Raw genomic sequence first — 288,358 nt, forward strand, 5'->3', positions numbered from 1 at the left:
AAGTGAGGAAATCTTGAGAGCAAGTGGACCTATAATAGAAAGAAAAACCTGGGATAAAGAAACAATATCCAGGATAGAGTGAGAAATGCATTATAGAGGGAAAAACCTGCAATGGAGATAGAAATACCCGGGATAGAGAGATAAATACCTGGAATATTGAGGGGAATAACCTGGGATGTACTTTGTGGGGGAGGGATGAAAGATGGTGGCATAATAGTCATATGATTGGATTAGTAACCACAGAATTGTTACAACACAGAATTTTGCCCATTGTGTCTACACCGGCTCTCCAAACGAGCATCATGACTGAATAGCACCCCCTTATCTTTTTCCCATATCTCTACACATTGTTTCTCAATTTAAATTCCATCATCTGCTGAGGTACGATTTGAACAAATGTCCCCAGGATATTAGCTTGGGCCTTTGGATTGCTAGTCTAGTGATGTTGCTAACACCTCCCCAGAGGCGCAGGCTGATGTTTTGAGGTCATGGGTCCAGATCACACCTTGGTAGCTGGTGGACTTCAAATTCAGTTGATAAATCTGTAGTAGTGATGAATACCATGACACCAATCTTGTTCACTAATGCCCTTTTAGGGAGGAAACCTGACATCCTTACCCTTTCTGGCTACATGTGATTTAAGATCCACAATAATTTGATTGACTCTTAACTTCCCTTTGAATGGCTGAACATGCCACACAGTTCAGGAGCAATGAGGGGTGTTCATCAAATGCTGGCCCTGGTTATGGCCACATCCCATGAAAGAATAAAAGAGTAGACAATGCTATCCACTCAGGACAGTGAGAATGAGCCAAATATCCCTGGGATGCAGAGAGGGAGGGAGAAAATGTCCTGATGGGTATCAGAGGGAGTTAGAGATTAAAAAAACATTCCTAGGGATTCAAGATAGAAAGCCATCCTGGGTTACAAAGGCTGTTAATGTTTCATTTCTTGGGTGCAGTTAGAAATGAATAGATTACATCTGAGGAGGAGGAGAAGGGAGTAGCAGCGACAAATTATACTAAATGGGAGATGGTTAGAAAAATACCACCCAGCAAATATATATTCAGTTGTTATTATTTTCTTTACAAATTTAAGAAATTAGTTCAGTGTAATTTAGGAAATGAAATTAAAGATTTATTGAGGAATAAACTAAGAAATAATTTCAGGATTTTGTAAAAGCCGAACATCTAAAACAAGAAAATGAAGAAAGTGACTCAAGCAGCAAATCTGGATAAATTGCTGGAAAACTTTGTCCTTCTGGAACAGGTAAGCAGATGAGGAATATTAATGGTTAACACTAGGGTGCGAGGAAATATGGTGTAAATCCAGAATGAGTTCAGGTTGTCACCTTTGGGACTTTTTTCTCGAGCGTAGGAGGCTGAGGGGTGACCTTATAGAGGTCTATAAAATAATGAGTGGCACAGATCAGCTAGATAGTCAATATCTTTTCCCAAAGGTAGGGGAGTCTAAAACTAGAGGGCATAGATTTAAGGTGAGAGGGGAGAGAAACAAAAGTGCCCAGAGGGGCAATGTTTTCACACAAAGGGTGGTGAGTGCCTGGAACAAGCTGCCAGAGGTAGTAGTAGAGGCGGGTACAATTTTATCTTTTAAAAAGCATTTAGTTACATGGGTACGATGGGTATAGAGGGATACGGGCCAAATGCGGGCAATTAGGATGAGCTTAGGGGTTTTTAAAAAAAAGGGTGGCATGGACAATTTGGGCCGAAGGGCCTGTTTCCATGCTGTAAACCTCTATGACCCCATGACTTTGCCTTGAGCAAAGAAAAACTAGGGAAAGGATCTCAGAGATATATAAAATGAGACTGTAGATGGTATTTACAATTTGGGTTTGCTCAACATGGAGAGAATCCTTTCTTAAATGTAATAGATTTCCTTTCATAAAATAGATTTCCTAAAAAAGGTGGGGGAGTAGCGATATTAGTTAAGGAGCATATTACCGCGGTGCAGAGGGTAGACAACTAAGAGGGGTCATGTACTGAGTCGCTGTGGGTGGAACTCAGAAACAGGAAGGGTGCAGTCACTATGCTGGGGGTGTACTACAGACCACCCAACAGCCCACGGGAAGTGGAGGAAAGGATATGTCAGGAGATTCTGGATAGGTGCAGAAAAAATAGGGTTGTTGTAGTGGGGGACTTTAATTTCCCTGGCATAGACTGGAAAGTGCTGAGAGCTGGGGGTCCGGACGGGGAGGAATTTGTAAAATGCGTACTGGAAGGTTCTTTGGAACAGTATGTAGATAGCCCGACTAGAGAGGGGGCTATACTGGACCTAGTTCTGGGATATGTGCCCGGTCAGGTCGTCAAAGTTTCGGTAGGGGAACATGTGGCAAATAGTGACCACAACTCTGTTAACTTTAGGATAGTAATGGACAAGGATGAGTGCTGTCCTACGGGCAGAGTGCTAAATTGGGGGAAGGCTGACTATAGCCGGATTAGGCAGGAATTGGTGGATGTTGATTGGGAGAGGATGTTCGAGGGTAAGTTCGCGTCTGGCATGTGGGAGTCTTTTAAGGAACTATTGATAAGGCTGCAGGATAGGCATGTGCCTGTAAAAAGGAAAGATAGGAAAGGTAGGATTCGAGAGCCGTGGATAACCAGGGAAATTGAGGATCTGATTAAAATGAAAAGGGAGGCGTACGTTAAGTCCAGGCAACTGAAAACAGATGGAGCACTGGAGGAATACAGAGAGAGTAGGAAAGAACTCAAACGGGGAGATAGAAGGGCAAAAAGAGGTCACGAGATGTTCTTGGCAGGCAGGATTAAGGAGAATCCAAAGGCATTCTATTCATACGTTAGGAACAAAAGAGTTGTCAGGGAGAAAATCGGACCTCTCAGGGACAAAGGAGGGGAATTATGCTCAGAACCCAAGGGAATAGGGGAGATCCTAAATGAATATTTTGCATCGGTATTCACGAAGGAGAGGGGCGTGTTAACCGGGAGTGTCTCGGAGGGAGGTGTTGACCCGTTAGAGAAAATCTCCATTACAAGAGAGGAAGTGTTAGGTTTTTTAGGGAACATTAAAACTGACAAAGCCCCAGGGCCTGATGGCATCTATCCTCGACTGCTCAGGGAGACGAGAGGTGAAATTGCTGGGCCTCTGACGGAAATCTTTGTCGCTTCTTTGGACACGGGTGAGGTCCCTGAGGATTGGAGGATAGCGAATGTGGTCCCGTTGTTTAAGAAGGGTAGCAGGGATAACCCAGGAAATTATAGGCCAGTGAGCTTGACGTCCGTGGTAGGGAAGTTGTTGGAGAGGATTCTTAGAGACAGGATGTATGTGCATTTAGAACGGAACAATCTCATTAGTGACAGACAGCATGGTTTTGTAAGAGGGAGGTCGTGCCTTACAAATTTGGTGGAGTTTTTTGAGGAAGTGACAAAAACGGTTGGTGAAGGAAGGGCCGGGGATGTCGTCTATATGGATTTCAGTAAGGCATTTGACAAAGTCCCACATGGCAGGTTGGTTAAGAAGGTTAAGGCTCATGGGATACAAGGAGAAGTGGCTAGATGGGTGGAGAACTGGCTTGGCCATAGGAGACAGAGGGTAGGGGTCGAAGGGTCTTTTTCCGGCTGGAGGTCTGTGACCAGTGGTGTTCCGCAGGGCTCTGTACTGGGACCTCTGCTATTTGTAATATATATAAATCATAGAATCCCTACAGTGCAGAAGGAGGCCATTCGGCCCATCGAGTCTGCACCGACCACAATCCCACCCAGGCCCTACCCCCACATATTTTACCCGCTAATCCCTCTAACCTACGCATCTCAGGAGTCTAAGGGGCAATTTTTAACCTGGCCAATCAACCTAACCCGCACATCTTTTGGACTGTGGGAGGAAACCGGAGCACCTGGAGGAAACCCACGCAGACACGAGGAGAATGTGCAAACTCCACACAGACAGTGACCCGAGCCGGGAATCGAACCCGGGACCCTGGAGCTGTGAAGCAGCAGTGCTAACCACTGTGCTACCGTGCCGCCCCATATAAATGATTTGGAAGAAGGTGTAACTGGTGTAATCAGCAAGTTTGCGGATGACACGAAGATGGCTGGACTTGCGGATAGCGAAGAGCATTGTCGGGCAATACAGCAGGATATAAATAGGCTGGAAAATTGGGCGGAGAGGTGGCAGATGGAGTTTAATCCGGATAAATGCGAAGTGATGTATTTTGGAAGAAATAATGTAGGGAGGAGTTATACAATAAATGGCAGAGTCATCAGGAGTATAGAAACACAGAGGGACCTAGGTGTGCAAGTCCACAAATCCTTGAAGGTGGCAACACAGGTGGAGAAGGTGGTGAAGAAGGCATATGGTATGCTTGCCTTTATAGGACGGGGTATAGAGTATAAAAGCTGGAGTCTGATGATGCAGCTGTATAGAACGCTGGTTAGGCCACATTTGGAGTACTGCGTCCAGTTCTGGTCGCCGCACTACCAGAAGGACGTGGAGGCATTGGAGAGAGTGCAGAGAAGGTTTACCAGGATGTTGCCTGGTATGGAGGGTCTTAGCTATGAGGAGAGATTGGGTAGACTGGGGTTGTTCTCCTTGGAAAGACGGAGAATGAGGGGAGATCTAATAGAGGTGTATAAGATTATGAAGGGTATAGATAGGGTGAACAGTAGGAAGCTTTTTCCCAGGTCGGAGGTGACGATCACGAGGGGTCACGGGCTCAAGCTGAGAGGGGCGAAGTATAACTCAGATATCAGAGGGACGTTTTTTACACAGAGGGTGGTGGGGGCCTGGAATGCGCTGCCAAGTAGGGTGGTGGAGGCAGGCACGCTGACATCGTTTAAGACTTACCTGGATAGTCACATGAGCAGCCTGGGAATGGAGGGATACAAACGATTGGTCGAGTTGGACCAAGGAGCGGCACAGGCTTGGAGGACCGAAGGGCCTGTTTCCTGTGCTGTACTGTTCTTTGTTCTGTTTTCATTCTTTAAAACTGGTAGTTTGACACACTCAAAACTGGATCAGGTGATTAAGCTGTGCTGTGGTATATATAATAAACTTACTGATCCCAAATTTAGAGCAATGAACTACTCTTGTAGGGATCAAGGACTGAAAAATTAACACTGCATTATTGTAACCATTCCAGCATAATTCTTGGGCAATAATTAACCCTGGTATTCCTTGAGTTGATAACATGAGAAAAGGGCTGATTTTAGTCTGATCACCTCATGAAGTTGATGTTTACAATTCCTTCTCACTGCTTTCCCAATGTATTCAAACACAAACTCATTTCAACTGCTGGATTTATTAGTGTGTCAGGACGCAATTACAGTCGGAATTCTACGATCTTATCCCTTCCCGCCCTGCTGCCAGTGAGATTGGAGAATTTGGCACTTGGCCAAAACTCCATTCACTGCAGCAGCAACGGAGAATCCCAGCTGTGGGTGAGGCTGGAGATTTTCGACGTACATCATTCAGATGTGATTTTAACTGTCAATGGCAGCAATAATGCCCATTCCCCAACCAGCCAGAAGAACCTGGTGGGAGAAAGGTCGTGGCCTAGAAGAGGCAATGATATGGTGAGGTTTTAACATTTGTTTCCCTGTGGACAAACCTACAAGGAAACCTTGAATATGTTATAATTGAGATCCTAAATGAATATTTCTCATCAGTATTCACTATTGAGAATAGCATGGATGTTCGGGAACTTGGGGAAATAAATCGTGATGTCTTGAGGAGTGTACATATTACAGAGAAGGAGATGCTGGAAATCATAAAGTGCATCAAGGTAGATAAATCCCCGGGACCTGATGAAGTGTATCCCAGGACACTGTGGGAGGCTAGGGAGGAAATTGTGGGTCCCTAGCAGAGATATTTGAATCATCGATAGTCACAGGTGAGATGCCTGAAGATTGGAGTGTGGCAATTGTTGTGCCTTTTTTAAAAAGGGCTGCAGGGAAAAAGCCTGGGAACAACAGGTCAGATCTGTGGTGGGTAAGTTGTTGGAAGGTATTTTGAGAGACAGGATCTACAGGCATTTAGAAACACAAGGACTGATTAGGGACAGTCAGCATGGCTTTGTGAGTGGAAAATCGTGCCTCACAAATTTGATTGAGTTTTTTGAAGGGGTAACCAAGAAGGTAGATGAGGGCAGTGCAGTTGATGTTGTCTACATGGACTTTAGCAAGGCCTTTGACAAGGTACTGCATGGCAGGTTGTTGCACCAGGTTAAATCTCATGGAATCCAGGGTGAGGTAGCTAAATGGATACAAAATTGGCTTGATGACAGAAGCCAGAGGATGGTTGTAGAGGGTTGTTTTTCAAACTGGAGACCTGTGACCTGTGAAGTGCTTCAGGGATCGGTACTGGGTCCACTGGTATTTGTCATTTATGTTAATGATTTAGATGAGAATATTGGAGGAATGGTTAGTAAGTTTGCAGATGACACCAAGATTGGTGGCATAGTGCACAGTGAAGAAAGTTATCTCCATTGCAACGGGATCTTGATCAATTGGGCCAGTGGGCTGACGAATGGCAGATGGAGTTAATTTAGATAAATGCGAGGTGATGCATTTTGGTAGATTGAAACGGGGCAGGACTTACTCAGTTACTGGTAGGGCGTTGGGGAGAGTTACAGAACAAAGAGACCTAAGGGTACAGGCTCATAGCTCCTTGAAAATGGAGTCACAGTTGGACAGAGTGGTGAAGAAGGCATTCAGCATGCTTGGTTTCATTGGTCAGAACATTGAATACAGGAGTTGGGACGCCTAGTTGAAGTTGTACAAGACATTGATAAGGCCACACAGAGAATACTGTGTACAGTTCTGGTCACCCTATTATAGAAAGGATATTATTAAACTAGAAAGAGTGCAGAAGAGATTTACTAGGATGCTACCGGGACTTGATGATTTGAATTACGAGGAGAGACTGGATAGATTGGGACTTTTTCTCTGGAGCGTAGGAGGCTGAGGGGTGACCTTATAGAGGTCTATAAAATAATGAGGGGCATAGATCAGCTAGATAGTCAATATCTTTTCCCAAAGGTAGGGGAGTCTAAAACTAGAGGGCATAGGTTTAAGGTGAGAGGGGAGAGATACAAAAGTGTCCAGAGGGGCAATTTTTTAACACAGAGGCTGGTGAGTGTCTGAACAAGCTGCCAGAGGTAGTAGTAGAGGCAGGTACAATTTTTAAAAAGCGTTTAGACAGTTATATGGTAAGATGGGTATAGAGGGATATGGGCAAAATGGGACTAGCTTAGGGGTTTAAAAAAAAGGGCGACATGGACAAGTTGGGCCGAAGGGCCTGTTTCCATGCTGTAAACCTTTCTGACTCTCTTGTTGTGGGTCATGGATGAGGTTGTCCTTGGTCAGGATAGAGACTGCTCGAGGCAAAACTGTTGATAAACTTTACCTTTTATTGAATATTATACTAACTTTACAAGGCTTAGCACAAGACTCTACAAAGAACTATCTCTGAGCATACTCTGTTGCCATGTGATCTTGTATATTTACTTATTTAACATTAACCCTGTCCCCTTACACTACATCACCTCCCAAGTCTCTGATTATATTAAATACATTCTTTACATTATTCCTACATCTCTCCTGAAGTCTCTGCCATCGTCCCTGGTTATGATGTGGAGATGCCGGCTCATACCAGATCATCCCTGGTTTACAGAGATAAGCTTTGTGGTGGTTTCACCAATCTCTGCAATGTTGTTCTCAGCTCTCTCAGAAGATGTAAAGGACTCAAGTTCTCCATGTTCTCTGTCAAGTATGGGAACCATCAGAGACCACCAGCTCTGTTCAGGTTGTCTTCCTGATCTTCTAAGTGTCTAGTCCATTCCATTGATGGTCTCCTAACAAAACTGGAGTCAATGGGAATCATGGGGAAAACCCTCTGCTGGTTGGAGTCAGACCTGGCACAAAGGAACATGGTTGTGGTGGTTGGAAGTCAATCATCTCAGTTCCAGGACATCAATGTATGAGTTTCTCAGAGTTGTTCCCCAGAAATGTTGGCGAGGTAAGAACTGAGGGAGATCAATATTAGTAGAGAAATGGTACCGGGAATGTTGATGGCATTGAAGGCAGATAAACCCCCAGGGCCTGATAATCTATATCCCAGAGTACTTAAGGATGTGGCTCTCGAAATAGTGGATGCATTGGTGGTCATCTTCCAGGATTCTATAGACTCTGGAACAGCCCCTGCAGATTGGAGGGTAGCGAATGTCACTCCAATATTCAAAAAGGGAGGTAGAGCGAAAACAGGGAATTATAGACCAGTAAATAGTCTCACAACACCAGGTTAAAGTCCAACAGGTTAATTTGGTAGCACGAGCTTTCGGACCGTTGCCCTTTTATCAGGTGAGACTCACCTGATGAAGGGGCAACACTCCGAAAGCTCATGTTACCAAACAAACCTGTTAGACTTTAACCTGGTGTTGTGAGACTACTTACTGTGCCTACCCCAGTCCAACGCCGGCAAGTCCACATCACAATTATAGACCAGTAAGCTTAACATCGGTAGTGGGGAAAATTCTCAAATCAATTATCAAGGACTTTATAGTGGAGCATTTAGAAAGCAGCGGCAGGATCAGACAGAGTCAGCATGGATTTATGAAGGAGAAATCATGCTTGACAAATCTGCTGGAATTCTTTGAAGATGTAACTAGTAGAGTTGACCAGGGGGAACCAGTAGATGTGGTATATTTGGACTTCCAGAAAGTGTTTGACAAAGTCCCGCACAAGAGATTATTGTGCAAGATTAAAGTGCGTGGGATTGGGGGAAGTGTATTGAGATGGATAGAAAACTGGTTGGCAGAGAGGAAACGAAGAATAGGAATTAATGGGTGCTTTTCAAATTGGCAGGCCGTAACTAGTAGGATGCCACAGGGATCGGTGTTGGAACCCCAGCTATTCACAATATATATTAATGATTTGGATGAAGGAACAAAATGTAACATCTCAAAGTTTGCAGATGATACCAAGTTGGGTGGGGGGGAGGGTGAACTGTGACGAGGATGCAAAGATCCTTCAGCATGATCTGGACAGGTTGGGTGAGTGGGCTAATCAATGACAGATGCAGTATAATTTGGATAAGTGTGAGGTTATTCACTTTGGAAGCAAAAACAAGAAGGTAGATTACTACCTGAATGGCTGTAATTTGGGGGAGGGGAGTGTACAGCGGGACCTGGGTGTCGTCGTTTACCAGTCACTGAAGGTAAGCATGCAGGTGCAGCAGGCAGTAAAGAAGGCAAATGGCTTGCGAGAGCTTTTGAGTACAGAAGAGGGATGTGTTGCTGCAATTGTACAGGCCTTGGTGAGGCCACACCTAGAGTATTGTGTGCAGTTTTGGTCTCCTTTTCTGAGGAAGGATGTTCCTGCTCTTGAGGGAGCGCAGCGAAGGTTTACCAGGGTGATTCCGGGGACGGCGGGGCTGATGTATGAGGAGAGATTGACTAGGTTAGAATTGTTTTCGCTGGAGTTCAGATGAATGAGAAGGGATCTCATAGAGACATATAAAATTCTAACAGGACTAGACAGGGTAGATGCAGGGAGGATATTCCCGATGATGGGGGAGTCCAGAACCAGGGGTTGCAGTCTGAGGATTCAGGGTAGACCATTTAGGACGGAGGTGAGGAGACATGTCTTTACCCAAAGAGTGGTGAGCCTGTGGAATTCATTACCACAGGAAGTAGTCGATGCCAAAACATTGAATGTATTCGAGGGGTGGCTGGATATATCACTTGGGGCGAATGGGATCAAAGGTTATGGGGAAAAAGCAGGATTAGACTATTGAATTGGATGATCAGCCAAGATCGTAATGAATGGCGGAGCAGACTCGAAAGGCCAAATGGCCTCCTCCTGCTCCTATCTTCTATGTTTCTATGTTGTGTCCTCGGCCCAACCATCTTCAGCTGATTCATCAATGCAATGGCAGAGGAACTGAATAGTTACTTTGCTTCAGTCTTCACAGTGGAAGACACAGTGGGATGCCACAGCTCCAGGAAACTCAGTGGACACAGGTGAGTGTAGTGGCCATCACTAAGGAGAAGGTTCTGGGGAAACTGAAAGGTCTGAAGGTGGATAAATCACTTGGCCCAGATGGTCTACACCCCAGGGTTCTCAAAGAGATAGCTGAGGAAATTATGGAGGCATTGGTGGTGATCTTTCAGGAATCACTGGAGGCAGGGAAGGTACTAGAGGATTGGAAAGTAGCGAATGTAACACCGCTGTTTAAGAAGGGAGGGAGGCAGCAGACGGGAAATTATAGGCCAGTTAGCCTGACTTTGGTCATTGGCAAGATTTTAGAGTCCATTATTAAAGATGAGATCGCGGAGTACCTGGAAGTGCACGATAAAGTAGGACTGAGTCAGCACGGCTTCGTCAAGAGGAGGTCATGTCTGACAAATCTGTTAGAGTTCTTTGAGGAGGTAACAAGGAAGTTAGATAAAGGAGAGCCAGTGGAAGTGATTTATTTAGATTTCCAGAAGGCCTTTGACAAGGTGCCGCATAGGAGACTGTTATTGAGTCATTGAGTGTCTTTAAGACAGATAGGTTCTTGATTGATAAGGGAATCAAAGGGGTTATTGGGAAAAGGCAGGAGAATGGGATGAGAAAAATATCAGCCATAATTGACTGGTGGAGCAGACTCGATGGGCCAAGTGGCCTAATTTTGCTCCTATGTCTTATGGTCTAATAATCTTCCTTCCATCATGAGGTCAGAAGTGAGGATGTTTGCTGATGATTACTTAATGTTCAGCACGTTTGTGACTCCTCACACTGAAGCAGTCTATGTCCAAATGCAGCAAGACATGGACAATATCCAAGCTTGGGCTGACAAGTAACATTCATGCTACACAATGCCATGCTGGAAAGCAAGAACCAAGCAGACGGCTAGGGATCTCTAAATGATTCGAGGAAATGATTTCAAACTGCATTACTGGTGGTACCACTGACTGTGGTATCATTTATTTCCATCCAGTTAGTGAAAAAGTCTCAGACCTTTTCGACCTCAAGGGGAAGATGTTCACATCCCGTAAATGGATTTAAAAAAATCAAATGTGCTTCTATTTCTTCTTACTGTTTCAATTTCAGTCTCTAAAAGATAAGATCACGGAATCTTGGAATAGTGTATTTTCAAAAACCTGGCCTTCATAAATCCAGACTGATTCACCTGGCTGGTGTTCTGGTAAATCATGTCCGCTATAGAATTGATTATAGTTTCTTTGCACATTACCTATCCTCTTTCTCCTTTACTCTGTCTGCATCTGCTGCTTGGACATAGCATCAGCATGTGTGGAAGAAAAGGAAGTTGAGTCTGTAGTCCTCTTCCCATTAGATGTTTTGACAGAATAACCATTCTGGAGTAATATGGAACTCAAATGCTGAAGTGCTCTGACGAAGAGTCATCCTGACTCAAAACGTTGACTCTATTCTCTTTCTACAGATGCTGTCAGACCTGAGTTTTTCCAGCATTTTTTGTTTTTGATGCAAAATGTCTGTTCAACTCTTTTGCCATTTCCTTGTTCCCACATAGTTTATCTATTAGCTTGTGGGTAACTGGGTAAACTAGTCGTGTGGACAAATCCATAGGTTTGTGGGAACTGCTTGAAAAAATCATTTTGCAAACAAAGATATTTATAGATATCTAAATAGATATTCTATAGATCTAGAATGCTACATGGAGCAAAACTTAGTTCCGTGTAATTTACTGACAGCTTCCGAGATGGGACCATGAAGACGTTTAAACTTCAGTCCATCTGGAGTAGTCATCAACAACGATGAGGAATGTCTTCCCCTTCAGGTCGAAAAGATCTATTCTGAGATGTTCTCATTAATTGGATGGAAGTAAAGATACCATCAGCGGCACCACAGGTGATACAATTTGAAAAATATTTCCCCTAATGATTTTGAGCTTCCTGGCCACCTGCTTGGCTCCAGCCTGACACTTTGCAGGTATATTCGATGAAAGATCTTGAGTCTGAGGACCCCAAGCATGATCAATATTTGATCATAAAGGAGTAAGCCATCCATGACCAACAATATCTTCATTGCTTGACATATTGCTTCAGGATGAGATTATTTGGAACATATTCTGGACATTCATGTCGTTTTCCAGAATTTTAGCACCTTCTTCAACAGCTAATTCTTTCTTTTGAATTTCATCTAGCCTCTGTGTTGTTGCTGGTAGAAATTTTGTGGTCTGGGAGGTATACGATTCCACATAAAATTTATATCCTCTTGTTTGGGATTTTCAACAGGAAAGCTTGACAATGCATCTGCTGTTGTTTGTTGTTTTCGTTGGACATATTTGGTTGTGTCATCAAATTTCATGAACCTCAATTGAAATCTCTGGACTCATGGTGGCACCGTTGCTAATTCTTTAGCATTTAATAAAGTTTGTGGTCTGTCTCAATGGTAAACATTAGGCCTCAGACTTAGTCAGCAAATTGGCAGAGGGCCATTTTGCTGCTAATGCCTCTTTTGAGATTGCAAAGTATACTGGCGTACATTTACCATCTCTGAATTTGAAAGAATACTGCTCCTAATTCAGTTGGTGATACACTTGCAGCAATGACTGTAGGCAGTTCTGGATCACAATGAGTCAATGCTGGAACTCGACCATTTCACCCACCATGTAATCAGGATGGGCAAGGCTCCGACAACAGAAATCTCCGTTGACCTCAGGTGGGAATTCCCGAGCCCAATATGTCTGGTGAAATGACCTAAGCAATTGTTACAGTTATTCACTTACATGTGTCAGACTAGGTAACACTTTCCTATTTTGATTTGATTTGATTTGATTTATTATTGTCACATATATTAGTATACAGTGAAAAGTGTTGCTTCTTGTGCACTATACAGACAAGGCGTACTGTTCATAGAGAAGGAAAGGAGAGAGTGCAGAATGTAGTCAAAGCTAAAGTGTAGAGAAAGATCAATTTAGTGCGAGGTAAGTCCATTCATAAGTCTGATGGCAGCAGGGAAGAAGCTGTTCTTGAGTCAGTTGGTAGATGACCTCAGACTTTTGTATCTTTTTCCCGATGGAAGAAGGTGGAAGAGAGAATGTCTGGGGTGTGTGGGTTCCTTGATTATGCTCGCTGCTTTTCCGAGGCAATTGGAAGTGTAGGCAAAGTCAATGAATGGGAGGCTAGTTTTCGTGATGGACTGGGCTTCATTCACAAGCCTTTGTAGTTTCTTGCGGTCTTGGGCGGAGTAGGAGCCATACCAAGCTGTGATACAACCAGAAATAATGCTTTCTCTGGCGTAAAAGTTGGTGAGAGTCATAGCGGACATGCCAAATTTCCTTAGTCTTCTGAGAAAGTAGAGGCGTCGATGGGCTTTCTTAAGTATAGTGTTCACATTGAGGGACCAGGACAGGTTGTTGGTAATCTGTTCACTTAAAAACCTGAAGCTCTTGACAATTTCTACTTCGTCCTGATTGATATAGACAGGAGCATGTCTCCACTAAGCTTCCTGAAGTTGATGAATATCTCCTTCGTTTTGTTGACATTGAGGGAGAAATTATTGTTGTTGCACCAGTTCACCAGATTCCTTATCTTATTCCCGTACTTGTCATTATTTGAGATCCGACCCACTATGGTAGTATCATCAGCAAACTTGAAAATCGAGTTGGAGAGGAATTTGGCCACACAGTCATAGGTGTATAAGGAGTGTAGTAGGGGGCTGAGAACACAGCTTTGTGGCGTACCAGTGTTGAGGATGTTCATGGAGGAGTTGTTGCCTAACTTTACTGATTGCAGTCTGTGGGTTAGGGAGTTCAGGATACCGTTGCAGAGGGAGGAGCCGAGCCCCAGACCACGGAGTTTGGAGATGAGTTTTGTAGGAATAATGGTGTATTCCTACAAGCTGTAGTCAATAAATAGGAGTCTGACATAGGTGTCTTTGTTATCTAGGCGTTCCAGGGTTGAGTGCCGGGCCAGGGAGATGGCATCTGCTGTGGGCCTGTTGTGGCTGTAGGCAAACTGTAGTGGATCCAGGCAGTCCGGAAGGCTGGAATTGATTTATGCCATCATTGGCCTTTCGAAGCACTTCGTAATGATGGAAGTCAGAGCTACAGGATGATAGTCATTAAGGCACGCTGCTTGGCTTTTCTTTGATAACGGGATGATGGTCATCTTCTTGAAGCAGATAAGGACCTCAGATTGGTGTTAAGACAGTTTAAAGATGTCTGTGAATATCCCCGCCAGCTGGTCCATGCAGGATCTGAGTGTTCATCCAGGTACCCCATCCAGGCCAGTCACTTTCCGTGGATTGACCTTCGAGAAAGCTGCTCTATTTGTTTGACTATTCCCATAAAATGTTGAATCTTTGTAACATTTTGAGATAATCAAGCATATTTGATTGCCTTGCTCTTTTGGGGATCAGCCATGATGCCTGAAACATGAACAATATGTCCAGAAATGTAGGCTTGGATTCTCCCAGCCCCTTGCGCTACTGAAATAGCGCAGCAGGCCAGAAGACATCAGCAGCGGCCGTTTCGCAGGTTTCACCCTGGCCGCCCGGGCTGCCACGCATCTCCCTGGCGCTCTTTATCAGTGTTTCAATATGATTTGTGGGCCCAGGATGGTATTCTCCAGACCCACTAACAGTACTAGTGGTTCCCTCCAGCAGTGTTTACCACTGTTCCCCACTAACAGGGAACAGGCACTTGACCCCACTGAGGGAAGAGGCTATTGAAGTCTCCTAAGGAGGTCAGGGGTGGTGAGGGAGGGTTGTCCCTTAGGCAGTGCCAGCCTGGCACCCTGGCACTGCCCAAGGGGCAAACTGGCACTGGGCACCTTGGCACTTTCCACTTGGCAGCGGATAGTGCCAAGGGGTGGGGCCAGAGGGGGACAGGGCCTACTTGGGGGGTCCTGCTGCCACTTTGCAAGTGGTGGGGGAGGGAGGGAGTGAGGGCTATCAGGGTTGGCCATTGGGGTGGGGTGGGTATTGGGGCGAGGCATTGGGGTGCGGGAGGGGTCGGGGCTGTCCGGGGGAGGGCGTGGAGATTGGGTCTGGCCAGAAGGGGAACATAAAGGCTGACCTGGGGAGGTCGGGACGGCCAGTAATCAGGGGATGGGAGGGTCAGAAGGCCAGCAATCAGGGGGTTCCGGGGCTGGCTAGCGTTCGGAAAGACCAACGATTGGTAGACTTGCAATGGGGAGGCGGGCCACTCCGCATGCTCCAATCTCTGCTCTGACAGATCGGTTAAGGCACAATGGCCCGCATGGCGTTATGCTGCTGGCCTCTTGGGCGGTAATACACTCTGGCCCCTACTTTTCAGTGTGAATCATATTGAGGCACTCTGCAATGCTCAAAGTGTCGGAGATTTGCTCTGGTAAGTATGATAAAAAAGCTGGCGTGAATTACTCCCATCCCCTGTCCAGAAGCGCCCCGATCTCCAGCCCCCTCCCCCAGCAGTGACGATCCCCCCCACCACCACACGCCCCCCGGCAGACCTCTCCCATGGGAGGCAGACCACCATCACACCCCCTCGCCACCCCCCCCCCCCCCCCCCCCCCCCACCCCAGCCTGCCCCAATCGCTGGTCTCCCTCCAGTCCCAAATGGATCCAAATGGCAGAGTGGCAGCGGGACCCTCCCACCCTCACCGATTGCTCCTAGGCCCCACCCCCAATAGGCTCCCGCCCCCTTGGCATGGGCACTTTCCCCCTTGGGCAGTTCAGGGGGCACAGGCTGGCACTACCAGGGTGCCTGTGCCAGGAGGCACCATTCCCCCTGCCACCCGATCCCCTGGGGGACCCCGATTCACTCCAGCGGGGTCGTCCCACTAATTCTCTGAAAGTTGGGAGCTACTCTTAACCCCGCCGGAGTGAAATTGCACTGGCAGGGTGGAAGATGCTATCAGGTCTGGAGACTTCAATCCCGGGCCCAATTATCACATGTAAATAATATTACAAATAAATTTAAAGTATTACCTGGTCGTCGCCCCCCCCCCCGGTTTCCTACATGGTCCCCGACTGCGCCTGATTTCCAGAGGTGGGAGATGTGCAAGAGTCAGAAACCCATGCGCGAATCCTGTGAATCTGTGCATGCGTGCACCTTCCAACCGAACCCGCCAAAAAAATAGAGGTCGGAATGGGAGAATCGCCCCCAACATCTTTTAAATGGTGTGATGAATGTAGTTAGTAATTTTGGTTCCTTGTTCAACAGTTGTAAAAATGGTCCTTTTTGCTCGTGTTACCAGACTCACAGCCACAGATACCACTGGCTGAATGGGCCTTTCCACTGTTGTTTAACTGTAAGGTCAACACAGATTTGTATTGAGCTATTTGGTTTTGGTACTGGAACCATACCTAAACACCAACTTGTAGGTTTAGTTACAGGTGAGATAACTCCTTGGTGCAACAGTGATTCATCTTGTTCCGCCTTCTGTAAAAGTGGGGGTGAAGCTTTCCTTGGGGTGAATGAGCTGGTTTTACATCTGGTATCAATGTGATATATAGGTTGTTTTCAGCTTCCCCTGACCTCAAAATAAGTTTGGAAATTTTGTCCAGAATTCTTCTGTGTTTTACATGGCTTTGAAATTTGTCTATTTATAGATGAGTTGGAGATCCGTGCAAGCTTTTTGGTTTTGGTTCATGTACGATGTTTCTGTGATTTTTTTCCTTTGTATTGAAGTTTATCCTTCAGTTGAATGCGTCCTGGATTGTAGAGTCAAATGGTCGTTGCCATTGTTCTGTGTCTGAAAAAAACTGAAACACCTGCTCCAGAGACTAGTTTAAAGTTTGTTTTATGTCCATTGACCATAATGCCTGTACTTTCCCATTACATCCTGTCATGTCTCTCAAGACATTACAGAATCTCATGTCTACAAGACATAACAGACTACAAGATGAAGGCATGAAAAATCACCGGCTCCAAACCGGGCATTCTACGCCCGGTTTGAGCAAAAAGTCAGCGAGAGCACGCCCTCCACCCTGGAAGAACCTGTATCTGGGGTCACCATTGCAGATGTCAGAGCAGCCTTCTCGAAGGTAAACCCACGGAAAGCAATTGGCCCGGATGGGGTACCTGGATGAGCACTCAGATCCTGCGCAGATCAGCTGGCGGGGGTATTCACAGACATCTTCAACCTCTCTTTACAACAATCTGAGGTCCCTATCTCCTTCAAGAAGATGACCACCATCCCGGTATCTAAGAAAAACCAAGCAGCGTGCCTTAATGACTATCGGCCGGTGTCTCTGACATCCATCATTATGAAGTGCTTCGAAAGGTTAGTCATGGCACAAATCAATTCCAGCCTCCCAGACTACCTGGATCCACTACAGTTTGCCTACCACCGCAACAGGTCCACAGCAGACGCCATCTCCCTGGCCCTGCACTCAACCCTGGAACATCTAGATAACAAGTACACCTATGTCAGACTCCTATTTATCAAATAAAGCTCAACCTTCAACACTATTATTCCCACGAAACTCATCTCCAAACTCTGTGGCCTGGGCCACGCATACCGGACATTCTCTCTTCCACCTTCTTCTGTCGGGAAAAAGATACAAAAGTCTGAGGTCATGAACCGACTCAACCGACTAGAGTATAAAAGCTGGAGTCTGATGATGCAGCTGTATAGAACGCTGGTAAGGCCACATTTGGAGTACTGCGTCCAGTTCTGGTCGCCGCACTACCAGAAGGATGTGGAGGCATTGGAGAGAGTGCAGAGAAGGTTTACCAGGATGTTGCCTGGTATGGAGGGTCTTAGCTATGAGGAGAGATTGGGTAGACTGGGGTTGTTCTCCTTGGAAAGACAGAGAATGAGGGGAGATCTAATAGAGGTGTACAAGATTATGAAGGGTATAGATAGGGTGAACAGTGGGAAGCTTTTTCCCAGGTCGGAGGTGACGATCACGAGGGGTCACGGGCTCAAGCTGAGAGGGGCGAAGTATAACTCAGACATCAGAGGGACGTTTTTTACACAGAGGGTGGTGGGGGCCTGGAATGCGCTGCCAAGTAGGGTGGTGGAGGCAGGCACGCTGACATCGTTTAAGACTTACCTGGATAGTCACATGAGCAGCCTGGGAATGGAGGGATACAAACGATTGGTCTAGTTGGACCAAGGAGCGGCACAGGCTTGGAGGGCCGAAGGGCCTGTTTCCTGTGCTGTACTGTTCTTTGTTCTTTGTTCAAGATCAGCTTCTTCCCTGCTGCTGTCAGATTTTTGAATGGACTTACCTCGCATTAAGTTGATCTTTCTCTACACCCTAGCTATGTAGGGGCAAGTAGACGGCACCCTAGCCAAGTAGGCGGCACGGTAGCACAGTGGTTAGCACTGCTGCTTCACAGCTCCAGGGACCTGGGTTCGATTCCCGGCTTGGGTCACTGTCTGTGTGGAGTTTGCACATTCTCCTCATGTCTGCGTGGGTTTCCTCCGGGTGCTCCGGTTTCCTTCCACAGTCCAAAGATGTGCGGGTTAGGTTGATTGGCCGCGCTAAAATTGCCCCTTAGTGTCTTGAGATAGGTAGATTAGAGGGATTAGCGGGTGGATATGGGGGTAGGGCCTGGGTGGGATTGTGGTCGGTGTAGACTCGATGGGCCGACTGGCCTCTTTCTACACTGTAGGGTTTCTATGATTTCTATGACTAATGACTGTAATACTACATTCTGCACTCTCTTGTTTCCTTCTCTATGAACGGTATGTTTTGTCTGTATAGCACGCAAGAAACAATACTTTTCACTGTATGTTAATACATGTGACAATAATAAATCAAATTATATCAAAGAATGGTACTTCATTGTCTTTTTGTACTTCAGTTTTATGAATGCTAGATGATTTAAACTGTTTCTCCATCAATTTCTGTGCTATGAGCTTTTTTCTGTGGTATACAAATTTAATATCTTCCCTCCTCTTTCTGGAATGGCATTCTGCTTTTGTGGCAGGCATTCTTTGTGCCAGTGCAATCTTTTGCGATCACAACAAGAACACTAAACAGTGCCAGCCACCAGGCCCTCCTTGCTCTTTCTTTGTTTTTGAGTATGTGTGCAGCTGTTTCTGTGCCCGACAATTTATACTGTGCCAGTTGTTTTTCTTCACAAAATCTCCATTTTCACGAATAGCAATAACTTGCTCAATGATGCCCAGTTTGAGTTCTGCCAGGGTTGCTCAGCTCCTGACCTCATTGCATCCTTGGTTCAAACATCGACAAGAGAACTGAGCTTCAGAGGTGAGGTGAGAGTGGCTGCTCTTAGAATCATAGAATCCTGACATTGCAGATAGAGACCATTCGGCCCATCGAGCCTGCATTGACAACAATCCAACCCAGGCCCTATCCCCGTAATCCCACATAAAAGTTTATTTATTAGTCATAAGTAGGCTTACATTAACACTGCAATGAAGTTACTGTGTGAAAATCCACGAGTCGCCACACTCCGGCGCCTGTTCGGGTACACTGAGGGAGAATTTAGCATGGCCAATGCACCTAACCAGCATGTCTTTAAGTCTGTGGGAGGAAGTTGGAGCACTTGGAGGAAACCCACACAGACATGGGGAGAACATGTAAACTCCGCAATCCGGGAATCGAACCCGGGTCCCTGGAGCTGTGAGGCAGCAGTGCTAACCACTGTGCCACCGTGCCACCCAGGGTATATTTACCCTGTTAATCCCCTTGACACTAAGGGGTAATTTAGCATGGCCAATCAACTTAATCCGCACATCTTTAGATTGCTGTGAGAGCAAATGATTGCACTGGCGCGAAGAATACCTTACATCAAAACTGCATTTGACCGAGTATACTTCAAGGAGCCCGAGGCAAAACTGGAGTCAATGGAAATCAGGGGTAAAACTCTCCACTGGTTTGAGTCACAACTAACACAAAGGAAAATAGTTGCAGTCGTTGGACTTCAGTCTTCTCAACTCCAGGTCATCACTGCAGTATTTCCTCAGGGTTGTGTTCTAGGTCCAACCATCTTCAGCTGCTTCATCAATGACCTTTCTTCCATCATAAGGCCTGAAGTGAGGATGTTTGCTGATGACTGCACAATGTTCAGTACCATCAGTGACTCCTCAGATACTGAAGCAGTCCATGTCCACAAGCAGCAAGACCTGGACAATATTCCTGCCCCACAAGTTCTAAACAATGACTGTCTCTAAGAGTGAATCTAACCATCGCCCCTTGACATCCAGTCGCATCACCATTGATCAATCCCTCACTATCACCATCCTAAGGGTTACCATTGATCTGAAACTGAACTGGACTAGCCATTAAACACTTTGGCTACAAGAACAGGTCAGAGGCTAAGAATTCTGTGGCGAGTAACTTACCTCCTGAATCCCCAAAGCCTATCCAACATCTACAAGACAGAAGTCAGGAGTGTGATGGAATACTCTCCCTATCCTGGATGAGTGCAGCTGAAACAGCACTGAAGAATCTCAAAACCATCAAGGACAAAGCAGCCCCCTTGATTGGCACCCCAAACACTTATATTCATTCCCTCCAGCATTGGCAATAGCAGCAACGTGTACTATCTACAAGATATACAAGGCCAACATATCCGGCCATCTCATCATATCAGGCAATGGGACCCCATTTGAGAACCTCTCTGGCTATGTTGAGGGCATCCTGAAATCCATTGTACAAGGAATCCCCAGCTTCTGTCGCGACACTACGGACTTCTTACAGAAACTCAGCACCCATGGAGCAGTTGAACCAGGAACACTCCTCGTCACAATGGCCGTCTCGGCACTCTACACCAGCATCCCCCACGACGACGGCATTGCTGCAACTGCCTCAGTTCTCAACACCGACAACTGCCAATCTCGAGATGCAATTCTACAACTCATCTGCTTCATCCTGGTTCAACAACAGTTCTTCATCCAGACACACGGAACAGCCATGGGGACCAAATTCACACCTCAATATGCCAACATCTTCATGCACAAGTTCGAACAAGACCTCTTCACCGCACAGGACCTTCAACCGATGCTATACACTAGATACATAGATGACATTTTCTTCCTTTGAATTCATGGCAAGAATCACTGAAACAACAACATGATGACATCAACAAGTTCCATCCCACCATCAGACTCAGCATGCACTATTATCCAGAATCAGTTGCATTCTTGGACACACGGATCTTTTGATTTTTTTTTTGATTTGATTTATTATTGTCACGTGTATTAACATACAGTGAAATGTATTGTTTCTTGCGCGCTATACAGACAAAGTGTACTGTTCATAGAGAAGGAAACGAGAGTGCAGAATGTAGTGTTACAGTCATAGCTAGGGTGTAGAGAAAGATCAACTTAATGCAAGGCAGGTCCATTCAAAAGTCTGATGGCAGTAGGGAAGAAGCTGTTCTTGAGTCAGCTGGTACATGACCTCATACTTTTGCATCTTTTTCCTGATGGAAGAAGGTGGAAGAGAGAGTGTCTGGGGTGCGTGGGGTCCTTAATTATGCTGGCTGCTTTGCCGAGGCAGCGGGAAGTGTAGACAGAGTCGATGGATGGGAGGCTGGTTTGCGTGATGGATTGGGTTACATTCACGACCTCTTGTCGTTTCTTGTGGTCTTGGGCAGAGCAGGAGCCAGACCAAGCTGTGATACAACCAGAAAGAATGCTTTCTATGGTGCATCTGTAAAAGTTGTTGAGAGTCGTAGCTGACATGCCAAATTTTTCCTTAGTCTTCTGAGAAAGTAGAGGCGTTGGTGGGCTTTCTTAACTATAGTGTTCACATGGAGGGACCAAGACAGGTTGTTGGTGATCTGGACACCTCATGATGCTCCACTTCTCCAGCCTCCACCCTAAACACGTTAAAGAAGCCATCCCCTACAGACAAGCCCTCCGTATACACAGGATTTGCTCAGATGAGGAGGAACGCAACAGACACCTACAGACGCTGAAAGATGCTCTCGTAAGACCAGGATATGGCGCTTGACTCATTGATCGACAATTCCGACGCGCCACAGTGAAAAACTGCACTGTCCTCCTCAGAAGACAAACACCAGACATGGCCGACAGAGCACCCTTCGTCATCCAGAAGCTCTGACATCTTCTTTGGAGCCTTCAACATGTCATCAATGAAGATGAACATCTTGCCAAGGCCATCCTCACACCCCCACTGCTTGCCTTCAAACAACCGCGCAAGCTCAAACAGACCATTGTTCACAGCAAACTACCCAGTCTTCAGGAGAACAGCAACCACAACACCACACAACACTGCCACATGAAACTTTGCAAGACATGCCGGATCATCAACACAGATGTCATCATCACAGAAAGAACAAAGAAAATTACAGCACAGGAACAGGCCCTTTGGCACTCCAAGCCTGCACCGACCATGCTGCCCGACTGAACTGTATTTGTCAAGACACCCCTTAAAAATCACTATTGTATCCGCTTCCACTACCTTCCCCGGCAGCGGGTTCCAGGCACCACCACCCTCTGTGTAAAAAACTTACCTCGTACATCTCCTTTAAACCTTGCCCCTCGCATCCCCTGTTTTAAACCTATACCCCTTCGTAATTGACTCCTCCACCCTGGGAAAAGCTTCTGACTATCCACTCTGTCCATGCCCCTCATAATCTTGTAGACTTCTATCAGGTCGTCTCTCAACCTCCGTCGTTCCAGTGAGAACAAATCAAGTTTCTCCAACCTCTCCTCATAGCTAATGCCCTCTGTGCCAGGCAACATCCTGGTAAAACTTTTCTGTACCCTCTCCAAAGTCTTCACACGTGAGAACACCATCCACCAGGTACATACTCATGTGACTCGGCCAATGTTGTCTACCTCATACGCTGCAGGAAAGGATGTCCCAAGGCATGGTACATCGGCGAGACCATGCAGACGCTACGACAGCGGATGAACGGATACTGCTTAACAGTCATCAGGCAGGAGTGTTCCCTTCCTGTCGGGGAACACTTCAGCAGTCAAGGGCATTCAGTCTCCAATCTTTGGGTAAGCATTCTCCAAGGTGACCTTCAAGGCACACGACAACACAAAATCCCCGAGCAGAAATTGATAGCCAAGTTTCACACATATGAGGATGGCCTCAACTGGGGTCTTGGGTCCATGTCACACTATGTATAACCCCCACCATTTGGCCTGGGCTTGCAAAATCCTACTAACTGTTCTGACTTGAGACAATTCACACCTCTTTAACCTATGATTATTCCTTTCTCCACTTGCATTGTCTGCACCTGTAAAGATTCGATTGCCTGTTAAGACTCGCATTCCAACCATTATCTTGCAATTGAGTCTTTGTCTATATATGCCCTGTTTGTGAACCCAACTCTCCACTCACCTGATGAAGGAGCTGCGCGATACCAAATAAACCTGTTGGACTTTAACCTTGTGTTGTAAGACTTCTTACTGTGCTTACCCCAGTCCAACGCCGGCATCTCCACATCATATCTACAAGATAAACAGCAGGAACTCATCCAGGCTTCTTAAACAGCACATTCCAAATCCATGACCACGACCATCTAGAAGGCAAAGACAGCAGGTTCATGGGAAAACCAGCACATTGGTTTTTGCCTCCAAGCGACTCATCATCCTGACTTGAAAATATATTTCTGTTCCTTTACTGTCACTGCAGAACCCTGCAGAACCAGAAATCTTCAAACCAACTGCTAGTGACAGCTGGTATACTTGGCTGCCACTGTTTGTCGATGGTGAGGGGAGTGAATGTTTGTGGAAATGGTAACAAAAAAGTGGTCTGCTTTGTCCTGGATAGTGTTGAGCTTCTTGAGTGTTACTGGAGCTGCATTCACCCAGGCAAGTGGAGAGTATTCCATTACACTCCTGACTTGCGCCTTGTAGACAGTGGACAGGCTTTGGGGAGTCAGGGGGTGAGTTATATGCCACAGTATTCCTAATCTTTGACTTGCTTGAGTAGCCATAGTATTTATATAGCTAGTCCAGTCCAGTTTCTGGTCAATGGTAACCCTGAGGATGTTGATAGTGGAGGATTCAGCAGTGGTAATGTAATTGAATGACCAGGGGTGATGGTTAGACCCTCTCTTGTTGGAGATGGTCATTGCTTGGCCCTTGTGTGGTGCAAATGTTACTTGCCACTTGTCAACCCAAGCCTGGATATTGTCCAGGTCTTGCTGCATTTGGACATGGACTGCTTCAGTATCTGAGGAGTTTTGAATGAAACTGAACAAGGTGTGGTCATCAGCCAATATTTGCACTTTTGACCTTATGATGGAAGGAAAGTCATTGATGAAGCAGCTGAAGATGGTTGGGTCTGGGACACTATCCTAAGGAACTCGTGGAGTGATATCCTGGAGTTGAGATGATTGACCTCCAGTCACCACAACCATCTTCCTTTGTGCCAGATATGACGTCCCTGATTCCCATTGATTCCAATTTTGCTAGGGTTCCTTAATGCCACACTCAGTTGAATGCTACCATGATGTCAAGGGCAGACACTCTTATGTCATATAATTTATGAGCAAAGTACTGAGGAATCTGAAACAAAAACAGAAAATGCTGGAAAATCTCAGCAGGCCTGACATTTGTAGGGAGAGACTAGAGCCAACATTTCGAGTCTGGATGACTCTTCGTCAGAGCTCACCTCATCTCTGGCATTCAGCTGTTTTGCCCTTGTTTGAACCAAGACTGTAATGAGGTCAGGAGCTGAATGATCCTGGCAGAACCCAAACTGAACATCTCTGAACAGGCTATTGCTGACTTAGTGCCGCTTGGTAGCACTGTTGATGACTCCTTCCATCACTTTTTTAAAGTAAAATGTTTAACGTTTATTTATTCGTCATAAGTAAGGCTTACATTAACACTGCAATGAAGTTACTGTGAAATTCCCCTGGTCGCCACAAGCTGGCACCTTCTCGGGTCAATGCACCTAAAGCACGTCTTTCATCACTTCACTGATGATTGAGGGTTGACAGATGGGTAAATGGCTGGATTGGATCTATCCTGTTTCTTGTGTACAGGACATCCCTGGGAAATTTTTCTCATTTCTGGATAACTGCCAGTGTTGTAGCTGTACTGAAACAGCTTAGCTAGGGGTGCAGCAAGTTCAAGTCTTCAGTATTGCAAGAATATTGTTGCTATTATTGTAATGATCTCATTCTTTCTTTATCTCAAGCAAGCCTGGTTAATTTGACTTCTTTTGAAACATAAGTACATTTGGACTGGGAAAGGGGATCCATTTTAAATTAACTTGGTTGATACCAACCGAGGAGGTTGAATAAAGAAGAATTAGTTCATCCCTCCTCACCTGGGAGCATAACAATTTGGAGGTATCTTGCCCAAAGTCTGAACAAATTGGGAGACCTCGCCCAGGGACTGTACATAACAAGTTCCAAAGTTTGCTCATTTTAAAAATCTTTTATGTTGAGTGTTCACCACTGATCCTGAGTAATGACTTTGTTTTTATCCAATTTTCAACTATGCCGTGGAATGTGCAGGAGTTTCATTCTGCTATTTATCTTGGCATTGACTTCATGAAAGCAATAGATAGAAAGTGGAAACCTAGTGCCACTGCCAATATTGGTTGTAAACCTGAGAGGAGCTCATTCCTCTGGTTGTGGAGCAAACTTAGGAACAAGGGGGTAATTCTCCCCAAAACATTTTTGGGTCAAATTCGCATGAAAACTGAAGTAATTCATGCTGGTTTTTACAGCGGTGATTCGGAGAAGAATCTCCCACACTTTGTGCACTGCAGAGTGCACGAGTGTAAATCACATTGGAAATCTGTGGGCGAGGTCTATTCCCAGAGGGCGGCAGCATAGCGCTGAACAGCCATTGCACATGCGATGATTTGTCAGTGCCGAGATTGGCGCATGTGCAGTGGCCCATTTGTCAGCCTCCCGATCGCTGGCCAGCCCTGCGACCCCCACAACGCCAGCCCTCTCACCCCACCGCGGCCGACTGCTGGCCCCCGAACATGCCTGAGCCAGCCCCGACAACCCTGGCCCGGCCCGATCACCAGCACACTCCCTAATCCCCGTCACCAGCAGTCCCAAACCCCCCCCGCCATGCAGGCTGATCCCCCCCACCCCGCCCTGCACCCTAATGGCCAGCCCTGATCACCGGTCTCCCTTACTCCCCCATCGATCCTGACTGCAGAATGGCAGCTGGACCCACCCCCTCTGATCGCCCCATCAGGCCCCACCCCTCACGAGGCTCTGCCTCATCTGGCTCCGCCCCCTTGGCACTGACCCATGCCTTGTGAGATGTGGGAGATTCGTGACACTTCCAGCGTCTTGAGCAACCACATCTGCAGGAAGTGTACCCAATTCACCAAAGGTCCTTCCAAACCCACAACTACTTCCATCTAAGACAAGGGCAGCAGATAAATGGGAACACCACCTTCTGCAAGTTCCCCTCCAAGCCACTCACCATCCTGACTTGGAAATATATCGCCGTTCCTTCACAGTCACTGGGTCAAAATCCTGGAATTCCCTCCCTAATGGCATTGTGGGTCAACCCACAGAACATGAACTGCAATGATTCAAGAAGGCAGCTCACCACCACCTTCTCAAGAGCAACTAGGGATGGGCAATAAATGCTGGCGACGCCCATGTCCTGTGAATGGATTTAAAAAAATTGTAGCTCCTCACAGACCGCATGGATAGGTTGGAGCAGCAGTTGGATGCACTTAGGAGCATGAAGAAGGCAGAAAGCGTCGTAGACAGGAGTTTTAGAGATGTGGTGACACCCAAGGTGCAGGCAGATAGATGGATGACTGCTCGAAGGGGCAGATGGTTAGTGCAGGAATCACTTGTGGTCGTCGCCCTCTCTAATAAGTATACTGTTTTGGATACTGTTGGGGGGGATGGCCTATCAGGGGATAACAGCAGCAGCAGCCAGAGCAGCGGCACCACGTCTGGCTCTGTTGTTAAGCAGGGAGGGACAACAGGATGGCATGAGACTACAGGATAGCATGTTGTTTCCCTGGTGCCAGGGTCCAGGATGTTGCTGAATGGGCAGAAAGCATTCTGAAGGTTGAGGGTGAACAGCCAGAGGTCGTGGTACATCTTGGTGCTAACCACCTCGGCAGGAAGAGTGACGAGATCCTGCAGCAGTAGTAGTTTAGGGAGTCAGGTAGAAAGTTAAAAACCCCTCTAGGGTTGTAATCTCAGGATTACAGTGCCAGTGAGGCTAGAAATAAGAAGATAGTACAGCTCAACACATGGCTAAACAGCTGGCGGAGGAGGGAGGGTTTCAGATACCTGGACCATTGGGATCTCTTCCAGGACAGGTGGGACGTGTACAAGAATGATGGGTTGCATCTAAACTGGAGGGGCATAAATATTCTGGCCGGGAGGTTTGCTAGTGTCACACAGGAGGATTTAAACTAGTTTGGCAGGGGGGTGGGAACCAAAGCAAAGGTGAATTAAGTGAAGGGGAAATAGAGTAGGGGGCCAGTAAGCCTCAGAGGAAAAGCAGGCAGGGTGTGGTTGCTGATCAAAGAGGTGGACTGAAATGCATTTGTTTCAATGTCAGACATGTAACAGGTAAGGCAGATGAACTTAGAACTTGGATTAGTACTTGGAACTATGATGTTGTTGCCATAGGGAAGGACAGGATTGGCAGTTTAACGTTCCAGGATACCGATGTTTTAGACGGGATAGAGGGGGATGTAAAAGGGATGGAGGAGTTGCACTACTGGCTAATGAGAATTTGATGTGGAGATGCCGGCGTTGGACTGGGGTAAACACAGTAAGAAGTTTAACAACACCAGGTTAAAGTCCAACAGGTTTATTTGGTAGCAAAAGCCACACAAGCTTTCGAGGCTCTGAGCCCCTTCTTCAGGTGAGTGGGAATTCTGTTCACAAACAGAACTTATAAGACACAGACTCAATTTACATGAATAATGGTTGGAATGCGAATACTTACAACTAATCCAGTCTTTAAGAAACAAAACAATGGGAGTGGAGAGAGCATCAAGACAGGCTAAAAAGATGTGTATTGTCTCCAGACAAGACAGCCAGTGAAACTCTGCAGGTCCACGCAACTGTGGGAGTTACAAATAGTGTGACATAAATTCTGATTCTAGGATCGCATGATAAAGACTCAGGAGGAAAAAAGCAGAAATATTTATGTGAAATAGTGTGACATAAACCCAATATCCCGGTTGAGGCCGTCCTTGTGTGTGCGGAACCTGGCTATCAGTTTCTGCTCAGCGACTCTGCGCTGTCGTGTGTCGCGAAGGCCGCCTTGGAGAACGCTTACCCGAATATCAGAGGCCGAATGCCCGTGACCGCTGAAGTGCTCCCCAACAGGAAGAGAACAGTCTTGCCTGGTGATTGTCGAGCGGTGTTCATTCATCCGTTGTCGCAGCGTCTGCATAGTTTCCCCAATGTACCATGCCTCGGGACATCCTTTCTTGCAGCGTATCAGGTAGACAACGTTGGCCGAGTTGCAAGAGTATGTACCGTGTACCTGGTGGATGGTGTTCTCACGTGAGATGATGGCATCTGTGTCGATGATCCGGCACGTCTTGCAGAGGTTGCTGTGGCAGGGTTGTGTGGTGTCTTGGTCACTGTTCTCCTGAAGGCTGGGTAGTTTGCTGCGGACAATGGTCTGTTTGAGGTTGTGCGGTTGTTTGAAGGCAAGAAGTGGGGGTGTGGGGATGGCCTTGGCGAGATGTTCGTCTTCATCAATGACATGTTGAAGGCTCCGGAGGAGATGCCGTAGCTTCTCCGCTCCGGGGAAGTACTGGACAACGAAGGGTACTCTGTCCACTGTGTCCCGTGTTTGTCTTCTGAGGAGGTCGGTGCGGTTTTTCGCTGTGGCGCGTTGGAACTGTTGATCAATGAGTCTAGCGCCATATCCTGTTCTTATGAGGGCATCTTTCAGCGTCTGGAGGTGTCTGTTGCGATCCTCCTCATCCGAGCAGATCCTGTGTATACGGAGGGCTTGTCCGTAGGGGATGGCTTCTTTAACGTGTTTAGGGTGGAAGCTGGAGAAGTGGAGCATCGTGAGGTTATCCGTGGGCTTGCGGTACAGTGAGGTGCTGAGGTGACTATGCAGACGCTGCGACAACGGATGAATGAACACCGCTCGACAATCACCAGGCAAGACTGTTCTCTTCCTGTTGGGGAGCACTTCAGCGGTCACGGGCATTCGGCCTCTGATATTCGGGTAAGCGTTCTCCAAGGCGGCCTTCGCGACACACGACAGCGCAGAGTCGCTGAGCAGAAACTGATAGCCAGGTTCCGCACACACAAGGACGGCCTCAACCGGGATATTGGGTTTATGTCACACTATTTCACATAAATATTTCTGCTTTTTTCCTCCTGAGTCTTTATCATGCGATCCTAGAATCAGAATTTATGTCACACTATTTGTAACTCCCACAGTTGCGTGGACCTGCAGAGTTTCACTGGCTGTCTTGTCTGGAGACAATACACATCTTTTTAGCCTGTCTTGATGCTCTCTCCACTCCCATTGTTTTGTTTCTTAAAGACTGGATTAGTTGTAAGTATTCGCATTCCAACCATTATTCATGTAAATTGAGTCTGTGTCTTATAAGTTCTGTTTGTGAACAGAATTCCCACTCACCTGAAGAAGGGGCTCAGAGCCTCGAAAGCTTGTGTGGCTTTTGCTACCAAATAAACCTGTTGGACTTTAACCTGGTGTTGTTAAACTTCTTACTAATGAGAATTTCACAGCTGCATTGTGAGAGGACACCTTCCCGGAGGGCATATACAGCGAGGCAATATGGGTAGAGCTCAGGAATAGGAAGGGCGTAGTCACAACATTGGGGGTTTACTATAGGCCTCCGAACAGCCAGCGGGAGATAGAGGAACAGATATGTAGACAGATTTTGGCACGGTGTAAAAGTAACAGGGTTGTTGTGTTGGGCGATTTTAACTTCCCCTATATTGACTGGGACTAATTTAGTGCTAGAGGCAGAGTTTGTTTGTAAGGAGCATCCAGGAGGGCTTCTTGAAACAGTATGTAGATAATCCAAATAGGGACATCCTTTCCTGCAGTATATGAGGTGGACAATGTTATCTGAGTTACATAAGTATGTATGGTGTACTTGGCAGGTGGCGTTCTCACGTGTGATTTAAAAAAAAATTCATTTGTGGGACATGGGCGTCACTGGCTGGCCAGCATTTATTGCCCATCCTTAGTTGCCCAAGAGCAGTTGAGAATCAACCACATTGTTGTGGCTCTGGAGTCACATGTGGGCCAGACCAGGTAAGAATGGCCGATTTCCTTCCCTAAAGGACATTAGTAAACCAGATGAGTTATTCCGACAATCGACAATGGTTTCATGGCCACCAGTAAATTCTTAATTCCAGATTTTTTTAAATTGAATTCAAATTGCACCATCTGCCATGGTGGGATTGGAACCCAGCTCCCCAGAACAGTAGCTGAGTTTCTGGATTAATAGTCCAGCAATAATACCACTAGGCCATCGCCTCCCTTATCGACATGGAGAGTACATGTACTGATTCTGGAGAGTACATGGTGAGTCTGATGGTGGCATCCATGTCGATGATCCGGCATGTCCTGAGAGGTTGCTGTGGCAGGGTTGTGTGGTGTTGTGTTCGCTGTTTTCCTGAAGGCTAGATAGTTTGCTGCGAACAATGGTCTGTTTGAGGTTGGGTAGTTGTTTGAAGGCAAGTAGTGGAGGTGTGGGGATGGCCTTCGCGAGATATTCGTCGTCATCGATGACATGTTAAAGTCTCCGAAGAAGATGTAGTATTTTCTCCGCTTCGGGGAAGTACTGGATGACAAAGTTCTTGTCCCGTGTTTGCTTTCTGAGGAGGTCGGTGCGGTTTTTCGCTGTGGTGCGTCGGAACTGTCGATCGATGAGTCGAGCGCCATATTCTGTCACATGTAGGCCAGACCAGGTAAAGACGGCAGGTTTCCTTCCTTAAAGGACATTAATGGACCAGATGGGTTTTTCCAACAATCGACAATGGTTTCATGGTCATCAGTAGGTTCTTAATTCCAGATTTTCTTTTTATGAATTCAATTCCACCATCTGTCATGGTGGGATGTCCCCAGAACACGAGCTGAGTTTCTGGATTAATTATCGAGCAATAATACCACTAGGCCATCGCCTCCCCATTTTTAACCCACTGATAATAAAGGAGTGAGTAAGGTTGGTGTGACATGACAGGAAAGTTAGGAGCATTGATGCTGCTATTGCTGATTTAGTCCTTCACAGTGGTAGAAGTTACCAGGGTGGAAGTAACTATGATGAATTTCTGTACTGAATCTTAAGGGTAGTAGATGTGCTTGGCTGGACTTACAGACAGTTCTACCAACTTGGAAACTTGGTCCGGTACTGTCTTTTGGCATCTAGATGGATGGATCTCCTTAGATCATATCTGGCTTTCTTGTATAAATGATGTGGAGATGCCGGCGTTGGACTGGGGTGAACACAGTAAGAGTTTTAACAACACCAGGTTAAAGTCCAACAGGTTTATTTGGTAGCAAATGCCTTTATACTTTCTTGTATAAGTCAGGGTCACTTGACTCGAACACCTCAGATCTGGACTTCAACAAGCAGTGGATATCCCTGTTCATTCATGGTTTCCAGTTGGGAAACACTCTCCATCAGGTCGCCCCTCAGTCTTCTCTGCTCCAACGAAAACGCCCCAAGCTTGTTCAACCTCACTTTATAACTGAAATGTTCCATCCCAGGCAGCATCCCAGTGAATCGTCTCTGCATCCCCTCCAGTGCTATCACATCCTTCCTTGCTACAGAGGAAGTACAGTACAGCAAAGGGTTACCAGGTTGATTTCTGGGATGGCAGATCTATCCTATGAGGAGAGGCTAAGTCGGTTAGGATTATATTCACTAGAGTTTAGTAGAGTGAGAGGGGATCTCATAGAAATGTATAAAATTCTAACAGGCTTAGACCAGGTAGATTCAGAAAGAATGTTCCCAATTTTGGGGGAGCCCAGAATTAGGGGTCATAGTTTGAGGATAAGGGGTAACCTTTTAGGACTGAGGTGAAGAGAAATTTCTTCACCCAGAGGGTGGTGAATGTGTGGACTTCACTCCCACATAATGTAGTTGAGACTAAAACGCTGTCTGATTCCAAGAAGAAATTAGATATAGCTCTTGGGGCTAAAGGGATCAAGAGATATGGGAGGAAGGGGGGGGATCAGGATATTGAATTCCATGATCAAGATAAATGGCGGAGCAGGCTCGAAGGGTCAACTCCTGCTTCTAGTTTTTATGTTTCTATCAGCTGTATCAACACCCAGAAGATGTATCTGCATTTGTCCTTCTTGCATCTACACACTGCGGGCTGCATAGGAAGTGGCTGTGTGTGTAGGCTGGATCCAGGAAGACGCAAGCAGCACTCCACAATTAATTCTTAGCCCAAGTACTCTTAGCCATAATATTTACCTTTGCTGACCTTGTATTAACTTGCACTTTAATTATTATAATTCTAAGTTTCCTCAAAGTAATTTCCAGGCATACAGTTTATCACAAAACATTAAAATAAAAAAATGGAAACGTCTGGGCCAGAATTAGATTATATTTCATGACGGAATAAAGCAATAGCATCAATTCCCGCTATGTTACAAAGAACTAGCAGTCCAATATTTCTGATAAATGTGTCACGATGATATATACTTTTCTGTGTAGTTGGGTAATTTTTTTTGTTCACTGTGTCAGACTTCTGGGAAAACAGTGGAAACTAATTCAATCCAATCTTCTATAATCTACTTTTTGATTTGGATCTATAAAGATTCATGCACCAATTTCATATTATGACGAAAATATAACAAGCTGCTCTGGAGATTAGTTGTCAATATGTAAACAACATACTCAGCTACCTGACTGGAGAATTGAATTCATTCCGACTTGGATCATAAATAACTGTATGTTCAAAAGGTCAGAAAACATGATTCCAAAGATAGGTAATTGAAGTGTTGAAGCATCACTTTGAAGATGGTAGTCAAGTTGCATTATTCTTTTTCCTGCAATATACATATGGTAAACATCCAGCCCAGAATGGGGCTACCCCTGTGGCAATCTAGAAACATAGAAAAACTACAGCACAAACAGGCCCTTCGGCCCACAAGTTGTGCCGAACATATCCCTACCTTCTGCCAAAGAAAACCACAAAATTACACATATTATTTGCTCTTAAGTGGATGCTGGTTTTAACTTTTTAAAATTTGATTTATTATTGTCACATATATTAGTATACAGTGAAAAGTATTGTTTCTTGTGCGCTATACAGACAAAGCATACCGTTCATTGAGAAGGAAAAGAGAGAGTGCAGAATGTAGTGTTACAGTCATAGCTAGGATGTAGAGAAAGATCAATTTAGTGCAAGGTAGGTCCATTCAAAAAGCAGTTGACAGCAGGGAATAAGTTGTTCCTGAGTCAGTTGATACATGACTTCAGAGTTTTGTATTGTTTTCCCAATGGAAGAAGGTGGAAGAGAGTATGTCGTGGTCTGTGGGGTCCTTAATTATGCTGGCTGCTTTTCCAAGGCAGTGGGAAGTGTAGGCAGAGTCAATGGATGGGAGGCTGGTTTGCGTGACGCACTTGGACTTCATTCACGACCCTTTGTAGTTTCTTGCAGTCTTAGAACATAGAACATAGAACATTACAGCGCAGAACAGGCCCTTCGGCCCACGATGTTGCACCGACCAGTTAAAAAAAAAACTGTGACCCTCCAACCTAAACCAATTTCTTTTCGTCCATGAACCTATCTACGGATCTCTTAAACGCCCCCAAACTAGGCGCATTTACAACTGATGCTGGCAGGGCATTCCAATCCCTCACCACCCTCTGGGTAAAGAACCTACCCCTGACATCGGTTCTATAACTACCCCCCCTCAATTTAAAGCCATGCCCCCTCGTGCTGGATTTCTCCATCAGAGGAAAAAGGCTATCACTATCCACCCTATCTAAACCTCTAATCATCTTATATGTTTCAATAAGATCCCCTCTTAGCCGCCGCCTTTCCAGCGAAAACAATCCCAAATCCCTCAGCCTCTCCTCATAGGATCTCCCCTCCATACCAGGCAACATCCTGGTAAACCTCCTCTGCACCCTCTCCAAAGCCTCCACATCCTTCCTGTAATGTGGGGACCAGAACTGCACACAGTACTCCAAGTGCGGCCGCACCAGAGTTGTGTACAGTTGCAACATAACGCTACGACTCCTAAATTCAATCCCCCTACCAATAAACGCCAAGACACCATATGCCTTCTTAACAACCTTATCTACTTGATTCCCAACTTTCAGGGATCTATGCACACATACACCTAGATCCCTCTGCTCCTCCACACTATTCAAAGTCCTCCCGTTAGCCCTATACTCAACACATCTGTTATTCCTACCAAAGTGAATTACCTCACACTTCTCCGCATTAAACTCCATCCGCCACCTCTCGGCCCAACTTTGCAACCTGTCTAAGTCTTCCTGCAAACTACGACACCCTTCCTCACTGTCTACCACACCACCGACTTTGGTGTCATCAGCAAATTTGCTAATCCACCCAACTATACCCTCATCCAGATCATTAATAAATATTACAAACAGCAGTGGCCCCAAAACAGATCCCTGAGGTACACCACTTGTAACCGCACTCCATGATGAATATTTACTATCAACCACCACCCTCTGTTTCCTATCCGCTAGCCAATTCCTGATCCAATTTCCTAGATCACCCCCAATCCCATACATCTGCATTTTCTGCAGAAGCCTACCATGGTGAACCTTATCAAACGCCTTACTAAAATCCATATATACCACGTCCACTGCCTTGCCCCCATCCACCTCCTTGGTCACTTTCTCAAAAAACTCAATAAGGTTAGTAAGGCACGACCTACCTGCCACAAAACCATGCTGACTATCACCTATCAATTCATTACTCTCCAAATAACTATAAATCCTATCCCTTATAATTTTTTCCAACATCTTGCCGACAACAGAAGTGAGACTCACCGGTCTATAATTCCCGGGGAAGTCTCTGTTCCCCTTCTTAAACAATGGGACAACATTCGCTAACCTCCAATCTTCTGGTACTATACCAGAGGCCAACGACGACCTGAAGATCAGAGCCAGAGGCTCTGCAATCACTTCTCTTGCCTCTCAGAGAATCCTTGGATAAATCCCATCCGGACCAGGGGATTTATCTATTTTCAGACCCTCCAGAATATCCTGCACATCCTCCTTATCAACTGTAATACTGTCTATTCTACTCCCCTGCAACCCAGTGTCCTCCTCAGCTATATTCATGTCCCCTTGCGTGAACACCGAAGAGAAATATTGGTTCAATGCTTCACCAATCTCCTCCGGTTCCACACATAACTTCCCTCTGCCATCTATAACTGGCCCTAAACTTGCCCTAACCAACCTTCTGTTCTTGACATACCTATAGAACGCCTTAGGATTCTCTTTAACCCTATCCGCCAAAGTCTTCTCATGTCCCCTTTTAGCCCTTCTAAGCTCGCTCTTCAACTCCCTCTTAGCCAATCTAAAGCTTTCTAGTGCACTACCCGAGTGCTCACGTCTCATCCGAACATAAGCCTCCTTTTTCTTTTTAACCAACAAAGAAACTTTTTTGGTGCACCACGGTTCCCTAGCCCTACCAATTCCTCCTTGCCTGACAGGGACATACCTATCACAGACTCGCAGTAGCTGCTCCTTGAAAAAACTCCACATGTCGGACGTTCCCAGTCCCTGTAATCTCCTAGTCCAACCTATGTTTCCTAATTCTCTCCTAATAGCCTCATAATTACCCTTCCCCCAGCTAAAACCACTGGTCTTGGGCAGAGAAGGAGCCGTACCAATCTGTGGTAGAACCAGAGAATGCTTTATATGGTGCATCTGTAAAAGTTGGTGAGAGTTGCAGCTGACATGTCAAATTTCTGTAGTCTTCTGATATAAGGCCTGTAGAGAAATTATTGGAGAGGATTCTTCGAGACAGGATTTATTCCCACTTGGAAATAAGTGGACGTATTAGCGAGAGGCAACATGGTTTTGTGAAGTGGAGGTCGTGTCTCACGAGCTTGATCAAGTTTTTTGAGGAAGTGACAAAGATGATTGATGAGGGTTGTTGTCTACATGGACTTCAGTAAGGCCTTTGACAAGGTCCCTCATGGCAGACTGGTGCAGAAGGTGAAGTCGCATGGGATCAGAGGTGAGCTGGCAAGGTGGATACAAAACTGGCTCAGTCAAAGAAGACAGAGGGTAGCAGTGGAAGGGTGCGTTTCTGAATGGAGGGCTGTGACAAGTGACGTTCCTCAGGGATCAGTGCTGGGACCTTTGCTATTTGTAATATATACAAATGATTTGGAGGAAAATGTAACTGGTTTGATTAGTAAATTTGCAGACGACACAAAGGTTGGTGGACTTGCAGATAGCGATGAGGACCATCAGAGGATATAGCAGGATATAGATCGGTTGGAGACTTGGGCGGAGAGATGGCAGATGGAGTTTAATCTGGACAAATGTGAGGTAATGCATTTTGGAAGGTCTAATACAGTTTGTAAGTATACAGTAAATGGCAGAACCCTTAAGAGTATTGATAGGCAAAGGGATCTGGGTGTACAGGTACACAGGTCACTGAAAGCGGCAATGCAGATGGAGAAGGTAGTCAAGAAGGCCTACGGCATGCTTGCCTTCATTGGCCGGAGCATTGAGTTTAAAAATTGGCAAATCATGTTGCAGCTTTATAGAACCTGAGTTAGGCCGCACTTGGAATATAGTGTTCAATTCTGGTCGCCACACTATCAGAAGGATGTGGAGACTTTGGAGAGGGTACAGAAAAGATTTACCAGGATGTTGCCTGGTATGGAGGGCATTAGCTATGAGGAGAACAAAGAACAAAGAAAATTGCAGCACAGGAACAGGCCCTTTGGCCCTCCAAGCCTGCACCGACCATGCTGCCCGACTGAACTAAAACCCCCTACCCTTCCGGCGACCATATCCCTCTATTCCCATCCTATTCATGTACTTGTCAAGACACCCCTTAAAAGCCAGTACTGTATCCGCTTCCACTACATCCCCCGGCAATGAGTTCCAGGCACCCACTACTCTCTGTGTAAAAAAATCTGCCTCGTACATCTCCTTTAAACCTTGCCCCTCGCACCTTAAACCTATACCCCCGAGTAATTGACTCTTCCACCCTGGGAAAAAGCTTCTGACTATCCACTCTGTCTATGCCTCTCATAATCTTGTTGGAGAAACTTGGTTTGTTCTCACTGGAACGACGGAGGTTAAGGGGCGACCTGATAGAAGTCTACAAGATTGACTGGATCAATCAAATTGGTGGCTGCAGGGAAGATTTCAAAGAGTTTACGATGGATTGTTTCTTAGAGCAGTATGTTATGGAACCAACCAGGGAGCAGACTATTTTAGATTTAATGTTAAATATTATTAGTATTATGGGTGGCATAGTGGTTAGCACTGTTGCCTCACAGCGCCAGGGATCCGTATTTGATTCCCGGCTTGGATCAATGTGTGGAGTTTGCACATTCTGCATGGGTTTCCTCTGGTTTCTTCCCACAGTCAGAAAGGCGTGCTGGTTAGGTGCATTGGCCATGCTAAATTCTCCCTCAGTGCAATCCGAACAGACACCAGACTGTGGTGAATAGGGGATTTTCACAGTAACTTCATTGCAGTGTTAAAGTAAGACTACTTGTGACACTAATAAATAAACTGAAATGTAACGAAGAAGGGTTGATGAATGGTCTTGTTGTTAAAGATCCTCTTGGAAAGAGTGATCACAGCATGTTAGAACTTCAGATTCAGATTGAGCGAGAGAAGACAGTGTGCCAAACTAGAGTTTTAGCTTTGGGCAGAAGTAATTATTCAGGCCTAAGGAAAGAGTTGGCCCAGTAAACTGAGCACAAATAATTGAGGGCAGAACAGTTGAGGAACAATGGTGGATGTTCAGTGAGATATTGAATACCTCCCAATTATAGTATATTCCTGAGACAAAGAGGAATTATAAAAGAAAGAATAACGTTGCATGGGAAGACAAGGAAGTCAAAAAGGACATGAACATAAAAACTAGGGCATACCAAATTGCAAAAGATAATGGCAAGCTGGAGGATTGGGAGAACTTTAAGGTTCAGCAAAAGGCTACGAAAAAGAGAATAAAAAAAACTAAGATGAACTATGAAAGGAAGCTGGCAGAAAACATAAACACAGATACCAAAAGCTTCTTTGAGAATATTAGGAGGAAGAGAACAGCTAAAGTAAATATTAGTCCTTTAGAGGACAATACTGGTGAGGTATTAATGGGGAACACAGAGGTGGCAAAGGCACTAAACCAATATTTTGCCTCTGTCTTCATGGTAGAGAATGATGAAGATTTTCCAAAAATTGTAGTTAATGCAGAGGAACTAATGAGAAGATATTGAATCAACTAATGGGATTAAAGGCAGATAAGTCTCCGGGACCTGATGGCCTGCACCCAAGGGTGGCAGCAGAGATAGTGGATGCATTGGTTGTGATATTTCAGAATTCCATGGATTCTGGTAGGGTTCCAATGGATTGGAAACACGCTAATGTGATGCTCCTATTCAAAAAGGGGGAGAGGCAACAAGTAGGAAACTATAGACTTGTGAGCTTGATCTCTGGTGGAGTAGTTGCTGGAGTTAATCATTAAGGAGGAGATGACTGAGTATTTGGAAAAACGAAGCTCAATCCACCATTGTCAGCATGGTTTTATGAAAGGAATGTCATTCTTGACAAACTTGCTTGAGTTCTTTGAGAACATAACCAGCAAGGTGAATAGTGGGGAACATATGGATGTGGTCTATCTAGACTTCCGGAAGGTGTTTGACAAGGAGCCACATAAAAGACTGATCCAAAAGGTGAGATCGCAGGGGACTGGGGCTAGAGTATTCAATTGGATTGAGGATTGGCTGACCGACAGAAAGCAGAAGGTCGGGATAAATGGGTCCTCCTCTGGCTGGCGAAATGTAACTAGCGGGGTGCCGAGGGGTCAGTCCTCGGACCTCAACTGTTTACAATCTATATAAATGATCTGCAAGCAGGGACAGAGTGTAACATAGCCAAATTTGCAGATGATACTAAAATAGGTGGGAAAGCAGTCAGTGAAGAGGATATAAAGATTTTACAGACATATAGATATAGGCTCGGAGAATGAGCCAAATTTGGCAGTTGGAGTTTAATGTGGAGAAGTGTGAGGTTGTCCATTTTGGCTGGAAAAAATAGAAAGGCAAGTTATTACCTTAATGGAAAGCAGATTCAAAATGCGTCCGGGCAGAGGGATCTGGGTGTCTGCGTTCATGAATCACAGAAAGTCGGTATGTGGGTGCAGCACATAATAAAAAAGGCAAATGGGATGTTGGCATTTATTTCAAAGGGACTGGAAAATTAAATAGAGAAGTGTTGCAATTGTACAGGGTGTTGATGAGACCACATCTGGAGTATTGTACCCAGTTCTGTTTAAAGTTTTAAAGTTTATTTAATAGTGTCACAAGTAGGCTTACAGTATCTCTGCAATGAAGTTACTGTGAAAATCCCCTAGTCACCACACTCCAGCGCCTGTTCGGGTACACTGAGGGAGAATTTAATACATTCAATATTTTGGCATCAACTACTTCCTGTGGTAATGAATGCCAAAGGCACACCACCCTTTGGGTGAAGAAATGTCTCCTCATCTCTGCCCTCAATGGCCTATGATGTGGAGATGCCGGCGTTGGACTGGGTAAAACACAGTAAGAGTTTTAACAACACCAGGTTAAAGTCCAACAGGTTTATTTGGTAGCAAATGCCATTAGCTTTCAGAGCGCTGCAGATGGAGCGGATATCTGCTCATAAACAAGGCATACAGAGACATAAACTCAAGTTACAGAATACTGATTAGAATGCGAATCTTTACAGCTAATCAAGTCTTAAAGATACAGACAATGTGAGTGGAGAGAGCATTAGGCACAGGTTAAAGAAATGTGTATTGTCTCCAGACAGGACAACCAGTGAGATTCTGCAGGTCCAGGCAAGCTGTGGGGGTTACCAATAGTGTGACATGAACCCAAGATCCCGGTTGAGGCCGTCCTCATGTGTGCAGAACTTGGCTATCAGTTTCTGTTCAGCGACTCTGCGCTGTCGTGTGTCATGAAGGCCATCTTGGAGAACGCTTACCCGAAGATCAGAGGCCGAATGCCTGTGACCACTGAAGTGCTCCCCCAAAGGAAGAGAACAGTCTTGCCTGGTGATTGTCGAGCGGTGTTCATTCATCTGTTGTCGTAGCGTCTGCACGGTTTCCCCAATGTACCATGCCTCGGGACATCCTTTCCTGCAGCGTATCAGATAGACAATGTTGGCCGAGTTGCAAGAGTAGGTACGGTGTACCTGGTAGATGGTATTCTCATGTGAGATGATGGCATCCGTGTCGATGATCCGGCACGTCTTGCAGAGGTTGCTGTGGCAGGGTTGTGTGGTATCGTGGTAACTGTTCTCCTGAAGGCTGGGTAGTTTGCTGCAGACAATGGTCTGTTTGAGGTTGTGCGGTTGTTTGAAGGCAAGAAGTGGGGGTGTGGGGATGGCCTTGGCGAGATGTTCGTCTTCATCAATGACATGTTGAAGGTTCCGGAGGAGATGCCGTAGCTTCTCCGCTCCAGGGAAGTACTGGACGACGAAGGGTACTCTGTCCACCATGTCCCGTGTTTGTCTTCTGAGGAGGTCGGTGCGGTTTTTCGCTGTGGCACGTGGGAACTTCCATTGTCTGTATCTTTAAGACTTGATTAGCTGTAAAGATTTGCATTCTAATCAGTATTCTGTAACTTGGCTTTGTGTCTCCGTGTGCCTTGTTTATGAGCAGATATCCACTCCATCTGACGAAGGAGCAGCCCTCCGAAAGCTAATGGCATTTGCTACCAAATAAACCTGTTGGACTTTAACCTGGTGTTGTTAAAACTCTTACTAAATGGTCCACCCCGAATGCTCAGACTGTGACCCCTAGTTCTGGACACACCCACCATCAGGAACATCCTCCCTGCATCTACCTTGTCTAGTCCTGTTAGAATTTTATAAGTCTCTGAGATCCCCCTTCATTCGTCTGAACTCCAGCGAAAAAACAATCCTAACCAAATACCAGCACTGATTTGTTAAAGGTAAGTCATATTTAACTAATTTAACTTGATTGAGTTTTTGATGAGGTAACAAGAAGGATTGATGGAGATAATGCAGTTGCTGTAGTGTACATGGACATCATAGAATCCTACAGTGCAGAAGGAGGCCATTTGGCCCATCAAGTCTGCACCGACCGCAATCCCACCCAGGCACTATCCCCATATCCCCATGCATTGATCCTAGCTTGTCCCCTGACACGAAGAGGCAATTTAGCATGGCCAATCCACCTAACCTGCACATCTTTGGACTGTGGGAGGAAACTGGAGCACCTGGAGGAAACCCATGCAGACACGGAGAGAACGTTCAAACTCCACACAGACAGTGACCCAAGCTGGGAATTGAACCCAGGTCCATGGCATGGTGAGGCAGCAGTGCTAACCACTATGCACCCTGCTGCCCAAAGGCATTTCCCAAAGGCTTTTGGGCATTGGGCAAATGCCCAAAGGCATTTGTTAAATTGGGCAAATGCATTTGGGCATTTGTCCAAAAGTACCACATACAGGGTACTTTTGGGATGAGATTGCAGAGCCTTTGGCTTTGATCTTTGAGTCCTCACTGTCCACGGGGATGGTGCCAGAGGACTGGAGAGTGGCGAATATTGTTCCTCTGTTTAAGAAAGGGAATAGAAATGACCCTGGTAATTATAGACCAGTTAGTCTTACTTCGGTGCTTGGTAAATTGATGGAAAAGGTCCTTTAGGATGGGATTTACGACCATTTAGAAAGATGCGGATTAATCCGGGATAGTCAGCACGGATTCGTGAAGGGCAAGTCGTGCCTCACAAATTTGATTGAATTTTTTGAGGAGGTAACTAAGTGTGTTGATGAAGGTAGGGCAGTTGATGTCATATACATGGATTTTAGTAAGGCATTTGATAAGGTCCCCCATGGTCGGCCTATGATGAAAGTGAGGAGATGTGGGATAGAGGGAAAGTTGGCCGATTGGATAGGTAACTGGCTGTCTGATCGAAGTCATGATGTGGAGATGCCGGCGTTGGACTGGGGTAAACACAGTAAGAAGTTTAACAACACCAGGTTGCTGTGGAGAAAGGCAGAGCTGTGACTGGTGACAGGATTTTTGGGGTAAGAATTAGTTTTAAGTACTTTTCCGCGGGTGTTATTTATTTATTTAATTTAGTTTTAAATTTTGGCGCGCAACCGGCAGTGGCCGCGGGGTTTACTGGGAAGGGTCAAAAGTTCTATATAAGTCAGTTAGTTGGGAGGTTAGTCCTCTTGTTGCTGTGGAGAAAGGCAGAGCTGTGACTGGTGACAGGATTTTTGGGGTAAGAATTAGTTTTAAGTACTTTTCCGCGGGTGTTATTTATTTATTTAATTTAGTTTTAAATTTTGGCGCGCAACCGGCAGTGGCCGCGGGGTTTACTGGGAAGGGTCAAAAGTTCTATATAAGTCAGTTAGTTGGGAGGTTAGTCCTCTTGTTGCTGTGGAGAAAGGCAGAGCTGTGACTGGTGACAGGATTTTTGGGGTAAGAATTAGTTTTAAGTACTTTTCCGCGGGTGTTATTTATTTATTTAATTTAGTTTTAAATTTTGGCGCGCAACCGGCAGTGGCCGCGGGGTTTACTGGGAAGGGTCTCTTGAGTTTTTTTTTTAGTGCACAGGAGGTTTAAAAGGCAGGTCCCACTATCTAGCGGGCAGCGTTGGGAGCGGGCAGCGGAGTGAGACGGAGCTGAGTGAGAACTGAGGGGCTTTGGCTCATCGGGCTTAGGCAGAAAGGGCGAGCAGGGGTGAGTTTCTTATTTTTAAAAAATTTTATTTATAAGTTACTTTTCTCCGGGTACCTTGGTAGAAATAATTTGGAACAGAGAGGAATAATCTTCATTCACTTTTTTCCCTGTGTTTAAAAGGGCAATTATGACTGTCAGGCCAGTATGTTGTTCCCAATGTAGGATGTGGGAGGTCCTGGAGGCTCCTAGCCTCCCGGACGACCATATCTGTGCTGGGTGTGTTGAGCTGCGGTTCCTAAGGGACCATGTTAGGGAACTGGAATTGCAGCTCGAGGACCTTCGCCGGGTTAGGGATAGTGAGGAGGTCATTGACAGGAGCTATCGGCAGGTGGTCACACCGGGACCACGGGAGGAGGGTAACTGGGTAACAGTGAGGAAGGAGAAAGCTCGGGTGATGGTGAGCACCCCGGTGGATGTGCCCCTTAATAATAAGTACTCCTGTCTGAGTACTACTGGGGTGGACAGCCCACCTGGGGGAAGCAGCGGTGGCAGTGTCTCTGGAGCTGAGCCTGGCCCAGTAGTGCAAAGGGGTAAGGAAAGGAGGGTAGTGCTAATTGGGGACTCTACGGTGAGAGGGTCAGATAGGCGTTTTTGCGGACACAGACGGGACTCTCGGATGGTGGTTTGCCTCCCTGGTGCAGGGGTCCGGGATGTCTCTGGTCGAGTCCCAGAAATCCTGAAGGGGGAGGGAGAGGAGCCCAAGGTCGTGATGCATATAGGTACTGCTGACATCGGTAGGAAGAGGGAAGGGGTCATGAAAAGAGAATATAGGGAGTTGGGTAGACAGCTGAGAAAGAGGAATGCAAAGGTAGTAATCTCGGGATTGCTGCCTGTGCCGCGGGAGAGTGAGAACAGGAATCGGTGGAGAATTAATGCGTGGCTGAGGGACTGGAGCAAGGGACAAGGATTTGGGTACTTGGATCATTGGGACCTCTTTAGGGGCAGGTGTGACCTGTTTAAAAAAGACGGGTGGCACTTGAATCCCAGGGGGACCAATATCCTGGCGGGAAGGTTGGCTAAGGCTACTGGAGAGACTTTAAACTAGAAAGGTTGGGGGGAGGGAATCGAAATGAGGGGACTGAGAGCGAGGAGGTTAGCTCGCAAATAGATAAGGAATGTAGACAGGGTAAGAGGGAGGTTAGACGAGTGAGGGAGAAGGGAAGTGCTCAGGCTGAAGGTCTGAGATGTGTCTATTTTAATGCCAGGAGTGTAGTGAATAAAGTGGATGAGCTTGGAGCGTGGATTGCTGCTTCGAATTGTGATGTGGTGGCCATTACGGAGACTTGGATGTCTCAGGGACAGGACTGGGTGCTTCAGGTGCCGGGTTTTAGATGTTTCAGGAAGGACAGGGAGGGAGGCAAGAGAGGGGGGGGAGTGGCACTGTTGATCAGGGATAGTGTCACGGCTGTAGAGAAGGTGGACGCCGTGGAGGGACTGACTACGGAATCTCTGTGGGTGGAGGTTAGGAATAGGAAGGGGTCGGTAACTTTGCTGGGTGTTTTCTATAGGCCGCCCAATAGTAACAGAGATGTTGAGGAGCAGATGGGGAAACAGATCCTGGAGAGATGTAGGAATAACAGAGTTGTCGTGATGGGAGATTTTAATTTCCCAAACATAGATTGGAATATCCCTAGGGCTAGGGGTTTGGATGGAGAGGAGTTTGTTAGGTGTGTCCAGGAGAGTTTCCTGACACAGTATGTGGATAAGCCTACTAGAGGAGAGGCTGTTCTTGATCTGGTGCTGGCTAATGAACCTGGACAGGTGGAAGATCTCTCGGTGGGTGAACATCTTGGGGATAGCGATCATAATTCTATCTCCTTCACGATAGCATTGGAAAGAGATAGGGTCAGGCAGGCTAGGAAAGTGTTTCTCTGGAGTAAAGGGAAATACAGTGTCATCAGGGAGGAAATTAGACGGGTAAATTGGAAGGAGGCATTCTTGGGGAAAAGTGCCGAAGGAAAGTGGAGGATTTTCAAGGAATGTTTGTCTGGAGCTCTGCATGACAACGTTCCGATGAGACAGGGGGGTGTTGGTAGGGTACGGGAACCGTGGTGCACGAAGGTTGTGATGAACCTGGTAAATAAGAAAAGAGAGGCGTACAGAAGGTTCAGAGAGCTAGGAGGTGTTAAGGATTTAGAGGAGTATACGCGATGTAGGAAGGAGCTTAAGAAGGAAATTAGGAGAGCGAGAAGGGGTCATGAGAAGACCTTGGCGGGTAAGATTAAGGAGAATCCCAAGGCTTTCTACAAATATGTCAAGAGTAAAAGGATGAGATGTGAAGGCATAGGACCCTTAAAAGGTGAAGGGGGAAAAGTTTGTGCGGAACCGTTAGAAATGGCGGAGCTGCTTAATGAATACTTTACCTCGGTATTCACGGTGGAAAGGGATCTGGGTGGTTGTACTGCTGGATTGCGGAGGACAGAAAGGATCGAGCATGTGGACATAAAGAAAGAGGATGTGTTGGAACTATTGAATGGCATCAAGGTTGGTAAGTCGCCGGGACCGGATGGGATGTACCCCAGGTTACTGTGGGAGGCGAGGGAGGAGATTGCGGAGCCTTTGGCGATGATCTTTGCATCGTCGATGGAGACGGGAGAGGTTCCGGAGGATTGGAGGATTGCGGATGTGGTCCCTATATTCAAGAAAGGGAACAGGGACAGCCCGGGAAATTACCGACCGGTGAGTCTAACCTCAGTGGTTGGTAAGTTGATGGAGAGGATCCTGAGAGACAGGATTTATGATCATCTAGAGAAGTTTAGTATGATCAAAAGTAGTCAGCACGGCTTTGTCAGGGGCAGGTCGTGCCTTACGAGCCTGGTTGAGTTCTTTGAAAATGTGACCAAGCACATTGACGAAGGAAGAGCGGTGGATGTGGTCTATATGGACTTCAGCAAAGCGTTCGATAAGGTCCCCCATGCAAGACTTCTTGAGAAAGTGAGAGGGCATGGGATCCAAGGGGCTGTTGCCTTGTGGATCCAGAACTGGCTTGCCTGCAGAAGGCAGAGAGTGGCTGTGGAGGGGTCTTTCTCTGCATGGAGGTCAGTGACCAGTGGAGTGCCCCAGGGATCTGTTCTGGGACCCTTGCTGTTTGTCATTTTCATAAATGACCTGGATGAGGAAGTGGAGGGATGGGTTGGTAAGTTTGCTGACGACACCAAGGTAGGTGGTGTTGTGGATAGTTTGGAGGGATGTCAGAAGTTGCAGCGAGACATAGATAGAATGCAAGACTGGGCGGAGAAGTGGCAGATGGACTTCAACCCGGATAAGTGTGTAGTGATCCATTTTGGCAGATCCAATGGGATGGAGCAGCAGTATAAAATGAAGGGTACCATTCTTAGCAGTGTAGAGGATCAGAAGGACCTTGGGGTCCGGGTCCATAGGACTCTTAAATCGGCCTCGCAGGTGGAGGATGCGGTCAAGAAGGCGTATGGCGTACTAGCCTTCATTAATCGAGGGATTGAGTTTAGGAGTCGGGAGATAATGCTGCAGCTTTATAGGACCCTGGTTAGACCCCACTTGGAGTACTGCGCGCAGTTCTGGTCACCTCATTACAGGAAAGATGTTGAAGCCATTGAAAGGGTGCAGAGGAGATTTACAAGGATGTTGCCTGGATTGGGGGGCATGCCATATGAGGATAGGTTGAGGGAGCTTGGTCTCTTCTCCCTGGAGAGACGAAGGATGAGAGGTGACCTGATAGAGGTTTACAAGATGTTGAGGGGTCTGGATAGGGTGGACTCTCAGAGGCTATTTCCAAGGGCTGAAATGGTTGCTACGAGAGGACACAGGTTTAAGGTGCTGGGGGGTAGGTACAGGGGGGATGTCAGGGGTAAGTTTTTCACTCAGAGGGTGGTGGGTGAGTGGAATCGGCTGACGTCGGTGGTGGTGGAGGCAAACTCGTTGGGGTCTTTTAAGAGACTTCTGGATGAGTACATGGGATTTAATGGGATTGAGGGCTATAGATAGGCCTAGAGGTGGGGATGTGATCGGCGCAACTTGTGGGCCGAAGGGCCTGTTTGTGCTGTGACTTTCTATGTTCTATGTTAAAGTCCAACAGGTTTATTTGGTAGCAAAAGCCACACAAGCTTTCGAAGCTCTAAGCCCCTTCTTCAGGTGAGTGGGAATTCTGTTCACAAACAGAGTTTATAAAGACACAGACTCAATTTACATGAATAATGGTTGGAATGCGAATACTTACAACTAATCAAGTCTTTAAGAAACAAAACAATGGGAGTGGAGAGAGCATCAAGACAGGCTAAAAAGATGTGTATTGTCTCCAGACAAGACAGCCAGTGAAACTCTGCAGGTCCACGCAACTGTGGGCATTACAAATAGTGTGACATGAACCCAATATCCCGGTTGAGGCCGTCCGCGTGTGTGCGGAACTTGGCTATCAGTTTCTGCTCAGCGACTCTGCGCTGTCGTGTGTCGCAAAGGCCGCCTTGGAGAACGCTTACCCGAATATCAGAGGCCGAATGCCCGTGACCGCTGAAGTGCTCCCCAACAGGAAGAGAACAGTCTTGCCTGGTGATTGTCGAGCGGTGTTCATTCATCCGTTGTCGCAGCGTCTGCATAGTTTCCCCAATGTACCATGCCTCGGGACATCCTTTCTTGCAGCGTATCAGGTAGACAACGTTGGCCGAGTTGCAAGAGTATGTACCGTGTACCTGGTGGATGGTGTTCTCACGTGAGATGATGGCATCTGTGTCGATGATCCGGCACGTCTTGCAGAGGTTGCTGTGGCAGGGTTGTGTGGTGTCATGGTCACTGTTCTCCTGAAGGCTGGGTAGTTTGCTGCGGACAATGGTCTGTTTGAGGTTGTGCGGTTGTTTGAAGGCAAGAAGTGGGGGTGTGGGGATGGCCTTGGCGAGATGTTCGTCTTCATCAATGACATGTTGAAGGCTCCGGAGGAGATGCCGTAGCTTCTCCGCTCCGGGGAAGTACTGGACAACGAAGGGTACTCTGTCCACTGTGTCCCATGTTTGTCTTCTGAGGAGGTCGATGCGGTTTTTCGCTGTGGCGCGTTGGAACTGTTGATCAATGAGTCTAGCGCCATATCCTGTTCTTATGAGAGCACCTTTCAGCGTCTGGAGGTGTCTGTTGCGATCCTCCTCATCCGAGCAGATCCTGTGTATACGGAGGGCTTGTCCGTAGGGGATGGCTTCTTTAACGTGTTCAGGGTGGAAGCTGGAGAAGTGGAGCATCGTGAGGTTATCCGTGGGCTTGCGGTACAGTGAGGTGCTGAGGTGACCGTCCTTAATGGAGATGCGTGTGTCCAAGAATGCAACCGATTCCGGAGAGTAGTCTATGGTGAGCCTGATGGTGGGATGGAACTTGTTGATGTCATCATAGAGTTGTTTCAGTGATTGTTCACCATGAGTCCAAAGGAAGAAAATGTCATCGATGTATCTAGTGTATAGCATCGGTTGAAGGTCCCGTGCGGTGAAGAAGTCTTGTTCGAACCTGTGCATGAAGATGTTGGCATATTGAGGTGCAAATTTGGTCCCCATGGCTGTTCCGTGTGTCTGGATGAAGAACTGGTTGTTGAAGGTGAAGATATTGTGGTCCAGGATGAAGCGGATGAGATGTAAAGTTGCATCTGGAAACTGGCAGTTGTTGGCGCTGAGCACTGAGGCCGTTGCAGCAATGCCATTGTCATGGGGGATGCTGGTGTAGAGTGCCGAGACATCCATTGTACCGCCTCACCGTACCGTGACATCCTCACTGTACCGCAAGCCCACGGATAACCTCACGATGCTCCACTTCTCCAGCTTCCACCCTGAACACGTTAAAGAAGCCAGCCCCTACGGACAAGCCCTCCGTATACACAGGATCTGCTCGGATGAGGAGGATCGCAACAGACACCTCCAGACGCTGAAAGGTGCCCTCATAAGAACAGGATATGGCGCTAGACTCATTGATCAACAGTTCCAACGCGCCACAGCGAAAAACCGCACCGACCTCCTCAGAAGACAAACACGGGACACAGTGGACAGAGTACCCTTCGTTGTCCAGTACTTCCCCGGAGCGGAGAAGCTACGGCATCTCCTCCGGAGCCTCCAACATGTCATTGATGAAGACGAACATCTCGCCAAGGCCATCCCCACACCCCCACTTCTTGCCTTCAAACAACCGCACAACCTCAAACAGACCATTGTCCGCAGCAAACTACCCAGCCTTCAGGAGAACAGTGACCAAGACACCACACAACCCTGCCACAACAACCTCTGCAAGACGTGCCGGATCATCGACACAGATGCCATCATCTCACGTGAGAACACCATCCACCAGGTACACGGTACATACTCTTGCAACTCGGCCAACGTTGTCTACCTGATACGCTGCAAGAAAGGATGTCCCGAGGCATGGTACATTGGAGAAACTATGCAGACGCTGCAACAACGGATGAATGAACACCGCTCGACAATCACCAGGCAAGACTGTTCTCTTCCTGTTGGGGAGCACTTCAGCGGTCACGGGCATTCGGCCTCTGATATTCGGGTCAGCGTTCTCCAAGGCGGCCTTCGCGACACACGACAGCGCAGAGTCGCTGAGCAGAAACTGATAGCCAAGTTCCGCACACACGCGGACGGCCTCAACCGGGATATTGGGTTCATGTCACACTATTTGTAACGCCCACAGTTGCGTGGACCTGCAGAGTTTCACTGGCTGTCTTGTCTGGAGACAATACACATCTTTTTAGCCTGTCTTGATGCTCTCTCCACTCCCATTGTTTTGTTTCTTAAAGACTTGATTAGTTGTAAGTATTCGCATTCCAACCATTATTCATGTAAATTGAGTCTGTGTCTTTATAAACTCTGTTTGTGAACAGAATTCCCACTCACCTGAAGAAGGGGCTTAGAGCTTCGAAAGCTTGTGTGGCTTTTGCTACCAAATAAACCTGTTGGACTTTAACCTGGTGTTGTTAAACTTCTTACTGTCTGATCGAAGACAGAGGGTGGTGGTGGATGGAAAATGTTCGGATTGGAGGCAGGTTGCTAGCGGAGTGCCACAGGGATCAGTGCTTGGTCCTCTGCTCTTTGTGATTTTTATGAATGACTTAGAGGAGGGGGCTGAAGGGTGGATCAGTAAATTTGCTGATGACACCAAGATTGGTGTCCACAGATCTCTAAAGGTTGCCACTCAAGTGGATAGAGCTGTGAAGAAGGCCTATAGTGTGTTAGCTTTTATTAACAGGGGGTTGGAGTTTAAGAGCCGTGGGATTATGCTGCAACTGTACAGGACCTTGGTGAGACCACATTTGGAATATTGTGTGCAGTTCTGGTCACCTCACTATAAGAAGGATGTGGAAGCGCTGGAAAGAGTGCAGAGGAGAGTTACCAGGATGCTGCCTGGTTTGGAGGGTAGGTCTTATGAGGAAAGGTTGAGGGAGCTAGGGCTGTTCTCTCTGGAGCGGAGGAGGCTGAGGGGAGACTTAATAGAGGTTTATAAAATGATGAAGGGGATAGATAGAGTGAACGTTCAAAGACTATTTCCTCGGGTGGATGGAGCTATTACAAGGGGGCATAACTATAGGGTTCATGGTGGGAGATATAAAGAACAAAGAACAGTACAGCACAGGAAACAGGCCCTTCGGCCCTCCAAGCCTGTGCCGCTCCTTGGTCCAACTCGACCAATCATTTGTATCCCTCCATTCCCAGGCTGCTCATGTGACTATCCAGGTAAGTCTTAAACGATGTCAGCGTGCCTGCCTCCACCACCCTACTTGGCAGCGCATTCCAGGCCCCCACCACCCTTTGTGTAAAAAACATCCCTCTAATATCTGAGTTATACTTCGCCCCTCTCACCTTGAGCCAGTGACCCCTCGTGAACGTCACTTCTGATCTGGGAAAAAGCTTCCCACCGTTCACCCTATCTATCCCCTTCATAATCTTGTACACCTCTATTCGATCTCCCCTCATTCTCCGTCTATCCAGGGAGAACAACCCCAGTTTACCCAATCTCTCCTCATAGCTAAGACCCTCCATACCAGGCAACATCCTGGTAAACCTTCTCTGCACTCTCTCTAACGCCTCCACGTCCTTCTGGTAGTGCGGCGACCAGAACTGGACGCAGTACTCCAAATGTGGCCTACCAGCGTTCTATACAGCTGCATCATCAGACTCCAGCTTTTATACTCTATACCCCGTCCTATAAAGGCAAGCATACCATATGCCTTCTTCACCACCTTCTCCACCTGTGTTGCCACCTTCAAGGATTTGTGGACTTGCACACCTAGGTCCCTCTGTGTTTCTATACTCCTGATGACTCTGCCATTTATTGTATAACTCCTCCCTACATTATTTCTTCCAAAATGCATCACTTCGCATTTATCCGGATTAAACTCCATCTGCCACCTCTCCGCCCAATTTTCCAGCCTATCTATATCCTGCTGTATTGCCAGACAATGCTCTTCGCTATCCGCAAGTCCAGCCATCTTCGTGTCATCCGCAAACTTGCTGATTACACCAGTTACACCTTCTTCCAAATCATTTATATATATCACAAATAGCAGAGGTCCCAGTACAGAGCCCTGCGGAACACCACTGGTCACAGACCTCCAGCCGGAAAAAGACCCTTCGACCACTACCCTCTGTCTCCTATGGCCAAGCCAGTTCTCCACCCATCTAGCCACTTCTCCTTGTATCCCATGAGCCTTAACCTTCTTAACCAACCTGCCATGTGGGACTTTGTCAAATGCCTTACTGAAATCCATATAGACGACATCCACGGCCCTTCCTTCATCAACCGTTTTTGTCACTTCCTCAAAAAACTCCACCAAATTTGTAAGGCACGACCTCCCTCTTACAAAACCATGCTGTCTGTCACTAATGAGATTGTTCCGTTCTAAATGCACATACATCCTGTCTCTAAGAATCCTCTCCAACAACTTCCCTACCACGGACGTCAAGCTCACCGGCCTATAATTTCCTGGGTTATCCCTGCTACCCTTCTTAAACAACGGGACCACATTCGCTATCCTCCAATCCTCAGGGACCTCACCCGTGTCCAAAGAAGCGACAAAGATTTCCGTCAGAGGCCCAGCAATTTCATCTCTCGTCTCCCTGAGCAGTCGAGGATAGATGCCATCAGGCCCTGGGGCTTTGTCAGTTTTAATGTTCCCTAAACAACCTAACACTTCCTCTCTTGTAATGGAGATTTTCTCTAATGGGTCAACACCTCCCTCCGAGACACTCCCGGTTAACACGCCCCTCTCCTTCGTGAATACCGATGCAAAGTATTCATTTAGGATCTCCCCTATTCCCTTGGGTTCTAAGCATAATTCCCCTCCTTTGTCCCTGAGAGGTCCGATTTTCTCCCTGACAACTCTTTTGTTCCTAACATATGAATAGAATGCCTTTGGATTCTCCTTAATCCTGCCTGCCAAGAACATCTCGTGACCTCTTTTTGCCCTTCTATCTCCCCGTTTGAGTTCTTTCCTACTCTCTCTGTATTCCTCCAGAGCTCCATCTGTTTTCAGTTGCCTGGACTTAACGTACGCCTCCCTTTTCATTTTAATCAGATCCTCAATTTCCCTGGTTATCCACGGCTCTCGAATCCTACCTTTCCTATCTTTCCTTTTTACAGGCACATGCCTATCCTGCAGCCTTATCAATAGTTCCTTAAAAGACTCCCACATGCCAGACGCGGACTTACCCTCGAACATCCTCTCCCAATCAACATCCACCAATTCCTGCCTAATCCGGCTATAGTTAGCCTTCCCCCAATTTAGCACTCTGCCCGTAGGACAGCACTCATCCTTGTCCATTACTATCCTAAAGTTAACAGAGTTGTGGTCACTATTTGCCACATGTTCCCCTACCGAAACTTTGACGACCTGACCGGGCTCATTTCCCAGAACTAGGTCCAGTATAGCCCCCTCTCTAGTCTATATACACCCCTATAGATAGGAAGGATGTCAGAGGTAGGTTCTTTACGCAGAGAGTGGTTGGGGTGTGGAATGGACTGCCTGCAGTGATAGTGGAGTCAGACACTTTAGGAACATTTAAGCGGTTATTGGATAGGCACATGGAGCACACCAGGATGATAGGGAGTGGGTTAGCTTGATCTTGGTTTCAGATAAAGATCGGCACAACATTGTGGGCCGAAGGGACTGTTCTGTGCTGTACTGTTATATGTTCTATGTTCTATACAGGCTGATCAGCCCATTGAATCAAATGGGTCACTGGCAACATGGATGTCAAGTTGGCTCCAATATTGGAGGCAGTGCAGAGGAGGTTCACTAGATTGATTCCGGGGATGAAAGGGTTGACGTCTGAGGAGAGATTAAACAGTTTGGGCTTGTACTCGCTTGAGTTTAGAAGGATGAGAGGGGATTGTATCGAGGTATATAAAATTTTAAAAGGGATTGATGAAGTAAATGTAGACCAAATGTTTCCTCTTACAGGGCCATCTCAAACAAGAGGTCACAAGTATAGGTTGAGAGGCGGTAGATTTAAAACTGAGATGAGGAAAAACTACTTCTCACAGAGAGTGGTGAATTTGTGAACTCGCTGCCTTCTGGATCCAGAACTGGCTTGCCTGCAGAAGGCAGAGAGTGGTTGTAGATGGGTCTTTTTCTGAATGGAGGTCGGTCACCAGTGGAGTGCCCCAGGGATCTGTTCTGGGACCCTTGCTGTTTGTCATTTTCATAAATGACCTGGATGAGGAAGTGGAGGGATGGGTTGGTAAGTTTGCCGATGACACGAAGGTTGGTGGTGTTGTGGATAGATTGGAGGGATGTCAGAAGCTGCAGCGTGACATAGATAGGATGCAAGACTGGGCGGAGAAGTGGCAGATGGACTTCAACCCGGATAATGTGTCGTGGTCCATTTTGGCAGGTCAAATGGGATGACGGAGTATAATATCAAGGGTAAGACTCTTAGCAGTGTAGAGGATCAGAAGGACCTTGGGGTCCGGGTCTATAGGACTCTTAAATCGGCCTCGCAGGTAGAGGAGGTGGTTAAGAAGGCGTATGGTGTGCTGGCCTTCATCAATCGAGGGATTGAGTTTAGGAGTCGGGAGATAATGATGCAGCTTTATAAGACCCTCGTCAGACCCCACTTGGCGTACTATGCTCAGTTCTGGTCGCCTCATTACAGGAGGGATGTGGAAATGATTGAAAGGGTGCAGAGAAGATTTACAAGGATGGTGCCTGGATTGATTGGCATGCCTTATGAGGATAGGTTGAGGGAGTTCGGTCTTTTCTCCTTGGAGAGATGAAGGATGAGAGGTGACCTGATCGAGATGTACAAGATGTTGAGAGGTGTAGATCAGATGGATTCTCGGAGGCTTTTTCCCAGGGCTGAAATGGCTGCTACGAGAGGACACATGTTTAAGGTGCTGGGGAGTAGGTACAGAGGAGATGTCAAGGGTAAGTTTTTCACTCAGAGGGTGGTGGGTGAGTGGAATCGGCTGCCGTCAGTGGTGGTGGAGGCAAACTCGATAGGGTCTTTTAAGAGACTTCTGGATGAGTACATGGGACTTACTAGGATTGAGGGTTATAGGTAAGCCTATATATAAGCCGAGGTAGGTAGGGACATGACCGGCGCAACTTGTGGGCCGAAGGGCCTGTTTGTGCTGTATTTTTTCTATGTTCTATAGCGCGGTGGAGTCTGAATCATTGAATGGTTTCAAGAAGGAGATAGATATATTTCTAATCAAAAAGGGATGAGGGGATATGGGGAACAGGTGGGGAGGTGTATTTGAGACCAGGGAGAGATCAGTCATGATCTGATTGAATGGTGGAGCATGCTCGAAGGGCTGAATTAATTCCTATGTTCTTAAAATTATTCAATGACCCTGCCTCCATTGCTCTCGGCGAAGATAGTTTCAAAGATTCATGGCCCTTTGAGAGAAAACAATTCTTCTCACCTCTGTATTAAATGGGAGACCTCTTATTTTTAAACGATTTCCCCTAGTCATAGAAATCATAGAAACCCTGCAGTGCAGAAAGAGGCCATTTGGCCCATCGGGTCTGCACCGACCATAATCCCACCCAGGCCCTACCCCCTTATCCCTCCACATTTACCCACTAATCCCTCCAACCTACGCATCTCAGGACACTAAGGGGCAATTTTAGCGTGGCCAATCAACCTAACCCACACATCTTTAGACTGTGGGAGGAAACCGGAGCACCCGGAGGAAACCCACGCAGGCATGAAGAGAATGTGCAAACTCCACACAGACAGTGACCCAAGCCAGGAATCGAACCCAGGTCCCTGGAGCTGTGAGGCAGCAGTGCTAACCACTGTGCTACCGTGCCGCCCCAATAGTCTTTATTTGATATTCTTTTATGGGATGTGGGCTTGTTGGTTCAGCCAGTATTTGTTGCCGAACCCTTGAGAAGTTGGTGGTGAGCTGCCTTGAACCGCTGCAATCATAGAGTATCATAGAATCATACAGTGCAGAAGGAAGCCATTCGGCCCATCGAGTCTGCACCGACCACATTCCCACCCAGGCCTATCCCGATAAACCCATACATTTACCCTAGCTAGTCCCCTGATACTAAGAGGCAATTTTGCATCGCCAATCCATCTAACCCACACATCTTTGGACTGTGGGAGGAAACTGGAGCACCCAGAGGAAACCCACGCAGACACGGGAAAATGTGCAAACTCCACACAGACAGTGACCCAAGCCGGGAATCGAACCCGGGTCCCTGGTGCTGTGAGGCAGCAGGGCTAACCAATGTGCCACCGTGCCGCCCCAAATCATGTATTGGAGGTATATCCACAGTGCTGTGAGGATGGGCATTACAGCATTTTGACCCAGCAGCAATGAAGGAACAACAATAAGTTCGAAGTCAGAATGGCGTATGGATTGGAGGGGAACTTGTACAAAAGAACAAAGAAAATGACAGTACAGGAACAGGCCCTTCGGCCCTCCAAGCCTGCAGTGACCATGCTGCCCGACTGACCTAAAACCCCCTATCCTTCCGGGGACCATATCCCTCCATTCCCATCCTATTCATGTCTTTGTCCAGATGCTGCTTAAAAGTCACGATTGTATCTGCTTCCACTACCTCCCCCGGCAGTGAGTTCCAGGCACCCACCACCCTCTGTGCAAAAAACATGCCTCGTACATCTCTTTTAAACCTTGCCCCTTGCACCTTAAACCTGTGCTCCCTAGTAATTGACTCTTCCACCCTGGGAAAAAGCTTCTGACTATCCACTCTGTCCATGCCCCTCATAATCTTGTAGTCTTCTATCAGGTCGCCCCTCAACCTCCATTGTTCCAGTGAGAACAAACCAAGTTTCTCCAACCTCCCCTCATAGCTAATGCCCCCCATACCAGGCAACATCCTGGTAAATCTTTTCTGTACCCTCTCCAACGCCTCCACATCCTTTTTATAGTGTGGCGACCAGAATTGAACACGATATTCCAAGTGCAGCCAAACTGAGGTTCTATAAAGCTGCAATATGACTTGCCAATTTTTAAACTCAATGCCCTGGCCGATGAAGTCAAAAATGCCGTATGCCTTCTTGACTACCTTCTCCACCTGCGTTGCCACTTTCAGTGACCTGTGTACCTGTACACCCAGATCCCTCTGCCTATCAATACTCTTTCGGGTTCTGCCATTTACTGTATACTTAAAATCTGTACTAGACCTTCCAAAATGCATTACCTCACATTTGTCAGGATTAAACTTCACCTACCACCTCTCCGCCCAAGTCTCCAACCGATCTATATCCTGCTGTATCCTCTGATGGTCCTCATCGCTATCCACAACCTTTGTGTCGTCCGCAAACTTACTAATCAAACCAGTTACATTTTCCTCCAAATCGTTTATATATATTACAAACAGCAAAGGTCCCAGCACTGATCCCTGAGGAACGCCACTTGTCACAGCTCTCCATTCAGAAACGAAACGGATCCTTCCACTGCTACCCTCTGTCTTCTTTGACCGAGCCAATTCTGTATCCACCTTGCCAGCTCACCTCTGATCCCATGCGACTTCACCTTCTGTACCAGTCTGCCATGAGGGACCTCGTCAAAGGCCTTACTGAAGTCCATGTTGACAATATCCATTCATCAGTCATCTTCGTCACTTCCTCGAAAAACTCGATCAAATTCGTGAGACACGACCTCCCCCTTCACAAAACCATGTTGCCTCTCGATAATCCGTCCACTTATTTCCAAGTGGGAGTAAATCCTGTTTCGAAGAATCCTCTCCAATAATTTCCCTACCACTGATGTAAGGCTCACCGGCTTGTAATTACCTGGATTATTCTTGCTACCCTTCTTAAACAAAGGAACAACATTGGCTATTTTCCAATCCTTTGGGACCTCCCCTGTGGCCAGAGAGGACACAAAGATTTCTCTCAAGACCCCAGCAATTTCCTCCTTTGCCTCTCTCAGTATTCTGGGGTATATCCCATCAGGCCCTGGGGACTTGTCTACCTTAATGTTTCTCAAGAACCCCAATACCTCCTCCTTTTTGATCTCAACATGACTCAAACTATCTGCACACCCTTTCCCAGACTCATTATCCCCAAATCCTTCTCTTTGGTGAATACTGAGACGAAAGTACTCATTTAATCCCTCGCCCATTTCCTCTGGCTCCACGCGTAAATTCCCTCCCCTGTCCTTGAGTGGGCCAACCCTCTCCCTGGCTACCCTCTTGCTCTTTATATATGTATAAAAAGCCTTGGGATTTTCCTTAATCCTGCTGGCCAATGATTTTTTGTGACCCCTTTTAGCCCTCCTTACTGCTTGCTTAAGTTTCTTCCTACTTTCCTTGTATTCCACACTTGCTTCGTGTGTTCCCAGCCTCCGAGCTTTGACAAATGCTTCTTTTTTCTCTTTGACTCGGCTCACAATATCGCTCGTTATCCAAGGTTTCCAAAACTTGCCGTACTTACAGGAATGAGTCGGTCCTGAATACCTGTCAACTTACACTTGAAAGCCACCCACATGTCAGATGTTGATTTGCCCTCAAACATCTGCCCCCAATCTACATTCTTCAGGTCCTGCCTAATATTGTTGTAATTAGCCTTCCCCCAATTTACCACCTTAACTTGAGGACTACACTTATCTTTATCCATCAGTACCTTAAAGCTTACTGAATTGTGGTCACTGTTCCCGAACTGCTCCCCTACTGAAACGTCGACCACCTGGCCGGGCTCATTCCCCAATACCAGCTCCAGTATGGCCCCTTCCCTCGTTGGGCTACCTCGATACTGTTTCAAAAGGCCCTCCTGGATACTCCTTACAAACTCTGCCACATCCATGCCCCTAGCACTAAGTGAGTCCCAATCAATATCGAGGAAGTTAAAATCTCCCACCACAACAACCCTGTTACTTTTACACTTTGCCAAAATCTGTTTACATATTTGTTCCTCTATCTCCCGCTGGCTGTTGGTTGGCCTATAGTAAACCCCCAACATTGTGACTACACCCTTCCTTTTCCTGAGCTCCACCCATATTGCCTCGCTCTATGTGCCCTCCGAGGTGTCCTCCTCCAGTACAGCTGCGATATTCTCTTTAATTCCCCCACCCCTTTTACATCCCCGTCTATCCCACCGGAATAAATGGGTGTTTTTCCGGTTGGAGGAAGGTAACTAGTGGCGTGCCGCAGGGATCGGTACTCGGGCCGCAACTATTTACCATTTATATAGATGATCTGGAGGAGGGGACGGAGTGTAGGGTAACGAAGTTTGCAGACGACACAAAGATAAGTGGAAAAGTGAATCGTGTGGAGGACGGAGAAGATCTGCAGAGAGATTTGGACAGGCTGAGTGAGTGGGCGAGGATATGGCAAATGGAGTATAACGTTGAGAAATGCGAGGTTATACACTTTGGAGGAAATAATAACAAATGGGATTACTATCTCAATGGAAACAAATTAAAACATGCTACCGTGCAAAGGGACCTGGGGGTCCTTGTGCATGAGACGCAAAAGCCCAGTCTGCAGGTACAACAGGTGATCAAGAAGGCAAATGGGATGTTGGCCTATATCGCGAGGGGGATAGAATATAAAAGCAGGGATATCTTGATGCACCTGTACAGGGCATTGGTGAGGCCGCAGCTGGAATACTGTGTGCAGTATTGGTCCCCCTATATGAGGAAGGATATATTGGCATTGGAGGGAGTGCAGAGAAGGTTCACCAGGTTGATACCGGAGATGAGGGGTTTGGATTATGAGGAGAGGCTGAGGAGATTGGGTTTGTACTCGTTGGAGTTTAGAAGGATGAGGGGGGATCTTATGGAGACTTATAAGATAATGCGGGGGCTGGATAGGGTGGAGGCGGAGAGATTCTTTCCACTTAGTAAGGAAGTTAAAACGAGAGGACACAGCCTCAAAATAAAGGGGGGTCGGTTTAAGACAGAGTTGAGGAGGAACTTCTTCTCCCAGAGGGTGGTGAATCTCTGGAATTCTCTGCCCACTGAGGTGGTGGAGGCTACCTCGCTGAATATGTTTAAAGCGCGGATGGATGGATTCCTGATCGGTAAGGGAATTAAGGGTTATGGGGATCAGGCGGGTAAGTGGTACTGATCCACGTCAGATCAGCCATGATCTTATTGAATGGCGGGGCAGGCTCGAGGGGCTAGATGGCCTACTCCTGCTCCTATTTCTTATGTTCTTATGTTCTTATGAAACATATGTATCCTGGAATGTTAAGCTGCCAAGCCTGTCCTTTCCTGAACCAAGTGTCTGTAATAGCAACAACATCATAGTTCCAAGTACTAATCCAAGCTCTAAGTTCATCTGCCTTACCTGTTATATTCCTTGCATTGAAACAAATGCATTTCAGTCCACCAGACCCTCTTTGATTAGCAACCACACCCTGCTTGCTCTTTCTCTGAGTCTTACTGGCCCGACTCTCTGGTTCCCCTTCAGTTAATTCACCTTTGCTTTGGTTCCCACCCCCCCCTGCCAAACTAGTTTAAATCCTCCCGTGCGACACGAGCAAACCTCCTGGCCAGAATATTTGTGCCCTTCCAGTTTAGATGCAACCCGTCCTTCTTGTACAGGTCCCATCTGCCCCGGAAGAGATCCCAATGGTCCAGATATCTGAAACCCTCCCTCCTACACCAGCTGTTTAGCCACGTGTTGAGCTGCACTATCTGCCTATTCCTAGCCTCGCTAGCACATGGCACAGGGAGTAATCCTGAGATTACAACCCTAGATGTCCTGCTTTTTATCTTTTGATCTAACTCCCTAAACTACTGCTGTAGGACCTCATCACTCTTCCTACTTATGTCGTTAGTACCAATATGTACCACAACCTCTGGCTGTTCACTCTCTCCCTTCAGAATGCTTTCTGCCCGTTCAGAGACATCCTGATCCTTGGCACCAGGGAGGCAACATACCATCCTGGAGTCTCTTTCACGTCCACAGAAGGCCTATCTGCACCCCTAACTATAGAGTCTCCTATAACTATTGTTCTAGTGCTCTTTGTCCCTCCCTGCTTAACAACAGAGCCAGCCGTGGTGCCACTGCTTTGGCTGCTACTGCTGCTATCCCCTGATAGGCCATCCCCCCAACAGTATCCAAAATGGTATACTTATTAGAGAGGGGGATGACCACAGGGGATTCCGGCACTGACTGCCTGCCCCTTTTGGCGGTCACCCATCTATCTGCCTGCATCTTGGGTGTGACCACGTCTCTAAAGCTTCTATCTATGACGCTTTCCGCCACCTTCATGCTCCTAAGTGCATCCAACTGCTGCTCCAACCTATCCATGTTATTTGTCATTTATATTAATGATTTGGATGAGAACATAGGAGGCATGGTTAGTAAGTTTGCAGATGACACCAAGGTTGGTGGCATGGTGTACAATGAAGAAAGTTATCTCCAATTGCAACGGGATCTTGATCAATTGGGCCAGTGGGCTGACGAATGGCAAATGGAGTTTAATTTAGACAAACTCGAGGTGATGCATTTTGGTAGATTGAACCAGGGCAGGACTTACTCAGTTAATGGTAGGGCGTTGGGGAGAGTTACAGAACAAAGTAATCCAGGGGTACATGTACATAGCTTCTTGAAAGTGGAGTCACAGGTGGACAGAGTGGTGAAGAAGGCATTCAGCATGCTTGGTTTCATCGGTCAGAACATTGAATACAGGAGTTGGAATGTCTTGTTGAAGTTGTACAAGACATTAGTAAGGCCACACTTGGAATACTGTGTGCAATTCTGGTCACCCTATTATAAAAGGATATTATTAAACTAGAAAGAGTACAGAAAAGATTTACCAGGATGCTACCAGGACTTGATGGATTGAGTTACAAGGGGAGGCTGGATAGACTGGGACTTTTTCTCTGGAGCGTAGGAGGCTGAGGGGTGACCTTATAGAGGTCTATAAAATAATGATTGGCACAGATCAGCTAGATCGTCAATATCTTTTCCCAAAGGTAGGGGTGTCTAAAACTAGAGGGCATAGGTTTAAGGTGAGAGGGGAGAGATACAAAAGTGTCCAGAGGGGCAATTTTTTCACACAGAGGGTGGTGAGTGTCTGGAACAAGCTGCCAGAGGTAGTAGAAGAGGCGGGTACAATTTTGTCTTTTAAAAAGCATTTAGATAGTTACATGGGTACGATAGGTATAGAGGGATATGGGCCAAATGCGGGTAATTGGGATTAGTTTAGGAGTTTAAAAAAAAGGGCGGCATGGACAAGTTGGGCCGAAGGGCCTGTTTCCATCCGATAAACCTCTCTGACTCTTTGTGGTCTGTAAGGAGCTGCAATTGGGTGCACTGCCTGCAGGTGTTAGTCGTCCGAGACGCTGGAAGCATCATGGATCTCCCACATCTCACAACTGCAGCATTTAACCCCACTGACCGACATTTCTAGCACCAACTAAATTATTTAGGAAAATTTATAAAACTCTTACTTTCACTTTTACCTTCCCACAGTGACCTTTGTTTTTGGTTAGAGGAGGAGAGACGGAGGGAAACACTAGTGTTTCGGCCTTACCGCTCCTTGACAGCAGATCTTCTGCTTCCCACTTCTTAGTGGATGTTGCTGGGCTGACTTCTCCCAGAATGCACCAGTGAAATCCCTCAGCCACCTCTACCGGAGGAGGTGGTGATTCCTTGCATCTGCTGCCCTTGTCCTTCTAGGAGGTAAACATTGCAGGTTTGGAATGCGCTGTTGAAGCAACCTTGTGAGTTGCTGTTGTGGATCTCATTCCCATGGCAGATCTCGTTCACACGGCTGCCACTGTGCATTGGCGGTTGAGTGACTGGAGTTTGAAGATGGTGGATGGGATACCAATCAAATGGGATGGTGTCAAGCTTCTTCTCTGTTGTTGGAGCTGCACTCATCCAGGCAAATTTTATTTAATTCTTTCGTGGGACATGGGCATCGCTGGCTAGGCCAGCATTTGTTGCCCATCCCTAAATACCCCTTGGGAAGGTGGTGGTGAGCTGCCTTCTTGAATCGCTGCAGTCCATGTTCTGTGAGTTGACCCACAATGCCGTTAGGGAGGGAATTCCAGGATTTTGACCAAGCGACTGAAGGAATGGCGATATATTTCCAAGTCAGCATGGTGACTGGTTTGGAGGGGAACTTGCAGGTGGTGGTGTTCATAAGAACATAAGAACATAAGAAATAGGAGCAGGAGTAGGCCATCTGGCCCTTCGAGCCTGCCCCGCCATTCAACAAGATCATGGCTGATCTGAAGCGAATCAGTTCCACTTACCCGCCTGCTCCCCATATCCCCTAATTCCCTTATCGATCAGAAAACTATCTACCCGTGATTTAAGCATATTCAACGAGGAAGCCTCCACCACTTCAATGGGCAGAGAATTCCAGAGATTCACTACCCTCTGAGAGAAGAAGTTCCCCCTCAACTCTGTTCTGAACCGGCCCCCCCTTATTTTGAGGTTGTGCCCTCTCGTTCTGGTTTCCCTTCTAAGTGGAAAGAATCTCTCCCATGTCTCTGCTGCCCTTGTCCTTCTAGATGGAAGTGGTTGTAGATTTGGAAGATGCTGTCTAAGGATCTTTGATGAATTGTTGCAGTGCATCTTGTAGATGGTACACACTGCTGCTACTGTGGTGGAGGGAGTGGATGTTTGCAAATGTGGTGCCAATCTGGCGGGCTGCTTTGTCCTGGATGGTGTCAAGCTTCTTGAGTGTTGTTGGAGCTGCACCCATCCAGGCAATGGGAGAGTATTCCATCACACTCCTGACTTGTTCCATATAAATGGAGAATGGCTTTTAGGAGTCAGGAGGTGAGTTACTCCCTGCAGGATTCCTAGCCTCTGACCTGCTCTTGTGGCCACAGTATTTATCTGGCAAGTCCACTTGAGTTTCTGGTGAATGGTAACCCCCAGAATGTTGATAGCCGGAGATTCAGCAATGGTAATGCCAGTGAATGTTAAGAGGAGATAGTTAGATCTTCTCTTGTTGGAGATCGTCATCACCTGGCACCTGTGTGGTCGAGAGCTTCATGTTTTTAGGTGTTCAGATCATCAACAACCTGGCCTGGTCCCCCCATGCTGACACTACAGTTAAGAAAGCCCACCAAAGCCTCCACTTTCCCAGAAGATTAAGGAAATTTGGCAAGTCAGCTACGAGTCTCACCAACCTTTACAGATGCAGCATAGAAAGCATTATTTCCGGTTGTATCACAGTTTGGTGTGGCTCCTGCTCTGCCCAAGACTGCAAGGAATTACAAAAGGTCGTGAATGTAACCCAGTCCATCACGCAAACCAGCCTCCAATCCATTGACTCTGTCTACACTTCCCGCTGCCTCGGCAAAGCAACCAGCATAATTAAGGACCCCACGCACCCCCGGACATTCTCTCTTCCATCTTCTTCCGTCGGGAAAAAGATACAAAAGTCTGAGGTCACGTACCAACCGACTCAAGAACAGCTTCTTCCCTGCTGCTGTCAGACTTTTGAATGGACTTACCTTGCATTAAGTTGATCTTTCTCTACACCCTCACTATGACTGTAACACTACATTCTACACTCTCTCGTTTTTTTCTCTGCGAATGGTATGCTTTGTCTGTATAGTGCGCAAGAAACAATACTTTTCACTGTATGTTAATACATGTGACAATAATAAATCCAATCAAAATCAAATCAAATCAAATGAATAGTATTTGCCACTTATCAGCCCAAGTCTGAATGTTGTCCACATCTTGTTGCTTCAGTCTATGAGGAATTGCGAATGGTGCCGAACATTGTGCAATCATCAGTGAAGATCCCCACTTCTGATCTTATGATGGAGGAAAGGCCATCGATGAAGATATTTGGGCCTAGTACATTACCCTGAGGAATTCTTGGAGTGATGTCCTAGGACTGAGATGATTGACCTCCAAAAACCACAACCATCTTCTTTTGTTGTTACGATGCAGATGTTGATCCCCTTTTGAGAAGTAACTTCAAATCTCCCAAAGTGGAATACCTGATTTGATTTGATTTATTATTGTCACATGTATTAGCATACAGTGAAAAGTATTATTTCTTGCATGCTATATAGACAAAACATACCGTTCATAGAGAAGGAAACGAGAGAGTGCATAATACTCGTCTCATAATCTGTTAAAAGTGTGTGGGAAGGTGTGAATTGTTCTTCAGTAATGTTTAGTGGGTAATTAACTAAAATGACATGCACTATTGTTTTTACACACCTGCACAAACTGAGCACATATTTGCTCCTCAATATCTCTCTATCTGGGGGTCTATAATAAACACCTAACAATGTGGCTGCCCCTTTTTTATCCCTAAGTTCTACTCACAAAATTTCATTTGATGCCTCCTCCAAGACCCTTACTGCAGCAACTGGCTCCTTAACTAATAATGCAATGCCTCCTCCTCTTTTACCTCCTCCCTGTCTTGCCTGAAGATTCCATATCCCGGAATGTTGAGTTGCCAATCGTGTCCTTCCTTCAACCATGTCTCTGTGATGGCTCTTATATCACACTTCCACGTGTCAATCATTGTCCTCAACTCATCCGCTTTACCTGCAATACTCCTGGCATTAAAATAGAGGCAATCCAGTCTGGCCTTACTCCCTTGAAACTTAATGCAACTGCCCTCTCTCTGACGTGTTTGTTTTGCTGTATGATTCCGTGCCCTTATTCTGCTAACAGTCTGTGCCCCCCTCCCCCTGCAAAATTGATTTAAACTCCTCTCAACAGCACCAGCAAAGCTTCCCGAAAGGACATTCGTCCTGTTTTGGTTCAGATGTAGACCGTCTCATTTCTACAGGTCCCACCTTCGCCTGAAATTGTTCCAGTGATCCAGGAATTTAAAACCCTCCCTTCTGCACCAACTCTTAAGCCACACATTCATCTGCACTATCCTCCTACATCTGTGCTCGCTAGTGCGTGGCACTGGGACTAATCCCGAGATTACAACCTGAGAGGTCTTGCTTTTTAGTCTACTGCCTAACTCCCTGAATTCCTGATGCAAAACCTCATCCCTCTTTCTAGCTATATATTAAAATTGTACGTCCTAATTATTCATAGCAGGCTGGTGAAGATCAGTCTTTTGGATAAAAATTGCACTTACAATGTCATGATGCAGAGTGCTGAGAGCTAAATTTGTCTTTAATGGCACGACATAAATGCAAATTATTGTTGATTAGAAAAAAAACACGGTGGAGCTTTTTTATTAAGTTCCCTGTTAGTTAAATAAAGACAGAATCTGGCTAAGGCAGATTGGGAACAGCTACAGAAGAGAGTGGGGGAAAAAAAGGAAATGGGGAGGGTGCAAGCCCAGCATGTACCCTCAAGGGTGATAGGTAGGAATAACAAGCCTAGAGAACCATAGATGACCAGAGACATTCAGGATACAATAATAAGGAAAAGAAAGGCTTTTAAAAAGTACAAGGGGAGCAAAAAAATACACCACGGAAAGCATTCTTTCTGGTTGTATCACAGCTTGGTATGGGGCTCCTGCTCTGCCCCAGACCGCAAGGAACTACAAAAGGTCCTGAATGTAGCCCAATCCATCACGCAAACCAGCCTCCCATCCATTGACTCTGTCTACACTTCCCGCTGCCTCGGCAAAGCAACCAGCATAATTAAGGACCACCCCACGCACCCCGGACATTCTCTCTTCCGTCTTCTTCCTTCAGGAAAATGATACAAAAGTCTGAGGTCACGTACCAACCGACTCAAGAACAGCTTCTTCCCTGCTGCTGTCAGACTTTTGAATGGACTTACCTTGCATTAAGTTGATCTTTCTCTACACTCTAGCTATGACTAACACTACATTCTGCACTCTCTCGTTTCCTTCTCTATGAACAGTATGTTTTGTCTGTATAGCGCGCAAGAAAAAATACTTTTCACTATATGTTAGTACATGTGACAATAAATCAAATCAAATAAGCACAGGTTAAAGAGGTGTGAATTGTCTCAAGCCAGGACAGTTAGTGAGATTTTGCAAGCCCAGGCAAGTCGTGGGGGTTACAGATAGTGTGACATGAACCTAAGATCCCGGTTGAGGCCGTCCTCATGTGTGCAGAACATGGCTATCAGTTTCTGCTCAGCGCTTCTGCGTTGTTATGTGTCATGAAGGTTGCCTTGGAGAACGCTTACCCAAAGATCAGAGGCTGAATGCCCGTGAGTATAGAAAGTGCAGGGTGGAGCTTAAAGCAATTAGGAATGCAAAGTGGGGATATGAGAAAGCTCTGGTTAAAGTAGGGAATATCCCAAGATATTCTCCAAGTATATCAAGGTTAAAGAGATGTGTATTGTCTCCAGCCAGGACAGTTAGTGAGATTTTGCAAGCATGAGGGACATGCCAGATGACTAGAGAACAGCTAATGTGGTTCCGCTATTTAAGAAGGGTTATAGGGATAAAACAGGGAACTACACACCAGTGAGTCTCACGTCAGTGATAGGGAAACTATTGGAGAAATTTCTGAAGAAGAGCATCTATCTCCATTCGGAACGGGAAAGCTTGATCAGGGATAGTCAGCATGGCTTCATCAGAGGGAGGTCATGCCCAACAAATTTGATTGAATTTTTTGAGGAGGTGACCAGGTGTGTAGCCGAGGGTAGTGCAGACAATGTAGTTTATATGGATTTTAGCAAAGCCTTTGACAAGGTCCCACATGGGAGACTTGTAAAGAACGTTAATTCACATAGGATGTAGGGTAATTTGATAAAGTGGATTCAAAATTGGTTCAGTTGTAGGAGACAGAGGGTGATGACAGAAGGCTGCTTTAGTGCCTGGAAGCCAGTATCTAGTGGCATAGCATAGGGATCTGTGTTGGCCCCCTATACGTCACTCATATAAATGACATTGATGACGATATGGAGGGATAGGATTAGTAAGTTTGCGGATGACACAAAGATTGGATGGGTGATTAACAGTGAGGTGGAGTGTCTTGGGCTACAAGAAGATATAGACGGAATGGTCAAATGAGCAGATAAGTGGAAGATGGAATTTAGCCCTGAAAAGTGTGAGGTGATACACTTTGGAAGGAGTAATTTGACAAGAAAGTGTTCGATGAATGGTGGGACACTAGGAAGTTCTATGGAACAAAGGGACCTTGTTATGTTTGTCCACAGATCTCTGAAAGTGGAAAGGCATGTTAGTAGGGTGGTGAAAAAGACATATGGGACACTTGCCTTTATGAATCGAGGCATAGATTACAAAAGCAGGGAAGTCATTTTGGAGTTGTATATAGCTTTGGCGAAGCCATGGCTAGAGTACTGTGTGCAGTTCTGGTCGCCACATTATAGGAAGGATGTGATTGCGCTGGAGTGGGTGCAGATTCACCAGGATGCTGCCTGGGATGGAACATTTAAGTTATGAAGAGAGGCTGTATAGGCTTGGGTTGCTTTCATTGTAGCAGAGAAGACTGAGGGGCGACCTGATCAAGGTGTACAAAATTATGAGGGACATGACAGAGTGGATAAGGAGCAGCTGTTCCCCTTAGTTGAAGGGTCAGTCACAAGGGGACATAGGTTCAAGGTGAGAAGCAGGAGGTTTAGAGGGTATGTGAGGAAAAACCATTTTACCCAGAGTCTGGTGACAGTCTGGAATGTGCTACCTGGGAGGGTGGTAGAGCCAGGTTGCCTCACATCCTTTAAAAAGTATCTGGATGAGCACTTGGCACATCATAACCTTCAGGGCTATGGGCCAAGTGCTGGCATTGGGTGGGAGTTCAGGTGTTTCTCAAGTGTCAGTGTGGACTCAATGGCCCGAAGGGTCTCTTCTGTGCTGTCTGATTCTCTGATTCTATTTCTTTTTACCCTTAGAAAATAGCTGAAACTCAGGGGAGAAACAATCTCTTGGAGATTCAGCTAGAGGAAGCAAATCGTTTGGTCAAAGTAACACAGACTAAAGAAAACTGTATGAAAGAAGGTAATTAAAGTTGAGCAGGTGCTCGTGCTTCTTTATTTGCAGCCTTACTTTGAAATTTGCTTAAGATCACTTAAATTTGTTAGATGTATTGAGTAATTCCTTTCATGACATTTATAATACACCATCTAAAACAGCTCATGAGAGAGTCATAAGCAGAGACTTTTGCACCTTTGACGACAGAAATATGTGACCATCAGGGTACAATAACTCTCATCATGAGGTAAACTACAAGTTAAGAATGGAAAATATCTGAATATTATCTGAATGAAGTATCTGGGTTAGATTCTCAGGGGGTTAATTTGGATAGCCCCAAGAAGGAGCATGGGGATCACAGTGTATGATTAATCCATGTCAGTTGAATGGAACGAGGCAGCCTTATATCTTTGGGCAGACTTTTCATTTCCATGGGCTGGATTTCATGGTCTTGGTTGCCTATACCTCCGTCCACTCCATCCCTGATGCAAGAGTTGGCCAATGCACCTAAAAAGAGCTCGTCCCACAACCATAAGTGCTGCCAGTTGCTAGAGAGAGTGACACCTCCACCTCCCAATGGAAGCTCTACTCTCAAGAGCTTACACATGAACAGTGGGAGAAAACACATTCTAAATGAGGCACAGATAGAGTGAGTGTGGGAATCAGCAATTTGGAGCACAATGGGAATTTGGTGTCAAGGGGAAGAAGTGCTCCTTGCATTTTTTCTTTGCTTTCCAACTTCCTAAATCTTCAGAGAGTGGTCTCGTCCTGCTGCAGCAGTAGAAGCTACAAGAGAGAGAGAGCTGATTGGTAAGCAATGGGTAAGGTTGGGTAAGTATTTACTACTTTTATTGCTTATAGTTTGTAAGGTCTTTTTGTGGTTTATGGTTTGTATATTCTATAGCAACGAGGATCAGGAAAGAAGGGCCCTAGCGTAATTGACCTAAAAGGTTTAATTTTAAGAAATTCATGATAGGAGAACTCAAAGCCATAGTGTGCTCCTCATGTTCCATGTGGGAAGTCGGGAACATTTCCAGTGCCCGGGGCCAGCATGTGTGAAGGAAGTGTCTCCACCTGCAGATCCTGGAAGCCCAAGTGTTGAAGCTGGGCTGGCAGCTGGGGACACTGTGGAATATCTGCAAGGCAGAGAGTATCGCGGATAACACACATAGAGGGGTGGTTACAGCTCAGGCTAAGACTCCATAGGCAGAAAGAGAATGGGTAATCACCAGGCAGAGTAAGAGGAAACCCTGTGGCCATTCCCTGCAGAACAGATATATCGTGTTGGCTACTGCTGGGGGAATGGCTTATCAGGGGAAAGCAGTAACAACCAAATTTGTTGTACCATGGTTGGCTCTGCTGTACAGGAGAGGAGAAAGTGTGAAAGTTCAATAGTTATAGGGGATTTAATTGTAAGGGGAATAAATAGGCTTTTCAGTGGCCGCAAACAAGATTCCAGGATAGCATGTTGTCTCCTTGGTGCTCGGGTCAAGGATGTCTCAGAGCGGCTACAGAACATTTTGGAGGGGGAGGATGAATAGCCATTGGTCATGGTACACATTGGTACCAGTGACATAGGTTAAAAAAAGGGATAAGGTTCTAAAAGCCGAATATAGAGAGTTAGGAAGTAAGTTGAAAGGTAGGACCTCAAAGGTAGTGATCTCAGGATTACGACCTGTGCCATGTGCTAGTCAGAGTAGAAATACCAGGGTATGTTAGATGAACATGGTGCAAGAAGGAGGGTTTCAGATTCCTGGGACATTGGGACCGGTTCTGGGGAGTTGGGACCAATACAAATCGGATTACACCTGGGCAGGACTGGGACTGATGTCCTAGGGCGAGTATTTGACAGTGAGTTTGGGGAGGATTTAAGCTGGGATGGCAGAGGTTGGGAACTTAGCAGGGTGACAAGGGAAAGAGAAACAAATACAGTAATTAAAGAATGTACAGTAAAATGCAAAAAATGGTAGACAGGGTAATCAAGGACAAGACACAAATAGAGCCACCGTACAAAGAAAAGTTCGGATGATTAAAAATGGCAAAAAGGCAAGTATCTTTGTATCTTTACAAAACATTTGGAATAAGGTAGATGAACTGAAGGCACAAATCGAAGTAAATGGATATGATCTCATAACCATTACTTTTAAGTTTATTTATTGGTGTCACTAGTAGGCTAACATTAACACTGCAATGAAGTTACTGTGAAATTCCCCTAGCACCCACACTCTGGCGCCTGTTTGGGTACACTGAGGAAGAATTTAGCATGGCTAATGCACCTAACGAGCACGTCTTTTGGACTGTGGGAGGAAACTGGAGCGCCAAGAGGAAACCCACACAGACACGAAGAAAACGTGCAGACTTTACACAGACAATGACCCAAGCCGGGAATCAAACCCAGGTCCGTGGTGCTGTGAGGCAGAAATGCTAATCACTGTGCCACCATATGAGTGAAAGGAGATCAAAACTGGAAACTTAATATCCAGGCATATTTGACAATTCGGATGAACAGGAAGGAAGGAAAAGGTGGTGGGGTAGCACTGTTAATAAGAGATGAAATGAGGTCAGTTGTGAGAAACAATTCAGGCTCAGGTGATGTAGTGTCCATTTGGGGAGATGTAAAAACAGCAAGGGAAAGAAGACATTGGTAGGAGTACTGTATAAACCCCCCAAACAATAGCCACACTGTAGGAAAGGGAATAAATCAGCAAATAATAGGAGCATGTAAAATGAATAGAGTAATGATTATGGGTGATTTTAATCTTCAGGCTGATTGGGTTAATCAAGTTGGAAATGGTAGTTACAAATTCATAGAGTGCATTAGGCTCCAACGAAGGGCCAGCACCAGCTGAATGGCCTCCCTTGCCCTTTTTTAAAGTTACATTTATTTATTTCTGGTAGCTTACTAGAGCAATATGTCATGGAGCCAAGCAGAAAATAGAATATCTTGAATCTGTAATGGGAAATGAGGCAGGTTTGATAAATGACCTCAGAGTAAAATATCCCTGAGGAAGTAGTGATCATAACATGATAGAATTTCATCTTCAGTTTGATAATGAGAAACTTGCGTTGGAAACAACTGAATTTAACTTAAATAAAGAGAATTGCAATGAAATAAGGATAGAGTTAGCCAAAGTGGACTGGGCGGATGGATTACCTAAGATACTTATGTCAGACTCCTATTCATAGACTCCAGCTCAGCCTTTAACACCATTATTCTTACAAAACTCATCTCCAAACCTCATGGCCTGGGGCTCAGCTCCTCCTTCTGCAACTGGATTCTAGAATTCCTAACCCACAAACCACAGTCAGTAAGGATAGGCAACAACACCTCCTCCACGATCATCTTCAACACGGGTGCTCTGCAAGGCTGTGTTCTCAGCCCTTTACTGTACTCCATCTACACCGATGACTGTGTGGCCAAATTCCCCTCGAACTCCATTTTCAAATTTGCTGATGACATCACCATTGTGGGTTGGATCACAAACATTGACGAGACGCAGTCCAGAAAAGAGATAGAGAATCTGGTGAACTGGTACGAAGGCAATAATCTGTCTCTCAATGTCAACAAAATGAAGGAGATTGTCATCGACTTCAGGAAGCGTAATGGAGGCATGCCCCTGTCTACATCAATGGGGATGAAGTAGAAATGGTCGAGAGCTTCAGGCTTTTAGGTGTCAGGATCACCAACTACCTATCCTGGTCCCTCTATCTGGATGTTATAGTTAAGAAAGCCCACCAATGCCTCTACTTTCTCAGGAGACTAAGGAAATTTGGCATGTCTGTGACAAGTCTCACCAAATTCTACAGATGCACCATAGAAAGCATCCTTTCTGATTGTATCACAGCTTGGTATGGCTCTTGTTCTGCCTAAGACTGCAAGAAACTACAAAGAGTCATGAATGAAGCCCAGTCCATCATGCAAACCAACCTCCCATCATTGACATTATCTACACTTCGTGCTGCCTTGGAAAAGCAGCCAGCACAATCAAGGACCCCATGCACCCCGGACGTTCTGTCTTGCACTTTCTTCCGTCAGGAAAAGGATACAAAAGTCTGAAATCATATACCATCCAACTCAAGAACGGCTTCTTCCCTGCTGCCATCAGACTTTTCAATGGATCTACTTCGCATTAAGTTGATCTTTCTCTACACCCCAGCTACGACTGTAACACTACATTCTGCACTCTCTCCTTTCCTTCTCTTTGTATGGTATGCTTTGTCTGTATAGTGTGCAAGAAACAATATATTGTTTCTTGCCCGGTGCTTGGGGGCAGGCTGGGCCTAATTCCACCCAAGAGGCTGGCATCAGAGTGCTGAGTGGTCCAGTGCACATGCACTGATCTTCCAGTATACTGGGTGATCGGTTGACACATGCCTCCGATCCTGGATATCACTGGCCTTCCAATTGCCGGCCCAGACACCCCCACCCCTCCACCCCCCCGGCACCCCCCCTTTCCACCCCCACACCTCCAGCCCCAACATCAATGGCCCAAACACCCCGCCTCCACCCCCAATCGCCAGCCCAGCAGCACCCCACGATTGCTGGGCCTAACAACACCCCAACCTTGATCGCTGGCCCCAATTCCCTTCTACCCGATTGCTGTCCCTGAAACCCTGATTGCCTGTCCCGAAACCCCCCACCCCTCATTGCTGGCCCAGAACCCTCCCCCAGCCCTCATTGCTCACCCCGAACAACCCTCCACGTCCAGCCCCAAACCCCCTGATGGATAGGCTCTTGGTGGCTGGACACAGCCTTCGAGCACTGGCCCCACCATCAGCCCCCATCCCCAATGTAGAGTTCCCCCCATTCCCTCCCATCCTACCTCCCCCCCACTCCCGGTCTGGTTCCGCCATCATCTGGCCCCGACCCCAAGGCCACACCCTCTTGGCAGTGCCCAGTTTGCCAGGCAGGCAGTGCACGGGGCAGTGCCAGGGTGCCTAGTGGGCACTGCCAGGGTGCCAGGCTGGTAGTTTCAGGCTGGTAGAGGACTCTAAAACTAGAAGGCATAGGTTTAGGGTGAGAGATACAAAGGGGTCCAGAGGGGCAATTCTTTCACACAGAGGGTGGTGAGTGTCTGAAACAAGCTGCCAGAGATAGCAGTAGAGGAGGGTAAAATTTTATCTTTTAAAAGCATTTGGACAGTTACACGGGTAAGATGGGTATTGTGGGATATGGGCCAAACATGGGCAGTTGGGACTAGCTTAGTGGTTAAAACAGTTGGACAAGTTGGGCCGAACATGTTTCCATGCTGTAAACCTCTATGATTCTATGGTGTGGACCATACCACTGGCGGGGTCAGAAAATCTGGTGAGTCCCAGGAAAAATAGATAGAAATGCTGATTTCCATATTGTAATTTGCAAAGTTGATAATATAAAATGGCCCAGGAAGTTCGCAACTGACCAGATGCCGGTGGTGTCATCAGCAACTTGAAAATGGGTTTGGAGCAGAATTTGGCCTGGGACTCAGCAGCAGGGAAGATAACCTGTTAATGTGTGGAATTTAGCCATGCAGTCATCAGTGTAAAAGGAGTATAGTAAGGGGCTGAGGACACAGCCTTGCGGGCCACTGGTGGTCAGGATAGACTTGGAGGAGGTGTTGTTGCTTATCCTTACAGATTGTGATCTGTGGGTTGGAAAGTCTAGGATCCAGTTGCAAAGGGAGGAGCCAAGCCCTCAGCCACAGAGTTTGGAGATGAGATTTGTTGGGTTGATGGTGTTGAAGGCTGAACTATGGTCAATAAAAAGGAGTCTGATGTAAATGTCCTTGTTGTCCAGGTGTTCTAGGTTTGAGTGTAGGGACAGGGAAATGGCACCTGCTGGGGCAATAGGCAAACTCTAGTTTGAGCCAACTCTGTACAGAAAAAACATAGTAAGAAGTTTAACAACACCAAGTTAAAGTCCAACAGGTTTATTTGGTAGCAAAAGCCACACAAGCTTTCGAAGCTCTAAGCCCCTTCTTCAGGTGAGTGGGAATTCTGTTCACAAACAGAGCTTATAAAGACACAGACTCAATTTACATGAATAATGGTTGGAATGCGAATACTTACAACTAATCAAGTCTTTAAGAAACAAAACAATGGGAGTGGAGAGAGCATCAAGACAGGCTAAAAAGATGTGTATTGTCTCCAGACAAGACAGCCAGTGAAACTCTGCAGGTCCACGCAACTGTGGGAGTTACAAATAGTGTGACATGAACCCAATATCCCGGTTGAGGCCGTCCTCGTGTGTGCGGAACTTGGCTATCAGTTTCTGCTCTGCGACTCTGCGCTGTCGTGTGTCGCGAAGGCCGCCTTGGAGAACGCTTACCCGAATATCAGAGGCCGAATGCCTGTGACCACTGAAGTGCTCCCCCAAAGGAAGAGAACAGTCTTGCCTGGTGATTCTCGAGCGGTGTTCATTCATCCGTTGTCGCAGCGTCTGCGACAACGGATGAATGAACACCGCTCGACAATCACCAGGCAAGACTGTTCTCTTCCTGTTGGGGAGCACTTCAGCGGTCACGGGCATTCGGCCTCTGATATTCGGGTAAGCGTTCTCCAAGGCGGCCTTCGCGACACACGACAGCGCAGAGTCGCTGAGCAGAAACTGATAGCCAAGTTCCGCACACACGCAGACGGCCTCAACCGGGATATTGGGTTCATGTCACACTATTTGTAACTTCCACAGTTGCGTGGACCTGCAGAGTTTCACTGGCTGTCTTGTCTGGAGACAATACACATCTTTTTAGCCTGTCTTGATGCTCTCTCCACTCCCATTGTTTTGTTTCTTAAAGACTTGATTAGTTGTAAGTATTCGCATTCCAACCATTATTCATGTAAATTGAGTCTGTGTCTTTATAAGCTCTGTTTGTGAACAGAATTCCCACTCACCTGAAGAAGGGGCTTAGAGCTTCGAAAGCTTGTGTGGCTTTTGCTACCAAATAAACCTGTTGGACTTTAACCTGGTGTTGTTAAACTTCTTACTGTGTTTACCCCAGTCCAACGCCGGCATCTCCACATCAGAAAAAACATATCATACTTTTTGCCATGGAACATTCTTTTTGGCAGAGTTGTTAGAAATTTCAGATTTTTTACATACTGTACTAGTAACTATTATCTTCGAGATAGAAATAACTTGGTTTGGAGGCTTGTACATTTCCCCTTTAACCACTAGTTTTGTTCTGTCTTTTCAAAATGGTTGATTATCATTAAAACATGATTAAGTGATTCTTGGTGCCACAACAGTGCTTTGCCCAAATGTTATTTTCCACACATTAACAGGTTATCGTCCCTGCTTCAACGCTCATTCACCCTACTTTTTGCCAGCTGCCTCTGAGTTATCTATGACTCAGTGACAACACATACCATTGATGTAGAAGGATGTGAATTGAAGACATATTTCAAAGACTTGAGCACAAAATCTTTGGCTGTCATTCTAACACAGAGTTGATAGATTGCTGCTTTTAGACAGAGATGATGTCTTTTAGAGATAAATTAAACTGAGGCATGGCTGGTCCAATAAGATGGATGCAAAAAGTAAATTGGCATTATTCCGAAGATTAGTACAGATGTTCGAGGCGGTTAGCCTAGCCAATATTTTTCCTTCATTCATCATCACGAAAATAGATTATCTGATATTTGTGAGAGTTTGAACAAATTAGTTGCCATTCCTACATTACAACAGAGACTACATTTCAAAACTATTTCATTGGCTGTGAAGAGCTTTGGGTTGCTCTGAGGTTTTGAAAGGTGCTTCATAAAGTATTTTTATTTATAAGGGTCCTGGTGTTATAATCTAGGTCAGAAACTCTAAGGTATTTTATGAATTCAGCCGAGACCATATGTTTTGCACTTTGAATTTGGCACAGGTAAGCTTAAGATGTTTCGCTCCAGGTATGATTCCAGTGACCCACTAGGGAGCTTTTATCAAACAAAGTTTATTTAAGGACACAGTTAACAAATAACAAGAAAATTAGCATAACTTTTTCCAATTACAAAAATAATGATATTGTATAAACTTTAACAGTTAAATATACTGTTCCAAACTAAACAAACCACTACAAACATACACCCCATTCTGGGCTTAGCACAGAAAGCAAGTATGCTCACATGATGCTGGATTTTGCAACTTTCCAACCACTGCTGTGGATTACTCCCTTGGATGTTGAATAGGAAAAACTGAAGCCTTCTCAGTCCTGGAAATTTTTGCACACAGAGATACTACTTACCTATAGCTTCTCACTGCATCTCACAGACAGCAGAACTTTCACTCCAGAAAGAGACAGAAAACACTGCTTTCAGTCTACAGTCCAAACAGCTTCTGCCCCACTGAAACTAAAACCCTTTGGATTTGTCCTGTGAAAAAAACACTGCCACAAGGTACCACCTGAGCTGTCAATCAGGCCCCACCAAACAATTCAAACTAGGTCATAAAACTCCAGGACACTGCATTAGGCCAAATTAATAATAAACATTGCTTCAGAGCGATAGTTGTGGAGGACGCCTCCCTGGTGCTGGGGTACTGGATGTCTCCGAGAGGGTAGGAAGCATATTTAAAAAGGAAGGTAGTCAAACGGATGTGATTGTACACATTGGTGGAAATGATGTAGGTAGGAAGAGCAGGGGGGTCATACGAGAGAAATTCAGGGAGTTGGGTGCTGGGCCAAAAAGCAAGACCTCCAGGGTAGCAATCTCTGGACTGCTCCCGGTGTCTAGTGCAAGTGAGGCTCGGAACAGGGAGATTCTACAGTTGAACGCATGGCTAAAGGACTGGTGCAAGAGGGAGGGTTTTAAATTCATAGATAACTGGGAAATCTTCCAGTCAGGATGGCAACTGTACAGAAAGGATGGGTTACACCTTAACTGGAAGGGAGCAAATATCCTGGCTGGGAGTTTTGCGAGAGTGTTTCGGCAGGATTTGAACTAGTGTGGCAGGGGGGTGGGGAACAAAACAGGAGGTCAGTAAATACTGAGGCTGGGGTTGAGCTGGGGGCCAGGGCAAGGCTAGCTAAGAAGAGGAGCACTCTGGAGGAGGAGGACCTGACTGGGCCTGGAGGTCTGGAGTGCATCTGCTTCAATGCGAGGAGTGTGACGGGTAAAACAGACGAACTTAGGGCCTTAATGCTTATGCGGAATTTGGATGTGGTTGCGGTGACGGAAACTTGGTTAAAAGAAGGACAGGACTGGCAGCTGAATATTCCGGGGTATAAGTGTTTTAGGCGAGACAGAGGAGGGGCTGAAAAAGGTGGGGGAGTAGCGATATTAGTTAAGGAGCATATTACCGCGGTGCAGAGGGTAGACAACTTAGATGGGTCATGTACTGAGTCGCTGTGGGTGGAACTCAGAAACAGGAAGGGTGCAGTCACTATGCTGGGGGTGTACTACAGACCACCCAACAGCCCACGGGAAGTGGAGGAAAGGATATGTCAGGAGATTCTGGATAGGTGCAGAAAACATAGGGTTGTTGTAGTGGGGGACTTGAATTTCCCTGGCACAGACTGGAAAGTGCTTAGAGCTGGGGGTCCGGACGGGGAGGAATTTGTAAAATGCGTACTGGAAGGTTCTTTGGAACAGTATGTAGATAGCCCGACTAGAGAGGGGGCTATACTGGACCTAGTTCTGGGAAATGAGCCCGGTCAGGTCGTCAAAGTTTCGGTAGGGGAACATGTGGCAAATAGTGACCACAACTCTGTTAACTTTAGGATAGTAATGGACAAGGATGAATGCTGTCCTACGGGCAGGGTGCTAAATTGGGGGAAGGCTGACTATAGCCGGATTAGGCAGGAATTGGTGGATGTTGATTGGGAGAGGATGTTCGAGGGTAAGTCCGCGTCTGGCATGTGGGAGTCTTTTAAGGAACTATTGATAAGGCTGCAGGATAGGCATGTGCCTGTAAAAAGGAAAGATAGGAAAGGTAGGATTCGAGAGCCGTGGATAACCAGGGAAATTGAGGATCTGATTAAAATGAAAAGGGAGGCGTACGTTAAGTCCAGGCAACTGAAAACAGATGGAGCTCTGGAGGAATACAGAGAGAGTAGGAAAGATCTCAAACGGGGAGTTAGAAGGGCAAAAAGAGGTCACGAGATGTTCTTGGCAGGCAGGATTAAGGAGAATCCTAAGGCATTCTATTCATACGTTAGGAACAAAAGAGTTGTCAGGGAGAAAATCGGACCTCTCAGGGACAAAGGAGGGGAATTATGCTTAGAACCCAAGGGAATAGGGGAGATCCAAAATGAATACTTTGCATCGGTATTCACGAAGGAGAGGGGCGTGTTAACCGGGAGTGTCTCGGAGGGAGGTGTTGACCCGTTAGAGAAAATCTCCATTACAAGAGAGGAAGTGTTAGGTTTTTTAGGGAACATTAAAACTGACAAAGCCCCAGGGCCTGATGGCATCTATCCTCGACTGCTCAGGGAGACGAGAGATGAAATTGCTGGGCCTCTGACGGAAATCTTTGTCGCTTCTTTGGACACGGGTGAGGTCCCTGAGGATTGGAGGATAGCGAATGTGGTCCCGTTGTTTAAGAAGGGTAGCAGGGATAACCCAGGAAATTATAGGTCGGTGAGCTTGACGTCCGTGGTAGGGAAGTTGTTGGAGAGGATTCTTAGAGACAGGATGTATGTGCATTTAGAACGAAACAATCTCATTAGTGACAGACAGCATGGTTTTGTAAGAGGGAGGTCGTGCCTTACAAATTTGGTGGAGTTTTTTGAGGAAGTGACAAAAACGGTTGATGAAGGAAGGGCCGTGGATGTCGTCTATATGGATTTCAGTAAGGCATTTGACAAAGTCCCACATGGCAGGTTGGTTAAGAAGGTCAAGGCTCATGGGATACAAGGAGAAGTGGCTAGATGGGTGGAGAACTGGCTTGGCCATAGGAGACAGAGGGTAGTGGTCGAAGGGTCTTTTTCCGGCTGGAGGTCTGTGACCAGTGGTGTTCCGCAGGGCTCTGTACTGAGACCTCTGCTATTTGTGATATATATACATGATTTGGAAGAAGGTGTAACTGGTGTAATCAGCAAGTTTGCGGATGACACAAAGATGGCTGGACTTGCGGATAACGAAGAGCATTGTCGGGCAATACAGCAGGATATAGATAGGTTGGAAAATTGGGGGGAGAGGTGGCAGATGGAGTTTAATCCGGATAAATGCGAAGTGATGCATTTTGGAAGAAATAATGTAGGGAGGAGTTATACAATAAATGGCAGAGTCATCAGGAGTATAGAAACACAGAGGGACCTAGGTGTGCAAGTCCACAAATCCTTGAAGGTGGCAACACAGGTGGAGAAGGTGGTGAAGAAGGCATATGGTATGCTTGCCTTTATAGGACGGGGTATAGAGTATAAAAGCTGGAGTCTGATGATGCAGCTGTATAGAACGCTGGTTAGGCCACATTTGGAGTACTGCGTCCAGTTCTGGTCGCCGCACTACCAGAAGGACGTGGAGGCATTGGAGAGAGTGCAGAGAAGGTTTACCAGGATGTTGCCTGGTATGGAGGGTCTTAGCTATGAGGAGAGATTGGGTAGACTGGGGTTGTTCTCCTTGGAAAGACGGAGAATGAGAGGAGATCTAATCGAGGTATACAAGATTATGAAGGGTATAGATAGAGTGTACAGTGGGAAGCTTTTTCCCAGGTCGGAGGTGACGATCACGAGGGGTCACGGGCTCAAGGTGAGAGGGGCGAAGTATAACTCAGATATCAGAGGGACGTTTTTTACACAGAGGGTGGTGGGGGCCTGGAATGCGCTGCCAAGTAGGGTGGTGGAGGCAGGCACGCTGACATCGTTTAAGACTTACCTGGATAGTCACATGAGCAGCCTGGGGATGGAGGGATACAAACGATTGGTCCAGTTGGACCAAGGAGCGGCACAGGCTTGGAGGGCCGAAGGGCCTGTTTCCTGTGCTGTACTGTTCTTTGTTCAATTATCCTGCTTCAGCACCAAAAAAGATACCGATACAGACAACACGGCATCAAAACCAAAAATTCCAAACATGCTTGACAAAACTGCACAGAAGATGATTAAAATATACTTCTTAAAAGCACAATAGCATCTCATCGGATCATAACGCCAAGGTATATTATTAAGCCAGACTAGACCCCAACAATTTTTCTACTTTGGCATAAATGTGAGGCTAAGATGCTTCGCGAGAGAAGTAGTTCCACAGGCAAATGAAGGGTCTTTACGTCAAAATAAAGCTTTATTCAAAACACAGTTCAAATACAACTCTAATAAAGGAAACAGTTAAACCATTAAAATTGAAAAATGTTTAAAAATGAAAAGAAACAACTCTAATTTCTAACTTATCACTGTTCCAAATAAGCAACAATCGCTTACAGATGCAAAACTCCACTTTAAATACAGTTAACAACCATGAATATACTTGCTATAAGGACTGTACGCAGTCTCTATGCTTTCAGAGAGGCTTTGATTTTCAGAGTAGCTTGCAGACCTATCTAAACAAACCGCAGACAGAACTGAAAGCTTTTTCGCTGCTACAAACATAGCTCCTCCCATTAACCACATTATCACATGACCCTGTCAATCAATGTACTCAAAACCCACATTCCATTCCTTTAATCAAAAGCCTCAGGGAACCGTTTATTTGGAAACAATAGTCCATTCGCTCTATCGTAACAAACTCTGCATGGCTAAAATAAGTAGAGTCATAGAGGTTTACAGCATGGAAACAGGCCCTTTGGCCCGACTTGTCCATTCCGCCCTTTTTTTTAACAACTAAGCTCGCCCCAATTGCCCACGCTTGGCCCATATCCCTTGATAGGCATTTTACTCATGTAACTGTCTAAATGCTTTTTAAAAGACAAAATTGTACCCGCCTTTGCTACTACTTCTGGCAGCTTGTTCCACACACTCACCACCCTCTGTGTGAAAAAATTGCCCCTCTGGACCCTTTTGTATCTCTCCCCTCTTACCTTAAACCTATGGCCTCTAGTTTTAGACTCCCCTACCTTTGGGAAAAGATATTGACAGTCTCGCTGATCTATGCCCCTCATTATTTTATAGAGTAATTATCCTGCTTTCCCAGCATCTGAGCTGCATTCCCTCCAGACATACCGACTGCCTGTAAAAAAGATTTTATAAATATTCTCCTTAAACATAAAATATATCAACAGCACACTTCTATTATTATTTGTTCAATGTTTAATAAATTAACAAGGATGTTAAAAATTGCAAATTAGCAAGTCAAAGTTTAAATAAAGCGTTGTACTGTTTAAACAATCATAAAATACCCATAAACTGCTGCTGTTGGTGTCTAGTCCCACTTAAAGTTCAAAATTCCTGGAAAAGTTGCTGGAGTCAATCATTAAGGAGGAAGTGACTGAGCATCTGGGAAAGCAAAGCTCAATTCACCAGTGTCAGCACTGTTTTGTAAAGGGCAAGTCTTGTTTGAGAAATGTCCTGGACTTCTTTGATGTGGAAATGCTGGCATTGGACTGAGGTAGGAACAGTAAGAGGTCTGACAACAGAAGTTAAAGTCCAATAGGTTTATTTGGTATCATGAGCTTTGGGAGTGCTGCTCCATCATCAGGCTTCTCATATGACAGCCTTCAGAAAGAAGGCTGTCGTATGAAGAGCGGTTGAGTAGCTTGGGCTTGTACTCGCTGGAGTACAGAAGACTGAGGGGGGATTTGATTGCGGTATATAAAATACTAAACGGGATTGATAAAGGCAATGTTAACCAAATGTTCCCCCTTCTAGAACAGTCTAGAACAAGAGGTCATAGTTGTAGAGTAAGAGGGGGAAAGTTCAAGACAGAGATAAGGAGAAGCTACTTCTCACAGAGCGTTGTGAGGCTATGGAACTCACTGCCCCAGAGTGCAGTGGATGCAGAATCGATCAATGGATTCAAGAAAGAGATCGATAAATCCTTAATTAAAAGCGGGATAAAGGGCAGTGGGGAAAGGCAGGGTAGTGGAGTTAGGATGAAATGGAGATCAGCCATGATCATATAGAATGGTGAAGTGGGCTCAAAGGGCTGAATTGCCGACGCTCGCTCCTAATTCCTACGTTCTTATTCTGGTGATCATTTAAGTCATGAAAAAGAATATGATGTTGCAATAATACAGAAAACATGGCTTTAAAATTATAATGACTTCAATGAGGCAATTGACATTGACTCCTTGGTATATGAACCTTCTGATTGAGCTCTTTATTGCCTGTCCAATCAGGGAGTTGTCTCTGTATATATAACTGGGAGCTTCAGGTCTCCTAGCTCTCCAGATGCTGACACAGAACCTGTAGCACTCTATCAACTATAATAGAACTTGTAAATAAAAGGGAATCTGGTGAAGGGACACTGCCTCAGCTGACTTATTTCAGTGGTGATGAGGAAAAAAGAATGACCCGAAGGAACCTACTTGCTGACAACCATGATGCACTGGGGGGTAAGACATTGTCAGGCATCACGCCTCTGTTTGGGAAACTGGACCCTTTTGACCCTGCTGTGGAGGACTGGGCCCAATATGTAAAACAAATGTGTTATTTCTTTAAGGCTAATGACAGCGGCTGGAATTTTATCCTCCTGCCTGCCATGGGAATCGGAGTAGGCGAGTGGCAGACCATGGAAAGGTCCGTTGACTTCAGGCAGGATTTTATAGTTTTGGGATAAGCGAGGCCATAAAATCCCAGCATAGTGTCAGATGAAAAGAAACAGGTCATTCTTCTAACCACGTGGACTGTTGGCATTTGATGTTATGAGCAGCATAACTTTTCCGGAGGCCCCAGGTACTAAAACCTTACAGGAATTGGGTGACCTAGTGAAAGAATATCATGACCCTTTGATCCTGAGAAGGTATTGGTTTTACTCAGCAATGTGAGAGATGCGAGAGTCTGTCATGGGTTATTTAACAAGATGTCTGGAAGAAGCCTGTAAATTCGGGTTGATGCTCAATGAGATTCTAAGAGATCGGTTTGTATGCAGGATAAGTAATGTCACGATCCAAAAACGCCTGTCGGCAGAGGCCCAACTGAACTACAAACAAGCACGACAACTGGCTTTATCGTTGGGAAAAGCAGCAAGTGGGGCATACAAGTTACAAAGGTTCCTGATGGAAGTGGACACCCACACTGGTGCAACTGAGTTAGAGGATTACCACTTGGGGGCAGGCAATTATATAGCCACCCTCAAGAAGGATCCAGAAGCAAGTAAACCCAGGTCTGCCCGTAGGACTGCCCCAAAACAAGACCAAATTTGGACCGGACAGACACAGTCCTTGCCAGTCCCTAATTGCTCTTGAGAAGATGGTGGTGAGCTGCTTCCTGAACCACTGCAGTCCAGGTAGTGCTGTTAAAATGGGCATTCCAGGATTTTGACCGAGTGACAGTGAAGGAACACCGATATATTTCCAAGTCTGGATTGTGTGTGACTTGAAGGGGAACTTCCAGATCGTGGTACTTCCATGCATCTGCTGCCCTTACCCTTTTAGATGGCAGTGATCATGAGTTTCGATATGACCACTATCTAAGAAGCCTTGGTGAGTTGCTGAACACATCTTATAGATGGTTTACACTGTCGTCACTGTGCATTGATGGTGGAGGGAATGAATGCCTGGATAGATTTCCAATGAAGCAGGCTGCTTTGTCCTCGATGGTGTTGAGCTTCTTGAGTGTTATTGGAGCTGCATTCATTTAGGTAAATGGAGAGAATTCCATCACACTCCTGACTTTTACTTTGTAGATGGTGAACAAGCCTTTGGGAGTAAGGAGGTGAGGTACTCCCTACAAGATTCCTGGCCTATGACCTGGTCTTGTAACCACAGTTTTTATATGGCTAGTCCAATTCTGTTTCTGATCAATGATAACCCTCAGGATGTTGATAGTGGGGGATTCTGCAATGGTAACATCATGGAATGTAAAGGGGCAATGGTTAGATTTTCTCTTGTTGAAGGTGGTCATCGCCGAGTACTTGTGTGGCACACATTTTGTTTGCCACTTGCCAGCCCAAGCCTGGATATAGTCCAGTTCTTGCTGCATTTGAACATGGCCTGCTTTAGTATCTGATGAGTTGTGAATATGCTAAACATTGTGCAATCATCAGTGAACATCACCACGTCTGAGCTTATGATGGAAGGTAAGTCATTGATGAAGCAGCTGAAAATGGTTGGACCTGATTTCCATTGCCTCAAGTTCTGCTAGGGCTCCTTGATGTCATACTTGGTCAAATGCTGTTTTAGTGTCAAGAGCAGTCATTCAATTCACCTCTTTTGTCCATGTTTGAACTAAGGTTGTAATGAGGTCAGGAACTGAGTGATCCTTGCGGAACCCAGAGTATCAATGAGCAGATTACTGCTAAGCCACTTGTTAGCACGATTGATTACCTCTTCCATCGCTATAGTGATGAAACAGAGTAGACTAAGATAGATAAAGAAAAGCTGTTCCCATTAATTGATACAACAAGGACTAGGGGACACAGATTTAAAAATTGCGGCAAGAGAGGCAAAGGAAATTAGAGGAAGAACTTCTTTATGCAGTAAGTGGTAAGGATCTAGAGCTTGATGGAAGGCAAGATGACAAATTATTTCAAAAATAAATTATATGGCTACACAAGGGAACTAAACCTACAGCACAATGGACATGGAGTATGGACAATTGGATCTATTGGATTGCTTTACAGAACACTGGCATGGACTCAATGTCACTTTCTGTGCCATTAATGACTCCATGGCCTGAATCTTCACTCCTGAGTCAGGAGCTCAGTGTTGGGAAAATTCCTAACTCTGCAAACCTGATTGGGAGAAACTGCCCCGGAAGGTCAGGTTTGCAGAGTGAAAGTTGGAGTTGTGATCAATGGCCTTGAAAAGAGCCAGAGATGTGAAGATAGGAAGACACAAAACATTTTGTTGGAGATCACCCCTCAGCCTCCTACGCTCCAGAGAAAAAAGTCCCAGTCTATCCAGCCTCTCCTTATAACTCAAACCATCAAGTCCCGGTAGCATCCTAGTAAATGTTTTCTGCATTTTTTCTAGTTTAATAATACCCTTTCTATAATAGGGTGACCAGAACTGCACACAGTATTCCAAGTGTGGCCTTACCAATGTCTTGTACAACTTCAACAAGATGTCCCAACTCCTGTATTCAATGTTCTGACCGATGAAACCAAGCATGCCGAATGCCTTCTTCACCACTCTGTCTACCTGTGACTCCACTTTCAAGGAGCTATGAACATGTACCCCTAAATCTCTTTGTTCTGTAACTCTCCCCAACGCCCTACCATTAACTGAGTAAGTCCTGCCCTGGTTCAATCTACCAAAATGCATCACCTCGCATTTGTCTAAATTTATCTCCATCTGCCATTCATCAGCCCACTGGCCCAATTGATCAAGATCCCATTGCAATTAGAGTTAACTTTCTTCACTGTCCACTATGCCACCAATCTTGGTGTCATCTGCAAACTTACTAACCATGCCTCCTTGTTGTTTTAGGTGACCTCTGTCACCTAAAACAACAAATGCATGGAAACACCACCTCCTGTAGGTTCCCCTTAAGTCACACACCATCCTAACATCAAACTATATCACTGTGCCTTCACTTGCTGGGCTAAAAAACTGAAACTCTTTTCCTAACAGCTCTGTGGACCTGATGGAAAATGACTCATCACCACCTTCACAAGTGCAATTAGGTCAACTAATGCTGCCTTGCCAATGATGCTCAGATCCCATGAAAGAATTAAAAAATTAAAGCATCTGCCCTTTATCGCTCCCCTCTGCCTCCTGTTCCTCAGCCAATTTCCTGAGTCGGGTGCACAGAGTCAGGAAAATTTCTGACTCCCAAACCTTACTCAGGAGAAACCTCTTGAATGGTCAGATTTTCAACTAGGGGGTGTAGTGGTAATGTCGCTGGACGAGTAATCCAGAATCCCAAGTTTATACTCTGGGGGCATGGGTTCAAATCCGATCATGGCAGCTGATGAAATTTGAATTCTTGGTTACAACTATTAGGAACAGGCTGTAATTCTTTACTCTACAAAAGAGAAGGAGCAAATAGCACAGATAAATTTAATGAGAAATAAACACTTGAGAGAGAAAGAAACAGAAGGTTATGCTGATTGGATTAGGTGAAAAGGGATGAAGAGGCTCATACGTATATAATCACTGGTATAGACCAGTTGAACTGAATGGTTGTTGCTCTGCATACATTTGTTGTAATTCTATGTTGTTTTTTGAAGCAATTAATTGTCTTGAGTAAACTGTTAATGGGTTAAATCTGCACTGAATGTTGGAGCTGATGTGCATGCTAATTGTGCATTCAACTGCTGTAATATTATTAGTTTTAATAAATGGGTGCTACCATTTTCTCACACTTAAAATTCTTCCTGCAAACAAGTGTAATACATTATCTGCTTTAGCATTAACACTTCTTTTGCCTCATCAAGTGCTTGGAACCAGCAATTCTCAAGACATGCAAATTTATCGGGGTTTCCTAAATTTAAACTGCACCTTAACTTAGAGTTAAAGGAGTAGACGTGAGCTGTCAAAGAGAAGTCTTTCCATGAATTCAGCAATTTGGGATGTAGACCAGGTTTTTGTTATAATATGTTTTTAAGGGATATCAGCATGGTATCATGAAAAGGGGAATATGTCATGTGATCAAGTCTTAGTTTCACTTTTGCTTTGAGCAGAGCACACACACAGCTCTGATGCTTTTCTTAAGCAGGATTAGGCTATTGAGTTGGATGATCAGCCATGATCGTAATGAATGGTGGAGCAGACTCGAAGGGCCAAATGGCCTCCTCCTGCTCCTATCTTCTATGTTTCTATGTTTCTCCTCCTTTCAGAATCCTCAACTTCTTCAAAGTACTAAAACAGTCATTATCAAAAGCATCAACATTGCAATATTTTGATCCTAGCGAGGGCAAACAGATATATTGGTATCAACAACATAGGTAGAAAAAGGGATGAGGTCCTACAGCAGAATTTAGGGAGCTAGGAAGTGGATTAAAAAACAGGATCCAGAAGGTAGTAATTTCTGGATTACTTCTGGTGCCACGTGCTGGTGAGTTTAGGAATAGAAGGTTATCCAGATGAATGTGTGGCTGGAGAGATGATGCAGGAGGGAGAGCTTTAGATTTTTGGGACATTGCGACCTGTACAAGGCAGACAAGTTGCACCTGAACCAAAATGGGATTGGGGTTCTTGCAGGGAGGTTTGCTAGTGCTGTTGGGGAAGGTTTAAACTAACTTGACAGGGGTGTGGGATCCTGAGGATGGTTCAGCAGGGGAAAATGCACAACCAAAATTACAAAAGATGGCAAGTGAATCAGGAAGTCATAGAGGTTATAGACCAGTGAAGGCACAAAGGATTCGGCAAGGTTGGATGGTATTTATTTCAGTACAAGGAGTCTGATGAGTAAAGTAAAGTTTATTTATTAGTCACAAGTAAGGCTTACATTAACACTGCAATGAAGTTACTGTAAAATTCCCCTAGTCGCCACTGTTCAGGTCAATTCACCTAACCAGCACATCTTTCAGACTATGGGTGGAAACCGGAGCACCCGGAGGAAACCCACACAGTGATCCAAGCCGGGAATCGAACCCAGGTCCCTGGTGCTGTGAAGCAGCAGTGCTAACCACTGTGCCACTGTGCCGCCCCTTGATGAACATGCAGGGTTATCAGGCATTTAGGAAGGATAGACAGGTATACAAGTATATAAAAAGGAATAGAGTGGCTAGAGTGAATGTTGGACCCTTGGAAGATGAGAGGGGGGATTTAATAGTGGAAAACGAGGAAATGGCTGAGACATTAAATAAGTTCTCTGTGTCGGTCTTCACGGTGGAAGACACAAATAGTTTGCCGAATATTAGAGATCGAGAGTTGGTGGGAGGGGAGGTCCTTAATACAATTACTGTTACTAAGGAGGTGGTGCTTGGTAGACTAATAGGACTGAAGGTAGACAAGTCCCCGGGCCCGAATGGAATGCATCCCAGGGTACTGAAAGAAATGGCTGAGGTAATAGCAGATGCGTTAGTAGTAATTTATCAAAATTCGCTGGACTCTGGGGTAGTGCCGGCTGACTGGAAAACAGCTACTGTTACACCGCTGTTTAAAAAAGGAAGTAGACAAAAGGCGGGTAACTACAGGCCGGTTAGATGCTAGAGTCCATTATTAAAGAGGAAATAACAGAGCACCTGAATAAGAATGGTTCGATCAAGCAGACGCAGCATGGATTCATGAAGGGAAAGTCGTGTTTGACGAATCTACTGGACTTTTATGAAGATGTCACTAGTGCGGTTGACAGAGGGGAACCGGTGGATGTGGTGTTTTTAGATTTCCAGAAGGCGTTCGATAAGGTGCCTCACAAAAGGTTGCTGCAGAAGATTGGGGTACACGGAGTTAGGGGTAAGGTGTTGGCGTGGATTGGGGATTGGCTATCTAACAGGAAGCAGAGAGTTGGGATAAATGGGTGCTTTTCTGGTTGGCAGTTGGTGACCAGTGGCGTGCCGCAGGGATCGGTGCTGGGGCCTCAATTGTTTACCATTTACATAGATGATCTGGAGGAGGGGACTGAATCTAGGGTATTCAAGTTTGCTGATGACACGAAGGTGAGTGGGAAAGCGAATTGCGTGGAGGACGCGGAAAGTCTGCAGAGAGATTTGGATAGGCTGAGCGAGTGGGCGAGGATCTGGCAGATGGAATATAACGTTAGCAAATGTGAGGTTATCCACTTTGGAAGAAATAATAGTAAATTGGAATATTATTTAAATGGAGAAAAATTACATCGTGCGACTGTGCAGAGGGACTTGGGGGTCCTTGTGCACGAATCACAAAAACTCAGTCTGCAGGTGCAGCAGGTGATCAAGAAGGCGAATGGAATGTTGGCCTTTATCGCGAGGGGGATAGAATATAAAAGCAGGGAGGTCTTGCTGCAACTGTACAAGGCACTGGTGAGGCCGCAACTGGAGTACTGTGTGCAGTTTTGGTCCCCTTATTTGCGAAAGGATATATTGGCCTTGGAGGGAGTGCAGAGAAGGTTCACCAGGTTGATACCGGAGATGAGGGGTGTGGCTTATGAGGAGAGATTAAACAGATTGGGTCTGTACTTGTTGGAGTTTAGAAGGATGAGGGGTGATCTTATAGAGACATATAAGATAATGAAGGGGCTGGATAGGGTAGAGGTGGAGAGATTCTTTCCACTTAGAAGGGAAACCAGAACTAGAGGGCACAGTCTCAAAATAAGGGGGGGGCCGGTTCAGAACAGAGTTGAGGGGGAACTTCTTCTCTCAGAGGGTAGTGAATCTCTGGAATTCTCTGCCCATTGAAGTGGTGGAGGCTTCCTCGATGAATATGTTTAAATCACGGGTAGATAGTTTTCTGATCGATAAGGGAATTAGGGGTTATGGGGAGCAGGCAGGTAAGTGGAACTGATTCGCTTCAGATCAGCCATGATCTTGTTGAATGGCGGGGCAGGCTTGAAGGGCCAGATGGCCTATTCCTGCTCCTATTTCTTATGTTCTTATGAACAAAGCAGATGAGTTGAGGGAACAAAGTAAAACATGGGTATATGATGTCATTGCTGTCTCTGAGAGATGGTTGAGAGTGGGACAGGATTGGTAGCTCAATATTCCAGGATATAGGATCTTCAGGTGAGACAGGGAAAGAGGTAAAAGAGGATGGGGTGTTGCAATTTTGATCAGGGAATCAATTATAACCATCCCCCGCCTTCCCCCCCCCCCCCCCCCCCATGGACATTGGATCCCCCCCATCAACGGCAGCAATGCTACACCCAACACCAACACAGGTTGCTGTCAACTGGGCATCAGGACCCTCTCGATGAGCCCCTTGTTGACATGCCCTCTGTCAACAGCCCCTGACACAGCCCACCCCTGGACACCACCCCCTGCATGTCCACCCTTTGCCGACACCCCCTTGCAGATACCCTCCCTCGCCGACTGCCCCTTGCAAAGCTGCCCCTTGCCAACCACCTCCCATTGTAGAGCTCCTCCCTTGCAGAGCTCCCTCGTTGCTAAACACTCCCCTTGCAGCGATCCTCCTCTGCATAAGACTCCAGAGTTGGGTATTCATTGCCTCTTTTTGTGCCTGCCTGATGCAGGTCCACCCCATGTTAGGATATAAAAATCCTGCCCTCGGTCTTCATATTCAAAGAGGAATATATTTGTCTTTAATTTGCTATGGCACAGTTTCACTATGTTGATCCCTGGGATATGAGGGTTATTTTATGAGGTTGAGTAAATTGGGCCTATATTCTCTGGAGTTTCGAAGAATGAAAGATGATCTCATTGAAACCTGTAAGACTATGAAGGAGCTTGACAGGACAGAAACTGAGAGGTTGTTTCCCTTGGCTGAGATGGGCACAGTCTCAGGATAAGGGCCTGATGATTTTGGAATGAAATTTAGAATTTCTTAACTCAAAGTATGTGAATCTTTTGAATTCTCTATTTTAGAGGGTTGTGGATGATTCATTCTGAGACAGATGGATTTTTGATCTCTCAGGGAATGAAAGGATAGGGAGCAGATTGGAAAATGGAGTTGAATGCTGACTTTCAGCCATGATTGTATTGAGTGGTGGAGCTATATTGGCTATTGGCTATATGGTCTACCCTTGCTCCTATATCTTCTGTTTTTGGATGGATGAAACAGTTTACACTTGAGTGTCATAATCAGAAGACAGAGCTTTAATGTAATTGGCAAAAGAGGCCTATTTCTTTGTGCAACAGATTGCTATGATCTAGTTGCTTTGCCTGAAAGGGACCAGGAAGCATATTCAATTGTAACTTTCAAAAGGGAGTTGGATATATGCGAGGAAAGTATTGCTTTAGGTGTATAATGCTTCACAATCATGTTCAAGTTGTTAGTGTGAGCATATCCCCAGGTTACTCTGTTCTCTCCTTGAAGTAAGAGTTACATCCTCTATGGTCTGCTTCCATTTTCAGCTCTTTTTTTCCTAAAATAGATTGATTCACATTTATCTACTGTAATTATTTCATCTGATCATGGAATTTAACTCTCTGAATATCCTGAACAAATGTGCTTAGATACCAGTGGATAATTGAGCAAAATATTCTGCCTCTAACCAGCATAAATAGCCCCAGCAGCACAAATTTTAATTTCTGAACGAGTGCTTGTGCTGTTGGAAATATTTTTAACCAGTATTGTGTTGGATATTTCTGTTTTCAGAATGTGGTTTACTTCATGGAATGATAACGGAATTGCAGGGCACCATCCAAAAACAATGTGATGTGAGAGGTAAGAACATAAGAAATAGGAGCAGGAGTAGGCCATCTAGCCCCTCGAGCCTGCCCCGCCATTCAATAAGATCATGGAGTAAGGACTCAGAGTGAATTAGATTGAGAAAATTTAATAGTGTATGAGCTTTATTTCTTTAATTTAGATATTCTCTCCACTCTTTCCTCCTCTCCGTCCATTTTATTCCCCTTCCAACAAAAGCTGGCAAGCTCACTAACTCAGGAAAGGGTGTATCTCAGAATTGTTATCGCTCAGAAGGAAAGTATTTAGTGTCTGCACCAGCACTTTGAATGAACAATTCAGCTAGTACCATTCCCTGCCTTTTCAACATAGCGCGACACATTCTTCATTTTCAGATAACATTATAATTCCCTTTGAAAGCCTCGATTGACCTTGTTTCCACCATACTCTCAGACAGTGCATTCCATATCTATTTGCTACGGCATGTTGCTTTTGCTTCTTTTGCCAATTGCTTTAAATCTATTCCCTATTGGACTGGAGGCCATTAAGGCCCTCTGTGTGGTCGGGGAGAAGGGCCCTGTGGACAGTGCTAGCCTGGCACTGCCAGTCCTGAACCTTGGCAGTGCCAGCCTGGCAACCTAACTGTGCCAGTCTGGCACTGCCCACCAGGCACTGGGCAGTGCCAAAGGGGTGGGGCCTGAGGGGTGTTGTCCTAATGGGAGTGGATGGGGCCATGATGGGGCGGGGCCTAAGGGGAGGCAGCGGGGGGAAGCTACGCACTCTGCAAAGGGGGTCGACTGGGGTGGGGGGAGAAGTTGTGTGCAATGTACGATTGACCAGGCCAGGGGAAAATGATTGGCCGGGCTGAGGGGGAGGGGCGTTCAGCTGGATCAGGCCAGCTGAGGGGGTGGCGTGATCTGGGATGGGTGGAGAGGCAATATAGAGGGGGCTGAGAGGCTGATTGGCCAGGAAGGTCAGCGATCGCGGTGGGCGGGGGGCACAGGTGATGTCCAGTGGGGGGAGGTGACTGATAGATCTCTCCCTTCTGTTGCACAGAATAGAGAGACCTGCGCGTGTGCAATTGTGCTTCCAGTGTGAGCAGCTGGCTTTCTGATGAGTTTAGTCCCAGCCCCCACCCTGTACTGGTGGGAAACAGATTGTGTGTCATTTTTTGAACTAAGTGGCGTAAGATTTTATTTGTGGCCTTGCCGAAAAAACGGATCTGGAAACCTCCTGTTTTCATGCTCGTTCGGCACTTAGAATTTTTTGGTAAGATCGGCAGTCAACCAATCTCATTGAGACAATGGGCAGAAGTCCCCCAGAATTGCACTATGAGCAGTAGCACTTGGGAAGAATGTTAATTTACCCGTTGGCTGCAATGGCAGATTTTTGCACTCTATCATGTGCTTCCCTGCCTCATTAATAATGCATTCATGGTAAATGCAATAGTTTTCTGGTGGGCAGGCTCAGATTTAGCCAGTGCACCATTCCCTCAATGCTTCCTACTCCAGGCATCAAATATATATGTCATCATCAGCTGCTACATTTATACTATTATTTTTGAAATTATTCCTGAGCTAATTTAAAACATTTTTAAAAGTCTCTATTTTTACAGATGAAAATGAACATTTAAAAAAACGTATCCAGGATCAAGATGAGAAGCTAAAAGAGGCTGAACAGGTAAGATCTGGAACATACAAGGTCACCCGAGATTTAATGCCGTGAAGGTTTAACCTGATGATGGGAAATTTTCTTTAACAGCGCAGTTGACTGTCAAATTTCTGTGGTTGTGATTTTATTATCAATAATCTGACACTTTAATATGTAATGGATAGAGTTTAATTGGGGGATGGGGTGTAAAGGTACAGCTGATGGAAAATGCTGAGCTGTTCAAATCCCAGGAGGGAAACTCAAAACAATTACCTTACGTTTGTTTCATTTGTAATTTGTATAGGACGAGGAGAAGTTTTGAAATCCAGAAATGATGTCCCCAACTATTTGTGATGATTTTGTAGTAAAACAAGAACTACACTTAAACACAACGATGGGTTCACACTGTACTCTTTAAGACAGTTCCCACAATCTTAATTTAACCTTCCTCATATCTGTTCAGCAACACATTTTAGATTTTATAATCCATAGAAGTCCAGTAATTGTTACTACACAGTGCCTTCAATATTTCTTGGGGTGCCTCCTGAGGTTAACAGCAGCTGGCTTTTCAAATCTGGCTTTGTTCACACTGTTTGCCAGGAGTTGTGATGTGGAGATGCTGGCGTTGGACTGGGGTAAACACAGTAAGAAGTTTCACAACACCAGGTTAAAGTCCAACAGGTTTATTTGGTAGCAAAAGCCACTAGCTTTCAGAGCGCTGCCCCTTCGTCAGGTCAGTGGGAGTTCTGTTCACAAACAGGGCACAAAGACACAAACTCAATTTACAAAATAATGATTGGAATGCGAGTCTTTACAGCTAATCAAGTCTTAAAGGTACAGACAATGTGAGTGGAGAGAGCATTAAGCACAGGTTAAAGAGATGTGTATTGTCTCCAGACAGGACAGTTAGTGAGATTTTGCAAGCCCAGGCAAGTCATTATGGGGGTTACAGATAGTGTGACATGAACCCAAGATCCCGGTTGAGGCCGTCCTCATGTGTGCGGAACTTGGCTATCAGTCTCTGCTCAGCGACTCTGTGCTGTTGTGTGTCGTGAAGGCCGCCTTGGAGAACGGTAGTGGACCAGCCAGATCAATGTCATGGCTACAAAAGAAGAGCAGAGACTGGGTGATCTGCGAAGAATGGCTCTAACCCCTGCCCTCTAGTTTCAGACTCCCCTACCTTTGGGGAAAGATGCTGACTATCTACCTCATCTATGCTCCTCATTATTTTATAGACCTCTATAAGATCACCCCAGCTTCTGTATTCAGTGTTCAGACCAATGGAACCAAGCATGCCGAATGGCTTCTTCACCACTCTGTCCACCTATAATTCCATTTTCAAGGAGCTATGAACCTGTACTCCTAGATCTCTTTGTTCTATAACTCTCCCTAATGCCCTACTATTACCTGAGTAAGTCCTGCCCTGGTTCAATCTGCCAAAATGCATCATCTCACATTTATCTAAATTAAACTCCATCTGCCATTCGTCAGCCCACTGGCCCAATTGATCAGGATCCTGTTGCAATCCTAGATAACCTTCTTCACTGTCCACCATACCACCAATCTTGGTGTCATCTGCAAACTTACTAACCATGCCTCCTAAATTCTCATGCAAATCATTAATATAAATGACAAATAACATTGGACCCAGCACCAATCCCTGAGGCACACCGCTGGTCACAGGCCTCCAGTTTGAAAAACAATCCTCCACAACCACCCTCTGTCTTCTGTCATCCAGCGAATTTTGTATCTAATTGGCTACCTCACCCTGGATCCCATGAGATTTAACCTTATGCAACAACCTGCCAGGTGGTACCTTGTCAAAGGCCTTGCTAAAGCTTCTCCAATGTAACCTTGTGACTAAAATCCCTCAGCCCTGGACCTATTCTGATAAATCTCCTTTGTCCTCTCTCAAGGCTCTCATTTTTTACAAAGTGTCGTAGCTGGATGCAATGCTCTGGTTGTGGCCTAACTTGTCAGCTTAATTTATGAAGTCCAAAAGATCCCATAAGTTTTTCCAACTGTTCCCTCCATATTTCCTGCCACCTTCAAGCATTTGTGTGAATGGAACTCCCCCCCCCTCCCCCATCCCTTCACACACTGTTCCCTTCTCTAAAATGCATCACCTCACATTTCCATGTGACACAGAACGTGCTATTCATTTCAAGACACAAGAAGAATGGTACCAGCCTCCACCCACTTCCGAGCTGATTTGTTCTCTGAATCATCTGCCTGATGAAAGCTGTCATCCAAAATTCGCTATTCGTGAATCATTTGTTCAATTAATATCTGAAATGAGACTTTCAGTTCACACATTTATTTTTTGATATTTCTATGTTAATTATAAAGAATAATAAATGCTGACACGAACGGGGCGACTTTATCATTTTTTGTCTACATGCTAGGCAGACGTGAAACTGGGAGAGTTTCAGATCCGTCTTTTGGGTGTGTTTTTAGCCCCCCCCCCCAAGCCTGCAAAATTCTGAGCGAGCCTGTTGCTTGCTGCAGAGGTCTGTGGGCGGGGCTTAACATACCCGAAAGCCTGCAGAGCGAGGTAGTGCACACGTACAGGCCTCTGATGCTGCACATGCGCATTAGCAGTAGCAGGGGTCTAACAGACAAAGAAAGAGCTGTCAGGCCCCTGCTAGTGCGGGCAGCCTGAAGCAGCTCCCCTTCCTGCAATTGCAGGGGCCCACGGCCAAACATACAGCCCCCGCCACATCCACCCAACGCCCAGACCAATCGCGGACCCCCTCCATCCCCGACTGATCGCGGCCTTCCTGCCCTCCCCCCACCGATCGCTGCAGAGTGGCAGCGGGTGCCCTCACCACACTATTCCTGCCTCCCGGCACTTCCTGATGGGCATTGCCCAGGTGCCAGGGTGGCACTGCCAGTCTGGCACTGCCCAAGGAGCACCCACCCCCTTGCCCTCGGCCTCCCCGGGGGGCCTCAATGGCCTCCAGTTCCACTGGCGAAGTCAAGTTGACTGTTCCCTGTTCATGGGGAGCATGCCTATTCCTTGCCGGCAGAACCTTTCCCAGCGAGGTAATAAAGGAGGGCGAGCCTGGATGATTAAGCGCCAAGCTCGCTAAGCAGATGTTAAACAACATTTAAATAGATTTAAATACATTAACCTGCCTCTCGCCCATTTCTGGTGAGAGGCTGACCGTGCCAGAAATCCAGCGCTCATAAAATGGTGCCGGTCACAAAAACCAGCGCCAATCGTGCTAATCATTTTACGCCCCACTTTACAACTGCATCGCGCTCGAAGATGGGTATAACGCAATGGTAAAATTGCCCCCTATGGCCCAGATCTTCACTCCCGGGTCAAGGGCGCGGAGATGGGAGAATTCCCGGCCTTCTGAGCCCAACTTTTAAAAATAGCTTTCTGCAGATAGAATTTTCATTCCAAGGTGAGAAGGGCTGCTGAATTAGAAGTGTGGTCTGCTGCCCCCAGAACAAGTCCAGAGGCTATTGGGTGCAGCTGTGGGCAGAGCAGGTGGCTGCCTTTTTTGTGCTCTCGCACTTTCAGTTATTTTAGAAAAGATTAAAACATGAAACAACCCTCCAGCCGTCATCCCCCCCCCCGCAACCCACCACACACTTCTGTGTCTGGCCATGTTAAATTATCCCTCAGAGTACTCAAACATGCGCTGGAGTATGGCAACTAAGGGATTACCACAGTAATTTCATTGCAGCGTTAATGTAAGCCTACTTGTGACAAATAAATAAACTTAAAATGTCCCTTCCATGCAAGCCCATGCCATCTTATGTCCCCACCCACCTCTAAGACCGATCATAACAACCCATGCCCAAGTGCCTGAAAGTATTCCCTTCAGCCCAGGTGCTGGCATACTCATTCACAGAAATGTAATACTGAATCTTTGGAATCGGGGGGGCAGGGGGTGATGGCGTAGTCATATTGTTCCTGGACTACTAATCCAGAGACCCAGAGTAATGCCTTGGGATCCCAGTAGATGATTTGAATTCAGTAGAAATCTGGATTTAAAAGTCTGCATGTCCATTGTTTCTTCAGTCTGACTTGTAACAACTAACTAACCAGAATCTTTCCTTCCCTATCAAAATACCATTTGAAAATGATACACTCTCCTGGCGTCCTTACCAAATAATTCACCTCACTCAATTTTCTTTCAATTTGTTAAGGCCCGCTAAATCTTGCTTTTAATGGTTCACTTACCACTGGTAATAAAGTTAATACTTTCTCCCCTCCAGCAAAACTAGAAATTTTTGACATCTTATCCGCTTCTTTTTTCATCACGTGTTGTGCTACTTTTAAATGCTGTCCAGCCAACTCACCAGTGCCCAATGAATGAGAGAAATGAATTTTTCGCCCTGAGTCTCATTGCAATATGTTTGCAGGAGAATAAGGAAAATGTTGAGAAGCTGCTGTTAGAGATGAAAACAATGGAAAAGGAGCACAAGGTGGAATGTGCAAAGATTCAGCAAGATCTGAGCCGGAAATGTGAGTATTTGGCATACTGTGAGCAGTGGACAGAAAGCTCAGTTGTTGTAATAAGCAGCCCAAAGCATTCCTGCTACTGACTTTAATGAGAAATCAGATCCATGCACTGACCACCAATGGTCCCAATAAATTTTTGTGTCTGACCTGTGTATTCATTACAACACGTTTAAATTTGCAGCCATACACAATCAGTAACTTAAAGGTTACATAAGAACTAGGAGCAGGAGTAGGCCATCTGGCCTCTCAAGCCTGCTGCGCCATTCAATAAGATCATGGCTGATCTTTTTGTGGACTCAGCTCCACTTACCCGCCCACTCACCATAACCCTTAATTCCTTTACTGTTCAAAACTTTATCTATCTTTGCCTTAAAAACATTCAATGAGGTAGCCTCAACTGCTTCACTGGGCAGGGAATTCCACAGATTCACAACCCTTTGTGTGAAGAAATTCCTCCTCAACTCAGTCCTAAATCTGCTTCCCCTTATTTTGAGGCCATGCCCCCTAGTTCTAGTTTCACCCGCCAGTGGAAACAACTTCCCTGCTTCTATCTTATCTATTCCCTTCATAATCTTATATGTTTCTATAAGATCTCCCCTCATTCTTCCGAATTCCAATGAGTATAGCACCAGTCTACTCAATCTCTCCTCATAAGCCAACCCTCTCAACTCCGGAATCAACCTTGTGAATCTCCTCTGCACCCCCTCCATGCCAGTATATCCTTTGTTGTGAGCAAGGTATCTTTATAATAGGATGCGGAAAGCTAAGAGGGAACACTGCTAAGCACAACAGAAGAAAACCCTGGGGCAAAATATTATGGGAGGTAGACGGACACCAAGTATACCTAAACATGAGGTGCCAACCTAGTGAAGTTGCAACACAGGACTATTTGCTTGTCAAACAGTATAAACAACAAGTGATTGATTCCACAACCAACAGATCAGGTCTACGTTCTGCTGTTCTACTACATCCAAATGGTGGTGGCCAATTAAATAGCTCACTGGAGGAGGAAGCTCACAAATATTCCTACCATCAATGATGGAGAAGACCAGCACATCAGTGCAAAAGATAAGGCTGAAGCATTTGCTCCAATCTTCAGCTAGGAGTGTGGAGTGGCTGATCTATCTTAGCCTCTTCTGAAAATCCCTTGCACCACAGATGTCAGTCTTCAGTCAATTCGATTCATTCCACATGATATCAAGAAATTGCTGAAGACAGTGGATGCGACAAAGGCTATGGACACTGACAATTTTCTGGCAATAGTTCTGAAGCCTTGTGTTCCAGATCCTGCTATGTCCCAGGCTAAGCTATTCCAGTACAGCTACAACACTGGCATCTACCCAGCAATGTGGAAAATTGCCCAGGTATGTCTTGTACACAAAAGCAGGACAAATCCAACCTGACCAATTATCACCCTTTCAGTCTATTCTCGATCATCAGGAAGGTGATCAAAGGGTTCTTCAACAGGGGTAACCAAGAAGGTAGATGAGGGCAGTGCAGTTGATGTTGTCTACTTGGACTTTAGCAAGGCCTTTGACAAGATACCGCATGGTAGGTTGTTGCATGAGATTAAATCTCACGGGATCCAGGGTGAAGTAGCTAAATGGATACAAAATTGGTTTGATAACAGAAGCCAGAGGGTGGTTGTAGAGGGTTGTTTTTCAAACTGGAGGCATGTGACCAGCGGTGTGCCTCAAGGATCAGTGCTGCGTCCACTGTTATTTGTCATTTATATTAATGATTTGGATGAGAATATAGGAGGCATGGTTAGTGAGTTTGCAGATGACACCAAGATTGGTGGCATGGTGGACAGTGAAGAAAATTATCTCCGATTGCAAAGGGATCTTGATCAATTGGGCCAGTGGGCTGATGAATGGCAGATGGAGTTTAATTTAGATAAATGCGAGGTGATGCATTTTTGTAGATTGAACCGGGACAGGACTTGCTCAGTTAATGGTAGGGCGTTGGGGAGAGCTACAGAACAAAGAGATCTAGGGGTACATGTTCATAGCTCCTTGAAAGTGGAGTCACAGGTGGACAGAGTGGTGAAGAAGGCATTCAGCATGCTTGGTTTCATCAGTCAGAACATTGAATACAGGAATTGGGACGTCTTGTTGAACCTGTACAAGACATTGGTACAGCCACACTTGGGATACTGTGTGCAGTTCTGGTCACCCTATTATAGAAAGGATATTATTAAACTAGAAAGAGTGCAGAAAAGATTTACTAGGGTGCTACTGGGCCTTGATGGTTTGAGTTATAAGGAGAAGCTGGATAGACTGGGACTTTTTTCTCTGGAACGTAGGAGGCTGAGGGGTGATCTTATAGAGGTCTATAAAATAATGAGGGGCACAGATCAGCTAGATAGTCAATATTTTTTCCTAAAGGTAGGGGAGTCTAAAACTAGAGGGCATAGGTTTAAAGTGAGAGATACGAAAGTGTCCAGAGGGGCAATCTTTTCACAGAAGGTGGTGAGTGTCTGGAACAAGCTGCCAGAGGTAGTAGTAGAGGCGGGTACAATTTTGTCTTTTAAAAAGCATTTAGATAGTTGCATGGATAAGATGGGTATAGAGGGATATGGGCCAAATGCAGGCAATTGGGATTAGTTTCATGGTTTTTAAAAAAAAGGGTGGCATGGACAAGTTGGGCCGAAGGGCCTGTTTCCATGCTGTAAACCTCTATGACTCTCTATGACAGTGCCATCAAGAGGCTCTTACTCAGTAATAATCTGCTCAGAGTCACTCAATTTGGGTTCCGCCAGTGTCACTCAGCTCCTGACCTCATTACAGCCTTGGTTCAAACATGAACAAAAAAGCTGGATTCAAGAGGTGAGGTGAGAGTGACTGCTCTTGACATCAAGGCAGCATTTGATCGAGTGTGGCATTAGGGGGCACTAGCAAACAGATGTCAACAGAAAACAGGGGGAGAAATTCTCCACTGGTTGGAGTTAAACAAAGGAAGGTGGTTGGAAGTCAATCATCTCAGTGCTCGTGCATTGCGACAGGAGTCCCTCAGTGTAGTATCCAGACTCAACCATCTTCAGCTTTTTAATTAACGACCTTCCCACTTCCATCATAATGTCAGAAATGGGCATGTTCGCAGACGTTTGCACAATGTTCAGCATCGTTTGCAACTCCTCAGATACTGAAGCACTTCATGTGAAAATGCACCATGACCTGGACAGAATCCAGGCTTGGGCTCTTTCCACACAAGTGCCAGGCAATGACCATCCCCAATAAGAGAACGTTTAACCACCTCCCTTTGACATTCAATAGCATTACCATCAATGAATCCCCCACTATCAATATTCTGGGGGTTACCATTGATCAGAAAATGAACTGGTCCAGCCATACAAATACTGTGACTACAAAAACAGGTCAAGGCTAGAAATTCTGCATTGAGTAAGTCACCTCCTTACTCCCCTAAGCCTGTCCTCTATCTACAAGGCACAAGTTACAAGTGTGATGGAATACTCTCCATTTGCCTGGTTAAGTGCAGCTTCAACAACACTCAAGAGCCTCAACACCATCCTGGGCAAATCTGCCCACTTGATTGGCACCCCATCCACCACCTTCAGCATTCATTCCTTCCACCGCTCGGTAGATTGTTGCATAAAGTTAAATCTCACGGGATCCAGGGTGAGGTAGCTAAATAGATAAAAAATTGGCTCGGTGACAGAAGTCAAAGAGTGGTTGTAGAGGGTTGTTTTTCAAACTGGAGGCCTGTGACCAGCGGTGTGCCTCAGGGATCAATGCTGGGGCCACTTTATTTGTCATTTATATTAATGATTTGGATGAGAATATAGGAGGCATGCTTTCATTACCCCTGCAGGTAATCCCAACTGTAATTAAACTGCCAATTCAGTTAACGGACTCTTGGTTACTTTCTTTAAACTAGTCAGGGTTAGATCTTCCGTCTTCAGGAAAGACTTAGCCACTTCCAATGCCATTTTGGATTTCAACCCATGCAATATACCTCACTGCAACACCAATTCTTACGTCCTGCACCTCAGTACCTCTCCATCCTCTTTTTTTAAGAATTCACAGATGCTACCTTTTAACAAATTCCAGACCAGGTTTTGCTATTCGGCTTTCAGTAACTTGCTTTCCATGTCAAAATCACCCAGCAATTTATTACTAATCAGCATCCAAGAACCCATTCTCCAAACTTTGAATCTGACAAGAGCCCCACTTTCGTTATAATCCCAACTGATGTTACTTCTGGACTGTCAAGTCCCAGAATGGAACCCTGGCTCAATAGATCCTAACTTTTATTTTAGAATTGGACTGCCAATATTAACAGAAGTTGCAAAATATATCTTATCCTATAATGTTCTTGGTAAGTACACAGTCCACCTAAAACAGGCCAATTGAGGTCAGACACACCACACTCTGATACCAAGATGCTTATCACACTATGAGCCAACTGGTTTCACTGGAACTCTGAGTTTCACACAAATGTTTCCAAACTCCCTCTTGGAAAACAATATTTTCTCTCGGATGCCTTCATCAATGATCCACTTCCAGGATTTCAATCTCTCCTTTCAGTATTCTTCTGCACTTGACCGCCACATGCATTCAAGCTTCCACACAATTTATCAGGTACCTACTCAGCCATGCCAACAGAGCACCACTGCTTCACAAACTGTATGAAGGTATCACCAACTTTAGGATAATTTCAGTTGACTGGCTTCTCGCTAGCCAACATTATCAGGGCTGCAACTTTCAGCTCTCTCACTGTCTCTTTCTCTCTGCCCCTTTCTTTAACATCAGTGAACAGTTCGGTAATAATCTCACCAAGGCCTGTTTTTCTGTCACCAGTCTCCTATTTATTTACAGTCGTAGTCAATTGCCATTCAACGTCTATCGCGTTCAGATAAGACCCAGTCTATCGACTGCCGGCCAGGTGGAGCCAGCTGGTTTTATGTCCCTCACTGCTCTTTCCCTATAGGGTGAGCCTACTCTTGCATAATAGGGGGACTCATATCCAATAAGGTCCAAGGGGAATTCTATTGATCCCCCGTGACCATCATAACATCCCTCCCCCCTTAATTCCATTTCTTCACCCCTGAGGGGTGGATGGGTGGGGGTGGGGGGAGCCTTCATGAAGGTCTGAAACCTGGGGCGAGTAAAGACAGTGCCATTGTCAGAGACCAGAACTTCAGGCATCCCATGTCTGCAGAAACTTTGTCATAGTTTCTCAATGGTAGTGTGGGAAGTGGCGGAGTTCATCCGATGTATCTCCATCCATTTGGAATGTGCATCGATCATGATCAGCAGCATGGAGCCCAAAAAAGGCCTGACAAAGTCTACATGCACTCGCACCCAGGGCCTACCAGGCCACTCCCGTGGATGTAGGGAGACTGAGGTGGAGGGTTTTTATTTTCCTGCACGATCTGCACTGTCACAAGTCAGTGATGTCTGCGTCAAGGCCAGGACACCATATGTAGCTCCTGGCTAGCATTTTCATCTTTTAAATCCATGGGTGGCTGTGGTGTAAGTCCATAAGTTTTGCACATTGCCCTCGTTGAGGGACAATTGCTCGGGAACCCCAGAGGATGTTGCCATCCTCAACACTAAGCTCATCTTTCAGTCGTGTTTCCTTCCATCTGAGGACTGTCCTCTGAATCTCTCATACAAAATTGGGTGCGAACTTACCACCCGCTCATGCCACACCCCCACTGCGGTGAAGACGGAGATTTTGGCGACTGCAGTGAGAAGGGACAATCCCGCTGTCTTTGATTTCTTCACAGACATCGGCAAGGTGTCCAGAAAATTGAGGGTCATCACGATCTCTGCCACAGTACCGGACTTCCTCGCAATTGCAGACAACTTCATTGCATCGGTGTTAGCTATCCAAGTCTTGGCGGTGTTCTAAGAAGTATTCATAAGCTGCCAGTATCAAGGCCCAAAGCTATATCCGGGTGGAAACAATGGGGGGGTATTGCCTTGTGTTCTTTAAAAAGTCCCAGTAGTAGTTTATGATCAGTTACTGTGAAAATGTGTCTGCCGTAGATGTATTGATTGAACTTTTTAAGTTAACACCGAAGACCACTGCCAATCCCTCTTTCTCAATCTGGGAATACCGCCACTCAGTATCTGAGAGGGTTCCGGATGTATAGGCCTCTCTGTTCCATCTCTCCAGCGATGTGCCAGTACTGCCCCACCCCATAAGGGGAGGCATTACATGTCAAGATAAGGTCCTTTTTGGAGTCAAAATGAGTCAATAAATTAGAGAACAAAAGTTGCTGTTTAACTCTGTTGAAAGCCTCCAGCTCTGGTGCCTCTTTGGTATTTCCATTGTGAGGCATGCAGTGGGGGGCAATAGAGAAACTAACTTCCCATAATTCATTAGATCCAGGAAGGATCATCGGTTATGTGGGGTTCCATGGGGTTGGCACTTTTTTGATAGCCCTCACCTTGTCTTCCAGTGGATGAAGGCCCTTGCCATCCACCCAATAGCCCAGATAAGTCACCACACTTGCTTGGGAAACATAGTTTTCTCTTTTCAAGGGTTCTCTGACCTCCGAAAACCACTGTAGAACCTCTTTCAGGTTTGCTAGGTGTCCGTGTTCCCCAGTTTCTGTGACCAATACTTGGCCCAGGTACACTGTTACCTGAGGTAACCCTTGGAGTATGTTCTCTATGACCCATTTGAAAATGGTGCATGCAGACAAGACCCCCAAAGGCAAGTGTACTCATATAGGCCTTTCTGCATATTAATCGTTATGTAATTTTGGGAAGTCTCGTCCAATTCAAGTTGAAGATATGTATGGCTCATATCCAAATTTGAAAATGTTTGGCCCTATTGACCGTATGCTTGTAGCTTCCACAAAGTCAGACCGATTTATCCGCTTAAGGATAGGAACAGTGGCCAACCCTGTGAACTGTACGGGTGTTATGATGCCCAGCTTTTCCAGGTATTATAGTTCTGCCTCTACCTTTTGCAATAGGGAGTGTGGAACTGGTCTCGCTCTCAAATATGTGGGCATAGCATTGAGGTCGAAAAAGTTTAGCTTTGCCTCCATTTATTTTCCCAAGTCCTTCTTGGAAGACTTTAAGGTATTTATTGATGACTTCATACAGTCCCTCTATGCCTGGCCATAAGATTTCCAGCAGTTCAGTCTGGTGCATTGGAGCCAATCTCTCCTCATAAGGCTAAGTTCTTGTCCTCGTATAATGATGAGTGGAAGTTGAGCCAACTTTTTTTTTATTCATTCATGGGACATTGGCATCGTTGGCTGGCCAGCATTTATTGCCCATCCCTAATTGCCCAAGGGCAGTTGAGAGTCAACTACATTGCTGTGGGTCTGGAGTCACATGTAGGCCAGACCAGGTAAGGACGGCAGATTTCCTTCCCTGAAGGACATTAGTGAACCAGATGGGTTTTTACGACAATCGACAATGGTTTCATGGTCATCAGTAGATTCTTAATTCCAGATATTTTTTATTGAATTCGAATTATACCATCTGCCATGGCGGGATTCGAACCCAGGTACCCTGAACATTAGCTGAGTTTCTGGATTAATAGTCCAGTGATAATACCACTAGGCCATCACCTCCCCTTTAAGTCAGTAGGGTCGCCGTGGTGCAATTGTTCCCCTATATAGGTGGCTTTTGTATTTCCTAGGTTCAGGAGATGAATATCAGCCTGGAGGTGATCATAAATCTGCTCCCCAATAATGGAGACCGCAGGCCCCATATTTACTTCAATTTTTAGTGGGTGACTATTTACTACCAACTCCACCATTATGGGCAATCTTTGTGATGCGATTTATTTTCATTGTCTCTGGTTGTGGGTCTATCTGGATGGTATGATCTGGTACCAGTCTTGGCCTTTTCTCGAAATAGCACGCATTTGACCGTCCCTATATCTTAGCCTCGATTTTGGTCTTCTGCATCACTTGCAATAGCCTGCCGTCTGGTATCTGCAACCCTCAAAAATAGACTTCCTGGGTGTCTCCAGGCTGTCCCTGACTTTCCTAGTCTGCCTGGTGGTGTGTCTTGGGCTTCACCACTGACAAGGATGCTGGGATATTTTGCTGATATCGTCATTCTCACCTGAGAGGTGGACATGGCACGATGCCCCTTCCCCCAATTGGAGGACACTGCTATCTGACGATTCTTGTAGTTCCTGAACTCTTTTCTTTACATTCTTCATCGATAGAGCTAATTCAATGGCATTCTTTAGATCCAAATTGGGTTCTGCCAGTAGTTACTTTTGGACTGTCAACTCGTTAATTCCACAGACCAGCCTATTTTGCAACTTGTAATTCAGGTGTGGCCTGAATTCATAGTGCTCTGCCAATTGCCACAGCCTGGTCAGAAATTCGGAGATAGATTCCCCAGGAGTTCACCCTGCCACGTTAAAGCGATATCATTGGAGTATGATGGAAGGTTTTGGGTTGTATTAGCTTTTAACCAGGTCCACCAATTCATTAAAGGTTTGAGTCCGGGGCATTCGGGTAGGTCAGGCTTTTGATTAACTGAAGGTCAGGACCCCTCATGTGGCCAAACGGGCCATCTAAAATGGCGACTTGTAAAGCACTCTGGGACAATTGGGCAAGAACTAAAACGACCGCTGCAGCCTAAAAGGCAGAGATAAACAGGCTGCAACTCAGACGACTGAATATACAGGAAATAGGCCATCCCAAAGACAATGGACACTTTCTGGTCAAACATACTTTTTTACCTTAACCCCTTATTTGGGAGGAAGATCTGTGACCTATGTGCCTCCAGCACCTACAGGCATGGCTGTTGGGTACACACCCAGAGATCGGTGTGGCAGCACCTGATTGGACTCTTATCAATCAGGGTGATCAAGCCCTGATCAATTGATTGACAAGAATCAGGAGACCTCCCTAAAAGGACACGAAACCAAGGAGGGATAAAAGGTGCTGTACGACAGAAGCTCTCTCTCTCTCTCTCTGACCCCACGAACGAGCTACAACACTGGTGACCGTTGCCAGCAACGACCAGCACGAGGAGAGCCACCACACCCGAGAAGGAAGGAAGACCAGAACCAGAGTGCCAGACCAGACCAGGCCATGCAGAGGACGATGGAGACCAGCGCACAGATAAAGGCCAATATCTGCTTGGGTACTTGCCAGTCACACAAAGTTAAGTCAAGGTCTCGCATTGGACTTGAACTCTAGTATTTTCTGTAAGATAACTTATTGTTGGTTGGGTGGGTGATTATTGATTGTGTCTTTTAAATAAATTTTGGTTGTACTAACAAGAAGTCTACTCGCAGTTCTTTGTCCATTGTATAAGGGTTAAAACAGACTGTGTGGCAGGCACAACACTCATACTGTCAACAGGATCACTTCCTGTTTCTCATCCCCCTCAATACTGTTGGCCCAAAAAAGTAACTCATGCGATCAGTGTACTGAGCCCAGTTTTCTATGCTTGCATCGTAGGCTTCAAGTTTCCTGAAAAGAGGCATATTTGTCACCGGAGGATTACTTGTCTTGATGGTAAAGATGGTCCGGAAGGAAGAAAAAACTCACTTTTATTCCTCATCGCCAATGTAACCAAAGCCTTTTTTTCTGACACCAATCACTCATTTATTTGCAGTGGTAGTTGGGTGCCATGTGACAGCTACAGCATTAGATAAGACCCGAGTCTATTGACTGCTGGCCTTAGTGGAGCCAGCTGGTTTTAACCTTCCCACTGCTCCTTCCATATAGGGTGAGCCTCCACTTACCTAATAGGGGAGGTCATTCTCAATGAGGTCCATGGAGAGATTGATTGATGATCTTTCGCGGCCATTATAACAGACAGCTTGTTCAACTTCTTGTTCTTTGTTTCTTTGACTTCATTCTTCCTGAGATTTTTCTTTCATTCCCTGGTTTCCAGAACTATCTGTTCTTTAACTTCTGGGATTTGTTTTCTGCCCCTTACTCCATTGTCCTACCTCTCTGCTGGCAGTTTCTGCGAGAGTTGATTTCTTCTTCGGCATCTCATACCAACTGAACTACATATAAGGGCTTATGCATTTCAGTGTGCGTCCCTGATTACTAAGCAACATCCGAGTCTTTCTTTAAACTCTGTTTGTTTCCTCGTTGTAAACCCTTTAATTACAATGCAGGTACAGTTTGAAATGAAACCAAAACCCACAGACATGCAACACCTTTGTTTAACATCAGCTAACTGAGGTTTTAACCCTTTCCTATAAAGAAACACAAAATTAAACTCACTTAAAGCTACAACCTAGCCATGACTCTCCAATCTTGTTTGCGCTGCCACTGTTGCCAGTGCGAATGGAGAATTTGGCACTCAGCAAAAAACTCCATTCACTGAAGCGGAGCTGGAGAATCCCAGCTATGGGCAAGGTGGGAGAACTCCGACCTCTATTTCTAACACCCAAAAATATGAATATAGATTACTTAAAATTACCTCTGGTTCCTGACATTATGAATCCAAAGTGGTGCGTTGTCTCCTGATAATAGGGACAAGGATGTCACTGAGCAGCTGGACAACACCTTGAGAGGAGAGGGTAAACAGCCAGCAGTCATAGTCCACATTGGTACCAATGACATTTACAGTCAGAATTCAGAGAGCCATGTAGAAAATTCGCAAGAAGAACCTCAAAGACAGTCATCGCTGAATTACTCCCTGCCACAGCAAGTGATTACAGAAATAGGGAGATCACTGGCCAGCCCCGCAATCCTCCATCGGTGCCATTCCGACCCCCTCCACCCCTTGATCACTGGCTTCCCGGATCTCCCCGAGTAAGCCCCGATGTTCCCATTCACTGGCCAACCCCGATCTCCCTGACCCCCCCCACCCGGCCTGCCCCAATCTCCCGATTCCCCCCCACGCCCCCTCCCCGCTGGCAGCCCTGACACCACTGTCAGCAGTCCAGACACCCACCCCTCCACCCCCTCAGCAACCCTGACCCCCTGACATTTCCGACCCCCACCCATCCTGATGGCCAGCCCCAATCGCCATCTTCCCTCCCTTTTCCCATGATCCCGAACGCAGAATGGCAATGGGACCCCCTCCACCGCCACCAATTGCTCTGCCAACAGGCTCTGACCTCACGCCCTTGGCACCGCCTGATGCTCAGTGCTAGTTTGCCCCTTGGGCAATGCCAGGGGGGCAGTCTGACACTGCCAGGCTGGCATTACCAAAGGGGTACCCACCGCTTACCCCTTGCCTCCTGGGGGGACCTCAATGGCCTCTCTTCACTCCAGCGGGGTCAGGCCACCTCTTCCCCGTGGGGAGCTGTTATAAACCTCGCTTGAAGGAACCACTCCTGGTGGGGCGGTGGCGGGGCGGGCGGGGGGGAGATGCGAGCAGTCTCGGGCCCGCTAATGATATTGAAATGTCGATTAGCATATTGAAATCAAATCGGCGCAGAGCTGATTACTCTGAAAATCGTGGGCTGGAGGCGTACGGAGGCCGTGGCACCGAGCGGGAAGCATGCAAAATGGCCTCTGCTGATGTCTCCCAGCCCGTTGCACTGCTAGAGCAGCGCAGCAGGCTGGGAGAATCGCCCCCATAGAGCCTATGTCAGGGTTACTGTGCATGTCTGTGAATGCATGCAGTGTGGTAAATAAGATTGATCAGTGACAGGTGCAGAGTCCTCTGTGAAATGTGATGTTGGGGATGAAAGGATGAATAGGAGGAGGGGTGGTGGTTTTTATTAAGGCGAGCATTGCAGTGCTGGAGGGAAAGAATGTCTCAGAGCGGTCAAGAACAGAATCAATTTGGCTAGAATTAAGGAACGAGAAAGGTGCAATTACATTGCTTGCTACCAGGCCACCAACTAGGGGAAAGAATGTGGAGAAACAATTTGCAAGGAAATTACATTGATGTGTAAAAATTAGACTGTATTCATAATGGAGGGGCTTGAAATATTCACATATAGACTGCAATAGTAGTAATGCAAAGGGCAGAGCAGGGGAAGAGTTCCAAGAATGCATTCAGGAAAACTTACTCCAGCAGCATATTTCAAGTCCAATGAGAAAAGAGACATCTCTAGGCCTTGGTTCTTAATGAAGTTCGCTAAGTGTCAATCGGAGAACATCTAGGGAGCAGTGCTATTGCATCAAAAGGCTTAGGTTGATTGTGGAAAAGAACAAGGAAAAATCCAGAATAATGGGGCGGGGGGGGGGGGGGGGGGGGGGGTTGTGGGGGGGGCAAATTTAATGAAATAAGAACAGATTTGGCCTAAAAACATAAGAGACAAAGATTAGCAGGAAAAATGGTGGCGGATCAATGGGTTTCCTTCCAAGAAGAGATAACTTAGAGGAACAAGCATGATGAGGGTCCAAAAGAAGGGACCGTGGAAACAGAGGGCATGGCTGAGGTATTAAATGGATTCTTTGAATCTGGCCTTACCAAGGAAGAAGATGCTACACATGGTAAAACAGAAGGTAATTCAGGTAGTAGAAGGGTTTAAAACTGGTAAGGAGGCAGTATTGGATAGCTTTTCTGTATTTCAAGTTAATAAGGCACTGGGACAGGATATGCCCAAGGATACTGTGAGAAGTGAGTGGAAATTGCGGAGGCACTGACTATAATTTTTCCATCAACTTCAGAATCAGGAGTGATGCCAAAGGACTGGAGAATTGCAAAGAATTGCTTATGTAGGGATGAGGAAACAAGGTTCAGATGGCTCGATTGAGGGTTACAAGTTAGCAAGGAATGAGCTGAAAAAGAGGCTTGGGAGAGCTAGAAGGGGACATGAGAAGTCCTTGGCGGGTCGGATCAAGAAAAACCCCAAGGCTTTTTACTCTTATGTGAGGAATAAAAGAATGACCAGGATGAGGTTAGGGCCGGTCAAGGACAGTAGTGGGAACTTGTGTATGGAGTCAGTGGAGATAGGCGAGGTGATGAATGAATACTTTTCTTCAGTGTTCACCAAGGAGAGGGGCCATGTTTTTGAGGAAGAGAAGGTGTTACAGGCTAATAGGCTGGAGGAAATAGATGTTCAGAGGGAGGATGTCCTGGCAGTTTTGAATAAACTGAAGGTCGATAAGTCCCCTGGGCCTGATGAAATGTATCCTCGGATTCTTTGGGAGGCAAGGGATGAGATTGCAGAGCCTTTGGCTTTGATCTTTGGGTCCTCGCTGTCCACGGGGACTGGAGAATGGCGAATGTTGTTCCTCTGTTTAAGAAAGGGAATAGGAATGACCCTGGTAATTATAGACCGGTTAGTCTTACTTCGGTGATTGGTAAATTGATGGAAAAGGTCCTTAGGGATGGGATTTACGACCATTTAGAAAGATGCGGATTAATCCGGGATAGTCAGCACGGATTCGTGAAGGGCGAGTCGTGCCTCACAAATTTGATAGAATTTTTTGAGGAGGTAACTAAGTGTGTTGATGAAGGTAGGGCAGTTGATGTCATATACATGGATTTTAGTGAGGCGTTTGATAAGGTCCCCCATGGTCGACTTATGATGAAAGTGAGGAGGTGTGGGATAGAGGGAAAGTTGGCCGATTGGATAGGTAACTGGCTGTCTGATCGAAGACAGAGGGTGGTGGTGGATGGAAAATTTTCGGATTGGAGGCAGGTTGCTAGCGGAGTGCCGCAGGGATCAGTGCTTGGTCCTCTGCTCTTTGTGATTTTTACTAATGACTTAGAGGAGGGGGCTGAAGGGTGGATCAGTAAATTTGCTGATGACACCAAGATTGGTGGAGTAGTGGATGAGGTGGAGGGCTGTTGTAGGCTGCAAAGAGACATAGATAGGATGCAAAGCTGGGCTGAAAAATGGCAAATGGAGTTTAACCCTGATAAATGTGAGGTGATTCATTTTGGTAGGACTAATTTAAATGTGGATTACAGGGTCAAAGGTAGGGTTCTGAAGACTGTGGAGGAACAGAGAGATCTTGGGGTCCATATCCACAGATCTCTAAAGGTTGCCACTCAAGTGGATAGAGCTGTGAAGAAGGCCTATAGTGTGTTAGCTTTTATTAACAGGGGGTTGGAGTTTAAGAGCCGTGGGGTTCTGCTGCAACTGTACAGGACCTTGGTGAGACCACATTTGGAATATTGTGTGCAGTTCTGGTCACCTCACTATAAGAAGGATGTGGAAGCGCTGGAAAGAGTGCAGAGGAGATTTACCAGGATGCTGCCTGGTTTGAAGGGTAGGTCTTATGAGGAAAGGTTGAGGGAGCTCGGGCTGTTCTCTCTGGAGCGGAGGAGGCTGAGGGGAGATTTAATAGAAGTTTATAAAATGATGAAGGGGATAGATAGAGTGAACGTTCAAAGACTATTTCCTCGGGTGGATGGAGCTATTACAAGGGGGCATAATTATAGGGTTCGTGGTGGGAGATACAGGAAGGATATCAGAGGGAGGTTCTTTACGCAGAGAGTGGTTGGGGTGTGGAATGGACTGCCTGCAGTGATAGTGGAGTCAGACACTTTAGGAACATTTAAGCGGTTATTGGATAGGCACATGGAGCACACCTGGATGATAGGGAGTGGGATAGCTTGATCTTGGTTTCAGATAAAGCTCGGCACAACATCGTGGGCCGAAGGGCCTGTTCTGTGCTGTACTGTTCTATGTTCTATGTTCTATTGCACCCTTGTTCAAACAAAGGTGAAAGGGGATGAACAAAAAATCTTGCAGAGCTTAATCCCTCTAAATACCCTAACAAATCTATATTATTACACTATGAAAAGGACTGTAAATAATTTAAGGAGGGCATAGGCAGGTTAACAGCTTGCTTAGATTGATGGAATTAATATTACAGAACCTGAGGTGACAGGATAAGGGTATGAGGTGCGTAAATATAAAAGTGAGAGAGCAATTTGTTAAATTTATTAATAATGTATATTTTATAAATAGAAACAAGAATAGAGACAAAAATAAAGAATGCTGCTAAACCGACAGATGCTATTGGTTAAGCTGCAGTTCGTGACATTTTATATATCATTTTCTAATTCTACTTCTGTTTATTAACATTTGGTTAAACTATTTGCCAGTTGAAATAAAGGAGGAAGAGCTGAATGGAATTATTGACAAAAAGGAAACAGAGATTCAACTAGTGAACAGGCAGATGCGTTCCCAGGAGAGAGAGAAACAAAGTGAGATCATCAAATTGCAGATGGAGGTAAGGACAGAATTATTGTGTAAAAAGGGAAGTTTTTTGAGAGGATTAAACCAGCCTATGAAAGAGCTACGAGGGAGCAGGTTTGACCTCAGGCTTCACTAATGGCTTGATTGGTATATGGTGCAACTTCCTGGTTTCCCAGCGTCAGATCTCAGGGTTAGCCCAAAGGTGTGCTGAGGAATCCCTCTCGCAAGTCCCCAGGTAAGGCGAGAAGCGATAACTTCCCCTGACAACTGCGCTCTGCTGGGAACCATCTGACGAAGCTATTTTTGGCTGGTCGTGCCAGTTTTACACCAATAGTTTAATCTGAACAGTTAAAAGAAATAAAACCATTTCTAACCTCAGTGTAACTATTAAATATCCAGACTGACCCCTGCACAGGACACCCCTCACACTCTGGATTCTCCACCCTCCACTCCTACCCCGCACCCCCCCCGCCCGACTAATCAACCCCAAGGTATTCCCAACCCCCCATCAACAATCCCCCCCCTTGGGATTCCTTGCCCCCCCCCCCAACCCCAGCCATATAGGATTCCTCTGCTTCTCCCCCTCCAACCTGCATGCCCAACTCTAAGATCCCCCTGCTCCTGTTTTGACCCCGCCTCCCCCCACACCACCATGAATGAACCCGACCCCACCTCCACACACCACCCTGACCACTCTCCTTCCAAAAGAATATCCTCCTGTTAAACAGTAAGAAGGCTACGGCCATTGACTTTGGTCCCCGTTTCAAACTCCATTCCCTAGTTACCAACTCCATTCCTCTCCCTGACAACTATCTGAGATTGATGCAAATGGCTCACAAACCTTGGCGTTTGTTTTGATTACAAGATGACTACTGACCACATATCCTTTCCATCACCAAGACCACCTACTTCTATTTCCCTAAAATTGTTGTTCCTTCACTTTCACTGGCTCAAAATCCTCGGACTCCCTTCTTAGCAGCATTGTGGGTGTAACTGCACCACATGGAGTGCAGCAGTTCAAAAAGGCAGCTGACCACAATCTTCTCAAGGGTAATTAGGGATGGGCAATAACCTAGCCAGTGAAGGATTGTGCTGCAGGTAACTTTATTGTGTGAAGTGGGATATCTGTTACGGTTTAATCCACGAGTGACTCTGGAAGCTTGGCCATGAAGTGCCACTCAACAACACCTAATAACTAGAAGAAGAAGTGAGTTTCAGTTTTTTTAAATTCATGATAGAAACATAGAAACTAGAAGCAGGAGGAGGCCATTTGGCCCTTCAAGCCTGCTCCACCATTCACTTTGATCATGGCTGATCATTGAATTCAATATCCTGAACCTCCCCTTCCCCCCATATCCCTTTTGCCCCAAGAGCTATATCTAATTTCTTCTTGAAATCAGACAACATTTTGGCTCAACTACTTTCTGTGGTAGCGAATTCCACACATTCACCACTCCCTGGGTGAAGAAATTTCTTTTCACCTCAGTTATAGAGTCATAACGGTTTACAACATTGGAACAGGCCCTTCAGCCTAACTTTTCCCTTTTTTTTAACCACTAAGCATCACCACCCTGCTGTCCTCTGCTGGACCTTGCCTTCACTCGAACACAGAGGGTGTCTTCTGGAGGTCTACCTTCTGGTAGCAGTGACTGCACCTATGCAAATCTTCCCTGCAACAACCAATCAGCATCGCTGCTCTGCTGCTTTCTGCTGGACTAAGTTCTAAGTTTACCTCTTATCCTCAAACTATGACCCCTAGTTCTGGACTCCCTCACTATTGGACTCATTCTTTCTGAATTTTATAAGTTTCAATGAGATCCCCTCTCACTCTTCTAAACTCCAGTGAACATAACCCTAACTGACTTAGTCTCTCCTCATATGACAGACCTGCGCATGAATCAGCCTGGTAAACCTTCGCTGCACTCCCTCTATAGCAAGGACATCCTTCCTCAAATAAGGATACCAAAACTGCACACAATTCTCCAGGTGTGGCCTCACCAACACCCTGTACAATTGCAGTAAAACATCCTTATTCCTACACTCAAATCCTCTCACTATGAAGACCAACATACCATTTGCCTTCTTTACTGCCTGCTGTACCTGCGCGCTTACTCTCAGTGACTGATGCACGAGGACACCAATGTCTCGCTGAGTATTTCGGTCTCGGGGAGGTGACGGCCGAGTGGTATTATCACTAGATCTTTAATCTAACAGCTCAGCTAATGTTCTGGGGACCCGGGTTCGAATCCCGCCATGGCAGCTGGTGGAATTTGAATTCAATAAAAAATATCTGGAATTGAGAATCTACTGATAACTATGAAACTATTGTCAATTGTTGGAAAAACCCATCTGGTTCACTAATGTCCTTTAGGGAAGGAAATCTTCTGGCCTACATGTGACTTCAGAGCCACAGCAAGGTGGTTGATTCTCAACTGCTCTCTGAGCAAGGGCAACTAGGGATGGGCAATAAGTGCTGGCCCAGCCAGCGACACCCATGACCCAGGAATGAATAAAGAAAATCCATCTCTCTCATTTACACACATTCAAGTAATAATCTGTCTTTCTATTATTGCTACTAAAGTGGATAACCTCACATTTATCCACATTATACTGCATCTGCCATGCATATGCCCACACACTCAGCATCTCTGCATCCTGGGCATCGCTGGTTGGACAGCATTTATTGCCCATCCCAGTTGTCCAAGAGCAGTTGAGAATCAACCACATTGCTGTGGGTCTGGAGTCACATGTAGGCCAGACCGGGTAAGGACGGCAGATTTCCTTCCCTAAAGGACGTTAGTGAACCAGATGGGCTTTTCCGACAATGGTTTCATGGTCCTCAGTAAATTCTTAATTCCAGATATTTTTTACTGAATTCAAATTCCACCATCTGCCATGGCGGGATTCGAACCTTGGTCCCCAGAACATTAGCTGAGTTTCTGGATTAATAGTCTAGTGATAATACCACTCGGCCATCGCCTTCCCTGTTTTCTTTGTGAGACCCGGAGGCACAGGTGTCCCACAAGGACAGCCTGGACCACTACTATTTTTACTTGCCCCACCGCCACAACCCTTTCTCCCTCGTGTCAGACACCACGGAACCTGTCCACTCCTGCCACAAATATAAGTTGGGAGGTTGCCAGGCTCCTTGATCCTCAGATGCCAGCAGCCAACCAAGCTGCCTGCTGTGGAAAGGTGACTTACCAATGGGATATAAATCAAGCCCAGCTTTTACAATCTCTTGCCGAGTTAGTTTATCACCCAAAGTTAATCTCTTCCCTCAAAAAAGAAAAGATATGTGTCAGTGTTCTCTTAAAATTAAATTGTGCCCGTCGTTCTTAGAAAATACATACATGTTTCATTCTCAGAATATATTCACAGCATGCTGTAATCTCAGAGAAAACACTGTTCTCATCAAAGCAAATTATTTATCCAGAATATTAATATAAGATAAATAATGCAAGCCAATTCAAGTGCTTCTAATGTTTATTTAAAGTTAATTTTCATTACCAGGTTCATGTCGGGACATAAGACTTGGATGTTTTCTGACGTTTCATTCACAGCCTAGAGCCTGGCTTCATAAAATGCAGCATCCAGTTCTTTGTTAACAGACTAGCTGGTAACTCTATGCGAGAAACTAAATTCACAAATTTCCTCTTGAAAAAACAATTTTGGCTTAAGTATTTTGTCATTCTATCTGCTTAAAATACGGATCACAGAAAACAAATTCTGCTTCGATGTACAGTGGGACACAGATCTCCACAGCAAGGCACTGACAACAATCAGGAATCACACTGTCATGCAATTAAGAACATAAGAACATAAGAAATAGAAGCAGGAGTAGGCCATCTAGCCCCTCGAGCCTGCCCCGCCATTCAATAAGATCATGGCTGATCTGAAGTGGATCAGTTCCACTTACCCGCCTGATCCCCATAACCCCTAATTCCCTTACCGATCAGGAATCCACCTATCCGTGATTTAAACTTATTCAACGAGGTAGCCTCCACCACTTCAGTGGGCAGAGAATTCCAGAGGTTCATCACCCTCTGAGAGAAGAAGTTCCTCCTCAACTCTGTCCTAAACTGACCCCCCTTTATTTTGAGGCTGCGCCCTCTAGTTCTAGTTTCCTTTCTAAGTGGAAAGAGTCTCTCCACCTCTACCCTATCCAACCCCTTCTTTATCTTATAGTTCTCTATAAGATCCCCCCTCAGCTTTCTAAATTCCAATGAATACAAACCCAATCTGCTCAGTCTCTCCTCATAATCAGCACCCCTCACCTCTGGTATCAACCTGGTGAACCTTCTCTGCACTCCCTCCAAGGCCAATATATCCTTCTGCAAATAAGGGGACCAATTCTGCACACAGTATTCCAGCTGCGGCCTCACCAATGCCCTGTACAGATGCAGCAAGACATCTCTGCTTTTATATTCTATCCCCCTTGCGATATAGGCCAACATCCCATTTGCCTTCTTTTAAAACATATAAAGAATGGATTATGGTTCCATTGCTTTATTTCCTAGAACAATCTAAAACTATCTTCCACTAACAAAGAACAAAGAAAATTACAGCACAGGAACAGGCCCATCGGCCCTCCAAGCCTGCACCGACCATGCTGCCTGACTGAACTACTCCCTTCCCTTCCAGGGACCATATCCCCCTATTCCCAGCGTATTCATGTATTTGTCCAGACGCCCCTTAAAAATCACTATCGTATCTGCTTCCACTACCTCCCCATGACAGCGTGTTCCAAGCACCCACCACCCTCTGTACAAAAAACCTGCCTCGTACATCCAAATCATTAATATAAATGACAAATAACAGTGGACCCAGCACTGATCCCTGAGGCATACCACTGGTCACAGGCCTCTAGTTTGACAAACAATTCTCTGCAACCACCCTCTGGCTTCTGTCAAGAAGCCAATTTTGTATCCAATTAGATACCTCACCCTGGATCCCGTGAGATTTAACTTTATGCAACAACCTACCAAGCGGTACCTTGTCAAAGGCCTTGCTAAAGTCCATGGAGACAACATCAACTGCACTGCCCTCATCTACCTTCTTGGTTACCCCTTCAAAAAACTCAGTCAAATTTGTGAGACATGATTTTCCATTCACAAAGCCATGCTGACTGTCCCTAATCAGTACTTGCGCCTCCAAATGCCTGTAGATCCTGTCTCTCAAAATACCTTCCAACAATTTACCCACCGCAGATGTGTGGCTCACTGGCCTGTAGTTCCCAGGCTTTTCCCTGCAGCCCTTTTTAAACAAAGGTACAACATTTGCCACTCTCCAATCTTCAGGCACCTCACCCGCTTTTCCAAGGGTGGAAGAGTCAATTACTAGGGGGCGCAGGTTTAAGGTGCGAGGGGCAAGGTTTAAAGGAGAAGTACCAGGAAGTTTTTTACACAGAGGGTGGTGGGTGCCTGGAACCCGCTGCCGGGGGAGGTAGCGGAAGTGGATACGGTAGTGGCTTTTAAGGAGCGTGTATAGGATGGGAATAGAGGAATATGGTCCCCGGAAGGGTAGGGGGTTTTAGTTAAGTTGGGTAGCATGGTCGGTGCAGGCTTGGAGGGCCGAAGGGCCCGTTCCTGTGTTATAATTTTCTTTGCTCTTTGTTCTTTGTTTTATTTCTGGCATATGATTTGTGACCTCTTTTGTGAAGACAGAATCAAAGTATGTATTCAGTTGCTCAGCCATTTCTTTGTCCCCTATTATACATTCCCCGTTTCTGTCTGTGGGGGACCTACATTTGTCTTCACCAACCTCTTTCTCTTCACGTATCTATAGAAACTCTTAGTGTCAATCTTTATGTTCCCTGCAAGCTTACTTTCGTACTGTATTTTCCCCTTCTTAATCAAACCCTTGGTCCTTCTTTGCTGAATTCTAAACTGCTCTCAATCCTCAGACCTATTATTTTTCTTGGCCAATCTGTAGGCTTCTTCCTTTGATCGATTCTCTCTCTAATTTCCTTTGTTAGGCCCTCTTTGGATTGGCCCTCTTACCCATTTTGCTTTTGTGCCAGACAAGAATAAACAGTTGCTGCAGTTCCCCCATGCGTTCCTTGAATATTTGCCATTGCCTATCCATTGTCATCCCTTTAAATAACTCTCCCCAGTCTATCAAGGCCAACTCATAGAAATCATAGAAACCCTACAGTACAGAAAGAAGCCATTCGGCCCATCGAGTCTGCACCGACCACAATCCCACCCAGGCCCTACCCCCATATCCCTACATATTTTACCCGCTAATCCCTCTAATCTACGCATCCCAGGACACTAAGGGCAATTTTAGCATGGTCAATCAACCTAACCCGCACATCTTTGAAATGTGGGAGGAAACCGGAGCACCCGGAGGAAACCCACGCAGGCACGAGGAGAATGTGCAAATTCCACACAGACAGTGACCTAAGCCGGGAATCGAACCCAGGTCCCTGGAGCTGTAAAGCAGCAGTGCTAACCACTGTGCTACTGTGCCGCCCGCAAACTCACGCCTCTTATCCTCGTAGTTTCCTTTATTAAGATTCAGCACCCCTAGTCTCCAAATCAAGTGCTTCATTCTCCACCCTGATAAAAAATTCTTTCATGTTATGGTCGCTGATCCCCAAGGGGTGTCGTACAGCTAGATTGACAATGATTCCCTTCTCATTACACAGTGCCCAGTCTAAGATGGCCTGCTCTCTAGTTGGTTCCTCCGCATGTTGGTCAAGAAAACTATCCTGTATACACTCCAGGAATTCCCCCTCTACGGCATTGTGGCTAATTCGATTTGCCCAATCTATGTGCAGATTAAAATCACCCATGATCACCAATTTCCCTTATCACATGCTTCACTAATTTCGTATTTGATGTCATTCCCAACATCATCACTGCCGTTTGGGGGTCTATATCTGACACCCACTAATGTTTTTGCCCTTGTCAAAGGCCTTGCTGAAGTCCATGTAGACAAATCCCTTGTTCCCTTTAGCCCTGTTGTGGGAAAATTACCACTGGAGTCAGACTGGAGGCTCAACAATACAGTTTTATTTAACGAAGCTTCGTGGAGAGAGGCACTGGCACTCCACAGTACTTTAGCAGCTACCTTCTCTCAATGATACAATAGGAGTGGTTCATTTTTATACTTTTCAGACAATGGATAGTCCGGACATTAGCCATTTAACACATCGTTATAGCTGAGTAGGATCGATAATTTAACACATCGTTACAACCAGACATATACAGACATTGGCTTTTAGCATTGCATTGTTACTATCAATGACTTAGTTTTGGTCTATACATACAGTAATTGGTTTTCCTGCATTCATGTATTCCCGTTCCCATTTATGGCTAATCTCTTTATCAGTCCTTATTGTCCTAGGTCTGTCCTAATCTTAAAGTGCCTCAAGCCCTTACTGGCTTCCTGCAGTATCTGATTCCTGCATTTTTAACTTTAAATAACTGTCTGTCCTGCTGTCTGCGCTAAAAGTCAGTGCCTGCTTAATGTTTCTTTCCCAGGTAACCTTTTTATGTGCCAGGCAGCCATTTTATGGGTCAGGTCCCCATCTTTATGTTTTTCCCCACTTCAAGCCCCAAGAGCTATATCTAATTTATTATTGAAATCACATAACGTTTTGGCCTCAGCTACTTTCTGTTGTAGTGAATACCACATATTCATCACCCTCTGGGTGATGAAATTTTTCCTCACCTCAGTTCTAAAAGGTTTACCCTTATCCTCAAACTATCTCCCCTAGATCTGTGCTCCCCACCATCGGGAACATTCTTTCTGAATCTACCCTGTCCAACCTGATAGAATTTTATAAGTTTTTATCAGATCCTCTCTCACTCTTCTAAACTCCAATGAATACAATCTTAACTGACTTAGTCTCTCCTCATAAAGCAGACCTGCCATCCCAGGAATCAGCCTGGTAAATCTTCGCTGCACTCGCTCTATAGCCTGCACACAATACTCCAGGTGTGGCCTCACCAACACCCTATACAATTGCAGTAAAATATTTCTGTTCCTCTACTCAAATCCTCTTGCTATGAAGGCCAACATTCGCCTTCTTTACTTCCTGCTGTATCTGTGCGCTTACATTTAGCGACTGATGCACTCCAAGGCCTCATTGAGTAACCACCTCTCTCAATTTACACACATTCAAGTAATAATCTATCTTCCTATTATTGCTGCCAAAGTGGATAACCTCACATTTATCCACATTATACTGCATCTGCCGTGCAGATACCCACACACTCAGGCTGTCCAAATCACACTGAAGCATCTCTGCATCCGCCTCACAGCTCACCCTCCCACCCAACTTTGTATCATCTGCAAATATGAAGATAATACATTCAGTTCCATCTTCCAAATCATTAATATATAATGTGAACAGTTGGGATCCTAGCACAGATCCCTGCGGTTTTCATTTGATTGACTGCTCAGCCTCTCTGACCTCTGTGGTTAATTTCACAATGTTTGTTGACACAAAGTTAAATTGTTTCAAGGGTTTATGGTTTGTGAAACTTCAAATGATTGACATTTTTATTAGCATGCTCCAGATTTTTTTTCTCATAAGAAATTGATCATCTTTCAAAGCTATTTTTATACATCTCATCAGACACTGTGATGTTCATTGATTCTCGAAAGTGGACAGTGGTTCAGTGGGCACAGGAGCGCTCGACCTTGGCTTAGGGAATTTGAAAGGACATAAAGGCGTGGGTGGCAGGATAGAACTTGGCAGGGGGAAAGGAAGGGCTATACGGAGTGGATGGAGTTGCATAACATGTCTTCGGAGGCATGAGGAGGCCCTTTTAAACTGACCTTTCAAAGGGTTCCCTCATGCATGCCAGTGTTCACAACTCCTCTAACGGGCTTTGAATAACAACTCTTGAAAATCCTGACCCAACATTTGTGAAGGAGTAGGAGATACTTATTTTTGCAATGGAGCTGGTCAAGTCGGGATTGCAGGATGTGGGCTCCTGACAGGAAGCAGCCTGCATGCTTTATAGCACGCCCAAAAATTGGACAGCCCAAGAATGGGAATTGGAATCCTGGAATCGCAACCCACCCTTCCTTTTCATAGGGCTCATGAGTTAACCTGGCTTGGTGAAAATCCAGGTCAATGAGTTCAAACAACAATAGATGAGCTTCTTAAAAAAATAATGGATTGATTAAGCTGCAAAAATAGGCAGATAGTGTTGGAAAATAGCAATTAGCTAGTGGTATTATCGCTAGATTATTAATCTAGGTTTAGCTAATGATGGTGGAATTTGAATTCAATAAAAATATCTGGAATTAGGAATCTACAATGACCATGAAACCATTGTCAATTTTCAGAAAAGCCCATCTGGTTCACTCATGTCCTTTAGGGGAGGAAATCTGCCGTCCTTACCTGGTCTGGCCTACATGTGACTCCAGAGCTACAACAACATGGTTGACTCTCAACTGCCCTCCAAAGATAACTAGGGATGGGCAATAAATGCTGGCCAACCAGCAACGCTCATGCCCCACAAATGAATAAAAGATAAAAGAAAAGTGAGTAGTTTGTTAGCCAAATAACCTTTTGCAATTGCTAAAAGTTCTTACATTTTTTATTATATCATAATTCATGCAGTTTAACACCAAGCTACTGAAGATCCAGAGCACTTCAAAGAAATCACCACACCAGGATTCTTCTGCATTACCTCAGAATATCTTTAAGAGGGTGAGTTCTCAAAGCGGCAGTTTCCTGCACAGACTCTGAACCAAAAATGCTGAATTTATTTCTATATTGCTTTGTCACTGTGTGGAGTTTGCACATTCTCCCCGTGTCTGTGTGGGTTTCCTCCAGGTGCTCCGGTTTCCTCCCACAATCCAAAGATGTGTGGGTTAGGTTGACTGGCCAAGCTAAATTGACCTTGGAGTTGGGAGATTGGCAGAGTAAATATGTGAGGTTAAGGGAACCTGGATGGGACTGTGGTCGGTGCAGACTCAATGGGCCGAATGGCCTCCTTCTGCACTGTAGGGATTCTATGATTCTATATAAACTTGGTGGGTGATTGCTTGCACCAAAGGACTTTTGATAACTGACTGTCTCTTTTATTGATCATTGTTTTATGAAAGCTTTTCTTGATTACCAGGAATTTACTCCTGATTACTGTTCAATTGTGTCGATTGAAAAGCACAGAAATGTGGATGGGTGAGGGTGCGATTTATTAAAGGCCAACAGATTTCCTGATTAACTGATCTAGCTGGAGTTTGAACTTTTGACAGTGGGTTGTGAATTTTAGACCATCTACTCTAATTGGAAAGTACTGTGAAAGTAAACAAAGTTTATTTCTTTCTTGGAGCCTCAGACAGGTAAACACACTCTGCTGAGAGAGTTGAGTAGCAAATTAGCTAATTTGTTGAATTTGGTTTCTCTACTCCCAGCTTCAGTTTTCTATAAATTCAAGGTTCTTTAGTGCAGTCGTGACAAATGAGTGCAGCCAAGGAACTGAGTGGGTTTGGTGAGGAGCAGAAGGATGTGTTTGTTTCCTTGTGTTTTTTCTACCTTTCTCATCCTGTGGTGATTAGTTCTTACTCTACTACAGGGAAAAGAATTAGTTGTTTGGTCAGTATCTCCTGGGTGTTTGAAGTCTATTCCTGTCCTAAGGGTAAACACAGTAAGAAGTTTAACAACACCAGGTTAAAGTCCAACAGGTTTATTTGGTAGCAAAAGCCACACAAGCTTTCGAGGCTCTAAGCCCCTTCTTCAGGTGAGTTCCGCACACACAAGGATGGCCCCAACCTGTTGGACTTTAACCTGGTGTTGTTAAACTTCTTACTGTGTTTACCCCAGTCCAACGCCGGCATCTCCACATCATGACTACTAAGGGTTAACACAGCATATATTCTGGTGGTAACCTTACCAAAATATACAAAAAAGGCAAATAAATAACTGAATATTATAATTAAGTAATTAATTAACACACATTAAGGATGACAGGATAGGCAGTGTGTCAAGGCTGCAGCATGTGTGAGCTTCTGGATGCCAGTGTGACCCGGGGCAAACACATCTGCAGTCAGTGTTTGCGGCTTGGGGAGCTTTGGCTCAGAGTCATTGAGCTGGAGGCTGAGCTGCAGACTCTGCCATGCATCAGGGAGGGAAAGTTTTCATACATACTTTTGTATTCAGAGGGTTCAACACAGTTCTCTGCAGCTGAGACCATACGTCCAGGCGGCTATGATGCCGGGGTCCAGAACATCTGTTCAGGGCTAGAGCAGAATTTGTAGTGAGAGGCAGAAGATCAAGTTGTTGTGGCCACGTGGGCACCAATGGCATAAATGGGATTCGAAATAAATTCTGCTGAAGCGTTATTAGCTGCAAGGAGCTAAATTAATAAGAACCTCAAAGATAATAATTGTTGGATTATACCTCTGAGCCATGAGCAAAATGATGTTGTGTAATTAAGAATAGAGAGTTAAATGTGTGGTTTAAAGGTTGATTCTGAGAGAAATGGGTTTTGATTCATGGAGCACTGGCACCAGCACTGGGGAAAGTGGGAGTTATGTTCCTGGGACAGTCTTCGCCTGAACTATACTGGGACTAGTTCTGGTGGGTTGTATAACTAGAGTGGTAGAGAGGGCTTTAGATTAAATATTGAGGGGAAGGCATCATGTGAGAGGAGATATAGAATATCAAAAGAGAAGCAACAGGGTAATCGAACAGGATAACGATGTGGGTAATGATGACCAGAGTGTGGCAGGAATAGATGGAGAGCACAAACTTCAGAGTGCACCAGCAGCTAAGGCCAGAAATGGCAAAAATGGTAAAAAGACAGAGCTAAAGACTCTGTATCTGAATGTACACAGAATTCATAACAAAAAGGATGAATATACGGCGGCACAGTGGTTAGCACTGCTGCCTCACAGCGGCAGGGACACGGGTTCGGTTCCCGGTTTAGGTCACTGTCTGTGTGGAGTTTGCATGTTCTCCCCGTGTCTGCGTGGGTTTCCTCCGGGTGCTTTGGTTTCCTCCCACAGTCTGAAAGACATAGAACAGTACAGCACAGAACAGGCCCTTCGGCCCACGATGTTGTGCCGACCTTTATCTGAAACCAAGATCAAGCTATCCCACTCCCTATCATCCTGGTGTGCTCCATGTGCCGATCCAATAACCGCTTAAATGTTCCTAAAGTGTCTGACTCCACTATCACTGCAGGCAGTCCATTCCACACCCCAACCACTCTCTGCGTAAAGAACCTACCTCTGATATCCTTCCTATATCTCCCACCATGAACCTATAGTTATGCCCCCTTGTAATAGCTCCATCCACCCGAGGAAATAGTCTTTGAACGTTCACTCTATCTATCCCCTTCATCATTTTATAAACCTCTATTAAGTCTCCCCTCAACCTTATCCGCTCCAGAGAGAACAGCCCTAGCTCCCTCAACCTTTCCTCATAAGACCTACCCTCCAAACCAGGCAGCATCCTGGTAAATCTCCTCTGCACTCTTTCCAGCGCTTCCACATCCTTCTAATAGTGAGGTGACCAGAACTGCACACAATATTCCAAATGTGGTTTCACCAAGGTCCTGTACAGTTGCAGCATAACCCCACGGCTCTTAAACTCCAACCCCCTGTTAATAAAAGCTAACACACTACAGGCCTTCTTCACAGCTCTATCCACTTGAGTGGCAACCTTTAGAGATCTGTGGATATAGACCCCAAGATCTCTCTGTTCCTCCACAGTCTTCAGAACCCTACCTTTAACCCTGTAATCCACATTTAAATTAGTCCTACCAAAATGAATCACCTCACATTTATCAGGGTTAAACTCCATTTGCCATTGTTCAGCCCAGCTTTGCATCCTATCTATGTCTCTTTGCAGCCTACAACAGCCCTCCAGCTCATCCACTACTCCACCAATCTTGGTGTCATCAGCAAATTTACTGATCCACCCTTCAGCCCCCTCCTCTAAGTCATTAATAAAAATCACAAAGAGCAGAGGACCAAGCACTGATCCCTGTGGCCCTCCGCTAGCAACCTGCCTCCAGTCCGAAAATTTTCCATCCACCACCATCCTCTGTCTTCGATCAGATAGCCAGTTACCTATCCAATCGGCCAACTTTCCCTCTATCCCACACCTCCTCACTTTCATCATAAGCCGACCATGGGGGACCTTATCAAACGCCTTACTAAAATCCATGTATATGACATCAACTGCCCTACCTTCATCAACACGTGCTGGTTAGGTGCATTGACCCGAACAGGTGCCGGTGTGTGTGGCGACAAGGGGAATTTCATAGTAACTTCATTGCAGTGTTAATGTCAGCCTTACATGTGACTAATAAATAAACTTTAACTTTATGAATTGTTAACACTAAAGGATATAAATATGTATGACGTGCTAACCATCACAGAGACATGGTTGCAGGGTGACCAGAGCTAGGACGTGAACATTGAAGGGTATTTGACATTTCAAAAAGATAGGAAGCTCGGAAAAGGTGGTGGGATAGTTCTGTTAATTAAGGATGTCATTAGTACAGGAGTGAGAGATGACCTGAGCTTGAAAATGCATGCTGTAGAATCAGTTTGGGGAGAGAAAGGAAACAGTAAAAATAAGAGCCCACTAGTGACAGTACCTTAAAGATCCCGTATAAATATTGGATATCTTAAAATAGACAGCCTCAGCTTGCTGGTGAAGCTGGCTGCTGAGCTCTTGGGGTGCCATTGTGCAGGCACCCCAATCTCCCAGCACACTGGGAGATCTCTTGCTGCCCCTCCCCAGCCGTCCCATGGACATCGGGATCCCCCCTCCCCCACCTGCCGATTACTCCCTGTGCTGGTCTATGAGTCTCCCCACCGCCAATCACTCCATGTGCCGGTCTCCCCCCACTGCCTCACGGACATACCCCCAACCCCCATCCCAGCTAATCACCCCCCCTGCAGAGTTTTCTCCCTCCCCAATAACCCCCTCCCCCTTCTCCAATCACCACCCCTGCTGAGCTTCCCCCTTCCCTCCAAGCCCTGCAGATCTCCCACCTTCCCTCCCACCCCTGCCGAATTCCAACCTGCCTCCCCCTGGCATTTCACCATCCCCACTCAGGCTCCACCCCCACTCAGGCCCCACTCCTTTGGCACTGCCACTTGCACAGTTATGGTGCTCAGTGGGCAGTGCCAGGTCGGCACTGCCCCATGGGCACTTCCTGGCTCTGGCCCGGCCACCCGGGGCTCCACTGGCCTACGAATCCCCTGGCAAGGCCATCACAGCTGGCCTCTGCCAATAGAGGCCAGCTGTGATTCCTGCCGTCAGAAGCGAGGAGGTAAGTGCAAGTGAGCCTGGGCGATAGCCAGGTACAATTTTGTCTTTTAAAAAACATTGAGACAGTTACATGGGTAAGATGGGTATAGAGGGATATGGGCCAAATGTGGGCAATTGGGACTAGCTTCGGGGTTTTAAAAAAAAGGGTGGCATGGACAAGTTGGGCCAAAGGGCCTGTTTCCATGCTGTAAACCTCTATGACTCTATAACATGTCATAAGTATTTAAGCCGGCTTTGCACCCTTTCTGGCTGTGAAGCCGATTTCATCGGTAAAAAAGGGCTAGTATAATCGTGGGAGGAGGGAAACCGGGCGCAATTCTGATTTTTGGCTACTCACCGTCACCTCTCCGAATGACGGGCGGGACAAGTTCATAAGATCACGTCCTATGTTTTTATTTTTACAGTCATTAATGTTGTAATGTATATATCCATTTTATCCTGTATTGCAGGTTTAATGGTTCTTTAATAAATTTGAAAGTAAGTTAGCAAAGCACAATGTTGTTTGTAGTTTTCTTTAAGCAGTTTTAAGAACCCAGTACCCTTGTATTTTCTGAAAGTGGAAGATACAACTTTTGAAGAAACACTCTCAGACACTTCTGATATCCGGGTCATTCTCGTCAGTGTATAAATTATTTAACAGGATATCTGGTAGAAGTTAATATTTCTTGATAGTCAACTTCCTTGTAGAAGTAGTTCACTTTCTCAATTCCAAAATAATTGTTGATGTGAAGTATCTGTTTTGAATTCATGTGAGGGTGATTGTTGAGGGAGCAATCCTGAGTAGTCTGTAATGGGGCTAGTGGTTATACAGGACCTTGGTAAGACCATATCTGGAATAAGAGCAGGCACTTGAAGTAAATCTGACCGAGCTGAATTATCTATAGGTAAATACCACACGGGTAGAAATTTGCATGAGAGATAAAAAAAGGTTTGCGGTGTCCAGCTGTTAAAATTTCAAAGGGAAGTAAAAGGGGTTTACAATTGGGGAAGGTCATAACCAAATGAATTTTATTTTACCCGCAAGTGGTGGCCATAGGAAGATAAAATATTTTTATATCCTGAGAAAGATGAATTTCAAAAAATGATAAAGACAATGGGAAATGATGAAGGAGAAAAACATATTTGAAGAGAGGTTGGGGGTCATGTTGGGTATGGCCATGTAATACCTCCTGGACTGTGCTCTGTGCCAGGAGAAAGCTGTGAAAAAAAGCAAAGTGAAGCAGTTTTCAGCCAGCCCAGAACAGTGTCTTTGCTTTTTTCATATTGTTTTAAAGTTTTTGGAATTTTCCACAACAGGGTGGCAGGGTGGGAGAGAGTGATTGTGGGTGCCTTACGGTAATATTACTGGAATTCTTTTTATAGATGAAATATCTATGGGAATTGTTAGTTAAAGGAGTGTTTATTTTTAAGTTTAACCAAGTTGAAATTTTTTGGCGGGAATGTTCAGTATGACTGCTTTGAACTGTGTAAATATGATCTTGTGTGTTTAAGTTTTCTTTTATGACTAAATGTTTTAATTTAATATTTAAAATCTCCAAACGTGTTACTGGAATTTGTGGTACACATATCTTCTTGTAGTAAAATACAAATAGAAAATAGTTGTGAAAGCTTGCAAAGTTTTTCTCTTTGGGATTTGCATGGCACCTGCTGGATCAAAACAGGGGACAGAGAAGAAAGTAAGAGTTAGATCATAATCTTCCAAGATGGCACCGGAGTGAGGCAACTTCTTGCAAGCTGTGCCCAGCATATCTTCTAATTCTATCCTTTACTCTCGTTCTATGTGTCTAAAACTTTGTTCTAACTCTTTTATACTCTCTCCCTGCTGCCATCAGACTTTTGAATGGCCCTACCTCACATTAAGTTGATCTTTCTCTACACCCTAGCTATGACTGTAACACTAAATTCTGTACCCTCTCCTTTTCTTCTCTATGAACGGTATGCTTTGTCTGTATAGTGCGCAAGAAACAATACTTTTCACTGTATACTAATATATATGACAATAATAAATCATAGAATATAAAAGCAGGGATGTCTTGATGCACCTGTACAGGGCATTGGTGAGGCCGCAGCTGGAATACTGTGTGCAGTATTGGTCCCCTTATATGAGGAAGGATATATTGGCATTGGAGGGAGTGCAGAGAAGGTTCACCAGGTTGATACCGGAGATGAGGGGTTTGGATTATGAGGAGAGGCTGAAGAGATTGGGTTTGTACTCGTTGGAGTTTAGAAGGATGAGGGGGGATCTTATGGAGACTTATAAGATAATGCGGGGGCTGGATAGGGTGGAGGCGGAGAGATTCTTTCCACTTAGTAAGGAAGTTAAAACTAGAGGACACAGCCTCAAAATAAAGGGGGGTCGGTTTAAGACAGAGTTGAGGAGGAACTTCTTCTCCCAGAGGGTGGTGAATCTCTGGAATTCTCTGCCCACTGAGGTGGTGGAGGCTACCTCGCTGAATATGTTTAAAGCGCGGATGGATGGATTCCTGATCGGTAAGGGAATTAAGGGTTATGGGGATCAGGCGGGTAAGTGGTACTGATCCACGTCAGATCAGCCATGATCTTATTGAATGGCGGGGCAGGCTCGAGGGGCGAGATGGCCTACTCCTGCTCCTATTTCTTATGTTCTTATGTTCTTAAATCAAATAAACAGATCAGTCATGATCTAACAGTGGAGTAAGTTTGAAGGGCTGAATGGTGTACTCCTATGTAATCCTCATTCTTCTAAACCCCAGAGAATACAAACATAATTTACTCCAGACTCTCATTATATGACAATCCCCTCATTCCAAGGACCAATCTAGTGAACCTTCGCTGTACTGACACCAGTACACGTAAGCAAATATATCCTTCCTTGAATATGGAGACGAAAATTTCCTAAAGCATTCCTGGTGTGATCTCACCAAAGCCCCAGACAATTGGAGCAAGACTTTTTTTATTCCTGTATCCAATCCCCTTGCAATAAAGGCCGACATGCCATTTGTTTTTCCAATTGCTTGCTGCATGCTAACGTTTTGTTTTTCTTGCACAAGTACACACAATTCCCTTTGAACATCCACATTTACAAGGGTCACACCTTTTAAAAAATATTCTGCTTTTCTATTCTTACGACCAAAGTGAATAACAAAGTGAATGCTCCATCTGTCATGTTGTTGCCAGTCATTTAAGTTATCTCTATCTCTGAGCAGCCTCTTTAGAACCATAGAACCATAGAAAATTACAGCTCAGAAACAGGCCTTTTGGCCCTTCTTGTCTGTGCCGAACCATTTTATGCCTAGTCCCACTGACCTGCACTTGGACCATATCCCTCCACACCCCTCTCATCCATGAACCCGTCCAAGTTTTTCTTAAATGTTAAAAGTGACCCCGCAGTTACCACTTTATCCGGCAGCTCATTCCACACTCCCACCACTCTCTGCGTGAAGAAGCCCCCCCTAATATTCCCTTTAAACTTTTCTCCTTTCACCCTTAACCCATGCCCTCTGGTTTTTTTCTCCCCTAGCCTCAGCGGAAAAAGCCTGCTTGCATTCACTCTATCTATACCCATCAAAATCTTATACACCTCTATCAAATCTCCCCTCAATCTTCTACGCTCCAGGGAATAAAGTCCCAACCTATTCAATCTCTCTCTGTAACTCAGCTTCTCAAGTCCCGGCCACATCCTTGTGAACCTTCTCTGCAGTCTTTCAATCTTATTTACATCCTTCCTGTAACTAGGTGACCAAAACTGTACACAATACTCCAAATTCGGCCTCACCAATGCCTTATATAACCTTACCATAACACTCCAACTTTTATACTCGATACTCCGATTTATAAAGGCCAATGTACCAAAGGCACTCTTTCCGACCCTATCCACCTGTGACGTCACTTTTAGGGAACTCTGTACCTGTATTCCCAGATCCCTCTGTTCAACTGCACTCTTCAGAGTCCTACCATTTACCCTGTACGTTCTTCTTTGGTTTGTCCTTCCAAAGTGCAATATCTCACACTTGTCTGCGTTAAATTCCATTTGCCATTTTTCAGCCCATTTTTCGAGTTGGTCCAAATCCCTCTGCAAGCTTTGAAAACCTTCCTCACTGTCCACTACACCTCCAATCTTTGTATCATCAGCAAACTTGCTGATCCAATTGACCACATTATCATCCAGATCATTGATATAGATGACAAACAACAATGGACCCAACACCGATCCCTGCGGCACACCACTAGTCACAGGCCTCCACTCAGAGAAGCAATCCTCCACAACCACTCTCTGGCTTCTTCCATTGAGCCAGTGTCTTATCCAATTTACTACCTCCCCATGTATACCCAGTGACTGAACCTTCCTAACTAACCTCCCATGAGGGACCTTGTCAAAGGCCTTGCTGAAATAAGAACAAAGAACAGTACAGCACAGGAAACAGGCCCTTCGGCCCTCCAAGCCTGTGCCGCTCCTTGGTCCAACTAGACCAATCGTTTGTATCCCTCCATTCCCAGGCTGCTCATGTGACTATCCAGGTAAGTCTTAAACGATGTCAGCGTGCCTGCCTCCACCACCCTACTTGGCAGCGCATTCCAGGCCCCCACCACCCTCTGTGTAAAAAACGTCCCTCTGATGTCTGAGTTATACTTCGCCCCTCTCAGCTTGAGCCCGTGACCCCTCGTGATCGTCACCTCCGACCTGGGAAAAAGCTTCCCACTGTTCACCCTATCTATACCCTTCATAATCTTGTATACCTCTATTAGATCTCCCCTCATTCTCCGTCTTTCCAAGGAGAACAACCCCAGTCTACCCAATCTCTCCTCATAGCTAAGACCCTCCATACCAGGCAACATCCTGGTAAACCTTCTCTGCACTCTCTCCAATGCCTCCACGTCCTTCTGGTAGTGCGGCGACCAGAACTGGACGCAGTACTCCAAATGCGGCCTAACCAGCGTTCTATACAGCTGCATCATCAGACTCCAGCTTTTATACTCTATACCCCGTCCTATAAAGGCAAGCATACCATATGCCTTCTTCACCACCTTCTCCACCTGTGTTGCCACCTTCAAGGATTTGTGGACTTGCACACCTAGGTCCCTCTGTGTTTCTATACTCCTGATGACTCTGCCATTTATTGCATAACTCCTCCCTACATTATTTCTTCCAAAATGCATCACTTCGCATTTATCCGGATTAAATTCCATCTGCCACCTCTCCGCCCAATTTTCCAGCCTATCTATATCCTGCTGTATTGCCCGACAATGCTCTTCGCTATCCGCAATTCCAGCCATCTTTGTGTCATCCGCAAACTCAAGGATTTGTGGACTTGCACACCTAGGTCCCTCTGTGTTTCTATACTCCTGATGACTCTTGCCATTTATTGTATAATCCAGGTAGACAACATCCACCGCCTTCCCTTCATCCACTTTCCTGGTAACCTCCTCGAAAAACTCTAATAGATTGGTCAAACATGACCTACCACGCACAAAGCCATGTTGACTCTCCCTAATAAGTCCCTGTCTATCCGAATATTTGTAGATCCTATCCCTTATCACACCTTCCAATAACTTGCCCACCACCGACGTCAAACTCACTGGCCGATAATTTCCCGGATTTCTTTTGGAACCTTTTTTAAACAACGGAACAACATGAGCCACCCTCCAATCATCCGGCACCTCCCCCGTGAATACTGACATTTTAAATATGTCTGCCAGGGCCCCTGCAAGTTCAACACTAGCTTCCCTCAAGGTCCGTGGGAATACCCTGTCCGGTCCTGGGGATTTATCCACTCTGATTTGCCTCAAGACAGAGAGCACCTCCTCCCCTTTAATCTGTAAAGGTTCCATGGCCTCCCTACCAGTTTGCCCTATTTCCGTAGACTCCATGCCCGTTTCCTCAGTAAATACGGATGCAAAAAAAACCATTTAGTATCTCCCCCATCTCTTTTGGTTCCATACACAGTGTACCACTCTGGTCTTCAAGAGGACCAATTTTATCCCTCACTATCCTTTTGCTCCTAACATACCTATAGAAGCTCTTTGGATTTTCCTTCACTCTGTCTGCCAAAGCAACCTCATGTCTTCTTTTAGCCCTCCTGATTTCGCTCTTAAGTAGCCTCTTGCACTTTTTATACTCCTCGAGCATCTGATGTGTTCCTTGCTGCCTGTACATTTCATACAACTCTCTCTTCCTCTTAATCAGTGTGACAATCTCCCTCGAGAACCAAGGTTCCTTATTCCTATTTACTTTGCCTTTAATCCTGACAGGAACATACAAACTCTGCACTCTCAAAATTTCTCCTTTGAAGGCCTCCCACTTTCCATTTACATCCTTACCAGAGAACAGCCTGTGCCAATCCACACTTCCCAGATCCCTTCTCATTTAATCAAATTTGGCCTTTTTCCAGTTCAGAACTTCAACCCGAGGACCAGATCTATCCTTATCCACGATCAGGTTGAAACTAATGGCATTATGATCACTGGATCCAAAGTGTTCCCTCACACTCACATCCATCACCTGCCCTAACTCATTTCCCAATAGGAGATCCAATATCGCATCCTCTCTAGTTGGCACCTCTATATACTGATGTAGAAAATTCTCCTGAACACATTTTACAAACTCTACCCCATCTAAACCTTTAACAGTATGCGAGTCCCAATCTATATGTGGAAAATTAAAATCCCCTCCTATCACAACTTTGTGTTTCTTGCAGTTGTCAGCTATCTCTCCGCTGATTTGCTCCTCCAGTTCTCGCTGACTATTGGGTGGTCTATAATACAAGCCCATTAATGTGGTCATACCTTTCCTGTTTCTCAGCTCCACCCATAGGGCCTCTGTAGACAAGCTCCCTAATCTATCCTGCCTGAGTACCGCTGTAACATTTTCCCTGACCAACAATGCCACCCCCCCACCTTTTATCCCTCTGCCTCTATCCCGCCTGAAACATTGGAACCCTGGAACATTGAGCTGCCAGTCCTGCCCCTCCTGTAGCCAAGTTTCACTAATGGCTATAATGTCATATTTCCACGTGTCTATCCACGCCTTCAGCTCATCTGCCTTCCCTGCAATACTCCTGGCATTGAAATAGACACACCTCAAAAAATTATTTCCACCACACTCTACCCTTCCATTTGTGATTTTGCTTGAACTAACCTGTCTTTTTACCCCTGCTCCACTATCTGCTCTGGCACTCTGGTTCCCACCCCCCTGCAAATCTAGTTTAAACGCTCCCCAATAACACTAGCAAATCTCCCTGCAAGTATATTGGTCCCCTTGTAGTTTAGGTGTAACCCGTCTCTCTTGTACAGGTCCCACCTGCCCCAGAAGAGGTCCCAATGATCCAAGAATTGGAAACCCTGCCCCCTGCACCAGTTCCTCAGCCACGTGTTCATCCGCCCAAGCATCCTACTCCTGCCCTCACTGGCATGTGGCTCAGGTAGCAATCCTGAGATTACTACCCTCGGGGTCCAGCTTTTTAACTTCCTTCCAAGCTCTTTGTACTCACTCTTTAGGACCTCCTCACTCTTCCTTCCCACGTCATTGGTACCGACATGTACCACGACATCTGGCTGATCACCTTCCCTCTTTAGAATGCTGTGCACGTGATCAGAGACATCGCTGACCTTGGCACCCGGGAGGCAACAAACCATGCGGGAGTCTCTGTCCCGACCACAGAACCTCCTGTCCGTACCTCTGACCATCGAGTCCCCTATCAGTACTGCTCTCCTCTTCTTCATCCCACCCTTTTGCGCTGTAGAACCAGACTCAGTATCAGAGTTCCGGCTGTCGCAGCTTGTCCCAGGTAAAGCATCTGCCACAACAGTATCCAATTCAGTATACCTGTTGTGGAGGGGTATGTCCACTGGGGAACCCTGCTCTGCCTGTCCTTTCACACTGCCATTTCCTCTCCTTACAGTAACCCAATTTCCTGTGCTCTGCTGCTTAGGTGTAACTATCTCCCTAAAGCTACTGTCTATATACGTCTCATTCTCCCGAATTAGATGGAGGTCATCAAGCTCCTTCTCCAGTTCCCTAACACGCTTAGCTAGCAGCTGCAGCTGAATGCATCTTTTGCAGGTGCTGTCGTCAGGGATACTCATATCCTCATACTTTACATTTCCACCGAGCTTTGTATTACCAGAAAACTATAATGTAAATCCCTTTCAGACTCTCACTTATGTTCAAAGCCATTCTCTAGATGTAACAGGGATGAGCGACTAAGACAGTATTGTGTTAAAACAATTTTATTGAATATTGAACAGTGAATATAATAATATAATTATGATTGAAAATATATAAAGAAAGAGAAAAATAAATAAAAAGGAAGACAGTTAACTTTATTGAGAAGAGAAAGTTCTTTGTTTATATCTGAAGAAAAGAAGAAAGACAAGGCTAGCTAAGAAGAGGAGCACTCTGGAGGAGGAGGACCTGACTGGGCCTGGAGGTCTGGAGTGCATCTGCTTCAATGCGAGGAGTGTAACGGGTAAAACAGACGAACTTAGGGCCTTAATGCTTGTGCGGAATTTGGATGTGGTTGCGGTGACGGAAACTTGGTTAAAAGAAGGACAGGACTGGCAGCTGAATATTCCGGGGTATCAGTGTTTTAGGCGAGACAGAGGAGGGGCTAAAAAAGGTGGGGGAGTAGCGATATTAGTTAAGGAGCATATTACCGCGGTGCAGAGGGTAGACAACTTAGAGGGGTCATGTACTGAGTCGCTGTGGGTGGAACTCAGAAACAGGAAGGGTGCAGTCACTATGCTGGGGGTGTACTACAGACCACCCAACAGCCCACGGGAAGTGGAGGAAAGGATATGTCAGGAGATTCTGGATAGGTGCAGAAAAAATAGGGTTGTTGTAGTGGGGGACTTTAATTACCCTGGCACAGACTGGAAAGTGCTTAGAGCTGGGGGACCGGACGGGGAGGAATTTGTAAAATGCGTACTGGAAGGTTCTTTGGAACAGTATGTAGATAGCCCGACTAGAGAGGGGGCTATACTGGACCTAGTTCTGGGAAATGAGCCCGGTCAGGTCGTCAAAGTTTCGGTAGGGGAACATGTGGCAAATAGTGACCACAACTCTGTTAACTTTAGGATAGTAATGGACAAGGATGAGTGCTGTCCTACGGGCAGAGTGCTAAATTGGGGGAAGGCTGACTATAGCCGGATTAGGCAGGAATTGGTGGATGTTGATTGGGAGAGGATGTTCGAGGGTAAGTCCGCGTCTGGCATGTGGGAGTCTTTTAAGGAACTATTGATAAGGCTGCAGGATAGGCATGTGCCTGTAAAAAGGAAAGATAGGAAAGGTAGGATTCGAGAGCCGTGGATAACCAGGGAAATTGAGGATCTGATTAAAATGAAAAGGGAGGCGTACGTTAAGTCCAGGCAACTGAAAACAGATGGAGCTCTGGAGGAATACAGAGAGAGTAGGAAAGATCTCAAACGGGGAGTTAGAAGGGCAAAAAGAGGGCACGAGATGTTCTTGGCAGGCAGGATTAAGGAGAATCCTAAGGCATTCTATTCATACGTTAGGAACAAAAGAGTTGTCAGGGAGAAAATCGGACCTCTCAGGGACAAAGGAGGGGAATTATGCTTAGAACCCAAGGGAATAGGGGAGATCCTAAATGAATACTTTGCATCGGTATTCACGAAGGAGAGGGGCGTGTTAACCGGGAGTGTCTCGGAGGGAGGTGTTGACCCGTTAGAGAAAATCTCCATTACGAGAGAGGAAGTGTTAGGTTTTTTAGGGAACATTAAAACTGACAAAGCCCCAGGGCCTGATGGCATCTATCCTCGACTGCTCAGGGAGACGAGAGGTGAAATTGCTGGGCCTCTGACGGAAATCTTTGTCGCTTCTTTGGACACGGGTGAGGTCCCTGAGGATTGGAGGATAGCGAATGTGGTCCCGTTGTTTAAGAAGGGTAGCAGGGATAACCCAGGAAATTATAGGCCGGTGAGCTTGACGTCCGTGGTAGGGAAGTTGTTGGAGAGGATTCTTAGAGACAGGATGTATGTGCATTTAGAACGGAACAATCTCATTAGTGACAGACAGCATGGTTTTGTAAGAGGGAGGTCGTGCCTTACAAATTTGGTGGAGTTTTTTGAGGAAGTGACAAAAACGGTTGATGAAGGAAGGGCCGTGGATGTCGTCTATATGGATTTCAGTAAGGCATTTGACAAAGTCCCACATGGCAGGTTGGTTAAGAAGGTTAAGGCTCATGGGATACAAGGAGAAGTGGCTCGATGGGTGGAGAACTGGCTTGGCCATAGGAGACAGAGGGTAGTGGTCGAAGGATCTTTTTCCGGCTGGAGGTCTGTGACCAGTGGTGTTCCGCAGGGCTCTGTACTGGGACCTCTGCTATTTGTGATATATATAAATGATTTGGAAGAAGGTGTAACTGGTGTAATCAGCAAGTTTGCGGATGACACAAAGATGGCTGGAATTGCGGATAGCGAAGAGCATTGTCGGGCAATACAGCAGGATATAGATAGGCTGGAAAATTGGGCGGAGAGCTGGCAGATGGAATTTAATCCGGATAAATGCGAAGTGATGCATTTTGGAAGAAATAATGTAGGGAGGAGTTATGCAATAAATGGCAGAGTCATCAGGAGTATAGAAACACAGAGGGACCTAGGTGTGCAAGTCCACAAATCCTTGAAGGTGGCAACACAGGTGGAGAAGGTGGTGAAGAAGGCATATGGTATGCTTGCCTTTATAGGACGGGGTATAGAGTATAAAAGCTGGAGTCTGATGATGCAGCTGTATAGAACGCTGGTTAGGCCGCATTTGGAGTACTGCGTCCAGTTCTGGTCGCCGCACTACCAGAAGGACGTGGAGGCATTGGAGAGAGTGCAGAGAAGGTTTACCAGGATGTTGCCTGGTATGGAGGGTCTTAGCTATGAGGAGAGATTGGGTAGACTGGGGTTGTTCTCCTTGGAAAGACGGAGAATGAGGGGAGATCTAATAGAGGTGTACAAGATTATGAAGGGGATAGATAGGGTGAACGGTGGGAAGCTTTTTCCCAGGTCGGAGGTGACGATCACGAGGGGTCACGGGCTCAAGCTGAGAGGGGCGAAGTATAACTCAGACATCAGAGGGACGTTTTTTACACAGAGGGTGGTGGGGGCCTGGAATGCGCTGCCAAGTAGGGTGGTGGAGGCAGGCACGCTGACATCGTTTAAGACTTACCTGGATAGTCACATGAGCAGCCTGGGAATGGAGGGATACAAACGATTGGTCTAGTTGGACCAAGGAGCGGCACAGGCTTGGAGGGCCGAAGGGCCTGTTTCCTGTGCTGTACTGTTCTTTGTTCTTTGTTCTTTGACAGATTAAGTACAAACAGTAACCCCAAATTGGTCTGTCCCATGACAGTTCCCCAAGTTGGTACATACAGTACAAACTTTACTAGTCGCTGAGTAATCTCAAAGGGTGGGCACTAAGGTCAATCACTCTGTTCCTGACCCTTCATTCCATCTCCAGTGGTGACTATTCCACTATGGCTTCAGCACCGAGTCCCCAAAGCAATGTCTCTGCGAAATCAAATTCCTGGCTGCATTCCAGCATTTCGAGGCCAAGTGCAGTCGTCCCCAAAACAAATCTCAGCTCTTATCAGTTCTTCTTGCAATGACTGCAAGGCCATGCACTTTTAACAATATTCAAGTTGTTTACCAAGCTCTTGATCATGTCTTCTCATCAGCTCCATCAGTCAAACTTCATCCCCCAATGCTTCAGGTGACCTTTGGTCACTAACGGTCACTGGATGCAGTAAACCAGGATCCTGATAAACAAAAGACAACTTATTTTAGTATTCTAGTTTGAAAAATGGAAAACAAAGATGTAGGCCTGAATTCTCTGACCTTGCCTGCAGTTGAGATTCTCCAGTCCTGCTGCTGTGAGCAGAGATTTGGCTGAGTGCCAAATTCTTCGTTCACACTGATAGTACGGTGGAGAATTTCAGCCGTAGTCTCAACACCAGCTTCATGGCATTTAACTGAAAACAAGGTCTAGAAAAACAAACAAAAATTAATCAAAACACAATCATAGCTGGGTTAGGATTAATGTCTCCAAAGTGAGAATAAATACAAAATGACATAAAATATTCACTATAAGCTTAAAATCAAGTATAAAGCAGAAATAACATACAAAATACAAAATTACAAAAATTAATGGCTGCAAGCTTTTTTTCTCTTAGTCTTTGTCATGAATAGAGATTGTGAATAGCCAAGGCCCCAGCACTGATGTTTTTGACACTCCACGAGTCACAGCTGGGCAACCTAAAAATGACCTATTTATCCCCATCTTTGCTCCCTGTCAGTTAACCAATCCTCTTTTCGTGCTTTTCCATGTACATATGTACAAACGAACATATGAATTAGGAACAGAAGTAAGGCATTTCGAGCCTGCTCTGCCATTTGATATGACCATCTACTCCACCTTCCTGTCCACCCCCATGCCCTTTATTCCTTGCCAATCAAGAATCTCTTAATGGCTGATGTGGGAATGGTGAAATAATCAAAAGATTGATTGTCACTTTATTTCTCTTTCTGACAGAAGCTACAACATTTACAAGAGGAAAAGAACCGAGAGATTGCAGCACTTCGTCGGACCATTCGTGAACTTGAACAGCAGCGGGATTGTACTCAGGACTTGCACCTTAAACGTCGAAGGTTTTAGTATCAATCTATTTTGATGCAGTGTCTCGCTAGACATTAACATAAAGCTTGAATTGAGATCGCAATGTTGTTGTCCTATCTCTGTCACACACTTATGCTTTATGAGGATCTCTGCTGGGAGTGGAAAATTATAATCTGTTGCCTCCGGCTTCTGCCTTGGTGTTCATCCATTGTTTGTTTGACGTTTTAAATAAATATTGTAATTCTGATTACATTTTGCAATAAAATTCAGACAGTGGAGCAGGTAAATAGTACTGTTAAGAAGATCAAGAATTTTAATAGCTCTTCTGAAGTCATTGTGGAATTCCTCCTTCATGCAGCCTCATGAAATCCAACATTTTGGGCAGAATTTGAATGTGGAAATGAACGTGAATTTTGTTGTGGTAGCAGCTGGAGGGATTCTCATGGTTCCGACCAGGACCAAATGGAGATAGCAATGAAAACAAAAGATCACGAGTAGGGTGCTGGACAAATAGTGGTAGCAGTGGCGATAATGAGTACCATCCACAAGAACTCACTAGACTGTTTAGGCAGTACCTTCCAAACCCATGACCACAAGCATCTACTTTGTAAAAGTACTTTACTATGTAAAGTTAAAGCGCATGGGATTGTTGGCAGTGTATTAAGATGGATAGAAAGCTGGTTAGCAGATAGGAAGCAAAGAGTTAGCATAAGTGGGTCTTTTTTCTGATTGGCAGTCAGTGATTAGTGGGATTTACATTACAACAGTTTACATTATATATTAATGATTTGGAAGAGGGAACTGAATGTATTATTTCCAAATTTGCAGATGACACAAAGTTGGATGGGAGGGTGAGCTGTGAGGAGTATGCAGAGATGCTTCAGCGTGATTTGGACAGGCTGAGTGATTGGGATTATGCATTGCAAAAGCAGTATAATGTGGATAATTGATAGGTTATCCACTTTGGTAGCAATAATAGGAAGACGGATTATTACATGAATGGGTGTAAATTGAGAGAAGTGGATACTCAGCGAGACCTTGGTGTCCTCGTGCATCAGTCACTGAAAGTAAGCGCGCAGGTATAGCAGGCAGTAAAGAAGGCAAATGGTATGTTGGCCTTCATAGTGAAATGATTTGACTATAGGAATAGAGATGTTTTATTGCAATTGTATAGGGCATTGGTGAGGCCACACCTGGAATATTGTGCACAGTTTTCGTGTCCTTATCTGAGGAAGGATGTCCTTGCTCTAGAGGGAGTACAGTGAAGGTTTACCAGGCTGATTCCTGGGATGGTAGGTCTGTCATATGAGGACAGACTAAGTCAGTTAGGATTATATTCACTGGAGTTTAGAAGAGTGAAAGGGGATCTCATAGAAACTTATAAAATTCTAACAGGGCTAGACAGAGTAGATTCAGAAAGAATGTTCCCAATGGTGGGGGAGTCCAGAACTGGGGGTCATAGTTTGAGGATAAGGGGTAAACCTTTTAGAACTGAGGTGAGGAGAAATTTCTTCACCCAGAGGGTGGTGAATGTGGAATTCGCTACCACAGAAAGTAGTTGAGACCAAAACGTTGTCTGATTTCAAGAAGAAATTAGACACAGCTCTTGGTGCTGAAGGGTTCAAGGGGTTTTTGGGGGAAGGGGGAGATCAGGATATTGAATTCGATGATCAGCCATGATCAAAATGAATAACGGAGCAGGTTCAAAGGGCCGAATGGCCTCCTCCTGCTTCCAGTTTCTATGTTTCTATGTCGCTATCTTGAAATCATCTTGAAGAACAAGAGCAGCAGATATCTGTGTACACCACCACCTGGAAGTCCCCCTCCAAGTCACTCACCGTCCTGACTTGGAGTGCGATTTTCCTGTCTCACCCGCCACGGGAATCGTAGCAGGTGGGGGCAGACCATGCAAAGGTATGTCGACCTAGGGCTGGATTTTCTGGACTTGGGGTGAGCATGGCTGGAAGATCCCGCCCTGAGAAATATATCGCTGTTCCTTCACTGTCTCTGGGTCAAATTCCTGAAATTCCCTCCCTAACAGCTCTGTTGGTGTATCTACAGCAGAAGGACTGCAGCGGTTCAAAAAGGCAGCTCACCACCAGCTTCTCAAGGGCAATTAGGGATGGGAAATAAATGCTGACCCAGCCAACCAGATCCCAGGAATGAATTTCTTTTAAAAACCAGATGCAGCTTCTATGAGAGCTTTTTGAAACAGGACCTCGAGGTAAGCTTCCTTGCCATGTCTGAACAATAGTAGCTCAGGAGAGAGTACCAGACCAAGCTAGAATTCCAGGCTAGCCACACAGACTACCACCGACTATGTCAAGTCTGTAAGACATAACAAGCTACAAGATGAAGGCATGTAGAATCACTGGCACCAATGCACCAACACATTCTATGCCCGTTTTGAGCAAGAGGTCAGCGAGAGAATGCCTTCTGCCCCGGAAGCCTCGGCATCCAAGGTCACCATTGCAAATGTCAGATTAGCCTTCTTGAAAGTCAACACACGCAAAGCGATTGGCCCGGTGTGGTACCTGGACAAGCACTCAGATCCTGCACGGACCAGCTGGCGGGGATATTCGCAGACATCTTTAGCCTCACCTTACATTGATCTCTATCTGCATCAAGAGGACGACTATCATCCCTGTACCTAAGAAAAGCCAGGCACCGTGCCTTAATGATTATTGCCCAGTGACTCACATCAATCATTATGAAGTACTTGGAAAGGTTAGTCATGGCCTCCCAGCTTGGTATGGCTCCTGCTCTGCCCAAGGCCGCAAGAAACTACAAAAGGTCATGAATGTAGCCCAATCCATCATGCAAACCATCTATTGACTCTGTCTACACTTCCCACTGCCTCAGAAAAGAAACCAGCATTATTAAGGACCCCACGCACCCCGGACATTCTCTCTTCCACCTGCTTCCATCGGGAAAAAGATACAAAAGTCTGAGGTCATGTACCAATTGACTCAAGAACAGCTTCTTCCCTGCTGCCATCAGAATTTTGAATGGACCTACCTCGCATTAAGTTGATCTTTCTCTCCAAACTAGCTATGACAGTAACACTACATTCTGCACTCTCTTGTTTCCTTCTCTATGAATGGTATGCTTTGTACAGCACACAAGAAACAATACTTTTCACTGTATGCTAATTTTTGCGACAATAATAAATCAAATCAAATCAAAAGATTGCTTGGATCCACTACAGTTTGCCTATCACCACAACAGGTCCACAGCAGACGTCCTGGCTCTACATTCAACCCTGGAACACTTGGATAACAAAGACACTTAGATCAGACTCCTATTTATTGACTACAGCTCAGCCTTCAACACCATTATTCCTACAAATTCCGTGGCCCAGGATTCGACTCCTCCCTCTGCGACTGGATCCTAGGCTTCCTAACTCACAGACTGCTATCAGTAAGGATAAGCATCGACACCTCCTCCACAATTTTCCTCACTGGTGCTCCTCAAGGCTGTGTCCTTAGCCCCCTACTTAGATCCTTATACACTTATGACTGTGCAGCCAAGTTCCCCTCCAACTTGATTTTCAAGTTCGTTAATGACACCACTGTTGTGGGTCGGATCTCAAACAATGATGAGACAGAGTACAGGAAAGAAAGGATCTGGTGAACTGGCGCGACAACAATAATCTCTCCCTCAAAGTCAACAAAATGAAGGAGCTTGTCATCAACTTAAGGACGTATAAAGGAGAACATGCCCCTGTCTACATCAACGGGGATGAAGTGGAAATGGTCGAGAGCTTCAAGTTTCTAGGTATCCAGATCACCAACAACCTGTCCTGGTCTCTTCACACTGACACTATCGTTAAAAAAGCTCACCAACACCTCTACTATCTCAGGAGGTTAAGGAAATTTGGCATGTCCGCTACAACTTTCACCAACTTTTGGTCGACTGTTATTTGTCATTTATATTAATGATTTGGATGAAAATATAGGAGGCATGGTTAGTAAGTTTGCAGATGACACCAAGATTGGTGGCATAGTGGACAGTGAAGAAGGTTATCTCGGATTGCAACAGGATCTTGATCAATTGGGCCAGTGGGCTGACGAATGGCAGATGGAGTTTAATTTAGACAAATGCGAGGTGATGCATTTTGGTAGTTTGAACCAGGGCAGGACTTACTCAGTTAATGGTAGGGCGTTGGGGAGAGTTACAGAACAAAGAGATTTAGGGGTACATGTTCATAGCTCCTTGAAAGTGGAGTCACAGTTGGACAGAGTGGTGAAGAAGGCATTCAGCATGCTTGGTTTCATTGATCAGAACATTGAATACAGGAGTTGGGATGTCTTGTTGAAATTGTACAAGACATTGGGAAGGCCACAATTGGAATACTGTGTACAATTCTGGTTACCCTATTCTAGAAAGGATATTATTAAACTAGAAAGAATGCACAAGAGGTTTACTGGGAAGCTACCGGGACTTGATAGTTTGATTATAAGGAGAGGCTGGGTAGGCTGGGACTTTTTTCTCTGGAGCGTAGGAGGCTGAGGGGTGATCTTATAGAGGTCTATAAAATAATGAGGGACATAGATCAGCTAGATAGTCAACATCTTTTCCCAAAGGTAGGGGAGTCTAAAACTAGAGGGTATTGGTTTAAGATGAGAGGGGAGAGACACAAAACAGTCCAGAGGGGCAGTTTTTTTACAGAGGGTGGTGAGTGTCTGGAACAAACTGCCAGAGGTAGTAGTAGAGGCGGATACAATTTTGTCTTTTAAAAAGCGTTTAGACAGTTACATGGGTAAAATGGGTATAGAGGGATATGGGCCAAATGCAATTGGGACAGCTTAGCGGTTTTAAAAAAAAGGGGTGGCATGGACAAGTTGGGCTGGCGTGCCTATTTCCATGCTGTAAACCTCTATGACTCCTGCTCTGTTCAAGATCTCAAGAGACTACAAAGGGTTCTGAATGTAGCCCAGTCCATCACGCAAACCAACCTCCCATCCATTGACTCTGTCTACACTCCCTGTTTCCTCAGAAAAGCAGCCAGCATTATCAAAGGACCCCACGCACCCCGGACATCTCTCTTCCACCTTCTTCTACCGGGAAAAAGTTACAAAAGTCTGAGGTCACATACCAACTGACTCAAGAACAGCTTCTTCCCTGCTACCGTCAGACTTTTGAATGGACCTACCATATGTTATGCTGCTCTTTCTCTGCACCCTAGTTATGACTATAACACTGCATTCTGCACCCTCTCCTTTCCTTCTGCCCTGTGTACTCTATGGATGGAATGCTTTGTCTGTATCGTGTGCAAGAAACAATACTTTTCACTGTATCCCAATACATGTGACAATAATAAATCAAAGTAATTCAGGTTAAGTATGTACAAGTGGAAGGCATTGATTAATGCAAAGGGCTGTTTATTAGTTAATTTGATTATTGGTTCATTTGTTTATTTTATTGGTATGCTCATGAGTATAAAGAGACATTACCTTGCACGTCATGCATTTGTTGATGTCCAGCTGGCAGCTAAAACCATTCACAGCCTGAGAACTGTGGGGTTTGTGGTGTGAGACAACTCAAGCATGCAATTTACTACTGTCTGAAGTGACACTTGTTCAGATGGATTTTTGCATTGTCTCCAGGTCCTGTGACCTCCCTCGGGGCTCTCAGCTCCACAATTCGAACTGTCTCATGGAAATATCTTCCATGCCTTTTCATTCTGCACGGGGAACTTTCCTGTATGGGCTGCCGCTGCATTCCCTTGAATTCTGTTCCCTCAACAACTGTCAGCAGAGATTGTGGTGTTCCATGTTGCTGTCTGGAGATAATGGGGGCCCACTGTGGAGAGCGCTGTACGTGGGAATCCTGCCCTTTTGGGCAAAGAAGTGGCAGATGGAATGCAATGTGGGGAAAATGTGAGGTTATGCACTCTGGTAGGAAAAATAGAGGCGTAGACTATTTTCTAAATGGGGAGAGAATTAAGAAATGGGAAGCGCAAAGCGACTTGGGAATCCTAGTTCAGGACTCTCTTAAGGTTCATTTGCAGGTTGAGTTGGTAGTTAGGAAGGCAAATGCAATGTCAGCATTCATTTCAAGAGGGCGAGAATACAAAAGCAGGAATGTACTCCTGTAGCTTTATAAGGCTCTGGTCAGACCACATTTGGAATATTATGAGCAATTTTGGGCCCTATCTCTGAGGAAGGGTGTGCTGGCCCTGGAGTGGGTCCAGAGGAGGTTCATGAGATTAATCCCAGGAATGAAAAGCTTGATGTATGAGGAGCACCTGAGGACTCTGGGTCTGAATTCAATAAAGTTTAGAGGATGAAAAAGTAAAAACATAGAAAATAGGTTCAGGAGTAGGCTATTCATTGAGCCTGCACCACCATTCAATATGATCATGGCTGATCATGCACTTTCAGTATCCCACTCCCACTTTCTCTCTATACCCCTTGATCCCTTTAGCCACAAGGGCCACATCCAGCTCCCTCTTGAACATATCTAACCAATTGGTCCTAACTGCTTTCTATGAAAGAGAATTCCACAGGTTCACAACTCTGAGTGAAGATCTTCTTCCTCCTCTCAGTCCTGAATGTCTTACCCCTTATTCTTAGACTGTAACCTCTAGTTCTGGACTTCCCTAACATTAGGAATATTCTTCCCACATCTAGCCTATCCAGTCTCATCAGGAATTTATGTTTCTGTGAGATCCCCTCTCATTCTTCTCAATTCCAGTAAGTACAAGCCTGGTCGATCCAGTCTCTCTTCATATATCAGTCCTGCCATTCTGGGAATCAGCCTAGTGAACCTTTGCTGGATAAGGGAGTTTTCTGGGGGCTTTCCTCGGGTGCCATGTTTTAAGATTAACTCAGCTAATACAAAGACTTGCGAAAGACAGAATGCAGTTAAAGACATTCTTTATTGACCAACATGAACTGGGAGAGAGACAGCCAGAAGAATCCAACTTCTCTCTGACATTACAGTACATGTGTAAAACCTTTTCGAAGGTTTTGTTTCTCCTGCCCAACCTTTCATCCAAACTGGAGGATCCAATTATATTAATTCACATTATTTACCTTGGCCAAAAGCATTCTACCGTCTAGCAGAATTGGGAATTCATTGGTCAACCAGACCCAGAGATTCTTTCCCCGCCCCCCCCCTCCCCCGCCCCACCATTGTCTATCAACCCTACCTATGCGAATCCCATAGGTTCAAGAATCGCCCTCACCACCTGCAAACCATGGGAACGGAGAGGGAGTCATTGCTCTCTGTCTGCTTGATACACCTTATCAGTAGAAGCTGAATATTTCTATACTGCAACTAGAAGCTAAATACCTCCATTCATTTCAAAACTTGGTAGCTTGCAGTTGCAGGGTCTTCGACTGATAATAGAGAATAAATTCTATACCTTATTGTTTCCAAAGAATGTGGCCTGTCTAGTTCTTTGGAGATAGTGCACTTTGGAGATAGTGACCACAATTCGGTGTCTTTTGTTATTGCAATGGAGAGGGATAGGGCCGTACGGCAGGGCAAGGTTTACAATTGGGGGAGAGGTAATTATGATGCGATTAGGCAAGAATTAGGGGGCATAAGATGGAAACAGAACCTGTCAGGGAAAGACACTAATGAAAAGTGGAACTTTTTCAAGGAACAAATACTGGGTGTCCTTGATAGGTATGTCCCTGTCAGGCAGGGAGGAAATGGCCGAGTGAGGGAACCATGGTTCACGAAAGAGGTGGAATGTCTTGTGAAAAGGAAGAGGGAAGCATATGTAGGGATGAGGAAACAAGGTTCAGATGGCTCGATTGAGGGTTACAAGTTAGCAAGGAATGAGCTGAAAAAGAGGCTTGGGAGAGCTAGAAGGGGACATGAGAAGTCTTTGGCGGGTCGGATCAAGGAAAACCCCAAGGCTTTTTACTCTTATGTGAGGAATAAAAGAATGACCAGGGTGAGGTTAGGGCCGGTCAAGGACAGTAGTGGGAATTTGTGTATGGAGTCAGTAGAGACAGGCGAGGTGATGAATGAATACTTTTCTTCAGTGTTCACCAAGGAGAGGGGCCATGTTTTTGAGGAAGAGAAGGTGTTACAGGCTAATAGGCTGGAGGAAATAGTTGTTCGGAGGGAGGATGTCCTGGCAGTTTTGAATAAACTGAAGGTCGATAAGTCCCCTGGGCCTGATGAAATATATCCTAGGATTCTTTGGGAGGCAAGGGATGAGATTGCAGAGCCTTTGGCGTTGATCTTTGGGTCCTCACTGTCCACAGGGATGGTGCCAGAGGACTGGAGAGTGGCGAATGTTGTTCCTCTGTTTAAGAAAGGGAATAGAAATGACCCTGGTAATTATAGACCGGTTAGTCTTCGGTGGTTGGTAAATTGATGGAAAAGGTCCTTAGGGATGGAATTTACGACCATTTAGAAAGATGCGGATTAATCCAGGATAGTCAGCACGGATTCGTGAAGGGCAAGTCGTGCCTCACAAATTTGATAGAATTTTTTGAGGAGGTAACTAAGTGTGTTGATGAAGGTAAGGCAGTTGATGTCATATACATGGATTTTAGTAAGGCGTTTGATAAGGTCCCGCATGGTCGGCTTATGATGAAGGTGAGGAGGTGTGGGACAGAGGGAAAGTTGGCCGATTGGATAGGTAACTGGCTGTCTGATTGAAGACAGAGGGTGGTGGTGGATGGAAAATTTTCGGATTGGAGGCAGGTTGCGAGCGGAGTGCCACAGGGATCAGTGCTTGGTCCTCTGCTCTTTGTGATTTTTATTAATGACTTAGAGGAGGGGGCTGAAGGGTGGATCAGTAAATTTGCTGATGACACCAAGATTGGTGGAGTAGTGGATGAGGTGGAGGGCTGTTGTAGGCTGCAAAGAGACATAGATAGGATGCAAAGCTGGGCTGAAAAATGGCAAATGGAGTTTAACCCTGATAAATGTGAGGTGATTCATTTTGGTAGGACTAATTTAAATGTGGATTACAGGGTCAAAGGTAGGGTTCTGAAGACTGTGGAGGAACAGAGAGATCTTGGGGTCCATATCCACAGATCTCTGAAGGTTGCCACTCAAGTGGATAGAGCTGTGAAGAAGGCCTATAGTGTGTTAGCTTTTATTAACAGGGGGTTGGAGTTTAAGAGCCGTGGGGTTATGCTGCAACTGTACAGGACCTTGGTGAGACCACATTTGGAATATTGTGTGCAGTTCTGGTCACCTCACTATAAGAAGGATGTGGAAGCGCTGGAAAGAGTGCAGAGGAGATTTACCAGGATGCTGCCTGGTTTGGAGGGTAGGTCTTTATGAGGAAAGGTTGAGGGAGCTAGGGCTGTTCTCTCTGGAGCGGAGGAGGCTGAGGGGAGACTTAATAGAGGTTTATAAAATGATGAAGGGGATAGATAGAGTGAACGTTCAAAGACTATTTCCTCGGGTGGATGGAGCTATTACAAGGGGGCATAACTATAGGGTTCATGGTGGGAGATATAGTAAGGATATCAGAGGTAGGTTCTTTACGCAGAGAGTGGTTGGGGTGTGGAATGGACTGCCTGCAGTGATAGTCGAGTCAGACACTTTAGGATCATTTAAGAGGTTATTGGATAGGCACATGGAGCACACCAGGATGATAGGGAGTGGGATAGCTTGATCTTGGTTTCAGATAAAGGTCGGCACAACATCGTGGGCCGAAGGGCCTGTTCTGTGCTGTACTGTTCTATGTTCTATGTTCTGCTCATTTCCTATTATGCTTTACGGCAGGCTGCATCTTGGCCAAAACTTACAAGACATTTGAAAATACATTTTAAATCTACAATACTTATTCAAAATTCTCTACCAATGATTGTGTATGTGTCTCGTGATTCCTTATGGTATGTATATATAAAATTTGATCCCTTTTCTAAACCTGACTACTTTATTATGATAGTCTTCAAAATCCCAGGGGTTTCTGTACCCCCTTCTACAATTGGACTCCCTCAATAGCAAGAATGTCCTCCCTTTGACAAGGAGACCAAAACTGCACACATTACTCAAGGTGTGGCCTCACCAAGGCCCTGTATAGGTGCAGCAAGACATCCCTATTCCTATACTCAAATCATAGAAACCCTACATTGGCCCATCGGGTCTGCGTCGACAACAATCCTACCCAGACCTTTTCCCCAAAACCCCACATATTTACCCTGATAATCCCTCTAATTAACACATCGCAGGATACTAAGGGGCAATTTAGCATGGCCAATCAATCAAACCTGCACATCTTTGGACTCTGGAAGGAAACCAGAGTACCCAGAGGAAACCCACGCAGACACAGTGAGAATGTGCAAATTCCACACAGACTGTGACCCAAGCTGAGAATCAAACCCAGGTCCCTGGAAGTATGAGGCAGCAATGCTAACCACTGTGCTACCATGCCGCCCCACTGTGCATCCTGGCCGCCCCTCTTGATATGAAGGCCAGCAAGCCATTAGCATTCCTCACTGCCTTCTGTGCCTGCATGCCAATCTTCAGCGACTGTTCCACAATGAGACCCAGGTCACATTGCACTTACCCTTTTCCTAAACCGCCACCATTCAGATAATAATCTTCCTTCCTGTTTTTGCCACCAACGTGGATAACCTCACATTTACCCACATTATATACATTTGCCAAGTATTTTCCCACTCAACCAACCTTTCCAAGTCACGCTGCAGCCTCTTAGCATCCTCCTAAGAGGATGCTAAGAGGCTGTAGGGCCTCTGCAGCACACACTGCCACCCAGCATAGTGTCGTCTGCAAATTTGGAGAAATTGCATTCAATTCTTTCGTCCAAATCATCCATGTATATTGTGAATAACTGGGGTCCCAGCACTGAACCCTGCGGTACCCCATTAGTCACTGCCTCCAACTCTGAAAAGGACCCGTTTATTCCCACTCTCTGCTTCCCGTCTATCAACTAGTTCTCTATCCACATCAATACATTACCTCTAATACCATGAGCTTTAATTTTGCTCACTAATCTCTTGTGTGGCACCTTGTCAAAAGCCTTTTGAAAGTCCAGATACACAACATCCACTAGTTCACCCTTGTCCACTTTAAGAACAAAGAACAATACAGCACAGGAACAGGCCCTTCGGCCCTCCAAGCCTGCACCGATCATGTGTTCCTAACTAGACCATCCGTTTGTATCCCTCTATTCCCAGTCTGTTCATGTGGCTATCTAGATAAGTCTTAAATGATCCCAGCGTGTCTGCCTCCACCACCTTGCTTGGTAGCGCATTCCAAGCCCCCACCACCCTCTGTGTAAAATACGTCCCCCTGCATATCTGTATTGAACCTTGCCCCCCTTACCTTGAACTTGTGACCCCTTGTGTTTGTCATTTCTGACCTGGGAAAAAGCTTCCAACTGTTCACCCTATCTATGCCCTTCATAATTTTATAAACTTCTATTAGGTCACCCCTCAACCTCCGTCTTTCCAGGGAGAACAACCCTAATTTACTCAATCTCACCTCATAGCTAATACCCTCCAGACCAGGCAACCTCCTGGTAAACCTTTTCTGCGCTTTCTCCAAAGCCTCCACGTCCTTCTGGTAGTGTGGCGACCAGAACTGGACGCAGTATTCCAAATGTGGCCTAACCAACGTTCTATATAAATGCAACATCATATGCCAACTTTTACACTCTATGCCCCGTACAATAAAGGCAAGCATGCCATATGCCTTTTTCACCACCTTTTCCGCCTGTGCTGCCACCTTTAAGGATCTGTGTACTTGCACACCCAGATCCCTCTGTGTGTCTATACTCCTGATAGTTCTGCCATTTATTGTATAGCTCCCCCCTGCATTAGATCTATCAAAATGCATCACTTTGCATTTATCTGGATTAAATTCCATCTGCCATTTCTCCGCCCAATTTTCCAGCCTATCTGTATCCTGCTGTATTCTCTGACAATGTTCATCACTATTTGCAATTCCTGCAATCTTTGTGTCGTCCGTAAACTTACTAATCAGACCAGCTATATCTTCTTCCAAATCATTTATATATATCACAAACAGCAGAGGTCCCAGTACAGAGCCCTGTGGAACACCACTAGTCACAGACCTCCAATCAGAAAAAGACCCCTCCACTGCTACCCTCTGTCTTCTATGGTTAAGCTAGTTCTGTACCCATCTAGTTAGTTCACCTTTGATCCCGTGAGATTTAACCTTTTGCACCAGCCTGCCATGAGGGACCTTGTCAAATGCTTTACTAAAATCCATGTAGACGACATCCACGGCCCTTCCCTCATCAATCATTTTTGTCACCTTCTCAAAAAACTCAACCAAATTTGTGAGGCATGACCCCCCTCGTACAAAACCATGTTGCCTATCGCTAATGAGACTATTCAGTTCTAAATGTGTACAGATCCTATCTCTAAGAATCTTCTCCAACAATTTCCCTACCACAGACGTCAAGCTCACTGGCCTATAATTACCCGAGTTATCCTTGCTACCCTTCTTAAATAACGGGTCCACATTTGCTATCCTCCAATCCTCTGGGACCTCACCTGTGTCCAATGAAGAAACAAAGATTTCTGTTAGAGGCCCAGCAATTTCATCTCTCATCTCTCTCAAAATCTAGGACAGATGCCATCTGGCCCTGGGGATTTGTCTACCTTAATGCTTCCTAAAACACCTAACACTTCCTCCCTTGTAATTGCTATTTGTTCTAACGGGTCTACACATCCCTCTGAGACACTACCAATCAACATGTCCCTTTCCTTTGTGAATACTGATGCAAAGTATTCATTTAGGATCTCACCCACTTCCTTGGGTTCTAAGCATAATTCCCCTATTTTGTTCTTGAGAGGTCCGACTCTTTCCCTGACAACCCTCTTGTTCCTAACGCATGTATAAAATGCCTTGGGATTCTCCTTAATCCTGTCTGCCAAGGACATTTCATGACCCCTTTTTGCCCTTCTAACTCCCTGTTTGAGTTCTTTTCTACTTTCTCTGTATCCCTCCAGTGCTCCATCTGTTTTTAGCTGCCTGGACCTTATGTATGCTTCTTTTTTCTTTTTGATTAGACCCACAATTTCTCTGGTTATTTTTACAGGCACATGCCTGTCCTGCAGTCCTATCAACTGCTCCTTAAAAGACTCCCACATACCAGATGTGGATTTACCCTCAAACAGCCTCTCCCAATCAACAGCCACCAAATCCTGCCTAATCCGGCTGTAGTTAGCCTTCCCCCAGCACCTTACCCATAGGACAACACTCATTCTTTTCCATGACTATCCGAAAGTTTACAGAATTGTGGTCACTGTTCGTCACATGTTCCCCCACTGAAACTTTGATGACTTGACCGGGCTCATTTCCCCAGTACCAGGTCCAGTATAGCCCCCTCTCTAGTTGGACTATCAACATATTGTTCAATAGATCCTTCCTGGACACATTTTACAAATTCCTCCCCATCCGGACCCCCAGCCCTAAGGGATTTCCAGTCTATATGAGGGAAATTAAAGTCTCCCACTACAACAACCCTATTTTTTCTACACCTGTCCAGAATTTCCTTACATATCCGTTCCTCAACTTCCCGTGGGCTGTTGGGAGGCCTGTAGTATACCCAGGGGGTTAGCCAGGTTCTAAAGTTAGGGGGAGCGAGCACATAAAAAAGGCGCCACAACGCATACCAAATAATTTTAAATTCATTATACATTTTTATTTTGTATTTAAAATCAAAACATAATAAAAACATGTGTGTTATTTATTATTTTACATTTTAAATGTAAAATGAAAACAAAACGAAGAAATATGAAAAAGGTATGAAGCAACTACAACAGCCTCTTTCATCCAGGCTTCATTCTAGCAAAGTTATCTATTACTTTATTATTATCTACCTCAGTAGCCAACTGTCTTTCAATGGAGACCAAAGCTAACCCAGACAATCTATCCTCGCCCATTGTAGAACGAAGGTAGGACTTTATGTGTTGGAGCTGGCTAAAGGATCGTTCCGCAACTGCGCTAGTTATTGGTAAGGTCAGAAAAATGTGGTACAATGTGGACAGGTTAGGATAAATGGAACACATGTCATTGGCGATCATGAATTTTAGTACATTGTTGATGGTCAGTTTCTCGTCACTTGAATTTGCCTTACTGCTGGTGCTCATTATCTCTTTGTACATGTCTTTGAATGAAAGAAACTCTTGTACGATTTCAGTTTGACTGTCGATGACGTCTGAGTCCGCGTCTGCTAAAAATTCTAATTTGCTCAAATTATCCGCGTCGTCAAAATGCTTTGGATCTAAACCACTAAATTTGGAAGCCACATTTTTAAAATGCTCAAATCTTTTACTTGTGCTATTTATAACAGAATCTAAGGACACTAAGTAGGATTCAACTATGAAGTTCTTTCGGGCATCAAATATTCCTTCATCCTCTGCAATTTCTTCATGGAATCTTTTTCTTTTACGTTCTCTGTGCTGCTTGTATTAATATCACATTTTCGAGCCAACTCGGGTGCTTCATTCTCAATCTGTTTGAATTGAGATTCATGCTCATTTCACATGTTTTTCTTATCTTTTTCAAAAAGCTGGATCAAATGAGAAGCTGTTACCAGATCTAGACTACTTTTCTGTAAATATATGGATAAATTGAAAGCCGTGTCTAGCACTTTACTCCAGAATATAAGAAAAACTAAGAATTCGTAAGTACTGAGCGTTTCCAGTATACCCTTTGCCTCAGCGAGCTGTTTACGAATACAGTTTTTTATCTCACCATCCAGAATTCTTTGCAGAGCAACTACTAGTGCTGGTAAATTCTGCAAGACTGCCTCTACTGCTGACTTTCTGGACGCCCATCTAGTATCACAAAGTTTCTTTAGAGTCAGTGCGAAAGATTTGATATGATTGCGTTGTTCTTCTTTTAGTACTGAAAGATGAGGTAAACTGCCAGAAAAAAAGGTATAGACACTTTGTAGAGTTCCAAAAAACAACTTGGTTTGAATATTGGAGCTTACTACATCAATTAGAACCAAATTTAAATTATGTGCACAGCAGTGCGTAAAGAGTGTATTTGGAGCAACTTCCCTAATCTTTGTTTGGAGACCGGATATTTCACCCAACATGGTGCTTCCTCCATTGTAAGACTGACCGTAACACATAGTTATTGACAGCCCTACGTTTTTGATTGCTGGAAGAAGAATGTTGAAAAAATCTTCAGCACTTGCTCCAGGTAATTTGCTGAATTGTATAAATCGTTCCACTGCATCACTGTTTACTGTTGCATATCGCAAGGATAAAGAAAATTGATCAGTTCTGCCAATATCAATAGTAGAGTCAACAATGATTTCAAAGTACTTAGCCACCTTGATTTCAGCTATTATCTTTGATAGAACCTGGGCTGATAAGGACTGTATCAGATCATTTTGTATGTCAGGGCTGAGATATGTTGCATTTCGATCACTCAGTCATAAATGTTGCTCCAGTAATGTATCATTTTTGGCAAACACCTTAATAAGTTCCAAAAATTGCCTTCATTTGTACTTGGGGAACCGAAACCTTGATACTCGCGATGACCACGGAATGCCGATCCCTGTTTTCCCAAATAGAGAACCGCATCTATAATACGGGTTAGAATTATCCTATTTTTCTCTCTTTCCTTTCCACCGTTACAAGGCCAACCAAGACAGTTCTGTCGTTGAACAAACAAAATTTGGTAAGGAAAAGATTTTTCTCCGCTTTTTTGTGACTTTCACTTTTTTCATGTTTTTCAATTTTCTGTGTACCTTTAACAAAAATCTTGCAACCAGTTTTTGGATCACTCCAACCATCCGACCGATTTGCAAAAAGCCAACAAGCAAAACAAGGCATAGTGTTTGTTCACTCAGGATCATTCGGGAGGCAGAGACAGTTATGGATAAAAGCTACAGGGAGGTTCATACTCTTAGGAATGAGGATACTTGGGTGACTGTTAGAAGGGGTAAGAAGCAGTTAGTGCAGCGATCCCATATGGCTGTTCGTCTGTATAACAAGTATACCGTTTTGGATACTGTTGGGGAGGACGACTTACCAGGGGTAAGCCATGGGGTACAGGTCTCTGGCACAGAGTCTGTCCCTGTTGCTCAGAAGGGAAAGGGGGAGAGGAGTAGAGCATTAGTCATTGGGGACTCCATAGTTAGGGGGACAGAAAGGAGATTCTGTGGGAACGAGAGAGACTCGCGGTTGGTGTGTTGCCTCCCAGGTGCCGGGGTCCGTGATGTCTCGGATCCTGTTTTCGGGATCCTTAAGGGGGAGGGGGACCAGCCCCAAGTCGTGGTTCACATAGGCACCAAAGACATAGGTAGGAAAAGGGATGGGGATGTAAGGCAGAAATTCAGGGAGTTAGGGTGGAAGCTTAGAGCTAGAACAAATAGAGTTGTTATCTCTGGTTTGTTACCCGTGCCACGTGCTAGCAAGGAGAGGAATAGGGAGAGAGAGCAGTTGAACATGTGGCTACAGGGATGGTGCAGGAGGGAGGGATTCAGATATCTGGATAATTGGGGCTCATTCTGGGGTAGGTGGGACCTCTACAACGGGATGGTCTTCACCTGGACCAGAGGGATACCAATATCCTGGGGGGGAAATTTGCTAATGCTCTTCGGGAGGGTTTAAACTAATTCAGCAGGGGGATGGGAACCTGGATTGTTGCTCCAGTGTACAGGAGATGTGAGTAGTGAGGTCATGAATAAGGTTTCAAGGTTGCAGGAGTGTACCGGCAGGCAGGAAGGTGGTTTGAAGTGTGTCTACTTCAACGCAGGAGCATCCGGAATAAGGTGGGTGAACTTGCAGCATGGGTTGGTACCTGGGACTTCGATGTTGTGGCCATTTCGGAGACATGGATAGAGCAGGAACAGGAATGGTCGTTGCAGGTTCCGGGGTTTAGATGTTTCAGTAAGATCAGGGAAGGTGGTAAAAGAAGGTGGTAAAAGAGAGGGAGGTGTGGCATTGTTAGTCAAGGACAGTATTACGGTGGCAGAAAGGATGTTTGATGAGGACTCATCTACTGAGGTAGTATGGACTGAGGTTAGAAACAGGAAAGGAGAGGTCACCCTATTGGGAGTTTTCTATAGGTTATCTCCGAAAAGTTCCAGAGATGGAGAGGAAAGGATTGCAAAGATGATTCTGGATAGGAGCGAAAGTAACAGGGTAGTTGTTATGGGAGACTTTAACTTTACAAATATTGACTGGAAGCGCTATAGTTCGAGTACTTTAGATGGGTCAGTTTTTGTCCAATGTGTGCAGGAGGGTTTCCTGACACAATATGTAGATAGGCCAATAAGAGGCGAGGCCACATTGGATTTGGTACTGGGTAATGAACCAGGCCAGGTGTTAGATTTGGAGGTAGGTGAGCGCTTTGGTGATAGTGACCACAATTCGGTTACGTTTACTTTAGCGATGGAAAGGGACAGGTATATACCGCAGGGCAAGAGTTATAGCTGGGGGAAAGGAAATTATGATGCGATTAGGTGAGATTTAGGATGCAGAGGATGGGGAAGAAATCTGCAGGGGATGGGCACAATTGAAATGTGGAGCTTGTTCAAGGAACAACTACTGCGTGTCCTTGAGAAATATGTACCTGTCAGACAGGAAGGAAGTGGGCGAGCGAAGGAACCGTGGTTTACTAAAGAAGTTGAATCTCTTGTGAAGAGGAAGAAGTAGACTTATGTAAAGATGAGATGTGAAGGCTCAGTTAGGGTGCTTGCGAGTTACAAGTTAGCCAGGAAGGACCTAAAGAAAGAGCTAAGAAGAGCCAGGAGGGGACATGAGAAGTCTTTGGCAGGTAGGATCAAGGAAAATCCTAAAGCTTTCTATAGGTATGTCAGGAATAAAAGAATGACTCGGGTAAGATTAGGGCCAGTCAAGGACAGTAGTGGGAGATTGTGCGTGGAGTCCGAAGAGATAGGAGAGGCGCTAAATGAATATTTTTCATCAGTATTCACACAGGAAAAAGACAATGTTGTCGAAGAGAATACTGAGATACAGGCTATTAGACTAGACGGGATTGAGGTTCATAAGGAGGAAGTGTTAGCAATTCTGGAAAGTGTGAAAATGGATAAGTCCCCTGGGTCGGATGGGATTTATCCTAGGATTCTCTGGGAAGATAGGGAGGAGATTGCAGAGCCTTTGATTTTGTGTCTCTCTATGCCCTGTTTGAGAGCAGATATCCACTCCATCTGACGAAGGAGCAGTGCTCCAAGAGCTAATGGCATTTGCTACCAAACAAACCTGTTGGACTTTAACCTGGTGTTGTTAAAACTCTTACTAGCCGTAAGAAGACAGAGGGTGGTGGTTGATGGGAAATATTCATCCTGGAGTTCAGTTACTAGTGGTATACCGCAAGGATCTGTTTTGGGGCCACTGCTGTTTGTCATTTTTATAAATGACCTGGATGAGGGCATAGAAGGATGGGTTAGTAAATTTGCGGATGACACTAAAGTCGGTGGAGTTGTGGACAGTGCGGAAGGATGTTGCAGGTTACAGAGGGACATAGATAAGGTGCAGAGCTGGGCTGAGAGGTGGTAAATGGAGTTTAATGCGGAAAAGTGTGAGGTGATTCACTTTGGAAGGAGTAACAGGAATACAGAGTACTGGGCTAATGGTAAGATACTTGGAAGTGTGGATGAGCAGAGAGATCTCGGTGTCCATGTGCATAGATCCCTGAAAGTTGGCACCCAGGTTGATAGGGTTGTTAAGAAGGCGTACAGTGTGTTAGCTTTTATTGGCAGAGGGATTGAGTTTCGGAGCCATGAGGTTATGTTGCAGCTGTACAAAACTCTGGTGCGGCCGCACTTGGAGTATTGCGTACAGTTCTGGTCGCCGCATTATAGGAAGGATGTGGAAGCATTGGAAAGGGTGCAGAGAAGATTTACCAGGATGTTGCCTGGTATGGTGGGAAGGTCTTATGAGGAAAGGCTGAGTGACTTGAGGCTGTTTTCGTTAGAGAGAAGAAGGTTAAGAGGTGACTTAATTGAGGCATACAAGATGATCAGAGGATTAGATAGGGTGGATAGTGAGAGCCTTTTTCCTCAGATGGTGATGGCTAGCACGAGGGGACATACCTTTAAATTGAGGGGTGATAGATATAGGACAGGTGTCAGAGGTAGGTTCTTTACTCAGAGAGTAGTAAGAGCGTGGAATGCCCTGCCTGCAACAGTAGTGGACTCGTCAACATTAAGGGCATTTAAAGGGTCATTGAGGGCATTTAAAGGGTCATTGGTAGGGGGTCATTGGTAGGGGGATTGAATTTAGGAGTCGTAGCGTTATGTTGCAACTGTACACAACTCTGGTGCGGCCGCACTTGGAGTACTGTGTGCAGTTCTGGTCCCCACATTACAGGAAGGATGTGGAGGCTTTGGAGAGGGTGCAGAGGAGGTTTACCAGGATGTTGCCTGGTATGGAGGGGAGATCCTATGAGGAGAGGCTGAGGGATTTGGGATTGTTTTCGCTGGAAAGGCGGCGGCTAAGAGGGGATCTTATTGAAACATATAAGATGATTAGAGGTTTAGATAGGGTGGATAGTGATAGCCTTTTTCCTCTGATGGAGAAATCCAGCACGAGGGGGCATGGCTTTAAATTGAGGGGGGGTAGTTATAGAACCGATGTCAGGGGTAGGTTCTTTACCCAGAGGGTGGTGAGGGATTGGAATGCCCTGCCAGCATCAGTAGTAAATGCGCCTAGTTTGGGGGCGTTTAAGAGATCCGTAGATAGGTTCATGGACGAAAAGAAATTGGTTTAGGTTGGAGGGTCACAGTTTTTTTTTAACTGGTCGGTGCAACATCGTGGGCCGAAGGGCCTGTTCTGCGCTGTAATGTTCTATGTTCTATGTTCTATTGGATAAACATATGGATCATATTGGAATAGTGTAGGTTAGATGGGCTTTAGATTGGTTTCACAGGTTGAGTTGAGGGGGAACTTCTTCTCTCAGAGGGTAGTGAATCTCTGGAATTCTCTGCCCATTGAAGTGGTGGAGGCTTCCTCGTTGAATATGTTTAAATCACGGGTAGATAGTTTTCTGATCGATAAGGGAATTAGGGGATATGGGGAGCAGGCGGGTAAGTGGAACTGATTCACTTCAGATCAGCCATGATCTTGTTGAATGGCGGGGCAGGCTCGAAGGGCCAGATGGCCTACTCCTGCTCCTATTTCTTATGTTCTTATGTTCTTATGTCGGCGCAACATCGAGGGCCGAAGGGCCTGAACTGCGCTGTAATGTTCTATGTTCTTGGTGAGTAAACCAGCCAGTGCCTATCCATTTCACAACCACTTTTGACTTGTTTACTGTACCAAGTTGCACTGAATTGGCGTCCAGCTTCATCTCTTGGAAAACTGTCAAAATTATCTTTAAGACCTGGCTGACAAGGGCCTAACTCAAGAAGAGCACGTACAAGATCAGGTGTTACAGGTGTTTCACAAAACAGGTGTGGATCTGTTGGGTATTCCGTATGTGTGTCAATGATCGCACGTAGTCTTATTGTGTCATCTTCGTCCTCTGGACGATAGTCTGCTGAAGTGGTCACGTCTTCTAGGGGCTCCACTTCCACCACCTGTGCAGCCGCAGCAGCCAGGGTGCTGTCACCAGACCCAAGGACGAAAGTAGGTACTGGCAAGTCTTTAGAGGGTTCCATCTCAGGTGCAACCACAACGGCCTGTGCATCGTCTCCATCTCCTGGGCTGAAGGTAGGTAGCAAGTCTTCAGAGGGTTCCACCTCTGGCACAGCGGATGTCGTGTGCTTGCCGAATGAAAAGTAGGTGTCCAATCTCTGGCATTTTGACGATTCTTTTTTTCGATTTGCAACTTCTTTCATCTTCTTTCTGTCCCACCCAGATAGTTTCTTCTTCTTAGTGCTTTTCTCCATGGCATTCCTTATCAGAAAAAAAAAATCTCTGATAGATTTTCCAGGCAATCTTAACAATAGACATATAACACCTTCATAATAAAACGAAAAAGCAACTTAAACTTGCCGTTGCAATATATATGCCGTATATTAAATTGAACAACCCCGTAATCCATATCGCCTTTCTCACTTTGCTCCTGCTGAGCATGGGTGGCAGGGTGTGTGCACTTGTACCCTCCAGAAACTGTCAATAATGGCAATCATGTTGCTTCCATAAACTCATTAATTCATTGGCTATGCTCGAGACACAGCTGGCTCAAAATAACCAGTGCTTAAAATGGACAAAGCAATCAAATGTTCATGCAAACGGAGAGATACAAGATGCCAGATTCTAGTTCAGCTTTGGAGTAGTTAATTCTAATGATACACAGTATTGAATGAATGGTGACTAAAATAATAAATTACGCGCCGAATATTTTCACTAAACCATTCCTGCGATGACATACTCTTGTTCTTGATCTTTGCTATGTACTTAAATGAGCCGGTTTATTTAAATTAAAGCTGCCAATGTTGGACTCTGTAGTGGTTTAAATTCTTCAAGTGATAATCACCAAATCTATTTACTCACCCAATCTCGGCTGGTGATGTCTGTCGGCGAGGGATGCTTGGTCTCGACTGCCCGTTTGTCGCAGTGGCTGCATATTTATGTCCTTCGCGGCCTCTGCAATTATCTTCGTGATTGCAATGCCCTCTCGGGAGATTGCATGCCTTCCTTGCTGCCCTGGCTAACAAAGGCACGGTGGCACAGTGGTTAGCACTGCTGCCTCACAGTGCCAGGGACCTGGGTTCGATTCCCAGCTTGGGTCACTGCCTGGGTAGAGTCTGTACGTTCTCCCCGTGTCTGCATGGGTTTCCTCTGGGTGCTCCAGTTTCCTCCCACACTCCAAGGATGTGCAGGTTAAGTGCATTGGCCATGCTAAATTCTCCCTCAATGTACTTGAACAGGCGCTGGAGTGTGGTGACTTGGGGGTTTTCACAGTATCCTCATTGTAGTGTGAATGTAAGCCTACTTGTGACTAATAAATAAACTTTTTAACTTTCTATCCCATATGCCTTTTTAACCGCCTTTATTTACCCGTCCTGCAGCTTTCAGGGATCTATTGACATGCACCACAAGGTTCTTCTGGTCCTCTGTACTTCCTAGTGTTCAGGGATGAGGTTCTGAAAGCAGAATATAGGGAACTAGGAAAAAGAATCGGGACAGCAAAGTTTGTTGTGGTAACTTGGCAGCTCAAAGTTACTCAAATGTGCTGTTTAAAAGAAGGATCTTCTTGATACAATAAAATAACAAAGTTTAATAGCAACTCAGCAAGACAGTAATAGCGATGAAAACAGGAACACGAGTGAAACAGGTCTTGCTTGCAGAGCACTCTCTTGCAGACAAAAAAGCCACACATACTCAGAACCCTCAACAGATGCCAGGGAACCCGTTACATTGGAGAAAGGCTTGTAATGACATTCTGTACTCAAAATGATACTCTGTAACACTTCTCTTCACTATTAAATTTCAATCCCCATCAGGACAGCAATGCAACAAAAGTAATGTCTTAACCACACGAATCTCTGTCAGGAACTTTGCGGTTGTGGTCGACACAATACAAAGATGTACAGGTTTGATTGATTGGCCATGCTAAATTGTCCCTTAGTGTCAGGGGGATGAACAGAGTAAATACATGGGGACAGGGTCTAAGTGGGATTGTTGTCAGTGCAGACATGATGGGTTGATTGGCTTCCCACTGCACTGGAGGGATTCTATTAATAGATACCACTGGTGAATCGTATAATGGTGGATATGGAATCATAGAAAAATCATAGAAACCCTACAATACAGAAAGAGGCCATTCGGCCCATCGAGTCTGCACCGACCACAATCCCACCCAGGCCCTACCCCCATATCCCTACATATTTTACCCGCTAATCTACACATCCCAGGACACTAAGGGGCAATTTTAGCATGGCCAATCAACCTAACCCGCACATCTTTGGACTGTGGGAGGAAACCGGAGCACCCGGAGGAAACTCACGCAGATACGAAGAGAATGTGCAAACTCCACACAGACAGTGACCCAAGCCGGGAATCGAACCCAGGTCCCTGGAGCTGTGAAGCAGCAGTGCTAACCACTGTGCTACCGTGCCGCCCAATAAATCAAATCAAAAGAAGATAATGCTGCAGTGGGCGTTCGCCCGGAAGTGTCCTCTGTTTCCAGGTTTGCCAGTTGACTGTACCAGACAGATCAGGCAAAAGCAAGACAGAGAGCAAGGGAAGTCCAGATTAAACTGCATTTATTTCAATTCAAGAGGCTTGACGGGTAAGGCAGATGAACTCAGGGCATGGATGGGTACGTGGGACTGGGATATTATGGCAATTACTGAAATATGGCTAAGGGAGGGACAGGACTGGCAGCTCAATGTTCCAGGGTACAGATGCTATAGGAAAGATAGAACAGGAGGTAAGAGAGGAGGGGGAGTTACACTTTTGATTAGGGAAAGCATCACGGCCGTACTGAGAGGGGATATATCCAAGGGTTCGGCCACTGAGTCTATATGGGTAGAACTGAGAAATAAGAAGGGATTAATCACTTTGATAGGGTTGTACTATAGGCCCCCAAATAGTCAGCGGGAAATTGAGGAGCAAATGTGTAAGGAGATTACAGATAGCTCCAAGAAAAATAGGGTGGTAATAGTCGGAGATTTTAACTTTCCCAACATTGACTGGGACAGACATAGTATTAGAGGGTTGGATGGAGAGAAATTTGTTGAGTGTATTCAGAAGGAATTTCTCATTCAGTATGTGGATGGCCCGACTAGATAGGGGACAAAACTTGACCTCCTGTTGGGAAATAAGGAAGGGCAGGTGACAGAAGTGTTCGTGAGGGATCACTTTGGGACCAGTGGCCATAATTCTATTGGTTTTAAGATAGCTATGGAGAATGATAGGTCTGGTCCAAAAGTTAAAATTCTAAATTGGGGCAAGGCCAATTTTGATGGTATCAGGCAGGAACTTTCAAAAGTTAATTGGAGGAGTCTGTGGGAAGGCAAAGGGACGTCTGGTAAGTGGCATGCTTTCAAAAGTGTGTTAGCCAGGGTTCAAAGTAAGTACATTCCTCTTAGACTGAAGGGCAAGGCTGGCAGAAGTAGGGAACCCTGGATGACTCGGGATATTGAGGCCCTGGTCAAGAAGAAGAAAGAGACACGTGACATACATAGGCAGCTGGGATCAAGTGAATCCCTTGAAGAGTATAGAGGGTGTAGGAGTAGAGTTAAGAGAGAAATCAGGAGGGCTAAAAGGGGACACGAGAATGTTTTGGCAGATAAGGCAAAGGAGAATCCAAAGAGCTTCTACAAATACATAAAGGGCAAAAGAGTAACAAGGAAGAGAGTAGGGCCTCTTGAGGATCAACAAGGTCACCTATGTGTGGATCCACAAGAGATGGGTGAGATCCTAAATGAATATTTCTCACCAGTATTTACTGTTGAGAAAAGCATGGATGTTAGGGAACTTGGGGAAATAAATAGTGATGTCTTGAGGAGTGTACATATTACAGGGAAGGAGGCGCTGGAAGTCTTAAAGCGCATCAACGTAGATAAATCTCCGGGACCTGATGAAGTGTATCCCAGGACATTGTGGGAGGCTAGGGAGGAAATTGCGGGTCCCCTAGCCGAGATATTTGAATCATCGATAGTCATGGGTGAGGTGCCTGAAGATTGGAGAGTGGCAAATGTTGTGCCTTTGTTTAAAAAGGGCTGCAGGGAAAAGCCTGGGAACTACAGGCCAGTGAGCCTCATATCTGTAGTGGGTAAATTGTTGGAAGGTATTTTGTGAGACAGGATCTACAGGCATTTAGAGAGTAAGTACTGATTAGGGACAGTCAGCATGGCTTTGTGAGTGGAAAATCATGTCTCACAAATTTGATTGAGTTTTTTGAAGGAGTAACCAAGAAGGTAGATGAGGGCAGTGCAGTTGATGTTGTCTACATGGACTTTCACAAGGCCTTTGACAAGGTACCGCATGGTAGGTTGTTGATAAGGTTAAATCTCACGGGATCCAGGGTGAGGTATCTAAATGGATACAAAATTGGCTTCTTGACAGAAGCCAGAGGGTGGTTGTAGAGGGTTGTTTTTCAAACTGGAGGCCTGTGACCAGCGGTGTGCCTCAGGGATCAGTGCTGCGTCCGCTGTTATTTGTCATTTATATTAATGATTTGGATGAGGATATAGGGGGCATGGTTAGTAAGTTTGCAGATGACACTTTGGGGTTTTCACTCTAGGTTTTCGCCTCTCCCTGGAGATCACATGGTCTGGAATGGTGGGGTGGGGGTGAGTTAATAGGTTGTGATGAACAAAGCATCGTAGCTGTGAGGGACAGCTCGGTGGATAGGATATTAACATAGAACATAGAACAGTACAGCACAGAACAGGCCCTTCGGCCCACGATGTTGTGCCGAGCTTTATCTGAAACCAAGATCAAGCTATCCCACTCCCTATCACCCTGGTGTGCTCCATGTGCCTATTCAATAACCGCTTAAATGTTTCTAAAGTGTCTGACTCCACTATCACTGCAGGCAGTCCATTCCACACCCCAACCACTCTCTGCGTAAAGAACCTACCTCTGATATCCGTCCTGTATCTCCCACCACGAACCCTATAGTTATGCCCCCTTGTAATAGCTCCATCCACCCGAGGAAATAGTCTTTGAACGTTCACTCTATCTATCCCCTTCATCATTTTATACACCTCTATTAAGTCTCCCCTCAGCCTCCTCCGCTCCAGAGAGAACAGCCCTAGCTCCCTCAACCTTTCCTCATATGACCTACCCTCCAAACCAGGCAGCATCCTGGTAAATCTCCTCTGCACTCCTTCCAGCGCTTCCACATCCTTCCTATAGTGAGGTGACCAGAACTGTACACAATATTCCAAATGTGGTCTCACCAAGGTCCTGTACAGTTGCAGCATAACCCCACGGCTCTTAAACTCCAACCCCCTGTTAATAAAAGCTAACACACTATAGGCCTTCTTCACAGCTCTATCCACTTGACTGGCAACCTTTAGAGATCTGTGGATATGGACCCCAAGATCTCTCTGTTCCTCCACAGTCTTCAGAACCCTACCTTTGACCCTGTAATCCACATTTAAATTTGTCCTACCAAAATGAATCACCTCACATTTATCAGGGTTAAACTCCATTTGCCATTTTTCAGCCCAGCTTTGCATCCTATCTATGTCTCTTTGCAGCCTACAACAGCCCTCCACCTCATCCACTACTCCACCAATCTTGGTGTCATCAGCAAATTTAGGATGTAGATAGGCTGGAAAATTGGGCGGGGATCCTGGATTCAGGATTCAATCCTGGACCGGGGAGCGGCGCGGGCTTGGAGGGCCGAGGGGCCTGTTCCTGTGCTGTATTGTTCTTTGTTCTTTGACACCAAGATTGGTGGCATAGTGGACAGTGAAGAAAGTTATCTCCAATTGCAACGGGATCTTGATCAATTGGGCCAGTGGGCTGACGAATGGCAGATGGAGTTTAATTTAGACAAATGCGAGGTGATGCATTTTGGTAGATTGAACCAGGGCAGGACTTACTCAGTTAATGGTAGGGCATTGGGGAGAGTTACAGAACAAAGAGATCTAGGGGTACATGTTCATAGCTCCTTGAAAGTGGAGTCACAGTTGGACAGAGTGATGAAGAAGGCATTCGGCATGCTTGGTTTCATTGGTCAGAACATTGAATACAGGAGTTGGGACGTCTTGTTGAAGTTGTACAAGACATTGGCTATGGCAGGTGAGAACCGAGAAACTATCATTATCACGAAAGAGGTAGTGTTGGGCAAGTTAATGGAGCTAAAGGTAGACAAGTCTCCTGGTCCTGATGGAATGCATCCCAGGGTACTAAAAGAGATGGCGGGAGAAATAGCAAATGCACTAGTGGTAATTTACCAAAATTCGCTGGACTCTGGGGTGGTTCCCGCAGATTGGAAAACAACAAATGTGACGCCACTGTTTAAAAAAGGAGGTAGACAAAAGGCGGGTAACTATAGGCCGGTTAGCTTAACTTCTGTAGTAGGGAAAATGCTTGAATCTATCATTAAGGAAGAAATAGCGAGACATCTGGATATAAATTGTCCCATTGGGAAGACACAGCATGGGTTCATGAAGGGAAGGTCACGTTTGACTAATTTGGTGGAATTCTTTGAGAACATTACATGTGCAGTGGACAATGGGGAACCTGTGGATGTGGTGTATCTGGATTTCCAGAAGGCATTTGACAAGGTGCTGCACCAAAGACTGCTACATAAGATAAAGGTGCATGGTGTTATGGGTAATGTATTAGCATGGATAGAGGATTGGTTAACTAACAGCAAGCAAAGAGTGGGGGTAAATGGGTGTTTTTCTGGTTGGCGATCAGTGACTAGTGGTGTGCCTCAGGGATCAGTGTTGGGACTGCAATTGTTTACGATTTACATAGATGATTTGGAGTTGGGGACCAAGTGTAGTGTGTCAAAATACGCAGGTGACACTAACATGGGTGGCAGAGCAAAGTGTGCAGAGGATGCTGAAAGTCTGCAAAGGGATATAGATAGTCTAAGTGAGTGGGCGAGGGTCTGGCAGATGGAGTACAATGTTGGTCAATGTGAGGTCATCCATTTTGGTCGGAATAACAGCAAAATGGACTATTATTTAAATGGTAAAAAATTGCAGCATGCTGCTGTGCAGAGGGACCTGGGTATCCTTGTGCAGGAATCTCAAGGAGTTGGTTTGCAGGTGCAGCAGGTAATTAAGAAGGCAAATGGAATGTTGTCCTTCATTGCTAGAGGGATGGAGTTTAAAAACAGTGAGATTATGTTGCAGCTGTATAAGATGCTGGTGAGGCCACACCTGGAGTACCGTGTACAGTTTTGGTCTCCTTACTTGAGAAAGGATATACTGGCACTGGATGGTTTGCAGAGGAGATTCACTAAGTTGATTCCGGAGTTGAGAGGGTTGGTTTATGAGGAGAGACTGAGTAGACTGGGGCTATACTCATTGGAATTAAGAAGAATGAGGGGAGATCTTATAGAAACATATAAGATTATGAAGGGAATAGATAAGATAGAAGCAGGGAAGCTGTTTCCACTGGCGGGTGAAACTAGAAGTCTCAAAATAAGGGGAAGCAGATTTAGGACTGAGTTGAGGAGGAACTTCTTCACACAAAGGGTTGTGAATCTGTGGAATTCCCTCCCCAGTGAAGCAGTTGAGGCTCCCTCATTGAATGTTTTTAAGTCAAGGATAGATAAATTTTTGAACAGTAAAGGAATTAAGGGTTATGGTGAGCGGGCGGGTAAGTGAAGCTGAGTCCACGAAAATATCAGCCATGATCTTATTGAATGGCGGAGCAGACTCGAGGGGCCAGATGGCCGACTCCTGCTCCTAGTTCTTATGTTCTTATGTTCTAAATAATACATCCCTATTCCTATACTTGGATCCTCTCACTATGAAGGTCAACATACCATTTGCCTTCTTTACTGTCTGCTGTACCTGCGCGCTTACTTTCAGTGACTGATGCACGAGGTCTCTGAAGAACCTTGCACAACAAGATTATTGATTTACCCCATTCTTATTGCATAATTCCAAATCTAGGATAACATGTAACCTAGTCGGTTCCTTGACATACTGTTCAAAAAAAACTCAAAAACAGTCCAGAAATTAATCTGCCACAATATTATTGCTAATTTGGTTTGCCCAGTCTATATGTAGATTAAAGACATCCATGATTACCCGAGCATCCTTGTTAACTGCATCTCTAATTTCCTGTATAATGCTATCCCCTTCCTTACCAGTACTGTTCGGAAATCATAGACAACTCCCACTAATGTTTTCCCCCCTTGTTACTTCTTAGCTCCGCCTGGACTGATTTTACACCTCGATTTTCTGAGCCAATATCCTCTCAGTTTTGCCCTGATATCATCCTTAATTAGCAACGTTACCCCACCTCCTTTCTCTTTTTGCTTGCCCTTCCTAAATATTGAATGTCTTAGATATTCAGTTCCTAGTCTTGGTCACTGTGCAGCCATGTCTCTTTAATTATAATCATATCTTACTCATTTACATCTATTCATTTACCTCACTGTGAAGCTCCAGGCAGATACAGTGCCTTTAGACTTGTCTTTTAACATTTTTATGCATCATTTTCTGTACTATGGCCCTATTTGCCAGTTTAAAAGAGTGAGGGGTGACCTTATTCAAACATATAGGATCCTGAGGGGGCTTGACAGGGTAGACGGTGAATACCACAAGGAATACAGACCCAGACTATTTAGTCTCTCTTGATAGGACAATCCTCTCATTCCAGGAATTAGCCTGGTGAATCTCCTTTGGACTGCCTCCAATGTTATTATACCCTTTTTTAGGTAAGGGGACCTAAACTGTACACAGAATTTCAGGTGAGGCCTCACCAACACCCTGTACAATTGCAACAAAACCTCCCCATTTTTAAACTCCAACACCTTTGCAATTAAGGCTAAAATGCCATCTGCCTTCTTAACTACTTGGTGGACCTGTCTGCTAACTTTTAGTGATTCATGCACTCGAACACCTAGATCCCTCTGTACTTCATTCACCCGCAGCCTCTCTCCATTTAGATAATAATCTGCCTTTTGATTCCTCCTACTGAAGGAGGCCGGTTAGCTTAACGTCTGTAGTTGGGAAAATGCTGGAATCCATAGAACCATAGAAAATTACAGCTCAGAAACAGGCCTTTTGGCCCTTCTTGTCTGTGCTGAACCATTTTATGCCTAGTCCCACTGACCTGCACTTGGACCATCATTAAAGAAGAAATAGCAGGCCATCTGGATAAGAATGGTTCGATTAAGCAGACGCAGCATGGATTCATGAGGGGAAAGTCGTGCTTGATGAACTTGTTGGATTTTTATGAAGATGTGACTAGTGCAGTTGACGGAGGGGAACCGGCGGATGCGGTGTTTTTGAATTTCCAAAAGGCGTTTGATAAGGTGCCTCACAAAAGGTTGCTGAAGAAGATTGGGTCACACGGAGTTGGGGGTAGGGTGTTAGCGTGGATTGGGGATTGGCTATCCGACAGGAAGCAGAGAGTCGGAATAAATGGGTGCTTTTCTGGTTGGCGGATGGTAACTAGTGGCGTGCCGCAGGGATCGGTACTGGGGCCTCAACTATTTACCATTTATATAGACGATCTGGAGGAGGGGACTGAGTGTAGGGTAACAAAGTTTGCAGACGACACAAAAATAAGTGGAAAAGTGAATCGTGTGGAGGGCATAGAAGGTCTGCAGAGAGATTTGGACAGGCTGAGTGAGTGGGCGAGGATCTGGCAGATGGAGTATAACGTTAACAAATGCGAGGTTATTCACTTTGGAAGAAATAATAGCAAATTGGATTATTATCTAAATGGAAAGAAATTACAACATGCTGCTGTGCAGAGGGACCTGGGGGTCCTTGTGCATGAGATGCAAAAACCCAGTCTGCAGGTGCAACAGGTGATCAAGAAGGCAAATGGGATGTTGGCCTATATCGCAAGGGGGATAGAATATAAAAGCAGAGATGTCTTGCTGCATCTGTACAGGGCATTGGTGAGGCCGCAGCTGGAATACTGTGTGCAGCTTTGGTCCCCTTATTTGCGGAAGGATATATTGGCCTTGGAGGGAGTGCAGAGAAGGTTCACCAGGTTGATACCAGAGGTGAAGGGTGTTGATTATGAGGAAAGACTGAGCAGATTGGGTTTGTATTTGTTGGAATTTAGAAAGCTGAGGGGGGATCTTATAGAGACCTATAAGATAAAGAAGGGGTTGGATAGGGTAGAGGTGGAGAGATTCTTTCCACTTAGAAAGGAAGCTAGAACTGGGGGGCACAGCCTCAAAATAAAGGGGGGTCAGTTTAGGACTGAGTTGAGGAGGAACTTCTTCTCTCAGAGAGTGGTGAATCTCTGGAATTCTCTGCCCACTGAAGTGGTGGAGGCTACCTCGTTGAATATGTTTAAATCACGGATAGGTGGATTCCTGATCGGTAAGGGAATTAGGGGTTATAGGGATCAGGCGGGTAAGTGGAACTGATCCACTTCAGATCAGCCATGATCTTTGTGGTGAACCATCGTTGGTTCCCACCAGGTAGTGCTGAGCCAGGGTCTGGCCAGTACTATGAGTCTGTATATATGTTACTGTTGGGGTTAGGGTTGGGCTGTTCTACATGTTACTGTTGGGGTTAGGGTTGGGCTGTTCTACCTGTAATATAGTTCTTATGGTACATCCCAGTCGGGCTCCGCCTCCTGGGAGAGGTATAAAGGTCACTGCTCTGTCTGGGACCCTTTAGTCTGGGATCGTGTATTATATATGGTAGCTCTATTGTAGTAGTCAATAAAAGCCTTTACTTCCTCGAGCATCTCTAGCCTCGTGAGTTATATCGCGCATCAATTTTATTGATTACTAATTGAACTCTCGTCGTTGAAAAAAAAAGAAAACGACACAGAGAGCATGGAGCAAATGCTTAAACCCGAACGGCTTACGCTGGACCCACGTGCGGCGGGCGCCTCGAACACCTTCGACCACTGGTTGAAATGTTTTCAGGATTGCCTCCGCAGCGGTCACCACCGACGACGACAGACTCCGGGTCCTCCACGCGAGGGTAAGCGACGCTGTATATTTAGCGATCCGTGTGGCCACCGACTACAAAGGGGCCCTCGAGCTTCTTAAGAAGTGCTACATTGAACCGCCAAACGAGATGCATGCTCGATATCTCTTAGCCACTCGACGACGGCAGCCCGGCGAAACGACGGAACAGTACGCGTGCGAGCTCCTACATCTAGCCAGGGGCTGTAACTGCAAAGCAGTGTCGGCAGACCAGAACATGAACGACCTCGCTCGAGATGCGTTTGTGGCGGGAATCGGATCGTCTTATATCCGCCTTCGGCTGTTGGAGCAAGGTAATCTCGATCTCACTAAGTCTATAGAGCTAGCGGATGCGCTAGAAACAGCCTCCAAAAGCCTGGCGATGTATCCCGACGACCACGTGGAGACAGCGTGGCAGGGGCAGTCACAGACCCCACTTCATCCAGCAGGACCGAAAAGCTGTGTGATTGCGTTCCCACCCTCGGGCCTGACGACGGCAGCAGCTCCAGGCGGCCCGCGGTGTTACTTCTGTGGGGGAGTGAAGCACACTCGGCAGTGATGTCCCACTAAAGCGGTGTTGTGCTCCGCCTGCGGCAAGAAGGGGCATTATTCGAAGGTATGTCGATCCAAACTTCCATCCAGGAACAGCAGTGCGGCGTGTGACTCCCCGGAGCCGGTTTCCTCGTCGTCGGCATCGTCAAGGGTTTCTTCCACGTGCGAGGCCAGGACGCCGCCATTCCAGACGGCGGAGTCGCAAGAGACGCGCGACCACCAGGGGTCGCTGATTTTTGCGCCATCGCCCGCGTGCGACCTATGGGAGCAGCCATTTTGGTCGGCACCGACCGCGAATGACCAGCAGGGGTCGTCAGCATCCATCTCAGCTGCCTGCAGTGGCGCCCACGAACCAACGGTGGCGTCGATCATCCTGGACCAGGCAAAGCCTCACAGACTCGACAAGTCCATGATGGACATACAGGTAAACAAACGCACGATTTATTGTTTGTTTGACAGCGGGAGCACGGAGAGCTTTATTCATCCAGACGCCGTGAAGCGGTGTGGCCTCCAGATCCAGCCTGTCAAGCAGACAATTTCGATGGCGTCAAGGTCCCGGTCTGTCACCGTGCTAGGGAGTTGCGTGGTAAATCTAACGGTGCAGGGCACGGTTTACGAGAGCTTCAAGCTCCTGGTGTTACCGCACCTTTGCGCGCCAATACTCCTCAGACTAAATTTCATGGTCCACTTGAAGAGTGTAACCCTACAGTACGGTGGGCCACTCCCTCTGCTTTCAGTCGGAGACTCGCAGCCTCTAAATTGCCCAACGCGCTCCACCTGTAGCCTCTCGACGCTGAAGATTACCACACCCTCCTTATTCCAGAATCTCGTGCCAGGCTGCAAGCCCATCGTGACTAAGAGTAGGCGTTACAGCGCTGAGGATCGGATCTTCATTCGATCTGAGGTTCAGCGGCTCCTCAAGGAAGGGATCATACAACTTAGCGCTAGTCCTTGGAGAGCGCAGTTCGTGGTGGTCAAGAGTGGGAACAAACCCCGGATGGTCATAGACTATAGTCAGACCATTAACAGATACACGCAGCTGGATGCGTATCCCCTCCCGCGCATATCTGACATGGTCAACCAGATTGCGCAGTACCGGGTGTTCTCCACCATCGACCTAAAGTCTGCCTACCACCAGCTCCCCATTCGCCCAGAGGACCGACAATACACGGCTTTTGAGGCGGATGGTTGCTTGTACCATTTTCTAAGGGTTCCTTTTGGTGTCACGAATGGGGTCTCGGTCTTCCAGCGTGCTATGGACCGAATGGTGGACCATAACGGACTGCGGGCTACCTTCCCGTACCTGGATAACGTCACTATCTGCGGCCATGACCAGCAGGACCACGATACCAACCTTCTTAGATTCCTACGCACTGCATCTCGCCTGAATCTGACCTACAACAGGGAGAAGTGTGTATTTCGTACGCGCCGCCTAGCTATCCTTGGATACGTGGTGGAAAACGGGATCATTGGCCCTGATCCAGACCGTATGCATCCCCTCCTCGAACTTCCCCTGCCCACTAGCGTAAAAGCACTGAGAAGATGCTTAGGCTTCTTCTCTTACTACGCACAGTGGGTTCCCAATTACGCGGACAAAGCCCGTCCGCTCATCAAGTCTACCTCTTTTCCCCTAGCACCAGAGGCTCGTTTGGCCTTTGAAAAACTAAAAGCCGACATCGCGAAAGCCACGATGCACGCTATTGATGAGTCCATCCCCTTCCAGGTGGAGAGCGATGCATCTGATTTCGCCCTGGCCACCACACTTAACCAGGCGGGCAGGCCCGTCGCCTTTTTCTCTTGCACCCTCCAAGGCCCTGAAATTCGACATTCGGCGGTGGAAAAGGAGGCCCAGGCCATTGTGGAGGCCGTCCGGCATTGGCGCCATTACTTGGCGGGAAAACGGTTCTCCCTGCTCACGGACCAGCAGTCCGTGGCGTTCATGTTCAATAACACGTTACGGGGCAAGATCAAGAACGATAAGATCTTGAGGTGGAGAATCGAACTCTCCACCTATAATTACGACATCATGTATCGTCCAGGGAAACTCAACGAGCCCTCGGATTCCCTGTCGCGTGGAACATGCGCCAGTATGCAGGAGAATCGATTGCAGGCTCTCCACAATGACCTCTGCCATCCAGGGGTCACTCGGCTCTACCACTTCATAAAAGCCCGGAATCTACCCTACTCGGTGGAGGATGTCAGGTCCATAACCAGAAGCTGTCGGGTATGCGCGGAATGCAAACCGCACTTTTACCGACCTGACAGGGCACAACTCGTTAAGGCCACTCGTCCCTTCGAAAGACTGAGTGTGGATTTTAAGGGCCCCCTTCCCTCGACAGATCGGAATGTGTACTTCCTCAATGTGGTTGATGAGTACTCACGATTCCCTTTTGTCATTCCCTGTTCTGATATGACCGCTGCCACGGTTATCAAGGCATTTCGTGATCTTTTCACCCTGTTCGGTTACCCCTGTTACATCCACAGCGATAGGGGCTCGTCGTTCATGAGCGATGACTTGAGGCAATACCTGCTCTTATACGGGATTGCCTCTAGTAGAACCACGAGCTACAACCCTAGGGGTAACGGACAGGTTGAACGTGAGAATGCTACAGTCTGGAAGGCTGTCTTACTGGCGTTGAAGTCAAAAGGCCTTCCAGTCTCCCGTTGGCAAGAGGTGCTCCTGATGCACTCCACTCCATACGCTCACTCCTAAGTACGGCAACCAACGCTACTCCCCATGAGAGACTGTTTTCATTCCCTCGGAAGTCTTCCTCTGGGACCTCATTACCGTCTTGGTTGACGTACTCAGGACCTGTCCTCCTGCGGCGACATGTTAGGACCCGCAAGTCCGACCCTTTGGTTGAACAGGTCCATCTCCTCCACGCCAACTCTCAGTATGCCTATGTGGCATACCCTGACAGGCGAGAGGACACGGTCTCGATTCGAGACCTGGCGCCAGCAGGGGGCTTGGAAACCCCTGTCGCTCCCATACCTCCTGTTAGAGACCCTCCAACTATTGTTTCCCCTCCTGACACGGCGCGGGCAGCATCGGGACCATCACTTAACCCTTTTACTCCCGTGTACAGCTTGCCTGAGTCCAGGAGATGGTCGCCACTTCAAGGCGTGTCCGAGTTCAGCGGATTGTCACCACCTCGGGGTCTACCGGCCCGCGAGACATTGGAGGAGCCATTGGACACCGCCTTGGGGAGAACGACACCGCGAGTGCCTACACCGGTGTCATCGCCGGTGTTGAGGAGGTCACAACGACGGTGCGGTCCCCCAGACCGTCTGAACTTATAGACTGATGACCAATTGTTCTGTGTTTTTGTACCCCGCCGGCCTTTGTTTTCAAAGGAGGGGTGAATGTGGTGAACCATCGTTGGTTCCCACCACGTAGTGCTGAGCCAGAGTCTGGCCAGTACTATGAGTCTATATATATGTTACTGTTGGGGTTAGGGTTGGGCTGTTCTACATGTTACTGTTGGGGTTAGGGTTGGGCTGTTCTACCTGTAATATAGTTCTTATGGTACATCCCAGTCGGGCTCCGCCTCCAGGGAGAGGTATAAAGGTCACTGCTCTGTCTGGGACCCTTTAGTCTGGGATCGTGTATTATATATGGTAGTTCTATTGTAGTGGTCAATAAAAGCCTTTATTTCCTCGAGCATCTCTAGCCTCGTGAGTTATATCGCGCATCAATCTTATTAGAATAGAATAGAAACCCTACAGTGCAGAAGGAGGCCATTCAGCCCATCGAGTCTGCACCGACCACAATCCCACCCCACATATTTACCCGCTAATCCCTCTAACCTACGCATCCCAGGACTCTAAGGGGCAATTTTTAACCTGGCCAATCAACCTAACCCGCACATCTTTGGACTGTGGGAGGAAACCGGAGCACCCGGAGGAAACCCACGCAGACACGAGGAGAATGTGCAAACTCCACACAGACAGTGACCCGAGCCGGGAATTATTGAATGGCGGGGCAGGCTCGAGGGGCTAGATGGCCTACTCCTGCTTCTATTTCTTATGTTCTTATGAAATGCATGACCTCACGCTTCCCCACATTAACCTCCATTTGCCAGGTTTTGCCCAGACACCAACCTATCTATATCCTGCCGCAGAATCACAATATCCTCATCACAATCTGCTTTTCCACCTACCTTCATATCATCAGCAAATTTGGAAACCTTACATTCTGTTCCTTCCTCCAGGTCATTAATGTAAATAGTGAAAAATTGCAGGCCAAGAACCAACTGAGATTATTCATGAAGGCCCGCCTTCTCAACCTTTCCACTCACCTGAGGTGTGGCGATTTTCATTCACAGTCTATGGTCATCTGGGACTATGGCAACTTTAGTTTTTACGTACTGTCAGACACAACTGGGACTACTTGCTGCTGGCCAATCAGATTAACTGGCAGCTCTCGAAGGCAGGACCTCCTTTCCCACCTTCAGCTCAATAAAGCTAACCCCAGCATATTATCGTTGCAGAGCAGCCTTTGTTAAAGTTGGTCAGCTTAAGTTTGATTTTTCTCCTGGGAGTAGGGAGAAGAAATACATCACCCTATAAAATTCACCCCACTATTTCAAGTTGACGACCTTTTCTCATCAACCTGAACCATGAACTTTATTTCTCTCTTCGCAAATGCTGCCAGATATACTGAATAGTTGCAGCATTTTCTGTTTCCATTGCATAATTTCAACCTCTGCAGTGTTTTGCTTCAGTGTTGTTTTTGGATGCAAGACACCATACACCCAGGGACCTACTTAAGATGTTCTTAATCTGCACCAAGAATGTGATTGTGAAGTAGTTTTGCTTCTCATCCATTGCTCCCATCCATTAATTCTGTCTACACTTCCCGTTATTAAGTGGATCTTTCTCTACACCCTAGGTATGACTGTAACACTACATTCTGCACTCTCTCCTTTCCTTCTCTCTTATGTACTCTATGAACAGTGTGCTTTGTTTGTACAGCGTGCAAGAAACAATACTTTTCACTGTATCCCAATACATGTGGCAATCTTGAATCAAATCAAATCATCTGGGTGGCACAGTGGTTAGCCTGCTGCCTCACTGCATCAGGGACCCGGGTTCAATTTCATTCTCAGGTGACTGAGTTTGCACGTTCTCCCCGTGGTTGCATGGGTTTTCTCCGGGTGCTCCAGTTTCTTCCCACACTCCAAAGATGTGTGGGTTAGGTTGATTGGCAATGCTAAATTGCCCCTTAGTGTCCCAAGATGTGTAGGTTAGGGGGAATTAGCAGGGTAAATGCATGGGGTTACGGGATTAGGGACTGGATGGGATTGTTGTTGGTGCAGGCTCGATGGGCTGAATGGCCTCTTTCTGCATTGTAGGTATTGATGCACTATCAATCGAGCCGAGACTAGTTGTGAGCAAGACAAACAGGCTTTTATTGGCAAGAGCTTGGAGCCATCCCTGTCGGTGATCTGGTCTGAACTGAGAGCAAGGGGGGAGGAGCCATCGCCTTTATACCCGGACCAGGGGGAGGAGACTTGGGCGGAACCGACAGGGATGTGCCACATATACAGGTAACAGATAACAGTGGTTTACCACAATGGTCAGTGCTAAAAATTTTTGGTGTGAATTTAGTGTCAGGTTATGACTGCAGTATGAAGTGATTAGCTGTTGCTTTGATCCAGAGTCATATTAAACTCTAATTTTAGACTTACACAACAAAACTTTGGTATTTGGGAAAGCAAAGTCTGTGTACTGTAAGTTGACTGTTAAATTCAAAATATTAAATTCAGAATGGAATATATGAACATATGAATTAGGCACAGGAGTAGGCTACTCTGTCCCTCGAGCCTGCTGTGCCATTCAATAAGATCATGGATGACCTGTTAGTAATCTCAACCTAACATTGTTGCCTACTCCTGATCAACTTGTGGAGGCGACAGCCTAATGGTATTATCACTAGACTGTTAATCTAGCAACTCAGTTAATGTTTTGGGACCCAGGTTCAAATCCTGCTATGGCAAGATGGTGGAATTGGAATTCAATAAGTAAAATATATCTGCAATTAAGAATCTACTGATGACCATGAAACCATTGCTGATTGTTGGAAAAGCGCATCTGGTTCACTATTGCCCTTTGGGGAAGGAAATCTGCCATTTTACCTGGTCTGAATGTTGTTGCGCCTGCCACACAGTCTGTTTTAACCCTTTATATGGTGGACAAAGAATTGCGAGTCAACTTCTTGTTAGCACAGTAATATTTATTCACTCACATAATTGATATGAATCACCCACACAATTACTACTAAGCTGTCTTACAGAATCCTAAGTTTAAGTCCAAAGATGTGCGGGTTAGGTTGATTGGCCAGGTTAAAAATTGCCCCTTAGAATCCTAAGATGCATAGGTTAGAGGGATTAGTGGGTAAATATGTGGGGGTAGGGCCTGGGTGGGATTGTGGTCGGTGCAGACTCGATGGGCCGAATGGCCTCCTTCTGCACTGTAGGGTTTCTATGATTCTATGATTCTACTACTTGACTTAACTTTTGTGTGACTGACAAGTACCCAGGCAGATATTGGCCTTTATCCGTGTTGGTCTCCATAGTCCTCTGCGTAGTTTGGTTCTTCGGTCTGGTCTGATAATCTGACTCTGGTCTTCCTTCTTTGGTATGGTGGCTCCCCTCGTGCTGGTTGTTGCTGGCGATGGTCATCATTGTTGTCGTTCATGAGAGAGAGAGAGAGATTCTTCTATTGTGCAGCACCTTTTATCCCTCATTGGTTTTGTGAATCAATCAGTTAATCAGGGCTTGATTACCCTGATCAATAAAGTCCAATCAGGTGCTGCCACACCGATCTCTGAATGTGTACCCAACAGCCATGCCTGTCGGTGCTGGAGGCACGAGGGTACTTCCCTCCCAAATAAGGGGTTAAGGCATCCCTCTGTTTGGTAAACAATTCGGCTTGACCAGAAAGTGTCCATTGTCCTTGAGATGGCTTATATCCTGTGTATTCCAGCTCCTGCAGCTGCAGCCTGTTTATTTCTGTCCAATTTCTTTTAAGGCTGCAGCCTGTCTGTTTCTGTACTTGTCCAATTATCCCAGCATGCTCTTGTAAATCGCCATCTTAGGTGGCCCGTTTGGCCACATGACCAAGATGTGACTCCAGAGCCTTGACAATATGGTTGACTCTCTGAACAAGGGCAGCTAGGGATGAACAATAAATGTTGGCCAGCCAGCGATGCCCATGTCCCATGAATGAATAAAAAAAACCTTTCACCTCCTTGTTAATCACGAATCTATCTAGCTTGTCTCAAAAATATTCAAAGACTCTGTTTCCACAGCTTTTTGAGGGATAGAGTTCCAAAGACTCTACCCTCTGAGAGAAAAAAATTCTCCTCTGGCATGAATGAACAACTCCTTACTTTTAAACAGTGACCCCTAGTTCTAGATTCTCCCATATCCTCTCCACATCCACATTGTCAGGAACCTTCAAGATCTTAGAGGTTTTGATCAAGTCACCTATTTCTCTTCTAAACTTCACTGGGTACAAACCTAACTTGTTCAACCTTTCCTCATGAAGCAACCCGCCTATTTCTGATATTAGTCTAATAAACCTTCTCTGAACTGCTTCTAATGCATTTTATTCATTCACAGAGTTTGAATCCTGTTTGGCCGATAGTGAAATTTGAATTCAATTTAAAAACAATATCTCAGAACTAAAATTTTTTTAAAACTTAATGACGACCATGAAACCATTGTCGGTTGTCAGAAAAACCCATCTTGTTCACGAACGTCCTTCAGGGAAAGGAAATCTTCAGCCCTTACCCAGTCAGTGGTAGGGAAACTTTGGAGAAAATTCTGAAGGAGAGCATCTACGTCCACTTGGAGAGGCACAGCTTGATCAGGGATCGTCAACATGGCTTCATCAGAGGGAGGTCATGCCCAACAAATTTGATTGAATTTTTTGAGGAAGTGACCAGGTGTGTAGATAAGGGTAGTGCTGTTGATGTAGTTTATATGGATTTCAGCAAAGCCTTTGACAAGGTCCCACATGGGAGATTTGTAAAGAAGACAAATGCACATGGAATACAGGGTAATTTGAGAAAATGGATTCAAAATTGGCTCAGTTGTAGGGCGATGACAGAAGGCTGCTTTAGTGACTGGAAGCCAGTGTCCACGGGGATCTGTATTGGGCCCTCTATTATTCATTGTTTATATAAATGACATTGATGACTATGTGGGGTTGGAGTAGTAAGTTTGCAGATGACACAAAGATTGGACGGGTGGTAAATTGATGGAAAGGGTCCTTAGGGATGGGATTTACGACCATTTAGAAAGATGCGGATTAATCCGAGATAGTCAGCACGGATTCGTGAAGGGCAAGTCGTGCCTCACAAATTTGATAGAATTTTTTGGGGAGGTAACTAAGTGTGTTGATGAAGGTAGGGCAGTTGATGTCATATACATGGATTTTAGTAAGGCGTTTGATAAGGTCCCCCATGGTCGGCTTATGATGAAAGTGAGGAGGTGTGGGATAGAGGGAAAGTTGGCCGATTGGATAGGTAACTGGCTGTCTGACCGAAGACAGAGGGTGGTGGTCGATGGAAAATTTTCGGATTGGAGGCAGGTTGCTAGCGGTGTGCCGCAGGGATCAGTGCTTGGTCCTCTGCTCTTTGTGATTTTTATTAATGACTTAGAGGAGGGGGCTGAAGGGTGGATCAGTAAATTTGCTGATGACACCAAGATTGGTGGAGTAGTGGATGAGGTGGAGGGCTGTTGTAGGCTGCAAAGAGACATAGATAGGATGCAAAGCTGGGCTGAAAAATGGCAAATGGAGTTTAACCCTGATAAATGTGAGGTGATTCATTTTGGTAGGACAAATTTAAATGTGGATTACAGGGTCAAAGGTAGGGTTCTGAAGACTGTGGAGGAACAGAGAGATCTTGGGGTCCATATCCACAGATCTCTAAAGGTTGCCAGTCAAGTGGATAGAGCTGTGAAGAAGGCCTATAGTGTGTTAGCTTTTATTAACAGGGGGTTGGAGTTTAAGAGCCGTGGGGTTATGCTGCAACTGTACAGGACCTTGGTGAGACCACATTTGGAATATTGTGTGCAGTTCTGGTCACCTCACTATAAGAAGGATGTGGAAGCGCTGGAAAGAGTGCAGAGGAGATTTACCAGGATGCTGCCTGGTTTGGAGGGTAGGTCATATGAGGAAAGGTTGAGGGAGCTAGGGCTGTTCTCTCTGGAGCGGAGGAGGCTGAGGGGAGACTTAATAGAGGTGTATAAAATGATGAAGGGGATAGATAGAGTGAACGTTCAAAGACTATTTCCTCGGGTGGATGGAGCTATTACAAGGGGGCATAACTATAGGGTTCGTGGTGGGAGATACAGGACGGATATCAGAGGTAGGTTCTTTACGCAGAGAGTGGTTGGGGTGTGGAATGGACTGCCTGCAGTGATAGTGGAGTCAGACACTTTAGAAACATTTAAGCGGTTATTGGATAGGCACATGGAGCACACCAGGATGATAGGGAGTGGGATAGCTTGATCTTGGTTTCAGATAAAGCTCGGCACAACATCGTGGGCCGAAGGGCCTGTTCTGTGCTGTACTGTTCTATGTTCTATGTTAACAGTAAGTCTGAATGTCTTGAGCTACAAGAAGATATAGACGGGATGGTCAAATAGGCAAATAAGTGGCAGTTGGAATTTAACCCTGAAAAGTGTGAGGTGAAGTTGGCACAGTGGTTGCTAGCACTGCCGCCTCACAGCGCCAGGGACCTGGGTTTGATCCCCGGCTTGGGTCACTCTGTGTGGAGTCTGCACGTTCTCCCCGTGTCTGCGTGGGTTTCTCCAGGTGCTCTGGTTTCCTCCCACGTCCAGAGATGTGCTGGTTAGGTGCATTGGCCATGCTAAATTCTGCCTCAGTGTACCTGAACGGGAGCCGGAGTGTGGCAACGAGAGGAGTTTCACAGTAACTTCATTGTAGTGTTAATGTAAGCCTACTTGTGAGTAATAAATAAACTTTACTTGATAGACTTCAGAAAGAGTAATTTGACAAGGAAGCATTCAATGAATGGCATGACACTAAGAAGTTCTGTGGAACAAAGGGACCATGGCGTGTTTGTTCATAGATCTCTGAAGATGGAAGGGCATGTTAGTAGGGTGGTGAAAAAGGCATGTGGGACTCTTGCTTTTATCAATCGAGGCATAGATTACAAAAACAGGGAAGTATTGTTGGAGTTGTGTAGAACTTTGATGAGGCCAGAACTCGAGTATTGTGTGCGGTTCTGGTCGCCATGTTATAGGAAGGATGTAATTGCACTGGAGGGGTGCAGATGGAACATGAAGAAAGGTTGCGTCGGCTTGGGTTTCTTTCAATGAAGCAGAGAAAACGGTGAAGGGGTGACCTGACTGAGATGTACAAGATTATGAGGGACATGGACAGAGTGGATAGGGAGCATCTGCTCCCCTTAGTTGAAGGGTCAGTCACGACATGATACAAGTTCAAGGTGAGGGGCAGGAGGTTTACGGGGAATGTGAGGAAGAACTTTTTTCCCCAGATGGTGGTGACAGTCTAGAATGTGCTGCCTGAGAGGGTGGTAGAGGCGAGTTGCTTCACATCCTTTAAAAGGTACCTGGATGAGCACTTGGCATGCCATAACATTCAAGGCTATGGGCCAAGTGCTGGTAAATGGGATGAGGTGGGTGGTCAGGTGCTTCACGTGTCGGTGCAGACTCAATGTGCCGAAGGGCCTCTTCTACACGGTATGATTCTATGAAACTCACTAGTCATTTCTTTCAAGACCTTCAGATGAAGTGATAGATTTGTCAGTCAGCAGCCTGAACAATTTGTTCAATACCTAAATCTCAGTGTCTACAGCACTTTTTTCAATACCAATAGGCCTGTATTAAACATGACCATTGATGGATCTCTTTACAGAAATACAAAACATTGCTTTTCAGAAACAGAAATTTTATTGAAATCTTGTTGTGAATACTTCCAGTGCATTGCAGACTTTCCAATATATCTAATCTTGTCAACATTTACCATACAGAGATTCAGGTACACGAGGGTTAGTAGTTTCCCCGGTAACCATCATAAAATATGGCACCTGCTTCCAAACACACCACAATGGTCTTTCATTTCATCACAATAAAATCTTCTATTATTATCAATAAAACCCAAAGCTTAATAGCTGGTGTTCCATGATTTTAATATAAGATTTATTTGTTGTCCATATTTCAAATTAGAGTGTAGAGTAGGACTGAGTTGCAATTGCAATGTGCATGATAATGACCCCAACTTATGTCACACTGGTTGTATCTAATGCAGTAAATTTGGGTGTTATTTGCTAATTTGTCCTAAAACATTTTCTTTTTTTGTTGGAATTGAAATGAAAAATGTTTTAGAGGAAGACAAAAAGTAGAAAAATCACTTTGTCTCAAAATTATTGTAGAAAAAATGATAGATCAAAAGTACTAGTATACTCATCTAGTTGCAAAGTTGTTGTGTATAATGCAGATTAGCTTCTCTGCTTCACTTATCTTCCCTTTGTGTTTGCCTTACATCAAATCGCAGCTCCTAGAGCATAGTTTATGCTGCTCTTCTCACAGAGGCAACCACAAGGATTTGGAAAACAAGCAACAGCGATAAGATCTAATCGGAATTGGCCTCATAATACTGTTTGGCAGCTGCTCAGCCCTCAAGGTGGAAAAGAGGGGTTGGAGAGAACCTTAAAGCTGAAATTCAACATGGGGTTTTCAAAGCTTTATGAGAACAGGTAGCAATTTACATTCCTAACGGACCGTTCATTGCTGCCCATTTTGTCATTGTCAGCTTTGACCTCCTTGTCAAGATTCTCATTGGCTCTGCCTCACTCGATCTTGTGGTCAGAGAACAGGAATCAGTCGTCATTGTCAGGATTCAGAGAGGCTGCCTTCGGTCAGCTTTCCCTGTTCCTGTCACAATCAGGATGACGACTGTGCCCGTCACTGTCAAGTCACTTCGTTATTGGAGGACTTGCCACCGAGCTGCTGACGTCAGTATCAGCATCATCTCATCCCTGTTAGCTCTGACAGGCCATCGGGCTTTCATTTGAACTCCTTCTTTCATGTTATTTTACTTTTTCACAGATTTCGCTGTTGTGGGCCATTATCTGCAACAGAGCCAGAACTTCCTGCTGCTAACACAATTTGACGGTTATGGTGATGCTTTTTGTGATGTTCATGTTTACCTTGCCCTAAGTGTATGTGGTCTGACAGGTTTTGATTATGTTGCCTTCCTGCCAAATCCTCATTAACTTCCTTATGGACAGTCTGTCTGGGTTGTTCCATTGTGTCAGGTTTTGTTTCTTCCTTGCCGTTTCTTCCACTACATGCTGCAGGATGGTGCTGCAGGTACAAAGACAGAACATTTAAAATGGTGTAAAGATGATCCTCTAATTGCATTAAACTTAGACAAGGAAGTTAACTAAAATAAAGCTATCTGGTCATTATATAATATTGCTGTTTGCTGGATCTTGCTGTGCATAATTGGCTGCTGCATTTGTAACATTACAACAGTGACGAACTACCCTTCAAAAGTACTTCAATGGCTTAAAATGCTTTGGTGTGTCTTATGGCCATGAAAGGTGCTATAGAAATGCAAAGCTTTTTCTTTCTGACTGAGTGCCTTGTGCTGAGATCATTTGTTCTTTCACGGGATGTGCGTGTCACTGGCAAGGCCAGTATTTGTTGCCCATCCCACATTACCCTTGAATTGCTTATCCATTTCAGAGGGCAGTTGAGATTCAGCCACACGATTGTGGATCTGGAGTCACAATGGCCAGATCAGGCAAGGACAGCAGATTGCCTTCCCGAAAAGATATGTGAATCTGATGAGTTTTCAGACAATCAATGATGGATTCATGATCACCATTTCTAATTGCATGGTCACCGTATCCTAGTGCTCCTTTAAGTTAAGTTTTAAGTTTTATTTATTAGTCACAAGTGTTGCACAGAGTGCCAGAAATTCATTCAACTAAGCTTGCCAAAAAAACAAGCAGGAAATATTCCTGCATTCCTGTGTTGAGCACTTAGGTTTTTTTTTCGGTAAAATCGCTTTCCATATGTCTAGAAGAAATAGGAACAGGAGGAGGCTGTTCAGCCCCTCGAGTCTCCTCCGCCATTCAAAAGGATCATGGCTGATCCAACATTCTTCACATCCACTTTCCTGTCCTTTCCCCGTAACCCTTAATTCCTCCAAAGACTCACAGCCCTCTGAGAGAAGAAATCCCTCCTCATCTCAGTCTTAAATTGGCGCCCCTTCATTCTGAGACTCTGCCCTCTGGTCCTGGGCTCTCCCATGAGGAGAAACATCTTCTCAGCATTTACCCTGTCAAGCCCCTTAAGAATCCTATTTGTTTCAATGAGATCATCTCTCATTCTTCTAAACTCCAATGAGTAGAACAAAGAACAAAGAACAATACAGCACAGGAACAGGCCCTTCGGCCCTCCAAGCCTGCGCCGCTCATGTGCCCACTAGACCATTCTTTTCTATCCCTCTATTCCCAGTCTGTTCATGTGGCTATCTAGATAAGTCTCAAACGATCCCAGCGTGTCCGCCTCAATCACCTTGCTTGGCAGTGCATTCCAGGCCCCCACCACCCTCTGTGTAAAATACGTCCCCCTGACATCTGTGTTGAACCTTGCCCCCCTCACCTTGAACCCGTGACCCCTTGTGTTCGTCATCTCCGACCTGGGAAAAAACTTCCCACTGTTCACTCTATCTATGCCCTTCATAATTTTATTCACCTCTATTAGGTCGCCCCTCATCCTCCGTCTTTCCAGGGAGAACAACCCCAGTTTACCCAATCTCTCCTCATAGCTAAGACCCTCCATACCAGGCAACATCCTGGTAAACCTTCTCTGTACTCTCTTCAAAGCCTCCACGTCCTTCTGGTAGTGTGGCGACCAGAACTGGACGCAGTATTCCAAATGTGGCCTAACCATTGTTCTATACAGCTGCAACGTCATATGCCAACTTTTATATTTTATGCCCCGTCCAATAAAGGCAAGCATGCCATATGCCTTCTTCACCACCCTCTCCACCTGTGCTGCCACCTTTAAGGATCTGTGGACTTGTACATCCAGGTCCCTCTGTGTGTGTACACACCTGATGGTTCTGCCATTTACTGTACAGCTCCCCCTTACATTAGATCTACCGAAATGCATCACTTCGCATTTATCTGGATTAAATTCCATCTGCCATTTCTCCGCCCAATGTTCCAGCAGAGGTCCCAGTACAGAGCCCTGCGGAACACCACTAGTCACAGACCTCCAACCAGAAAAAGACCCCTCCACTGCTACCCTCTGTCTTCTATGGCCAAGCCAGTTCTCCACCCATCTAGCTAGCTCACCTTTTATCCCGTGGGATTTAACCTTTTGCACCAGCCTGCCATGAGGGACCTTGTCAAACGCTTTACTAAAATCCATATTGATGACATCCACGGCCCGTCTCTCGTCAATCGTTTTTGTCACCTCCTCAAAAAACTCAACCAAATTTGTGAGGCATGACCTCCCTCGTACAAAACCATGCTGTCTATCGCTAATGAGATTATTCAGTTCTAAATGCGCATATATCCTATCTCCAAGAATCTTCTCCAACAACTTCCCTACCACGGACGTCAAGCTCACCGGCCTATAATTACCCGGGTTATCCTTGCTACCCTTCTTAAATAATGGGACCACATTTGCTATCCTCCAATCCTCTGGGACCTCACCTGTGAGGAGTCTAACAACGCCAGGTTAAAGTCCAACAGGTTTATTTGGTAGCAAACGCCACTAAACCTGTTGGACTTTAACCTGGTGTTGTTAGACTCCTTACTGTGTTTACCCCAGTCCAACGCCGGCATTTCCACCTCACCTGTGTCCAGTGAAGAGACAAAGATTTCTGTTAGAGGCCCAGCAATTGCATCTCTCGCCTCCCTGAGGAGTCTAGGATAGATGCCATCTGGCCCTGGGGATTTGTCTGTCTTAATGTTTCCTAAAAAACCTAACACTTCCTCCCTTGTAATTGCGATTTTTTCTAACGGGTCAACCCATCCCTCTGAGACACTACCAGTCAACATGTCCCTCTCCTTTGTGAATACTGATGCAAAGTATTCATTTAGGATCTCACCTACTTCCTTTGGTTCTGAGCATAATTCCCCTCCTTTGTTCCTGAGAGGTCCGATTCTTTCCCTAACAACGCTCTTGTTCCTAACGTATGTATAAAATGCCTTAGGATTCTCCTTAATCCTGTCTGCCGAAGACATTTGTTGACCCCTTTTTGCCCTTCTAAGTCCCTGTTTGAGTTATTTTCTACTTTCTCTGTATTCCTCCAGTGCTCCATCTGTTTTTAGCTGCCTGGACCTCATGTATGCCTCTTTTTTCTTTTTGATTAGACCCACAATTTCACTGGTTATCCACGGCTCTCGAATCCTACCTTTCCTGTCCTTCCTCTTTACAGGCACATGCCTGTCCTGCAGTCCTATCAACTGCTCCTTAAAAGACTTCCACATGCCAGATGTGGATTTATCTTCGAACAGCCTCTCCCAATCAACAGCCACCAAATCCTGCCTAATCCGGCTGTAGTTAGCCTTCCCCCAATTCAGTACCTTACCCATAGGACAACACTCATCTTTTTCCATTACTATCCTAAAGTTTACAGAATTGTGGTCACTATTTGCCACATGTTCCCCTACTGCAACTTTGATGAACTGACCAGGCTCATTCCCCAGTACAAGGTCTAGTATAGCCCCCTCTCTGGTTGGACTGTCAACATATTGTTCCAAAGAACCTTCCTGTACGCATTTTATAAATTCTTCCCCGTCCAGGCCCCCAGCCCTAAGCGATTTCCAGTCTATACAAGGGAAATTAAAGTCTCCCACTACAACAACCCTATTTTTTCTGCACCTGCCCAGAATCTCCTTACATATCTGTTCCTCAACTTCCCGTGGGCTGTTGGGAGGCCTGTAGTATACCCCCAGCATAGTGACCGCACCCTTCCTGTTTCTGAGCTCCACCCACAGTGACTCGTTACCTGACCCTTCCATATTGTCCACCCTCTGTACCGCTGTAATATGCTCCCTAACCAGCATTGCTACTCCCCCACCTCTCCTCGCCCCTCCTCTGTCTCGCCTAAAACACTTATACCCCGGAATATTCAGCTGCCCTGTCCTTCTTTTAACCAAGTCTCCGTCACTGCAACCACATCCAAGTTCCGCGCAAGCATTAAGGCTCTAAGCTCGTTGTCTTGCCCGTGACGCTCCTTGCATTGAAGCAGCTGCACTCCAGAACTCCAGGCCCACTGAGGTCATCCTCCCCCAGAATGCTCTTCCTCTTAGATAGCCTTGTCTTGGCCCCAACCTCGTCCCCAGCCTCTATGCTTATTGACCTATTCTTCTGATCCCCACCCCCCTGCCATATTAGTTTAAACCCACCCGAACCACAGTAGCAAAACTCCCAGCTAGGATATTCATACCCCTCCAGTTTAGGTGCAACCTGTCCTTGTACAGGTGCCATCCTGTCTTGAAGACTTCCCAGTGATCCACGAATTCGAAACCCTCCCTCCTGCACCAGTCCTTTAGCCACGCGTTCAGCTGTGCAGCCTCCCTGTTCCTAGCCCCACTAGCTTGTGGCACTGGGAGTAGTCCAGAGATCGCTACCCTCGAGGCCCTGATTTTTAGCCGACTCCCCAACTCCCTGAATTGCTCTCGCAGGACCTCCCTGCTCTTTCTGCCTACGTCATTTGCACCAATGTGGACAATAACGTCTGTCTGGTTACCCGACTTGTTTAACCTTTCCTCATAAGACATTCCCTCTGTACTGGGGATCATCCCAGTGAACCTTCTCTGAATTGCCTCCAATTAAATATCTTTCCTTAAATAAGGGGACCAAAACTGCTCAGTGCTCCAGATGTGGTTTCTCTGGTACCTTATACAGTTGCAGCAAGACTTCCTGACTTACACTCCAGCCCCCTTGAAATAAGGGCTAACATTCCATTAGCCTTCCTGATTATCTGCTGTGTGCTAGCTTTCTGTGTTTCGTGCACAAGTACCCCCAAGTCCTTTGTGTTGCAGCTTTCTGTAAAGTACCCCCATTTACATAATATTCTGTTCTTTTGTTCTCCCTTCCAAAATCAACAACTAAACATTTTCCCACATTTGCCAACTTTTTGCCCACTTACTTAGCCTATCAATATCTCTTTGTAAACAGCTTGTATCCCTCTCACAACTTGCCTTTCCACCTATTTTGCGTCATCTGCAAATCTGGCTACAGTTCATTCACTTCCTTCCTCCCCAAGTCATTAATATATATTGTAAACAGTTGCAGTCCCAGCACTGATCCCTGTGGAACCCCACTGGTTACAGGTCGCCAACCAGTGAAACAACACATCTCCTAGCTTTTGGTTAATAAAATTAAATTTATGGTTTGATGCTTACCTCTAAAGAGCAGTTGGTGCATATTGCTTGACAATATGTTTTCCTTATTGCATGCTCCACATATAATTGGGATAGGCTGGTGTACGGCAGTTCCAGGTGGTAAGTCAGTTTGCCACAGCTGTTTAAAGAACAATGAGCAGTTTGTTAGATTTTTACACACTGATGATTCAAATTTAAATGCAGTGCTGGAAGGAAAGAAATGTGTGTCTCTTGTAACGTAGCTAATTGTGGAGCAATTGCTCGGCAAAGCGATATTGACAAACCATTGCAGAAGGTTGCTGCAACCTTTCAAAGACTACCCTAGAACATTTTTGAACCTGTTGATAGAGTCTCCTCTTAGATTACATTAAAAAATCTGAAATCTGAAATAAAAGCAAAAATGCTGAGAAATATCAGAAACATCTGTGGAGAGAGAAACGGAGCCGACAGTCAGAATTTTCCAGTTCAGACAAGGTTCACTAGGCTGATTCCTGGGATGAAGGGGCTGCCTTATAAGGAAGGGTTGATCATTGGAGTTTAGAAGAATGAGAAGTGATCTTATTGAAACATATAAGATTCTGAAGGGGCTCGACAGGAAAAATCCTTGGAGGATGTTTCCCCTTGTGGGAGATTTTAGAACAGAAATCCAGATTTAGGCCTATCAGTTTAGAGAGATATTGAACAGAAGACCATCATTTTACCACAAAGAAAGAGGACAAATCAGATGGATATTTCTCTCATTCACCCACTCCTGAAAAGTGGAATATCTTTTGACAGATGCTTGTCATTTAGGCCCAGTTTAATCTAATGTGGTCTGAACAAAGAGGGGCAGAAGCTAACCTCAGAATCTTTATACTTTTAACAAGTGCATCCTTTCAAGATGCACTTACAGAGAAGACTGAGTTCCATGTTGTGTTAGTATAGTTTCACTGCAATTTGTGATGAGAAACAGTGCGACAGTATATTGATACACTGTGGACTCATTTCAAAAGTAAACTATTGGATAGCAATATAATGGTGTAACAAACCTGTCATAGATAAAGAAATCATCCTTTTTGCCTTGGAGCAGCTTCCAAACGTCAGGCTGGTTAACTTCTTGTTGAAACACAGGAATTTTTTCTGATTTCACGCTTGATTTTAGAAGTTTGTAGCTTTCACGTGAGGAATTCCCTTGGTGATTTACTACCATGTAGGAGATGTTCTCAAATCCATTGTTCTCTAATTTTTCTTGCAGGTGCTTCAAACTGAAATGATAAATTACTTTAAAAATCGCAAACTGAAGATGGAATGCTAAAGTAACTTAGCCAAGGTTTATATGAGTTGGGGTGTTTCACTAAGTTAAAGATACTATATAAATGCAAGTTATAAAGAATTAGTTGATTGGGGGAAGGAAAATTAGGAGAAATAACTTTGTCCAAAATGTTACCCAGATGAAAATGATCATTTATCTGAAGTTTCCAAACCTGGTTGAGTATTGCACTAAATTTGCAATTCTGGCTGTAGAATTTTTAAAAAGTGTTCCTGGGCAGCATTTGCAAGGGAGTAATTATTGTCCACCTTTCATTATCCCAAGTGGCATTAATATTTAATCACATAGGGTTGAATTTAATAGAGCTTTCAGGTTAGATGATGGCTGAGCCACTCACCCCATTGTCGCCAGCCATTGACCCCCATTACATCAGTGGAAGGAGCTGATGCAGGGAACCTCATTAATGAGCCACCTAAAGGTCATTATTCCTGAGGCCTCCCTCCTTCCCTTCTATCCAACTCACTTCCCCTCACATCCACTACCGTCAGTGATCCTTCCCCCTTTAAACCTCCCCGCTCACCTCTCTCATAGGATCCCACGACAATCTCTGGTGAAGACCCCTGTGTAATACCGGAAGCAGCCACCGCTCTTGGTGGTGTTACCTGTACTGGAGAGCTACCAACATCTAATTGCTTAGCAGCTCCTGGGAGGGCAGGGCTTTCAATATTGGGGTTTTAAATCCCAAGGAAGGACTGAAGCAGGTCACTCAAGTGCCTGACAGACAATAAATTTGGTCAGTTTTCTGAAAGTAGGTGGAGGTGGGATGTAATGTGGAGAGGAAGCAGTTCAGACTAACTTGAAGTAGCCTAGCAAAATGTCAAGGAAATTTAGGGCAATGCTATTATTTGTTCTGTTATTTAAAAATAATCTTTTACTTGAAAAAAGTTGAACAATGTCATCACATAACGAATAAAGCAGCACAAGATTTTATTTTTACAAAATTTGAATTAACAGTTAACTGAACAAAGCCTTTTTAAATTCAGAGAACTAGCCTCTAATACTTTCTTTCACAAAAGAGGGGAGAACTTTATACTTTAAATTTCCCTTTTAGTAATGAAATACTGATATTGAGGCATTATGTGCAGGCTAAGTCACCAACCCAAAACCCACAAGAGGCCACTCTATATACTGCGCATAAATGCTATTTACGAAAGTAAATGCTGTAATTGAGCTGGGTGCCCAGTTGGGGATTTTCACAGTAACTTCATTGCAGTGTTAATGTAAGCCTACTTGTGACACTAATAAATAAACTTTAAATTTAGCGGTGCCAAGCATTGGAAGGATGACTGAACTTGGGTATACGAGTGATTATATAGATTTTAAGTGGGTCTTTAAAAACTATAGCAAGAAGTGATATTTCAAGTTTGAGAATAGATGGTATTCAGAAACCTATCAAAACAGTTTGAAACTATCTGTAACAAGCCACTGAGCACTATTAGAGTGGATGGGAAACTGATTGAATGATTTAGATTAACTGTTGGGGTGAGATAAAGATGATTTATTTTATCTTGTACTGGAAGCAGTTATAAATATTCCACAGAATTCACAACATGATTAATACGTACAATCAAACTGATCTGGAAATAGGTTGTGTAAAATTCTATGGCTTGGAGGTGTGAATAAATTTAGGCCAATGGTGAAAATTGAAATGTGACAACTCTAGCTTTCCACCACAAGGGAGCAGTGTTTTCCTGTAGGTTACAAAAGGCCTCTCCTGACTACTACTTTTGGTAAAACTTGCAAGGAGAAAGAAAAGTTTTGAATTGTAGAATAATACAACACAGAAGAAGCCTTTCGGGCCATTGTACCTGTGCCAACTCTTTGGAAGAGCTACCTAATAATGAAGTGGCAAACTACTGAGAGCTCCCTGAACTAATACTTGAAGAAGGTAAAGTCATAATCAAGTGGAATGCAGTGTGTGCATCCTGGTGCGAGAGTCCTTATTAATCATGACTTGCCAGATTTTGTTTAACGTTCTAACAACAGGTAATTATTTCAAAAATGAATCTCCAGTCCTGCTGATAGTTTGCCAATTTGACAAGCGCTGATGACTTTAAGGTTTGTCAAGGCAGACTATGCCTGCCCCTCCTCCACTCCCAATGACTTTGGGCATACTGAATAATATTATAGTCCATCCAGAAAAATGTTTAACATGCTTCTAGCTTATTGATGTAATCAAGAATAAATGGGCTTAATTTGCAGTTCTTACCTGGCACCCTGACGCAGACAGAAATGTCAACTAGCCTGAAGCAGTGCCACCACAGTCACTTTACCCAGAGAATCGTTCATAGGTGTTTTCTCTCCAATGGTCCATGGCGTTGGTTTCGTACATTGTCCCTGACTCTCCACCCACCCCACCAGGAGTAGGCAGAGAGTCAGGGCAACACCCAGCCCTTTGTGCATTAATGCACAGGGCTTTGGCTGAAAGAAAAGTATTAAATTCATGGTTAGATCTAACTTTCAGAAGTTTTGTTTCTTCAGAAAACATCTTTTGGGTTTAGCATATATTTACAGATTTTAATTTACAGTAAATCCACTTGTGGCAGTTTATTTTCAGAATGAGATCGGGCTTTTTCAGATCAGCACCAGTCTCTGGTATACCACCGCAAGGGAGAGCTTTGATTGGACAAAACAAAGAATTCATCTCCACAAAAACAGTACTTTCTTAATGAATTAAGAAACTTAATTAAATTACTTAAGATTAGGATACACAAGCAACCCAAAACATTAAGTTTTTCAATTTTACTTCACTGTTGACAAGTTGACATTAAAATAGTTGAAACAAGATGCTTCTCGGCCTTTTGGCTAAGATCAAGTGTAGTATCGACATGCTGTACTTGGCTGAAGTCATTTAGGTTACATTTTAGCTTCATTTGAAGCAATTTTTAAGAGCGGCATCTCGGCCTTTTGGCCAGGATGCAAATGAGATCAAGCCTTGGAGGAGGTGCAATGCCTACTCCAATCAGCTTGGATCATGTAGATCAAGCCCAAGACAGGAGGTGAGAGTCCTGTCTTGTCAGCTTGGATTGGGAATGTCTCACTTGTTGAGACTCTGAATTGGACTTGATTGGATTGAATTGGATTTTAAAAAAGATGCTGCAAATAGAGTTCTCATGAATCTGCCCCAGAGAATAATAGATTACCTTTTGGAAAATTAGGCCCTCCTACTCAATTAGTAAATCTACTGTTTAATGATGACTCAAATCCTACATGTATCATCTGAGTTCTAGGATCTTTGCTGGTGATTTTGGGATCATATTAGCCATGCTGGGATCTACAACTAGAATTTGAAATACTGGAGAGGCTGGAATTCCAAAATCAAACCAGAAAATGTTAGGCAACATCAGTGGGCAGAGAAACAAAATAATATTTTAGTTCAAAGAACTTTCACCTGAATTGAAAGTCATGATCTGAAATGTTAATTATGTTCCTTACTTCACATGTAGGCCCGCAGATGGTGTTCCCAGCATTTTTTGGTTTGATTTCTACAGCTGGAGTGTTGAAGTCTGAGGGGGAGATTTTAGCTGCTCGTTCCGCCAGTCAATGGGTGGGGAAAACCAGTAAGATCGTGCATGAGATGAAAAATTAGGTTCGTATCCAATTTCTCATCTCTCGCGTTCTTCTTGAGCCCGGATTTCTGTCGAGATCAGCCTTGTGCCGGGAAGGGCTGATTATAATATTTAAATCTATTTAAATGAAGATTTAAATATTATTAGAGCACCCAGGACGCAATCGTCTGGGTTCGCTTGCTTTAGCTGCCTTGCTGGTGAAGGTCCTCACCAACGTGGATCACGTATGATCCCCATTAACAGTGACCTAATGTGATAGCCTCACTGGTAGGACTGGAGGCCATTAACCCCCCCCGGGAATTGGGGGCAGGGCCCCTTGGGCAGTGCCAGCCTGGGACACTGGCAGTGCCAGCCTAGCACCGGGCAGTGCCAAAAGGGGGCAGTGCCTCAGCGAGAAAGGTCATGATGGGGTGAGGAAGCAGGTGGGGGGGGGGGGGGAGCTGCGCACTCGACTGGCCCGGGGCAGGGGTTGGGGGGGGGGGGTGGGGGGGCGGTGATGGTTGTGCGATCAACTGGCGTGGATGGAGGGGAAATATCCAGGGGTGACTGACAGATCTATCTGTTATGTAGCACAGAACAGAAAGATCTGCGCATGCGCAATTGCGCCCTCTACTGGGAGTAGCTGGTTTTCTGGTGAGCTTAGGCCCCTCCCCCTCCCCTACTGGAAATAGATGGTAAGTAGCGTAAGATTTCACTTGTGGCCTTGCCAAAAAAAGGATCTGAAACTCTCCCATTTTCAAGCTCATTCAGCACTTAGAATTTTGTGGTAAGATTGCCCCCTAAATGTTTGAGAAGTTATTTACTGTTGATAAAACAACCACATTCTATCTATTTATACTTATCATTTGGAATTTCAATAACAATGTCATTTATCTTGATTGCAACTAGAAGTGAGATATGACTCTATGTAGAATGGTAGATCGTTGCTTCACCAGCACTCAGACAAGGGATTTATTCTTCATGCAACATGTCCTGTTTGTCAAATGGTTTGTGAGGTTTGCAGAAACACAAACCACACAGCTTTTCCATTTTCATGTCTTTGTACTGAAATGTGATGCTTTGTAAAAAAAAACTGAATTAAGTTAGGAGCAATTTTCCACATAAATGAGATAAACCCATTAATGAGATAAACTCAGCACTTTTTGGAGTGCTGTTTGTGATTTTACTGCCCTGTGACAGACTGTATTCAACATTGTTATGGTTATTAAATAGGACTGGCATACCCTCATGGAGGCAATGGCCTAGCGGTATTATCACTAGACTATTAATCCAGAAACTCAGCCAAGGGTTTGGGACCTGGGTTTGAATCCCACCATGACAGATGGTGGAATTTGGATTTCAGTTAAAATATCTGGAATTAAAAATCTACTGATAACCATGAAATGATTGTTGGAAAAACCCATCTGGTTCACGAATGCCCTATAGGGAAGGAAATTCACCATCCTTACCTGGTCTGGCCTACATGTGACTCCAGAGCCACAGCAAAGTGTTGACTCTCAACTGTCCTCTGAAATGGTCTAGCAAGCCATTCAGCTCAAGGGCAACTAGGGATGGGCAATAAATGCTGGGCCAGGCAGCAATGCCCATGTCCCAGAAATGATTTATAAAAATGTGTTTGGTTGTAAAATTGCAGTAACCCAGTATGTTTATGCCACCTGAAAAGGTAGATTTTTCAATTCTTTGCAGCCAAATTATGGCATCTTTGCAAACTTGACTGTCCTCTATCCACGATCAGTCCTTAAAAAACATTATTGGCTGTTAATTATAGATTGTAAAACAAAACTGTCAAATATAAAGTGATAATGTAGGATTTTTGTGCATTAGATGGCATTGAAACAAGGTGAGACCCAGGAAACTATAAAAAGTTTGTAAAGTGGACCCTGTTGCATAATAGGAGATTTCTCCACTGTCAAAGGCATACTGCATTTACATTCAGTGACAGCTACTTTATATTCAGAGTCAATTAGCTCAGTTGGCTGGAAGGCTGAGAAATGCCAGCAGGACAGTTTCAATTCCATACCAGTTGAGGTTATTCATGAAGGCCTGTGTTCTCAACCTTGCCCCTCGCCTGGGGTGTGGTAATCCTCAGGTTAAATCACCACCAGTCAACTTTCCCCCTCAAAAGGGAGAATAGCCTCTGGGACTGTGGTGATTTTGCAATCATGTTTAGATATCTACATACAAAAAAAGTTCTGAATGTTGACAATGAACAAGAGAGATTTGCACAGACAAAAGCAGTGGTTTGTCAAGTTTCACTGCTGGAATTTTGTGCGGTTACTGTGTATCTGCATGCCTGTGGTAAGCATGGACTCCTGTGACGCTATAACAAAAGCTCCTTTCATACATATTGTGCTATGAGAGTCTAGAATCTCAATGTGGTCAGATAAAAGTAATTTCTGCATATATTAAAATACAAACCAACTCTACCAAATTTAAAGATGTTAAAGTGGAAAGAAGTACCAAAGAAAAAAATGGTAAGAAAAATTGGAGATGCGTAACAAATTCTAGAAATTAATATAAAAACAGCTAGAATCAGTCAACTTTATTCAATTGCTTCAAATAAATTTTATTAAACTAAAACTTAGACTGATAAATGCAATCAATATTGGGATTGTTCTGATCGGACTTTTCACCAGAAGCTGCGTGATCAAATCCAGTACGTTCACTGAGTAAATAGAATGACACGACTGATTAAGAAAAAAGGATAATTTTCATTATTGTATTCATGCTCAGTTAAATTTTCAAAAACTAAACTGAAATACTCTGACAAAGTAAGGAAAAACTCCACTTTGCACTCTTAAATACCCCTTACTTATTTTAATAGTTCAATGCAAATCCTGAATGTGAAGATCAATTAGTTTAATGAAAAGAATGATAAAACATTATGCCTTACGTGCTTTTCTGCTCTTCTTCTTTAGCTCTTATTTCTGCTCGATTTGCATTCTCTGTTGGGCTTCCAGTTGTCCCTGCTATTTATACCCGTGTTGTTTATCACTTGTTTCTTTGCAGTCACAAGATTTGGCTCAAAGTTCACATCTGTCAACCACATAATAGCAAAATCAGCAACTTGTGTGCCCCCTCCCATTTTCTGTGTTTTTATGTCTTGAAAGCTATTGTTTCATTTTATGAAAAAAGGGCAAAAGTTCTTAGATACTTGCTCAGATTTTCCATAATGTTATTGACAACATATTTTGCCAAGTAAAAGTATTTCAAGGTCCCGCTGAGGACAACTAGCTTAAAACTTCTAGAGTTTTTTCGTCCCTAATGAGACTTCTCAGAGAGAATCTCCATGATCACATAAAGCAGTTAAAATTTGAGAATCAAGCTGGATCTCTGAAATTTATTGCAAACATGAGGAGTTTTTGGAATGACAAGCTTTGGAGTAATTGATTTCATTCAACAGGTCAAAGATCCTTTTAACAATTAATCTCTAAATCTTGAAGCAGATAAATTCCACTAGATTTTATATAAATCTAAGCAGAACTATTTAACAGTATCCAAAATTGTCTTTGTTATCCCTGGTTCTGCCATGGTCACACACGAGCACACACTAATAGTCAGAGGTATAAGGTAGAATAACAATAATTATTCAAAAATTCCTATATTTAAGTTTAAGTTTTATTTATTAGTGTCACAAGTAGGCTTACATTAACACTGCAATAAAGCTATTGTGAAAATCCCCTCGTTTCCACATTCCGGCGCCTGTTCGGGGACACTGAGGGAGAATTTAGCGTGGCCAATGCGCCTAACCAGCACGTCTTTCGGACTGTGGGAGGAAACCAGAGCACCCAGAGGAAACCCACGCAGCCACGGGGAGAACGTGCAGACTCCACATAGACAGTGACCCAAGGAAGTCGAACCTGGGTCCCTGGCGCTGTGAAGGAGTAGTTCTAACCACTGTGCCACCTTATCATAACGAAACACCCCAAAGTACTTCACAGTAACATTTTAAGAATAAACTGGTACAGCCTTTGATCATCTGAGGAAGCCAGTGTTTGTAGATCAGGACATGAAAACGGAAACCAAGCTCATGGACCACTATATAGTTGTGATCCCTATCTTACTGTATGGGGTTGAAACATGAACAGCATACAGGAGGTACCCCAAAGCATTGGAGTCATGCCATCAATGCTGTCTGCCGTAGATCTTGCAATATAAATAGGAGGACAGATGTATCCACGTCCTCTTACTGGCCATCACAAGCTTTGAGGCTATGATCATCCACCATCGGCTTCGTTGGCATGGTCACACAGTTCAGATGTCAGATATCAGACTCTCAAAGCAAGTCTTCTCCCAGCTCAGTCAGGGTTGACACATCAGTGGAGGACAGAAGAAGAACTTCAAAGATGTGCTGAAAGTCAACAAAATGCAACACTGGCATCAACTCCTGGGTGACCAACACCCTGGATCAAATCAGATGGCAGCAAATGTCTGTGGCAAAGATCCGAGCATTTTGAAGCCCAATGCTGACAAATTGAAGAGGAAAAGCCAAAGAAGCGCGAACAACACACCATGACTTTAAGGATATTATTAAAGTAGAAAGAGTGCAGAAAAGTCCCACATGGCAGGTTGGTTAAGAAGGTTAAGGCTCATGGGATACAAGGAGAAGTGGCTAGATGGGTGGAGAACTGGCTTGGCCATAGGAGACAGAGGGTAGTGGTCGAAGGGTCTTTTTCCGGCTGGAGGTCTGTGACCAGTGGTGTTCCGCAGGGCTCTGTACTGGGACCTCTGCTATTTGTGATATATATAAATGATTTGGAAGAAGGTGTAACTGGTGTAATCAGCAAGTTTGCGGATGACACGAAGATGGCTGGACTTGCGGATAGCGAAGAGCATTGTCGGGCAATACAGCAGGATATAAATAGGCTGGAAAATTGGGCGGAGAGGTGGCAGATGGAGTTTAATCCGGATAAATGCGAAGTGATGCATTTTGGAAGAAATAATGTAGGGAGGAGTTATACAATAAATGGCAGAGTCATCAGGAGTATAGAAACACAGAGGGACCTAGGTGTACAAGTCCACAAATCCTTGAAGGTGGCAACATAGGTGGAGAAGGTGGTGAAGAAGGCATATAGTATGCTTGCCTTTATAGGACGGGGTATAGAGTATAAAAGCTGGAGTCTGATGATGCAGCTGTATAGAACGCTGGTTAGGCCACATTTGGAGTACTGCGTCCAGTTCTGGTCGCCGCACTACCAGAAGGACGTGGAGGCGTTAGAGAGAGTGCAGAGAAGGTTTACCAGGATGTTGCCTGGTATGGAGGGTCTTAGCTATGAGGAGAGATTGGGTAGACTGGGGTTGTTCTCCTTGGAAAGACGGAGAATGAGGGGAGATCTAATAGAGGTGTACAAGATTATGAAGGGTATAGATAGGGTGAACAGTGGGAAGCTTTTTCCCAGGTCGGAGGTGACGATCACGAGGGGTCACGGGCTCAAGGTGAGAGGGGCGAAGTATAACTCAGATATCAGAGGGACGTTTTTTACACAGAGGGTGGTGGGGGCCTGGAATGCGCTGCCAAGTAGGGTGGTGGAGGCAGGCACGCTGACATCGTTTAAGACTTACCTGGATAGTCACATGAGCAGCCTGGGAATGGAGGGATACAAATGATTGGTCTCGTTGGACCAAGGAGCGGCACAGGCTTGGAGGGCCGAAGGGCCTGTTTCCTGTGCTGTACTGTTCTTTGTTCTTTGATGCTCCCAGGACTTGATGGTTTGAGTTATAAGGAGAGTCTGGATAGACTGGGATTTGTTTCTCTGGAGCGTAGAAGGCTTAGCGGTGATCTTATAGAGGTCTATAAAATAATGAGGGGCACAGATCAGCTAGATAGTCAATATCTTTTCCCAAAGGTAGGGGAGTCTAAAACTAGAGGGCATAGGGTGAAGGTGAGAGGGGAGAGATACAAAAGCGTCCAGAGGGACAATTGTTTCACACAGAGGATCATAGAAATCATAGAAACCCTACAGTACAGAAAGAGGCCATTCGGCCCATCGAGTCTGCACCGACCACAATCCCACCCAGACCCTACCCCCATATCCCTACATATTTTACCCACTAATCCCTCTAATCTACACATCCCAGGACACTAAAGGGCAATTTTAGCATGGCCAATCAACCTAACCCGCACATCTTTGGACTGTGGGAGGAAACCGGAGCACCCGGAGGAAACCCACGCAGACACGAGGAGAATGTGCAAACTCCGCACAGACAGTGACCCAAGCCGGGAATCGAACCCAGGTCCCTGGAGCTGTGAAGCAGCAGTGCTAACCACCGTGCTACCGTGCCGCCCTTAAATGATCCACTAAATGATGGTGAGTGTCTGGAACGAGCTGCCAGAGGCATAGTAGAGGCAGGTACAATTTTGTCTTTTAAAAAGCATTTAGACAGTTACATGGGTAAGATGGGTGTCGAGGGATATGGGCCAAATGCGAGCAATTAGTTTTGCCGAAGGGCCTGTTTCCATGCTGTAAACCTCTATGACTCTGACTCCAATTAATAATATATGGCTAGATATCCCACATGACAACAAATGTCCTACATGTCATAAAGTTTGCAGATCCCAACTTGGTTTCATCAGCCATCTTCAGAAGCAATCAGTCTCATTTGTGAAAGATAGTCAACAATTGTAATAATCGAAATATGACAATAAGCCACATAAGGAGAAATTAGATCAGATGATCAAAATGGACTATTATTTAAATGATAAAAAATTGCAGCATGCTGCTGTGCAGAGGGACCTGGGTGTCCTTGTGCAAGAATCTCAAGGAGTTGGTTTGCAGGTGCAGCCGGTAATTAAGAAGGCAAATGGAATTTTGTCCTTCATTGCTAGAGGGATGGAGTTTAAAAACAGTGAGATTATGTTGCAGCTGTATAAGGTGCTGGTGAGGCCACACCTGGAGTACTGTGTACAGTTTTGGTCTCCTTACTTGAGAAAGGATATACTGGCACTGGAGGGGGTGCAGAGGAGATTGACTAGGTTGATTCCGGAGTTGAAAGGGTTAGCTTATGAGGAGAGACTGAGTAGGCTGGGGCTATACTCATTGGAATTCAGAAGAATGAGGGGAGATCTGATAAAAACATATAAGATTATGAAGGGAATAGATAAGATAGAAGCAGGGAAGTTGTTTCCACTGGTGGGTGAAATTAGAACTAGGACAGTTTCAATTCCATACCAGTTGAGGTTATTCATGAAGGCCTGCCTTCTCAACCTTGCCCCTCGCCTAGACTGGATCCTAGACTTCCTAACCCACAGACTACAATCAGTAAGGATAGGCAACAATACCATCTCCATGATTTTCCTCAACACTGGTGCACCCAAGGCTGTGCCCTCAGTCCCTTACTATATGGTGGTGCAGAGATCTCACTGGTCTTGACCAGGTGTCACCCTCCCTGTGAAAGTATTGAAACCACCCCACCATTAGTGCCGAATCATTTACCATTAAGAATCCTTAATAGTAATAGAAGTCCCTGAAAGACCTCTCAGTCCTCCCCCTTATCACTTGATCCCATTTTTTCTCTGGTGGATCTCTGCTTGATAGCCCATAGACATTGTGAGGTGGAGGTACCAATGCCCCATTGTCCATTTGACCCCCCCCGTCTTGAGTCCACTTTCACAGATTAACATGTTGACTCATACACATCCTGAGATATTCCCCTTCCACAAGCAAACCCTCATTCTGTAACCTCTTCCCTGACTGAGGTCCTGCCATTACCTTATTGGGTCAGAGGTCTAGCCACCATATTTAAAGAGCACTCTGCCAGCCATTCACTCAGTGCACACCAGGAGCTTTAGAGCCTGCATATTCAAAAATGTCCAAGGAAAGACATCATGGCCTCATGGTTCAGCAATGCTTCGCTGGAGACTCCTCCAGGAAAGGTAGGAGGTGGTGTTTCTCAGGGATACCAGCAGGATGCCCTCCTGTCCAACCATGGCAGCTTGGGAGGAAATCACAGAAGAGGTTAGTGTCTGTGGCAGCCAACAAAGAACCAGTCAGCAGTGTAGGAAGATGAATGATCTGCTGCACTCCACCTGGGTTAGTGCACCATCTATTCACTGCAAACTGACACCCTCAAAAGGGATACTAGATCAGGTAAGAGTTAGAGTGCAAAGGAACATTACACAAGACCAGCAGATGGGGCACCAGAACTGAATGTGTAGCAGATACTTTACACTCTCAATCTCATATCAGTTACAGGCTAAACAATTTCTTAATCACTTACTAGGGTGGGCTCAGGAGCTGCCACATATATGCATGTTCCTGAACTCTTCACGTAAGCGCAGGGGTCACAATCAATCCTCCAGAATTTCTGCTGGAGAAGAATGTCCTCAACATGTGAAAAGGGGCCAAGTGAGGAGGAAGAATTGCTAATATCAGAGTCTTGACCCAGTGTGAGGAAATACGAGCTGGGATGGCTGGTGTCGAGCATGCCCAACACTGCTGAGGGTGAAATAGGTCAACTCAAACAAGTCAGCGAGGATGCTTCCAGTCTGCAGTTGTCAGCTGTGCCCTCAGACTGTGAGAGGTCTTTAATTTCTGAGCCTGTTTAATTAATCATTTGTTTATTCCAGGTACCAGCAAGAAATGGAGGAGCACAAGCCAGACCAGTCACAACCCCAGCCCCAAACCCACCTCCGAGGAGCATGCCTCAGAATTCTCAGAGAACGTTGACTTGCATCCTCCACCAGCATACATACACGACCTTGGTGAGTCCAAATCCTGGAATAGGCTCAGGGTCGCAATCTAGTGAACGTTTCACTGACACAAATCCACAGTTGACAGAAGCCATGACAACCAAGGCCTCTAACAATCAGAAGACTGCTGGAGGCCAGGCCCTTGCTAAGCCCTGAGTAGATGACGAGTCTCTGGAATCAATCCTAAGAGACCTCTTGGCAATGCCAAGTCACAGAAAGAAGTCTCTCAACACCAGGTTAAAGTCCAACAGGTTTATTTGGTAGCAAAAGCCACTAGCTTTCGGAGCGCTTGCTGCTCCCTCATCAGGTGAGTGGGAGTTCTATACCATAGAGTAGGAGTTCTACACCATAGGGGAACAGTGCGCAGGCGCAGTACCGAACATTGTATGGAGCATGCGCGATGTTAGTGATGGTGAAGGGAAGAGAGGATCCTTTTGTCTCATCCGCAGCTGGTAAAGATGTGGAAACGCGCGGGCCCGATGGAGTCGGCGGGTGAACGGGGAGGGTTTCTAAATACCTGCTGAAAGCCTCAAATCACGAATACGGACCTGCAGGTTCCGCGTTTGCAGCTCCGGTTTGTTCTCCCGGGGCGAAGACCAGCCGCCATCTTAGTTCAGCGGAGGGCCAAGGCAGCCAGGGGAATATCACGCAGAGTTGCAAGAGACCCTGTGCAGACTGGACCAACTATTGGAGGAGCCTGTCCATATTCTGTCTGCTGTAACGGCTCCAGCACTTGGAAGGCTCCCACGAAAGGGTGGCTACTGACTTGGAGAACCATGTCCAGGGGTATCAGGCATTTAGGAAGAATAGACAGGAAGGAAAAGGTGGTGGGGTAGCTCTGTTAATAAAAGATAATATCAGGGTAGTAGTGAGGGATGACATAGGCTCTAAGGAACAAAACGTGGAATCGTTATGAGTAGAGATAAGGAATAGTAGGGGGAGAAAGACACTAGTAGGCGTGGTCTACAGGCCCCCAAATAATAATGTTGAGGTGGGGAGGGCTATAAACAAGCAAATAATGGATGCGTGCAAAAACGGAACGGCAATAATCATGGGGGACTTCAACCTGCATATTGATTGGTTGACTCAAGTTGGAAGGGGTGGGATGGAGGAAGAGTTCTTAGAATGCTGTCGGGATAGTTACCTTGAACAGTATGTTACAGAACCGACGAGGGAACGAGTTATCTTAGATCTGGTAATGTGTAACGAGGTAGGTAGAATTAAGGATGTTCTTGTGAAGGACCCTCTTGGGTCAAGTGATCACAATATGGTCGTATTTCTGATACAAATGGAAGAGGAGAAAGTAGGGTCCCATACCAGTGTCCTCTGTTTGAACAGAGGGAAATATGATAGGATGAGGGCTGAATTGGCTAAGGTGGACTGGGAGAGCAGACTGGTAGGTAGGACAGCTGAGGAACAGTGGAGGATTTTTAAGGAGATCCTTTTCAGTACTCAGCAACAATATATTCCGGTGATAAAGAAGGGCTGTAAGAAAAGGGATAACCAGCCGTGGATAACGAAGGAAATTAAGGAGAGTATTAAATTAAAGAGCAATGCGTACAGAGTGGCCAAAAATAGTGGAGAATCGGAAGATTGGGAAAACTTTAAGAAACAACAAAGAACGACTAAGAAAGCAATAAAGAAAGGAAAGATAGGTTATGAAGCTAGGCTAGCTCTAAATATAAAAAATGATAGTAAAAGCTTTTACAAATATATAAAAAGGAATAGAATGGCAAGAGTGAATGTTGGACCCTTGGAGGACGAGAGGGGGGATTTAATAGTGGGAAATGAGGAAATGGCTGAAACTTTAAATACGTTTTTTGTGTCGGTCTTCACGGTGGAAGACCCAAATAGTTTACCGAATATTAATGATAGAGGGTTGGTAGGAGGAGAGGTACTCAATACAATTAATGTTACCAGGGAGGCAGTGCTTGGTAGACTAACGGGACTGAAGGTGGACAAGTCCCCGGGCCCAGATGGAATGCATCCCAGGGTACTGAAAGAAATGTCAGAGGTAATAGCGGATGCGTTAGTGGTTATTTATCAAAATTCGTTGGATTCTGGGGTAGTGCCGGTGGATTGGAAAACGGCTAATGTTACGCCGCTGTTTAAAAAAGGAAATAGACAAAAGGCGGGTAACTACAGGCCAGTTAGCTTAACGTCTGTAGTTGGGAAAATGCTGGAATCCATCATTAAAGAAGAAATAGCAGGCCATCTGGATAAGAATGGTTCGATTAAGCAGACGCAGCATGGATTCATGAGGGGAAAGTCGTGCTTGACGAACTTGTTGGATTTTTATGAAGATGTGACTAGTGCGGTTGACGGAGGGGAACCAGTGGATACGGTGTTTTTGGATTTCCAAAAGGCGTTTGATAAGGTGCCTCACAAAAGGTTGCTGAAGAAGATTGGGTCACACGGAGTTGGGGGTAGGGTGTTAGCGTGGATTGGGGATTGGCTATCCGACAGGAAGCAGAGAGTCGGAATAAATGGGTGCTTTTCTGGTTGGCAGATGGTAACTAGTGGCGTGCCGCAGGGATCGGTACTGGGGCCTCAACTACTTACTATTTATATAGACAATCTGGAGGAGGGGATTGAGTGTAGGGTAACAAAGTTTGCAGACGACACAAAGATAAGTGGAAAAGTGAATCGTGTGGAGGGCGTAGAAGGTCTGCAGAGAGATTTGAACAGGCTGAGTGAGTGGGCAAGGATCTGGCAGATGGAGTATAACGTTAACAAATGCGAGGTTATTCACTTTGGAAGAAATAATAGCAAATTGGATTATTATCTAAATGGAAAGAAATTACAACATGCTGCTGTGCAGAGGGACCTGGGGGTCCTTGTGCATGAGATGCAAAAACCCAGTCTGCAGGTGCAACAGGTGATCAAGAAGGCAAATGGGATGTTGGCCTATATCGCAAGGGGGATAGAATATAAAAGCAGAGATGTCTTGCTGCATCTGTACAGGGCATTGGTGAGGCCGCAGCTGGAATACTGTGTGCAGCTTTGGTCCCCTTATTTGCGGAAGGATATATTGGCCTTGGAGGGAGTGCAGAGAAGGTTTACCAGGTTGATACCAGAGATGAGGGGTGTTGATTATGAGGAGAGACTGAGCAGATTAGGTTTGTAGAAGGCTGAGGGGGGATCTTATAGAGACCTATAAGATAATGAAGGGGCTGGATAGGGTAGAGATGGAGAGATTCTTTCCACTTAGAAAGGAAGCTAGAACTAGAGGGCACAGCCTCAAAATAAAGGGGGGTCGGTTTAGGACAGAGTTGAGGAGGAACCTCTTCTCTCAGAGGGTGGTGAATCTCTGGAATTCTCTGCCCACTGAAGTGGTGGAGGCTACCTCGTTGAATATGTTTAAATCACGGATAGATGGATTCCTGATCGGTAAGGGGATTAGGGGTTATAGGGATCAGGCGGGTAAGTGGAACTGATCCACTTCAGATCAGCCATGATCTTATTGAATGGCGGGGCAGGCTCGAGGGGCTGGATGGCCTACTCCTGCTCCTATTTCTTATGTTCTTATGTTTCTTGATATCACGTGGAGCGAATTGAATTGGCTGAAGACTGTGATGGTGGGGACCTCAGGAGAGGCTGAACTGGATCATCCACTTGACTCGTCTGGCTGAAGATGTTTGCAAATGCTTCACTGCCTTTTCACTGATGTCTGGGCTCCCCCATCATTAAGAATTAGAACCAAAAGAGAAAATGCTGGAAAATCTCAGCAGGTCTGGCAACATCTCTAAGGAGAAAAAGAACTGAAGTTTCAAGTCCAGATGACCCTTTGTTAAAGCTGGGAGAGGAATATTTATGGAGTCTCTTCTTTCTGTTCATTGTTTAATTTTCCACCACAATTCATGACTGGATATGGCAGGACTACAGAGCTTTGATCTAATCCATAGATAGTGGGACTGCTTAGCTCTGCCTACTACCCTGTGACAGTATTGAATCAATTTGTTGACCAGAATAGACCAACTCAGATCCTGCATTTAAACTCCTACTAGCACTAGAGCAAGAAATGGCAAACGACCTGCGAACTGTCCCAGTGAGGTTCCTCAAACACATTGCAAGAAGTTGGTTAAAGATTGTGTGAATCATTGCGAGTTTAACCTGCCTCCAGTCTTTTCACTGCACAGTCAAGGGATGCCCAATCTTGGACATACTATTGCAATTTCAATCTGTCCAAACTGCAATGCACATTAAGTTTGTGTGGCTAGGCTCTTTTCCTTCAGTTGACCAACACGCTATTAATCCAACCAAGAACAAGGAAGGCCAAGAGCAATTTGGTTCCACATGAGTTTAACATTCCACCTTCTAAAGCGAGGTGGTGGTGCCACCTGGGTCCTGCCCTGCAACAGCAGCAAAGAGATTGGAGATTCATGATGCATGTGGTGCATTTTGGAGGATCAAATTTAGGTGTGAATTATACAGTAAATGACAGAACCCTTGGGAACATTAACATACAGAGGGATCAGGGCGTGCAGGTCCATAGTTCCCTACAAGTGGCAAGACAGGTGGCAAGGTGATTCTAAAGGCAGATGGCATGCTTGCCTTCATCCGCCGGGGCATTGAGTACAAGAGTTGGGAAATCATGTTGCAGCTATATAAAACCTTGGTTAGACCGCATTTGGAGTATTGCGTGTAGTTCTGGTCACCACACTACCAGAAGGATGTGGAAGGTTTGGAGAGAGCGCAAAGAAGGTTCACCAGGATGTTGCTCGTCTCGAGGGTGTTGGCTATGAGGAGAGGTTGAATAAACTAGGATTGTTTTCACTGGAAAGATGGAGGCTGAGGAGAGACCTGATAGAGGTCTACAAAATTATGAGGGTATAGACAGGGTGAACAGTTAGAGGCTTTTTCCCAGAGTGGAATTATCAATTAAAAGGTTCAAGGTGAGAAGGGGTAGGTTGAAGGGAGATGTGCGGGGAAAGTTTTTCATGCAGCGAGTGGTGGGTGTCTGGAACGCACTGCCAGAGGAGGTGGTAAAAGCAGGCACATTAGCAACATTTAAGAGGCATCTGGATGGGTGCTTGAGGGAAAAGAGGGATACGGACCGAGTAAGGCCAGAAGGTTTTTTAGTTTAGTTAGGGATCATGATCGGCACAGGCTTGAAGGGCCTGTTCCTGTGCTGTACTTTTCTTTGCTCTTTGTTCTTTATCGGAATGGGGTTGATCCCCTGAGACACCAACACCGAAGAAGAACCCCAGAATCATCTCTACTCTTTCCTGCCCTTTACAAACTCATAAATTGCAGGAGTTTGTTTTTTAAATTTCAGTTATTTCCAGTTCTGTCTTGTTGACTTTGAAAAGCTGATATGTGAAGTTTCTTGGAACTTGCTCCCAGGGCCTGGAGCCAACGCAAGCTGCATCTGAAACTGGGAGCAGAGCCAAGGTACAATGTGAAGTTGTCTCTGTCAGCAGTTCTGCAATTAGCAGATGCCATCTCTTCACATTATTTTGTTGGTTCCAAGAGTTTGTCCTTCATTGAACTCCAGAAAGGAAACTGTGTTTTGCTCAATGTTAACTCTAAAATCCCCAGTAGGTTTGTTTCTCAGAGACTAGCTTTACAATAGTTTAAAATTACCACCACTAGAACATTGACCACAATGTTAAAAATCCCCACCAAAACCCCTGCTTGTCCATGATGGGGTGGGGGTGGGGGGATCTTGTCATGAAGCGTCGATAGTGTGTTACAGTTCACTCAGGGATCAAGTTGCTTTGACAACATACATATTCATGTGCATGTTGTATTCACTCAGGAGCTATGGCTAGTGATAGTAAAGGCTCCAAGGTGGGCAGCATGGTGGCACAGTGGTTAGCACTGCTGCCTCATAGGGTTCGATTCCCGACTCAGGTCACTGTCTGTGTGGAGTTTACACATTCTCTCCGTGTCTGCGTGGGTTTCCTTCAGGTGCTTTGGTTTCTTCCCACAGTCCAAAGATATGCGGGTTAGGTTGATGGCCATGGTAAATTGCCCCTTAGTGTTGGGGGACTTGCAGGGTAAATGTGTGGGGTGACGGGGATAGAGGTTGGGTGCAATTGTGATCGGTGCAGACCCAATGGGCTGAATGGCCTCCTTCTGCACTGTCGGGATTCTATGATTCTATGCTTTCCAACACATGACTGACCAGGAATCTCTCTTGTGCTTCCTGCCTGCCATTGGCGTGTATTTGAAGGATTTTCAGGTTGATACTCAACCCACCTTCCTTGACCATCAAGTTCTGGAATGATAGGGGGGTGGTGGTACAATGCGAAATCAGCAGAACACAAACCAAACATGCTGTTTTTGTGCCCATCATCATTTTTACAGTGTTGGACATCAGGGTGCTTGTTATTCATGATTTGGAGAGGTGTTTGCAACATGTTTAAATTATCTTTAACAGTGTGTTTGGAAATATAGGGGGCGATTCTCCCATTGCGACCGCAACTTTTCTGGCAGTTGGGCTGGGAGATGCACATTGCCAGCCTTTTCCTGGGATTTGCGCATGCGCCAGGAACACATGCGCATCTCCCAGAACCGGAGAACAGTCAGCACCATGCTGGAAACTGGCGGGAAGAGAGGGAAGTCATTTGAATCTTTTTTTAATGTAGTGTAAATATGTTTAGCATGGGATTATCAGGAACTTGTCGGGCCCGATTGAATCTCCCACCCTACCAGGGGTACTTCATTTCGACGGGGTTTAGAGTAGCTCCCCATGTTCGGGGAACTAGTGGGAGATGAGTGGAATGAAGGGGGGGCAATCAGGGCCCCCAAGGGGTCGGCGGCAGGGGGGGTTGTGGCCCCTCGGCATGGGCACCCTGGCAGTGTCCGCCTGTGCCCCCTGGCACTGCTCAAGGGACAAAGTGCCCATGCCCAGGGGGCACCTTGGCACTGCCCATTGGGCATCGGGCATTCTCAAGGTGGAGGGGCCTATTGTGGGTGGGGCCTAGGGGCGATTGGTGGGGGTGGAGGGTGGCCAGCAATCGGTGTGGGCAGGGAGGGTGGTCTGCCGGGGGGGTGGGGGGTGCCTGCCTCCAGGGGGGGGGTCTGACCCTGGGGGCAGTCAGCCGGTGGGTGGGGGGGGGGGGGGGTGGTGGTGGTGGTCTGCCCGGTGAGGGGGTTGGTGGGATCGCCACTGCTGGGTGCAAGGGGCTGGATGTCAGGGCGCTCTGGGGCGGTGGGGTCAGGGCTAGCCCAGGAATTGTTGTGGGGGCCATGATCGGGCCATGGGGAGGGCTGGAGGGGCAGCACTGTGGGGGTCCCGGGCTGGCCAGCGATCGAGCTGGCCAGCAAACGGGGAGACTGACAGATCGGGACCACTGCACATGCGCAGAGTTCTGGAACTGTCAGACCCTGGCATGAATAGGCCCCGCCCCCCTGGGTTTTTACTGAGATTCACGATTGGGTGCACTGAGTGCAGAGATTCGAGTGAGAAGCTGAACTGACAAAACAGTCGCAATCTAGAACAGTTTTCCCACTAATTCAGCACTTTTGGGAGAATCGCCCTCCTAATTTGTAATTATCTGATGCTGCAGAGGTTTATCAGGATTAGCAGTGAAGTGGAGGAGGGAGTTGCCGGCTCCTCAATTTCCAATCTATTCCTCCCCATCATCAAATTAAGTCCAAACAAAGAGTAGGAATTAATGGGTGCTTTTCAAATTGGCAGGCAGTAACTAGTGGGGTGCCACAGGGATCAGTACTGGGCCCCCAGTTCTTCACAATATATATTAATGATTTGGATGAGGAAACAAAATGTAACATCTCAAAGTTTGCAGATGATTCCAAGTTGGGTGGGAGGGTGAACTGTGACGAGGATGAGGATATCCTTCAGAATGATCTGGACAGGTTGGGTGAGTGGATTAATCAATGGCAGATGCAGTATAATTTGGATAAATGTGAGGTTATTCACTTTGGAAGCAAAAACAAAAAGGCAGATTACTACCTGAATGGTTGTAAGTTGGGAGAGGGGAGTGTGCAGCGGGACCTGGGTGTCCTTGTGCACCTGTCGCTGAAGGTAAGCATGCAGGTGCAGCAGGCGGTAACGAAGGCAAATGGTATGTTGGCCTTCATTGTGAGAGGTTTCGAGTACAGGAGCAGGGATGTGTTGTTGCAATTATACAGGGCCTTGGTGAGGCCACACCGAGAGTATTGTGTGCTGTTTTGGTCACCTTTTCTGAGGAAGGATGTTCTTGCTCTCGAGGGAGTGCAGCGAAGGTTTACCAGGCTGATTCAGGGGATGGCGGGACTGATGTATGTGGAGAGATTGACTAGGTTAGGATTGTTTTCGTTGGAGTTCAGACAAATGAAAGGGGATCTCATAGAGACTTATAAAATTCTAACAGGACTAGACGGATATTCCCGATGGTGGGGGAGTCCAGAACCAGGGGTCACAGTCTGAGGATTTAGGGTAGACCATTTAGGACGGAGGTGAGGAGACATTTCTTCACCCAAAGAGTGGTGAGCCTGTGGAATTCATTATCACAGGAAGTAGATACCAAAACATTGAATGTATTCAAGAGGCGGCTGGATATAGCACTTGGGGCGAATGGGATCAAAGGTTATAGGGTAAAAGCAGGATTAGGCTATTGAGTAGGATGATCAGTCATGATCGTAATGAATGGCGGAGCAGACTCGAAGGGCCAAATGGCATTCTCCTGCTCCTATCTTCTATGTTTCTATGTTAAACCCCGAATCCCACGTTACACAGCTCCTGTTTATTTTCGTTCACGAGCTAGGCCAGCATGAATTGCCCATTCCTAATTGCCTTTGAGAAGGTGGTGGTATGCTACCTTCTTCAATCGCTGCAGTCCATAAGATGTAGATACACCCACAGTGCTGTTAGGGAGAGAGTTCCAGGATTTTCACCCACTATGCATTGGTGAGTATTTGTGGGGATGATGGTGAGGGGAGGAAGGCGTTTGCAAATCAAGTGGGGCTGCTTTGTTCTGGATGGTGTTGAGCTTCTTGAGTGTTGTTGGAATTGCACCCATCCAGGCAAATGGACAGTATTCCATCACACTCCTGATTTGTGTCTTGTAGATGGTGGACAGGCTTTGGGGAATCAGGAGGTAGGTTACTCGCCGCAGTATTTCCAGCCTCTGACCTGCTCTGGTAGTCACAGTATTTATATGGCTAGTCCAGTTGAGTTTCTTGTTAATGGGAAACCCCCAGGATGTTGACAGTGTGGAATTCAACAATGCTAATGCCGTTGAAGGTCATAGAAATGATTCTATGATGTGATTGCGCTGGAATGGGTGCAGAGCAGGTTCACCAGGATGTTACCCGGGCTGGAACGTTTCAGGTATTAGGAGAGACTGGATAGGCTGGATTTGATTTTCCTGGAGCATTGATGGCAATGGAGAGGCGGGGAGTGCTGGAGGGGGCAGGGTGGGGCAGGGGGGGGGGCGGGGGGCGGAAGTCGTGGGTGTGGGGGGGGAGACTGATAGAGGCATACAAAATTATGAGAGGCACTGATTGGGTAGATCCTTCCGATAGTTTGGACATTGAAGTTCCCCCAGCCAGAATACATTCTGTATCCTTGCCACCCGCAGTGCTTCCTCCAAGTGGTGTTCAACATGGAGGAGTACTGATTCATCAGCAGGGAGGATGGGGAGTGGTACGTAATAATCAACAGGAGCATTGAATAGTGACATTTGAAGATGTCAAAATACTTAACACTCACTTGTCACAAAGTCCCCAACTCCTTAGCAAGTTTCTTTCACTGGGGAGGGAATCGAAATGAGGGGACTGAGAGCGAGGAGGTTAGCTCGCAAATAGATAAGGAATGTAGACAGGGTAAGAGGGAGGTTAGACGAGTGAGGGAGAAGGGAAGTGCTCAGGCTGAAGGTCTGAGATGTGTCTATTTTAATGCCAGGAGTGTAGTGAATAAAGTGGATGAGCTTGGAGCGTGGATTGCTGCTTCGAATTGTGATGTGGTGGCCATTACGGAGACTTGGATGTCTCAGGGACAGGACTGGGTGCTTCAGGTGCCGGGTTTTAGATGTTTCAGGAAGGACAGGGAGGGAGGCAAGAGAGGGGGGGGAGTGGCACTGTTGATCAGGGATAGTGTCACGGCTGTAGAGAAGGTGGACGCCGTGGAGGGACTGACTACGGAATCTCTGTGGGTGGAGGTTAGGAACAGGAAGGGGTCGGTAACTTTGCTGGGTGTTTTCTATAGGCCGCCCAATAGTAACAGAGATGTTGAGGAGCAGATGGGGAAACAGATCCTGGAGAGATGTAGGAATAACAGAGTTGTCGTGATGGGAGATTTTAATTTCCCAAACATAGATTGGAATATCCCTAGGGCTAGGGGTTTGGATGGAGAGGAGTTTGTTAGGTGTGTCCAGGAGAGTTTCCTGACACAGTATGTGGATAAGCCTACTAGAGGAGAGGCTGTTCTTGATCTGGTGCTGGCTAATGAACCTGGACAGGTGGAGGATCTCTCGGTGGGTGAGCATCTTGGGGATAGCGATCATAATTCTATCTCCTTCACGATAGCATTGGAAAGAGATAGGGTCAGGCAGGCTAGGAAAGTGTTTCTCTGGAGTAAAGGGAAATACAGTGTCATCAGGGAGGAAATTAGACGGGTAAATTGGAAGGAGGCATTCTTGGGGAAAAGTACCGAAGGAAAGTGGAGGATTTTCAAGGAATGTTTGTCTGGAGCTCTGCATGACAACGTTCCGATGAGACAGGGGGGTGTTGGTAGGGTACGGGAACCGTGGTGCACGAAGGTTGTGATGAACCTGGTGAATAAGAAAAGAGAGGCGTACAGAAGGTTCAGAGAGCTAGGAGGTGTTAAGGATTTAGAGGAGTATACGCGATGTAGGAAGGAGCTTAAGAAGGAAATTAGGAGAGCGAGAAGGGGTCATGAGAAGACCTTGGCGGGTAAGATTAAGGAGAATCCCAAGGCTTTCTACAAATATGTCAAGAGTAAAAGGATGAGATGTGAAGGCATAGGACCCTTAAAAGGTGAAGGGGGAAAAGTTTGTGCGGAACCGTTAGAAATGGCGGAGCTGCTTAATGAATACTTTACCTCGGTATTCACGGTGGAAAGGGATCTGGGTGGTTGTACTGCTGGATTGCGGAGGACAGAAAGGATCGAGCATGTGGACATAAAGAAAGAGGATGTGTTGGAACTATTGAATGGCATCAAGGTTGGTAAGTCGCCGGGACCGGATGGGATGTACCCCAGGTTACTGTGGGAGGCGAGGGAGGAGATTGCGGAGCCTTTGGCGATGATCTTTGCATCGTCGATGGAGACGGGAGAGGTTCCGGAGGATTGGAGGATTGCGGATGTGGTCCCTATATTCAAGAAAGGGAACAGGGACAGCCCGGGAAATTACTGACCGGTGAGTCTAACCTCAGTGGTTGGTAAGTTGATGGAGAGGATCCTGAGAGACAGGATTTATGATCATCTAGAGAAGTTTAGTATGATCAAAAGTAGTCAGCACGGCTTTGTCAGGGGCAGGTCGTGCCTTACGAGCCTGGTTGAGTTCTTTGAAAATGTGACCAAGCACATTGACGAAGGAAGAGCGGTGGATGTGGTCTATATGGACTTCAGCAAAGCGTTCGATAAGGTCCCCCATGCAAGACTTCTTGAGAAAGTGAGAGGGCATGGGATCCAAGGGGCTGTTGCCTTGTGGATCCAGAACTGGCTTGCCTGCAGAAGGCAGAGAGTGGCTGTGGAGGGGTCTTTCTCTGCATGGAGGTCAGTGACCAGTGGAGTGCCCCAGGGATCTGTTCTGGGACCCTTGCTGTTTGTCATTTTCATAAATGACCTGGATGAGGAAGTGGAGGGATGGGTTGGTAAGTTTGCTGACGACACCAAGGTAGGTGGTGTTGTGGATAGTTTGGAGGGATGTCAGAAGTTGCAGCGAGACATAGATAGAATGCAAGACTGGGCGGAGAAGTGGCAGATGGACTTCAACCCGGATAAGTGTGTAGTGATCCATTTTGGCAGATCCAATGGGATGGAGCAGCAGTATAAAATGAAGGGTACCATTCTTAGCAGTGTAGAGGATCAGAAGGACCTTGGGGTCCGGGTCCATAGGACTCTTAAATCGGCCTCGCAGGTGGAGGATGCGGTCAAGAAGGCGTATGGCGTACTAGCCTTCATTAATCGAGGGATTGAGTTTAGGAGTCGGGAGATAATGCTGCAGCTTTATAGGACCCTGGTTAGACCCCACTTGGAGTACTGCGCGCAGTTCTGGTCACCTCATTACAGGAAAGATGTTGAAGCCATTGAAAGGGTGCAGAGGAGATTTCCAAGGATGTTGCCTGGATTGGGGGGCATGCCTTATGAGGATAGGTTGAGGGAGCTTGGTCTCTTCTCCCTGGAGAGACGAAGGATGAGAGGTGACCTGATAGAGGTTTACAAGATGTTGAGGGGTCTGGATAGGGTGGACTCTCAGAGGCTATTTCCAAGGGCTGAAATGGTTGCTACGAGAGGACACAGGTTTAAGGTGCTGGGGGGTAGGTACAGGGGGGATGTCAGGGGTAAGTTTTTCACTCAGAGGGTGGTGGGTGAGTGGAATCGGCTGACGTCGGTGGTGGTGGAGGCAAACTCGTTGGGGTCTTTTAAGAGACTTCTGGATGAGTACATGGGATTTAATGGGATTGAGGGCTATAGATAGGCCTAGAGGTGGGGATGTGATCGGCGCAACTTGTGGGCCGAAGGGCCTGTTTGTGCTGTGGCTTTCTATGTTCTATGTTCTATGGTCACAAACTTTCTAAGGAAGTACTTTTCTTAGGGCTTCTAAAATCAGCACTAGCGTGGGGAAGAAAATTCATGTTTTCCTCAAGAGCTCACTCTGGTGATCCTGACATCAGAAATCGGTTCGTCTGCATCTTGCACACAAGGCCTTTCGGACCTGCGAAAACGATAGACGAAAATAGCATTCGGTTTGAAAATTTGATTTTACTGCCACAAAAAAACACAATTTTTGGTTTCCCAATCTGATTCCTACTCCATGGGGAATATGAAATTTCAGCCTTTGGTGTACTATGTGCACTTTCTGTTCCCCTATTTGAAAAAGGATAAATTTGCATTGGAGATGGTACATCAAAGGTTCTTTAGTATGATTCCTGGACTGAGAAGATTGGTCTCTGATGAGTGGCTGAGTATATTGTCTGAGACTTCAGAAGAATTAAAGTTAATTTCTTTGAATCGTAGAATCATAGAGTGCAGAAGAGGCCCTTCAGCCCATCGAGCCTGCACCAGCAAGTGAGAAACAGCTGAACTCCCACCTTATCCCATCTGCCAGCACTTGTCCCATAGCCCCGAATGTTATGATGTGCCAAGTGCTCATCCAGGTACTTTTTAAAAGATGTGAGGCAACCCACCTCCACCACCCTACCAGGCAGTGCATTCCAGACCGTCACCACCCTCTAGGTAAAAAAGCTTTTCCTCACATCCCTCCTAAACCTCCTACCCCTCACCTTGAACCTATGTCCCCTCGTGACTGACCCTTCAACTAAGGGGAATAGCTGCTCCTTATCCACTCTGTCCATGTCTCTCATAATCTTGTACACTTCGACCAGGTCACCCCCTCAGTCTTCTCTGCTCCAACGAAAACAACCCAAGTCTATCGAACTCTCTTCATAACTTAAATGTTCCACCTCAGGCAGCGTCCTTATGAATCTCCTCTGCATCCTCTCCAGGACAATCACATCCTTCCAATAATGTGGCGACCAGAATTGCATACAGTACTCTAGCTGTGGCCTCACCAAAGTTCTATACAACTCCAACATGACGTCCCTGCTTTTGTAATCTATGCCTCGATTGATAAAGGCAAGTATCCCATATGCCTTTTTCACCACCCTACTAACAAGTCCTTCTGTCTTCAGAGATCTGTGGACAAACACACAAAGGTCCTTTTGTTCCACATAATTTCCTAGTGTCATGCCATTCATTGAGTACTTCCTTGTCAAATTGCTCCTTTCAAAGTGTATCACCTCACACTTTTCAGGGTTAAATTCCATCTGCTACTTATCTGCCCATTTGACCATTCCGTCTATAGCTCCTTGTAGCCCAAGATACTCCACCTCACTGTTAACCACTTGGCCAATCGAGGTGCCTGAGTCGACTTCTCCCAGAGTTCTCTTTTGCTGCCTCTACTGGATACTTTTCCACCTGTTTGTCACTGGAGGGGGTCTTCCTCTACCCACAGTACAGTGCGTGCACTTTCAGCCTTGCTTATATACCTTAGGCCTGTCCTGCTTCAGAAACCAGATTTAACCAGTTTATTTAATTAGCTGCCCCAGATGAGCTACAGCACTAGAAGTACTTGTTTTTTTTAACTTTCCTAGGCCTTTGATTTTTGATTTGATTTGATTTATTATTGCCACATGCATACGGTGAAAAGTACTGTTTCGTGCGCGCTATACAGACAAAGCATACTGTTCATAGAGAAGGAAACGAGAGAGTGCAGAATGTAGTGTTACAGTCATAGTTAGGGTGTAGAGAAAGATCAACTTAATACAAGGTAGACCCATTCAAAAGTCTGACAGCAGCAGGGAAGAAGCTGTTCTTGAGTCGGTTCGTACAGGACCTCAGACTTTTGTATCTTTTTCTCGAGGGAAGAAGGTGGAAGAGAGAATGTCCGGGGTGTGTGGGGTCCTTAATTATGCTGGCTGCTTTGCCGAGGCAGTGGGACGTGTAGACAGAGTCAATGGATGGGAGGCTGGTTTGCGTGATGGATTGGGTTACATTCACAACCTTTTGTAGTTTCTTGCAGTCTTGGGCAGAGCAGGAGCCATACCAAGCTGTGATACTACCAGAAAGAATGCTTTCTCTGGTGCATCTGTAAAAGTTGGCGAGAGTCGTAGCTGACATGCCAAATCTTTCCTTAGTCTTCTGAGAAAGTAGAGGCATTGGTGGGCTTTCTTAACTATAGTGTCGGCATGGGGAGAACCAGGACAGGTTGTTGGTGATCTGGACACCTAAGAACTTGAAGCTCTCAACCCTTTCTACTTCATCCCCATTGATGTAGACAGGGGCATGTTCTCCTTTACGCTTCCTGAAGTCGATGACAATCTCCTTCGTTTTGTTGACATTGAGGGAGAGATTATTGTTGCCGCACCAGTTCACCAGATTCTCTATCTCATTCCTGTACTCTGTCTCGTCATTGTTTGAGATCCGACCCACTCCGGTGGTGTCATCAGCAAACTTGAAAATCGAATTGGAGGGGAATTTGGCCGCACAGTCATAAGTGCATAAGGAGTATAGTAGGGGCCTGAAAGAAATGTAAATGTCTACCCTTCAATTAACAGTAGTTTGTTAGATTTTAAAATACAAAAGGAAGATTTGCTCCCTTAAACTCCCCACACTTACCTCAACTCCCAGTGTCTCACTTTGCAGCTTGCACTTTGAAACAGAGAAAATTCTGAAAGGTCTGACAGTTTAGAAATCGGGAAGTTGTTTCTGCTGATAGGGGAATCTAGAAGACAGGGCAAAGTCTCAGGCAGTCTTAACTTTATCATTTTGGACAGAGATGGGGAGAAATGACTTTACTCAAAGGATTGTGAATCTCTGGAATTTGCTGCCTCAGATAGTTGCGGATGAGCAATATTGAATATATTTAAAGATTGAAAAAATAGACTTTTCAAGTCTCAGGGAAATAAGGAATGGGGAGGGAAATTGGAGTTGAAACCCAAGATCAACCATGGTAGAGCATGCTCTTGGGCCGTTTGGTCTTCCCTTCCTTCGATTTCTGCTATGGCTGAAGGAGCTGTTTTATGCGGAAAAGTAGAGTAGCTAGGGCCATTCTTCATTTGAGTTCAAATAACTGAGAGATAACTTTATTGAAACATAAAAGATTCTAAGGGGGCTTGACAGGGTAGATGCTAAGAGGATGTTCCCTCTTGTGGGGAATCTAGAACAATAAGGGATTATCAATATAAGGTAGTGATGAGGAGCTGATCATTCTGTCAGAGGGTCATAAATCATTGGATTTCCCTACCCAGAGAACAATGGAAGTTGGATCATTGAATATCAAGGCTGATTTTTTAATTATTGGGAAGACAAGTTTAAGTTTATTTATTAGTGCCACAGGTAGGCCTACATTAACACTGCAAGGAAGTTACTGTGAAAAACACCCCAGTCGCCACACTCCAGCGCCTGTTCAGGTACACCTGGAGTATTGTGCACAGTTTTGGTCCCCGTATTTGAGGAAAGATGTAGTGGCATTGGAGGCAGTTCAGAGGAGGTTCACTCGATTGATTCCAGAGATGAGGGATTTGTCGTACGAAGAGGGATTGAATAGTTTAGGCCGATACTCTCTGGAATTGAGAAGAATGAAGGGAGATCAAATTGAGGTATACAAGATGATAAAAGGTACGGATAAAGTAGATGTGGAGCAGATGCTTCCTCTTGTGGGGCATTCCAGGACGAGAGGTCATAGTCTTAGGAGAAGTGGTAGAGTTGAGGAGAAACTACTTCTCCCAAAGGGTTGTGAATCTGTGGAATCTGCTACCCCAAAGTGCGGTGGGTGCTGGGACAGTGAGTAAATTTAAGGAGGAGTTAGATTTTTAATTGGTAATGGGTTGAAGGCAGGAAAATGGGGATGAAGAGCATATCAGCCATGTACGTAGATAGTCCAACTAGGGAAGGGGCCATATTGGACCTGGTATTGGGAATGAGCCCAGCAAGGTGGTCGATGTTTCAGTAGGGGAGCAGTTCGGGAACAGTGACCACAATTCAGTAAGCTTTAAGATACTGATGGATAAAGATAAATGTAGTCCTCAAGTTAAGGTGCTAAATTGGGGGAAGGCTAATTACAACAATATTATGCAGGAACTGAAGAATGTAGATTGGGGGCAGATGTTTGAGGGCAAATCAACATCTGGCATGCGGGAGGCTTTCAAGTGTAAATTGATAAGGACTCAGGACCAGCACATTCCTGTAAGGATGAAGGATAAGTATGGCAAGTTTTGGGAACCTTGGATAACGAGAGATATTGTGAGCCTAGTCAAAGAGAAAAAGGAAGCATTTGTCAAAGCTAGGAGTCTGGGAACGCACGAAGCAAGTGTGGAATACAAGGAAAGTAGGAAGAAACTTAAGCAAGGAGTAAGGAGGGCTAAAAGGGGTCACGAAAAAGCATTGGCCAGTAGGATAAAGGAAAATGCCAAGGCTTCTTAGACATATATAAAGAGCAAGAGGGTAGCCAGGGAGAGGGTTGGCCCATTCAAGGACAGGGGAGGGAATCTATGTGTGGCACCAGAGGAAATGGGCGAGGTATTAAATGAGTACTTTGCGTCAGTATTCACCAAAGAGAAGGACTTGGTAGATGATGAGTCTGGGATAGTTTGAGTCATGTTGAGATCAAAAAGGAGGAGGTATTGGGGTTCTTGAGAAACATTAAGGTAGACAAGTCTCCAGGGCCTGATGGGATATACCCCAGAATACTGAGAGAGGCAAGGGAGGAAATTGCTGGGGCCTTGAGAGAAATCTTTGTATCTGTGCTGGCTACAGGGGAGGTCCCAGAGGACTGGAGAATAGCCAATGTTGTTCCTTTGTTTAAGAAGGGTAGCAAGAATAATCCAGGTAATTACAGGCCGGTGAGCCTTACATCAGTGGCAGGGAAATTGTTGGAGAGGATTCTTCAAGACAGGATTTATTTCCAGTTGGAAATAAGTGGACGTATTAGTGATAGGCAACATGGTTTTTTTAAGGGGAGGTCATGTCTTTCTAACTTGATTGAGTTTTCGAGGAAGTGACGAAGATGATTGATGAGGGTAGGGCAGTGAATGTTGTCTGCATGGACTTCAGTAAGGCCTTTGACAAGATCCCTCATGGCAGACTGGTGCAGAAGGTGAAGTCGCATGGGATCAGAGGTGAGCTGGCAAGGTGGACACAAAACTGGCTCGGTCAAAGATGATGTGGAGATGCCGGCGTTGGACTGGGGTAAACACAGTAAGAAGTTTAACAACACCAGGTTAAAGTCCAACAGGTTTATTTGGTAGCAAAAGCCACACAAGCTTTCGGAGCTTCTTCAGGTGAGTGGGAATTCTGTTCACAAACAGAGCATATAAAGACATTACATTATTTACATTATTCATGTAAATTGAGTCTGTCTTTATATGCTCTGTTTGTGAACAGAATTCCCACTCACCTGAAGAAGGGGCTTGGAGCTCCGAAAGCTTGTGTGGCTTTTGCTACCAAATAAACCTGTTGGACTTTAACCTGGTGTTGTTAAACTTCTTACTCGGTCAAAGATGACAGAGGATAGCAGTGGAAGGGTGCGTTTCTGAATGGAGGGCTGTGACAAGTGGAGCTCCTCAGGGATCAGTTCTGGGACCCTTGCTGTTTGTAATATATATAAATGATTTGGGAGAAAATGTAACTGGTTTGATTGGTAAGTTTGTGAATGACACAAAGATTGGTGGATTTGCGGATAGCGATGAGGACCATCAGAGGATACAGCAGGATATAGATCGGTGGAGACTTAGACGGATAAATGGCAGATGGAGTTTAATCCGGACAAATGTGAGGTAATGCATTTTGGAAGGTCTGATACAGATAGGAAATATACAGTAAATGGCAGAACCCTAAGGAGTATTGATAGGCAGAGGGATCTGGGTGTACAGGTACAGAGGTCACTGAAAGTGGCAATGCAGGTGGAGAAGGTAGTCAAGAAGGCATACGGCATGCTTGCCTTCATCGGCCGAGGCATTGAGTTTAAAAATTGGCAAGTTGTGTTGCAGTTTTGTCGAACCTTAGTCAGGCCGCACTTGGAATATAGTGTTCAATTCTGGTCGCCACACTACCAGTAAAATGTGGAGGCTTTGGAGAGGGTACAGAAAAGATTTACCAGGAATGATGCCTGGTATGGAGGGCATCAGCTATGAGGAGAGGTTGGAGAAACTTGGTTTGTTCTCACTGGAATGAAGGAGGTTGAAACATAGAAAACTACAGCACAAAACAGGCCCTTCGGCCCCACAAGTTGTGCCGAACATATCCCTACCTTTTAGGCCTACCTATAACCCTCCATCCTATTAAGTCCCATGCACTCATCCAGGAGTCTCTTAAAAGACCCTATTGAGTTTGCCTCCACCACCACTGACGGCAGCCGATTCCACTCGCCCACCACCCTCTCTGTGAAAAACTTCCCCCTCACATTTCCCCTGTACCTACACCCCAGCACCTTAAACCTGTGTCCTCTCGTAGCAGCCATTTCCACCCTGGGAAAAAGCCTCTGAGAGTCCACCCGATCTATGCCTCTCAACATCTTATATACCTCTATTAGGTCTCCTCTCATCCTACGTCTCTCCAAGGAGAAAAGACCGAGTTCCCTCAGCCTATCCTCATAAGGCATGCCACTCAATCCAGGCAACATCATTGTAAATCGCCTCTGCACCCTTTCAATCTTTTCCACATCCTTCCTGTAATGAGGCGACCAGAACTGAGCACAGTACTCCAAGTGGGGTCTGACGAGGGTCTTATATAGCTGCATCATTATCCCCGGACTCCTAAACTCAATCCCTCGATTGATAAAGGCCAGCACACCATACGCCTTCTTAACCACCTCCTCCACCTGCGGGGCCGATTTTAGAGTCCTATGGACCCGGACCCCAAGGTCCTTCTGATCCTCTACCGTTCTAAGAGTCTTTCCCTTTATATTGTACTCCTTCATCCCATTTGACCTGCCAAAATGGACCACTGCGCATTTATCTGGGTTGAAGTCCATCTGCCACTTCTCCGCCCAGTCTTGCATCCTATCTATGTCCCTCTGTAACTTCTGACATCCCTCCAGACTATCCACAACCCCACCAACCTTCGTGTCGTCGGCAAACTTACCAGCCCATCCCTCCACTTCCTCATCCAGGTCATTTATGAAAATGACAAACAGCAAGGGTCCCAGAACAGATTCCTGGGGCACACCACTGGTGACCGACCTCCAATTAGAAAACGGCCCATCTATACCCCCTCTCTGCCTCCTTTGGTTCTGGATCCACAGGGCAGCAGCCCCTTGGATCCCATGCCCTCTCACTTTTTCTAGAAGCCTTGCATGGGGGACCTTATCGAACGCCTTGCTAAAATCCATATAAACCACATCTACCGCTTTCCCTTCGTCAATGTGTATAGTCACATTTTCGAAGAACTCCACCAGGCTCGTAAGGCTCGTGAGGGGCGACCTGATAGAAGTCTACAAGATTATGAGAGGCATGGACAGAGTGGATAGTCAGAAGCTTTTCCCAGGGTGGAACAGACAATTACTAGGGGGAATAGGTTTAAGGTGAGAGGGGCAAGGTTTAAAGGAGATGTATGAGGCAGATTTTTTTACACAAGAGGGTGGTGGGTGCCTGGAACTCGCTGCTGGGGGAGGTAATGGAAGCAGATTCGGTAGTGGCTTTTAAGGGGCATCTTGACAAATACATGAATAGGATGGGAATAGAGGGATATGGTCCCCGGAAGGGTAGGGGGTTTTCGTTCAGTCGGGCAGCATGGTCGGTGCAGGCTTGGAGGGCTGTAATTTTCTTTGTTCTGAGTGTTTAACCCTCATCCCAATCCTAAATGACCTACCCTGTATCCTGAGACTGTACTCCTTTTTCTCATCACTCCCCCAGCCAGCGAAATATTATGCTTGCATCCAGTCTGTCCAGCCCTGTCAGTTTAAATGAGATCCCCTCTCATTCTTCTAAACTCTAGTGAACACTGGCCTTGGCAACCCAACCTCTCATACAACAATTCTGCCATCCCAGGAAGCAGTCTGGTGAACCTTCACTGCTCTCCCTGTATGACAAGTATGTCCTTTCTTAGATAAGGAGACCAAACTGCACACATTACTCCAGGTGTGGTCTCACTAAGGCCCTGTACAGCTGCAGTAAGATATCCCTGCAATGAAGGCCAACATAACATTTGCCTTCTTCACTGCTTGCTGTACCTGCATGCTTGCTTTCAATGTTTGTTGTATTCAGACATCAAGGTCCCTTCGTATGTCAACATTTCCTTATCAATCATAATCTAAATAATACTCTGCCCTTCTGTTTTTCCTTTTGGAGTGGATCACTGCACATTTATCCACGTTATACTGCAAATGCCATGTATTTGACCACCCAACCAAATCACCTTGAAGTCTCTCTACTTCCTCAGCAGGCCTGAGGGGGTCATATAGCCTATTCATGCTTCTATTTTTATGTTCATACAATGGCAAACCTGGAGTTTAAAGAATAATTGTTTAAACCAGCTAACCATTAAGCAGCTAATCAGCTAAGCATTTAGAAAACAACGTTTTGCAATGTTTTACATTTCCGATCAGTACTTGGCACAGTGAAAGAGGGGATGATAAAGCAGCAGAATAATCTCTTCAAGGTTACAAAGATTGAGAAATCTTTGTCCGGGTCTGTGCCCCTGAATAACCCTTGAGTAATGAAATCTGCTGTCCGGACCTGCTCTGGCCTGTTTTGATTTGATTTGATTTGATTTATTATTATCACATGTATTTGCATTCAGTGAAAAGTATTGTTTCTTGTGCACTATACATATGGAGCATACCGTTCATATAGAAGGAAACAAGAGAGTGCAGAATGTCGTGTTACACTCATAGTTTGGGTGTAGAGAAAGATCAACTTAATGTAAGGTAGGTCCATTCAAAAGTCTGATGGCAGCAGCGCCAAATCTGTAAGAGATTGAATTAAAGCATTGTTAGAGAGTTTAAAAGAGTGAGAACGAAGCATGTGACCTCAGATCCACAGCAACAGGAAGCCACTCAGTGGTATCAAAACAAGACTAAAAGCAAATCATCCAGCATCGACCAAGGCACTGTAAACAACAATGGCAACAGCAAACTCAGCCCTGTAGAGCCTGCAAAGTCCTCCTTACCAACACCTGGGGCTTGTGGGATAACTGGACAAGGTATTTCACAGACTAGTCAAGCAACAGCCTGATGTAATCATTCTTACGGAATCATACCTTACAGAGAATATCCCAGACATCACCATCACCATCCATTTTTTCCAAAAGTTAAATATTCTTTTGTCTTTCTGGTGTCCATAACACCTGTAAAGAGAGCAGGACAAATCCAACCCAGCCAGTGACTGCCCCATAAGTCTAATCTCAATCATTAGTAAAGTGATGGAAAGGGTCATCCACAGTGCTATCAGTGCTCAGCAATAACCTGCTCGCTCATGCTCAGTTGGGTTTTGCCAAGTTCACCCAGCTCCTGACCTCATTACGGCCTTGGTTCAAACATGGACAAAACAGCTGAACTCCAGAGGTAAAGTGTAAGTGACTGCCCTTGGCCTCAAAAATGTATTTGACCAAGTATGGCATCAAGGAGCCTCAAAACTGGAGTCAATGGAATCAGGAGTAAACCCCTCTGCTGGTTACAGTCATTCCTAGCTCAAAGAAAGATGGTTGTGATTGTTGAAAGTCAATGCTTTCAGTTCCAGGACATCACTGCAGGAGTTTCACAGGGTAGAGTCCTCGGCCCAAATATCTTCAGCTGCTTCATCAAAGATCTTCCTTCCATCATAAGGACAGAAGTAGAGATACTCACTGATGTTTGCACAATGTTCAGCACCATTTATCACTCCTCAGATACTGAAGCATTCCATGTCCAAATGCAAGATCTGGGCAATATCCAGGATTATCATAGAATCCCTACAGTACAGAAGGAGGCCATTCGGTCCATCGAGTCTGTACCAACCACATCCCACCCAGGCCCTATTCCCACAATCGCACACATTTACCCGACTAACCCCCTGACATTAGGTTCAATTTAGCATGGCCAATCAACCTAACCCACACATCCTTAGAACTATGGGAGGAAACTATAGCACCCGTAGGAAACCCATGCAGACATAGGGAGAATGTACAAACTCCACAGAGTTCCGAGGCCGGAATTGAACCTGGGACTCTGACGTTGTGAGGCAGCAGAGCTAACCACTGTGCCATCGTGCCACCCAATTAGGCTGACAAATGGCAAGTAACATTCACAGCATACAGGTGCCAGGCAATGATCATCTCCAGCAAGTGATAATCTGACCATCGCCCTTGACATCCAATAGCATTATCGTTGTTGACTCCCCCACCATCAACATCCTAGGGGGTAAATGTAAAATACTGCGGATGCTGGAATCTGAAACAAAAACGGAAAAATGCTGGAAAATCTCAGCAGGTCTGACAGCATCTGTGGAGGGAGAGTAGAGTCAATGTTTTGAGTCTGGATGACCCTTGTCAGAGCTCTGACAAATGGGCTCCCATGGTCAATGGGTTACCATTGACCAAAAACGGAACTGGACCACCACCAGGACTAGGGGTCATAGTTTAAAATAAGGGGTAAATCTTATAGAACCGAGGTGAGGAGAAATTTCTTCACCCAGAGAGTGGTGAATGTGTGGAATTCACTACCACAGAATGTAGTTCGGCCAAAACGTCTGATTTCAAGAAGAAATTAGATATAGCTCTTGGGGCAAAAGGGATATGGGAGGAAGAGGGGATCAGGATATTGAATTCGATGATCAGTCATGATGAAAATGAATGCGGAGCTGGCTCGAAGGGCCGAATGGCCTTCTCCTATTTCTTGTTTCTTTGTTTCTATGTAATTAGGTCTGGGCAATATATATTAGCTAGCCAGTGATACCCAGATGCCATAAATGAATTTAGAAAACCTCACCCTCAGTTTCTTATGGTTCAATAATCGCCTGTCAACATTTGTCCAGTCCAAAATCAGACTGACTGCGCAAGAATGATTTTAATTGATTCAGATATGTGCTTACTTGATCATATTTGCCAGCTCAGCTACTTGTGAAAGCATGTGCATGAATGAGTAATTAATTACCTGGTAAACACTAATCTTGAGGATAAAAGCAAAATACTGTGGATGCTGGAATCTGAAACAAAAATGGAAAATGCCGGAAATTCTCAGCAGCTCTGACAGCATCTGTGACGAGAGAATAGAACCAATGTTTCGAGTCTGGAGCTCTGACGAAGGGTCATCCAGACTTGAAACGATGGCTCTGTTCTCTCTCCACAGATGCTTAATAATCTTGAGGAGATGAGTTCAACAAGATAAACTGAATGGAGCCAACATTACTGTTACCGGCAATATGTGGGAACTCAGAAATAATTATTTTAATCAGGGTCTCTCAGAGGTAGAAGATCCTAGAAATTTACAAAAACCATTCCTAACCCTACTGATGCCTTTTTAAAACCATTGATTTGTGTTTTGCAACAAATTCAACACATGCGCCAATTCCAAAAATTAGTATTTCAGTAAGACTTTTGACAAAGTTCCACGTGGGAGACTGGTCAAGAAGGTAAGTGCCCATTTCATCCAGGGAAATTTGGCAAATCAGATCCAAAATTGGCTTACTGGCAGGAGGCAGAGGGTGATGATCAAAGGTCGTTTCTGTGACTGGAAGCCTGTGTCCAGTGGTATGTTGGAGGGATTGGTGCTGGGTCTCTTGGTGTTTGTGTGTACATAAATGATCTAGATGGGAATGTGGGGAGTATGATCAGTAAGTTCACAGGTTATACGAAAATTGGTAATGTGATAAATAGCAAGGAGGAAAGCCTTAGATTACAGGATGATATAGACAGGCTGGTCAGATGGACAGAATAGTGGCAAATAGAATTTAACCCTGAAAAGTGTGAGATGAAGCATTTTGGAAGGACTAACAATGCAAGGGAATACACAATGAATGGCAGGATGCTGGGAAGTACAGAGGACCAGAGGGACCTTTGGGTGCATATCCATAGATCCCTGAAGCAGCAGGACGGGTAGATAAGGTGGCTAAGAAAGCATATGGGAAACTTGCCTTTATTAGCTGAGGCATAGAATGTAAGAGCAGAGAGAGAGAGAGATGTATAAAATACTCGTTAGGCCACAGCTAGAGTACTGCGTGCAGTTCTGGTTGCCACATTGTAGGAAGGATGCAATTGCACTGGAGAGGGTGCAGAGGAGATTTACCAGGACACTGCCTGGCCTGGAGAGTTTCAACAATGGAGAGAGGCTGGTGAGGCTGGGGTTGTTCTCCTTGGAGCAGAGAAGGTTAGGGGGGACCTGATAGAGGTATACAAAATTATAAGGGACACAGATAGGGGAGCTGGGAAGAAATCTTTCTCCTTAGTAAGCGGTCAATAACCAGGGGGCATAGATTTAAGGTAAGTGGCAGGAGATTTAAAGGGGATTTGAGAAAAAACCTTTTCACCCAGAGAGTGGTCAGAATCTGGAACTCACTGCCTGAAAGGGTGATAGAGGTGGGAATCCTCACAACATTGAAGTAACATGTAGATGAGCACTTGAAATTCCATTGCATACAAGGCTACGGACCAAGTGCTGGAGAATTGGATAAGGACAGATGCTTGATGGCTGGAACAGACACAGTGGGCTAAAGGACATCTCTCTTGGCTGTAAAACTCTCTGGGCGGGATTTCCTGGCTGTGCTTGCCCCAAAACCAGGAAATTCGGCCCGAGGTCAATGGATCTTTGCATGCTCCACTACAATCCCCATGGCCAGCAGGACGGGAAAATTCCCACCATGACTATGATTAGCCCCACAATAATAACTTGCATTTTTATTCTTTATTTAAAATAAAGTCATCGAGGGGATGTAAAAGGGGTGGAGGAGTTGCATTACTGGTTAAGGAGAATATCACAGCTGCACTGCGGGAGGACACCTCGGAGGGCTCATACAGCGAGGCAGTATGGGTAGAGCTCAGGAATAGGAAAGGTGTAGTCACAATGTTGGGGGTTTACTATAGGCCGCCCAACTACCAGCAGGAGATAGAGGAACAGATATGTAGGCAGATTTTGGCAAGGTGTAAAAGTAACAGGGCTGTTGTGGTGGGAGACTTTAACTTACCCTATATTGACTGGGACTCACTTAGTGCTAGGGGCGTGGATGGGGCAGAGTTTGTAAGGAGCATCCAGGAGGGCTTCTTGAAACAGTACGTAGATAGTCCAACTAGGGAAGGGGCCATACTGGACCTGGTATTAGGGAATGAGCCCAGCCAGGTGGTCGATGTTTCAGTAGGGGAGCAGTTCGGGAACAGTGACCACAAAAGCTTTAAGGTACTAATGGATAAAGACAAGTGTAGTCCTCAAGTTAAGGTGCTAAACTGGGGGAAGGCTAATTACAACAATATTAGGCAGGAACTGAAGAATGTAGATTGGGGGCAGATGTTTGAGGGCAAATCAACATTTGGCATGTGGGAGGCTTTCAAGTGTAAGTTGATAGGGATTCAGGACCGGCACATTCCTGTAAGGATGCAGGATAAATATGGCAAGTTTTGGGAACCTTGGATAACGAGAGATATTGTGAGCTTAGTCAAAGAGAAAAAGGAAGCATTTGTCAAAGCTAGGAGGCTGGGAACACACGAAGCAAGTGTGGAATACAAGGAAAGTAGAACGAAACTTAAGCAAGGAGTAAGGAGGGTTAAAAGGGATAAAAAAAAAGAATTGGCCAGTAGGATGAAGGAAAATCCCAAGCCTTTTTACAAATATATGAAGAGCAAGAGGTTGGCCAGGGAGAGGGTTGGCCCACTCAAGGACTAGGGAGGGAATCTATGTGTGGAGCCAGAGGAAATGGGCGAGGTATTAAATGAGTACTTTGCGTCAGTATTCACCAAAGAGAAGGACTTGGTGGATGATGAGTTTGGGAAAGGGTGTGTAGATAGTTTGAGTCATGTTGAGATCAAAAAGGAGGAGGTATTGGGGTTCTTGAGAAATATTAAGGTAGACACGTCCCCAGGGCCTCATGGGATATTGCCAAAAATACTGAGAGAGGCAAGGGAGGAAATTGCTGGGGACTTGAGAGAAATCTTTGTATCCTCACTGGCTACAGGGGAGGTCACAGTAAGAAGTTTAACAATACCAGGTTAAAGTCCAACAGGTTTATTTGGTAGCAAAAGCCATACAAGCTTTCGGAGCTCCAAGCCCCTTCTTCAGGTGAGTGGTCTTGTTAAACTTCTTACTGTGTTTACCCTAGTCCAACGCCGGCATCTCCACATACAGGGGAAGTCCCAGAGGATTGGAGAAGAGCCAATGTTGTTCCTTTGTTTAAGAAGGGAACAAAAATAATCTAGGTAATTACAGGCCGGTGAGCCTTACATCAGTGGCAGGGACATTATTGGAGAGGATTCTTCGAAATAGGATTTATTCCCACTTGGAAATAAGTGGACGTATTAGCGAGAGGCAACATGGTTTTGTGAAGGGAAGGTCATGTCTCACTAACTTGAGTGAGTTTTTTGACGAAGTGACGAAGATGATTGATGAGTATAGGGCAGTGGATATTGTCTACATGGACTTCAGTAAGGCCTTTGACAAGGTCCCTCATGGCAGACTGGTGCAGAAGGTGAAGTCGCATGGGATCAGAGGTGAGCTGGCAAGATGGATACAGAACTGGTTCGGTCATAGAAGACAGAGGGTAGCAGTGGAAGGGTGCGTTCCTGAATGGAGGGCTGTGACAAGTGGCATTCCTCAGGGATCAGTTCTGGGACCTTTGCTGTTTGTAATATATATAAATGATTTGGAGGAAAATGTAACTGGTTTGATTAGTAAGTTTGCAGACGACACAAAGGTTGTTGGATTTGCGGATAGTGATGAGGACCATCAGAGGATACAGCAGGATATAGATCGGTTGGAGACTTGGGCGGAGAGATGGCAAATGGAGTTTAATCCGGCAAATGTGAGGTAATGCATTTTGGAAGGTCTAATACAGATAGGAAATATACAGTAAATGGCAGAACCCTTAAGAGTATTGATAGGCAGAGAGATCTGGGTGTACAGGTACACAGGTCGCTGACAGTGGCAACGCAGGTGGAGAAAGTAGTCAAGAAAGCATACGGCATGCTTGCCTTCATCGGCTGGGGCATTGAGTTTAAAAATTGGCAAGTCATGTTGCAGCTTTACAGAACCTTAGTTAGACCGCATTTGGAATATGGTGTTCAATTATAGTCACCACAGTACCAGAAGGATGTGGAGGCTTTGGAGAGGGTACAGAAAAGATTTACCAGGATGTTGCCTGGTATGGAGGGCATTAGCTATGAGGAGAGGTTGGAGAAACTTGGTTTGTTCTCACTGGGACGAAGGAGGATGAAGGGCGACCTGATAGAAGTCTACAAGATTATGAGGGGCATGGACAGAGTGGATAGTCAGAAGCTTTTTCCCAGGGTGGAAGAGTCAATTACTAGGGGGCAAAGGTTTAAGATGCGAGGGGCAAGGTTTAAAGGAGATGTACGAGGCAGATTTTTTACACAGAGTAGTGGGTGCCTGGAACTCGTTGCTGGGGGAGGTAGTGGAAGCGGATACGGTAGTGACTTTTAAGGGGCGTCTTGACAAGTACATGAATAGGATGGGAATCGAGGGATATGGTCCCCGGAAGGGTAGGGGGTTTTAGTTCAATCGGCAGCATGGTCGGTGCAGGCTTGGAGGGCCGAAGGGCCTGTTCGTGTGCTGTAATTTTCTTTGTTCTTCGTTCTTTGTTCACTTCAGCAAAAATTAATCAGACAAAATTTGACTAAGCATAATGAAGGGACCAAAAGCTTTGTCAAGAATGAGGGTGCACAGATTTAAAAGAAGCAAATGTGTCATGAAGAGAAACTTTATTACACAATAAGTGCATAGGGTTGAGAATGCACTGCTGGAGTGTGTAGTGGGGACAGGTTCAACTGAAGCATTCAAAAGGGAATTAGACTGTTATTTGAAAAGGAATATGCAGGGTTACTGAGAGAAGGCAGGGGAATAATACTAGGTGATTTGCTCATTTGGAGAGCCGTGCACACGATGGGCCAAATGGCCTCCTTCTGCAGGAAGTGCAAACTTCAGAGACAGTCACCCAAGGCCAGAATTGAACCCAGGGCAGTGAGACAAACAGTGCTTGATTGGCACACCATCCACAAACATCTCCCATTGACGCACAGTAGTCCTGAAGTCTAAGTATAGAGAGCTTGGTAGGAAGTTAAAAAGCAGGACCCCGAGGGTAGTAATCTCAGGATTGCTACCTGTGCCACGTACCAGTGAGGGCAGGAGTAGGATGCTCGGGCGGATGAACACGTGGCTGAGGAACTGGTGTAGGGGGCAGGGTTTCAGATTTCTAGATCATTGGGACGTCTTCTGGGGCAGGTGGGACCTGTACAAGAGAGACGGGTTACACCTGAACTACAAGGGGACCAATATACTTGCAGGGAGGTTTGCTAGTGTTATTGGGGAGGGTTTAAACTAGATTTGCAGGGGGATGGGAACCAGAGTGCCAGAGCAGATAGTGGAGTGGGGATGAAAATAAATGATGTTAATAGTTCATGCAAAATCACAAATAGAAGGGTTGTGTGTGGTGGTAATAATCTTCTGAGGTGTGTCTATTTCAATGCCAGGAGTATTGTGGGGAAGGCAGACGAGCTGAGGGCATGGATCGACACATGGAATTATGACATTATAGCCATTCGTGAAACTTGGCTACAGGAGTGGCAGCTCAATGTTCTAGGGTTCCGATGTTTCAGACGTGATAGAGGCAGAGGGATGAAGGGTGGGGGGGTGGCATTGCTAGTCAGGGAAAATGTTACAGCAGTGCTCAGGCAGGACAGATTAGAGGGCTTGTCTACCGAGGCCATATGGGTGGAGCTGAGAAACAGGAAAGGTATGACCACATTAATCGGGTTGTATTATAGACCACCCAATAGTCAGCGAGAATTGGAGGAGCAAATCTGCAGAGAGATAGCAGACAACTGCAGGAAACATAAAGTTGTGATAGTAGGGGATTTTAATTTTCCACATTTAGATTGGGACTCCCATGCTGTTAAAGGTCTAGATGGGTTAGAGTTTGTAAAATGTGTTCAGGAAAATTTTCTAAATCAATATATAGAGGTACCAACTAGAGAGGATGCGATAGAACATAGAACATAGAACAGTACAGCACAGAACAGGCCCTTTGGCCCACGATGTTGTGCCGAGCTTTATCTGAAACCAAGATCAAGCTATCCCACTCCCTATCATCCTGGTGTGCTCCATGTGCCTATCCAATAACCGCTTAAATGTTCCTAAAGTGTCTGACTCCACTATCACTGCAGGCAGTCCATTCCACACCCCAACCACTCTCTGCGTAAAGAACCTACCTCTGATATCCTTCCTATATCTCCCACCACGAACCCTATAGTTATGCCCCCTTGTAATAGCTCCATCCACCCGAGGAAATAGTCTTTGAACGTTCACTCTATCTATCCCCTTCATCATTTTATAAACCTCTATTAAGTCTCCCCTCAGCCTCCTCCGCTCCAGAGAGAACAGCCCTAGCTCCCTCAACCTTTCCTCATAAGACCTACCCTCCAAACCAGGCAGCATCCTGGTAAATCTCCTCTGCACTCTTTCCAGCGCTTCCACATCCTTCTTATAGTGAGGTGACCAGAACTGCACACAATATTCCAAATGTGGTCTCACCAAGGTCCTGTACAGTTGCAGCATAACCCCACGGCTCTTAAACTCCAACCCCCTGTTAATAAAAGCTAACACACTATAGGCCTTCTTCACAGCTCTATCCACTTGAGTGGCAACCTTTAGAGATCTGTGGATATGGACCCCAAGATCTCTCTGTGCCTCCACAGTCTTCAGAACCCTACCTTTGACCCTGTAATCCACATTTAAATTAGTCCTACCAAAATGAATCACCTCACATTTATCAGGGTTAAACTCCATTTGCCATTTTTCAGCCCAGCTTTGCATCCTATCAATGTCTCTTTGCAGTCTACAACAGCCCTCCACCTCATCCACTACTCCACCAATCTTGGTGTCATCAGCAAATTTACTGATCCACCCTTCAGCCCCCTCCTCTAAGTCATTAATAAAAATCACAAAGAGCAGAGGACCAAGCACTGATCCCTGCGGCACTCCGCTAGCAACCAGCCTCCAATCCGAAAATTTTCCATCCACCACCACCCTCTGTCTTCGATCAGACAGCCAGTTACCTATCCAATTGGCCAACTTTCCCTCTATCCCACACCTCCTCACTTTCATCATAAGCCGACCATGGGGGACCTTATCAAACGCCTTACTAAAATCCATGTATATGACATCAACTGCCCTACCTTCATCAACACACTTAGTTACCTCCTCAAAAAATTAGATATTAGATCTCCTATTAGGAAACGAGTTAGGACAAGTGACAAAACTTTGTGTAGGGGAACACTTTGGTTCCAGTGATCATAACGCCATTAGTTTCAACTTGATCATGGATAAAGGTAGATCTGGTCCTCGGGTTGAGGTTCTAAACTGGAAAAAGGCCAAATTTGAAGAAATGAGAAAGGATCTAAAAAGCGTGGATTGGGACAGGCTGTTCTTTGGCAAGGATCTGAATGGTAAGTGGGAGGCCTTCAAAGGAGAAATTTTGAGAGTGCAGAGTGTGGTAAACCACCGTTAGCTTATTACCTGTATATGTGACATGCCTGGACACATCCCTGCCGGCCCTACCCGAGACTTCTCCCCCCCCCGGTCCAGGTATAAAGGTGACTGCTCCCCACCCCCCGCCTCAGTCTGGACCAGTTCATCGGCATGGGTGTGCTCCAAGTCTTTTGCTAATAAAAGCCTATTTGTTCTTGCATACAAACTAGTCTTTGCTCGATTGATGGTGCATCACAGAGTTTGTATGTTCCTGTCAGGATTAAAGGCAAAGTGAATAAGAATAAGGAACCTTGGTTCTCGAGGGATATTGGAACTCTGATAAAGAAGAAGAGAGAGATGTATGACATGTATAGGCAACAGGGAGCAAATAAGGTGCTTGAGGAGTATAAAAAGTGCAAGAAACTACTTAAGAAAGAAATCAGGAGGGCTGAAAGAAGATATGAGCTTGCTTTGGCAGACAAGGTGAAGGATAATGGGCGGTAGGTGAAGGGCGGCACGGTAGCACAGTGGTTAGCACTGCTGCTTCATAGCTCCAGCGACCTGGGTTCGATTCCCAGCTTGGGTCACTGTCTGTGTGGAGTTTGCACATTCTCCTTGTGTCTGCGTGGTTTCCTCCGGGTGCTCCGGTTTCCTCCCACAGTCCAAAGATGTGCGGGTTAGGTTGATTGGCCATGGTAAAATTGCCCCTTAGTGTCCTGAGATGCGGACGTTAGAGGGATTAGTGGGTAAAATATGTAGAGATAAGGGGGTAGGGCCTGGGTGGGATTGTGGTCGGTGCAGACTCGATGGGCCAAATGGCCTCTTTCTGCACTGTAGGGATTCTATGAAATCTATAATCCTAAGAGCTTCTACAGGTATATTAAAAGCAAAAGAATAGTAAGGGATAAAATTGGTGTTCTTGAAGATCAGAGTGGTCGGCTATGTATGGAACCAAAAGAAATAGGGGAGATATTAAATGGGTTTTTTGCATCCGTATTTACAAAGGAAACTGGCATGGAATCTATGGAAATAAGGCAAACAAGTAGGGAGGTCATGGAACCTATACAGATTAAAGGGGAGGAGGTGCTTGCTGTCTTGAGGCAAATCAGAGTAAATAAATCCCCAGGACCGGACAGGGTATTCCCTCGGACCTTGAAGGAGACTCGTGTTGAAATTGCAGGGGCCCTGGCAGATATATTTAAAATGTCGGTATCCACGGGTGAGGTGCCGGATGATTGGAGGAAAGCTCATGTTGTTCCTTTGTTTAAAAAAGGGTCAAAAAGTAATGCGGGAAATTATAGGCTGGTAGGTTTGACGTCAGTAGTAGGTAAATTATTGGAAGGAGTATTAAGAGATAGGATCTACAAATATTTGGATAGACAGGGACTTATTAGGGAGAGTCAACATGGCTTTGTGGGTAGTAGAACATAGAACATAGAACATTACAGCGCAGAACAGGCCCTTCGGCCCACGATGTTGCACCGACCAGTTAAAAAAAAACTGTGACCCTCCAACCTAAACCAATTTCTTTTCGTCCATGAACCTATCTACGGATCTCTTAAACGCCCCCAAACTAGGCGCATTTACTACTGATGCTGGCAGGGCATTCCAATCCCTCACCACCCTCTGGGTAAAGAACCTACCCCTGACATCGGTTCTATAACTACCCCCCCTCAATTTAAAGCCATGCCCCCTCGTGCTGGATTTCTCCATCAGAGGAAAAAGGCTATCACTATCCACCCTATCTAAACCTCTAATCATCTTATATGTTTCAATAAGATCCCCTCTTAGCCGCCGCCTTTCCAGCGAAAACAATCCCAAATCCCTCAGCCTCTCCTCATAGGATCTCCCCTCCATACCAGGCAACATCCTGGTAAACCTCCTCTGCACCCTCTCCAAAGCCTCCACATCCTTCCTGTAATGTGGGGACCAGAACTGCACACAGTACTCCAAGTGCGGCCGCACCAGAGTTGTGTACAGTTGCAACATAACGCTACGACTCCTAAATTCAATCCCCCTACCAATAAACGCCAAGACACCATATGCCTTCTTAACAACCTTATCTACTTGATTCCCAACTTTCAGGGATCTATGCACACATACACCTAGATCCCTCTGCTCCTCCACACTATTCAAAGTCCTCCCGTTAGCCCTATACTCAACACATCTGTTATTCCTACCAAAGTGAATTACCTCACACTTCTCCGCATTAAACTCCATCCGCCACCTCTCGGCCCAACTTTGCAACCTGTCTAAGTCTTCCTGCAAACTACGACACCCTTCCTCACTGTCTACCACACCACCGACTTTGGTGTCATCAGCAAATTTGCTAATCCACCCAACTATACCCTCATCCAGATCATTAATAAATATTACAAACAGCAGTGGCCCCAAAACAGATCCCTGAGGTACACCACTTGTAACCGCACTCCATGATGAATATTTACTATCAACCACCACCCTCTGTTTCCTATCCGCTAGCCAATTCCTGATCCAATTTCCTAGATCACCCCCAATCCCATACATCTGCATTTTCTGCAGAAGCCTACCATGGTGAACCTTATCAAACGCCTTACTAAAATCCATATATACCACGTCCACTGCCTTGCCCCCATCCACCTCCTTGGTCACTTTCTCAAAAAACTCAATAAGGTTAGTAAGGCACGACCTACCTGCCACAAAACCATGCTGACTATTACCTATCAATTCATTACTCTCCAAATAACTATAAATCCTATCCCTTATAATTTTTTCCAACATCTTGCCGACAACAGAAGTGAGACTCACCGGTCTATAATTCCCGGGGAAGTCTCTGTTCCCCTTCTTAAACAATGGGACAACATTCGCTAACCTCCAATCTTCTGGTACTATACCAGAGGCCAACGACGACCTGAAGATCAGAGCCAGAGGCTCTGCAATCACTTCTCTTGCCTCCCAGAGAATCCTTGGATAAATCCCATCCGGACCAGGGGATTTATCTATTTTCAGACCCTCCAGAATATCCTGCACATCCTCCTTATCAACTGTAATACTGTCTATTCTACTCCCTTGCAACCCAGTGTCCTCCTCAGCTATATTCATGCCCCCTTGCGTGAACACCGAAGAGAAATATTGGTTCAATGCTTCACCAATCTCCTCCGGTTCCACACATAACTTCCCTCTGCCATCTATAACTGGCCCTAAACTTGCCCTAACCAACCTTCTGTTCTTGACATACCTATAGAACGCCTTAGGATTCTCTTTAACCCTATCCGCCAAAGTCTTCTCATGTCCCCTTTTAGCCCTTCTAAGCTCGCTCTTCAACTCCCTCTTAGCCAATCTAAAGCTTTCTAGTGCACTACCCGAGTGCTCACGTCTCATCCGAACATAAGCCTCCTTTTTCTTTTTAACCAACAAAGAAACTTTTTTGGTGCACCACGGTTCCCTAGCCCTACCAATTCCTCCTTGCCTGACAGGGACATACCTATCACAGACTCGCAGTAGCTGCTCCTTGAAAAAACTCCACATGTCGGACGTTCCCAGTCCCTGTAATCTCCTAGTCCAACCTATGTTTCCTAATTCTCTCCTAATAGCCTCATAATTACCCTTCCCCCAGCTAAAACCACTGGCCCGAGGTTCATGCCTATCCCTTTCCATCACTAAGGTGAACGTAACCGAATTGTGGTCACTATCACCAAAATGCACACCAACTTCCAAGTCTAGCACCTGGTCTGGCTCATTTCCCAGCACCAGATCCAATATAGCCTCACCTCTAGTTGGCCTGTCTACATACTGAGTCAAAAAACCTTCCTGCACGCTTTGAACAAAAACTGACCCCTCTAACGAGCTAGAGCTATAACAATTCCAGTCAATATTAGTCAAGTTAAAATCCCCCATAACAATTGCCCTATTACTTTCACTCCTAAGCAGGATTGACTCCGCAATCCTTTCCTCAACCTCTCTAGAACTTTTAGGAGGTCTATAAAAGACTCCCAACAGGGTGACCTCTCCTCTCCTATTTCTAATCTCCGCCCATACTACCTCAACAGATAAGTCCTCATCAAACCTCCTCTCTGACACTGTGATACAATCTCTGACCAATAATGCTACCCCTCCCCCTCTTCTACCTCCTTCCCTACTTCGACTAAAACATTTGAACCCCGGGACCTGCAGCATCCATTCCTGCCCCTGCTCTATCCATGTCTCTGAAATAGCCACAACATCGAAGTCCCAGGTACTGATCCACGCTGCAAGTTCACCCACTTTATTGCGAATACTCCTGGCATTGAAGTATACACATTTCAAACCCTGCTCCACCCCACCTCTGCAATGCCGTGCATTGCAGTCCCCATCCATGCATGTCATGTTTAACCAATCTATTAGAGTTTTTCGAGGAGGTTACCAGTAAAGTGGATGAAGGGAACATAGAACATTACAGCGCAGTACAGGCCCTTCGGCCCTCGATGTTGCGCTGACCTGTGAAACCAATCTAAAGCCGATCTAACCTACACTATTCCAATATCATCCTATGTGGTAACTATCAAAGTCTGGTTGCCACAGTTCAATAATTTGGTTCACCTCAATAACCCCAAAGGCAGTGGATGTTGTCTACATGGACTTCAGTAAGGCCTTTGACAAGGTCCCGCATGGGAGGTTAGTCAGGAAGGTTCAGTCACTAGGTATACATGGAGAGGTAGTAAATTGGATTAGACATTAGAAGCCAGAGAGTGGTAGTGGAGGATTGCTTCTGAGTGGAGGCCTGTGACTAGTGGTGTGCCAAAGGGATCAGTGCTGGGTCCATTGTTGTTTGTTATCTATATCAATGATCTGGATGATAATGTGGTAAATTGGATCAGCAAGTTTGCTGATGATACAAAGATTGGAGGTGGAGTGGACAGTGAGGAAGGTTTTCAAAGCTTGCAGAGGGATTTGGACCAGCTAGAAAAATGGGCTGAAAAATGGCAGATGGAGTTTAATGCAGACAAGTGTGAGGTATTGCACTTTGGAAGGACAAACCAAGGTAGAACATACAAGGTAAATGGTAGGACACTGAAGAGTGCAGTAGAACAGAGGGATCTGGGAATACAGATACATAATTCCCTCAAAGTTAGGGAAAAATTAGGGTGGATAGTGAGAACCTTTTTCCTCGGATGGTGATGGCTAGCATGAGGGGACATAGCTTTAAATTGAGGGGTGAGAGATATAGGACAGATGTTAGAGGTAGGTTCTTTACTCAGAGAGTAGTAAGGGCGTGGAATGCCCTGCCTGCAGCAGTAGTGGACTCGTCAACATTAAGAGCATTCAAATGGTTATTGGATAAACATATGGATGATATTGGAATAGTGTAGATTAGAGGGGCTTTAGATTGGTTCCACTGGTCGGCGCAACATCGAGGGCCGAAGAGCCTGTACTGCGCTGTAATGTTCTATGTTCTATGTTCTATGTAAAAGTGGCATCACAGGTAGATAGGGTCGTAAAGAGTGCTTTTGGTAGATTGGTCTTTATAAATCAAAGTATTGAGTATAAGAGTTGGAATGTTATGGTGAGGTTGTATAAGACATTGGTGAGGCCGAATTTAGAGTATTGTGTACAGTTTTGGTCACCTAATTACAGGAAGGATATTAATAAGGTTGAAAGAGTGCAGAGAAGGTTTACAAGGATGTTGCTGGGACTTGAGAAACTGAGTTACAGAGAAAAGTTGAATAGGTTAGGACTTTATTCCCTGGAGCGTCGAAGAATGAGGGGAGATTTAATAGAGGTGTATAAAATTATGATGGGTATAGATAGAGTGAATGCAAGCAGGCTTTTTCCACTGAGGCTAGGGGAGAAAATAACTAGAGGACATGGGTTAAGGGTGAGGAGGGAAAAGTTTGAAGGGAATATTAGGGGGGGCTTCTTCACACAGAGAGTGGTGTGAGTTTGGAATGAGCTGCCAGATGAGGTGGTGAATGTGGGCTCACTTTTAACATTTAAGAAAAACTTGGACAGGTACATGGATGAGAGGGGTGCGGAGGGATATGGTCCAGGTGCAGGTTAGTGGGACTAGGCAGAAAAATGGTTCGGCACAGGCAAGAAGGGCCAAAAGGCCTGTTTCTGTGCTGTAATGTTCTATGGTTCTATGGTGTTGTGAGACTTCTTACTAGTGGAGTTCCACAGGGATCAGTGCTGGTTGTTTGTAGTATATATAAATGATCTGGAGGAAAATGTGGGGGGTCTGATTAGTAAGTTTGTGGATGACACAAAGATTGGTGGAGTTGCTGATAGTGCCGGGGATTGTCAGAGGATACAACAGGATAGAGAGAGATAGGAGACTTGGGCACAGAAATAGCAGGTGGAGTTTAATCTGGACAAATGCGAGGTGATGCACTTTGGAGGATCAAATTTAGGTGTGAATTATACTGTAAATAGCAGAACATTAACATACAGAGGGATCCAGGTGTGCAGATCTACAGTTCCCTAAAAGTGGCAATACAGGTGGCCAAGGTGATTCAGAAGGCATATGGCATGCTTGCCTTCATCAGCTGAGGCATTGAGTACAGGAGTTGGGAAATCATGTTGCAGCTATATAAAACCTTGGTTAGGCTGCATTTGGAGTATTGCGTGTAGTTCTGGTCACCACACTACCAGAAGGATGTGGAAGCTTTGGGGAGAGTGGAAAGAAGGTTCACCAGGATGTTGCTCATCTCGAAGGTTTTGACTATGAGGAGAATAAACCAGGATTGTTTTCACTGGAAAGACGGGGTCTGACAGGGTGTGGATAGTCAGAGACTTTTTACAAGGGTGGAAGTGTCAATTACAAGGGGGCACAGGTTCAAGGTGAGAGGAGGAAAGTTTACGGGAGATGTGCGGGGGAAGTATTTCACGCAGAGAGAATGGTGGGTGCCTGGAAGGTGTTGCCAGAGGAGCAGGCAGTGGTAGAAGCAGGCACTTTAGCAACATTTAAGAGGCACCTGATGGGTTCATGAAAAGGGAGGGAATAGAGGGAAATGGACCGAGTAAGGGCAGAAGGTCTTTTTAATTTTAGTTAGGGCATCATGATCCCACAAATGAATAAAAAAAAAGGTTATTGATTAATCCGATATAATTTCTCATTGCTGGTCACAGTAACCTTCTCTAAAGTTGGCTCCATGACTCCACAGCTCTCAGAAAATGTCCAGCAATTGCTTGTATGATTCATCCAATCTACATAAGAACATAAGAAATAGGAGCAGGAGTAGGCCATCTAGCCCCTTGAGCCTGCCCCGCCATTCAATAAGATCATGGCTGATCTGACGTGGATCAGTACCACTTACCCGCCTGATCCCCATAACCCTTAATTCCCTTACCGATCAGGAATCCATCCATCCGCGCTTTAAACATATTCAGCGAGGTAGCCTCCACCACCTCAGTGGGCAGAGAATTCCAGAGATTCACCACCCTCTGGGAGAAGAAGTTCCTCCTCAACTCTGTCTTAAACCGACCCCCCTTTATTTTGAGGCTGTGTCCTCTAGTTTTAACTTCCTTACTAAGTGGAAAGAATCTCTCCGCCTCCACCCTATCCAGCCCCCGCATTATCTTATAAGTCTCCATAAGATCCCCCCTCATCCTTCTAAACTCCAACGAGTACAAACCCAATCTCCTCAGCCTCTCCTCATAATCCAAACCCCTCATCTCCGGTATCAACCTGGTGAACCTTCTCTGCACTCCCTCCAATGCCAATATATCCTTCCTCATATAAGGGGACCAATACTGCACACAGTATTCCAGCTGCGGCCTCACCAATGCCCTGTACAGGTGCATCAAGACATCCCTGCTTTTATATTCTATCCCCCTCGCAATATAGGCCAACATCCCATTTGCCTTCTTGATCACCTGTTGTACCTGCAGACTGGGCTTTTGCGTCTCATGCACAAGGACCCCCAGGTCCCTTTGCACGGTAGCATGTTTTAATTTGTTTCCATTGAGATAGTAATCCCATTTGTTATTATTTCCTCCAAAGTGTATAACCTCGCATTTCTCAACGTTATACTCCATTTGCCATATCCTCGCCCACTCACTCAGCCTGTCCAAATCTCTCTGCAGATCTTCTCCGTCCTCCACACGATTCACTTTTCCACTTATCTTTGTGTCGTCTGCAAACTTCGTTACCCTACACTCCGTCCCCTCCTCCAGATCATCTATATAAATGGTAAACAGTTGCGGCCCGAGTACCGATCCCTGCGGCACGCCACTAGTTACCTTCCTCCAACCGGAAAAACACCCATTTATTCCGACTCTTTGCTTCCTGTCGGATAGCCAGTCCCCAATCCACTTTAACACACTACCCCCAACTCCGTGTGCCCTAATCTTCTTCAGCAGCCTTTTATGGGGCACCTTATCAAACGCCTTTTGGAAATCCAAAAACACCGCATCCACCGGTTCTCCTCCATCAACCGCCCGAGTCACATCTTCATAAAAATCCAACATGTTCGTCAAGCACGACTTTCCCCTCATGAATCCATGCTGCGTCTGATTGATCGAACCATTTCTATCCAGATGCCCTGCTATCTCCTCTTTAATAATGGATTCCAGCATTTTCCCTACTTCAGACGTTAAGCTGACCGGCCTATAGTTACCCGCCTTTTGTCTCCTTCCTTTTTTAAACAGCGGCGTAACATTAGCCGTTTTCCAATCAACCGGCACTACCCCAGAATGCAACGAGTTTTGATACATGCAGACCAAAGCCGCCTGTGATCATTGCAACACCTTATCATCCTCATTTATTTATTTCTGTATGCTCGACCTGCAGTGTAACTACTGTTAGGGAGCCCATAAACTACTTCCACAAGAGACCTCCATTTCTTGTCTCGAGCCAAACTTATTCTACACATGGGACTTCCAGTCCTGCTGGCTATATTGCTACATTGCTGTGGGTTTGGAGTCACATGTGATCCAGACCAGGTAAGGATGCAAATTTCCTTCCCTAAAGGATATTAGTGAACCACAGGCACAGGTCTCCAGCACTATATCGTCATGGCGCTAGGGCTCATAAACTTTCTTATGTTCAGTGCACTGATCTTCTTAACATCATGTGGAGTGAATCAAATTGAATAGACACTCTTATCTCATTACTGATTTGACAGCAACTGGTACTGCCTGTGACTACTTGTGTTCTCTGGTCTGAGAACTTGTTTTATGCTGTACATTTTATATTAATTTAACTTTTTAATGATTACTTGCCACAAATTTCTCTGTTCTTAGCATGGCTGTGGTTTCAGAACTTTGAGACAGAATCTATCCGACTGCCACTTGCCTTGGCAGAACAACAACAGCGGGTAGTGTTTGGAGTTGCAAGAGTTTTAATGAATAGAAATAACACGTGTAAAATCTGTTCCTTACAATGATTACATGGGACGCTGTGATTATTGAACTGTTGAGACACGATGAACTCAAACAGCCGGACTGTTAAATGGGTAAGATAAGTAAAAAGTTACAAAGGTCAAGGTGTATCTTCAATAAACAATAATGTTAACTGATGCTTTCACCAAAGAACACAGTGTTCCACTTGGGCACACAATCTTTGTAACATGACGAGATAACAGTGATTATAACGAAAAGAACATCTTCTGTCACTGATAGAGAAAGATACTTTCTGAAATAATGAATTGATAGGGATAGAATTTCCATCAGAGAGTCAGTGAGTTGTTGACAGGATTTGTAACTCAAATTTTATTTTGGCATCCAAGGTTAATCAGCAGAGTACAATTCAGAAAAATAACAGCAAACAACCTATTTGAATTAGTTGTAAAAATCTTTTTTTGAATTAGTTGGAGATTAGGGAATTTCTCAGGGCTGGGCAACACGTTAAGACCATATAGAGTCACAGAGGTTTACAGCATGGAAACAGGCCCTTCGGCCCAACTTGTCCATGCCGCCCTTTTTTTTAAACCCCGAAGCTAATCCCAATTGCCCGCATTTGGCCCATATCCTTCTATGCCCATTTTACCCATGTAACTGTCTAAATGCTTTTTAAAAGTCAAAATTGTACCCGCCTCTACTACTACCTCTCGCAGCTTGTTCCAGACACTCACCACCCTCTGTGTGAAAAAATTGCCCCTCTGGACATTTTTGTATCCCTCCCCTCTCACCTTAAACCTATGCCCTCTAGTTTTAGACTCCCCTACCTTTGGGAAAAGATATTGACTATCTAGCTGATCTGTGCCCCTCATTATTTTATAGACCTCTAAGATCACCCCTCAGCCTTCTACGCTCCAGAGAAAAAAGTCCCAGTCTATCCAGCCTCTCCTTATAACTCAAACCATCAAGTCCCGGTAGCATCCTAGTAAATGTTTTCTGCACTCTTTCTAATATCCCTTCTACAATAGGTTGACCAGAACTGTACACAGTATTCCAAGTGTGGCCTTACCAATGTCTTGTACAACTTCAACAAAATGTCCCAACTCCTGTATTCCATGTTCTGACCAATGAAACCAAGCATGCTGAATGCCTTCTTCACCACTCTGTCCACCTGTGACTCCACTTTCAAAGAACTATGAACCTGTACCCCTAGATCTCTTTGCTCTGTAACTCTCTCCAACGCCCTACCATTAACTGAGTAAGTCCTGCCCTGGTTCAATCTACCAAAATGCATCACCTCACATTCATCTAAATTAAACTCCATCTGCCATTCTTCAGCCCACTGGCCCAATTGATCAAGATTCTGTTGCAATCAGAGATAACTTTCTTCACTGTGCACGATGCCACCAATCTTGGTGTCATCTGCAAACTTACTAACCATGCCTCCTATATTCTCATCCATATCATTAATATAAATTACAAATAACAGTGGGCCCAGCACTGATCCCTGAGGCTTACAGCTGGTCACAGGCCTCCAGTTTGAAAAACAACCCTCTACAACCACCCTCTGGCTTCTGTCAAGAAGCCAATTTTGTATCCATTGAGATACCTCACCCTGGATCCTGAGAGATTCAACTTTATGTAACAATCTACCATGCGGTACCTTGTCAAAGGCCTTGCTAAAGTCCATGTAGACAACATCAACTGCACTGCCCCCATCTACCTTCTTGTTACCCCTTCAAAAAGCTCAATCAAATTTGTGAGAAATGATTTTCCACTCACAAAGCCATGCTGACTGTCCTTAATCAGTACTTGCATCTCTAAATGCCTGTAGATCCTGTCTCTCAAAATACCTTCCAACAATTTACCCACCACAGATGTGAGGCTCACTGGCCTGTAGTTCCCAGGCTTTTCCCTGCAGCCCTTTTTAAACAAAGCCACAACATTTGCCATCCTCCAATCTCCAGGCACCTCACCCGTGACTATCGATGATTCAAATATCTCGGCTAGGGGATCCGCGATTTCCTCCCTAGCCTCCCACAATGTCCTGGGTTACACTTCATCGGGTCCCGGGGATTTATCTACCTTGATGCACTTTAAGACTTCTGGCACCTCTTTCTCTGTAAATGTATATGATCATAATGTATAGGAGCAGAATTAGGCCATTTGGCCCATTGAGTCTGCTCTGCCATTCAATCATGGCTGATGTTTTTCTCATCCCCATTCTCCTGCCTTCTCCCCATAACCCCTGATCCCCTTATTAATCAAAAACCTATCTATCTCTGTCTTAAAGACACTCAATGACCTGGCCTCCACAGCCCTCTGTGGCAACGAGTTCCACAGATTCACCACCCTCTGGCTGAAGAAATTCATCTTCTCAGTTTTAAAGGAGGGTCCCTTTACTCTGAGATTGTGCCCACGAGTTCTGGTCTCTCCCACTAGTGGAAAAATCCTCTCCACATTCGCTCTATCTAGGCCTCTCAATAGTCTCTAAGTTTCAATAAGATCCCCCCTCATCCTTCTAAACTCCATCGAATATAGACCCAGAATCCTCAACCGCTCCGCATATGACAAACCCTTCATTCCTGGGATCATTATTGTGAACCTCCTCTAGACGCCCTCCAAGGCCAGCATATCCTTCCTTAGATATGGGGCCCAAATCTGCTCACAATATTCCAAATAGGGTCTGACCAGAGCCTTATACAGCCTCAGCAGTACATCCCTGCTCTTGTATTCTAGCCCTCTAGAAATGAATGCTAACATTGAATTTGCTTTCCAACTGCCAACTGAACGTGCATGTTAACCTTAAGAGAGTCCTGAACCAGGGCTCCCAAATCCCTTTGTGCTTCAGATTTCCGAAGCCTTTCCCTGTTTAGAAAATAGTCTATGCCTATTTTCTTCCTACCAAAGTGCATAACCTCACACTCTCCCACATTGACTTCCATCTCATCTGCCATTTCTTTGCCACTCTCCTAGCCTGTCCAAGTCATTCTGCAGCCTCCCCACTTCCTCAACACTACCTGTCCTCTACATATCTTTGTATCATCCACAAATTTAGCAACAATGCCCTCAGTTCCATCTTCCAGATCATTAATGCATATAGCGAAAAGTTGTGGTCCCAACACTGACCCCTGTGGAACACCACCAGTCACCGATTGCCATTCTGAACTTATCCCAACTCTCTGCCTTCTGTCTGTCAGCCCATCTTCTATCCATGCCAGTACCTTGCCTTTAACCATCAGCTTATTTAGCAGCTTCCTGTAAGGCACCTTGTCAAAGGCTTTCTTGAAATCCAACTAAATCATGTCCACTTTGTCTAGATTCTTTGTTACTTCCCTAAAGAATTCTAATAGATTTGTCAGATGTGACCTCCCTTTGATGAAGCCGTGTTGTCTCAGCCCTATTTTATCATGCATTTCCAAGTACTCCACAATTTCATCGTTAATAATGGACTCCAAGATCTTACCCATGACCGGGTTTACTAGGATGCTACCGGGACTTGATGGTTTGAGTTATAAGGAGAGACTGGATAGACTGGGACTCTTTTCCCAGGAGCGTAGGAGGCTGAGGGGTGATCTTATAGAGGTCTATAAAATAATGAGGGGCATAGATCAGTTAGATAGTCAACATCTTTTCCCAAAGGTAGGGGAGTATAAAACTAGAGGGCATAGGTTTAAGGTGAGAGGGGAGAGATACAAAAGGTCCAGAAGGGCAATTTTTTCACACAGAGGATGGTGAGTGTCTGGAACAAGCTGCCAGAGGTAGTAGAGGCGGGTACAATGTTGTCTTTTAAAAAGCGTTTAGACAGTTAGATGGGTAAGATGGGCATAGAGGGATATGGGCCAAATGCGGACAATTGGGACTAGCTTAGTGGTTAAAAAAAAGGACAGCATGGACAAGTTGGGCCCAAGGGCCTGTTTCCATGCTGTAAACCTCTATGACTCTATGACCGAGGTCAGGCTAACTGGCCTATAATTTCCTGTCTTCTGTCTCCCTCCCTTCTTAAATAGGGCTGTTACATTCGCCTTTTTCCAGTCCTCTGATACCTTCCCTGACTCCAATGATTCCTGAAAGATCACCACCAATGTCCCCACAATCTCCTCAGCTATCTCCTTCAGAACCCTGGGGTGTAGCCCACACGGTTTGGGTGACTTATCCACTTTCAGACCTTTCATCTGCTCCAGCATCTTCCTCTTATTGATGGCCACCACATTTACTCGCCTCTACTCGCAGCAGAAGATGCTGGAGATAAAATTAAAAGCTCAAGAACCAGAGAGGGAATTCTAAATGGAGACTAGGGAATTAGCTGTATTGCAGTGAGATTAGTTAGTGAGTGCCCAAGCATTGTGCCCTGGAAACCGGAACAGTCCAGAGAGGCTGAACAACCCAGCTGACTTCAGCAATACCCTGCAGTGTGAGAGAAGGCCCGCAAAAGGTCATTGGTCCTATAGGGACCAAAAGAACACTTCAGGGATAAGGTGGCTCCTGGATTTAAAAAGGCTGAGACGAGACCAGTAAAATTGAAAGATGTCAAGAACAAGCAGCAAAAATCTACAGGGCAGCAAACTGGAGAAAGCCAGGAGGCCCAAATGTGTGGGCCCCTATAAATCTCAGGTGAGAGCTGCTGGAAGGTAGAAAGGCCAAAGCCAGACCAGTAAAATGAAACAGTGCAGAGAAAGCCCTTAGAATCTGAAATAAATTTCCCAAATATGCTCATTAAGTGAAAAACAGAGAAATTCCAAAGCAGAGAAAGAAATAGTGAGGGAGATGCTCCACGTAGCCAAAGAGCCTGAAAAAAATAGGTTATTAAGCCCAGAAAGGAAAAGGTTAAGGAGATGCCTGCAGTATGGCTAGCAGAATCCTTCTTTTCAGCGTTGAATGTGGTGTTACGATCCCAGTTGGTGTTAAAACTTGATGGCAAGAACTCAGAATGGAACCCTGGCTCAAAGACTGCAACTTTATTTTAATCAAACATGAAGAAAACAGTTACAAGACCACTAATTAGGTTTCACCAACCAAAGAAAACATTTATTAAACATGAAAGAAACGGATTATAATACAGCACTCCTTTACTCTCCCCTTGGTTTTACAAATACACACAGGGTTTAAGATTAACATGGCTTCTGACCAAGTACATTCGAAGCTACAATTGTCTCACCACACAAGTTTGTGGTTTGTGGATTCTTCCTCAGAATTTCCATAATTTGCACAGGGGAGTTTTCACCACTTTAATTCTTGTCAGGATTTTGAACCAACCCCTCGACTGGCTTAGTGTTTCTCCTCACTGTCAAAGGTTTTATCTTTCAAGTCCCAGCTTAAAATAATCACTTCAAAACTTTCCACTGCCTCTGTAAGACTGATCCCAACCATAAGTCTAGTTAAATAGAAGGGCTTCTTTAACTCAAAGCTCTTGTTTTTTGTCTTCCTTGATTTCATCTGGAGCAGATCCTATTCTCTATTCAATTAGCTTCAGTATTCTGAAGTCTATTTTTTATCGCTGTTCTGTGGGATTGTTGAGCCGGCTTTCTCACAGCTTACTCCATTTTTACAGCCTTTCTCAAGGTTGAGCAGAGCGACTCCTTTCCCCATTGCTCCCTCACAGCCTTCAAAAAACAGCTTCCGTATTTTTGCTACACTTAGGAACACAGTGTTCTCCGACCACACACGATTTCTTAAACTTGTTGTTGGCACAGATGCTTTGCATTTCAACAAGAACTGAAATTTACCCATAAATAGCCACACATTTTTCAGCATGAAATCTATCCACAGAACCCCTTCAGGCACAGAAATATTAAATTAAACCAACCTAAAACTACACCTTACTTCTACTGATTTGCCTTGCTGGGGTGCCAGATCAGAAAACCCAAGGTATATTATGAAGCCAGGCTAGACTCCAATGATTTTCTATTCATAGAATCCCTGCTGTACAGAAGGAGGCCATTCGGCCTACCACAATCCCACCCAGGCCCTATTGCCATAACCCCACACATTTACCCTGCTAATCCCTCTGACACTAAGGGTCAATTTAGCCTGGCCAATCAATCTAACCTGCACATCTTTAGACTGTGGGAGGAAACTGGAGCACCCAAAGGAAACCCACGCAGACACAGGGAGAATGCGAAAACTCCACACAGACAGTGACCCGAGGCTGGAATTGAACTTGGGTTCTTGGCGCTGTGAGGCAGCAGTGCCACCGTGCTGCCCATTCTGGCATTAGTCTGAGGATAAGGTTTTTCACTCCAGGTACTGACACACTAGGAAGCTTTTATCAAAACAAACTTTATTTAACAATACATTTTAATGATAACAAATGAATTAGCTTAACATTTAACAATTGAACAATACTTAATACGACAAGATACAATTCTGAACTGCTAATCTATCACTATGAGTTCCAATCGACCAAATTCATCTTATGGACTTAAACCTCTCTTTAAAATTATTAGCAAAACACAGGCATACTTGCTTTGACTTTGGTTCCCAGGCTTAGAGCATTCAGAAAATCTCCAGAGAGATAGAGACAGAGGGATACCTGTTTCTTCTAGCAGGTCCAGGCAGCAACTACTTGTATTTTAAAACATGAAAATAAAACTCTCAGGGCAGAACGGTGACATAGTGGTGAGCACTGCTGCTTCACAGCAGCAGGGACCTGGGTTTGATTCCAGTCTTGGGTGACTGTTTGTGTGGGGTTTGCTGAGGAGAACCAGTGGATGTGGTTTCTTTAGATTTTCAGAGGTTTTCGACAAAGTCTCACATAGAGACTACTCTCTATAAAGTTAAAACTCATGGGATTCCAGGTAATGTCATGAGATGGATAGAAGGCTGATTAGCAGATAGGAAGCAAAGAGTTGGCATAAATGGGTCTTTTTCTGATTGGCAGGCAGTGACTAGTGGGGTACGGCAGGGATCTGTGCTAGGACCCCTACTGTTCACATTATATATTAATGATTTGGAAGAGGGAACTGAATGTATTATCTCCAAATTTGCAGATGATACAAAGTTGGGTGGGAGGGTGAGCTGTGAGGAGGATGCAGAGATGCTTCAGCGTGATTTGGACAGGCTGAGTGTGTGGGCATCTGGATGGCAGATGCAGTATAATGTGGATAAATGTGAGGTTATCCACTTTGGTAGCAATGATAGGAAGACATTATTACTTGGATGGGTGTAAATTGAGAGAGGTGGATACTCAGCGAGACCTTGGTGTCCTCGTGCATCAGTCGCTGAAAGTAAACACGCAGGTACAGCAGGCAGGGAAATGGTATGCAGGCCTTTATCACGAGAAGATTTCAGTATAGGGATAGGGATGTTTTGCTGCAATTGTATAGGGTGTTGGTGAGGCCACACCTGGAGTATTGTGTGCAGTTTTGGTGTCCTTATCTGAGGAAGGATGTCGTTGCTCGACAGGGAGTACAGTGAAGGTTTACCAGGCTGATTCCTGGGATGGCAGGTCTGTCATATGAGGAGAGACTAAGTCAGTTACGATTATATTCACTGGAGTTTGAGAGTGAGATCTCATAGAAACTTATAAAATTCTAACAGGATTAGACAGGGTAGATTCAGAAAAAAATGTTGCAAATGGTGGGGGAGTCCATAACTAGGGGTCATAGTTTGAGGATAAGGGGTAAACCTTTTAGAACTGAGGTGAGGAGAAATTTCTTCACCCAGGGAATGATGAATGTGGGGAATTCACTCCCACAATAAGTAGTTGAGGCCAAAACATTGCCTGATTTCAAGAAGAAATTAGAACAAAGAGAACAAAGAAAAGTACAGCACAAGAAAAGTCCTTTTGGCCCTCCACGTCTGTGCCGATCATGATGCCCTAACTGAAAAACCCTTCTGCCGTTACTTGGTCTGTATCCCTCTATTCCCATCCAGATGCCTCTTAAATGTTGCTAATGTGTCTGCATCCACCACATCCTCTGGCAGCGCATTCCAGGCGTCCACCACTCTCTGCATGAAAATCTTCCCCTGCACATCTCCCTTAAACTTTCCTCCTCTCACCTTGAACCTGTGCCCCCTTGTAATTGACACTTCCACCCTTGGAAAAAGCCCCTGACTATCCATCCTGTCTGTGCCTCTCATAATTTTGTAGACCTCTATCAGATCTCCCCTCAGCCTCTGTCTTTCCAGTGAAAACAATCCTAGTTTATTCAACCTCTCCTCAACACCCTTGAGACCAGGCAACGTCCTGGTGAACCTTCTTTGCACTCTCTCCAAAGCTTCCACGTCCTTCTGGTAGTGTGGTGATCAGAACTGCACACAATACTCCAAATGCAGCCTAACCAAGGTTTTATATAGCTGCAACATGATTTCCCAACTCTTGTATTCAATGCCCCGGCTGATGAAGGCAATAGCATGCAATGTGCCTTCTTAATCACCTTGGCCACCTATATTGTCACTTCGGGAGAACTGTGGACCTGCACACCCAGATCCTTTTGTATGTTAATGTTCCGAAGGGTTCTGCCATTTACAGCATAATTCACACCTAAATTTGATTCTCCAAAATACATCACCTCGCATTTGTCCAGATTAAACTCCATCTACCATTTCTGTGCCCAAGTCTCCAATTTATCTATATCCTGTTGTATCCTCTGACAATCCCCGGCACTATCAGCAACTCCGCCATTCTTTGTGTCATCCACAAACTTACTAATCAGACCCCCCATATTTTCCTCCAGATCATTTATATATACTACAAACAACAGAGGTCCCAGCATTAATCGCTGCGGAACACCACTAGCTACAATTCTCCATTCTGAAAACACCTTTCTACCGCTACTCTCTTTTCTATAACCAAGCCAGTTCTGTATCCATCTAGCCAACCCAACCACAAATCTCATGTGATTTTAGTGTTTGTCACAGTCTGCCATGTGGGACCTTGTCAAATGCCTTACTAAAGTCCATATAAACTACATCCACAGTCCTTCCTTCATCAATTATCTTTGTCACCTCTTCAAAAAACTCAATCAAGTTTTTGAGACCTTCCCAATACAAAACCATGCTGCATAGCTCTTGGGGCTAAAGGGAACAAGTGGTATGGGGGAAGGAGGGATCAGGATATTGAATTTGATGATCAGCCATGATCACAATGAATGGCGGAGCAGGCTCGATGGGCCAAATAGCCTCCTCCTGTTTCCAGTTTCTATGTTTCTATATCTGCATGGGTTTCCTCTCAGTGCTCTGGTTTCCATTGTCAACTTGTCCGACTACACACTTCAACCAGATGAAATCGAAGTTCTCAGCCGAGGGCTTAATTTTTGCCCCACCACCAAAATAGATCCCATCAGTCTCGCAGCAGACACAGAGGAATTCATCAGGCGAATGAGGCTGAGGGAGTTCTTCCACAAACCCCAAGAGGCCAACAACGAACACAATGAGACAGCCAATGAACCGGAACAGCCGACAGAGAGATCCGCAGTGCATCCGAAGAGGAAAGAGTCAAATTGGACTCCTCCGGAAGGCCGCTGCCCTCGACTTGACATGTATGCCCAAGCCGTCAGGAGGTGCGTCAACACCAAATTCATCAGCCGCACTCACAAGACAGCCCCGAACATCACCCAAGCACAACATAACGCCATCCACGCTCTCAAGACCAACCGCAACATTGTCATCAAACCAGCAGACAAAGGAGGGGCCATCGTCATACTGAACAGAACGGATTACTGCAAAGAAGTGTACCGACAACTCAACAACGAGGAAAACTACAGACAGTTACCTGCAGATCCGACCAAAGAACACACCCGTCAACTCAACACTCTGATCAAGACCTTTGATCCGGACCTTCAGAACACCCTCCGTGCTCTCATCCCACGTACTCCCCGCGTTGGAGATCTCTACTGCCTCCCGAAGATACACAAGGCAAACACACCCGGCCGTCCCATCGTATCGGGCAATGGGACCCTGTGCGAGAACCTCTCCGGCTATGTCGAGGGCATCCTGAAACCCATTGTACAAAGAACCCCCAGCTTTTGTCGCGACACGACGGACTTCCTACAGAAACTCGGCACACATGGAGCAGTTGAACCAGGAGCGCTCCTCGTCACAATGGATGTCTCAGCACTCTACACCAGCATCCCCCATGACGATGGCATTGCTGCAACGGCCTCAGTGCTCAGCGCCAACAACTGCCAGTTTCCAGATGCAATTTTACATCTCATCCGCTTCATCCTGGACCACAATATCTTCACCTTCAACAACCAGTTCTTCATCCAGACACACGGAACAGCCATGGGGACCAAATTTGCACCTCAATATGCCAACATCTTCATGCACAGGTTCGAACAAGACTTCTTCACCGCACGGGACCTTCAACCGATGCTATACACTAGATACATCGATGACATTTTCTTCCTTTGGACTCATGGTGAACAATCACTGAAACAACTATATGATGACATCAACAAGTTCCATCCCACCATCAGGCTCACCATGGACTACTCTCCGGAATCGGTTGCATTCTTGGACACGCGCATCTCCATTAAGGACGGTCACCTCAGCACCTCACTGTACCGCAAGCCCACGGATAACCTCACGATGCTCCACTTCTCCAGCTTCCACCCTAAACGCATTAAAGAAGCCATCCCCTACGGACAAGCCCTCCGTATACACAGGATCTCCTCGGATGAGGAGGATCGCAACAGACACCTCCAGACGCTGAAAGATGCCCTCATAAGAACAGGATATGGCGCTAGACTCATTGATCAACAGTTCCAACGCGCCACAGCGAAAAACCGCACCGACCTCCTCAGAAGACAAACACGGGACACAGTGGACAGAGTACCCTTCGTTGTCCAGTACTTCCCCGGAGCGGAGAAGCTACGGCATCTCCTCCGGAGCCTTCAACATGTCATTGATGAAGACGAACATCTCGCCAAGGCCATCCCCACACCCCCACTTCTTGCCTTCAAACAACCGCACAACCTCAAACAGACCATTGTCCGCAGCAAACTACCCAGCCTTCAGGAGAACAGTGACCATGACACCACACAACCCTGCCACAGCAACCTCTGCAAGACGTGCCGGATCATCGACACAGATGCCATCATCTCACGTGAGAACACCATCCACCAGGTACACGGTACATACTCTTGCAACTCGGCCAACGTTGTCTACCTGATACGCTGCAAGAAAGGATGTCCCGAGGCATGGTACATTGGGGAAACTATGCAGACGCTGCGACAACGGATGAATGAACACCGCTCGACAATCACCAGGCAAGACTGTTCTCTTCCTGTTGGGGAGCACTTCAGCGGTCACGGGCATTCAGCCTCTGATATTCGGGTAAGCGTTCTCCAAGGCGGCCTTCGCGACACACGACAGCGCAGAGTCGCTGAGCAGAAACTGATAGCCAAGTTCCGCACACACAAGGATGGCCTCAACCGGGATATTGGGTTTATGTCACACTATTTGTAACTCCCACAGTTGCGTGGACCTGCAGAGTTTCACTGGCTGTCTTGTCTGGAGACAATACACATCTTTTTAGCCTGTCTTGATGCTCTCTCCACTCCCATTGTTTTGTTTCTTAAAGACTGGATTAGTTGTAAGTATTCGCATTCCAACCATTATTCATGTAAATTGAGTCTGTGTCTTTATAAGTTCTGTTTGTGAACAGAATTCCCACTCACCTGAAGAAGGGGCTCAGAGCCTCGAAAGCTTGTGTGGCTTTTGCTACCAAATAAACCTGTTGGACTTTAACCTGGTGTTGTTAAACTTCTTACTGTGTTCCTCCCACAGTCCAAAGATGTTTGGGTTAGGTTGCTTGGCCATTGATAAATTGCCCCTTAGTGCCAGAGGGATTAAGCAGTGTAAGTGTGTGGGGTTACATTAGTAGGGCCTCAGTGGAATTATGTTGGTACAGGCTTGATGGGTTGAATGGCCTCCTTCGGCACTGTAGGGATTCTATAATTCTCTGACATGTCTCTTTTCAGCAACATTGAAATTCTGTTTGACCAAGAAACTGTAAATAGCGTATTCATTATGAATTTCTACCATTCCATGAACTCTGATTTGTTGGAACTTCAATAACTCATTATTGAGGTTTATAAACTAAGCCTCAATTTAACCTACAGTGGACAATGACAGCAACTCCAAATGTCATGATCATTCCCAATGAGTTTCTTAATGAATGAAGTGGGGGAGTTACTGAACCACCTATTCAACTGCACTAAGTGGTTATACACTGCGCATGTGCGGACAACGTGCCCTGGGGAGCAGGTCATTAGTACGCATCCGCTGATTGCCGGCCCCGCCTGTCAATGGGAGCATGCGCAAATCGGTCGCGCGCGCGCCTTCCACTTGGCTATGACATCAATGCGCATGTGTGCAGCGATGGCTGCGTGCGCATGAGCGGGCTAACTTGGCGCCTTTTTTCCAACGGCCGCCGCGTGTAGCGGGTGAGAGAGAATAAACGGAGGGAAAGGAGCTTCTGTGAGAAACTGCTTCCAGCAACACATTTTCAACAAGCTTTACTCTATCACATTACAGCGTTTTGGAAGGTTCACCAATTCCAACCTGAAATGGCAACATATGCCAAAGCGCCCAAATCTGAGCACCAAAAATGGTCAATTGTTCAGATCCTGAAGCAGGTGATGTCCCCATGCAGCAAGATTTATAAAAGCTCCTGTCACTACTTCATTGTTGGCTGTCTCTCTGCACCAGGATCTCCTTAGGGTCGCAAGCTTCTACCCTGGACCTTCATGTGACTGAACCTGCAGATCTTTGAGCACATGGGCAGATGGAACAAAGAACAGTACAGCACAGGAAACAGGCCCTTCGGCCCTCCAAGCCTGTGCCGCTCCTTGGTCCAACTGGACCAATTGTTTGTATCCCTCCATTCCCAGGCTGCTCATGTGACTATCCAGGTAAGTCTTAAACGATGTCAGCGTGCCTGCCTCCACCACCCTACTTGGCAGCGCATTCCAGGCCCCCACCACCCTCTGTGTAAAAAACATCCCTCTAATATCTGAGTTATACTTCGCCCCTCTCACCTTGAGCCCGTGACCCCTCGTGATCGTCACCTCCAACCTGGGAAAAAGCTTCCCACTGTTCACCCTATCTATGCCCTTCATAATCTTGTACACCTCTATTAGATCTCCCCTCATTCTCCGTCTTTCCAGGGAGAACAACCCCAGTTTACCCAATCTCTCCTCATAGCTAAGACCCTCCATACCAGGCAACATCCTGGTAAACCTTCTCTGCACTCTCTCCAATGCCTCCATGTCCTTCTGGTAGTGCGGCGACCAGAACTGGACGCAGTACTCCAAATGTGGCCTAACCAGCGTTCTATACAGCTGCATCATCAGACTCCAGCTTTTATACTCTATACCCCGTCCTATAAAGGCAAGCATACCATATGCCTTCTTCACCACCCTCTCCACCTGTGTTGCCATCCTCAAGGATTTGTGGACTTGCACACCTAGGTCCCTCTGTGTTTCTATACTCCTGATGACTCTGCCATTTATTGTATAACTCCTCCCTACATTATTTCTTCCAAAATGCATCACTTCGCATTTATCTGGATTAAACTCCATCTGCCACCTCTCTGCCCAATTTTCCAGCCTATCTATATCCTGCTGTATTGCCCGACAATGCTCTTCGCTATCCGCAAGTCCAGCCATCTTCGTGTCATCCGCAAACTTGCTGATTACACCAGTTATACCTTCTTCTAAATCATTTATATATATCACAAATAGCAGAGGCCCCAGTACAGAGCCCTGCGGAACACCACTGGTCACAGACCTCCAGCCGGAAAAAGACCCTTCGACCACTACCCTCTGTCTCCTATGGCCAAGCCAGTTCTCCACCCATCTAGCCACTTCTCCTTGTATCCCATGAGCCTTAACCTTCTTAACCAACCTGCCATGTGGGACTTTGTCAAATGCCTTACTGAAATCCATATAGGCGACATCCACGGCCCTTCCTTCATCAACCGTTTTTGTCACTTCCTCAAAAAACTCCACCAAATTTGTAAGGCACCACCTCCCTCTTACAAAACCATGCTGTCTGTCACTAATGAGATTGTTCCGTTCTAAATGCACATACATCCTGTCTCTAAGAATCCTCTCCAACAACTTCCCTACCACGGACGTCAAGCTCACCGGCCTATAATTTCCTGGGTTATCCCTGCTACCCTTCTTAAACAACGGGACCACATTCGCTATCCTCCAATCCTCAGGGACCTCACCCGTGTCCAAAGAAGCGACAAAGATTTCCGTCAGAGGCCCAGCAATTTCATCTCTCGTCTCCCTGAGCAGTCGAGGATAGATGCCATCAGGCCCTGGGGCTTTGTCAGTTTTAATGTTCCCTAAAAAACCTAACACTTCCTCTCTTGTAATGGAGATTTTCTCTAACGGGTCAACACCTCCCTCCATGGAATGTGGGATTCGCCTATTTTCTGCGGCTGTTCTGGCTCATTATTAAGACGTTTGGACACAATGTCTCTTGTAACTTAGAAACATAGAAACTAGAAGCAGAAGTAGACCATTCAGCCCTTCAAGCCTGCTCTGTCATTCATGTTGATCATGACTGATCACTGAATTCAATATCCTGATTCCCCCCTTTCTCTCATATCCCTTGATTCCTTTAGCCCAAAGAGCTATAGAAACTTGATGGATAAGTTGTTATTATTTTGAATGATTGGTAGCAAGCTCCTCCCAGTCGTTAATATCAGTTATGCGGTGCTTCGAGGAGAGATTCAGATTGTCCTTGGAGCTTCTTTCAGTGCCACATAAGTGCCACACAATAGCCATTGATAACAAGATAGTATCTAATCATTTCCACATGACAGTCAACAACATTACAATTGCAGAATCCTCCACTGTCAACATCGTAGAGTTTACCACTGATCAAAAATTGAACTGGACTGGTCATAAAAATATTGTGCCGACAAGAAAAGTAGGTTTTTGTTTTGCATATGACATTTTGCAGCTTTACAAATCTAGGTTCACATTGAACACCAAGTTTCAGCACTCTGTTAGCTTAATTGGCTTGAATCCTGCTGCAAATTCAGGATTCAGGGGACTCAACGACAAGAGAAAAAGACAACAAGGAGAATAAGAAAAGTGATAGGCAGAGACATCGTGGGCCAGATTCAGATAAGAACACAGTAAAAATAGTAGGAATGGGACAAGGAACGTTAAGATGACGAACCTTAAAGTTTTGTACATGAACACTCAGAGTATTCTAAATGAAATGGATGAATTAATTGTGTCGATGGATGTAAAGGGGTATGCTATAATTGGCATTACAGAGATATGGTTCCAAGTTGAACAAGGATGGCCATTGAATATTGAGAGCCATTCAATGTTTAGGAAGAACAGACAGAAAGGAAAAGGTGGTGGAGTTGCATTGTCCATCAAAGAAGATATTGATACGATATTGAGGAAAGATATTAGCACAGACGATGTGGAATCTGTATGGGTCGAGTAAAGAAACACCAAGGAGCAAAAACCACTTGTGGGGGTCGTATACAGACCATCAACTGTAATGGCAATATTGGGAATAGCAGTAGACAGGAAATCAGAGATGCATGTGTTAACGGAACATCTGTGATTATGGCTGACTTTAATCTGCATATAGATTGGGTGAGTCAAATTAGTCACAGTATAATAGAGGAGGAACTTCTGGAGTGCTTCCAGGATGGTTTGCTGGATCAATGTGTTGAGGAACCATCAAGGGAACAAGCCACCTTGGACTGGGTATTGTACAGTGAGAAAGGATTAGTTGGCAATCGAGTTGTGAGAGAATCCTTGAGGATGAGTGACCATAATATGATAGAATTCTTTATCAAGGTGGATAGTGAGGTAGTTGATTCTGAGACTAGGGTCCTAAATCTCACTAAAGGTATGATAGTATGAGACATGAGTTGACTATGATGTACTGGGGAACATTACTGAAGGGAAGGACAATGGACAAGCAATGGCAGGCATTCAAGGAATTAATAAATGAACTCCAAAAGTTGTTTATTCCGACTTGGCGCAAGAGTGGAAAGGGAACTGTGGCCAAACCATGGCTTACAAGGGAAATTAGAGATAGTATTAGATTCAAAGAAAAACATAATACAGATAGGCTAGAAAAAGCAATAGGCCTGAGATTTGGGAGCAGTTTGAAATTTAGCAAAGAGGGAAACAAGGGATTGACTAAGAAGGGGGAAATGGAATATGAAAGTAAGCTAGCAGGGAAAATAAGAACTGACGGTAAAAGTTTCTGTCGGTATGTAAAGAGAAAGAGATGAACAAAAACAAATGTAGGCCCCTTACAGTCAGAAACGGGGGTATTCATAACGGGGAATAAAGAAATGGTCGAGGAATTAAATTCGTACTTTGCTTCTGTCTTCACAAAGGAAGACATGTTTAATGTACCAGAAGTTCTGAGAGAAATACGTTTTAGTGAGGAGCTGAAGGAAATCTGGATTAGAAGAGAAATGGTTTTGGGGAAATTGAAGGTGGATAAATCTCCAGTATCTGATAATCTTCATCCCAGAGTACTTAAGGAAGAGGCCCTAGAAATAGTAGGTCCATTGGTATTCAGCTTCCAAAATTCTTTGGACTCTGGACTGGTTCCTACAGATTGCAGGGTAGCTAATGTAAGCCCGCTATTCAAAAAGGGAGGTAAAGAGAAAACAGGGAACTACAGACCAGTGAACGTAATATCGGTAGTCAGGAAGCTGCTGGTGTCTGTTATCAAGGATTTCATAGCAAAACATTTGGAAAACAGTGGTATAATCAGACATTATACAGTCAGCTTAGATTTACGAAAGGGAAATCTACTGGAATTCTTTGACGATGTAACTAGTAGAATTGACCACGGGGAACCAGTGGATGTGGTTTATTTAGACTTTCAGAAGGCTTTCGACAAGGTCTCACATAATAGATTACTATGTAAAGTTAAAGCGCATGGGATTACAGGCAGTGTATTGAGGTGGATAGAAAACTGGTTAGCAGTCAAGAAGCAAAGAGTTGGAATAAATGGGTCTTTTTTCAGTGGCAGGCAGTGACTAGTGGGGCACCCCAGGGATCTGTGCTCGGACCCCAACTGTTCACATTAAATAATTTGGAAGAGGGAACTAAATGTATTATCTCCAAATTAGATGATACAAAGTTGGGTGGGAGAGTGAGCTGTGAGGAGAATGTTGAGATGCTTCAGTGTGATTTGGACAGGCTGAGTGATTGGGCATATGCATGGCAGATGCAGTATAATATGGATAAATGTGGGAATGTTATAGAACAAAGAGATCTAAGGGTACAGGTTCATAGCTCTTTGAAAGTGGAGTCAGAGATGGACAGAATAGTGAAGAAGGCATTCAGCATGCTTGGTTTCATTGGTCAGAACATTGAATACAGGAGTTGGGATGTCTTGTTGAAGTTGTACAAGACATTGGTAAGGCCGCCCTTGGAATACTGTGTACAGTTCTGGTCACCCTATTATAGAAAGGATATTATTAAACTAGAAAGAGTGCAGAAAACATTTACTAGGATGCTACTGAGACTTGATGGTTTGAGTTATAAGGAGAGTCTGGATAGACTGGGGGACATTTTTCTCTGGACCATAGGAGGCTGAAGGGTAATCTTATAGAGGTCTATAAAATAATGAGGGGCATAGATCAACGAGATAGTCAATATCTTTTCCCAAAGGTAGGGGGGTCTAAAACTAGACGGCATAGGTTTAAGGTGAGAGGGGAGAGATACAAAAGGGTCCAGAGAAGCATTTTTTCACACAGACGGTGGTGAGTGTCTGGAACAAGCTGCCAGAGATAGTCATAGAGGTGGGTACAATTTTATCTTTTAAAAAGCTTTTAGACGGTTACATGGGTAAGATGGGTATAGACGGATATGTGCCAAACATGGGGAATTGGGACTAGCTTAGTGGTTAAAAGGGGCGGCATGGAGAAGTTGGGCTGAAGGGCCTGTTTCCATGCTGTAACCCTCTATGACTAGGAATCTAGCTGTAGGTTTATGCTTCCTTACACAGAAACACTAAATTAAACCCCCTTATTTCTCATATTATCAATACAAAAATGAATCCCATGAAACAACCCTTGTTTTCCTGACAGTTCCTGAACTGACACTTGATCCACATAATTTCTAAGAACCAGCAATGTCTCCTAACTTGTTTTTTAAAAATGTTTTCTTTCACAGGGTGTGCGCATCACTGGCTAGGCCAGCATTTATTACCAATCCCTAATTGCCCATGAAAAGGTGATGGTGAGCTGCCTTCTTGCAGTCCATGTGGTGTTGGTACACACACGGTGATGGTTAGAAGGGAGTTCCAGGATTTTGACCCAGTGTCAATGAAGGAATGGTGATATATTTTGAAGTCAGGATCATTTATGGGTTGCTGGGGAACATCCAGGTGGCAGTATTCCCATGCATCTGCTGCCCTTGTTCTTCTAGGTGGTGGAAGTCATGGGTTTAGAAGGTGCTATGCAAAGAGCCTTTTTTGGGTTGTTGATGGTACACATAGCTGCCACCGTACGTCAGTGGTAGAGGTGGTGAATGTTTAAGGTGGTGGATGGTGTGCCAATCAATCAAGCCACTTTGTCCTGGATTGTGCCAAGCTTTTTTGAGTGTACTTGGAGCTGCACTCATCCAGGCAAATGGAGAGTATCCAGTCACACTCCTGACATGTGCCTTATAGATAGTGGACAGACTTTGGAGAACATAGAAAATTACAGCACAGAAACAGGCCCTTCGGCCCTCCAAGCCTCCACCGATCATGCTGCCCCGACTGAACTAAAACCCCCTACCCTTCCGGGGACCATATCTGTCTATTCCCATTCTATTCATGTATTTGTCAAGACGCCCCTTAAAAGTCGCTACCGTATCCGCTTCCACTACCTCCCCTGGCAACGAGTTCCAGGCAACCACCACTTTCTGTGTAAAAAACTTGTCTCGTACATCTCCTTTAAACCTTGCCCTTTGCACCTTAAACTTATGCCCCCTAGTAATTGGCTCTTCCACCCTAGGAAAAATCTTCTGACTATCCACTCTGTCCATGCCCCTCATAATCTTGTAGACTTCTATCAGGTCGCTCCTCAACCTCTGTCGTTCCAGTGAGAACAAACTAAGTTTCACCAACCTCTCCTCATTGCTAATGCCCTCCATACCAGGGCAACATCCTGGTAATTCTTTTCTGTAACCCTCTCCAAAGCCTCCACATCCTTCTGGTAGTGTGGCGACCAGAATTGAACACTATATTCCAACTAAGGTTCTGTAAAGCTGCAACATGACTTGCCAATTTTTAAACTCAGTGCCCCAGCCGATGAAGGCAAGCATGCTGTATGCCTTCTTGACTACCTTCTCCACCTAGTTGCCACTTTCAGTGACCTGTGTACCTGTACACCCAAATCCCTCTGCCTATCAATACTCTTAAGGGTTCTGCCATTTACTGTATATTTCCTATTTGTATTAGATCTTCCAAAATGCATTACCTCACATTTGTCCGGATTAAACTCCGCAACATTCTGACTTTGAAATATATTGCCATTCCTTCATGGTCAATGGATCAAAATCCTGGAACTCGCTCCCTAACAGCACTATATCCACACTACAGGGACCGCAGCTATTCAAGAAAGCAGCTCACTATCTTCTCAAGGCATAAGATGACAATAATTTCTGGCCTAACCAGTGATGCCTTCATACCGTAAATGATTACAAAAAAATTTGATTCGATTTATTTGATTCGATTTATTATTGTCATATGTATTGGGATACAGTGAAATGTATTGTTTCTCGCATGCTACAGACAAACATACCATTCATCGAGTACATAGGGGAGAAGGAAAGGAGAGGGTGCACAATATAGTGCTGCAGTTACAGCTGGGGTGAAGAGAAAGATCAGCATAATATGTGATAGGGACCATCATTGAGTTGGAGGGGAATTTGGCCACACAGTCATAGGTGTTTCAGGAGTATAGTAAGGGGCTGAGTGCACAGACTTGTGGGGCACTGGTGTTGAGGATAATCATGGAGGTTGTGTTGCTACCTATCCTTACTGATTGTGGTCTGTGGGTTAGGAAGTCTAAGATCCAGTTGCAGAGGGAGGAGCGGAGCGCTAGGCCACGGAGCTTGGAGATGAGTTTTGTTGGGATAATGGTGTTGAAGGCTCAGAATTCCCAGCCTCTGACCTGCTCTTGTAGTCACAGACTAATTCAGCGACCCAGGATAATACTTTGACGATGATAGCAAATTATAGCAGATGCTAGAATCTGAAATAAAAATTGAAAATTCTGGAACATCTGAGCAGGTCTGACAGCATCTATGGAGAGAGAACAGAGCTAACAAATTCTTCCAGTCAACCATCTGCATCTGTCCATGACAGTATCAGTAGGAGTGACCACCATACAGTCCTTTTGGAGATGAAGTCATGTCTTCACATTGAGGATGCCCTCCATCGTATTGCGTGGCACCACGATCTGCTAAATGGGATAGAGGTTACAGAAGAGATACAAAAGGGCCCAGAGAGGCAATTTTTTCACACACAGGGTGGCGAATGTCTGGAACAAGCTGCCAGACGTAGTAGTAGTGGCGGATACAATTTTGTCTTTTAGAACATAGAACATAGAACAGTACAGCACAGAACAGGCCCTTTGGCCCACGATGTTGTGCCGAGCTTTATCTGAAACCAAGATCAAGCTATCCCACTCCCTATCATCCTGGTGTGCTCCATGTGCCTATCCAATAACCGCTTAAATGTTCCTAAAGTGTCTGACTCCACTATCACTGCAGGCAGTCCATTCCACACCCCAACCACTCTCTGCGTAAAGAACCTACCTCTGATATCCTTCCTATATCTCCCACCACGAACCCTATAGTTATGCCCCCTTGTAATAGCTCCATCCACCCGAGGAAATAGTCTTTGAACGTTCACTCTATCTATCCCCTTCATCATTTTATAAACCTCTATTAAGTCTCCCCTCAGCCTCCTCCGCTCCAGAGAGAACAGCCCTAGCTCCCTCAACCTTTCCTCATAAGACCTACCCTCCAAACCAGGCAGCATCCTGGTAAATCTCCTCTGCACTCTTTCCAGCGCTTCCACATCTTTCTTATAGTGAGGTGACCAGAACTGCACACAATATTCCAAATGTGGTCTCACCAAGGTCCTGTCCAGTTGCAGCATAACCCCACGGCTCTTAAACTCCAACCCCCTGTTAATAAAAGCTAACACACTATAGGCCTTCTTCACAGATCTATCCACTTGAGTGGCAACCTTTAGAGATCTGTGGATATGGACCCCAAGATCTCTCTGTTCCTCCACAGTCTTCAGAACCCTACCTTTGACCCTGTAATCCACATTTAAATTAGTCCTACCAAAATGAATCACCTCACATTTATCAGGGTTAAACTCCATTTGCCATTTTTCAGCCCAGCTTTGCATCCTATCTACGTCTCTTTGCAGCCTACAACAGCCCTCCACCTCATCCACTACTCCACCAATCTTGGTATCATCAGCAAATTTACTGATCCACCCTTCAGCCCCCTCCTCTAAGTCATTAATAAAAATCACAAAGAGCAGAGGACCCAGCACTGATCCCTGTGGCACTCCGCTAGCAACCTGCCTCCAGTCCGAAAATTTTCCATCCACCACCACCCTCTGTCTTCGATCAGATAGCCAGTTACCTATCCAATCGGCCAACTTTCCCTCTATCCCACACCTCCTCACTTTCATCATAAGCTGACCATGCGGGACCTTATCAAACGCCTTACTAAAATCCATGTATATGACATCAACTGCCCTACCTTCATCAACACACTTAGTTACCTCCTCAAAAAATTCTATCAAATTTGTGAGGCACGACTTGCTCTTCACGAATCCGTGCTGACTATCCCGGATTAATCCGCATCTTTCTAAATGGTCGTAAATCCCATCCTAAAGGACCTTTTCCATCAATTTACCAACCACCAAAGTAAGACTAACCGGTCTATAATTACCAGGGTCATTTCTATTCCCTTTCTTAAACAGAGGAACAACATTCGCCATTCTCCAGTCCTCTGGCACCATCCCCGTGGACAGTGAGGACCCAAAGATCAAAGCCAAAGGCTCTGCAATATCATCCCTTGCCTCCCAAAGAATCCTCGGATATATTTCATCAGGCCCAGGGGACTTATCGACCTTCAGTTTATTCAAAACTGCCAGGACATCCTCCCTCCGAACATCTATTTCCTCCAGCCTATTAGCCTGTAACACCTTCTCTTCCTCAAAAACATGGCCCCTCTCCTTGGTGAACACTGAAGAAAAGTATTCATTCATCACCTCGCCTATCTCTACTGACTCCATACACAAGTTCCCACTACTGTCCTTGACCGGCCCTAACCTCACCCTGGTCCCATTCTTTTATTCCTCACATAAGAGTAAAAAGCCTTGGGGTTTTCCTTGATCCGACCCGCCATAGGACTTCTCGTGTCCCCTCCTAGCTCTCCTAAGCCCCTTTTTCAGCTCGTTCCTTGCTAACTTGTAACCCTCAATCGAGCCATCTGAACCTTGTTTCCTCATCCCTACATAAGCTTCCCTCTTCCTTTTCACAAGACATTCCACCTCTTTCGTGAACCATGGTTCCCTCACTCGGCCATTTCCTCCCTGCCTGACAGGGACATACCTATCAAGGACACCCAGTATTTGTTCCTTGAAAAAGTTCCACTTTTCATTAGTGCCTTTGCCTGACAGTTTCTGTTCCCAACCTATGCCCCCTAATTCTTGCCTAATCGCATCATAATTACCTCTCCCCCAATTGTAAACCTTGCCCTGCCGTACGGCCCTATCCCCCTCCATTGCAATAACAAAAGACACCGAATTGTGGTCGCTATCTCCAAAGTGCGCTCCCACAACCAAATCTAACACTTGGCCTGGTTCATTTCCCAGTACCAAATCCAATGTGGCCTCACCTCTTATCGGCCTATCCACATATTGTGTCAGGAAACCCTCCTGCACACACTGCACAAAAACTGCCCCATCCGAACTATTTGACCTACAAAGGTTCCAATCAATATTTGGAAAGTTAAAGTCCCCCATGACAACTACCCTGTGACCCCCACACATATCCATAATCTGCTTAGCAATTTCTTCCTCCACATCTCTATTACTATTTGGGGGCCTATAGTAAACTCCTAACAACGTGACCGCTCCTTTCCTATTTCTAACCTCAGCCCATATTACCTCAGTGTGCAGATCCCCCTCGAAGTGCCTTTCCGCAGCCGTTAAACTATCCTTGATTAACAATGCCACTCCTCCACCTCTTTTACCAGCTTCCCTACACTTACTGAAACATCTATACCCCGGAACGTCCAACAACCATTCCTGTCCTTGTTCTACCCACGTCTCCGTAATGGCCACAACATCGTAGTCCCAAGTACCAATCCACACCCCAAGTTCATCTACCTTGTTCCGTATGCTCCTTGCATTGAAGTAGACACACTTCAACCCACCTACCTGTCTACCGGTACCCACCCTTGACCCTGATACCTTCCCCAATACCTCACCACCCTCAACACTGACTTCTGGACTACAACTCCTTTTCCCACTCCCCTGACAAATTAGTTTAAACCCCCCTGAAGAGCCGTATCAAATTTCCCTCCCAGGATATTGGTGCCCCTCTGGTTCAGGTGCACCCCATCCTGTTTGTACAGGTCCCACCTTCCCCAGAAGCGTTTCGACAGTTACATGGGTAAGATGGTTATAGAGGGATATGGGCCAACGCGGGCACTTGGAATTAGCTTAGGGATTTTAAAAAAGGGCAGCATGGACAAGTTGGGCTGAAGGGCCTGTTTCCATGCTATAAACCTCTATGACTCTATGAGGTTGAACAGATCTAGCAGATTAATACTGGGCATCCATGATGCAGCAGCAGAATTATATTCAACCACAATCTGTAATCTCATGGCTTGGCATATTACCCACTCTATCATTACCATCAAGCCAGGGGGTCAATCCTGGTTCAGTGGAGAGTGCATGACGGCATGCCAAAAGAAACACCAGGCTTACGTTAAAATGAGGTGTCAACCTGCTGAAGCTACAGCACAGGACTACTTGCGTACCAAATAGCAAAAGCAGCTAGTAATGGACAGAGCTAAGCAATTCCACAACTATTGGATCAGATCCAAGCTCTGTGGTCCTGCCAAATCCAGCCATGAAAAGTGGTGGACAATTAAACAACTCACTGGGGGAGGAAGCTCCACAAATATCCCCATCCTCAATGACGGAGGAGCCCAGCACATCAGTGCAAAAGATAAAGCTGAAGCATTCGCAGCAATCTTCAGCCAGAAGTACTGGGTGGATGATCCGAGTGGATACTGCAAAGGCTATGGACCTTTACAATATTCCAGCAATAGTGCGGCGGACAGTGGTTGTGTTCCATGTAGGTACCAATGACATAGACAGGAGAAAGAATAAGGTCCTACATAGTCAGTGAGAGGACCTCGGCCCAAAATTAAGAAGTAGAACCTCAAATATCATCTGGATTATTACCTGAGCCATATGCAAATTGGCATTGGATAAATCAGATTAGAGAGATGAATGCGTGTCTCATATACTTTTTTTTTGGACATTTTGGAAGAAACAGCTGGAATATGACAAGATTGAAAGTCTTTAAGATATTAAAAAATGGTCTGCTGGAAAATAATCCAGTGTTTAATAGTCCGGATGTGATAATTACGCCTTTCTGAAAAAACAATTCAAGGGATGCTTCCCGAATAAGCATAGTGACAGTACATACGTTACGCACTGCCATTGTGCATCAGCTTATCAATATATCTGCGACTCCTGATTTAATCAATATTTATCATGTTTCGTTTCTGAAATGTTGGCTCCTTAAGGGCTATGGCTCCATCTTCTGGCATCGCACTGAAGTGACAATATCCATAAACCATGGTGTTTGGCAAACCACATTTTCTAGGGAATCACTGCAGCTAAACTCAATTATAGAACTACAGTAACATAAGAAATATTTCCAGATTTGGTTTTTATTTCAAATTGAGTTCAAATTCTTAAACAGTCATCATGAAATTTAAACTCATTTCCCTTCATCCTTTATTCTAAAGAAAAATCAACAGATTTCGAGTACCAAATAAAAAAATGAGAACTAAATTCAGAAATGGTGTAAATGAAAAAATCAAAAGAGGAGGCAAGTTTTCAAAAAAACCTGCTTTGATTACAAGGCACCTTGAGGTATATACAGGGCTGATTAAAGTGCTGACTGGAAAAGTTAAAACTTCAGGTTAAAAAAAAGGCCTTTTGAAGAACTGTAACAATGAGAAATTAAAATTCACAACAATCTGAGGTCCCTTATCTGCTTCAAGAAGACAACCATCAAAGAACAAAGAACAATACAGCACAGGAACAGGCCCTTCGGCCCTCCAAGCCCGCGCCGCTCCCCGGTCCAGGATTGAATCCTGAATCCAGGATCCCCGCCCAATTTTCCAGCCTAAATCATCCCGGTACCTCAGAAAAACCAAGCAGCGTGCCTTAATGACTATCGGCCGGTGGCTCTGACATCCATCATTATGAAGTGCTTCGAAAGGTTAGTCATGCCACAAATCAATACCAGCCTCCCGGATCACCTGGATCCACTACAGTTTGCCTACCGCTGCAGCAGGTCCACAGCAGACACCATCTCCCTGGCCCTGCACTCAACCCTGGAACATCTAGATAACAAGGACACCTATGTCAGACTCCTATTTATTGACTACAGCTCAGTCTTCAACACCATTATTCCCACGAAACTCAACTCCAAACTCCGTGGCCTGGGCCTCGGCACTTCCCCCTGCGACTGGATCCTGAACTTCCTAACTCACAGAACACAATCAGTAAGGATAGGCAACAACACCTCCTCCCCGATCATCCTCAACACCGGTGCCCCACAAAGCTGTGCTCTCAGCTTCCTACTATACTCCTCATATGCCTGTGACTGTGTGACCAATTCCCCTCCAATTCGATTTTCAAGTTTGCTGACGACACCACCATAGTGGGTCGGACCTCAAACAATGACGAGACAGAGTACAGGAATGAGATAGAGAATCTGGTGAACTGGTGCAACAACAATAATCTCTAACTCAATGTCAACAAAACGAAGGAGATTGTCATCGACTTCAGGAAGCGTAAAGGAGAACATGCCCCTGTCCACATCAACAGGGATGAAGTAGAAATGGTCGAGTGCTTCAAGTTTTTAGGTGTCCAGATCACCAACAACCTGTCCTGGTCCGCCCAATGCCGACACTATAGTTAAGAAAGCCCCACCAATGTCTCTACTTTCTCAGAAGACTGAGGAAATTTGGCATGTCAGCTACGACTCTCACCAACTTTTACAGATGCACCATAGAAAGCATTCCTTCTGGTTGTAACACAGCTCTTGCTCTGCCCAAGACTGCAAGGAACTACAAAAGGTCATGAATGTCGCCCAATCCATCACACAAACCAGCCTCCCATCCATTGACTCTGTCTACACTTCCCACTGCCTCGGCAAAGCAGCCAGCATAATTAAGGACCCCACGCACCCCGCAGATTCTCTCTTCCACCTTCTTCCGTCGGGAAAAAGATACAAAAGTCTGAGGTCATGTGCCAACTGACTCAAGAACAGCTTCTTCCCTGCTGCTGTCAGACTTTTGAATGGACCTACCTTGCACTAAGTTGATCTTTCTCTACATCCTAGCTATGACTGTAACACTACATTCTGCATTCTCTAGTTTCCTTCTCTATGAACGGTATGCTTTGTATAGCGCGCAAGAAACAATACTTTTCATTGTATGTTAATGCATGTGAGAATAATAAATCAAATCAAAATCAAATCAAAATCATTTTTAAAAGAACTTCAGCGTTAAGATAGAGAGAAGTTGTTATTAAATTATAGGTAAAATTGATATATCAGTGAATTTAGATTCAGTGGGTTACAATGATTTGACCACTAGAGTTTAAGAGGCTTCTCAGAATTTATCAAAAGCTTTCTGGCTGTTCTTGGAATGGTTGGTGGACTGCTGAAATGATTCGTAGACAATAACAATAATCGAGAATCATAAGCATAGGATACAAGTCCCTATTATAAAGCCATAAGTAAGTAAATTGAAGGGAAAAGGCGAGGTCCAGTAGTTTTATGAGATCAGAGAAAGAAGATGGTGAATGGAACAGGAAACTGCTATTGATTTTAAGTGGTTTTATCTCTGCATATTCATTCATGCGATCTGTAATGATATAAACAGAGAGAATTTTGGGCTTCTGTGGTTCTCACATCTTAGACCTGGAACAAGCAACACCTTCTTAAACTTGCAGCATGTTTCATGACAACCCACAAGTATGGCACACCTCATTACTTTTCTCTTGTGGTAGATACTGGTAGACACGGAACAAAGAGGAAATTGGCAATGAGTTAGAAAAATTTTTTTTCCAACTGATTGAACGAAAACAAAATCCAGCACTTCTGATTGAAAAGTTGATTGAAGGCAAGGAAGTGGAACTTCCAATGCACTACAAAAAGATCATACAATTCCTACTATACAGGAGGAGGCCATTCAGCCCATCGGGTGTGTAATGACCACGTCCAACCCAGGCACTATTCCCGTAACCCCACGCATTTACTCTCCTCCTGGACACTAGGGTCAATTTAGCACGGCCAATCAACCTAATCTGCACATCCTTAGACTGTGGGAGGAAACCGGAGCACCCGGAGGAAACCCACGCAGACACAGGGAGAACGTGCAAACTCCACACAGACAGTAACCCGAGGCCGGAATTGAACCTGGGTCCCTGGAGCTGTGAAGAAGTAGTGCTAACCACTGTGCCACCATGCTGCCCTTATTTTTAAAGACAAAGAAATCGGGGGCAAGAAAGAAGCAAAGGTTAAACTTACTTCCCATTCAGCATCGTGGGAGACCTCCAAGCTGTGGAGACTGCGCGTGTGGTGAAGCGAATTGGCCTGCACGCAGGGAGACTCAGAAGTCTGTGTGATCCATAGTAAAGCTATTACTTGCAAAGAGGAAGAGTCCCAAGAAAAGGGAAACTGGATTTATTAGCTAAGGGACTCTGTTGTATTGCGCGAAGAAGAAGGGGAAAGCTGAAGATAATATAAAACAGTAAGAAGTCTCACAACACCAGGTTAAAGTCCAACAGGTTTATTTGGTAGCAAATACCATAAGCTTTCGGAGCGCTGCTCCTTCGTCAGATGGAGTGGTTATCTGTTCTCCAACAGTGCACAGACACAGAAATCAAGTTACAGAATACTAATTAGAATGCAAATCTCTACAGCCAGCCTAACCCTAACCCTAACCCTAACCCTAAAAGCCAGGGGCCAATAACCAAATGTGGTGTGTAAAGTAGAGTCATAGAGGTTTACAGCATGGAAACAGACTGTTTGGCCCAACTTCTCCATGCCAACCCTTTTTTAACCACTAAGCTAGTCCCAGTTGCCCGCATTTGGCCCATATCCCTCTATACCCATCTTACCTATGTAATTGTCTTAACGTTTTTTTAAAAGTCAAAATTGTACCCGCCTCTACTACTGCCTCTAGCAGCTTGTTCCAGACACTCACCACCCTCTGTGTGAAACAATTGCCCCTCTGGACCCTTTTGTATCTCTCCCCTCTCACCTTAAACCTACAGCCTCTAGTTTCAGACTCCCCTACCTTTGGGAAAAGATGTTGACGACCTAGCTGATCTATGCCCCTCATTATTTTATAGACCTCTATAAGGTCACCCCTAATCCTGCTACGCTCCAGAGAAAAATACCCCAGTCTATCCAGCCTCTCCTTATAACACCAACCATCAAGTCCCAGTAGCATCCTAGTAAATCTTTTCTGCACTCTTTCTAGTTTAATAATATCCTTTCTATAATACGGTGATCAGAACTGTACACAATATTCAAGTGTGGCCTTACCAATGTCTTGTACAACTTCAACAAGACGTCCCAATTCCTGTATTCAATGTTCTGACCGATGAAACCAAGCATGCCGAATACCTTCATCACCTCTCTGTCCACCTGTGACTCCACTTTCAAGGAGCTATGAACATGTACGCCGAGATCTCTTTGTTCTATAACTCTCCCCAACGCCCTCCCATTAAGTGAGTAAGTCCTGCCCTGGTTCAATCTATCAAAATGCATCACCTCGCATTTGTCTAAATTAAACTCCATCTTCTATTCATCAGTCCACTGGCCCAATTGACCAAGATCCTGTCGCAACCTTAGATGATCTTTTTCACTGTCCACTATGCCACCAATCTTGGTGTTATCTGCAAACCTACGAACCATGTCTCTTAAGTTCTCATCCATCTAGAGATAGGGTAAGAGATCTACTTTTAAAATACTTTTAATTTAAAAATAATACTTTTGATTTAGTTTAAATTACTTTTTCGCGGGTGTTATTAAAAAAAAACTTTGAACTCTCACCCAGAAGTAGGCCGCTGGGTGTTCTGGGAAGGGTCAAATTTTTCTTCAGCGCGCGGGAGGTATATAAGTGGGCCGCACTATTCAGTGGGCAGCGTCGTTAGTGGGCAGTGGAGTGAGCAGGGAGCAGAATGAGAGCTGACGGGCTTTGTTTGGCTCATTGGGCTTCGGCGTAAACAGGCAGAGGCAGGGTAGGTTTAGATAGTTTTTCCTGTGTCATTGGAAGGAAGGGGGAATTATGAGTGTGAGGCCAGTTTGTTGTTCTCAGTGTCGGATGTGGGAGGTCCTGGAGTCAGCTAGTCTCCCGGACGTCCATATCTGCGCCAGGTGCGTCGAGCTGAAGCTCCTAAGGGACCGCGTTGGGGAACTGGAACTGCAGCTCAATGATCTTCGTCTGGTCAGGGAGAATGAGGAGGTGATAGATAGGAGTTACAGGCAGGTGGTCACACCGGGGCCACGGGAGGCAGACAAGTGGGTCACGGTGAGGAAGGGGAACGGGAAAGGTCAGGTACTAGAGAGTACCCCAGTGGCTGTGCCCCTTAAAAATAAGTACACCTGTTTGGGTGCTGTTGGGGGGAGCAGCCAACCTGGGGGAAGCAACAGTGACAGTGCCTCCGGCGCAGAGTCCGGCCCGGCAGCTCAGAAGGGGAGGGAAAGGGAGGATGAGCAAACTGACCACAGCACCAAGGTACAGGGAGCTGTCCAAGTGGGGGGAGAAACAAGAAATGTTGTACAAATTGGGGGTAGTACACTTTTGGATGCTGTTGGGGGTGGGGACTTAGCAGGGGTAAGCCATAGTGTACAGGTCACTGGCTCAGAGTCTGTCCTTGTGGCTCAGAAGGGAAGGGGGGAGAGGAGTAGAGGATTAGTCATTGGGGACTCCATAGTTAAAGGGACGGATAGGAGATTCTGCGGGAACGAGAGAGACTCGCGGTTGGTGTGTTGCCTCCCAGGAGCCAGAGTCCACGATGTCTCGGATCGTGTTTTCGAAATCCTTAAGGGGGAGGGGGACCAGCCCCAAGTTGTAGTTCACATAGGCACTCAAGACATAGGTAGGAAAAGGGATGGGGATGTAAGGCAGAAATTCAGGGAGTTAGGGTGGAAGCTTAGGGCTAGAACAAACAAAGTTGTTATCTCTGGTCTGTTACCCGTGCCACGTGATAGTGAGGAGAGGAAATCGGCCCCGCAGGTGGAGGAGGTGGTTAAGAAGGCGTATGGTGTGCTGGCCTTTATCAATCGAGGGATTGAGTTTAGGAGTCCAGGGATAATGATGCAGCTATATAAGACCCTCGTCAGACCCCACTTGGAGTACTGTGCTCAGTTCTGGTCGCCTCACGAGAGGAAGGATGTGGAAAAGATTGAAAGGGTGCAGAGGAGATTTACAAGGATGTTGCCTGGATTGAGTGGCATGCCTTATGAGGATAGGCTGAGGGAGCTCGGTGTTTTCTCCTTGGAGAGACGAAGGATGAGAGGAGACCTAATAGAGGTGTATAAGATGTTGAGAGGCATAGATCGGGTGGACTCTCAGAGGTTTTTTCCCAGGGTGGAAATGTCTGCTACGAGAGGACACAGGTTTAAGGTGCTGGGGGGTAGGTACAGGGGAGATGTTAGGGGTAAGTTTTTCACACAGAGGGTGGTGGGCGAGTGGAATCGGCTGCCGTCAGTGGTGGTGGAGGCGAACTCAATAGGGTCTTTTAAGAGACTCCTGGATGAGTACATGGAGCTTAATAGGATGGAGGGTTATAGGTAGGTCTAGAAGGTAGGGATGTGTTCGGCACAACTTGTGGGCCGAAGGGCCTGTTTGTGCTGTAGTTTTTCTATGTTCTATGTTCTAGAGCAGTTGAACATGTGGTTACAGGGATGGTGCAGGAGGAGGGCTTCAGATACCTGGACAATTGGGGCTCTTTCTGGGGTAGGTGGGACCTCTACAAACAAGATAGTCTGCACCTGAACCAGAGGGGTACCAATATCTTAGGGGGGAAATTTGCTAATGCTCTTCGAGAGGGTTTAAACTAATTCAGCAGGGTGGGTGGGTACCTGAATTGTAGCTCCAGTGTACAGGAGGTTGAGAGTAGTGAGGTCATGGATGAGGTTTTAGGGTCGCAGGAGTGTACTGGCAGGCAGGTTTGAAGTGTGTATACTTCAACGCCAGGAGCATCCGGAATAAGGTGAGTGAACTTGCAGCATGGGTTGGTACCTGGGATTTCGATGTTGTGGCCATCTCGGAGACATGGATAGAGCAGGGACAGGAATGGTTGTTGCAGGTTCCAGGGTTTAGATGTTTTAGTAAGTGCAGGGAAGGTGGTAAAAGAGGGGGAGGTGTGGCATTGTTCGTCAAGGACAGTATTACGGTGGCAGAAAGGACATTTGATGAGGACTCGTCTACTGAGGTAGTTTGGGCTGAGGTTAGAAACAGGAAAGGAGAGGTCACCCTGTTGGGAATTTTTTATAGACCTCCGAAAAGTTCCAGAGATGTAGAGGAAAAGATTGCAAAGATGATTCTGGATAGGAGCGAAGGTAACAGGGTAGTTGTACTGGGGGACTTTAACTTTACAAATATTGACTGGAAAAGCTATAGTTCGAGTACTTTAGAGGGGTCAGTTTTTGTCCAATGTGTGCAGGAAGGCTTCCTGACACAGTATGTAGATAGACCAACAAGAGGCGAGGCCACATTGGATTTGGTACTGGATAATGAACCAGGCCAGGTGTTAGACCTGGAGGTAGGTGAGCACTTTGGTGACAGTGACCACAATTCGATTACGTTTACCTTAGCAATGAAAAGGGACAGGTATATACCGAAGGGCAAGAGTTATAACTGGGGTAAAGGAAATTATGATGTGATTAGGCGAGATTTAGGTGGCATAGGTTGGGGAAGGAAACTGCAGGGGATGGGCACAATTGTAATGTGGAACTTGTTCAAGGAGCAGCTACTACGCGTCCTCGATAAATATGTACCTGTCAGGCAGGGAGGAAGCAGACGTGTGAGGGAACCGTGGTTTACTAAGGAGGTTGAATCTCTTGTGAAGAGGAAGAAGGAGACTTATGTTAAGATGAGACGTGAAGGCTCAGTTAGGGCGCTTGAGGGTTACAAGTTAGCCAGGAAGGACCTAAAGAAAGAGTTAAGAAGAGCCAGGAGGGAACATGAGAAGTCTTTGGCAGGTAGGATCAAGGAAAACCCAAAAGCTTTCTCTAGGTGTGTCAGGAGTAAAAGAATGACTAGGGTAAGATTAGGGCCAGTCAAGGACAGTAGTGGGAAGTTGTGCGTGGAGTCTGAAGAGATAAGGGAGGCACTAAATGAATATTTTTCGTCGGTATTCACACAGGAGAGGGACAGTGTTGTCGAGGGGAGTACTGAGATGCAGGCTGTTGGACTGGACGGGATTGAGGTTCATAAGGAGGAGGTGTTAGCAATTCTGGAAAGGATAAAAATAGATAAGTCCCCTCGGATTCTCTGGGAGGCTAGAGAGGAGATTGCAGAGCCTTTGGCTTTGATCTTTGTGTCGTCATTGTCTACAGGAACAGTCATGATGTGGAGATGCCGGCGTTGGACTGGGGTAAACACAGTAAGAAGTTTAACAACACCAGGTTAAAGTCCAACGGGTTTATTTGGTAGCAAAAGCCACACTGAGATGCAGGCTGTTGGACTGGATGGGATTGAGGCTCATAAGGAGGAGGTGTTAGCAATTCTGGAAAGGGTAAAAATAGATAAGTCCCCTAGGATTCTCTGGACAACACTGTCCCTCTCCTGTGCGAATACCGATAAAAAATATTCATTTAGTGCCTCCCTTATCTCTTCAGACCCCACGCACAACTTCCCACTACTGTCCTTGACTGGCCCTAATCTTACCCTAGTCATTCTTTTACTCCTGACACACCTAGAGAAAGCTTTAGGGTTTTCCTTGATCCTACCTGCCAAAGACTTCTCATGTTCTCTCCTGGCTCTTCTTAACTGTGGCTTTTGCTACCAAATAAACCCGTTGGACTTTAACCTGGTGTTGTTAAACTTCTTACAGGAACAGTGCCAGAAGACTGGAGGATCGCAAATGTTGTCCCCTTGTTCAAGAAGGGGAGTAGGGACAACCCTGGTAATTATCGACCGGTGAGCTTTACTTCTGTTGTGGGCAAAGTATTGGAAAGGATTATAAGAGATAGGATTTATAATCACCTAGAAAGGAATAATTTGATTAGGGATAGCACGGTTTTGTGAAGGGTAGGTCGTGCCTCACAAACCTTATTGAGTTCTTTGAGAAGGTGACCAAAGAGGTGGATGAGGGTAAAGCGGTTGATGTGGTGTGTATGGATTTCAGCAAAGCGTTTGATAAGGTTCCCCATGGTAAGCTTTTGCAGAAAATACAGACACATGGGATTGAGGGTGATTTAGTGGTTTGGATCAGGAATTGGTTAGCTGTAAGAAAACAGAGGGTGGTGGTTGATGGGAAATATTCATCCTGGAGTCCAGTTACTAGTGGTGTACCGCAAGGAACTGTTTTGGGGCCACTGCTGTTTGTCATTTTTATAAATGACCTGGATGAGGGCGTAGAAGGATGGATTAGTAAATTTGCAGATGACACTAAAGTCGGTGGAGTTGTGGACAGTGCGGAGGGAAGTGGCAGTTACAGAGGGACATAGATAAGCTGCAGAGCTGGGCTGAGAGGTGGCAAATGGAGTTTAATGAGGAAAAGTGTGAGGTGATTCACTTTGGAAGGAGTAACAGGAATACAGAGTACTGGGCTAATGGTAAGATACTTGGTAGTGTGGATGAACAGGGATCTGGGTGTCCATGTGCATAGATCCCTGAAAGTTGGCACCCAGGTTGATAGGGTTGTTAAGAAGGCGTACGGTGTGTTAGCTTTTATTGGTAGAGGGATTGAGTTTCGGAGCCAGGAGGTCATGCTGCAGCTGTACAAAACTCTGGTGCGGCCGCACTTGGAGTATTGCGTACAGTTCTGGTCGCCGCATTATAGGAAGGTTGTGGAAGTGTTGGAAAGGGTGCAGAGGAGATTTACCAGGATGTTGCCTGGTATGGTGGGATGATCGTATGAGGAAAGGCTGAGGGACTTGAGGTTGTTTTCGTTAGAGAGAAGATTCAGAGGTGACTTAATAGAGGCATACAAGATGATCAGAGGATTAGATAGGGTGGATAGTGAGAGCCTTTTTCCTCGGATGGTGATGGCTAGCACGAGGGGACATAGCTTTAAATTGAGGGGTGATAGATATAGGACAGATGTCAGAGGTAGGTTCTTTACTCAGAGAGTAGTCAGGGTATGGAATGCCCTGCCTGCAGCAGTAGTGGACTCGTCAACATTAGGAGCATTCAAGTGGTTATTGGATAAACATATGGATGATATTGGAATAGTGCAGATTAGAGGGGCTTTAGATGGGTTTCACTGGTCGGTGCAACATCGAGGGCCAAAGGGCCTGTACTGTGCTGTAATGTTCTATGTTCTATGTTCTATCTCATTAACATAAATGACAAATAACAGTGGGCCCAGCACCAATCCCTGAGGCACACTGCTGGTCGCAGGCCTCCAGTTTGAAAAACAACCCTCTATGACCACTCTCTGTCTTCTGTCATCAAACCAATTTTGTAGCTATTTGGCTACCTTCTGCTAAAACCTACCATGCGGTACCTTGTCAAAGGCCTTGCTAAAGTCCATGTAGACAACATCAACTGCACTGCCCTCATCTACCTTCTTGGTTACCCTTTCAAAACTCAATTTAATTTGTGAGACATGATTTTCCACTCACAAAGCCATGCTGACTGTCCCTAATCAGGCCTTGTGTCTCCAAATGCCTGTAGATCCTGTCCCTCCAAAAATCTTCTCATAACTTACCCAGTACAGATGTGAGGCTCACCAGCCTGTAGTTCCCAGGTTTTTCCCTGCAGTCCTTTTTAAACAAAGGCACAACATTTGCCACCTTCCAATCTTCAGACACCTCACCTGTGACTATCGATGATACAAATATCTCTGCTAGGGGATCCGCAATTTCCTCCCTAGCCTCCCACAACGTCCTGGGATACACTTCATCAGGTCCCAGGGATTTATCTACCTTGATGCACTTTGAGACTTCCTTCTCTGTAATATGTACACTCCTCAAGACATCATTATTTATTTCCCCAAATTCCCTAACATCCATGCTTTTCTCAACAGTAAATACCGATGAGAAATATTCATTTCTCCATGGAATGGCGTCATGGACGTATTTGATGAGGATTGTGAGACTTGAAACTCATACGAAGAAAATTCCAATGTTATCTTCAAGCAAATTAGTACCGGATTACCTTAAGGTTGTAACATTTCAGTTTAATAGGATGCAAAGCTTTTACATTGCGACAAAGTTTATTCCATCCAGCAAAGTTATGCGTTAAAACCTATGACAAATTGCATTTCTCATCAAAATTGTTTAGAAACATAGAAAATAGGTGCAGGAGTAGGCCATTCGGCCCTTCGAGCCTACACCACCATTCAATATGATCATGACTGATCATGCATTTTCAGAATCCCACTCCCACTTTCTCTCCATACTCCTTGAACCCTTTTGCCACAAGGGCCATGTCCAGCTACCCCTTGAACATATTTAACAAACTGGCCCCAACAGCTTTCTGTGGTAGAGAATCCCACAGGTTCACAACTCTCTGAGTGAAGAAGTTCTTCCTCATCTCAGTCCTGAATGGCTTACTCCTTATTCTTAGATTGTGACCCTTAGTTCTGCACTTCTCCAACATTGGGAACATTCTTTCCGCATCTAGCCTATCCAGTGCCATCAGGATTTTATATGTTTCTATGAGATCCCCTCTCATTCTTCTAAATTCCAGTGAGTACAAGCCCAGTGAACCAGTCTCTCTTCATATGTCAGTCCTGCCATTCCAGGAATCAGTCTGGTGAACCTTCGCTGGACTCCCTCAAAAGCAAGAATGTCCTTCCTCACTAGGAGACTAAAACTGCACACGATACAGTATAGGAGTAGGGATGTCTTGCTGCAGTTATACAGGGCCTTGGTGAGGCCACATCCTTACTCCTATACTCAAATCCTCTTGCTATGAAGGCCAGCATGCCATTAGCTTACCTCACTGCCTGCTGTACCTGCATGCCAACCTTCAGCGACTGCTCCACCATGACACCCAGGTCACATTGAACTTCCCTTTTTCCTAAACTGCCACCATTCAGATAATAATCTTCCTTCCTGTTTTTGACACCAAATTGGATAACCTCACATTTATCTATATTGCATTTGCCAAATCACATCTTCAAAAAATTCCAGAAAATTTATCGAGCATGATTTCCCTTTAGTGAAGCCAAGGTGACTTGGACCGATCTTGTCACTGATTTCCAAATGCTCAGTTATTGCATCCTTAATAATTGACCCAGCATTTTCCCCACCACCGATGTCAAGCTAACCAATCTATAATTCCCGGATTTCTCTCTCCTTTTTTAAAAAGTGGGGTTACATTAGCATTGCAGAAAGATTTAGGTTCTACCGGTGAAGCCAGGAAAGCATTTCACAGTTCAAGGCGACCTTAAGAAGGCGAACTAAATATTACAATTTTTTTTTCCCCAAGCCAGGAATTGAACCCAGGTCCCTGGTGCTATGAGGCAGCAGTGCTAACCATTTGATGTGACACTTGATGATGCTCTTCACAATTGGTTGATATGTGGACTCCAGAATGAAGTTATTCAGAGAGAGCTGCTTATGGAAAGAACACTGACCTTGAAATCAGCAGTAAGAATTGCAGTGTCAATAGGCTGGCTGTGAAAGAAGCTTTGCAGATAGGAGTCGGGGTGAAGATCCACAAAAAGGAGACCCCGATAAATAAGTCTGCAAAACAACATTCATGTCATCGATGTGCACAAGTTGGACAGTCAGTGGGGAAATGCTGGAGTAAGAAAAACAAGTGCAAGAATTGGGGCAAAAGGGGCTATATTGCCAAAGTATGCTGGAGATGGTAAACTTCCTCTAGCCCTAAAATGCGGAAGAAAATGAAGACATCCAAGTCTACAGAAAAGAAAACGATATGCCAGGTGAAGAGGAAGACACCTTCGAAGACAACGTGTCAATGCGCCTGTTTTTTTGTCTCTCGCAATGATACCGACACTGAATTGCCAGTGCAATCAGCCTCACATCCGGGAAGGGCACGAGGCTGATTATAATATTTATAACATAGAACATAGAACATAGAACATTACAGCGCAGAACAGGCCCTTCGGCCCACGATGTTGCACCGACCAGTTAAAAAAAAAACTGTGACCCTCCAACCTAAACCAATTTCTTTTCGTCCATGAACCTATCTACGGATCTCTTAAACGCCCCCAAACTAGGCGCATTTACTACTGATGCTGGCAGGGCATTCCAATCCCTCACCACCCTCTGGGTAAAGAACCTACCCCTGACATCGGTTCTATAACTACCCCCCCTCAATTTAAAGCCATGCCCCCTCGTGCTGGATTTCTCCATCAGAGGAAAAAGGCTATCACTATCCACCCTATCTAAACCTCTAATCATCTTATAAGTTTCAATAAGATCCCCTCTTAGCCGCCGCCTTTCCAGCGAAAACAATCCCAAATCCCTCAGCCTCTCCTCATAGGATCTCCCCTCCATACCAGGCAACATCCTGGTAAACCTCCTCTGCACCCTCTCCAAAGCCTCCACATCCTTCCTGTAATGTGGGGACCAGAACTGCACACAGTACTCCAAGTGCGGCCGCACCAGAGTTGTGTACAGTTGCAACATAACGCTACGACTCCTAAATTCAATCCCCCTACCAATAAACGCCAAGACACCATATGCCTTCTTAACAACCTTATCTACTTGATTCCCAACTTTCAGGGATCTATGCACACATACACCTAGATCCCTCTGCTCCTCCACACTATTCAAAGTCCTCCCGTTAGCCCTATACTCAACACATCTGTTATTCCTACCAAAGTGAATTACCTCACACTTCTCCGCATTAAACTCCATCCGCCACCTCTCGGCCCAACTTTGCAACCTGTCTAAGTCTTCCTGCAAACTACGACACCCTTCCTCACTGTCTACCACACCACCGACTTTGGTGTCATCAGCAAATTTGCTAATCCACCCAACTATACCCTCATCCAGATCATTAATAAATATTACAAACAGCAGTGGCCCCAAAACAGATCCCTGAGGTACACCACTTGTAACCGCACTCCATGATGAATATTTACTATCAACCACCACCCTCTGTTTCCTATCCGCTAGCCAATTCCTGATCCAATTTCCTAGATCACCCCCAATCCCATACATCTGCATTTTCTGCAGAAGCCTACCATGGTGAACCTTATCAAACGCCTTACTAAAATCCATATATACCACGTCCACTGCCTTGCCCCCATCCACCTCCTTGGTCACTTTCTCAAAAAACTCAATAAGGTTAGTAAGGCACGACCTACCTGCCACAAAACCATGCTGACTATCACCTATCAATTCATTACTCTCCAAATAACTATAAATCCTATCCCTTATAATTTTTTCCAACATCTTGCCGACAACAGAAGTGAGACTCACCGGTCTATAATTCCCGGGGAAGTCTCTGTTCCCCTTCTTAAACAATGGGACAACATTCGCTAACCTCCAATCTTCTGGTACTATACCAGAGGCCAACGACGACCTGAAGATCAGAGCCAGAGGCTCTGCAATCACTTCTCTTGCCTCCCAGAGAATCCTTGGATAAATCCCATCCGGACCAGGGGATTTATCTATTTTCAGACCCTCCAGAATATCCTGCACATCCTCCTTATCAACTGTAATACTGTCTATTCTACTCCCTTGCAACCCAGTGTCCTCCTCAGCTATATTCATGTCCCCTTGCGTGAACACCGAAGAGAAATATTGGTTCAATGCTTCACCAATCTCCTCCGGTTCCACACATAACTTCCCTCTGCCATCTATAACTGGCCCTAAACTTGCCCTAACCAACCTTCTGTTCTTGACATACCTATAGAACGCCTTAGGATTCTCTTTAACCCTATCCGCCAAAGTCTTCTCATGTCCCCTTTTAGCCCTTCTAAGCTCGCTCTTCAACTCCCTCTTAGCCAATCTAAAGCTTTCTAGTGCACTACCCGAGTGCTCACGTCTCATCCGAACATAAGCCTCCTTTTTCTTTTTAACCAACAAAGAAACTTTTTTGGTGCACCACGGTTCCCTAGCCCTACCAATTCCTCCTTGCCTGACAGGGACATACCTATCACAGACTCGCAGTAGCTGCTCCTTGAAAAAACTCCACATGTCGGACGTTCCCAGTCCCTGTAATCTCCTAGTCCAACCTATGTTTCCTAATTCTCTCCTAATAGCCTCATAATTACCCTTCCCCCAGCTAAAACCACTGGCCCGAGGTTCATGCCTATCCCTTTCCATCACTAAGGTGAACGTAACCGAATTGTGGTCACTATCACCAAAATGCACACCAACTTCCAAGTCTAGCACCTGGTCTGGCTCATTTCCCAGCACCAGATCCAATATAGCCTCACCTCTAGTTGGCCTGTCTACATACTGAGTCAAAAAAACCTTCCTGCACGCTTTGAACAAAAACTGACCCCTCTAACGAGCTAGAGCTATAACAATTCCAGTCAATATTAGTCAAGTTAAAATCCCCCATAACAATTGCCCTATTACTTTCACTCCTAAGCAGGATTGACTCCGCAATCCTTTCCTCAACCTCTCTAGAACTTTTAGGAGGTCTATAAAAGACTCCCAACAGGGTGACCTCTCCTCTCCTATTTCTAATCTCCGCCCATACTACCTCAACAGATAAGTCCTCATCAAACCTCCTCTCTGACACTGTGATACAATCTCTGACCAATAATGCTACCCCTCCCCCTCTTCTACCTCCTTCCCTACTTCGACTAAAACATTTGAACCCCGGGACCTGCAGCATCCATTCCTGCCCCTGCTCTATCCATGTCTCTGAAATAGCCACAACATCGAAGTCCCAGGTACTGATCCACGCTGCAAGTTCACCAACTTTATTGCGAATACTCCTGGCATTGAAGTATACACATTTCAAACCCTGCTCCACCCCACCTCTGCAATGCCGTGCATTGCAGTCCCCATCCATGCATCCCTCACTTTCAGCCCCACTACTCAGGATCCCTCCCCCCCCCCGAATCAGTTTAAACCTCCCTGCATGGCCTTAGCAAATTTACCCCCCAGGATATTGGTCCCCTTCTGATTAAGGTGTAGACCATCCTTCTCATAGAGGTCACACCTTCCCCAGTACGAGCCCCAATTGCTTAAGTACCTGAACCCCTCCCTCCTGCACCATCCCCTCAGCCATGAATTCAAACCTTCCCTCTCCCTATTCCTCTCTAAACTATCCCGTGGTACAGGCAAGAGTCCAGAGATAACCACTCTGTCAGTCTTGGCCTTTAAATGATTTAAATGTTATTGAGTCTGGGATGTAATCACCCCTGGCACTGCCCACCGGACACCAGGAAGTACAAGGAGTGGGGCCTAAGGGGAGGTGTGGGGCCTGAACGGGAGGCAGCATTTGGGGAACTGTGCATCCTGCAATTGGGGATTGCCGGGATGGCGATCGCCCAGGGAGCATGAACGGGAACAGCAATTGACCGAGGGAGGGGAGAAATGGACGTGGTGATCAGCGGGGGGAGAGAGGTGGGTAGACAGGGGAGGCGATCGACCGGGTGTAGCAGAATTGGGGGAGTTCGACTGGAGGGGGGTCCGTAATCTTGGAGGCAATTGGGGGGTGTGGGGAGGGTGGTGGGGGAGGCAATGTCTGGATGAGTGACAATCTCCCAATGCACTATGTACTATTGTAGGGTTAGGGTTAGGCATTGTACATAGTGCATTGGGAGATCAGGCGCATGAGCAAAAGCGCCCTCTAGCAGTCAGCAGTCAGCTTCCTGGCATGAATAGGCCCCGTCCACTTGGCAAGAATCAGACTTTACCTCTTTTTTTCTAAATGTGATTAGATTTGAATTTTTCTCTCATCCAGAAAATGTGCCTGAAACTCCCCTGTTTTCACGCTCGTTTGGCACTTAGAATTTCTTTGGTAAAATTGCCCCTAGTAGTTTTGCTAGTACAACGCAATTCACATTTTTGGTGTTTCCAAACTTTGATGGTAACCAAATCAAAATGGAAGTGGATACAAGGGTTACGGTATTAATATCGAAACAATTTACAAGCAGAAGTTATAGCATTTACCATTGAAACCATCCAATGTTATCCTAAGGACAGAAGAGATCGTACCATTAAAAGGATACATTAGTGGAAAAATGAAAGTGAATAGACAAACAGCGGGGTTAGCACTGCTGCTTCACGGCGCAAGGACCAGGTTCGATTCCTGGCTTGGGTCACTGTCTGTGTGGAGTTTGCACGTTCTCCCCGTGTCTGCGTGGGTTTCCCCCTGGTGCTCTGGTTTCCTCCCACATTCTGAAAGATGTGCTGGTTAGATGCATTGACCCGAACAGGCGAGTAACTGTGACGACTCGGGGAATTTCATAGTAATTTCATTGTAGTGTTAATGTAAGCCTTACTTATGACTAATAAATTAACTTTAACCTACCATATATTAAGCTGATCTTTCTCTTCACCTATGGCTATAACACCTATGACTCTACAGCTATGACTGTAACATTATATTCTGCATCCTCTCCTTTCATTCTCCCCTATACATGAATTTTTTTTTGTTTGTATTGCACACAAGAAACAATACTTTTCACTGTATCCCAATACCTGACAATAATAAATCAAATCAAGTTCTGTGGAACAAAACGACCTTGGTGTGTTTGTCCACAGATCTCTGACAGTGGAAGGGCATGTTAGTAGGATGGTGAAAAGACACATGGGATACTTGCCTTTATCAATCGAGACATAGATTACAAAAGCAGAGAAGTCATGTTGGAGTTATATAGAACTTTGGTGAGGCCACAGCTGGAGGACTGTGCGTAGTTCTGGTCGCCACATTATAAGAAGGATGTGATTGCCCTGGAGGGGATGCAGAGGAGGTTCACCAGGATGCTGCCTGGGATGGAACATTTAAGTTATGAAGAGAGGTTGGATCGGCTTGTTTTCGTTGAAGCAGAGAAGACTGAGGGGCGATCTGATAAAGGTGTCCAAAATTATGAGGGAAGGGACGTTGACAGAGTGGATAAGGAGCAGCTGTTCCCCTTAGTTGAAAGGTCAATCATGAGGGGATACAAGTTCAAGATGAGGTGAAGGAGGTTTAGGGGGGATGTGAGTTTTTACCCAGAAGGTGGTGATGGTCTGGAATGTGCTGCTTGGGAGGGTGGTAGGAGCGGGTTGCTTCACAACCTTTAAAAAGTACCTGGATGGGCACTTGGCACATCATAACCTTCAAGGCTATGGGCTATGCTGGTAAATGGGATTAGGTGGGAGGTCAGGTGTTTCACATGTGTCGGTGCAAACCCGATGGGCCGAAGGGTCTCTTCTGCATGTGTGATTCTATGACTGCCATCTAGGATACCATCTGCACCTGCTCTATTATAGCGGTCCATGGATTAAATTCTGAGTGGACTAAATGGTGTACAGTGTTATCTCGGCGATATTTTCACATCACAGATTCAAGTGAACAAAAGCACTTGAAGAACCTGGAAGGTACATTGGAATGTCGGAAAATAGTAATCTCTTAATGGAGAAGTGTGATTTTTTTAACTTGGGTCACATCATTGACAAAGATGGCTTGCGTACGGAACTGGAAAAGATTATAGAAGTTTTAGAAGTACCACGTTCTCAAAATGTGATGCAACTGAGATCATTTTTAGGATTGAGCAATAATTCTGGTAAATACGTTCCAAATTTAGTAACACTATTGAAGCCATTGCATACTTTGCTATGAATCAAACAAGCATGGCACTGTGCAGAAGAATGTGAGAGAGCTTACGAAGAGATAAAGGAAGCCTTAAGGAAGTCGGAGTTATAGGTCCATTTCAATCTCAAGCTGAAATTACACTTTGGTTGCAATGCATCGCCCTATCGGGTAGGCACAGTTGTCTTGCACATAATGCCCTCGGGAGAAGAATGACAGATAGCCTTCACTTCACAAACACTTACTCACCCAAAAACAAATTATGCTCTGCGAGAAAAATAAGCTTTGAGCATTATATTCAGAGTAAAATGATTTTTGGTCCTGCCTGCTGTGGGAATTGTCATGGGCGGAAGGGAAAATTTAATTTGGCTGGTGATTTTAAGGTCCGTTGACCTCGAATGGAATTTCTGATCTCTGGGGGGAGCAATGGAAAAATCCTGAACTTGGAGTATAAATAAGGAGGTGGAGGCTGAGATGAGAGTGAATTCTGCTTGGGACTTAATGGGCTGGCCAAGTGTGATCTCATGCTGCTCAGCCCATTAAAAACACATTTGCAAGCAGCTCAGTGAATTTTGCATAAAGGTGTGCAGGAAGTCAATGCCCCTTCCTCGGGTCCAGCCGGGGCACCTGGACAGACATTTGAGCATGGAAACTAGGAGTGGCAGCAGGCCACTCCCAGTGAAATCTCTGTCATTGGAGCCCCAAATTGGATGCAGTATTTGTGGGGAGGGTGGCTGTTTGGAGAGACATTTTGGGAGATTGGGGTGAAGTTATAGCAGTGTTTGGGAAAGGTAAGAGGGAGATTTTGGGGAAGTTAGAGGATGTTTTGTGGGATGCTAGAAGGGAGTTTTGGATGGTGATTGTGTGGGTTGGAGGGTAGATGGGATGGGGGTGGTCTGGGGGGGGTCGGAAGAAGGGTTAGAATGAGATTTGGAGGAGGTTTAGGGGATTTGAGGGGAGGATAGAGGGGAGTTTGGAGGTGCATTAGACAGTGTTTGGGGAAAGTTAGAGAAAGATTTGGAGGGGGTTTGAGGATAGGTTAGAAGGAATGCTTGAGGGAGGGGTTGGGAGTTTGAAGCAGGGCTAGTGGATGGTTGGAGGGGAAGTTGGGGTTGCGTGGGAGGTTGGGGAGGTTGGGGGACCTTAGAGGGATTTAGAAGGGAGGTTAAAGTGGGTTTGTGGGAGGTTAGAGGGGGATTTGGAGGGCATTGGAGTGGAGGTTGGGGGTTGGTTAGAGGGTGGGTTTGGGAGAGGGGATGGGGGCTGATAAAGAGTGGGTTTTGGGGAGAGGATTGGGGTTGGGGGAGGTTAGACAATGGGGCAAGGCTAACTTTAATGGGATTAGGCAGAAATTGGCAGCTGTTGATTGGGAGAGGCTGTTTGAGGGTAAATCCACATCTGGCATGTAGGAGTCTTTTAAGGAACAGTTGTTAGGGCTGCAGGACAGGCTGCCTGTAAAAAAGGATAGGAAGGGTAGGATTCGAGAACCGTGGATAACCAGGGAAATTGAGGGATTGGTCAAAAAGAAAAGAGTGGCATACGTTAGGTCGAGGCAGCTAAAAACGGAGGGAGCTCTGGAGGAATACAAAGAAAGTAGGAAAGAACTCAAACGAGGAATTAGAAGGGCAAAAAGGGGTCACAAAATGTCCTTGGCAGACAGGATTAAGGAGAATCCCAAGGCATTTTATTCATACGTTAGGAACAAAAGGGTTGTCAGGGAAAAAAATCGGACCTCTCAGGGACAAAAGTGGGGAATTATGCTTAGAGCCCAAAGAAGTAGGGGAGATCCTAAATGAATACTTTGTGTCGGTATTCACAAAGGAGAGGGATGTGTTGACTGGGAGTGTCTCGGAGGGGAGTGTTGACCCGTTAGAGAAAATCTCCATTACAAGGGAGGAAGTGTTAGGTTTTTTAGGGAATATAAAGACTGACAAATCCCCTGGGCCTGATGGAATCTATCCCAGGCTGCTCAGGGAGGCGAGAGATGAAATCGCTGGGCCTCTGACGCAAATCTTTGTCTCGTCACTGGACACAGGTGAGGTCCCAGAGGACTGGAGGATAGCTAATGTGGTCCCGTTATTTAAGAAGGGTAGGAAGGATAACCCGGGTAATTATAGGCCGGTGAGCTTGACGTCCGTGGTCGGGAAGTTGTTGGAGAAGATTCTTAGAGATAGGATGTATGCGCATTTAGAAAGGAATAAACTCATTAACGATAGTCAGCATGGTTTTGTGAGAGGGAGGTCATGCCTCACTAAACTGGTGGAGTTTTTTGAAGAAGTGACCAGAATGGTTGACGAGGGAAGGGCCGTGGATGTCGTCTATATGGACTTTAGTAAAGCGTTTGACAAAGTCCCTCATGGTAGGTTGGTGCAAAAGGTTGGATCTCATGGGATAAAGGGGGAGGTGGCTAGATGGGTGGAGAACTGGTTTGGTCACAGAAGACAGAGGGTGGTAGTGGAAGGGTCTTT

At 45.5% G+C, this 288,358-nt stretch overlaps 2 protein-coding genes, 1 long non-coding RNA gene and 1 other non-coding gene across 4 annotated transcripts; 3 read left to right on the forward strand and 1 right to left on the reverse strand.

Moving 5' to 3' along the window:
* The first annotated feature begins 1,203 nt into the window (after positions 1–1,203).
* On the forward strand, positions 1,204–139,199 carry LOC144495231 (uncharacterized). Its single transcript, XM_078215298.1, has 11 exons — positions 1,204–1,269; positions 67,912–68,017; positions 82,714–82,780; positions 82,910–83,133; positions 84,026–84,058; positions 91,119–91,187; positions 92,749–92,828; positions 97,179–97,281; positions 112,218–112,345; positions 121,898–121,987; positions 139,077–139,199. Exons 1-11 carry the CDS (start codon positions 1,204–1,206, stop codon positions 139,197–139,199), a joined length of 1,089 nt encoding a protein of 362 aa, XP_078071424.1.
* Positions 139,200–182,088: 42,889 nt separating this feature from the next.
* LOC144495205 (selenoprotein P-like) lies at positions 182,089–196,488 on the reverse strand. Its single transcript, XM_078215266.1, has 5 exons — positions 196,346–196,488; positions 192,093–192,304; positions 189,603–189,818; positions 188,596–188,713; positions 182,089–183,523 (listed from the first exon to the last, which is right to left on the reverse strand). The coding sequence occupies exons 2-5, from the start codon at positions 192,284–192,286 to the stop codon at positions 183,260–183,262; spliced, it is 792 nt and encodes a 263-aa protein (XP_078071392.1). The 5' UTR covers positions 192,287–192,304; positions 196,346–196,488; the 3' UTR covers positions 182,089–183,259.
* On the forward strand, positions 192,669–192,861 carry LOC144495448 (U2 spliceosomal RNA). Its single transcript, XR_013498279.1, has one exon. It is a non-coding gene; the product is annotated as a U2 spliceosomal RNA (small nuclear RNA).
* A 75,401-nt stretch (positions 196,489–271,889) lies between the features above and the next one.
* Positions 271,890–280,131, forward strand: LOC144495208 (uncharacterized). The gene is made up of 3 exons (XR_013498222.1): positions 271,890–271,980; positions 278,236–278,372; positions 279,649–280,131. It is a non-coding gene; the product is annotated as an uncharacterized LOC144495208 (long non-coding RNA).
* The last annotated feature ends 8,227 nt before the right edge of the window (positions 280,132–288,358 follow it).

This window comes from Mustelus asterias, chromosome 6 (genome assembly GCF_964213995.1).
Source record: "Mustelus asterias chromosome 6, sMusAst1.hap1.1, whole genome shotgun sequence".
Lineage (NCBI taxonomy): Eukaryota > Metazoa > Chordata > Chondrichthyes > Carcharhiniformes > Triakidae > Mustelus > Mustelus asterias.

Bases quoted from the DNA above. Each gene is read 5' to 3' on its own strand.
- LOC144495231 (XM_078215298.1), top strand. From the start codon at position 1,204: ATGAAGAAAGTGACTCAAGCAGCAAATCTGGATAAATTGCTGGAAAAC. The intron at 82,781-82,909 runs GTATTGGTTTTA...GTTTGTATGCAG, and splicing joins GACCCTTTGATCCTGAGAAG to GATAAGTAATGTCACGATCC. The intron at 97,282-112,217 runs GTGAGTATTTGG...ACTATTTGCCAG, and splicing joins GCAAGATCTGAGCCGGAAAT to TTGAAATAAAGGAGGAAGAG.